Here is a 256,252-nt window from a genome sequence, read left to right on the forward strand (position 1 = left end):
ATTATTGTTATTGATAAAAATACTTTTATTAACATAATAAAAATAATTTAATTAATAAAAGGAATAAGATAAATTAAAAACTAATATCAGTTTAATATTAATATAAAACTATTCATAATTATCAAACCATTATTAGTTTTATAATTAAATTTTATTAATTTAAAACCAACTTAAGTTCTATTGAAAAATAAAAGTTTATATAGTTAATAAGATTTCGCAAGGAATTTAAATTTAATAAAAACTTAATATACTTAAATAAATTCAATTTTTAATAATTTCAAAAATTAATAAAAAATATTAATTTTAAATATATTTTAATTATTTTAAAAACAATTTAAATTCCATTTAAGAATAAGGACAATCATGAAAAACTCCTTGGGTTTTCTAACAATCCTATGAAACTCCGTAATGTTTTGACCTTAACAAAAACCCTCCCCTATTGTTTTGGAAAAAGGTGCAAATACCTTCCTTCCGTCAACATTCCAAATTAAAAATGTTGATGTAATGCATTAATTTTATTTCACTTCAGCCTTTTTACCTTACTTTGTCAAAATAAATTAGTGGAGAGTAAAGTTGAAACATTAAATTATGTATGATAATGCATTAACAATGATAAGGGTGTTTTGGTAACTTTAATGTTTTTCTTACCAAAAAGTCAGGGAAATGAGGTATTTGCACTTTTTTCTCAAAACTATAGGGGAGGTCTTTGTTAGGGTCAAAATGGTATGGTGGTTTATAGAATTGTTATAAGAGGATTTTTTATAATTTTACCTAAAATAATACAAAAACAATAATAATAAACCAATAAAAATAAAGCGCATCTTAAATTGGGGTTGGATAAACTAGACATAACCCCAAAAATAATACTTAATTGAACTTAATTGTGGTAGAGTGTCTTGACTATGGAGGTGAGGGACAGGGAGGAGTGCCCCATCCCGTGAATTGCACGGGCTTTGCCTCGAACCTGCCCCATCACCGGGGACAAGGCGGGGATGTGGTAGAGTGTCTTGACTACGGAGGTGAGGGAAAGGGAGGAGTGCCCCATCCCCGTGAATCGCACGGGGCCTCATTAGTTTATCTCTAAAATTATCTCTAATTATGTAGAAAGTTTATCTCCTAAATTATCTATAATTCCTATTTAACATCTCCCACTATTGATCGATATCTATCTAGAGAAAGTTTGAATTAAAAAATTAAGAATTATTTAAATATTATAATGAAACTATTGTATTCATTGTATACTTATTAGTTATTTGTTGTATTTTCATTCTAAACTTATTTTCAATAATTGTGTATTCTCGCTATAAATTCTCAATAATTGTTGGAGATTAAACTATTACTATTTATTAGAGACTAGATTATTAATTTAGCTAAAATTAGGGGTGTTCATGGGTCATTTCGGTTTGGTTGAAGGCTATTTAGCCAACTAAGCCAACTTGGTTGGGTTGGGGAGTTGGTTACTCAAAACTAGATGTTCATGGTCCGGATAGCCCAATGTGTTGGCCTAGCTTGGCCCATTCTAAATCGGGCTTGGACAAAGTTTTAAGCCTACGGGCTTGGGTTCGGGCTTTAAACATCAGGCCAAACTATTTTTTGGCCTGAGCTCAGGCTTCCCCAAATTAAGCCCATCCCAATCTCGACCCGATAATATTATATATAGTAAAAAAATATAATATATATTAATAATACACACAATATATATCATTAGTAGTGAAAAAGGTATTATATATTATAAAATATATAATATATTATTAATAATGTATAATTAATATAATATAAAATATTTGTCTAGATCGAACTTCAGGCTTGGACTCAAGATCTAGGCCTGATGGTTGGGCTGGGCTTGGGCTTAGGCTTGGTCAATTTTTGTTTATAATGAGGAAAAGCCCGACTCAGCCTACCTGTGTACAGGTCTACTAGAAACCAACTGAGCATTAGTAAAAATCGGTGAACTCAAGTTGTATCAATCTGGTTAATCGATTCAAAAGATTTAAACTTAAAAATTAATTTTAAATTTAAAAAGTTACAGCAATATTATTAAAAAACAAATAACTAATTTAAATTTATAATATAAAATATTTTAGACTGAGAAATATGGGAATTTTCCCACTTCCTATATATATATAGTCAGGACAATTTTCAAATGGCCAAACCAAAAACTAACCCCATCTAGTCGAGTTAGGAAATTGTTGAATTGAAACTGATTGGAAATTACTAGAAAACCGACCAACTCAAGTCAAGTTAGGTCGAGTTGGTCGATTTCATCAGTTTGATGAACCATCAAGCTGAAATTAACTATTATTATTTTTGTATTATAATAAATTATTAATTATTTAAAAAATTAAAATATAAAACAATTATATACTCTTATATATTTGTATTGTTTAGCTTTCACTTAACAAATCTGTGTGATGCACGGTACCTGATAATTACCTAATACGTACATACAAAATTTCTCAGTTACACACACTCATTAAAAAAAGGGAAAATCCCCGATTAATACCCTACACTTTGGGCCTAGTGCCACTTTGGTCCCTGAACTTTTAAAATGCGATAATTCAATATCCGAACTTTCAAAACATGAAAATCTAGTATCTACTGTTAACTAGTTGTTAATCAACCCTTAAGTGGCATTTGAAAAAGACACAAATGCCCTTTGAGTGTCATCTAATTTTCTTTATCAACCATCCAAACATTGACAAAAAATTAACAGTCTTAAATCCTTGCCTCTTCTATTCAAGAAAGTTGGGGTCACCAGAATGCCCACTCAAATGTGACCCAAACTTTCTTGAATGGAAAAGGCAAAGATTTGGGACTGTTAATTTTTTGTAACGCTTAGATGGTTGATAAAGAAAATTAAATAACACTTGAAGGGAATTTGTGTCTTTTTCAAATGCCACTTAACGACTGGTTAACAGCTAGTTAACAACAGGTACTGAATTATCACGTTTTAAAAGTTTGGGTACTGAATTGTCGCATTTTATAGTTCGGGGACCAAAATGGCACTAAGCCCAAAGTACAGGGTACTAATCGGAAATTTTCTCTTAAAAAATATAATAAGGGTCCATTTGGTTCGCAGTCAAAATCGGAATTGGAATGGTCCATTCCCATAGTTTGTTTGGTTCAGACAGGAATGGGAATGAGAATTAAAATCAATAGGAATGAGATTTCATTCCCAAGGGAGGGGTAGGGAATGGGAATGGGATTCCGATTCTACCCAACCAAATAGTTGGAATCAGAATAGCCCATTCTGATTCCGATTCCAAACCCCTATTCCCGCGAACCAAACAAGGCCTAAGTAACATCGATTGGAGTGGACATGACTCTCATTAATAATTGGCTTCCCCAAAATCAGCATTATTTGACTGACCTGGGTCCCGTAGTCCTTAACTCCTTATGGTAAAATTGCTATTGGCCCAAGTCTTTTGCGAAAAGAATAGATGCAACCGTGATTTTAGAGAGCCCGGATCTCTTGCCCACGTTTATCGCAACCACACATGGAGAACATCTCATCCTCTGCATAGTATTATGTAGGGGGAGATGTTCCCAATTCACGGGGGGTGGTGTATTGTGGGTAGGCGTGGGCAGGAGATCTAGAGTCGATTTTAGAAGGTGAAAGGTGTAAATGCATAATTGAGGGATAATAGCTCCAAAATTAGATGAGCGTTTATCAATGTGTAGAGGCCAATCAAGCTGTGGACTGGATGGCAAACCAAGCTTTTTCTTTTCCTCTCAGCACTCTCAATTTTTGCTCTCCCTCTATCCCTAGGGATTTAAGTTCTATTTGTTTTTGTGATACTTGGGGCCGAGCTACCCTTTGTCTTGTGTAGCTCCTCCTATTTCTACCAAAAAAAAGAGGCATAAATTGTGCCCAGTGTCGTGCCACGGCTCGGCATGATAACATGCAGGCTGTGTCAGGTACATCATGATCATGTGGGTTGTACTAGGTTGGGGGTTTTAGGTTTATGGGCCGATAAGGCATAGCACGGCCGTGTTGCTCGCGACTTGTATGCCAGCCCAGCCCAACACATGGCACAACAGAGCCCGTAGGCCCATAATGGGCAAGTGCAACACTTTCGAAAAAACTAGCCATTGGGGACCTTGCCCCCCCTCCCCCCAAATAGCTAGTTTTAGTTTTTTATGGGGTTTTTACATAAATACTCCCTCAATCAACAGCTATAAGCCTATAAATAGCTATATGGGGGGTATTTATGTATTTTGGCTTTAGGGGCAAGAAAAAGACACTAATGCCCCTCCAATAGTTATATACCTATATCCTATATAACAATTAGTTTTTTTGAGACTTTGAGGGCATTTGGGTAAAGTGATAAATGACTTTACAATGACCAAAATACCCCTTCTAACAACTAAAAAATGGTTAGTTTTTAGGGTATTTTGGGTAGCTGAATTTTTTTTTCAATTCCTATAAATAACCCTATCCTCCACACCAGTCCACCATTCTCATCATACCAGTTTAGCAATTCTCATCTCAATTCTTGTACTCTCTTAGTCTATCATCTCAGTTCTCATATAGTTTGTCAGTCTCATACTATCATACTATCATACATTTAGGTAGTTAGGCACTTACCAATTTAGCCATTTACGAGGCTTTGAGAGGTTTCAACCGTTGAAATCAAGTTGAGATTTTGAATCGGTAATCCAACCATTTGGGTAAGTGCAGTTAAATTAATTTTTATTTTTTAGAATTATAAAATGGTTGGCTCCTCCTCCTGAAACCAATTCCCCAACAGTAAGTTCACCAGCCCGATTTGGAAAATATTTAAAATAGAAGAGGTTGAGGGGAAGGGAAAAAGAGCCGTTTGCCAAAAATGTAGGATTGACTTTAGCTTCAGTAGCAAGGGTGGTATTGGCTAGATCTATTCACGAGTTGGGTCGAGCTTTGCCTCTACATTAACAAAATATGCTCAAGCCCTAGCTCGAGCCCAGCCCGACCATCAGGCCTATGTCTTGAGCCCGAGCCCAACCCTCATTAAAGCCCGAAGCCCGGTTAGAAATTTGGAAAAAAAGATTTTTTTTCCTTTTTAATTCAATTAAAAACAATTTAATTTATATTAAAAGACCTCAAAACCAAAAAAAATAATGAAAAATATCATTATTACTTGAAAAAAGAGAAGAAAAATAAAGAAAAATATATTATATAAAATATATTTTTATTATATAATACATTATCAAGTCGAGTTCGAACTCGAGTTGGGCTTTTCTGAGAAGGTCCGAGCCTGACCCGAAAATGGTTGGGCCCAATATTTTAAGTCCGAGCCTGAGTCAACGAACCTGAAATCCTGTACAAGCCTGACTTAGATCGGGCCGGCCCGTCGGGCTACCCTGCCCACGAATAGGTCTAGTATTGGCCACTTGGCTAGACATTTGTTCTTCCATGAGAAACAAGAAAAATACAACTATTTTAAAGATTTGCTAGATGCTGAGGATAAATTACTAGACAAATAAAAGCATGACACTACTACACCTGATGAAGCATATGATTAAAGTCAAGGAGATGGAGTATTTGTTTTCAATTTTATTTAAATTATTTGTTATTTTTCAACAATGTAACATTTTATTATTTTCAATATGTAATTATTTTTGTATTTTAAATGAAATAATTCTTTTATTTTTTCAATTTGTTCCTAGAGGAAAGTTAGCAAAAAAAAACTTTCTGTCCTAGTTTGGCACAGGCCCGGTACGGCATGAGCCTGTACGAGCTTGGGTCGTGGGCCGTACTAGACCGACCTCCAACTTATCCCAAGGGAGAGAAGCACGACCCGCAAGAAGGCTGTGCCGTACCGGCCCAACATGGCTAGATTTACACCTCTATCAATGTGTAACAAGGCAAAAGCCTTCAAAGTTTTGCAAAGATTAATTAATGTTTATAAATAAAAGGCATGTAACAAATTGAGATAGAATATGGAACTTACAAGCATTCATTAAATAGAAGCATATAACTAACGAATCTTAGACTTTTGGCATTCAATATAGTAACTAACCAACTAACAACCATTAATCATTTATATTTCAAGCTTTCAAACTCAAGTTTCTCAAGTTGTTGAAATACATATCTTTTAAGTTCTTAATAAATTCTCATCAAAGTTCTAATCACTAATAAGATCTTTTAATGAATCATCTTTTTAACTAAAAAAAAATACTAGATTTCTAGTTACCTGGCTTCCCTAACCTGACGCGATTGGGGAATTCCCTGCCTTGCTTTAACTTTAATCATATATATATTTAAAATATTTTTTATATTTTAAAAATTCCATTATCTTAAGTAAATCTATTTTTTAATAATTTTAATTTAAAAATTCCGGGGATTTGATTTCTTGATAGTAAACCCGTTTCCATTGGGGATCGGGATTAGAGACTGGGATTTGTTTGAAAATTAGGATTGGAGACGGGGAATATGGTCCCTCCCTCAAACCTGTCCTATTGCCATTCCTAGAAAAAAAGTAAACAATTTAACCCATAATTACCAACAACTAAATAACAACTAGTTTTTTGGGTATTTTGGGCAATTGAATTATGTTCAATTCCTATAAATAACCCTATCGTCCACCATTCTCATACACCAATTCAACAATTCTCTTAATCTCTTCTCTCTCTCTCTCTCTCTCTCTCTCTCTCTCATACTGATGCATTCTCAATTCTCTGCAATCTGAGTAATTTTGATTAACTGATTGTCTGATTCTGCATTCTTCATTTCTTGAGTCTCAACTTTATTGAAATTTCGACTTTCAACAAGAATAAGGCTTGCTCAACTAGCTCAAGTATCTCAATTTGGGAGGCTTGAACGTTGAAAGGCTTCAATCATTAAAATCAAGCTGGGATTTTGAACTGACAATCTGGGTAAATCGAATTAAATTAATTTTTATCTTTTTATAATTAAAAAAATGGTTGATTCTTTTGAAAACTGATTCCCCAACATGTTCACCATGGATGATATTTAATCGCATCATGGTAGTGTTAGCACTGATGCAATTGATGTAGAGGATATTGAGGGGAAGGGAAAAGGGCCATTTGCCAAAAACGTAGGAAAAACTTTAGTTATTGTAGCAAGGGTGGTACTGGTCATTTGAGCAGACATTTGCTCATACATGAGTGAGAGAAAGATGAAGGGAGAGAAACAACCCAAACACAGATTGGGAGGGGGATTAGTTCTGGTACTTTTAAATATTCACAAGAAAAAATGAGAAAAGAACTTGCTAAATATATTGTGCATGCAGAATAACCATTTATATTAGCTGAAGATCCAAAGTTAGAAAAATGGTTGCGTAGTTCTGTAAACCCACAATATAAAAAAGTTTCTAGGAATACTATAAGAACTGATTCTTTAAAAATTTTTTATTCATATAAACAAAATTTAATTTCTTTGTTAGCATATCTTAATTCTAAAGTTGCAATTATTTTGGATGTTTGGACATCCAAATTTAATATTAGTTATATTTGTGTTACCGGTCATTTCATTGATGAAAATTGGCTTTTAAATAAAAGAATTTTAAGTTTTACTAGGCTCGAATGGCCACATAGTGGCCTAGCTATTACTGCAAGTATTTTAAATACTTTGCATGCATATGGAATTGCTAGCAATAATGATTCTGCAATAAATATTTTAAAATCTCAATTAAAATCATACTTAAATGGTAAATTATTTCACATTAAATGTGCATGTCACATCTTAAATTTATGTATTCAAGATGCCTTGAATATTATTTTTACTCATATTTCAAAAATTAAAAATTGTATTATATATATAAAAAGTTTAGGGGCAAGAAAACAAGAATTTAAATATTTATGTCAAAATTATGGTTTAAAATATAAACAGTTTATATTAGATGTAAGCATAGGTGGAATTCTACCTATGTTATGTTAGAAAGTTGTATATCTCATAAACAAATTCTTTCTGATTTTTTAAAACATTTTTATGATGCAACTAATGAATTATCTAGAATTTATTATTCAACTAGCTATAATTTACCTTATCAATTAATGGTAATTAGTGATTGTTTTGCAAAATATAGAAATAATCCACAATTTCAATGTATTATTGAAATTATGGAAAATAAATTTAAAAAATATTGGGAGAAAATTTCTCCCATTTATTGTTTAGCAACAATATTAGACCCTAGGATTAGGAAAGATGGTTTAGATACTTTACTTGAATCATATTGTGAAAATATGAATATTGATATAGGAAATAAAAAAGAAGAAATTAATAATTTATTATTTAAAATGTACAGTTTGTATGAATCTGAAGTTGTAGGAAATATTCCTATAACTTGTTCACCATCTTCTTCTACTTCTGACCTTGAGCCCAGTAGTAGAAGAGAAAAACTTTTTTATTTAATAAGTAAAAGGCAAAAATCTGCTAGTTCTACAACAAGTTCATTTACTGAACTTAATTTTTATTTACAATCAAATTTTTCTAATTTAGGTGAATGATCAAATAATTTTGATATTTTAGCCTGGTGGATTGAACATTCGAAAAATTATCCGATTCTCACCGCCATGGCACGTGATCTACTAACCTCTCTGGTGTCTACAGTTCCATCGGAAACTTGTTTTAGTGCAGGTACCAGGGTGCTAGATGACAAAAGAAGCTGCATGAACGATGAGAGCATAGAGATGTGCATCTGCTTCAAGGATTGGCTAGATGCAAAAGATAGATTACAAGACAAGGGAGGGCATGATACTACACCGGATATTTAACCCAAAGTAGATGATGAAAGTCATGAATGATGATTCGTGAATTGGACTACTTGTATAAAATTTTTTATTTTTTCAAATTATTGTAAATTTTTTTAATTTATTTGGTATTTTTTTTAATTTTTAACAACGTAATTTTGTATCTTCAATTTGTAACCATATTGTATTTTTTATATTTTATTAATTTATTCCATTTTCATATTTCATTCATGATTCATCCAAGTATGCAATGATCCAATCATTGTATTTGTAATTTGTGCCATTCAAATTTAAATGAAATAAAATTCCTATTTTTCTTTCAATTTGTTATTCCATCATTCTTATTTCAATTTGGTTAAGTATTCTTTTTTTCATTTATTTCATTATGTGTTAGATAACTTAAATTTCTCATTTCTTAATTTTTTAAATAGTTCCCAATTCCCAAAGTTCAAAGGAAAGTTAAATATTTTAGTTTTACAATTTTACTTAGAAAAGAAATCAAAATTTTAAAAATAAAAAAAATTAGTGCAACCCGGGGGAGATTTGTTCGTGGTTTGAAGCCTATTAGAAGGAGAGAACGTTATTTGTGTGCAAATAAGTTGCTTGTCCACCTTGCAAATAAGTTATTTGTGTGCAAATCAGTTACTATAGGACCTAATATGGTGGCAAAATGTGGGGTTCATGGTCAATTTTCTAGTAGGCCAATTCACCCAATCACCCCTTACCTAAAAAAACAGTATCTCCTTCCCACCTCTCTCCTTACCTAAATAACTTATATGGCACAAGAATTCTGGAACCTCACTTATATGTAGGGGTAGAGCCAGGGGGGACCCATGGGAGCCATGCCCCCCCCCTATGGCCCAAAAATCCCCACTATTTCATGTAAATTTCCCCCTCCCCCATTCCCCACTATTTCATGTAAATCCCCCCCCCCCGAATCCACCTTAGGCTTTGGTACCCCTCATGAAAATTTCCTAAATCCGCCCCTGCTTATATGGACAAATTTTATAAGAAACATTTGCTTGGATAAACGTATTTAGCCAAGCAAGAAAAATTAAATTGTTATGATGTTTGCTAGAATTCTCATGCCATCCTTGTGGGCAAGAGTAGGAACTAGAAAGGAAAGTTTTCGATAATTTTAGGTCTTGTTCATTTGGGGTTTTAGGATTGTAGCTGATAAGGGCAAATTTTGGGTCCTAATATCAATAAGAATAATCTTTTTAACATAATTATTAAAATAGGTTAACTTTTTTTCTAAAAAATATCAAATAAGGGCGGAAACACTATTCATCTCCTTCCTCCTTCAAACCGCGAACAAATCTCCTCCAATCCCGATTTCTAGGCTTTAATGACACTCGTAATTGCTTCAGATTCCTCTAATAGGCTTATTAGCTGGAATCAAACCGTTGGTTCGTGTACCTGGTACGGTGATTCATGTATTCTTCTAATTGCTCCAAAAGAATAACTCATAGCAATTTTGCTCTAAGTTTAGAACAACTCCGATGTAGAGAAGAAGAAGAAGAAGAAGGGAGAGAGAAAGAGAGGTGGGGAAATTTGTTGTGGTCTGGAGGAAGGAGATGAACAGTGTTTTCTACCCCTATTTGATATTTAGAAAAAACATTAACCTATTCTAAAAGTTATATTAAAAAGATTATTTTTATTGATATTAGGGGATTTGGGGCCCAAAATTTGCCCTTATCAACTAGAATCCCTTAATTTTTTCGCTAACACTAGGTCCCACGCTAGATGGATATCCTCCCTCTCCCTTGGCCTGGGTAAATGACTTACCCATTGGGTAAACCCCCCTCACCCTCATTGAGACTAGATTTAGTCTTTACAAAATCTATCTAGAACATCTCAGTATTTAGGGGGTGCTTTTTTTTTTTTTTTTGGATTTTGAGAGGGGAAATTTGGTAAATGAAATTTTGATTCTATTGACCAAAAAATTCATATTCTTTTTTCAAATTTACATAAAGACCAAGAAAAATTTATTTTCCTAAATATTACGTAAATGCATTTACCCATATAAATAACTTACCAAAAACTTAACCATATAAATAATTTACCCAAACAAATTTTATGTAAGAAATACTTACCCAGTTTTATTTCTTTGGTGGAATCATGAGGTTGCCCCACCTTTTTCCTAAATACTGATCGAAGTGAACGTGCCTTTTTCAATATTTGCTGGGAACATGGAGTGAAGAGCAAGTGACTTCAATAATGGATCCTTGGTTACAGATGACGACTTGACGAGCACTAATAACAACCAGAATTTGGTTCCATCTCCTGTACACTGCCAAAACTTTTCAGAATCATTTCCGTGAGTACACCTGCGCTTGGATCGGCATGATAACAATCGATGGGAACCACGGATGGATGACTCAGGGCCCGTACTGTGTCGCCCACTCGTACGTGCAGTAAAGCTGTCAAGCATCAATTACACCAGAATTTCATGAACCCCAACTATTTGCGTGGAAGTTTCTAGCTGTTGACACCGCGAATGTTAGTTGCTCTACATCGAACCCTTTCGATTTGGATTCCAATCCAAAGGTTTGACAAGTAAAGAGATGCTCTGATTCATTTACGGATGGCAATTGATCTTATTTTTTTTTTTTCTTTTTAGGGAATACGCATATAATGTCTGAGTATTTGGGGAATAAATCAAATTTTCAATCAACGAAAACATCCAGCAGGTTCTAAAATCTTCAGGAATTCCATTACATACATTTAGGCCCCAATACCTAATAACAAAATGGGATTATATCTCTTATTGTATTTCATATATCACAATACAATCAAATTCACTTTCTTGAGGATCTTTGTGCAGGAGGTTAGGGCTTGGCACTGAAAGGGAGGTCTGTCCGTGTAGGACAGATAGACAATATTGGGCTTTGACGACTTGATGTAAGGGAAGACTTTTGGTATGAGGTAGGGCTATAGGAATGGCGTAATGGCAACCGAGTGGATTCGGGGCGGGGAACCCCTCCCCGAACCTCGCTCTATCCCAATTTAAGATCGAAAAAAAAGACCCATTCCATTCAGGGCGAGGGCCCGATTTTACAGGGGAAAATTGTCATTTCAATAAAAGAAATTTCTTTATTTATTTATTTTTAACAGGGTTTCTCTGGTTATAAGCACTTGTTTCATGGGGATTATGAGATCTTCCTGTTCTCCTACGTGTCGTAAGGGACTGATCCCCGAAAGTTTAGGATTATGTTGATCTCTTGGCTTATTGGGTTAGTGAAGGGCTTGCCACGTGTCCCCAAGCAAGTTGTCTACAATACCCTTAATTTTGCTCCTTCTTGATGCTTACATGATGTTTTGGCACCTTGCAATGTAGTTTCTGACCCATCGCAGGCTTTGTGATTTGGGCCTTCTTTGTGATATGGCCCATAGGCTGGGTGGACGCGGTATGGTGCAAATTGCACCATCGCATGCCAGTATCTCTCTTGGTCATTGTTTATAACTGTTGGGATGATCAGATTGGTGCCCCACATGTACATCCCAGCATGCGTTAGAAACATGGGAGAATGATAGTTCAGCCCAAGGTCAGAATCTTTAGGCCCAAAGTACAGTTGGGATGGGTGTCAGTTCGGAATTGATACCAATTCATGGGCGGGTATTGATGTATAGAATGAAGGTTTTTGACCTTTTGAATGTTTATAACTGTGCGGTGGAAATCAGAAATTTACATTGGACCTATCTGTACTTCGAATCTCCGTAGAAACATCTCCCATATTTGTAATAGGGAGATGTTCCTATACACGTCTGAAATGGGCTATGGGGTGCAGCGTGGGGTGTGCTGATGTGAATTCTCATGTTATGTGATGGACGATAAATTCCTTTGAGTTTCATGTTCCTACACTTTGAATCTTCCCTTTTTTCATAAAGTTTTACAAGCATTTAAATGGTCATGCCGAGCAGCCAAGGGTTAATTTTTCAGTGCCAAGGACTTAGAGCTGAATGCTAAGGCTCAGGTTGGAAGGAGTATAAATGCAAATATATATATATATATAGAGAGAGAGAGTACAAAATCATATAATTTGTATTATTTTATATGTATTTATATTATACATATTTTGTATTCTTTCCAAACTTAACCTAAAATTGAAACTCCTATCTCAAAAACGTGTTTTTATTTATTTATTTATTTTTATTTTTTTGCAGTGAACATCGGAACTGGTATTAGTTACATTGGATAAAAGGTCTGAGGGTATTTCTATTCATATGTTTTCATATAAAGTAAAAAGATAAAGGTAATTTTAGATATTTAAATAATTTTAGTATCAAGTTTTATCACATACAAATAAACAATAACTCATGGCAATCAACTACAGATGTGGTTTTCATTTTGCTCCACCATCAGTTTACAAGGGAGGTTAAGGTGATGTCAAAAGGTAATCGGAAAGAAACATTTGGAGGGAAAATCTTATTAGATTTGGTCCCTCTGGATAGTTGGCTTTGAGTTAAGTCTATTTTAATCCCTTCTACCCCAAAAGAGGATTGTGTGGTTTGGAAGTTCAGGTCAGATGGCAAGTTTTCTGTTCGGTCAGCATATAATGGCAATCAACTCAAGTTTTCTCTTCCTTCTCCTTTGGTGGTCAAGGATTTCGAAGAGTGTTAGTGGTATCTCTGATCAGTTTTTTAAGGAAAAGTTAGCGATTTTACTATGGTTTAGTTTGGAAAAATAGAATTAAGAAGTGCTTTAATAACAAATCTTCTTAGCCCCTGATTATTGTGGATAAAGCTTTATCCTTTTGGAAGGAATAAGAGTGAGTTTGGTGAATGAATCAGTGGAGTCATTTAAGGATTGGAAGGCAAATGGGTGGTGTAACCCAAGTCTTGGGACCATCAAGGTTAATTTTGATGCTTCCCGTAGCTCAAATGGTAGGTGTTTAATGGGTGTACTAGCAGGGACCCATGCGTTGCACGTGATTTATTAAGAGAAAGCTAAATAATAGAAATGGTCAAATAATAAAATACCCTTTATAGTTTCATGGATTTACTAAAATCTACCATATATTTAGCATTTTACTAAAACACCACTTATAATTTGCAATGGATTTAATCAATCTTCCATTAGATGGCAGTGGAAAATGATAGTGTTGACCCTAATGTTCATTTAAATAAATTTAATCAAACGAAAATAAAAATAAAAATACCATTTTCCCCCTAATAAGACATGGACAACCACTCTATTGGTTATATTTGGTTAATTTTGCTTTTTATACAAAAAAAGTGTTAAGGTTATTTTTAGAATAAAAAATCACGGGCCTAATGGCAAAACAAACACTCCTTAATGAAAGGTTGATTAAGTAAATAAGTTGTAAAATATATGCGATGTTTTATTAAATGAAAACTATAAGGTAGGTTTAAGTAAATATGTAAAATATAAGGTGTGTAGGAATAGCAACGGGGTGGGAGCCATATTCCCCATCCCCGACCCCGATTCTGAAATTAACCCCACCCCCGATCCTCAACAAGGATGGGTTCCGCATGGGGACCCGAATCCCCAAAATGTTTTAAGATAATAGTATTTTTTTAAATAAATTTATTTAAAATAAATAAATAAAAATTTTAAATTATAAATCCCCGTCGCCACCCCCGCCCCTGCCTCGCCTTGCCAAAACAATCCTCATCCCCAGCCCCATCGGGTTGGGGAAATCGGGTCCCCGTCGAAGATGGGGAAAATTGTCATCCCTAAAGGTGTGTTCTAATAAATGACCCTAATAGAAACACATAGGAGTATACAATTGTTTTATATTTTCAAATTTTTAAATAATTAATAATTATTCATATTTTATATACTACTTTTAATAAATTTTTTATAATACAAAAATAATAATAATTAATTTCATTTAGGTTTATTTATCAAACTGATGAAACCGACCAACCCGATTAACTCGACCCTACTTGGTTGGTTTTCTAGTATTTTAGGTTGGCTTTGGTTAAAAAATTTCCCAATTCGACCAAGTTCGATCAGTTTCACTTTGGCCATTTGTAAACCGACCAAAATCGAATGACCTAACCATGGATATATATTAATATTTTATATTTTAAATATAATTTTTAATATGGAAAAGCGAGAATTTTCCCATATTTCTTAGTTTAAAATGTTTTATATCATAAATCCAATTTTTAATTTCTTTTTTAATAATTACACTGTAATTTTTAAAATTAAATTAAATTTTAAGTTTAAATCTTTTGAACAAACTAACCAAACCAAAAAATCGACCCAAACCGATACAACTTGAGTGGGTCGGTTTTCACAAAAGGTTAGTCGGTTTCAGCTGACTAACTCCCTAACCTTACAAGGTCAATTTGGTTGGCTAAATAGCCTATGACCGAACCGAACCAACTCATGAATATTTATAATTTTAGCTAAATTAATAGTCTTATCTTTGATAAATAACACTAGTTTAATTTCCATTAATTGCTAAAAGTTTATAGCAAAAATACACAATTATTGAAAATATATTGATAATGAAAAGTACAATAAAATAAATTTAAATAGCATAATCTCAAATAATAGTTTAATCTCTAATAAATATTAATCAATAACTTATAACAAAAATACAATAAATACAATAAATTAAATTTAAAATTTTCAATAATAGTAATTTAATCTCCAATAACTATTGAAAGTTTTCTGTTAAATAACAAAACAAAATAAATTTATACATAATCATTGAAAATACATTTACCACAAAAGATAATAAATATTAATTTTAGTATATATAATTATATAATAAAAACAAATTAAGAGCTTAAAATTATTATTAATAAATATTATTTTTTTAAAAGTTATTTTCTTATATTGTTACTTGATATAAGCGAAATTAATTATTTACAATATTATGCCAAAATATTAAATTATTATTAATTTCAATATTATGTTATAATTAATTTTCTACTTTTAGATTTTTTTTAAAGTTATTACATAATCTTTATTTTAACTATTTAAAATATAGTTATGTTAAATATTTTATTATTTCAATATTAGTTATTTAAATACTTAAATAATATGTAAAATATTAATTATTTATTGAATTTAATAATTGTTAAAATCATAATTTATACTATTATTACATAATTTCATTATTAATTTTTTAACATATTAAATTATTATTAATTTCAATATTATTTTATAATTATTTTTCTACTTTAAAGAATTTTTTTTTTAAATTTATTACATAATTTCTTTGTTTTAACTATTTAAAATCTAGTTATGATAAATATTAAGTTATTTAAATTGATAATTCAGAAAAATATAATTTAAATTGTTAGTACACAATTTCGTGATATATTTTGTAAAAATATAAAATTATTTTTTGTGTTTTTAATAAATATTTTAAAGTTATTATATAATTTTGTTAGAATATTTAAATAATTCTTAAATTTTTTAATCCAAACTTTCTTTAGATAGATATAGATAAAAAGTAGGGGAGAAGATAAATAGAAATTAGAGATAATTTAGGAGAAAAACTCTCTACTAAATTAGAGATAATTTTGGAGATAAATATGAATTAGAGATAATTTAGAAGATAAATAGAAATTAGAGATAATTTTGGAGAAAATGGGGGAGGTAGTTTAGGAGTAATTTTAGGAGAAGCGATTATTTAGGTTATTGGGAAAATGCATCTCATTGGTTGTTTCAAAAATGACATGGAATTGAAACTATATATATAAAATTTGAATATTATGTTATAGTTATTTTTATACTTTGAAGAAATTTTTAAAATTTATTACATAATTTCGATATTTTAACTATTTAAAATCTAGTTATGATAAATATTTAGATATTTAAATATTTAAATAATCTATAAAATATTTAATTTTTTTTGTTATTTAAATTTTATTTATTTAAATCTATTACATATTATTAAATATTTGAAAAACATTTAAATTGATAATCCGGAAAAAAACCATAATTTAAATTTTTATTACATAATTTTGGGATATGTTTTGTAAAAATAGAAAATTATTTTTTGTGTTTTTAATAAATATTTTGAAGTTATTATATATTTTTGTTAGAATATGTAAATAATTCTTAAATTTTTTAATCCAAATTTTCTTTAGATAGATGTAGATAAAAAGTAGGGGAGATGATAAATAGGAATTAGAGATAATTTAGTATAGAACTCCTTACTAAATTAGAGATAATTTTGGAGATAAATAGGAATTAGAGATAATTTTGGAGATAAATAGGAATTAGAGATAATTTAGAAGATAAATAGGAATTAGAGATAATTTTGGAGAAAGTGGGGGATACCGTGGGGGGTGTTTTAGGAGAAATTTTAGGAGAAGAGATTATTTAGGTTATTAGGAAAGTGCATCTCATTGGTTCTTTAAAAAATGACATAGAATAAAAAAATAAAAAATTCAAAAAAAGGAGAAAATTTCTTCACAGCCTTATTTTAATAAATATTTTAAAGTTATTATATAATTTTGTTAGAATATTTACATAATTTTGTGATATATTTTGTAGAAATATAAAATTAGTTTTTGTGTTTTTAATAAATATTTTAAAGTTATTATATAATTTTGTTAGAATATTTAAATAATTCTTAAATTTTTTAATCCAAACGTTTTTAGATAGATAAAGATAAAAAGAAGGGGAGAGGAAAAATAGGAATTAGAGATAATTTTGGAGAAAGTGGGGGAGGTAATTTAAGAGAAATTTTAGGAGAAGACATTATTTAGGTTATTGGGAAAGTACATTTCATTGGTTGTTTACAAAATGACCTTAAATAAAAAAATAAAAGATATTCCAAAAAAAAGAGAATCTTATATTATTCATTTTGCCTCTGTAATCTAGCTGAGGTTTGGGAAGCCCTTAACTTGGCCCTAAATTACAAGGACTCCCCAGTCATTCTTGAGGGCGACCCTAAGCTCGTGGTCAATTGTCTCAGAAGAAAAATAAAGGCTCCATGGAATTTGGTCACCATCATCAATGAGTGTCTCAGCGTTTCGTCGTGCTTCAGATCTAAAGTCACCTTCCGGCATGCATTTCAAGAGACTAATCAAGCAATGCATTGGCTTGCTTATAAGGCGCTGTTTGGTAGGATGTTAGTTTAGATTGTTTTCCGTTGGAGTTTAATCAAATTTGCTTCTCGGACACTTTGGAAAGAGTTACCCCAGGCTTGTATACTCACTTTTTCTATCAAAAGAAAAAAAAAAAGTGATCGGAGGTGGGTTGGACTCGAGCTGAGTATAGATCGGGTTTTATCACTTATTAACAGACAATGTCTAGGCCCAAATCCGAGCCTAGCCCTAAAAAGCTCAAGTGTGATTAATTTCAATTAATTTCTGTTATTTTTTATTATATTGTGCTATTTTATGTTAATTGAAATTTTTATATTAATTATTATTATTATTATTATTTTCTACTATTTTAACAGTTAATTAATTATTCACTGACAATAGATACTATTAATATTTAAGGTTCACTCTTTGAATAAACTTAGGGGTCTTACAAAATGTTAAGTTACTTTTGATAATTAAGTTATAATACAATTTCACTGTTAAATAATTAGTATAATTAATGTAACAATTGATTATTTATTAACAAAATTTTGTTAAGCTTTTGAATTATTACGGTTAATTACTGTTTGAAATTGCCCATGTAGTGATTTACACATACCATAGCTCGAACGTATGCACTCTCCTTTTACTAAAAGCTTCAAATTCAATGGAACTTTCTAATACCGTTTTAAAAATTCCATCACGTTTATAAACAACTAGCGGAAGGGCCCTTGCAACATGATGGTAAGTGGTTTGTCAAAGATAAATTATTATATAGGAAAAAATTTGCAAAAGATCAATTTTTAATTAAAAGTTTATTAAAAAAATATATTTAAAATAAATAAAAATTTATGGATAATAATATATTAAATTTAATAAAATAAATAAATAATCATGATCATCGGGAAATAGAGTGAAAGAGGGAGAGATGACTTTTGCCATTGTATTTTTGTTTTATATAGTGGAATAATTGTAAATAGTTAAATAATAATTAATTTAATTTAATAAATAAATAAATTTATAAAATAAATGAGATAATTAGACAATGAGAGAGTAAATATATATATATATATATATATATATATATATATATATATATATATATAAATGAGAGTAAATACATACATGATTGTATGTCTTACTTTGCTAGCAATAATAATTTGTTAGATTATTAAATTATTAATTAATTAAATAATTTAGTAAAACAAGTAAATAAATAAATACAATTTTATGTATTATCAACACAAGATTGGTAAAGGCTATCTCAAATCATTTAATTAATTAATTTAGTGCTATTAATGGGTCGGACTGAACTACTGGGCTATTGAGCCCATGAATAGGCTTAGTTCGGTTTGTGGCCCGGGCTGGCCTAAGACTTGGCCCGCAGACCAGCCTGGTCCATGACACTGCATGGGCCCGTGTGGGCTTGGGCTAAAATAAAAATTTAAGATCTTCTTTAATTTTTGTCTATTTTTTAATTTATGTTACATTTTTCATTATTTTTTATAATTTTTAAAAAACATGGCTTAGCCTGATTCGTGGTTCAGCCTAGCCCAAGACTTGGCCCGTGGACCAGCCCAGACCGTGCGGACTTGGGTTGTATATTATATACAATAATTATATAATATATTAATATATATAATCTTATCTTCAATTTTATTATATTATTTTATTTTATTATGGGATATATAAACAACTGTACACATCAAAATTCATATAAAATAAAATTTTAAGATTTTTTTAAATTTGTTTGTCTATTTATTTTAATTTTTGTTAAAATTTTCATTATTTTTTCAAATTTTTTAAAAACATGGCTTAGCCCGATTCGTGGCTCGGCCTGGCCTAAGACTTGGCCTGTGGCACGGCACAGGCCCGCGCAGGCTCGAGCTGTATATTACATACAATACTTATATAATATATAATTTTATTTTCAATTTTATTATATTATTGCATATATAAACAATTATATACATCAAAATTCATATAAAATAAAATTTTAAGATCTTTTTTAATTTTATCTATTTTTTAACTTATGTTACCTTTTTCATTGTTTTTTTTCAAAATTTTTAAAAAACATGGATTAGCCTGATTCGTGGCTTGGCCTAACCTAAGACTTGGCCCGCGGACCAGCCTACCTCATGGCATGACACAGGCCTACGCAGACTCGGGCCGAGGGTTGTGCCAGGCCAACCCCTTAAAGTATCCCAGAGGTGGGAAGCACGGCCCACACGGCATGTCCCAAAACAGCCCGATTGTAAATAAAATGAGAAAAAGACAATTTTTAACAAATATAAAGCATCATTGTAATTAAGCCAATGCACAACAATCAACCATACGACCTTTTGCTTTTATGTTATATATAGATTAGGTTGTTGGCCCGTTTGACTCATAAAAAGCAGTCATTTAACGAAGACATAACTAGGATGCTAAAAGATTATCTGTTCCAATTTTGAAAGTCTAACCATCCAATTGGATCTAAGTCTTACGACACTTATACATTGATCATGACAAAGTTATCGAATCCACTAATAAAGTGGCCTCCACTAGATAGATTGATAAGAGGAGGAAATGAATCAGTCTAATTTATTTCATAAGTGCTAACAGAAAAAATGAAATGTCAAATTTTACCTCTACTACTCATCAAACTTTCAAAATAAAACCCAATTAATGAAAAATTTTAGGAAGATGATAAGCAAATCACTACTCGGTCTTCGTCTCCATTTCCGTCATGGTCAATGTTTTTCTGTCTCCATTTTCATCTCCATCTCCGCCTTTGTCTCTATTTTTATTTTTCATCTCAAAGCAAAATCCCTTCTTTCCCACACTCCTCAATCATTGTCTCTGTTGTAGTGATCTCAATAGAAATTGATGTAGGCGTAGATGGCCCGAACCAGTAACGGGCATGTGCATGGTAGACGGCAGCGCCTAGGGTGGACCCAATGAGGGTGTGCGTAGAACAGAGGCTGGCACGCAACCCGGAGCCAATGGTGCGGCTGCACGTGGTGGCCTCAGATGACCGCGCTTCTTAGGGTTAGACCGCATCCTGACCGCCCGAGCCCACCTACCTCTAGGTGGCCTCAAGTATAAATAGGGGACAAGCTCCTCAAGGTAAGGATCTGGACTCTGAACTACTAAGAGCTATACAATTACCTATGTGACCTCATCTCAGCACTCCTCACTCAAGCCTCGTCCACCTCCTACTCCCCAGTACTAACTTGACCGTCGGAGCCTCTGCCTCGGGTTAGCACCCAAGGCCTCTGATATTCTCTCCCTCTTCACAGGTCTGACCTACCAGCCCTCAGCCACAGCAGACCTTGGACCCTCAGCCATCCTTCAGCTTAGAAGCGAAATTACCTTGTTGCCCTCGTCCCGTTCCAGGTAACAACAGAAACTATTGTTGCAAATAAGAAAATTTATATGATCTGAAATTGGTTTGAAATGGATTTTACAGCTTTTTGCATGTAGAGGAGAGGCCTTTTGAAACTCCAGCAACTTGAGGATGCAAACTCTAAATTATCTAAAATACCTAAGTTTTGAAGTGTCTACACCCTCTTGTTCACTGACCAAATTCTTTGGGATGCTTGCAGAATCTTATGTCGTTGATATGGCATTGGGAAGGTGATCGAACTCAGATATATAAAGTTCCACGAGAGATATAGCTTAAGGTCTTGAGGTGAGTGAGAATGGATGATCGTTGTCTTGCAGGTTTGAGAATACAGTTGCAAGTGTTGAGAAAGCTGGACAGATTGATCCCCGCAACATTAAAATCACAGCGAGACCGGAATGCTCAAGTCCTTGAGGATGCTGGAATCAAACCCAACAGTGACTTCTACAGCTTGGAATCAAACCCGGAATGCTCAGTTCTAGGTCTGTCATCATCTGCAATGTCAACACATCCGGTTACTATTAGATCTATCAAAATTACATGTGCACAGAGGTTCTCACTTCATCGAGTGCCCAGCTTTACCTACCACCAATTTTCCTTCGATCGTCCTGTTTCCTCTACCTTCGTTGAAAGTGCTAGTGTTGCACGGGTCTATTTTCCTTCCCAGCAATATGTTCGAAATGGAGAGACGAACCCTTAGCGATGGGAGAAGCCGTTTGGAACCAAGTGTTAAAAGGATTTTTGAAAAATATAACAGTCATGTAATGTTACGTGTAAACGGTTTATGACGAAATGTTAATGTTAAAGGAGATTTTAGGCAATTGTCAGAAATAGTAGGGGTGGTGCAAGACAATAGTTAAACAATAAGGATAAAGTTAATCAATTAACTAAACCATAATGATAATTTAAGAAATTTGCCCTTGTTTATATTAGACAAACTAGTGAGTTTTATTTGAGAGTTGAGACACATCCATATCAATGAAATTTAATAACTTTTGTTTTTTTTTTTTAATTTGTCCACAAATCAAAACCCCATTATATAAAACAGTTATTTACCTTGGGTTCCATACAAACTATGAAAGTTAAATCCAAATACAATATAACAAAAAAAAAAAAACAAAAACAAAAAGATAGCTAATGATATGTTTTACTTTGCAACCACTCCATTCTCTTCACCTTAATAAGCAAAATCATATATGAAATCATCGTATAGAGATAGGTCACATGTAGGGGTGGCCACGAGTTGAGCTTTTCACGAGCTATTCAAGCTTGGCTCGACTCTGTTTAAACCGAGCTCGAACTTAGTGAAGATCGACTTGTTAAGCTTGCGAGCCTAATCAAGCCTAGTATAATAAATAAATAATTTTAATTATATATGTATATAATAATATTTTATTTTTTTATATATAATAATAAATAATTTTTTGTATATAAAATAAAATAATACTTTTATATGTATAATTTTTACTTTTTAGAAAAAACTTGACTTGTAATCGAGTTTGAGCCGAACTGAGCTCGAATTTAAGTCTCTAACTCGAAATGAGCTCGAGCGTAACACTATTTCAGCAAGTCAAACTCGATTAACTAAGTATTTAGCTCGAATCCAACCCTAATCACATGATCCAAAATTGAAAAGCATCTCTCTTAATTCAATGAAAAACAGCCAAGGTCGTAGAAGGCCCATTACAGTGCGGGTGGCATAACAAAACCGTGTCAGGCTGGCCTGGCACAGCCTACATGATACCCTATATTTTAGACCGCTACAACATTGATTCATTAGATTTGAAGTGCTATAACTTATAAGAAGAAAACCATAACTGTTTTTCTTCTATTTCTATTCCGTGAGTTTCGGCCGGGTTTTGCTTTAGTTCTCCGAAAGCATTTGATATAGGGCCGGTTGGCGGCGGTTGGCCGGTTGCAGATTCAACCAATCGGTAAAAAACATACATATAAGTAAAACAAAATGATGGAATCAAAAAGGCACCAGTGGTCTAGTGGTAGAATAGTACCCTGCCACGGTGTGCAGACCCGGGTTCGATTCCCGGCTGGTGCAATCGACTTCATAATAATAAGCGGGGATAGCTCAGTTGGGAGAGCGTCAGACTGAAGATCTGAAGGTCGCGTGTTCGATCCACGCTCACCGCATTTCTCTTTTCTTCTTTTTCAATGAGGTTTGTCGTCACGCTATGTCTATAATTGAAATAGATATACATGTATAAGAAGTGATCATTGTATTTATAGTTGAAACTTTAAATAATCGACATTTATTTTTGAAAAGATAAATAATCGACATTTCTTCCTCTGGTTTGAAGTTTAATCATTTTATCTGTAGTGAATCTCATATGTAATGTGACAATAAATATCTTTGACCAGTTTGTATTGATAAGCCTAAAACATTTCAGCCACAAACATCAATTGTATAAAAATTATCTATATATTTGCTTAAATACTAACTACCGGGGACTCGTGCAATGCACGGGAAAATGAAATGCAAGTTTTGACAAATTATTGTAATTTATTTAGGTTCATGTTAATTGATAATTTGAAGTAATTATCATCCTAAGTTTCATTAATTTTTGGAATTTAATGGTTATTTTTACAAAGTTATACTAATTTAATCTATTTTATCATATTTTATGGAAATTAGTGGTTATTTTTCCCTAAGTTCTACTAATTTCTGATAATTTCTATTATATAATAATTTATGATAATTCTTGGTAAATATAATATTTTATGAAATTTAGTGGTTATTTTTGGCTAAGTTCTACTAATTTCTGGTAATTTCTATTATACTAATTTATGAGAACTCTTAGTCAATATATACTTATTTTTTATACTTAGTATATGATAGTTTATTGGTCAATTAGTGGAAATTACTTCTATTATATAATTTCTACTAATTTCTATTATATACTAATTTCTTGGTAAATATATACTAATGTATTATATTTATTATATGATAGTTTATTGGTAAATTATAGTAATTTATCGATTTTATGGAATTTAGTGGCTATTTCTGGACATTTCTACTAATTTATGATAATTTTTGGCTAATTATTTTAATGTATTTAGGATTATATTATTTGATAATTTCAAGTAATTATCATCCTAAAGTCTACTAATTTGTGATGATTTCTTTTGATTTATTTTTAGTAATTTTTTTATAAATATTGGTAATTTATGACTAATAATGGCAAATTCTTTTATTTTATATTTGATAATTTTTATAATTATTTGACAATTGTTATTGTCACATTATTTAACAATTTTAGGTATAAGAGTTATCAAATTTCAAAAAAAAATTCAAATAGCAATATTTTTAACTTACAATATGTAACAATTTTCAAAGCACAAAATCTATAAATGTAAGTCAAAGATATTCAAAGTTCAAAGTATCGATACATATCGGCTCGTATCGGCCAATACGTATTGTGTCAGTGGCTACTTGATATGCCCCTAGGGGTTGTATTAGGTCAGCCACTGGTTCAGAGGGTAGCCAGGCCTTAAACTGGCCCCTCTGAACCGATTTTGAAAAAAATAAGTAAAACATTAAAAAAAAAGCACCGATAGGGCATATCGGCTCATGTCGATATTTAGAACCTTGAAGAAGTTCATTAAGCTAAATGCAAACAGCATTTTTAACTAACATTATGTAACAATCTTCAAAGCACAAAACCCAAAAATTTAAACCAAAGAAATTCAATAAGCAAAAAGACAGACATTATTTTATCTAATTTTTGTTAACATTATTTATTAAATATTTAATTGTTAACAACATTTATCAATAATAGTAAGTAATTATAATATTTTATTAAATAATCAGTAATGATAGTTTTAATAATATTATTTAGTTATTTTTAATATAACAGTAATTATTAAATTTATAAATAGGATTTATTAACAATATTCATTAAATTAATAATTACCAAAATTAAATTAAATTAACAGTATTTATCAGTAATAGTCAGTAAGTATAATATTTTATTAAATAAACAATAATTTCCATAAAATATGATAAAATAGATGAAACGTCATTGGCAAACGGTATGTCAAAATGCCAATTTCCATTAAATTTTTAATTATTTTTAATATAACAATAATTACTAAATTTGTTAACAGTATTTATTTTTAATTTTAAGTAAAATTAAAGTAAATATCTATTTATTTATAATAACAGTAATTATTAATTATAATCACTAATTATATATTTATTAAATTACTCTAATAATCAGTAATTATTAAAACCGGGTTACTAAATTTATTAATATCAGTATTTATAATTTTAACTTAAAGTAAAATTAAAATAAATTTCTATTTATTAACAAAATTTATAATAACCGTAATTATTAATTATAATGAGAATACACAAGAAGACAGATTTATGCAATTAATCTTTTGCAAAAGCCTACAAGAAAAAGAAATATATTTGAGCTTCGTGGGACCAATCATTTTGTTTCACACCAGCCATAGATGCAAGTGAAAGATTGAGTGGTTGTGGGTTACCTGCATATTATGGCTGGTGTGTACCAAAATGGTCGGTCTCACAGCTAGTAAAACAATTATCAAATTTAGCTAATTTGATCTTGATTGTTTGACAGCCCTTATGAGCTAAGGCCATGTTTGGAAGTGCTTAAAAATAAGTGTTTATTCTAAATAACTGCTTATTTAGGCCGGGACCTTACCATTAAACAAGCACTTATTGGTGTTTGAGAAATAAGTCCGAAATAAGTGTTTATTTTAAAAATTAGTCGGGACCTGTGCATCAGTTTTGTTAAAGGAAATTGAAGCATAAGTCTTATCATATTCTCATTTGGGTAGAGTTGGTTCTTATCCCAAATATTATTTTTAAGTGACTTATTTATCTGTGATCAATTTAAAATATTTTTAACTTATAAAATTTAAATTGAATGTAATTATTATAAATGGTATTTAAATAGATTTTAGATCTCAATAGTAATTACTTTTGAACTACTGACATTTTAATATTAACACTTAAAATGTTAACTAACTTATATGTAGATTATTAATATATTTATATTAATTAATTATACTTATAATTTTCCTAAGTTTAAATTAATTAATTAATAACCTATTTTGTTTCTTACATTAATTAAATATTTTTAATTTAATTTTATATCTAATCACATTATTATTATTATTACTATTATTATTATTATTATTGATCAATAACTAATGTTATTTGATTTTAATTCCCAAACATGTTTAAACTAAACTAACCAAACGCCATTGGCAAACTGAACTAAAAAGCACAACACCATCGTTGTTGACTTGGACAGTCGTACTGCTTGGCATAGAGACCACTTAGACTCTTAGAGTACCGGTTTTGCTTCAACTTTCAACCCCAAACTGCTATTTTTCAAAAATAATTAAATTGGTAAGCAACCTGTTGAGAGTGGCCAAAATATTAGCCTATTTGAGGGAGAGAGAATGGTTTCTAGGCCAAATTTTTATTTAATTGTTAGATCTATTTATAACTGATGGTTGAACCAATGACCAAATCGATTCTGGTTATGGGTCAGCTTTTTAAACATTGCAACAGGTACCATAACGCCAAATAGGAAACAACCCAAGAAGACGGAATATAATTTTCATTTTTGTTTGTGCAGACACCCAACAATACATGTAGCCATGTAGGCTCCATCTCCTTTAATGCATCTCAAAAAGGTTTTTTAACTGTTTATACAATAAATATTTATTCAATTTTTTCTTTCAAAATTATTCATAGTTGAATTTTAAATATCACTTATAAAATTATTTCTAGTTAAAGTATTTTCATTAAAGTGTTTTTATAAAAATATTTTTGTAAAAGTGTTTTTAAAAAAGTATTTTTGTAAAAGTACTTTTATTAAAGTGTTTTCATAAAAGTACTTTTATGAAAGTGTTTTTATAAAAGAAATTTCATAAAAGTGCTATTATTAAAGTACTTTCATAAGAGTATTTTTATAAAATGCTTTGATAAAAGTACTTGTGAAAAGTGCTTTTACAAAATGCTTTTGTAAAAGTGCTTTCATAAAAGTGCTTTTATAAACGTGCTTTGATAAAATGCTTTTATAATTTCATAAAGTGCTTTTATAAAAGTACTTTTATCAAATCACTTTTATGAAAAGTACTTTTATAAAAATACTCTTATGAAAGTACTTTAATAAAAGCACTTTTATAAAATTACTTTTATAAAAACACTTCTACAAAAACACTTATAAAAGTACTTTTATGAAAGCACTTTTGTAAAAGCAATTTTACCGAAATATTTTTATAAAAGCACTTTTACTTGCGAAAAGTGCTTTTATAAAATGCTTTTGTAAAAGTGCTTTCATAAAAGTGCTTTCATAAAAGTGCTTTTATAAATGTGCTTTCATAAAAGTACTTTCATAAAAGTGGTTTCGTAAAAGTGTTTATAAAATTGCTTTCATAAAATTAGAAAGAAAATGAATGACAAAATAATCACAAATACTTATTTTAAGTGCTTATCAGAGAAAAAGACTACCAAACACCTGATTTTTTAAAATAAACACTTGAAAAAGCTGGGCGCCAAATGTAATTAAGTGATTATTTGAATAAGCACTTATTTTTAAAATAAGCACTTCCAAACATGTCCTAAATGATCTAATTGGTCGATTAACCCATAAAACCGTGACCCAGTGAGCTTGCTAAACTCACCCTTGATTTTCAATTCAATCCTCACGTAATAAATTTTATTTAAAGACCAAAATGTAATGGTATTTTAGTCCTTTAATGAAAGGCCCCATAGTATATATTTGTCTCAATGGTGAAATTTGAATCCAATCAACAAACTAAAGGCGATATTGGCATGGAGGTTTATAGATACTTGTTTTAGGTATAAGGTGCTTTGTTAGGCCCCTTGTAATGGCCTTCTTAAGGTTGGGGACAAGTAGGGGTGGCAATTTTTCACCCAACCCACCCATTTAAATGGGTTGGGTTGTGGATAACCGTTAGGTTAACCATTACAAACATAAGTATTAATTCCTTAGTCTTTTTTTTTATTTTTTCATTTGAATTAAATAATTTATAATTAATGCATTAATTTTCTATTAATTGTTGACTAAATTTAGTTTTGTTTGAATCAACACACTTCACCCAACATAAACCCAAATCAATTTCACCCATCCGGTTCAGTTCAACACAGTCTGACCCGATCCAACATATACCGATCTGGGTCAACTCGAATTTGAAATAATGCTCAAACAGGATGGCTTGGTATCACTTGCTTTGCCCGGTTTGGGTCATCCGGTCCAAACATTATTCACACAACCCGGTTGCTTTGACGGGTGAAGTCCAGACACTAAACCACCCCACTTGCTTTGACCAGTTCAGATCATCGGTTCGGGCCATATCCATACAACCCGACCCGAATCCGACACGGGTCAACAATGCTAGCTGACCTAGATCCTTTGGAGCCTCTGGCTTGGGACTGATCCGAATCCGGCTCAGTCTATTCATACCAAAGTGAACCGGTCCAACCAAGGTCTGGACCGACCAAGCTAAACCGGCCCGATCGGGTGTGATCCCGACCGGTCCGAACCAATTCAATCGGGACCTGGTCCGGCCGGACTGGTCCAGATCTAAGCAGTTCAACCACTCTTGATGTGATTAGCTCAAAGACAATCCAATTAGATAGTTCAAGTTGATCGTAAATAACAAGTACTATTACCACTAAGATATAACCAACTTATTTATTAATTTATTAGGATGTAGTTAGTTTTTGGTTTTAAGTACATAAATATAAGATTAATGGGTTTGGGTGGATTGGATTGGGTTAAAGCAGGTTTGGGTTGAACCCAACCCATTTAATTTTATATAATTGGGTCATTAACGGGTTAGCGGGTTAAATGGACCAAACCAAACCCAACCCAACCCGCCCAATTGCCACCACTAAGGACAAGCTTCAAAATATCACAATGTATCATTGGTACGCAAAATAAAAGGATTTAGAACATTTGACCACCTTTGAATGATAATACCTTTCCTAGATATATGAGATATCCTGATTTAATTCTTGAAGGTTGTCTTTTATTATTATTATTTTTTTTTTGCTTAAAAAAAAAAGGATTGATGTTTTTTAAGCTTAATGCATCGGCCATTTTAATCACGAGTATTGTGCATATCAATACTTTGAACTTTGGTTGGTTTTAGAGCTTACTAACATGTTTAAACTCTTCTGCCTCATATGTAATTTGTTTTATTGCAAAAGATTTTTTTTTGGGAGAATGACGATTCAGCCCAGGGTCAGATATCGTAGGCTCAAAGCACATTTGGGGTAGGCGCCAGCTTGGAATTGATGTCAATTCATGGACGAATATGGGTGCATAGAGTATAAATTTTTGACATTTTGAATGTTTGTAGCTCTACATTGGAAATCAGAAATCTACATTAAGCCTGTCCGTACTTCTCCTTTTTTTTTCCCTTTCATTAAGAATAATTAAGCGGTTTTAATTTTTGAAAACAAAAGCAACTGCTACATCAGCAAAGTTATGTTAATTTTGCTTACATGACAATTGCCTTGTTTTCAAAACCAAACTAATCCAACCATGTTGTTGAAAACCCACCAAATAGTCTCAAATTGGATCATAAAGTGTCTGCCACAGTGCAGCTCTATTCCTCAGCCAGCAAACATTAATTTTTTACAACATCTCTCCTCAAACAGCAGAGGTGGCAAGAAAAGCAGCTGATTACATGACCGAAATACACAATGCTTATTCACCTACAACACATAATATATCTAATGTTAACACCAATGTTTTAAAAACTGGAATCAGAACCGTTTTAGCCATCAGTTCTGAGTTGACGGTTCAAAAGGATGGCCCATTCAAAAGAAAAATTAAAAAATAAAAAAAATAATTTAAATAAAAAAGGCCAAAAACCATTGAATGGGTCGATGGTTTAAATGTCTGAGTCAACGAGTCATTGACCAATTCAAATTTTTTTGGCCAAGGACCAGGTTTGGGGTAAAACAGAACCAATTACCTAGACGGTTCCTAGTAGGGCTGAACAAAAAAAACCGAAAAATTGAACCGACCGAAAAAATCAACCAAAACCAAACCGAAAAATTGGTTAATTGAACCGGTTGGTAAGATTTCAGTTCAGTGTTTTTAAAAAACCGAAGATACCGGTTCGGTTTTGGTTAACTAATATAAAAAACCAGCGGTTAGAACCAACCGGTATACATATATTTCTATCTATTTTATATATTTATGTATATTATATATATTATATATATTATATACTATAAATTAATAAATATACATTATATATAAATTCATATATTTATAATATATTGTATATTATTTATTATTTAAAATATAATATTTTATATATATTTATAATTTTTATTATATTTTTATAATATATATTGTAAAAACCGAAAAATCAACAAACCAAACCGACGGTTAACCGAACCGGCCAACCAATTAACCAACTAACTTCAGTTCGATTACAATTACCAGTTTTCCAAAAACCGGTACTACCGGTTCGATTCCAAAAAGTGTCCACGATTCGGTTAACCAAACCGTGAGCACCCCTAGTTCCTGGGCCAAACGGTCTGACCGTCTAGGTCAACGGTGGTCCGAAAACATTGGTTAACACCTTTCTTGTCACCTCAGCAACATTGCAAATTGGTGGCCCTATGATCCTATATTAGGTAGTGCGGGACAATATGGTTGATTTTGTTTTTGAAAACAAAAAAAACTGCCATGTCAGCAAATCAATTAGACTATTATGTTTGAGTCATTTTTTTGTTCTGTTCTTCCTTCGCGAAAAAAAAAAAAAAACATTCATACTCATAACTCAAGTTGGATAATTCTCAAAAAGCTCAAAGGAAAATCCTTAGGCACTTCATTTTTTGAGCGGTCTCTAAGCCCTTTTTTTTGTCTCGTTTAGAATCCATTTTTTAAAATTTTTAATTATAAAATAAATTATTAAATTTTATAAAAATGAATTATTAAATTATATATAGGATACTGTACTAGTTTAGTATACATAGAAATTAGGAAATTCATAGAAATATTTTATTGACCTTTTCTCAATATCACTAACAAGATGAGCGGGTAGATCTAGAGAGTAACTGGTGCCGAGAGAAGGAATCACTTGTTCCTTGAACCGTTATTTCAAAAAATCCATCTGATTAATGAGTCATGGAGTTGGCCAAGGTACTGCTGTGGGCCAGGCCGTAGAAGGGATCGCGAGACAACCAGAGGCAGAGGGTAAAATACGAGGTACTTTATTGCTTAGTCTGGCTTTTATGGAAGCTTTAACAATTTATGGACTGGTTGTGGCATTAGCACTTTTATTTGCGAATCCTACATTAAAAACGTATTTTTTATTTTGCTTGGACTTGCCTCTTGCTTTTTCGAATTATATCAAGATTTAACTCCTACAATCACTTATTCGTTGAGATAATATCCCGTGGGAAGGTCTGATTTGAGGATGAAGAATTAGCAGATCCACTTGCTTTCTTCCTTCCCGCCCTTAGTCCAATGAAACCCCTTTTTTTAGGAAGCATTGCAACAAACAATCCAACACTTAGATCCGACTCTACCCAAACTTTTCTGGTTCATCCCAACATTACCCACTTGTCCGGCTGTTGTTAAGCAGTTTTTGGAGATCAAACGGACCTCCCCAAAAGGTAATTTTAATGTGGCCGATTTACCCTCTTTTGCAATCAGTTTCACTAGAGCACCTGCAGCTCTAGCTAATTGTCCACCCTTTCCAAGTGTGATTTCTATGTTATGCATGGCCGTGCCTAAGGCCATCTCGATTGAATAAATTTTTCATTTTAATCAATCAAAACGCCTTCCCAAACTGTACAAGCTTCTTCCAAGGCATACTACTTTCTGGATATATATGATGAGATCTAGACAGATGGATCTTATATGAATCGTATGATGAAATACCACATGAGTGGATATATAGGAATCCAAATCTGCCAAATCACTCATGTTATGATCTTCTACATCCTAGGTCTCCCCATTCCGTCATCTACCTTATGTTCTTCATGTAGCATTCAAACTGAATGACTCTATGAAATTACATCGATACTTCCACATATTACAGGGAACGTAGGAGACATCTCCTTTTTTCCCCCGGGAGATCTTTAGAATTACCACTGCTTAGCTTTCAATTCGCCTCCGACCATCAAATGAAATGTGAATAACCCATCATCCTCTCGTTAAAACAAGGGGCACTTCCGATTCTGTCAGTGCTTCAAACAATTTTGTCTTCTCCATATTACCATATCTCTATAGTCAATAATTTGATATGAGGAACTACTGAACTCAATCACTTGCTGCTGTTACTCTTCAGTTTTCTATTGAGGTCTATCTCGTAGAGGTAATCAAATTGGATCAGTGATCGATTTATAGGTTTCGTCGTAAACCTAATTGGTTACTTCCAATTACGTAAATCAATGGTTCAAATCACACTCAAAAGTAAGGCATTTCCCATTTTTATAGGAACTTCTGGACCAGGACTAGAAACAGTGGTATCTCTAATTATAGCCCCTTTGGGATGTAAAATATATATCTTCTCACTATCCCCATAGTGTATGAGACAAATGTATGCATTTCGATTAGGGTCGTATTCTATGGTTACGATTCTACTAGATATGTCTTTTTTTTTCATTCCGTCAAAAATCTATTTTACGGTATAGATGCTTATGACCTCCCCCTCTATGCCCTACAGTAATGTTTCCTTTGGCATTAGAACCTTTACCACAATGATGCTATCCATAGATCAAATTATTTTGTGGATTGGATTTCACTTGACTGTCTATGGCTCCATTGCGTGTGCTCAGGGTAGAAGTTTTGTATAAATGTATTGTTGTGTTATTAAGTATTTTGATTTAAGTTCTTTTCTTTCTAAGAGGTGGAATAGAATAACCCGGTTGAAGCGCAATGATCATATGTCTGTGATGCATTGTATGTCCCATAATAGGTCCCATAGACATGTCATAACAATCATATAAATCCAATACATCCTAAACATTTGGTCTCAGGCCACCGATGTACCATGCCACTAATTGGTCACCAATTTCAATTAACCAGTTTCGGACCACTAACAAGTGAAACTTTCTTGTATACTCATCTACTGTATCAGTCCCTTGCTTTAGGTTTTGCAATTCTTAGTAGAGTAAACGAGTATAGTTGTGGGGTAGAAATTCTAACATCATCTTTGTCTTGAGTTTCTCTCATGTTCTAATCTTTTCCTTGCCTCTTTTGTGTCACATAACCTTCAATTGAGGGTACAATCTTGCTTTTTGGAACTTTCTTGAATTCAATGATTTCTTCTACTACGAAGAATATTCAGTCTATAAATTCTTATAGATTCATATCTCCATGGAACTCTGGGATCTCAATCTCAATTAAGACCCATTTCCCATTGTATTTAATCACCACCCACAATTACAACCTATTTGGTTGCTTGCCTTGATGATAAAAAGGAACGAGTGGAGGCACTACCATCAGAGTCACTGTCCCCTGTTTTAGAACGAGAAATAGCGATTTCAACTCTTAAGAAAGTGCATCTACTTATTTTCTCAACTTTTCCATCTCTTATTGTGTTTTGTTGTTGAGTTCCTACTCCAGGATGCGAGCCACTTGTTTATTCTTAAGAGTAATAATGCAAAGAATGATCAAACTTGTGCTCTAATACCAAATAATGTATTTCAGAAAACAAATCACATTCAAAGAAGATTCAAAGAAAAGAACTAAATCCATAATAAACATGAAGAATAACTCTTCACTGAATACTTAAGAGAAAATCAACAAAAAAACTCCCCTAGCTTTGCCCTAACTACTACTTTATATAGAATTCCTTACACCTTAATGCCTCTTATATGGAAGTTTCCTAATCTAATAAAACACTCATTATAATCCTACTACATCTCTTCAAAAAAGAAAGTCGTAATTGAATACAAATTCAGAAATCCTGCTATAGCACTAACTTGGTAAATACAAACTAAGATAGAAATTCCACAATGATGCTATCTTGGTAAATATTTACTAAGTTGGGTCGATGGCATCATCTCCACTTCTCATGTCTTGTAGTGGTCCCAACTTGCATGGAAGTTGTTAGCCTCATTCTGTACTTTATCAAAAATACTAAGGGTTTATGGGTGTGTAAGTCTATTGACTATGCACGTATGTTTGTGAACCAAATGTATAAGATATGTAATGTATATTGTGCTGAGTGTATAACCGTATTGAGTGTGATCAGGAATGTAAGTCCGTATAGGAGTATATTACTATAGGTGATAGAAAAATTATATAAATGAGTTATCCATTGACATGTAAGTTAACGATGTCTAAGTGTCTTGGTATGTGATTCTTATTGTGGCCAATCATGTGTGTGTGTATGCATACAATATCATAATTATGAGCCCAAGTAACGATATAGGTCATGACCATAGGTGTTTGTAAATTTCCGTGTCTAAACATATAGTTGTTAGTCATTTGTAACAAATTATAACCATTAGTTTTGAGTACATGTGTATATGTGTACATAGTCATTAGTATGCACTTATAATTGTATATAAGGATATAGATTACTGGCATAATGAGTATTAGTTATTAGAATAAAATCATCAGTCATGAGCACATCAAATCATGAGATATATACTTATGAATATGAATTATGTAAGCATGAGTCAAACTTTTGAGCATTTCATGGACACAATCACATAAAACCATAAAGGTATGAGCATAGGATTATAAATAGATGTATCATATAAGCATGTGCATACTAAATAGGCATATCATAAGCATACCATGTATGAGTATGAATGCATGAAACTAAGCACTTTTTGGGGTCTGGATGAGCTGAAGGCAAGAATTTACAACGTGGGATGGGCACCCAACCCCATTGTAACACGTATTAGTTTTTGAAAAGTAATTGGAGAAAGGTTAAACTCTCCCCCCCCACTAAGAAAGAAGCAGAGCGAATCAAATTGGAGATAGAAGTAAAGACCCGCAACAAGTCCTATTCTAATTTTCGAGCAATCTTTTTCCGTCCTATATTATAGTATTTAATAGGAAAAAATGGAAAATAGTTAATGAGGCTTTAATAGAAAGGGTCTTGATCTCAAATTGATATTCATCCAAATTCCCAAGATATATGTTTTATTGGCAACAAAACTAAACTTGTTTTCAAAGTTTTGCTTTTTTTCCCTTTGTTGTAGAAACAGAAATAAATGGAGGAATGACAAAATAATCTTGGCATTGCTCACTTAGCTATATCGATAAATACATCTTCCTGACTCCAAAGGAATCGCCTTTTTCAGGGTGCTAATTTCCACAACTAAGAATTTGGAGGGAACTTGGGCGTAGAAGAAGCATTGGTTGTTGATGAGGAACGAATCAAAGAAATTTGAGTTTCAAAGTAACACCATGGAGATTGGGAAGTCTGAAATTGGTGAAAGTGGAGAATTTGTTGAATAGAATAAGGATATATCTCTAATCTTGCTGTAGTTGCTGGTGTTAAGCCTTAGGGAAGAGGAGTTCTTCGAATGTCTACCTCCAAAGACAAAAAACAAAACACAACCCTTTTAACCTGCTAGGTCCATTTGCTTTCTCTCGCTACAATCTCCCTTACATCTTTGCAATCCAATCAATAATTTCTTTGATTTTTTACAATTATGTCATCTTATCATCTTGAAGTAAACCCGATTGTTCAAAATGTAACAATGATCTTTCCCATTTTTTATTAAAATTATCAGATGAATCAAATAAAAAAATAGAACAAAAAAAAAACAAATGAAATGGGCTCCCTTTTTCTCTCTCCTCTTTTGTTGTTTAAAAAACTAAAAAGGTAACAGAGAGTTATGTACTCTCCCATTACTTTTATATGCTAATAAATAAAGGGGAGAAATATGAGGCATGTTACAACATGATTGGGTGCCTAACCCACATTGTAAATTCTTGTTTTCAGCTCATCCAGACCCCACATGGGTCTAAGATTACCATTTAAGTTAGAGGCCCTCCCCCTGAAGTTACCAATTTACAAGGATTAGTATCGATCTGAAAGCACCTAAGAGTTATTTGTTATCTAGAATTGTTGTTGTGCCCCCCTCCTACCTGGAATTACTTTCTTGAGCATTTAACTCATGTAGTTTCCTTTATGTATATGATTAATCGATTAACCATCTGAACAAAGTTTATGATAATTTACTAGATTTACTTTTGAGCTAAAACCACCGGGAGTATGTTGTGTTGAAGGGATATGTATATGATCCAATCAATTGTGTAAGGCCCGTGGTAGCAATGGAATCGGGGAAAGTATACAGAAAAGACAATTCTTTTCTATTATATTAGTATTAGTTAGTGATTCCGGCTCGATGAGTCATTTTCCGTGATGAACTGTTGGCACCAGTCTTACATTTTGTCTCTGTGGACCGAAGAGAAAGGGGGGCTCAGTGGGAAGAGGATTGTACCATGAGAGAAGCAAGGAGGTCAACCTGTTTCAAATATACAATATGGATTATAGCAATGCAATGTAGTTGGACCCTCATGTCGATTTGAAGGAATCAGCCTTTCCACGGAAGTAAATCTTTGCCTAGCACCATGAAATTCTGTCTCAATAGGACATGTGTTTCTATCACCATGAAATTCATAAATGAAGTAGTTAATGGTGGGGTTACCATTATCTTATCCTTCCTCTGTGTAGTGACGAATCTTGTATGTGTTCCTAAGAAAAGGAATTTGTCCATTTTTTGAAGTCTCAATGGGGGCGTGGAAACACATAAGAACTCTTGAATGGAAATGGAAAAGAGATGTAACTCTAGTTCCTTCAGAAATGATAAGATCTTTGATGCAAGAAGAAGGGGTTGATCCGTATCATATTGACTTGGTTCTGCTTCCTCTCTTTTTTTAACAATACCAAGTCGGGTTCTTCTCCTACCCGTATTGAATAGAACATGCTGAGCAAAATCTTCTTCATTTAAAACCTGCTCAATTTAGATCGGGAAAATCATACGGATTTTATGAAACCATGTGCTATGGCTCAAATCCGTAGTCAATCCTAATTTCAATAGGAGCAGTTGGCAATTGAATCCAATTTTTCCCATTATTTTCGTATCCGTAATGGTGCGAAAAAAAGGCCCGACTCCAAGTTGTTCAGGAATAGTGGTGTTGAGTTTCTTGACCCTTTGCCTATAATTAGTCAATTCTATTTCTTGATGGGGGCAGGGAAGGGATATAACTCAGCGGTAGTGTGTCACCTTGATGTGGTGGAAGTCATCAGTTCGAGCCTGATTATCTCTAAACCCAATGTGAGTTTTTCTATTTTAACTTGCTCCCTTGCCGTGATTGAATGAGAATGGATAAGAGGCTCGTGGAATTGACGTGAGGGGGTAGGGATGGCTATATTTCTGGGAGCGAACTCTAGGCGAAAATGAAGCGCATGGATACAAGTTATGCCTTAGAATGAAAGGCAATTCTGAATTTGCTTTGTCTACGAACAAGGAAGCTATGAGTAATGCAACTATGAATCTCATGGAGAGTTCGATCCTGGTCCATTTATAATGAACTCACATTGGACCAAATCCAGTCGAATTGACACCCCTAGTCGCAACCATATGGGGTGGCTACAATTACATGAATCTTGTTCCACCATTCCGTCATGTTCACTACCAATCTATTGTTAAATTGTGAGATCCACATGATGGGAATAACATTAAAAAATATAGAACTAACAAGCCATTCATTTACTGGCTATTAATGGTAAAATAGGGTCAAGGACCACAAAACTACTAATCCTTGTTATTTTTGTTATTCTAAGCCATCTAAGATCAGTTTATTCAAACCACCTGATTCTTACAAATAAGAGAAAACAATATTGCTCATTTATGAGGTCTCATACTCTCATCTATTTGTAATCAATCTGTCTTTTTGACCTGCAGAGATCTATAGATACTCCCTGAAAGCAACTATGCATTTCTCTGATGGTAACATACACAAGCACAGTATCAGATTTGATGGTGCTCCTAAGTCCTAAACTTCAGAAATTGCTTTATTAGTTGATACAAGAGGAATATTCAACTTAGGTTGTGTTTAGGAGTGCTTCTGTAATAGGCTTTTTGTGCTTTCCATGTTGGAGAAGCCAAAAGCCAATTGAGGGTCCATTTGGTTTGTGATTGGAATTGGAATGAGAATTCCTTGGAATCAGAATTGGAATGGTCTATTCCCCCTACCTGTTTGGTTCAAACAGGAAATAGAATCGAATTCCGATTGGTGTTGTTTGGTTCATCAAGAGGCTGGAACCAAAATCAGGTTCCGATTGATAAGCCATGTCACATTAGTTAAATGGACCAGGTAGGACTATACAAACCTGACTCGTACTTGATTCATCTCATCTTCTTAACCCGCGTATATGAATAGTGTTGATGAAAACCGATACTGAGGTCCCTTCTCTGACAACTATTTCTTTCCCGTTCACCCTAGAAATGTGTTGGAAAATCCGTCGAAGTCTAAGAATGAAAAATGGTCATCTTCTTAACCCGCATATATGAATAGTGTTGCTCAATAATGTGGATGAAAACCAATGCTGGGGTCCCTTCTCCGATGACTATTTCTATCTCATTCGCCCCAGAAACACATCGAAAAATTCATCGGAGAAGCCCGAGAATGAAAAATGGTCATCTTCTTAACCTGCGTATATGAATAGTGTCACTTGACACTGTGGATGAAAACCGCTATTGAGTCCCTTCTCGGATGACTATTTATATCCCGCTCACCCTAGAAACATGTCAAAAAAAGTTGCTGGAGAATTCTGAGAATAGAAAAACGGTGCATGAATTTTTAAAATAGTGAGAATTGAAAAAAATATATTGAAATTATTAAAAAACCAACGCCTAAATAAAAGAACCGGTGAGTGAGAATTTGATGATCAGAATATTGTTAGTGATGAGGGGTGATTTAGCCCGACTTGGTAAGCAGGGGACACGTGGACGCGACCTGCTAACTAGATGATGATTCGGCACCTCCCACGACCTTGGCGAATCAAGTCACCTTGGGTGCCCCGGTCACCTCGGATAAGCACTGAGGTCTGGGTACCTCAGATGACCAAATCTACTAAAGATGACACGTAACAAACTCTATTTGAAGATCTTGGAGAGGTTCCTTGAGGCTCACGGCAGATAAGCTGTATAAAGGCACCAGCCCTTAGTACCCAGGTAGACGTAACTAAGTGCATTATAGCTCTCTAGATTATTTGATGATCTTGTAGTTCGACCGGCCATTAGCGCACCGACGGCCGAGCAGCCCTCCAGCTAGGAGCACCCAGATCATGCACGATCAATTGGCACCGTCTGTGGGAACACGATAAAAAAGGTAACTTTCCTATCTCACTATTTCATTCACTCAATGGCTTCTACAAGCAACACCGGGAAGAGCATCAAGATGACTGTCTCTGTGGGACAGGAATAGACCGCAACCATCCAAGAGTTCCCCATGGTCTACATCGGTCAGTTCACCATCCCCTTACTGTCTCGGGGATTCCTACCATACCGACATAACAACCTCAATACCGTACACAACCATTGAATGCCCCATTGCCATAGGTAAGCACCACCTTCTCCGTGCTGGAGCCTTCAGTGGTCCCTCCTGGGGTCGGGTAGTAGCTGTTTGATGAGCTAGTCCAAAGTGTCCACACAATGCAGTTACAGATGCAACAAATGCACCAACTCCAACAATTTCAACAATACTATTTTTATATATAGTACCAGTAGCAGTTTCCACTGCTGTAGCCAAACCAGCATCATCTACACCAGAATCAGTACCAAAACTAGAACCAGCATCAAGCCCACAATCAGCAGCAACAACAAGGTGTGCGTCGATCTCCTCCTCGTTGTATGGAAAACCCACAGGTCCCAGTCCCTCCTCAGGACTGGATCCCACCTAGAGGTAGTGTTGATGGTCAGCGTACACCCCCACCTTCTCAGAGAGGAAACCCAAAAGATATGCCAAAGTTAGTCATCACACGAGAACCGATTAGCAACAACACTCGTGGCCTAAGAATCGCAAGCTACAAGTTAGTGACCACCATCTCGGGGCAAGAGGCGCGAGCTCGCGACGAGACCCCTTTGCCCCTCACAATAGTCATCGCACGAGAACCAAAAGATATGCCAAAGTTAGTCATCACACGAGAACCGACTAGCAACAACACTCATGGCCTATGAATCGCAAGCTACAAGTTAGTGACCGCCATCTCGGGGCAAGAGGCGCGAGATCGTGACGAGACCCCTCTACCCCCCGCAATAGTCAACATCAAGTTCACGACTGAGAAGTTGTTGGAGGTAGGAACCCACCCCCACCTTCTCAGAGAGGAAACCCAAAAGATATGCCAAAGTTATTCATCGCACGAGAACCGATTAGCAACAACACTTGTGGCCTAAGAATCGCAAGCTACAAGTTAGTGACCGCCATCTCGGGGCAAGAGGCGCGAGTCCGCGATGAGACCCCTTTGCCCCCCGCAATAGTCAACATCAAGTTTGCGACTGAGAAGTCGCCGGAGGTAGGAACCCACTCCCATATCGTGATAGTGTCTGGGAGCGAGAACAAACTAGAGTTGAAGTATCGGATAACACTGAGGTCAATAGTACCAATGTGGAAGCGGCAAAGAAGCGACAATGTCGCAAAATGCGCCAATCATTGGCCAGGAACAGCCCGCCGCCAAGAAGCAGTCAGCCATTGGAACCGAGTAGGGTGAGGGAGGAAGTGAGCGCGGTAGCTGCACAACTGGCTCCTATATCATTGAGCCGACCCTCCCCCCTATCACCTGAGATCCTTGCGGCCCCGAGGCCAAAAGATTTCAGGATGCCTACACTAGAGACTTATGATGGAAAGTTCGATCCTAATGTCCTTTTCCACCACCTTCAGAGGATTAGCCAGGCAGTGGTAAAGGAACATCACACTGGGCTCAATTCGTCAACATGTTTACTGCCCACTTCGTCACTAGTAAAAAGTGCCTGAAATCACAAGAGAGCCTTCTGAACGTGGTCTAGAGGGAGAATGAGTCAATTCGAAGCTACATCAAGCACTTCAATGAGGAGTGTTTGCAAATACCTGATCTTGATCTGGCCATGCGCCTCACTACGGCGCAAAAAGGAGTTAAGCACACTGAGTTCACATGGTACCTTTGTGTACACCGTCCGAAGATGATTGAGAAGTTCCTTGACTATGCCGAGAGGTTCATGAGCACAGAAGAAGCTCTCGTCTCAAAGACAGAGATCCAACAGGGCGAGAAGAGGAAGAAAGAAGACAAAGGAACCAGTAGCAGCAAGTACCGGCAGAAGAAAAGCAAGTCACTGAGGAGAAGCAAATCTCCTTGTAAGAGAAGTAAGTCACCACCTTGGGGTTCTAGGTCAAGTCAGTGATCTAGGACCCCTCCTGTTGAAAGGACATCCTATACCCCCCTCAATGCAAAGCGAGGTTAGAATCTGATGGTGATAAAGGATTCTCCCTATGTCAAGTGGCCACCCAAGCTGCGGGGAGATCCAACAACCAGAAACCCGAATGTCTATGGCCACTTCCATCGTGACATTGGGCACAACACTGAGACTGCCGGAACCTCCGCGACGAGATTAAAGAGCTGGTCCATCGTGGATATTTGAAGAAGTACATCCAGCATGAGAGCAGGGAGTCATCGGACCGACAAGCCGATCAAAGAAGGGAAGCTCCGAAGTCGAGCAGAAGGAATGACCAACCAACTCGGCAACATCAACTATGTGAAGACAGGCCGATCCACAGGGTGATCAATATGATCACTGGCGGGTCCATCATTGTGGGGTGCACCACAGCAATAGGGGAGACTTCAGTTCGGGAATTAGAGCATGAAACAGAGAACCCACCGAAATGACCTCGGGTAGAAGAGGCCATTTACTTCACCGAGGACAATGCACGTGGGACATAGTACCCGCATGATGATGCCCTCATCGTCAAGCTTATGATCAACGACTTCAAGATAAAGCTGGTCCTAGTGGATTCAGGAAGTGTAGCCGAGACTCTATTCCTGGAAGCTTTTGACAAGTTGTAGCTAGAGCGGAGCAACATGAAGCCGGTAGATTCATCCCTGGTGGGGTTCAGCGGCGAAATGGCCAGGCCCCTCGGCAGAGTTACAGTACCAGTTGCAGTGGGGACATGGCCCACCTTAGTGTGCGTTGAGCACACATTCCTAGTGGTCATGACTTTATCCCCCTACAACGCTATTCTAGGTCGACCCATTTTGCATGCTCTTCGTACAGTGGTATCCACCTATTTCTTGTCGATGAAGGGAATGACGAAGTTAATGGAAGACGTCGAACTCGAACCACCACTCGAGCACACAGAGGAGCGAACTGCCCCAATGGAGGAAATAGTCCATGTACCAGTGTCTGAAGCCAAGCCGACGAAAACCCTCCAGATCAGCGCTCTACTAAGCGAACCTCTTTAGTCGCTGCTAGTAAGTTTTCTACTTGGTAATTTAGATGTTTATGCTTGGTCTACGGTAGAAATGCCCAGTCTTGACCCTAGTGTAATTACTCTTAAACTTAATGTGGACCCCTCAGTCAGGCCAGTTAGACAAAGGAAACAAAACCTCATCCTAGAGCGGTGGAAGGTAGTTGGCGAGGAGGTCGGGAAGCTCCTTGCAGCAGACTTCGTTAAGGAGGTCCAATACCCAAGCTAGGTGGCCAACCCCGTGCTGGTGAAGAAGGCTAGCAGAAAGTGGCGCATGTACGTCGACTATACCAACCTCAATAGAACCTACCCGAAGGACTGCTTCCCACTCCCTATAATAGACCGCCTGGTAGACGCAACCTTGGGGCACAAGTTGTTGAGCTTCATGGATGCCTATTCTGGCTACAACCAAATTATGATGGACGTAGCTTATTAGGATAAGACTGCTTTTGTAACTAAATTGGGGCTATACTACTATAAAGTGATGCCCTTCGGACTGAAAAACGCTGGAGCAACTTTCCAACGACTTGTAAACAAAGTTTTTGATCCCTTGATTGGAAATAAGTAGAGTGTTATGTTGGTGACATGGTCATGAAGACCCAATTTTCAAGTTCTTTGATCGATGATTTAAGTTGTGTTTTTCAAATTTTAAGAAAATTTAACATGAAGCTCAACCCAAACAAATGTGTCTTCAGGGTCACATCGGGCAAGTTCCTCGGCTACATAGTGAACCAACGTGGCATCGAGGCCAACATGGATAAAATAAAGGCCATAGTGGATATGAGACCGCCCTAGAAGATAAAGGAAGTCCAAAGGCTAACTGGCCGAGTAGCAGCCCTAAACTGATTTATGTCTAAATTGACAAGTTAGTGCCTCCCCTTTTTTAAAGCAATTAAAAAGAATAAAGACTTTGTGGGGACCGAAGAATGCCAGCTCGCATTTGACGAGCTAAAGAAATACTCAAGTACCGCACTGGTTCTAACCCGACCTAAGGAAGGAGACGAGATGAAGTTATATCTCTCCGAGAGGGACGAGGTGGTCATCTTGATACTAATTAGAGAAGTAGACCAGGTTTAGCAACCCGTCTAGTATGTAAGTATAGTTTTGCAGGACGCAAAAACTAGGTATCTAGACATTGAAAATCTAGCGTACGCGTTAGTAACGACAACTAGAAAATTGCACCCATACTTCCAAGCCCGCACGATCGCCGTCCTCACCAACATCTAGTTTGAGCCACACCCAGCGATTAAAGCCCAAGGCTTGGCGGATTTTGTAGGAGAATGCACGTTCAGCTTGCTGACCCCTGAGGTGGTTGAGCAGATTATCACGTCAAAGGCATTAACTAGCACGGCACTGGACCCCAGTCGGGGAAGTGCCGACCTAGGACTAGGAGCCCAGGATCCTCCACATCAACGACTCATGAAATTAGCGAGGAAGCAGTGCCGGACTTATACTATATGGGCCAAGAGCGGTGAAGCTCGAATACGCTCTCCGGTTCGGATTTGAAGCATCGAATAACGAGGCAGAGTATAAGGCACTGATAGCCGGGCTGAACTTGGCAAAGGAAAGTGGCATGAAACACCTTGTTGTATGCAGTGACTCCCAATTGGTGGTGAACCAGGTCAATGGTGACTACGAGGCCCAAGACCCAACCATGGCAGCTTACTTAGCTAAAGTAAGAGAACACTGAGGCCGATGCCCTACCACGGTTGGTGAGCACCAGTGACAACACGATGAGAACAATTTACATAGAAGACCTGCCTCGACCCAACATTCTCGGGGGGGGGGGGGGGGGGGCAGGACAGAAGAGGTTGCTCCTGTGTTGCAAGAAGAACCGAGCAGGATTGATCTACTCGTCAATTATCTGCTCCACATGACCCTACCAATGGATCGAAATGCAGCTTGGAGGGTAGAGCGTCAATCAACTCGGTACATTATTATTGACGGGCGACTGTATAGGAGGTTCTTCACGCTCCCTTACCTATGTTGATTGCGACCTTCAAAAGTAGATCGAGTACTTTGCGACATTCATGGTAGACTTTATAGAGGACACTTGGGGGTAGGGCGCTCGCCCAAAAGGCCTTGAGGCAAGGGTACTATTGGCCCACTATGAAAGCAAATGCACTTGAGCTCGTAAAAAAATGTGACAAATGCTAGAGGCATGCCAACATCCTCCATCAACCTACTGCCGATTTGAAGTAGCTGACTAGCCCGTGGCCCTTTGCGTAGTGGGGGATAGACATCCTTGGACTATTCCCGCCAGTAACCAGGCAGAAAAGATTCTTGGTAGTGGTAGTTGATTACTTTACGAAGTGGGTGGTGGCTGAGCTATTGGTAACGATTACAACCCAGAATGTGCAGAACTTCTTTTGGAAGAACATAGTATGTCGCTTCAAACTACTAAAGGTATTGATATAGGATAACAGAAACCAGTTTGAAGATATTAAGTTCCAGAACTAGTATGCCAAGATGGGGATCCAGCAAAACTTTACCTCGGTGGCACATCCGTAGACTTACGGACAGGAAAAAGTGACAAACAAAGCCATTCTCTACGGACTAAAAGCTCGCTAGGCGCGAGCTAAGGGTTTGTGGGTCGACGAGCTACCTAGTGTCCTTTGGGCCTACAGGACGACTATCAAGACCACGATGGGAGAAACGCCTTTCAACCTGACGTATGGAACGGAGGCAATAATCCTAGCCAAGATCGAAGTACCAACCTTGTGACTCGAATCATACGACGAAGAGGCTAATGACGACGAGTTTTGAACTAACCTGGACCTGATCAAGGAGGTACGTGACCTAGCCTACATCCGGACTACGACCTGCCAACAGCGTGTAGCTTAGTACTATAATGCCTAGGTCAAGAAACGCCAGTTTTGTGTTGGTGACTTGGTACTCTGGAAGGTGACAGTACCTGAGCCCGGTGTAGGGAGCTCGGACCAAATTGGGAGGGTTCGTACAGAGTGAGACGGGTGTTCAGAGAAGGAATGTAGGATCTCGAGATGATGGAAGGGAAGCTGGTACCCCGGGCTTGGAACATCGACAACCTGAAGAGATACGACGTGTGAGCTCGCGAGTTAGACACATTTCAAAAAATTTTCTAAGTCTAGAAGATCACTGAGTTGGTCGAAACACGAATTGGAGAGTGGACTATGCGTCACTCCTGTAGCCTAAGGGCTATGGAGCCGAGTTGACAAAAGACTTCGGCACCAATTAAGATCTAGTTGCCTCATCGGCATGGGCAGCATAAGACCCAATTGCCTCCTCGGCATGGGCAACATAAGACCCGATCGCCTCCTCGGCATGGGCAACATAAGACCTAGTTGCCTCTCCGGCATGGGCAAAATAAAGTAGTTTGCGCTCAGCCTCATCGGCATGCAGACAAGTCGGTTACATACCCTATAGTGTCAGCTCACTTTGGCTTACATTGACTTCGGATTATTCCTACCTATGTCTAGCTCACCGGCTCGACACCTCGGGGTAATCTATACTTAGAAAAATTTTGCACGATTGGACACAAGACGGAAAGCAAAAGATGTTTTCATTGATTCATTACAAAAGAGGGCTCAATACATTTAAAAAAAAAAGAGAGGAAAAAGAAAAAGAAGCAACTACTTATCCGAGCTCGGAGGCTCGGGGCATTACATATGTACAAGAGGTCCAAGAAAAGAGGAAAATGTCAATCCTGATGGGGCTCTTTGCGCCCTCCTTCAACAAGTTCGGTATCTTTTGTCAGGTCCACCTCCATGGATGTGCTCATAGCAGCAACCTCATCGGTCTCCATGACCACCATGGTACCTGTAACACAGACATCGACATAGCAGAGAATCTAGTGGGAAAAATCTAAGTGTGTAAACCAAAGTGGAGACCTACTCGGACTCAGCCCCGTGTTAACTAACTTCTCCTCAACCAGGAAAATGTCCAACTCCAACTTGAGCTTCGCCCAAGCGCGGATCTGTTTCTTCATGTCCTTATCTAGCTTAATGTCGGGGTCACTGATGGCCGCTCTCCAATGCATCAGAAACGGCCACCCCCCAGCCACAGTAACATGGAAATAGCGCCTCTTCCGAGCTTGGACTTTGTTGGGAAAACTGTACAAGATCTTATATCCAGGGCAGGGGGTCAGGTTGTAACTACGGTATTCAGAAGAAGAGAGACTAGCAAAGTTTTTCTTGATGGAACAGATCGAGCTAAAAGTATCCATGGTCAATGGTTAGTCGAAGTGAGGAAACAGGGAAATGGTACCTACTATGGAGTGAATTGAGTTCGGGTGGAGTTGGCCTATGATGATGTTAAAAAACTTGAGGATCTCTACAATGAACGGGTGGAGCTAGTAGCGCAGCCCGACTGTCAGCTTCTCTTCGAACACTACGACCTCGTCGGGATCATGATCCTAGGCTAGTGTTTGGAGTCTCTCCGTAGTCATCACGGAAGGACCGAAGCAATCTGGCCCCGGCCTCCAAGAACTACGGGAGGTCGAGGCTTCCTTTCTGGAGTCCTCCCGCTCCTTTGATTGGGAGTCCACCTCGGATGGACTAGGTTCGGAGCCATGTGCCGAGGTGCCCACCTCAGCAGGACTAAATTCTACCTTTTGGCCCGAGGAGTCCACATCAGTTCCAGTTAACTCGCTACTAGCATCTAGTAAGCTATCAGTGCTAATACTTGACATCGTAATTGAAGGAAAACAAGCTAGAAACGAAGGAGACTTACCTAGACTGGAGAGAGGAGGAGACGATTCCGAAGACAAGGATAGATGACACCGACTTGGAAGCAGATGCGTGAGCTCAGACCACGAACATACAAATCACAATGAAGAAAATGGGGACCCTAGAGCCCCTATTTGTAGCCACTGTAGTCGATTTTGGATAGGCAATATCAATGTGATCCGATGGCTCCTAGGAAAACTAGTTGCACGCTTCTCGAGGCTGAAATCAATTGAGCGCGCATTTTGACATCTGCAAGGTTAAATAATTCACGTGACGTCTGTGCGTTCCTGATACGCAATCTGGATTCCTGGTCAAGCCGGGCGGGTCATTGAGGTCAAACCGCCATATCGGCTATTGGCCCTGAAGGTAACCAAGGCCAAGTCCACCTCAGCTTGTCATGAACTCCTTGCACCGGATCGGGACCCCTACACAAGGAGTGGGGGGCAATTGATGATGGGGGATTTGGCCCGACCTGATAAGCAGGGGACACATAGACGCTACCTGCCAACTAGATGATGATTCGGCACCACCCGCCACCTCGGCAAATCAAGTCACCTTGGGTGCCCCTGTCACCTCGAATAAGCACTGAGGTCTGGGTACCTCGGATGACCAAATCTGCTGAAGATGACACGTAGCAGATTCTAGAAGCCTGCTAGCTTCCTTCGAACCGTCTGAGATCATGCCACGCAACCGTAAGCCTTATCCTCGTCCCGCCTAAATCGGGTGGACACGATAAGCCTTATCAACTAGCATGATGGTCACCTTTTGAAGCGGAATGGACTCTTCCTTCTCAGTTCAAAGATCTCAGAGAGGTTCCTTGAGGCTCACAACAGCTAAGCTATATAAAGGCACCAGCCCTCAGTACCTAGGTACGCATGATTTAGTGCATTCTAGCTCTCTAGATTACTGATTTGCAGTTCACAATCTACTAAGCAAGTACTAACTTAAGCATCGGGTTATCCACCCTAGGTTCTCTAATCCATTCTCTTGCAGTTCGATCGGCCAGCAGAGCACTGACGTCCGAGTAGCCCTCCAGCTAGGAGCACCCAGATCACGCACGATTAGTTACTGTTACTAATAGCAGAATGGGAATCACATTCCGGGGGAGGGGGTCAGGAATGGCCATTCCCCCATCATTCCGCCTACTCATTCCCATTCTAGATTCTAGGGTCCTATTCCCTCGAACAAAACATCTGGACCCCTTCCAATTCCGATTCATGGGTCTTATTCCCTCAAACCAAACAGACCCTAAAAAATTAAAATTTTATTTGGTGAAAAAGCTGAAGACAGTTTTTTGGCATTAAAAAAGCTTGTTTGAAAAAACAAAAAAAAAATCATTTAGTTTTTTACATTTGCAAGAAGCCATTTTAAACAAAAAATTCTAGAATCGATCAAACGTTAAAAGTTACGGTCACATGATGACTGAGAGGAAAAATAGGAAAAAAAAATCTCCTGACTGTGTTCGGTTTGACAGGAAACAGAAAGTTGAGTAAAAGTTCTTTTAAGGAACTTTCACAAAATTTCTTATAAGAAATTTTTAATCTTTTGACTTTCTCTTATTTTCTATCAAACCAAACCTAACTGTATCCCATTAATAACAAAAGTAGGAAAAGGGGAAAACATGTAGAAATCAAATAACACGTAATTGCTACAAGAACAATGCAAACCAAGCCATGAGAACTTACATCACCGTCAATTGAGAGTGATCAGGCCACTAGGTCGGTAGGTCCTAAACATTGCTCCTCGTGAGATGTAGTGGCGACAAAATATATGACTGAGATATAAAGAAACGAGTCAACTACTTTTCTATCTGACTCTCAGCCAAGTCAACGGCGGAGTTAAGTGAACATTTCTAGTGGCATTAGGAACTCCACTTTAATTGCAAGGAAAGTGGCAATAATGTTGATTTTTTCTACAACACCTTAATCCTGTTTGATAGAAAAAATAAGAGATAAAAAGTTGAAGGAAAGTTTAAGAAGGAATTTCACAATTTTGTTTAGGCTGAGTATGGAAGGAGTACAAATGCAAATATGTAGAGTGTAAAACCTTATATTTTGTATTATTTTGTATGTATTTATGCTGTACATATTTGCATTTATACTGCTTCCAAACTGAGTCTAAAGAACTTTCCCTCACAATCATGTTGATTTCTTCCACAAGACCTTAATCCTGTATTTGATTTGATGGAAAAATGCGAGACAAAAAGTTGAGGGAAAGTTAGAAAGGAATTTCACAAATTTGTTAAAGAACTTTCCCTCATGAAAGTGGCAAGCATGCTGATTTCTTTTACAAGACCTCAATCCTGTATTTGGTTTGAAAAGAAAAATAAGAGACAAAAAGTTGAGGGAAAGTTAAGAAGGAATTTCACAAATTTGATAAAAAACTTACCCACAATCCCTCATGAAGGTGGCAAGCATGTTGATTTCTTTTACAAGACCTTAATTTATTTGATAGGAAAATAAGAGATAGGAAGTTAAGGGAAACTTAAGAAGGAATTCACAAAATTTATTAAAGAACTTTTCCTCATGAAAGTGGCAAGCATGTTGATTGCTTTCACAAGACCATAATCCTGTGTTTGGTTTGATAGAAAAATAAGAGGCAGAAAGTTGAGGGAAAGTTAAAAATGAATTTCACAAAAACTTGTTAAAAGAACTTTCCCTCATCTTGGGTTGCGTTGGACAGTTGGACTGTTCTTAGTTCTAAGAGTTAGCTCAGTGACCTCAGCCTGGTCCCATTCCAATCTATACAAAAACCTTATCGTTTACAGAGCTTTTTTCTTGATGCCTAACAGTGGAATTGTGGAAGTCTGACCATGCGACAGACATTACCAAAAAAAACATGCGACAGATGTAAGCCTTTTCCTAACATTCATTTCAGTCACCGAAGAAACCGGGTCGCAAAGAGGCCAGAGACCAATTCCATTGGTGATACGTATACGTTGTTGTTGAGACTTGAAAGGTGCTTCCATTGTTTTGGCTATATCGCTGAACCGACTGGTTAACTGTTCAAATGGTTTTGATCGTTTTTCAATTTTTTTAAATTTTTTTAAATTTTTTATTTTTTGTCAGAACAGGCCGATCATTCGGGTCAAATGATCGGACCATTTGAACCAGTAACCGATAACCGGACCCCTGACCGATTCGGTTTTAAAAACCATGGACATATGTAATAAACAAGGCACTTTAGTCTCAAGTGATTAACAAAACTCATAAGTCAGAACAGGGGCGCCCCGTTTTTTCCTGCTTGCATCACCCCTTCTTAAATTCTTCAATGAAAAATACAAATTTGACTTAACTAATCAACACGAAATTGGAACGAAAAGAAGAAGATAACCAATAATATTACAATCAAGCATCCGGTTCTTTATTGTGTACAGGGAGAAAAAAGAGGCAAACCGGGCATCCACCCAACTACCAAACAAGGCCAAAACAGAGCAAGCTCATGTGAAGAGAGATGAAAATAAGCCTCCAAGTCGACCCTTCCGAACTGATCTTTGAAGCAAAATTACCAGACGGCGATGAGGCTGTTTATCAACAACACAATTACACAAACCAAACCGTAGGTTCAATCACATTCTTCGTTTCTATACATCTGCACAAATGTATACAACATAAAAAGGAAACTAAAAGAGGATACTTACATGAACAGGTGTTTTCCAAGTCGAGGACTGTGAAAATGGTGGCGTTGGTGTATCCAGCGTAAGCGCAGACGGTACGTCCACAACTGGAATTAACTGTGGGGTTTCCGAGAGTTAAATTGTTTAGACCTGAACATTGCATAGCAGGGCACTGAGACCAGCCATAGACTTTAATTTCTTTGGATGAGGATGGCTCACATTGTAATCTGATGCCATCACATTCACACCATCAGCCTTAATATGTCATATTAGAGATTTTACAAGTGATATATTATTTTCTCAATGAAATCCTCCCGAATTGAAATCAGAATGATCCATTCCTATAATCTGTTTGGTTCAGATAGGAATGGGAATGAGAATTGGATGAGGGAATGGCCATTCTAACAGGAATGGAAATGGGATTTTAATTCAGTCCGACCAAACAGTTGGAATCGAAATAGTCTATTATGATTCCAATTCCAGACCCCTATTCCCATGAATCAAACGGGGCCTTAACTGGATTTAATCTCCTAAATTAAACAACAAATGTATTTATCAAATAAAATAATAACCTAAATGATTATTAACAAAATTTATCAGAATATTTGAATAAAAATATCAAAATACTAACTCCGAATTTGGTAATGTATCATTCTCTCTGGTTATATATAATAAACAATCAATCAATCACAAGTCCAGAGTCTCGACTAAAAGCTTGTCCATTTGGCTTTTAAGGGTAAGGAGGCTCTAATAAGGTGATTGATTACTTACGTAAAATTGTTGGAAGAATCACACTTGCATTGGACGCAATTGTTGGCCGTCAAGGTGTAAGTGCCGTTGGCCACCGATAAAGGGTAGTCCAAGGAATCATTTCTTACCTTGGATGCGCAAGCTGAAAAAAACAAGAAAAAAATATCAATTATTTATACAGATTAAAGCGATGCGCGAGGGAATTTGCTAATCGTGCAGACCAGACGTGTTTGCATATTTGTTTATATAGTAAGTTAATAACCTTAACCTATAACCTAAAATTGGGGCTGAGCTCTGAGCTCTGAACTCTGAACTCTGAGCGAGGAGGATGAGGATTAAAGATTAAGAGGGTGAAAACTTAAAACGATCAAACCTCTGAGAGGAACGTCGAGAACTTGGCCGGCTTTGAGATCTTTGGGATTGGTGATTCCGTTGAGACTCAGCAACGTGGTATTGCTGGTCCCAAACTTCTGGGCGATCTGCTCCACCGAACTCCCGTTGGCGACGACGTGTGCATAATGGACGACTTGCAGCCCGTCCACGTTATCGCAGCTGCAGGGAAGCGGAATCCGCAGCTCATCCCCTTCTTTGATTAAGTCCACATTGGAGATATTATTGACGGCCGCAATCTGTGGGTACTGCACTAATCCCGAAAAGACCTCCGCAGCGATGTGATATAGGCCGTCGTTTTTTTTTATCTTGTAGACAGGGACCCTGTCTGAGACTCCGGTACCATTGTCGCAGGTACAAGGGAAGGGAATTTTGATCGTCTCACCTGCAGCAACAGAATATTCCGATGTGGTGTTGAGTGGGAGCGAGTTTGCTCCCAGCAGAGGCTGTAATCTCACAACTCCGAACATGGTTTGGATGTCGGCAAGGGTTGTCTTGTTTGGCGAAATGTAGCCAGCCAGAGCTTGGCACTTTGTAGTAGAGCCGCTGCACTTGAAGCTCTGAGCCCTCGCTGTAATGGCGAATACGGAGAGGTAGGCGATGAGCAAAGGCAGCTTGTCGGATTTCCTCATCTTCATCTTGTTAATTAGACGGATGCAGACCTAATTGTCTCTGTCTGGCTCTCTGCCTCTGCTGCAAACGTAGGTGTTGAGCCTTGGTCTCAACTCTCAAGATGCGGGGGCATTGGGTGAAATATGTAAAGGGGGAAGAGAGGTAGGTTAGGCAAGGATGCATTAGCGGCGCATTTTAGAAGACGTTAGAGGTGTGGACCGTAGAAACCAAACTTGAAGAACGGGGGGATTTTCCTACTGAGTATTGCCCGTATGAACGATATGTTGACTCTGACGACTTGGGGACTGGAAGGCCAAGGTCTAGCCGCGTGGGCCCCATACAACTAGTTTGTTAATTATTTATGTCTACCGAGACGTGCGTGATTCTTACTTCTTAAAAAATTAGGATCCGTTTGGTTCACACTCAGATTCAGAATCTATCCTCTATTGTTCACACTTCACGGAACCAAAATTGAAATCGGAATAGGAATGTCTATTTTCATAGTTCTATTTGGTTCGGATTTTCCGAAGGGAGGGCGAGGGAATGGTCATTCCCTTAAATAAGAGAATGAGATTCTAATTCCTTTTAACTAAGCAGTTGGAATTGAAATAATATTCTATTCCAATTTTAAACCCTATTTCTGTAAACCATTCAGGGGTCTGATTCCCAGGTTGAATGGTCTGATTATTCAAATCGAATAGATGGCTCATTTTAATGAAAATAAAAATAATAAAAATAATAAAAAATGACAAAAAAAATCATTGAATGATTCGATTGGTTTAAACACCCGAATCAGCAATTTGTTAACTAAATCAACGGTTTTTAGTCAAAATGATGTTTCTAAGGTAAAACAGAACCGATCAAGTGATTCCTTCCCAATTTTTCCAATTCGGTTTTAAAATCATTGCCTAAAAGTGCTTGACAAATTTTATTTTTCAGAACTTAAATGATTGATACATCATTTGAAATTATTTTACTTTTCCTTTGCACAAAACAATATCATAAACCCAAAGAAAAACGGAGAAATACAGATACATCCGATGTAGAATTATGAATTCCAGCTCTCCTATTTTTAGCCCTTTCTCCCTTATAAACCACCCATAAATTTGGTATCAATTTACGGTCAGATGCATTCCTCCTGTATTATCAAACTATAAAATTCTGATATGGGCTGATTGGTCATTCTTCCCAAAAAATCATAAACCCACCCAGCCTAGAATTTAAGATGTGGCCATGTGGGTACTTTGTTATTAAACTCATGGCATGATTATGAACAAACTATTTTTTAGATAACAAACTATGTTATCTAAAAAGATTATGAATAAACTAAACACACGGAATGAACGATGAGGTATTATTAAAATGTTGTGTTGTGTGATTGTCAGCAAGCATTAATTATCCCACGGCACTGCAACCTGTAAGGTAAGCACGTGTTGTGGGCCAGTAGGCAATTTGTAAGGTATGATACCTCACAAACTTTAATGCATCAGAAACCACGTGAGTTTGAATCAATAAGATGATCAATGGAATGATGCCGGTCGATTGGTTATCAGTTTCTCAATACTAAAAGTTGAGTGGTACGTTCGTTTGCACCAAGGAAAAGAAGAAAACAGATGGGGGTGAGAAAAATAAAATATGACCCAAATAATGGTGAGTATTTGACCATCTAAGCTGACTGACCATGACCATGAGATGCCAAGTCAAGTCAAGTATCGGCATTATATCGTAGATATCGTAGAGACGAGAGATGACAACCTTTTTGGTTCCATAATGGCCACGTTCCACAGCACATCCCGTCGTGTAGTGGGAACATATCCATTTCTGATACATCGTCGGGATATGTTTCTGATACACGGCGGAGATATACTATGAGACGTGGGGGGCAATATTGTTGGGGTTGATTAAAGTAAAAAATAATAGGAAAAAATGATAAAGCCAATATTTTTGTATATTCATATTTTTTCAAATTCGTCGTGTAGTGGGAATATATATATTTCTGATATATCAAACATCGGGATATGTCCCTGATACACGGCAGAGATATACTATGAGACGTGGGGGGCAATATTGTCGAGGCTTAAAGTCAAGAATAATAGGAGAGAAATGATAAAGCCAATATTTTTGTATATTCAATAGTTGTATAGTATTTTCATAAATTATTGTAAATTTTGTTTTAATTTTATTTAATTTATTTGATTTTTTTAATAACATAATTTTTTATTTTTAAGTTGTAACTTTATTATATTTTATTAATTTATTCCATTTTCCAATTTTCATATTTCATTCTTCCAACTATTGTATGTTTTGTGATGAGGGTGGATTTGGCCCTCCAGTGAAATTGTGACACCTGACACCTCATGCAAACCAAGTGTAGCCTCTTGACGACTGGGCAGCTCGGGCAGCTCGGCATAGGCAGCTCGACACCTTATAGGTAGCTCGGCATAGGCAGCTCGCCACAGGCAGCTGGCCACTCCGCAGGCAGTCTGGCGTCTTACGAAGAGCTCACCACTTAGGGGCAGCTCGGCACTTAGGGGCAGCTCGGCGTATCGCAGGAAGATCTCATACCTGACAACTGTACCTGACAGATCCGGAGACCTGCGCCCACGTCTCTCGCTAGGCGACGTCGTGCCTGCCGATCCTGAGAGCTGTCCCTTGACTGGCAGAGCCGTACTCCTTAGCAGCCGCCTGCACCCGCCACTTCAGCTCTGAGAGTAACGGTTGCGGCAGAGAGACAGAGGCGGTTATGCCTGATTTTACAGGACACCACTATATAAGGACTCTGACCCCCAAAGACAAGGGAGAGAGGATGAAAAAATGGAGGTAATCCTTGCTCTCTAGCTCTCTCATTTCTCTCCAAGCTCCCTACAATCATAATGCTAACTTAGGCATCGGAGAGTCCCCACCGGGAAAATACCCCCGGGTCCTCTGATTCAGTTCTCGCAGATTCCTCAGCTCCCGCCACCTACAAAGGAGAGGAGATCACCTCATGCAGAGGGCAGCCGGGTTGCACTACACCAGGGAGCTCCACCATCCCCTGAGTTACAAGCCGCCTAGGAGCAGGTCAAATGACGAGTCCACCAAGTAGCTCTCCACCAGGGAGCTCGTCACCAGGTAGCTCTCCACCAAGGGAGCTCGTCACTAGGTAGCTCACCACAAGGGAGTTCGCCACCAAGTAGCTCATCACTAGGCAGTTTGCCACTAGGGAGCTCCACCATCCTCTGAGTCACAGGCCACCTAGGAGCAGGTCAAGTGACGAGGTACTTAGCCAAAAAATTGGTACATCTGAAAAAATTGGTAGGTGACCAGAAACGGTTACATCACTTTGTATCATTTAAATTTAAATGAAATAAAATTCCTATTTTTCTTCCAATTTGTTATTCATTTTGAGTATTTGTCTCTTTGACTTCTTATTTGGTTAAGTATTTTTTTATTTCTTTGTTAGATTTCTTATTTTTCAAATAGTTCCCAAAGGAAGGTTAAATATTTTAGTTTTACTCAGCAAAGAAATAAAAAAATGTCAAAAAAAAAACAAAAAACAAAAAAAAACAATCTGGCCCGGTTTGGCCCACGGCCCACGCCTAAGGCCCGACATGTGGCCCAACCTAGCATGGCCTGAAACCCACCTGGCCCAGGCCCATGGCAAGACACGGGCCTGCACAGGCTTGGGCCGTGGGCCATGTCGGGCTGACCCCCCAAATTATCCCTAGGGAGGGCAACACAACCCACACTTTGCGTAGGCCGCAAGCGGGTGGTGTCATGCCGACCTGGCACGACCCGTTTTACACCTCTAGAACTGATTCCTTCACCATGTCATTAAGCACCTCCATTGTGCCCTTAGTATGCCTCCAGAGTGTCATCATGTGTATCATGGGTGAGCTATGTATATATTTTGTATGGGGATTTCCAATGGCATTATTATAATTATTTAGTATGAATTTTCATCATTTTGATGTTTCTTCCTGTCACTCCCGCAAAAGTTTAATTTACTTTTTGATAAGAGGTAGGTAGTTGATCGGTGCCAAGACCGTATAAAGGTTAAGTACGAGGTCCCTCGACACAAACTTGTATGCTTGTGCTTACCATTTTAATGCAATATAGAGTGCTCTTTTGACTAATTTGTGTGCCTTTTTATTGCTTGCATTCATAGGTTTATTCGACCCAATTGAATGCCACACGGAGCCTCGTCGATTAGCCCTTTATCTATTTTCTCTATTTTTTGTATTTTTTTATTTTCTTTTGTTTTAAAAAATATAAAAAAGTAATCATTGTCTATTTTGATTGGATCAATAAAGCTGTACATTATGAGAGAGAGAGAGAGAGATTTGGGTTTTCCAAGGCCTCTTATTTTAAGGCATATTATTATAATATTTTATTAACAGTATTTTATTACAAAAAGTTACTGAATAATAATGAAAAAATACCAATAATTAATTAAAAATAAGAAATTTAAATATAAAAATATCAATTAATAGCTTTAGTAATATTCTTAAATAACAATTATTAAAATTTTAGATATTAACAATAACTTTGAATACTTTTAGTTGATTAACAATAAAATTTGATTATTAATTAATAGTAAATAAAATTATTAAATCTTTCAGATTTTGTTGTGCATCGCACGGGTTCCCGCTAGTTGAAAAATAAAAACATATAATAATTTGTTGAACGTATAATAATAAAACCATATAACAAAAACATATAATGTATCGCACGGGTCCCCACTAGTTGAAAAATAAAAACATATAATAATTTGTCGAACCTATAATAATAAAACCATAAACAAAAACATATAACATTTTGGCAAAACAAAGAAAAACAACCAACATTTTAGCCGAAGAACTTTATGGTCTTCTTTATTTTGTTTTTTTAATAGCAACTTGATTTTAATTTTTATCCGAGACTCTTTGCTCAATAGGCTTAAAAAAAGAACCGGCAAAAGACCTAAGCACACCACTGGGTTTTGATTAATCGACTAAAACATACCCTGAATTTTGCAAAAAGAATTATACATGCTTACGGATTAAACAAAAGAACAAATTTACGCTTTTCTAAAAGTCAAAGGAAGTCTTCTATTCTTACTCCACTATCTTGTGTTGTCCCTGGTAACTAACTCGTAAGAGCCGCCGGAGCAGAGAAGTGGACTGCTGCTTTCTGGCATGCATACCAATCCCGAGACACTGTTTGGAGCTTGGGTCCTTGTGGGGATAACCCAGCACCACACTATCTCTTTTGTCCATAGACTCTATACCCGTTTGACGTTACAAGAACAGCCTAGCTAGCAAGTTAAAAAGCTTGCGTCTCCATGCTTGACGACTTTGCCGATGACAGACCTGATTATCTCTTTAATTTTCTTGAGTTGATTCAGTAATATCCACAACCACAAGTTGTAGGCTTGTAATCAATCAAATAATTGTCAGACTTAGGGCTGCAAGTTGGGTCAGGTTAAGTCGAGTTGAGGCCAATCCTAGTTCAACCCTAATTTTTAAATCTTCAAACCTAATTCTAAACTAATCCAATTTTCAATCCGACCAATCCAACCCTAACTAAATACCTCCAACCCTAATCCAATTCAACCAAATCTGAAGTCAACTTCGAGTTGGGCCTAATCCAACCTTTTTCCCATCCCTAAAATCTTATATAACTTCTTAATCTAAGATCTTAACCCAACTTTCACTACATATATTAATCCTATTTTTATTAGTATTTGTTTATTAATATTTTTATTGGTTCTTTAAATACAAAATTCAGAAAATAAAAGCATTTGAAATGACAATAATTTATTATGAGTTATGACTTATAATAGATCTTTTATAGGCAACAAGTTATGGGTGGCAAGCAAAAGAGAGGAAATAAAGAATAAAATATTCAAAAAACATAAAATGTGTTATTAAGGTTTTAGTATTTTCAATTAGAATTAAGTAAAGTGATTATCTTAAAAGAAATAAATGATAGTATGTGGTGAGGGCTATACAACTATCATGCATCTAAATAAATCAATGTATGATATATATATATCGAGGGATCAATCATAACCCATCCTTAAGTAAAGTCAAATTCATAAATTTCAACCCTAACCAAACCCGAGAATCAAGGTTAAGGTTGGGTTCGGGCAACCCAGCCCAAATTGCAGCCTTAATCAGACTGATAAGTAGACTTGCAAGTTGATCAATTACCCAACTAAATCTCTACTAAATAAAGTGTTTACACGTTTATATATATACACTCAATAAACAAATAAACTCCAGGAAGCAAGCAAACGAATAAGGATGATGGGTGTCTTCGACCAATGGTAGTCGGTAGTAGAAATGAGGGGCTTGGGGCTTGGGCCAATACAAGTTGGGTTTGATCTCAAGGCCATGTTTGGCGTGAGAATTAATTCTGATGAATTTTGCAATTCTAAAAATCAATTTTTAATTGTGAATGTTCCTTTCAAGTTTCAATAGGGGGAGTGTTCTTGGCTTTGATTGCTGGCTTCATTGAAGCATTTTTTTCAAACAGTGAGATGGGTTGGCGGGTAAGCACTAGTGCTGGAGGTGGCCTAGCATGGTGGCATCATTTCGTTGCAACCCATTCAAAACATATACAGAGATAATCAGCTTTTCTGGCTTTGGTTGCTGGCCTCATTGGGGCATTTTTTTCGAACAGAGGGGGTGGACTGGTGGGTAAGCAGGGCAAGGGGTGGGCTAGCATGTGGGTTGGGTGTGCCCAAGGGGAGGGGGTGTTTTGTTTATGCCGCACTTGGAGAAGGGGATGTTGGGCTAAGCTATGCAACCTAGCATACGGAGGAGTTGGTGTGTTGGTGTGTTGGTTGGAGAGGATTTTTATGGACTTGATCCATTGATACAATTCGTTAAATAGGTGGCGACTCTTTGTTTTCTAACTAGAACAATTTGTAGAAATTGATGGTTATTAACAAGGTATAGAAGGGTAAAATGGGGTTTTAAATAAATAAATAGGCCACATAACCTCATATTTAACCGTTATTAACGATTTTTAAATAGAGGGTATATTCAAGTCTAGTGGGGTTAACCCACAAGGTATGTATAAGTCCATTTGATCAAAACCGAGGGTAAGTTTAAGTCAATTAACCAAAACCGAGGGTATGTTTTAAGTCTTTTACCCAAAAAAAAAGTAAAAATGGATTCGATCAAAACTGTACATTTATCAAAATCGGACATGGTGAAATTATATAAAGCAAATTTGATAATAAGTAGGTGAAAATTTATCAGTAACAACTGAGTCATAACAAGTGTTCACTCTCCTTGCTTAGTTCATAAGGTTTTTGACCGTTGGCCTCTAATATACAACTTTTAGCTTTGACATTGTATGCACTCATAGCTCAAAGCAGCAAACTAGTATGTACATATGCCCAACATGATTCTACAATGTAGGAAAATAACAAAACTTAAAGAACAATAAGAGCAAGAGCAAGACTAACTATTCCAAGTTTTAGTTACCTTGCCTATTAAGAGAGCTTCTTATTGCCAAAACAAAAAATATCTCCCACCAATGTTAGGAGTTCTTCTATAATTAAGAGAGTGTAAACTGTAGCGGTTATAAAAGAGAACATTAGAAAGTGGACATTTAATTAAAATCTTAAAATGCCTTAAAAAATAGAAAAAAATAAACAAATAAAAATAAAAACAAAGAGTCTTAGACCACGTGTGTGGCACAACATGACACAATACGACGTGTGGGCACACGTGTGTTAGCCTGACCCGACGTGCATGAGCACGTGTGGTGGCCTAAGTCTACTCTATCCAGTTCCTACAAAATAATAAATAAATCCTAATGTATAAAGTAATAAATAAACCCAAGAGGAGCTCTCTGCTGGGTCCATGTGAATCGGACTAAAACGCTCCACTAATTAACAAGCAAAACAAAATAAAGCAAAAATCAAAGAGAATTTAATTTAAATCACACAAAACCCAATAAAAATACCAACATAATACACTTGCGTCCAATTTGCGACAGGTATCCCATTCCAAGGTGATTACCTAGAGACTAAAGCCAATTTATTCTCGACTTCTCACTCTCATGCAAAATGCTTTCACTTCGGGAAGACACTTCACTGACAGTAAAATTGTGACAAAGGAGGTATTGAATTCCATAAAAAAAAAAAGAGATTTCTCCAAGGCCTATGATGGTATATGGAGTGGAACTTAGTTATCAAATGTTTGAAACTTGGAGGTTTCTCTCCATATTTTTGCGATCTAATTCACAGGTGCATAGCACGTTCCTCTATGAGGATGTTACTGAATTGAATCTCGTGTTCCCCTATATACCCACAAAGGGAGAGTGAGACAAGGTTGTCCCCTCTCCCCCTACCCTTTTTAATCTTAGCCTAAATGTTCTTTCTCACTTCTTACTTAAGAAAATGCCAGTTGACTCTCTCAAAGGCATAAGGTTTGTTAGGGGAACATGTGCTCTCAATCATTTTTTATTTTTTTTGCAGTTATATCTTGATTTTTGGATAGGCTTCTACCAATGAAAATGAGATTAAGGACCCCATTAAGGAGTGCCTCACAATGTCTCACAGCACATCCCGCTTGTAATGAGAACATCTTCCGATGATGATAGCATCATTTTTAATATTATCATCAGGAGATATTTCTAATACACGGCTGGGATGTGTACCCCTTTGTGGAGTGCAGATGTGAACTCCACTTAGACTTGTTCAGCAACTGGTCAGGCCAACTTGTAAACATAAAAAAAATCTTCATTTCTCTTTAATCACAATGTTAGCAGGAAAAATAGGACTATTACTTCTATCATGGGAGTTCTATCTTGTTCACAACCTCGACAAATACTTGGATGTGTTTCCTGATGGCAAATGTTATTTCAATCTGAATTAGACACTCATCGTGGAAAAAAAATTCGAATAAATTGCAGAATTGGAAGGTGAAATTATTGTCACAAGCAGGTAAGAGTACTTTTTCAAAATTAACTCTCTTTGCCATGACTTTTGGTGGGGCTCATTAGAAAAAGACAAATATTTATACTTGAAGAGTTGGGATTCTATCATGTGACATAAGGATATTGGCGACCTGGGTTTTCATTATGTTTATGACATTAGTAGAGCTTTGATCATGAAACTCATTTGGAGGCTTCTAAATGGAGAAAGATAGCTTTTGGGTGCAAGTCTTATCAGCAAAATATCTTAAACATGATATCTCATTTTGGTCATTTAAGTAGATGAATAGATCTGTCAATTTTTTTTGGGGTTTGGACATCTATTTTACATGGAAAATCTCTTATTAAGCCCCAATTTTAATGAATCATTGGTAATGGCTGACAGGTTAAAACTCTATGTGATTCATGGATTGATGGGTGGGCTCCAAATAATGTCAGAGATTTGGGAGTTCCATACAATGGTAAGGTTGCCAATGGTATTGATGCAAATATTGGGAAAGGGAATAGTTCTTTGATTACATCACCATGGAAGATATTTTGATTTGGATGTCTTTCTCTAATGGGTTTTTTATAGCATCTTTATCTCTATAGATTCTTCATTAGCATTCTCCTAGCTCATCTTAAGCTAATATTGCTTTTGGTAACTATAGGGGTGTTCACGATTCAGTTAATCGAATTGTGGGGCATTTTTTGGAATCAAATCCGTACTATTAATTTTTGGAAAACTGATAATTAGAACCAAACCGAAGCCAATCAGTTAATTGTTGGTTCGATTCGTCGGTTTTTTAGTTTTTACAATATATATTATAAAAATATATAATAAAAAATTATAAATATATATACAATATTATATTCTAAATAATAAATAATAAATAATATATTATAAGTATATATTTATATATAATGCATGTTTATTAATTTATAATATATAAAAAAATATATAAAATATATAGAAATATATATACCGGTTGGTTCGGTTAACCGCCGGTTTTTTTATATTGATTAACTAAAACTAAATTGGTGAAAAAATGGTAGGATCCATCCAATGGACGCCATGAAGGTTGCGGAATGGGTGGGCGAATTTCAAAAATTTTCCTACCTTCTCCCAACTGGGAATCATATTCCCTAAATTTAGAATATAATATTCAAGGATCCTACTTGAACCATAATCAAACCAGATCTGTACCAAAAGACAAATGGGAGGAATATACCTGATCCGGAGAAGCATTATCTCCCAAAGTTGGTGTTCACGCCCAAAGAATGCTCCAAGATCCGTTCCTGCTGAAGATGACACAGCAGTCGATGGAACAGAACCAGCAGGGTGCGTCCTACACACTGGATCCTTCACAAGAATCCTCTGGAAGTACTAAACACTGAATCTTTTTCAGTCTTTCTTGCAAGACTGATGTCAAGAACAGATATCTTGACTTTATTTTTTGCAATGATCTAATCTTGCAATGGCTGATGGCGGCAGCAGGAGGAGATCTCCAAAACGAAAAGGGCTAAACTGCTTTTCTCTTTTTCTGGAGAGTATGAGATCTGATCTCAATTCGCAGGAACCTTTCTTGCGATTTTCTTGGTTCGAAATCTGTTGTATTTCTCTCTCAATTGGTTAGGTTTTCTCCTCCTTTCTTCTTGATTAAGAAACCTTCTAAATCAGGAGTCATCCCAATCCAAATCAGTATTTGGATAGGGGATTATCTTAATCCTATCTGCAGATAGAGTTAGGTTACTCCTGATCTTATCAGGAGGTTACCAGATTCAAATCTAATTTGAATTTGGTCTCTAAGAGTGGATAAGGCTAAAGGCCCAATCCTTTTGCTAACTTCAATCTCAAATTCGCCCCATGGATGGGTGATCATATCAGCCCACCTCGAAAATGGGCTTTTGGCCCATTAAGTGTTCAGTGTCTAATTACTTTCCAATCTGCTGCCCAGTTGGGTATCTTTGTATGGCGTGGGACCCAAGCATTGATCTACACACAAGCCACATGGGTTCGGCCCAGCCTTTAATACAAGGCCCAGCCGAATTCACTGAAAAACTCAACGAACCCCTTGAGTCCATCATATGGACCCTATGGGCCCAACACTTACATTAAGTGGTCCCTGGGCCAAGCCATCTTATAAAAACCCAGGGACTGTGGGCAAGTGCAAGATTAGCCCATCAGGTATTATCCTAAATGGTCTTACACTTAACCTCTCAGCCCTTAATGATCAAGCACTGCCCGACAAGAGATGACCTCTCCCTCGGCTGCAAGGAACAGTGCCGCACTTCCCTCTCACATGGATCCCGGGAATTAAAACCATTTGCAAACAATTTGAAATCGTACATATAAATATAAGTATGTTAATTTTGCAAAACAAAATTCCAACGATTGAAATCAACTGCCGGCAGTTTGGTTTCCATCAGAGAGAGTGCATTCCCGATCATTACCCTTTGTCCGACAAAGTGGCTGATTCTGTCACTATGATCACCCACTCAGATGAATTCTCAAACTGCCCCAACATACCCAGGTTTTGATCCCCGTTAAGGATCTCACTGATTGACATATCAAAGGCAGCCTGATCCAGCACCTAGTGAAGTGTCATAATCGAGTCTAGGGGTCAGGTGTAACTTTCCAGTTTTGCCCATCTATCTCCAAGGTCCAGGGCAAGACTGGAAATCTGGTCCGGTTCAAGGATTCAAGTAATCCCATACTGCATGTGCCTCGGGTCTTACCCTGGTGGCTAAGACAGGCCATCCCAACACTTGGTGGCACACCAGCATCAGCCTTGGCAGGATAAATCTCCCCAAACTTATCCAACGGCTGTGAACATTTAAAACTAACATGAATCTCTATAAATGTCAAGTTTTAGGATTTTACACAGAATTAAACCAAACAATATGAATCAAACATGCACTTTATTTATTTCCACTAAATAACAAAAGTACATCAAATCAGATTGAAGCTAAGGGCATACATAAACTGTCTAACAATTGGTAACTTCGATTTTTTAAAAATACCAAACCAAAACCGAAACGACCGGTTCGATTAACCGGTTTTTTCGATATGGTTTTTCGATTTTTTTGCTCACCCCTATATAAATGGACTTGGAATTAGTTTTGGAAAGTCAAACATCTTCAACCTTGAGTGCACTTGTTCATCTGGGAATGCATTGATCTCTTTATCCCTGTGAAAACTAAAATTGCTGAGAGAGGAGTTAATTATGATTCGCAAGTTGAGTCCATAAATCATTTGTTTTTCCAATGTCCAGCGATGCAAAGAATTTGGTTCCTTTCTCCATTAAATCTGAAAGCCGACTACCATTCAAATTGGTTAATGCTAGATGGGCTAACTTATTGCCAAATGCTCACTAATCCTTTGGAAAATTTGGAAAGCTTGGGGTAATTTGATCTTCACCAATAAACGCTTTGATTTTTTAGCCATAGCAAACAATCTACATTCATTATTTATAGATCTTGATAGCAGCTTTTTGCTTTGAAAATGAAGATCAAAATCATATGTCAGTTGGTGGAATGTCCTCTTCTCTTCAGCATTGGCTACGCCCACCCTCTCTACATATTGAGATTAATTTTGATGGTGCCACATCTACTACCAAAGTGGGGGTTGGTCTAAGAGCCAGAGATGATTGTGGTTCTCTCATTGTGGCCCGTTTCATCGCCTTTCCTCTCTGTTCACCAGTGGAGATTGAAGCTTTGGCTTTAAAGGAAGGTATCAAATTAGCACTAACTCTCTACTTACATCATGTTATTTTCGAAGGGGATGCTCTATTGGTGATAAACTCCATGTATTTGTTTTGAATAGCCTGTAGGCTGAATCATCTCATTGCATCTTTCAATGGTACAGGTAGTAGAAAATCAGGTGGGGTAGACCAAGTCTTTGGCCTAGACAAAGAATAAGCCATTTTCGCAATTGAATGAATCACACAATTACACGTACAATAAACAAATGAAATAGAAAAAAGAGAAAACATTCACAAAAGACTTCTGCACTCGACTATCAAGTGGTGAATGCACCAGGGAACCACTAACACTATGGCACATCAAACAGCACATTGCTGATTGCAAGGCTAGAAAAGCCCATGATAACATCCCCCATAGTTCAATGTGGTTTACCAAATGTTAGGGAAACCAAATGGCGCATATGTTGCCTAGACAAGCCCTTAATATCTCGTCTTTCTGTACCTGGTCTATAGCTGTTGATTTTTTGTGGTATTCGGTTTTCCATGATTGTTCATTGAACATTATAAATGACTGAATAGCCTCTTTTTGGAGTAAAAAACGACAAACATGGGTATTTATAAGCCTATAATATAGTATATCGACAAAACAAGATTCATGTAACCGATATAGTTGGGATAAGGCATAGACAATTGCATATGGGCAGAATATCCCTCACTCATCCAAACCACAATTGCATATGGGCAGACTCATTCAAATCTTTTTGGAACATAAGATTTGGAGTTCAAATAAGCCACTACAAAATTGCCCCTCCACAACGTCCCACAGCACATTTCCGTCGTGGGACGTTGTGACGCGCAAATCTGAACTGTTGTTATACTTTGCGTTAACTCGAGTTGACAAACACGATGGCTGGAAGGCAACATGTGTAACCAATGATAGCGTCCCACGTGGTCATGAATTACAAAGGCACGTAACCGTTCAATCTCTAACGGTGGGGCTCGTGTATTGTTTATGAATTATGAGTTTTATGACTGGCATGGGTTCTGCGAGTTAGGATTTCCTGCACTCGGTTTCCTTTGTGCAGGGGTGCACTCCCAATCAAATTGGGACACGTCAGAATTTGTATAGAACTCTAACTCAGATATGTGAGCTATTTAAACGGTCCTTTAACTCTGTTAGTTTAGCTATTTAATACTTAAAAAATAAAAAATAAAAGGAAAAGTGAAAACTTTAACGGTAAGACTATATTCCATCGCAAATTTTAACCGTAACAAACGATTTCAGACCAAATAAGGGTGGAAGTCATTTGCAAGTAATTGTTTCAGGTGCTCATCATTTCTTCTTGACTTGATTACTCTGCTTTTTTTAAAACACCTGCAACTCATTTTGAATTGGATTCCATAATGGCTTCCTTTTTATAGAGTAATTAACGTTTATTAATTCTGCTCTTAAACTTATCCCAACTTCAAGACTTCCGAATCTTTACCTCAATGAATTAGATATAATATACACTAAAGTCATCGAAACAACAAGATTTTCCAATTTGTTGCTTATGTTCTCGTTTGCAGAATAAAAGACAGTGAACCTTGACTTAGAGAAAGCAAGTTTAATATAGAGGAGCTATGCTAGCAGTTTAATATAAACATTTCAACACTAAAGTTTTTTCCCTGCAATCGTTGTTAATGGCATCCACCCTACGGAAGGGTTTGGTCTGTAACAGTGTTCTGTATCTTTAATCTTTACCGTCTCTCAAGCTTAGCGGCGGTCAAAGTATTTATTTTACTCTTTTTTTATTTTTTACTTTTTAATTTGAAAAAAAAAAGATGGAAACGGTCCGTCTAAATGAGTTACACATATGATCTAAGGACTTGTCCCAATTTGATTGCACCCCACTACACATGTAACCAAATGCAGGAAATCCGAACTCGGCTTCCGCACCCGTTTTCAACGGCCAATAAGTCCCCAGCTAATCCCATCTCGTCTGTCACGGTGTCACGTTGATGTTGTCAATTGCCGCCTGTTTTATAGCGTTGATAGGCGTTAGTTAGCATCAGAATTCTGAGATCACATTGGCGCCACACAGCACATCTAAACCGTGCATTGGGATCATCTCCCGTGATAGGTACGAAGGTATTTCAAATGCACGCTCAGATGTATATGTGGGGCGCAGATGTGACTTCAATTCAGAGGACCAACCGGCCTTCCCGGTTCAACAAATTACCCGAGGAATGTAGAAGCTTTCACTGTATCAGAATGTTCGGAATCTCATGTTTCTATCTGACAGGAGCAGATGCCATTTGTCTTTTTTTTTTTTTTGATTTGATAGGAAATGCTTTCTAAGAGTAATAGAGCCCTAACTTCGTTTTCTTCCTGGTTCGTTCTCATGTTTAGATTTTTCATGGAGCTTGTGAGGGTTTTCTCCGAAGTTCGTTTTTGAAACAATTAAACCCCAGGTAAAAGGTATTTAATTCTTCTTCCATTCTTTCCTCTATAGAGCTGAAAGTGTATCCAATTTCTTCCAAGTTTTCATCTCGAAATCTCTCGATTTTAACTCTCTAAACTTTTGTAATGTCGTCTTCCACCTTTTTCTTTCGAACAGTCTTTTGTCGGGGCTTTTGTATGCAAGTTCTATGCTAATTTGCATTCTGGGTTCTGTCTCTCTTTCTGTATCACTGCGAATTGCAGAATTTGGAGGGGGGGGGGGCTTCTGGTTTTCGTTTTATTGAAGGACTTTAGACTATATTAACAGATATCAGATTTTACATGTTCTTTTAATGTTGGCAGTGTTTGCCCTGAAAACGACTCCTGGACTTGAAGCAATAAATAGCATCTTCTTATAATGACGGTTACCCATCTGGTCGGTGCGTACTCTAATGGATTGGCAACTACAAGATATGGAAGGAGATCAGTAAAGAATACAAGGATACTTGTTCCTGAAAGCTCAAATGAAATTAATAATTGCCTCACGAAGATTGATAAGAGGGAAATAAGCTCTTCCGATGTCCTCAAGCATTTACGACTTTCCTCGGACCATGGCGTCTTGTTCTCTTCGGTCGTTAGCTCTTGCAGGAAGCGCATTTTTCCTGTGGTCAGAAATCAGTATAGTCCAGATTGTGGTGCGGATGATTACAATGTGGAGGAGAGATTCAATACAAAGAAAGGGCGTACTGTGAGCAATTTGAGGTAAGGGAATTGCGCCAGACCAAACCGGTTAATCTTCACATTACATTGTTTTAACATGTTAATTAGCATTGTTACTTTCTTTCTAACCTTCTTCCTTTATTTTCTGTCTCTCATATCATTGTGGAAGAGGCTATATTATTATCAACATGACCCAGCATGCTATTTTGGAGCCATGGCGCCACTTGCAATTTCTCAGGGGCCACGTCTTAAAAAGTTGCATTACACAATTTGCTGCACCTTAAAAAGTAATTTTCAATATATAAATACTCCACTCAACTATAGCCCCAACTATTTGGGGTCATCTACATGAATCTTGTTGACTTATCTTGATATTGTGCTCTATTAAGATCCATGTTTTCTGTCAAATTATAAGTCCTTAAATCATTTTTTACCACCTCAGACCATATTTTCTTTGGTCTGGTTCTTTTACGCTGTCTTTGGTTTGAAGGAAAAGGTAGAGAAAGGTATGGAAACCCATACAAGGCTTGTGCAGGTTTTCCTATCTTTCCCTTTCTTTTCCTACCTTTTCCTTCAAACCAAACATAGCCTTAGAACCTTCTATTTGCATCAAGTTGCTCCTCACTGGTGCAGTCCCCCATCTTGTCACTAATTGGAGCTACTCCTAAGTCATCTCAACTATTCTTGTGACCCATCCATTTTCCATCCCGCCACCTCATCTCAGCTATGCTCATTTTTTGAATATGTTTTTCTTTTTCTTTTTCTTTTGTTTTTTTTATTGCCCAACACTCTGTAGTCTGTTTCATATAGCAATGTTGGTCTTATAACTGTCTTATAGAATTTTCCTTTTAGGCTCATTGGTATATTGCCAGTGACACAGCACAGAGGATGCACTTCCTAACTTCAACAACCCTGTTCTAATTCTATTGGGCAACATTCTTTATATTCTCTTTCATTATGGATGATCGAAGGTACTGAAAGTGGTTAGTTTCATTTACTAAGTCTTGAAACTTTTTGATTCTAAAGCATTTCTCCATTATTCTACCTTTGCATTCAGCCCATCCTTGGTTTTATCAATTGACACTATGTTATCAACAAACTACATAAACCATAGGAACTCCTCTTGTAAATGATTGGTTTTCTATCATCTTCAGAAAATGTCTGAACAGTTCAATCCACCAGTAATTCCTTTCCATTTAATTTACATAAAATAATCTTCAAGTTTGGGTGATCATCTTGAGTTTTAGGTATCAAAACTTGGTTTTGGAATAATTTATTTTCTTCTCCTAAAATAACTACAGTAATTCCTTTCCATTCAATTTACATAAAATAATCTTCAAGTTTGGGTGATCATCTTGAGTTTTAGGTATCAAAACTTGGTTTTGGAATAATTTATTTTCTTCTCCTAAAAGAACTACAGGTAGCCTGCCTAAAAGAATATTTAAGCCCTTGTCTTTAATATTCCACTAGCTTAACAAACAAAGAATGATAGTGCAATAATTTGTTCACTGGGAGGAAAAGGCTATCTCCCATAAATTTCCAACCAGCTTCACAATTGAAGAACAATAGTGCAATAAATCGTTCACTTGGAGAAAAAGGTTATCTTCCATAAATTCCCAAGTATTTTAGAGGAAGCACCAGTGGCCAGTTGGAGAATCAGCACATGGAGAAACTTCAAAATGTAAATCCTAAATCTGTCAGGCCTCTCCCTCCTATTTTATATACTAAACCAAACCTGGATCCCATCATTCATGTTTGATCAGGTCCTATGAGATCACTTTAAGATACCGAATTTATTTCAACTTCCATTGCCAGCCCTAATTGGTATTAATTGAAAAAGGTATAGAGAAATAATGGGTTTGCAATATGGACAAACTCTTTGGCTTATCTTTGTTCTTCACGCTGACTGCTAACATGCTAACCTGATAGCTCTTCTTTCTATTGTCCAATGCTTTCTATGTTCTCTGTGAAGTTTTGATGCCATTAAGAAATAGTTTTCCCTGTGACTTAGATTATAATTCTTACATATTAGTTGCAAATTCCTTTTATTTGGTTGTCAGTGAGTTGTCGGGGGCAGCTAGCAGGCAATCACATTCTCAAAATGTCAAAAGTGAGCTCATTTTTCTTACTTTACCAGCACTAGCTGGACAAGCAATTGATCCTTTGGCACAACTGATGGAGACAGCTTATATTGGTAGATTAGGTAACTGTTCAAAACTCTCTACTTTTATCATATGAATCAGATGTTTAAAAGGGGTTAACCACTATGAAACCTGAACTAAGTGTCTAGGCCTCAATCTTAATTCAAAATATCTACTCATATGGGCTCTATTATGTATTTGTTGGTTTCGCTGTTGGTCTGTTGCAGAACTTCTTTGCTTTCAATATTTGGTGTATGTATTGTTTCATATGTTTGGACATTAAGTCCTTATCATTAGATTTTTTTTAATGTTCTTTGGATGTCATGCCTGATCAAATCTCTGAAAAATCAGATCTGTTTTGTATATTCATATGATTTTTCTAATTTTTGTTTTCTTTGTATTTAAAATTCAGTCACCAGTCTAAAAAATGTCATTGGCACCATTACTTGGAAAAGTCTCATTTTTATTTGACTGTGTAGGTTCTGTGGAGTTAGCTTCTGCTGGTGTTTCCATATCAATCTTTAACATTATATCGAAGTTATTCAATATTCCCCTCCTTAGTGTTGCAACTTCATTTGTGGCTGAAGATATCTCAAAAAGTACAAACAAGAGATCTCCCACAGGTAGTTTGTTAGATGGTTTGAGGACTTGGAAGTTAATTTTTGAACATGCATTTATCATTGATTTCATTGCATATATAGCAAAATTATTTCCTTTCAGCAGTTTCACTTTATATCTGTAATTAGGTTGATTGGTCCACAGATGGGGATTGTGAGGAAGAAAATCATAACAATAAGCAACACAATGAAAAGGATGAAAGAAAGCAACTTCAATCTGTCTCTACTGCCTTACTTTTGGCATTTGGAATTGGTGTCATTGAGGCTATAGCCTTGTCTTTGGGATCTGGAGCGCTCCTCAACATTATGGGTATATCAACTGTAAGTTAAAACATATTTTAAGTTAAATAATATTTAACATATTCCATCATTTATAAAAAAATTGACATATTCCATCATCTATCTGAGCATGTTTGTACTGCGATTACAATGGCATCTAGTGTTCTCTGATACAAAGTTATTTTCCAATATGTTCTTTTCACAAATCTCAGTTTTCTGTGTCATGTCATTTCATTTTTCATGTACATCATTTTCTATTTACAGGGGAGGACTGTTTCCTAAAATTCTTTTTTTTTGAACAGGCTTCACCCATGCGTGTTTCAGCACAGAAATTTCTCTCACTGAGAGCCTTTGGTGCTCCTGCAGTTGTGATTTCTCTGGCTCTTCAAGGCATCTTCCGTGGATTTAAAGATACCAAGACCCCTGTTCTGTGTTTAGGTAAGTTTTTTGATTGCCTTTAGAAAATTATTAACAGAACAAGGACTTGAGGAGATTTTCTGAGTTCTGATTATCTTCTCACGGTATTAGCATATTGCTCATACTATTTTGTATCAGGCAAATCTTTACACCTGAATATGCATAACCTTTGGCTGAAGTTTATGTTTGATTACTATTGATATTCGTTCCAGTAGGTCCTTCTTGTTGTTTGCAATGAATACTAATTCGGTATACACTATGCAATTAATAACATATTACATATTTTTTATAAGTAAAAGTTACATATTTATGCATAACTTTCTGGAAGTACTGTCTACAGCTAAAAGAAGGTACATGTTGATGGTCATTTACACTTCTAAGGGATGGTGAATGCTCTATACTTAAGGTTAGGGGTTCTACCTTCTATCTCTCAAAACTAAGGAATGTTCCTAGCCAGGAGGCAAATGATTGGCCTCATTTTGATAGTCAATGAATGTGTTGAGAAGAACAAGAAGAAAGTTTTGGGTTTGTAAGATTGATCTGGAGAAAGCTTATGACTTCGGAGACTGTTTCTTTCTAGACTTGGCCCTACCCAAGTGTGGGTTTAGTAGTAGGCGGGGGAGATGGATTTATAGTTGCACCCAAGGATTAAAGTATTGGTATCGGGCATCAAATCAGACAATTTGGATATGGATATGCTTTGAAAACATGTACAAATTCCATAACTACATTAGTAATACTAAATTTAAAGTCAAATAGTCACAGATAATGTATAAATACATAGAAATGTATATTTTAATGGTATAAATGAAAAAAATATATTACAATTAATATAACAGGATGCATGGATATCACTCAATTTATTGATAATATATCAATCAAGAGTCCAAAATGCAAAACATATGCACCTATTATATTTTAGGGCAAATTTCTTAAACAACCCGTAAGGTTTAGGAAATTGACTAACTATACCCCTACTGTTTCAGTACTGTCTTAAAGTACCCCTACTGTTTTTGACAATTGTCGTACATCTCCCTTCTTGATAAGTCTCCGCCACAGACCGTTTACACGTGACTTCAGGTGCGTAGTTGCCAAGGCGACGCCTAGGTGACTAGGCGATTTTTAGAAGTCGCCTCGCCCAACGCCAAGTGTTTTTTGTATTAGATGCTCACACATATACACAATATCATTTTTTGAATGCCTTTATATATTGTATCATTTTATTGGTTGGTTTTATTTTATTAGTATACATCCTGCTGTATGTTACAACTATTTTTATAAAGATAAATCATTTTTTACTAAAGCTACAAAAGTTATTTGGGTTTGCATTCTGAACTGAGACTGAGAAGAGAAACCAAAGACTTAGTCCAAGTCATCCAAGACCTCCCGGTAAGTTTCTTCTTCTCCTTCTTCTTAAACAGTCCAATTGTTCTGTGGCCCTTTTTTTTCTTACTTTTTTGGGATGAAATAGAGGCTCTGCCTCTTCAACCTCCTCCTCCCTCCTCCTTCCTCAAATCAACTTGGTACTCCAGTATTTTATTTTCTATTTTTTTTTAAAAGAATTTTTGGAAACGAAACAGGGGTTCTTCTTCTGCGCCCCAACTTTCTAAACCTTTCCTGTATTGTTTTGCACTATTTTTTAATAATGCTTTTTTTTGGACGAAACAGGGGTCTGTCCCTTTATTTTTCTCTCTTTTTATTGCAGCATTCTCCCTTTTTGTTAGCCTGAAACAGGGCCTTTGCCACCTTAAAGACAGTTCAACTCTCTTACTCCTATTTTTCTTTTTTGCTCCATGTCCTCTAACTACTATGTTTTTTTTTTCTTTTTTAAGAAATATTTTTTGGGAACAAAACAGGGGCTCTGCCCCCTTATTTTTCTCTCTTTTTTTTTTTGCTACATTCCTCCTTTTTTCTTGGCCTGAAACAGGTATGATGTATATGATGGAATTTTATGTTTTATTTGAATGAATTTATTGCTAATAACCAGTATATGGTATGTTGGTCAGTACAAAAAACTAAAATAGTAGCTTAAGAAGGGTTATGGATCTTTATTTTATACTTTCAAATTCCATCACCTAGGTGCCCGTCTAGGCGCCTTGACAACTACGTTCAGGTGTTTGATTTAATATTAAATTATACCCAAAATACCCTTTTTGGCGAAGATCACCGTCTTCTCTACTCAAAGCAACGATGACGGCTAACCTTCCATCCTCCTCTCTGACTTCTCTCTTTCTCTCTCTCTCTAGTTTTCTAAGTTTCTGATGCGCCATGGCCCACTTCCTATTCTCTCCTCTTCTCATATAGCCCTTTATCTTTTTGATTGATTTCATGGGCCGAAGTCAAGTGGCACCACCTTATTGCCACTAGTGCCACGTTGGTATTGTTTCCTTACCTCCAGGCTCCATCTCTACCATGAAATAAGCATCTCTCGCTTGCTCCGCTTGTCCTCTTCTCTCTCTCCCATTTCCACCCACACGTTTGGGATGAATGTGGGGAGCAGGAGGAGGACCCTCTTCATCTCCGACATTACCAACCACCGCCGGAGGCACAAAGGAACGAGGCCATTATTGGTTATGGCGGTGGTGGTGGCTGAGGATAAATTTGGGAGGATTCTGTTGTCGGATGTGGTTGTGAAGCAAGAGGAGGGTCTACTTTGGAAGGAAGTGGCATTCCCATGGCCACAATAGGGGTAGTGTTGGCAATGCATGTTCTGTGCTTATTTATGTCTTTTACTTTCAATTGGGGAGAAGAATACACTGTTCATCAAAGACAAATATAATTGGACTTACCTGAGGATATATCGGCCTGAGATTGGATGCTGCAACAAGAGTGTGTTTCTGGGTTAGATCACCTTTCTAGAACATCGAAGACGAGACTAGCTTGTGATGAAGATACCAGTGAGATAACAACTTTCGATCGTAGATTCTGAGTTCGAATGGTGGAACTGGGTGCGTTTTGACTTGGAAAGACGAAGAAGAGAGATGGGAAATCTTAGACAAACTTCGATCTCGGTTTATTCTTCCTCGGATAACAACCGCTTTGGAATAATTCCACCAGGAGGTTGACGAAGGTAAGACAAGCTTCTTATTGCAAGGATAACCACTCAGGTGATGACTACGATGACTCTACCCTGTCTGATCGGTGGAAATGACGACGAGTAGGATTGATGAATGACTGAAGGGAAGTTTAAACGATGAAAGAGTGCAAGAGGGCAGAGAATGACAAAAATAATAGGCAAGAGGGAGAATGAAAGAGAGGATAGAGAAAAAGGAGAGAGAAGGAGAGGAAGAACGACATTACTGCCACTAGTTCGGCGGTGATAGAGGGGGCAACAACTGTGGGAAGGAGTAGAAAATGAAAAAAAAATGAATAATAAAAGAAAGAGGGGAGAGAGAGAGAGGAAGGCAGAGAAAAGAGAAAATGAGAGAGAGGAGAGATTGGGGAGGAAGGAGCTGCGACCCAAGCTGGTGCTGCAACGAGTTGTAGCGGAAAATGACGGAATAGAGGAGGGGAGACGGGAAGAAGGATGAGGGGGAGAGAGAGAGATTTTAGCTTCATTAAATCCCTCTTCATATGGAAGATCCACCATATGTTTTTTTTTTTTTTTTCTGTGCCAGAATGCGCTAGGGGTTTCAACGCATATTTCTTTTCCTATTTTTGTCTGGAAATTTTTAATTTCCAACTAGGTTTTTGGGTCATTTAGCACCTTAATTATCTGCTTTTCTTTTATCTCTGTTTGTAGTTTAGAGATAAACTTGACTTTACCCTTCATGCTTTCTTTTAGGGTGTTTATTGTAGTGATTTTTGGTTTTTGACAAAATTTATAGGTGATTGTTTTTTCTCCTATGGTAGTAGTGATCCCTGTAGAATCTATTTGGCAGGGAAGGATTGATAGCAAGAAAGGTGTTCCCAAAATTACTTCTTGATTTTGGTGTTTAATCATAAGGAAGGTAGATTTTAAGCAAGTACCCTGATTACAAATATTAGCTGTAGGGATTTTATATTTTATTCCTAATTTTCTTCCATCAGCGGCATTCACCTGCTGAGATGTTTTCTCAAAATATTTGGAAGTGACAATCCCTTCTCTAATGCAATTTATATCTGTGTCCGAATTTATTAATGCGATAACCGAGAAATTAAAATCTTTTATCCTAGTGGTGACTTTTGAATACCAGTTTTGATACTTGACTTATTCAATAGAGTATATGAACTCTTCATCTTCTCCAACAAATTTTGTGGGTTCTATTTCTGAAGATTTTTCAGATTGTTTTGCCCAGGATTTCTCAGATTCTAGTTGATCAACCCTGTCTTTTAGGGTTCTAATTTCCCTTTTGAGCTCATTGACCTCGTGCTTGAGATCATGCAAGGTAGGAGGTCGAGAAGTTCCTGCTTGAGCTTTTTTCATAATCTCACTATATGAAATTATATTCTTGGCTTCAAATGGCTTTTTAGCCTTTTCCTTATTTTCCTTTTCTTTTTTTTGGAGGGCCAACAATAGATGCTTTTTTCTTAATTCCTCATCAGGAATTTCCTCCAGAATTTCTAAGAGGTGTTCTTCATCTAGGGTCAATACATTAATTTCGCCTGAATCTTCTTCTTCTATACTTGTCTCATTTTTGCAAGTACATACTCCTTTCGCGCAACACTCTTCTGAAGAGGTTGAGGACTCTCTCTCCGATTGTCCTTCCTCTTCCGATTCTCCTAATCCATTCACCTTTTTTGTATTTTTGAAACACTTTTAGCGTAATTTCCCTTTTTTCCACACTTAAAACAAGTTGGGCTTTTGTTTTCTTTTCTTTTAGAAAAGTTTGGTTTCCTATTTCTTTTTTCTTCTTTCTTTTTGTAAAATTTTGATTTCTTTTTTCTGTGAACTGGTTTGGAATGAGACAGCTTAGGAGCTATTCCAAACTGGTAACAGAAATCTCCTCTCTTTTAGAGTCAGCCTTTTCTTTCTTAATTTACTTCTTTAGATGTAGATCGTTACACAGTTCTAATCCAACTTGTTTAATTATTTGGACTAAGTACCCATATGTATAATGCGGGTATAGCATTCTACCACCTCCTATATTTCTGAGGTGAGTTCTTACCTTTTTCGCAAATACTGGAGGAAGACCAGAGATAAACTGTTCTTTCCAATAATTCTGCCTGGAGTCGGGGAGTCTGTGTACTTTAGACAGAAAGACGTCTTTATACCATCTAAAATCAGATAGTGTTTTACATCTTAGATTTATTAATTGTTCACTTAACCTTTCATTCATATTTTTTGATTCGCCTATAAAATGACTAAGAATGTTGAGAATCAGTGTTGTGACGACATCCTGAATTGGCCATCAGCGTCTCTTTTGACAGAATTTAGGATGAATTCTTTTTCTATTTCGGTCAAGTAGTTATGCCACCAGCCCTTTAATTGTCCTATAAAGGACTCAGTGATTATTGTGGCGATAACCTTTTCATCATTCCCAGCTAATTTACTAGCACTGGCATACATCGTCATGTGATGTATCATCTCATGAATCTGATATTCAGATTTTCCATCTAAATTCCATTCATAAAAGGTATTCCAATTATAGCCAACTTGGGGCTTAACTGGTTCTTCAAATAATAAATCAATTGGTGTATACCTAGGGTAATAAGGCTTCTTGCTTTGATAAGAGATCTTATTTATCTCTGCTAAAGATTCTTCTAAATCTTTAATCGATTCTGCATTTTCTTCTTCACAGCCCTCTTCCTCACTTAGTAAATTTACTGAGTGAGAGTCTGAGGCCTTTTCTACCTTCTCTATTTTGAGAAAGTTGTCCTTTTCTCCCTTTTCCCATTTTAAGAGAGAAGTTAATCTGGTTGTTAACCAAGAGTCTGTGCCCTTGTCAGCTTTAAAGGTCTAGATGTCTCTCCTTTTTCCCATTTTGAAGAGGAGATTAACTTTGTAGATATCTCCTTGTAGCTTACCTTTGATTAATCAAAAGGAGTTTTTTGTATCTTCATATTAGTTGGGAAACTTGACATTACTGCCATAGGTTTTTCCCTTTTGCTCTTGGTTCTAGAAACCTCTAAAGAACTTAATAGGTTTTCTATTCTATTAGTTTGTTTGCCTAGAACATTAAGGCATATATATATATATTTTGATCAATAACACATTCATTAGCAACTTCATTAAATCAGGAAAAAGATGATTACAAAGAAGAAGACAAGCACTCTTGTCTTCCATATACAGCTTGAGCACTTAAGAAAAGAAAAGGAAATGGAAATAGTAGTTTACAAATTGGCCCAAAACATTGAGTCCCTTTCTACCCCTTGTTTGGCTAGACCATCAGCCGATCTTTGAACCCACCTCATCTTCACTTCTATCTCCCTCACCAGCCACTTAAACTTTTTCCTCTCATTACTGTAATTCCATAGGCTACTGTTATCTTTATTCAGCCACCCTATTACCACCTCTGAGTCCCCTTCAATTATGATTTTTCTGATATTCATCTCCTTGGCTTTCTGGATCCCTTCCATAACTGCATAAATCTCAGCTCTAAGGGAGTCCCCCACTCCAATTGGGCCTGAGTATAATGCAGAAATGACCCCATTCTCATCCCTGAAAACACCTCCAATCCCTGGCTGTCCAGGGTTCCCTCTACTACTGCCATCAAAATTCAGTTTTAAGAATCCAGCAGGTGGGGGGTCCAAGGCACACTCATTGCTGATTTGCTCTGTGAACAGTTAGCAATTTCTCCCCACTTCCTCAGCATGTCATCCACAGTGTAATATGTAAATAGCACTAAGGATTTCAGCCATTGTACAACCCTGATATGAATTGTGGTCCTCAGTTCATCAGCCCCCCTCTTGACTTCTGAGAAGATCCTGGAGTTTCTTTCTTCCCAATGTGACCAACATACTGCAGCCCTCAGTCCCCTGCATGTTTGATGGGGGATTCCAGCAACTCCCAAAGAGAGAAAAGGCCCACTCCCAAACAGACTTTGCATATTGGCAAGATACCAGTAAGTGGAAACCAGTTTCCCCCTCCGCTTTGTAGAGAACACACCAATGAGGAGACAAGCAAGTATTGGGTCTCTTTTTTGGGAGCAAATCATCAGTGTTAATAGGTTTCCCAACAAAAACTACCAACCCTAGGAGGAACTGGTCTACAGCAAACCTCCTTAACCGGGAAAGGGAGGGTAACAGGATCAGTGGACTGGCTTAAAACTTTAAAGAAGGAGGCACAAGAAAAAGAGCCAGTTGGGGTAGGGGTCCAAATTCTAGAGTCCATGTTTGAGGGGCCTAAGAAGACATTATCAAGGAGATCAAGGAGGCTCGAGATACTGTCGAGGTCTGAGTCCCTCAGCCCTTCTCAGACCCAAGTTCCACCTAGGCCCAGAACTGGAAGAGGAAGGGGTGATGAAAGAAGAAACTGGCTCATTCTTAAGGTCCGAAAGAGCATACAAAGAAGGAAACTGATCTTTTAAAGGTACAGTCCCCACCCAAATATGTTCCCAAACTTTTATGGAATTACCTGAATTCAAGTCATACCTGATATAAGGGGAGAAAACTGGTAGCAGATCATGAATTGCTTTCCAAGGAAAGGTACTTGTGGTCCTAGCTCTGATTCCAGCATCCCATCCATTTTGCTCCAGCCCATGTATGCTTGCCACTATCCTAACCCACAGCTTCTCCTCCAAAGGAAATCTCCACAACCACTTCCCCATAAGAGCCATATTTCTTTTTCTAATGTTCCCGAGTCCCAAACCACCACAGTTTTTACTCCTGGTCACCACCTCTCATCTAACTCTATGATCCCTCTTCTCCTCTCTCGGCTCCCAAAGGAAGTCTCTCATCATCCTCTCTAACGTGCTAGCCACCTTCAATAGGACATTAAATACTGACATGAAGTAGATGGGTAAGTTTGCTAGTGTGGCCTTAATCAGTGTAATCCTTCCACCAAGAGAGAGATAATTCTTTTTCCAGGATGCAAGTCTCTTTTCAAATCTTTCCACCACCGGGTTCCAAAAGCTCTCTCTCTTAGGGTTGTCACCTAGAGGCAACCCAAGATAATTTAAAGGCCATTCCGAAACTTCACACCCAAGCACTTCTGCACTCTCCCTGATCTCTCCCTCTTCCAAGTTTACACTCACTACACAGCTTTTCCCAAAGTTCACCTTCAAATTTGACATTTGCTCAAAAAGTTGTATCACCAACTTCATGTTCCTATTAAAACCCACATTACCTCTTTCACATAATAGAATTGTGTCATCAGCAAACTGTAAATGGGTGAGGGGTGTTTCCTCCCTTCCAACCCTCCATCCTTTGATAAGACCCCTAGAATCTGTCCTGTGTATCAACTTCCCCAAAACATCAACAATCAGAATGAACAGACTACAGAGTGATCACGTTGAGTCTGGCGAGGTACCCACCGTGAATCTGAAAAATCAGATTCGATGACATCAGAATCTTTTGTTTTGGCGGAATCAGAGAGGTTGAAAAAGGGGAGGTGACAGTTCAGAAAAGAAGTGTTAGTGCTGATGCTGAGTTGAAAAATGAAGGTGAGGTTACAGGAAAGGAAGTGTCAACTGGTGAAGAACCCCCTGAAGGACAAGGTGAAAACATTGTAGACGATAGTTGGCTTTACGAGGAGGTAAAGGTTGGAAGGGTGGGAGCCGACTTGGGTATAGGGAGCAATCTTGAGGAGGAGGAGGAACAGACTAATGAGACAACTAATAAGAAGCTTTGTAATTTGAGAAGCCATAACATCGTTCATGTAACAAAGATTTTTTCAAGGCTAAAACTCGGCTTGATGGGGGCAGGACCTACAAAAAAATACAAATGGGTGTACAAGAGGAGAAGAGTGAGAAACAATGGGGCATCTGATACAGTTCATAGGGAGGCAACACAGCAAACTCAAGTCTTTGGTCCCACTTCAGATGGAGGAACATCAGGAAAGCGAGCTGAATGGGGTTGAGCATAACTCTGGTGCAAACAGGCTGCCAAGTAGTGATATTATAGACAGAAATTCAGGTGGCGTAGCCCACTAGAAATTAGTGGAGAGAGGTTACGATTGGGAAAAGTCTGGGTCTGTGTTTCTTGGGGGGAGGGGGGTGAGGGGTTTGCTAGGAGGGCCTTTGAGGAATTCGAAAAAAGAAAAAAAGGAGGAATTGAAGAAAAAAATTATCCCGGCAGGAAGGAGGATGTCTCAGATCAAGAAGATATTCTCACGGATGAAGATTGAAGGGGGACGATTCAGGGAGGCATTTTTGAGGTGGATCAGTTGTTGGTCGGTGATTGTTGTATTTTTGAGTATCTGTTTTGGGTATGTTAAGGGTATTTGCTTGGCTTATTCTGGGTATATGGGGGTGCTGTTGCTCTTTGGTGATATCTTATCACCTCTGTTGTATTTCATTCCTTTTTATTTTAATAATTTTTTTTGATCAGTGAAAGTAATTTTATTAATGAAAAGATATGAAAATTAGTGCAAAGATTGGGTAGCCTCGGCTACCCGCTACCCCACTGTCCAAAAAACATTCTACCCAAATTTGCCTTACAATCTTACAATAGAGCCCAGAAACATTGTTCCCTATTAGCCCCTTGCTTTGCTAGCTGATCCACGAACCCATTTGCCACTCTTGGAGTCCACTGAACTAATAATCGAATGTCCTTTGTGATGTGCTTAATTTTCTTGATCTCATTTCCGAATATCCATGGAGTCTTTTGATCCTGTTTTAGGCAGCTTATAATCACTTTGGAGTCGCCTTCAACAACCAACTTTCGCACGCCTATTTCCATGGCTTTTTGTATTCCGAAAACCATTGCTTTTAGTTCAGCTATAATGGAGTCCCCCACCCAATAGGGCCGGAAAAGAGCCCCACTACACTCCGTGTCATCTCTTATAACCCCACCAATTCCAGCCATGCCCGGATTGCCAAAACTGCTCCCATCAAAGTTTAATTTGAGGAAACCAGATTCAGGAGGATCCCAACTCCTTACTGCCTTCTTTTTTGCAGATGATGAGAATGCAACAGTCCAATTCTTGAAAATATCATCCACAGTAAAATCTGAGAATAAATCCATCGATTTTATCCATGAGATCACTTTTAACATTGTCCCTTCTATCAGTATTTCCTTGAACCTTTTCTGTCCTTCAAAATTCTCTGATTTCTTTCCTCCCATAACATCCAGAGTACTGCTGCCTGTGTGCATCTCCATAGAGTTTTTCCTCTTCATTTTGGCCACCTGAAAGTGGAGGCTTCAAACAGTCTTGCCAAGCTCACTGGGGTGTCCCACCTTCATCCAAAGAGAGAAAAAAACCAATCCCAGATGCTGCTAGCTACAGGACAGGAAACACAAATATGAAGAGCAGTTTCGCTATTTGATTCACACAAACAACACCAATTTGGTGAGAGGCACCAGCCAGGCCTCTTCCTCTGCATCAGATCACAGGTGTTAATTGCACCATGGTAAACCTCCCAACAAAAAGTACCCACTTTAGGGGGAATAGGGCGACACCAGACTTCTTGGACTGGAAATTGGACCCCAGGTTGGAAAGAAGTCAGGGTCTTGAAGAAAGATGCACAACTGAAAGCTCCAAGAGGGTTAGGAATCCAGATTCTAGTGTCTTGTTTAGCAAGATCAATAAAAACCCCGTCAAGCAGCTGAATGATAGAAGGCACCAAATCCAACTCCGAGTCTCGCACATTTCTGTGGAGACCCAGATTCCAAGAAAAACCAGATTGTGATGGAGAAGTGGATAGGAAATCAGCAACCGGTTTGCCCTTAAGGCAGGACAAAGCATAAATTGAAGGGAATAAGGTCTTTAGAGAAGAATCACTCATCCATACATCTTCCCAAAATCTAGATTTATTACCTGAGTTGAGATCAAACCTGACATGATTGAGGAACAATGGAAGTAGTTTGTGAATCGCTTTCCACGGTGAAGCACTAGAAACCCTGTAAGACACTTTAGCATCCTAACCATTTTCAGAGAGCCCATGAATACTAGTCACAATCTTGTGCCACGGCCTGTCAGTTTCTTGTGGGAACCTCCATGACCACTTTTCTAGTAGAGCCTCGTTCTTCTCCTTCAACCTTCCTAAACCCAATCCTCCACATTCTTTCCTCCTGGATACTAGCTCCCATCTTACTAAATGATCTTTCTTCTTCTCGCCCAGTTCCCACAAAAGGTTCCTCATTATTCTCTCTAGTTTCTTTCCCACAGCTTGAGGCATGCTAAACATCAAGAGGTTGTAAACTGGCATGTTTGCTAGGGTAGATTTAATAAGAGTAATCCTTCCCCTCCAAAGAAATATAGTTCCTCTTCCACGTAGTGAGTTTCTTTTCAAACCTTTCCATGATTGAATTCCAAAATCCTACACTTCTGGGATTAGCACCAAGGGGAAGGCTTAAATACTCTAGTGGCCAATCACTTCTTAAGCAACCTAGCTCCTCAGCCCACACATTAACATCTTCTTGTGTTAAATTGATCCTGCCACCTGACACTTATTAAGGTTCACTCTCAGATTTGTTACTTTTTCAAAGAGTTTTACCAGCAATTGTAGGTTTCTTGCTCCTAACTCATCACCATCCTCACAAAAAATAATGATATCATCTGCAAATTGTAGATGAGTTATCACCACCTTCTCCCTTCCTACTTTCCAACCCTTTACAGACCAGTCTTCTCTGCCTTTGAGATCAATCTGCCAAAGATCTCGGCTAAAATGGTGAAGAGGAAAGGGGATAAAGGGTCCCCTTGTCTCACTCCTCTTAGGGCACCAAAGAAATCCTTGACTGCACCATTTTACCAACACAGAGAAATGAGAAGATTGTAGGCATCCTTTAATCCATTTACACCATCTTGCACCAAAACCACACTTCCTTAATGCTTCAATTTTTTTTTCAATAATAGGGAAAGGAAGGGTGAAGAAACCATTGAAAATGTTTCTATTAAAGTGGCACATTGGGTGAAAACTACGGAGGTTTTTTCATGTTTCACAGTGGATGATATTATTAGAAATTGGAGATAGGTGAAAAATCCATCCTCAAGCACCTCTAAACCAATAGTTTATTGGTACCCCCACCATCAGGTACAATAAAGCTAAATTTTGATGGATGCAGCTTGGGTAATATGGGACAATTGGAAGTGGGTGGAGCATTCAGAAATGAGTATTGACACATCTTAGATGTCTTTTCCAGACCTTTAGGGGTTAGAGATTCAACTAAGCAGAAGGGTGGTCAGTTCTTATGCTTAAGAAGGGCAAAAGTACTCAACTTGAGAAACTTGGAAGTTGAAGGTGATTCCAAGTTGTAATGGACTGGCTGAATGGTAATAAGGAGAATCCTTGGAAATATAGATTTGTTTTAAGAGATCTACAAAGATTAATGGGAGAGATAAGGGTGCAGGTGAGATGGATATCAAGAGCAATTAATGATGGGTTGGCAAAGTAAGGGGGGCATCAAAGGAACAAATGTATTGGGGACAGTTTGCTTAAGAGGGGGGAAGTTGTATTCTCTGAGGTGGTTGGTTGAGGCTAACTATCCTTAATGGGGTCTTTGATCATATTGTAATAAAAGCTTATTCATTATTCATAAAAAAATAAATAAAATATTGTTTTCACTGGCAATATCTTATCATTTGGTCATCTACGAAAAATATCATATCCTTATGTTTGCTGCCATCATTTGTGTGCTCTATTTGCCTATCCATGAAATAGTTCTTGGATTCAATTTTCATGGCCATGCACTGCCTTTCCTTCCTAGTAGCTGATATAATTGAGCAATGTGCAGGAGCTGGAAATTTATTAGCTGTATTTTTGTTTCCCATTCTTATTTATTACTGCCGCCTCGGTGTTACTGGTGCTGCCATTTCGACTGTTTCATCTCAGTATGTTCTTTCACATTTCATTATCTTTATCACACTTAAGTCAACCATGACCTTCTATGTCTTGTCTTGAACTTTCAGGTATGTTGTCAGCTTTTTTATGCTATGGTTTCTTAACAAGAGGGCTGTGTTGTTACCTCCCAAGCTGGAAAATTTGCATTTCGGTGGCTATTTGAAATCTGGTGTGTATCTTATAGTTGCAAATAACCACTTTGGGCTTCTTTCCTATTTTACCAAAAAAAAAATTAAGCAATTCTTTGGCTTGATCAGTCTATGCTTTAACTGTATGACAGAAATTTAATGTCTTTAAATTTGAATATTATTCTGCATCCTAGAATTAGAATTGAGCACAAAGTTCTAGCATATACAATTTCTATATTTTTGATACCTCTTTGGATTTCTCATGTATATCAGCTCTACATGAAATGGGCTTTGTCCATGGCTTTGTACATGAACAGATATGCCAATTAGTCAATCCCTTGAACTAAATTAGGAGCAACTTCCTTTCCCAGTTTTCCTTCACCTAGAAAGCTGATATAATTCTATCAATTATACATCGGCACATCTATCAATCCTTTGTTTACTTAAATTGAGCTCAATTTTGTTTTCCTTTTTTTATCAGCAACTATTATTAACTTTGTTTTTTTGATCAGTGAAAGATAATTTTATTAATTTTTAAACAGATTACAAGTATTTTACAGAGTAATAAAATAAAGAAAGGTTCAAGAATACAAGGATCATGAACCCTCTATTTTTTAACACATTCAAAACTACAGTTTTGCCCAAAATAGTGAAGGCCTATCAATTCCCTGTTTTGCTAGGGTATCTGCCAGTCTATTTGCTGTCCTTTTGGTCCACCCAAATGTAGAGCTAAATTTCTTAGCCAGTAGCTCAATCTCCTGGATTGCAAATCTGTACTTCCATGGTGCTGAGCTCACTTGCTTAACCCAAGAGATGACTAACAGTGAGTCCCCTTCCGCTTCCAATTCTCTAGCTTCTAAATGCACTGCTAATTTCAAACCTTGCAAGAGTGCCATTGTCTCTGTCTGAACCGAGTCTCCATGCCCAATTGGTCCTAACAATAACGCCACAATCTCTCCAAGATGATTTCTGAAAACTCCCCCTATTCCAGCCCTCCCCGGGTTCCTAAAGGAGCTACCATCAAAGTTCATCTTCAATTTATTTGGCCCTGGTGGTTTCCAATCCACCTTGGTCCGTTCTTTTTGCAATTCCATTTGTGCCACCTCCTTCCATTTTCTTATTATGTTATTTGTTGAAAAATTTTTGAAGATATCTAATGTTTTTACCCAGTGTGCAGATCTGATTTTTATAGTTTCAATTACTTCCTCCTTAGATCTGCTCTTCTCAGAGAAAATCCTTCGGTTTCTTTCTTCCCAGATGGTCCAAACTATAGCTGCTCTTTTTACCCTCCATAAGCATTTTGCCCTTTTTTTCTGTTGCCGCAGGACATTGGATCTAAAAAGGCTGACCACATCTTGTGGAGGAGTCCATCTGCATCCAAAGAGTGAGGAAAAGTAATCCCAAATACAAGACACAAAAGAGCAGGGAATTAGTAAATGAGGAAGGGTCTCACCACTAGCCAAACAGAGGATACAAACATGAGGAGAAAGGCACTTTGCTGGCCTTATTTTCATTGGCAGGAAATTAACTTTATTTATATGCTAAAAATAATGGTATATGCACGGTAATGTTACAAACAACCCTTTGTTGGTCTAATCCCACCAGCCACACATGATTTCCTTGCAAATTGCCCCAAATTGTTTTTTTAATATTTTAATTTTTTGGCTTCCAAGCTGTAGCAGACTTTGTAATTGACATTCACTTGTATTTCTCAGCTCTTCTGCCAGTTGTCTTATCTCCTCCATAATGCTTCTATATACCCATGGATTTGTATTAGGAGAATTGTAAAAATTAAACTAAGTTTAACCCATACCTTCAAGTAAGGAGTATAATTTAGAATTCCTACCTTTCATGATGAGGAAATAACTTATTTTACAGGTTGGTGATGTGGTTTCATTAAAAAACTCTAGTTTTTTGGGTTCTATCTGTAGGACTTATTTCAATTTGTAATGTCTTTGCCAAAGTCTCAAGCACACAAAAGAATAACTGTAAAAACTGCATTATTCTTTGTTAGGTGGTTTCCTTCTTGCAAGAACTCTGGCTGTTCTTATTACACTGACTCTTGGGACATCAATGGCTGCTCGTCAAGGACCATTAGCTATGGCTGCTCACCAGATATGTTTGCAAGTGTGGTTGGCCGTGTCTCTCCTTACAGATGCGCTTGCTGCATCTGGTCAGGTATAGGACCTGATAGTAGTTACTGATTACCACCTTCTAATGATGGCAACCATCAACTAACCTTTGAATTTCTCTTTAATAAGCATTAAATAAGCTAGTCTCCAACTTTTCTTAGAATAAAATGGATTTCATAAAATAAAAACAAAGAATTGGTTGGTTTATTCCCACAAGAGATGTTGCAGGTCTCTTCCCCTTCTCTTATCACTCCTGGTTTTCTTTATTCTTTTTTTTTTTCCTGGAAAGTATTGTGATCAATGCCAGAAGACATGAACATGCAAAACATGTTAAAACAGCCGCATGTTTCTTTATTATTTTTGGGTCCTTTACTAAAACACCCCCTATAGTTTCACATAATTATTAAGATCTATCCTACAGTTCGCATATTACTAAGACACCCCCTTTACTTTGCAATCGCTTTACTTATTGCTGGTTCTCTTAGACACAAGTATAAAATGACATTTTTGACCTTAATGTCTATTTGAACAAAATAATTAAAAGAAAAGAAATAACTGAAATCTGTACAAGCATGGCCTGAAAAAGAAGTGGTTGGTTTCTATAAAAACCTATACAAGGAGGGGATGCAGGTGAGTTTGGGGGTGGAGGATATTCAGTTTAACAGTTTATCAGAGTCACAGAAACTGGATATTGAGAAGCCTTTCTCGGAAGATGAGGTCTGGAAGGTAATAGTTGGGTTGGAAGGAAAGAAAACACCAGGGCATGATGGTTTCACCATTTTATTTTTTAAGAAGTGCTGGGAATTCTTGAAGTTAGATGTCATGAGGGTGTTGAATGAGTTTCACGAGAAAGGAGCCTTGGAATGCAGCCTAAATGCCATGTTTATATCCTTAATTCCTAAAGACAGTGGGTTCACCTGTATCTTGGACTACAGACCAATAAGCTTACTGGGCAGTTTTTATAAAATCCTAGCTAAGACACATGCAAACAGAATGTATGTATATCTTAAGGAGCTTATTTCAGAGTCCTGGGGATATTTCATTCCCGACAGGCTGATGCAGGAAGGGTTTTGGTAACTAACGAGTTAATTGACTCAAGGATCAGGAATGGGAGGGTGGGGTGATTTGCAAGATTGATCTAGAGAAGGTTTACAACCATGTTAACTAGAGATTCCTGGAGAAGTTGAACTTTGGTATCAAGTAGAGGAATTGGGTTAAGGTCTGCATTTCAATGGCCAAGTTCTCCATACTCTTAAATGGGTCCTCCTCAGGTTTCTTTGAAAGTTCCAGGGGCCTTTGGCAATGGATCCTTTCCCTGCTGTTATTTATGTGTGGTGGGGGCACTTGTGAGAATGACAAAAAGAGCTACAGAGGGGGGTTGTTGAAAGGTTTCAAGGTCGTTGGATGATACCTTGTTCTTCTTAGAGGCAGACAATAACCAGCTTTTCCACCTTAGGATGCTACTTGCTTGGTTTGAAGTGGTGTCTGGACTGCAGGTGAACTTCCAAAAGAGTGAAATATTTTTGGTGGGTGAGGCCGTAGAGGGTCAAAACTTAGCAGCTGAACTGGGTCGTAAGATAGGGTAGTCTACCTGCAAAATGTTTGGGCCTTCCAATTGGTGCAAAATGCACATCCAGAGCATTTGGGAACTGGTGATTGAAAAGATGGAGATTTAGGTACCTATTCAAGGGTGCTAAGATGACTACTAAATAGTTAACTAGTAAAATTTCCTACTTATTTCCCGACTTTGTTTCCAATCCCTGCTACAGTGGCATGCAGGTTGGAAAAAGTTAGGGATTTTCTCTGGAGTGGCAAAGATTGGGCACACAAAATCCACCAAGTTCAGTGGGAAAAGGTGTGTAGTACTGTAAGTACATGTAGTTTACCATCGCACTGATTACAATGAGGATCTTGATGGCACAAAGGTAATCATGATACGAGCCACGACGAACATTACATTTTCCATTAAAATCACCGTAGGTGTGATCGCAGGGCTTTGCGATCATTCCCGATACAGGATCTTGGGCAAGCATAAAAGGGGCTGAAGTTAGAAATGCACCCATGTGAGAATCTTAGAGGATATGGAAACCCCAATCCCAAAAGATCCTCATTGGATACATGGCAAAACCCCAATAGACGCTTCAGCGAATCATGGACACTTTCCTGAAAAAGGAAGAGCACTTCCTTTTAACCCTAGCCATGCAACTATAAAAGGGAGACAACTCTCCTTCCACGGGAGACACTACCAATAGCCCTAACCCTAGGGTTTCTTAGGGGACCTCTCTACCTCTTCTCCTCTCTTCCCCATCGTTCTCTCCAGACCTTTGGAGGCTTGACCGACCACTTATCGAAGTTCATGGCTATTACAAGTTCAGTGGGAAAAGGTGTGTAGTCCTTTGTCTGCGGGAGGCCTCGAGGTGTAGATTGTGAGTTAGTTTCTTAGTGTGGTCCTTGGAAGTAGGGGTGGCCATGAGCCGAGCTCTTCACGAGCTACTCGAGCTCGGGTCGTGAAAAGCTCTATTCGGTTTTAACTGAGCTTTGAGAGCTCAAGCCCAATTTATAGGCTCGATTAATAGACGAGCCAAGGTTGAATATATATAATAAAATTATAGAAAATGGTATATATAATAAAAATATTATAATTCTTAATTTTTTAAATATCAAAAAAAATATTTTTCATATATAATATTTTATTTTTATAAAACCTTTTTTCTCAAATCGAGCTCGAGACGAGCCGAGCTCGAGCTTATGAGTTTTTGACTCGAGCCGAGCTCGAGCTCAATGTTCTAGCTCGAATCGAGCTCGAGCTCGAATCCACCCCTACTTGGAAGGAGATTTAGCTGTCTTTTGCACCCACTAAAGCAACTTCTTGGTATGGTCTGTTGTGAATGGGAAATGCCTCACTAAAGTCTAGCTAGCTAGAATTTTTTTTGATGAATGTCTAGCTAGCTAGAATTGGAGAAGGGGACTCTCTCAGGGCCGAGATCTTTGTGGTTTTGGGAGGAATCCAAAGAGCAAGACAATTGAACATTATAAGATTGGTCCTTGAAAGTGGTTTGGTGGTGGTTTGATGGCTAAAGGTAGACAACAATACCATGTGGAGCTATAGCAATGAAAGGAAAAAGTTCAAATTGTTTGCTAGGGACATTGAGGTGAAGTACAATTGGGTGAAAAGAAATGCCAACTCATTTGCCGATGGGTTAGCTAAGCAAGGGGTGAATAGGGTGTCTTTGTTTTGTGCTAATTTCTAATTTATCTCTTTTTGTAATTTGTTGATGGGGAGTTAAGTCATTTTGTATCCCCTATATCTTGTAATTGCTTCCTTCTATTTTAATAAAGCTAATTGTTATTGATAAAAAAAAGTATGGCTAGCTAGAAGGGGTTTGGGGTTTTTGATTCTTTGGAGTGCTTGATGTCTGGTCAAGCAAGAGAGTTAGTGGATCAGTTGTTCCTGCATTGCAGGGTTGCTGGTCTGCTAGACAACCACTTCTGTAAGCTTCTAAATGTTAGCTGGTGTCTTCCAAAGAGTTTCTTTAACCTGTTTAAGGATTGGAAGCTATGGGTGTTGATTCCCCTAGTGGTCAATTGGATTGTTTGGAAAGAGAGAAACCGAAGGGTGTTTTGAGTCCAACAAGTTCTGAAGATGATGTGTTGCATGGGGCTCTAGCAACTTTACTTTTTTTTTTTTTTTTGATAGAAACCAAGAGGGGCTACACAAGACAGGGGGTAGTATGTCCCCATAAATCAGACTTAGAAATACAAGCTAGATTCCATGGAAGATCACTAAGATTGAGACTTACTATACCCTGTAGGGAAGAAAAAGCTTGATTGGCGAGTCAGTCTGCTGCTTGATTAGCTTCCCGATACACATGATTGTAGACCAAGTCTTCGTTTGCTCGATTCTTCAAATCCAAACACTCTTCGATGATGTTCCGTAGATTCCATGGGGGTTGATGAGCCATTTCAGACAAGAAATCATGATCAAGGAGTCGCCTTCAATGATGATGGAATGGTTTGGGAAATTCACTGCCAAGTTGTGGGCCTCCCACGCAGCCCAAGCTTCCGCCAAGTTGATTGTCGTAGAACCTAAGTGGTAAGCCTTGTAATCTACCACCTCACCCATGAAGTTCCTAGCTATGGCTACGACTGAGTACAACCCATTGTTTAGTTAGGACGCATCGAAGTTAATTTTGATAGTACCGGTATTTGGAATTTTCCACACAACATACTTGCACGACTAATGGGAATCAACTCCATTAGGCTTCAAATTGGTTTCATAATATTCCGAAATGGACGATAGAGCTCTTTCAATCACCACTTGAATAGGGGTTGACACATTATTAAAGGATTTTTGGTTTCTATTTTTCTAGATATACCATAATAAGAATGCACACTTTTCTCTTTCATTGCTTCCTCCATCTGAATTTTGCTTACCAATTTTAAGCCACCAATCTTCCAATGAAAGATTAAATCCTGAAGGACCCTCCAAAATGGGATTATTGGCATCTCAAATTTGTTTAACAAGTGTACAATTCTTAAAAATATGATCTGCATCCTCATTATCTCCACAAAGCTACATTTTCCATCCATACTTAAACCTCTATTTTGCAGAAGCAATTTTGTTGGGAGTATTTTATTCAGAAGGAGATAGAGAAAAGTTTTCAATTTAGGTGGACAATTTATCTTCCAAATAGTCGAATTCCACTTTGGGTTCAACTCTTCATGAATAGACAAGTTACATTTTAATTTATAAGCAGACTTAATTGAGAAATTTCCATCACAGCCAAGTCTCCACACTAATTTATCTTCTTTTTGATTTGAGGGGATAAAGATTGATTTTATTTTCCCCCAAATATTCAAAGGAACTAAGCCACAAATTCTATTTTAAATCCATACACTCCTATTCTGATCAATAACCTCACTAAGAAGGAGATTATCATTTTCAATCCTATTAGGAGGAATAATTTGGTCCAAGGAGGTATTGCCAATCCATGTATCTTTCCAAAACTTGATAGATTTTCCATTGTTTATTTCCCAACCTAACCCTTTTTTAAGGAGATCTCTCCCCTTAAGGATACCTCTCCAAGCCCATGATATACCTTTCTTTTCCTTCACATTCCAAAAGTCTTCCTTTTGAAGATACTTTGTTTTAATAATTTTAACCTAAAGGTTATCACTGTTAACTAATATTTTCCAACCCAACTTTGCTAAATTGGCTTCATTAACCCAATGGAGGTTTTTTAGCCCCAAACCACCCCAACATTTTGGGGTACACACCTTGTTCCAACCAATCAAATGAACCGTTTTTTTTTTTCACTAGAATTTGTCCATAAGAAGTTCCTTTGGCTTTTATCAATTTCATCAATGATATTTTGGGGAAGCTCGAAAGAACTTATGAGGAATTGCGGCATTGTATTCGTTGTAGCATTCAGAAAGGTCATTCTACGTACCAAGGATAGTGTTTTTTTTTTCCACCTTGCCAGTTTGCTATTAACCCTTTCCTTAAGATTCAAGAATGTGCTCTTTGAAACTCTACCATTTATTATGGGGGCTCCCAAATAAATATCAGACTTTGCTTGGATTGGGATCTTCAGAATTTTTGCTATGATTTTTTGGAATCTCATTGGCTTTTTTTTTGAGAATTGGAGTGTAGATTTTGAAAATTTTGGGCACTGGCTAGACGTCGCAATAAAATTAGTGAGAATGTCTTTTATTTTCAAACATCCTGTAATCGAGGTCTTAGTGAAAATCAATCAGTCATCTTTAAACTGTAAAATTGGAATTTTTGGACTTCCTTTGGCAACCTTACAACCAATTTGGTTTTTCTTACCTAGAGATTCTTTTTCAAGTTTCTTTGCTAATGCTTCTGCACAAAGAACAAAAATATAGGGAGAAAGAGGATCTCCCTGTCTGATCCCTCTAGAAGGGGTAAATTCCATAGAGGGGCTACCATTTATTAAAATTTGATAAGATACCTTCTTTATACATTCCATAGCCCAATTAATCCATTTCTCATGAAATCCAAATTTCCTCAAGACTTTCTCAATGAAATCCCATTCTAATCTATCATAAGCTTTTTCCATGTCAATTTTGCAGGCAAGCATACCGGTTTTTCCTTTCTTCTTTCTCATTGTATGTAACATTTCACGAGCAATAAAAAAGTTGTCATTAATCTGCATGTTATGCACAAAGGTACTTTGTTAAGGAGATATAATATTATCCAAAAAAGGCTTAATTCCGTTAACAAGGATTTTTGAAATGATTTTGTAGATGACATTGCATAAACTTATGGGCCTATAGTTGTTAACATTTTTAGGGTTCCCATTTTTTGGGATGAGTGTGATAAAAGTTTTGTTCAGAATTCGATACAATTTCCCAGAATGGAAGAAAGCCTTAACAGCTTTATAAACGGAATCTTTTGTGATGTCCTAGAAGTTTTTGAAAAATAGGGCATTAAGACCATCCAGATTAGGAGCTTTGAGTTCTTTGATTGATTTAAGAGCTTCAACAATTTCCTCATCAGTGACCTCCCTAATAATTGATCTATTTTGATCCTCATTTATACAGTTATTGATCTCTTTAATAAAATCGTCTATTCCTCTTGCCCCTTTTGTTAGAAATCTTTGCTTGAATTTCTCATGAAAGACACATAATATTCCCTCTTGATCTTCAATTCTTTCACCCTTGTAATTTTTAATAGCAGTAATTCTGTTTCTAGATTTTCTTATAGTCATTGAAGTATGGAAAAACTTATTGTTTTTATCCCCAAGTTTAACCCACTCGATTATTGATTTTTGTGCCCAATACGCTTCCTCTTTAGTAAGAATATTATTTAGTTGGATATCCTCAAGAGAATTTAAAATGTTTTGTTTTTTCTTAAAAATATTTCCAAATTGTTTTTCATTCCAAATTTTCAGCATTGTCACCACTTCATTTCTTCTCTTTATGAATTGGATTGCTTTAGAACTAGAGCATTCAACATTCCAAGCTTTAGATATGACCTCTTGCACACTAGGATCTGAGCACCACATCTGTTCGAATCTATAGGGCCTCAGACCTTTAGATCCGTTTGAAGGATGAGGGGGGTGTGGTTCGAGGAAAGGAATGGTAAATTTTGCAGAGTGCTATTGGGGAATAGTCTCCTCCAATCATTGTTAACAAGAGTCCAGTCCAAACGCTCCCAAGTGACTTTATTTTTCCATGTGAATTGGAGACCCTTAATTTCCAACTCCATAAGGTTACAATCATTAAGGAGCTGGTTGAAATCCCTTGTTTGTCTCGCCATGACCTCTCTCCCTCCTTTCTTGTTATCACTTGTCTTGAAAGAATTGAAATCACCAACAAGGCACCAAGGCTCAGTTATTGTTTCTAAAATGTCTTTAATCTATTCCCAGACTACTCTTTGTTCAGTTTTATTAGGGGGCGCATAAGCAAAAATACACATTCAAGATTTGTTTGAAGATAAATCAGTTATGCTAACATGAATAAGCCTGTCATTAGAAAATATTATATGGAGATTACATAATTTTTTTTTCCCATAAAATCCAAAGACCCCCAACAGAACCAACAGAATCAACTAGAAAATAGTTTTCAAACTTCAAAGATTTCACTATCTTTCTTGCATGAAGTGGGTTGACTAGTTTCCATAAAAAAAAATAACACTAAACTTATGAATGTGGTTCATATCAAAAACTTGTCTTTGGAGTTGCGGTCTGCCCGCACCCCTGATGTTCCAGATAAGTAGTTTCATTATTCACCTCGGTTCTGTTTGGACCCATATTGTCCCATCCAAGAAGATCATGATCATTCTCATAGTCTTCCCCATGCTGGTTTTTCTTAATTGTCATTTCTTCAGTTGGTTCTGCAGTCTCATTTTGGAGTTGCTCCGTCCAGTCTTCCTCCATATCGTCCTCCCCTTCATCATCTCCTTCCCCAATTGCTTCATTCCTACGTCTTCCTCCTTGTCATCAAGCCCATTTTCATTCTGGTCATCTTTTATTTCTTGCAAATCAACCTCATAAACATTAACATTTGCTTTGTCCTTAATTAAAACTTTCCTTTTGGAATGAAAATTATTTGTCTCAACAAAGTTTCTCTTTGAAATATTTTTGTACCTTTTCTCAACCCATCGTTTTTGTTGGACATTTGTGGTAGGTTTAATGATGGGATGACCAGGGTTTATGAATTTGGTCTTAGCAACTCCATTAGTATAGTCCAAACACAATTCCGACCAGGGGATTTTCAAGTGAGTACGAAAATTGCGCTTGTTGATCCAAGGCTTTTCCCTGTTGCGTTCATAACCCCTTGTGCCGACCACCCTCATATTACTTGGAGTTTTTTTATGAAAACTAATCTTTTTCCTGCGGTTGACAGTAATCCACCCTCTTGATTATTGTCGTTTTGCTTAGCTTTTGGACATTCATAGGCTTTCGGACCTCACCAACCACAATTGATGCAAAGGTCATAAAAATTTTCATAGAAAACTTTAGTACTATTCTGTTCTTCCTCAGAAGTGGGGGATTTCAAGGATGAAAGGTTTGGTGAGGTTCACTCTCACACAAACCCTTGGATACAATGTACGTGACATTTTGATGGTATCATCATCAAGTTTTAACACTTCTCGTACTTCCTGAAGGACAAGTTGTCTTTTGACCAACACTCTATAGGTAATCTAGGCAATTTTATCCAGATATCTGCTGACTCAAGTTTAGCTTTTAACGGATTGAAACCAGGTTTCCAAGGAATTAAAACTAAGTACTTACCATTCACCATCCAGGGTCCAATCTTTAGGACTTTGTCATAGTCACCCTGCGAAGAAAAAGTTATGAGAAAGAAGTCATTACTGATCGTTTGAATGTCAGTTTTGGGGAGATACAAAGGTTGGGTCTTTTCTTTTGTAGGTTATTCAAGGTGTTTAATTTCCAACGTAGACTTTCCAACAAAGGGCTCTAACCTTAGGGGAATGGGTTTAGACCAGATTTCCTTACAAAAGAAAGGCTGAAGGTTAGGGACAGAACACAAAATAAGAGAAAAAAGAGGCACAAGAAAACCACCCTTGAGAATTGGGAGTCCAAATTCTAGCATCAGGTTTAAAGAAGTCCAAACAAACATTGTCAAGGGTTTTGACTCAATAAAGCGGCTTTATCAAGCTCAAAGTCTCTCAGGTCTCTTCTGAGGTTGGGTCTTTTCTTTTGTAGGTTATTCAAGGTGTTTAATTTCCAACGTAGACTTTCCAACAAAGGGCTCTAACCTTAGGGGAATGGGTTTAGACCAGATTTCCTTACAAAAGAAAGGCTGAAGGTTAGGGACAGAACACAAACTAAGAGAAAAAAGAGGCACAAGAAAACCACCCCTGAGAATTGGGAGTCCAAATTCTAGCATCAGGTTTAAAGAAGTCCAAACAAACATTGTCAAGGGTTTTGACTCAATAAAGCGGCTTTATCAAGCTCAAAGTCTCTCAGGTCTCTTCTGAACCCCAAATTCCAACTAAAACCCAAGGATTGGGAGAAAGAAACAAACTGTTGAATGGGTTTATTTTTAAAGAGGGATAGGGAGTACAAAGCTGGAAAAAGGTCCTTAAGGATGGAGTTAGCGACCCAGGTGTCTTCCTAGAGTAGAACCCGATCTCTAGTACACACATCATACTTGATTAGGCTGAGGAATTGGGGAAGGATATTGTGAATAGCCTTCCACGGAGAGTTAAAAGTAGCCCACCGAGACACTCCAGCATTCCAACCTCTATGTGCACATCCATGAATACTTCCTACAACCTTATGCCAAAGCCTCTCTCTCTAAAGGCCATCTCCAAAGCCATTTACTCAACAGAGCCGTGTTCTTCTCTATATTACCAGTTCCCAAACCTCCTTGTTCTTTACTTTTGCATACTATGTCCCACCTAGTTCCCATAGGAACTCCCTCATGATCTTCTCTACTTTCAGCACCTCCCTATGTGGCATCTTAAAGACCGAAAGGAAGAAAACTAGGAGGTTCACTAAGGTCGACTTAATTAGGGTAATGCGACCCCCTAGAGGCACAATTCCTCTTCCAAGCTGATTCTTGGCACATCTTCCAATGATTGGACTCCAAAGCTTCCTTCCCAAGGATTGGCTTCTAAAGGCATACCTTTTTGATGACCAGCTAGTACTAGGACAGCCTAGGGCCTCTGCTACCCCAATCATCTCCTCCTCCCCCAAGTTATAACCTTACTACACAGCCCTTTTCAAAATTGATCTTCAATTTAGAGACAAATTCCTACAACTTTTTCACCTGCTTCAGATTGTTTGCCTTTTGAGGATCATCACTTTCACAAAAGATAATTGTATCATCGACAACCCTAGCCTTTAAAGAGTCCCAAACTATCAGCTCTAGAGATAAGACAACTAAACACCTCCGCCACCAAGGTAAATAAGAAGGGAGAGAGGGGGTCCCCTTGCCTCAAACCTCTAGTAGCTTGAGAGAAATCTCTAACCACTCCATTAACTAAGTAATGACATGTTTTCAAACACCCTTCTATCCATCCACACCACCTCTCCCCAAGCCCAAAATTTCTTTTAGTGTCCAAAAGGAAAGACCAATCAACCATGTCATAAGCTTTCTCCAAGTCCAGTTTACACACAAAGCCTTTCTTTTGCCTTTTTCTAAAATCCTCCACACATTTGTTAGCTATAAAGATCTGATTTGTGATTTGCCTACCATGAATGAATGCCCCTTGAGGGTGGCTTATCAAGATGGGAAGGACTAGCTTCAATCTTAGAGTCAACACCTTTGCTAAGATTTTATACATGCTAGTTACCAAGCTAATTGGTCTGAAATCTCTTGGTTGGGTGGCTTCTCCCTTCTTTGGAATCAAGGCTAAGAAGGTGGAATTAATCCCTAGACTAATAAAATGTTCATTAGCAAATTCCTCAAAAACTGCCCAAAGGTCCGATTTAATCATCTCCAGCAATCCTGATAAGATGCCATTAGTAAAACCATTCGGTCTAGGGGCTTCTAATCTATCCATTGAGAACACTGCCCCCCTTCTCTCCTCATCAAAATCCTTTTCCAACATTCTTACTGATGGTGCGCAATCCAGCTGGTCCTAACTGTCAATGACCTTGCCTCTGAACGGAATTGCGGGGAACCTGAAACGGAGAAGATGAGAAAGCTCCGGGGGGAACCCGGTATGGAGGCTCCGAAGCTCAAGTTAGAACTCTTCAAAGGCAAGATAAAACCAGATGGTGCAAAGTTTGCATACCTTGTTCTCGGGGGGGGGGGGTAGGGAGCCCTTTATAGCCACCTCGCTCCTAAGCTTCTGTCAGATCGGGTATGATTATGTCAGCTCCTGCCAGTTCGGATGTGATCCCCTCTGGCTAGGTAGAACCGTCACTGCTCCCTTTGTCGGAGCCGTCTCTGCGGCTGGTGACGACGGTGGCAGGTGGCGGTGGCAGGTGGCCTGTTTGGAGTGCGGCTGTCAAGCGTCAGATCCCGAGTTAGTCAGGTGCGCTGCCTTTGGATACGGACATCCTTGGTGTCAAGTATGGTACGTTTACTCCATCTGGCGTCTTGGAGGCGAAGTGCTGGAGTGGTGAGCGAGATGGAGTCTTGAGTTCGGATAAGGGAGTGTCCCGAACTGCCTTGTGGGGCTCGGGGCCTAAGGGAGAGTTCAGGCTCCTAGTAGGGAGTTCGGGTCCTTAGTAGGGAGCTCGGGCTCCTAGTGGGGAGTTCGGACTACGGGTTCCTTTGATGCTTGTGCTTTGGGCACGCTGTTGTTCCGAGCTGTTTGCCTTTGCCACGTGTCGAGTGATTACGAGGTCGGGCCAAATCTTCCATCATCAATTGTCCCCCACTCCTCGTGCTAGGGGTCCTGCCCTAGCGCGAGGAGTTCGCAAGGCGGCAGGTGGATTTGTCCTGTACTTCGGATCTTGGTTGACTGATAGCGCGAGGTGCGTTGACAGGCTTCCTTAGGTTTCTTCGAGCGCCCAAAAGGCGGAGAACGTGCCGACCTGCCTACAAATGCTGACAGACGTGACAGCGCGCGCTTTATTTCAAAAATTCAAGAAGCGCACTGCTGGGAGATGTGACAGCAGGCGTCTTTTGAAATTTGAAAACGTGCCACTGCTGCCTTTAATGTGAGGAGACGTGCGCTAGCGTTTTGTCAGTTTCGGGAAGACGTGCGCCGGCGCTCTGTCAGTTTCAGAAAGACGTGCGCCAATCACGTCTCGGTCTCAGGGGACGTGCGGTCAGTGCGATTGTGGGCCGTCGGATTGGCTTTGATCTGAGCCGTTGCTTCTTGGTCATTGTGGGTATAAATAGTGGGGGGACCCCAGTCGCTGTCACTTCTGTGCTTCTCTCGAGCTTGTGTTCGCGTTTCAGCTCGCGTCCAGGCTTTTTCAGTTCACGTTCAAGGTTTTTTGCTCGTTCAAGTTCCCGTAGTCTACTCTAGCCTTTTTCCGGGTGAGTACCTTCCTGGAACCCATCTTACTCCTTGATGTCTAGCTCGGATAGCTCAGACAGTCCTTCAAGTGGGTCTGATGCAGGTTCTACGAACCGAGTTGCATCCCCTGATAGGGTTGCTCCCCCTTATAGTTCTAGCGAGCCGGAGGTAGAGCTCGAGGAAGAGTTCGAACTCGTAGGTCGAGGCGCCTTGGGTAGTTTGGCGTTCACCTCTCATCGGGGTCGGACGTTAGACAAGTTTGGCCCTTCGACCACGACAGACCATGACGCTTGGTAGCTCGTCCGCCCACAACCCTTTAGCTCGGTCCAGTCGTGCTTTCAATCCGCGGAGGATGGCTCTGTTCATTACTTCTGTTTGACCGTTTGCTTGCGGGTGTGCGACCGATGTGAAGTTCTGATGAATTCCCATATCTTGGCACCATTCTTGGAACTTGATATCCTCGAACTGCTTGCCGTTGTCGGAGATCAGTACCCGAGGTAGCCCGAAGCGACATACTATGTTCCTCCAAAAGAAGTTCTGTATGTTTCGGGCTGTGACCGTTGCCAGAGGTTCAGCCTCTATCTACTTTGTGAAGTAATCTACTGCCACCACTAGGAGCTTTCTCCCACCTGTTGCTGGTGGGAAAGGCCCCAGGAGGTCGATGCCCCATTGCGCAAAGGGCCATGGGATGGTGAGGTACTTGAGGTCGGCAGCAGGCTGATGGTGGATATTGACGTGTTTCTGACACTTGTCGCATTTCCTGACGAGCTCGACCACCTCTGCCTTCATCGTTGGCCAGTAGTATCCTTGTCGAAGTGCCTTTTGGGCGAGGGCTCTGCCCTCTAGGTGTTCGCCGCACAGACCTTCATGGGTGTCGCGTAGTACGAGTTCGGCTTCGGCAGGTCGCAAGCAACGCAGGTAGGGGAGCGTGTAAGACCGTCGGTACAATCGTTCGTCTTATATGACGTATTTGGCTGCCTGGCACTGCACCCTCTTGGCTGCATTGCGGTCCGCAGGGAGGGATCCATCTAGCAAGAAGCTCGCGAGTGGGTCGATCTAGCTCGGCTCTGCTTCAAGGACGGGAGCGACCTCCTCTGCCCCACCGAGAATGCTAGGCCGAGGTAAGTCCTCTATGTACACGGTTCTCATGGTGTTGTGACTCGTGCTGGCTAACTGGGACAGGGCGTCGGCCTCAGTGTTCTCTGACCTCGGGATTTGTCTGATGAAGTGTGACTGGAAGTTGAGTAGAGCCTTCTTTACATTTGCTAAGTATGCGATCATAGTGAGCTCGCGTGCTTCGTATTCGCCCGTAACCTGGGAATCACTGCAGATAACTATGTGCTTTGCTCTTACCTTTTGCGCTAGGTTCAGCCCGACTATCAGTGCTTTGTACTCCGCCTCGTTGTTGGATGTCACGAACTCAAAGTGTAGTGCGTACTCCAATTTCGTGCCACCTGGGCCGCATAGGACTATTCCAGCCCCGCTGCCCTGTTGGTTCGAGGAGCCATCTACGTGAAGGATCCAGGGCTCCTCATCCCAGTTTGCGTTTGGCCTAACCAAGAGAGATGCCACACTGGCTGTTACTTCACGGGGTTCAGACTCTATTGGCTTGGGAGCTCCGAGCTCAACCGAACTGGGGATATCGGGCTCAACCGGCCCAGGGGCTTCGAGGCTGAACGTGCACTTGGCGATAAAATCTGCTAAGGCTTGGGCCTTAATAGCAGTTTGTGGCTTATACTGGAGGTCGTACTCGCTGAACTCAATGGCCCACTTTGTTAGTCGACCGGAAACCTCGGGTTTAAGTAAGACTTGCCTCAGAGGTTTGTCGGTCAAGACCACGATAGTGTGAGCCTGGAAATACGGGCGGAGTTTTCGAGCTGCAATTACCAGTGCATACGCTAGCTTCTCTATCTGCGGGTATCTCGCCTCTGCTCCCTGCAGAATTTTACTAACATAATAGACGGGCCGTTGGACCCGATCTACTTCTTTTATTAGTACCGAATTGACCACCTCGTCGCCTGCCAAGAGGTACAGTTCTAAGACTTCGCCTTCCTCGGGTCTGGCCAAGGTTGGTACAGTAGCGAGGTAGCTCTTTAGCTCGTCGAACGCGAGCTGACAGTCTCGGGTCCATTCGAACCCTTTGCCTTTGATTGTCTTAAGGAAAGGCAGACAGCGGTCTGCCGATTTGGACATGAAGCGGCTCAGGGCGGCTATGCGGCCGTTTAGCCTCTGAACTTCTTGTACTTTTCGAGGCGATCTCATGCCTAGGATGGCCTTTATCTTGTCCGGGTTGGCCTCAATACCGCGTCGGTTGACAATGTACCCTAGGAACTTGCCCGAGGTGACACCGAAGACACATTTGTTGGGGTTAGTTTCATGCTAAATCGACGCAGAATTTGGAAAACAGAATCTAAGTCTTGTACTAACTCTTGCGAGAACTGCGTCTTGACGACCATGTCGTCTACATAACACTATTTTCGTGCCAATTAAGGGTCGAAATTGTTTATTTACAAGTCTTTGGAAAGTCGCCCCAGCATTCTTCAGTCCGAAGGGCATGACCTTGTAACAGTATAGGCCAAACTCGGTTATGAAGTTGGTTTTTTCTTCATCGGACTGGTCCATCCTGATTTGATTGTAACCTAAGTAGGCGTCCAAGAAGCTTAGCAGCTCATGTCCCGAGGTGGCGTCCACTAGGCGGTCAAATCTGGAGAGGGAGAAGCAGTCTTTTGGGCAGGCTTGGTTCAGATCGGTGTAGTTGATGCACATGCGCCACTTGCCGTTTGCCTTTTTCACCAGCACCGGGTTGGCCACCTAGCTCGGGTAATGAACTTCCCTTATGAAGTCTGCTACAAGGAGCTTTTCGACCTCCTCGTCGACTGCCCTCCAGCGTTCCGGGGCTAAGTTGCGTTTCTTCTGTCTAATGGGTCTGACTACAGGGTTAGTGTTAAGTTTGTGAGTTATAAGGCCAGGGTCAATACCGGGCATGTCGGTCACAAACCATGCAAAAATATCTAAATTTTGACGTAAAAAACTCACCAGTTCGACCCGTAGAGGCTCCTTGACGGAAGCACCGATCTGTATTGTCCGAGCTGGATCTGTAGCCGAAGTCGGAATTGCGACTGTTTCTTCCGTGGGTGAAGCTCGTTCTTCGCTCTGCTCCGTAGGCCGCTTTAGCTCGAGGTCGTCGGTCACCTTGGTTTTTCCCTTCAGGGCGGCAACATAACACTTGCGGGACTCAAGCTGGTCGCCCTGCGCTACCTCCACACCGAAGTCTGTTGGGAACATTGCCAGATAGTAGGTAGAGACCATTGCCCGCAAAATATGCGTAAATGGCCGTCCTATTATGGCATTATATGGGGAGGGGGTCCCGACCACCCGGAAATCGTGGTTGAGTCTGACCGCACAGGGCCATGTGCCGACTTCCACAGGTACTGTTATCTTTCTGAGGGACCTGACTTCCTCTCCGCTGAAGCCCACCAGGGGAGTGTTCGAGGGTTTCAGCTTGCTTCTCTGCAACTGTAGCTAGTCGAATGCCGACTTGAAGAGGATGTTTGTCGAACTACCTGAATCCACAAGCACGCGCCTGACTTCGAAGTTGTTGATCCTAAGTTTTACGACGAGCGCATCATCGTGGGGGTAGTGGACACCTCGCGCATTGTCTTCCGTGAAGAAGATTGGTTCTTCTGTCTTCGGCCTCTTTGGAGGGTTCTGTTCTTCTCGGGCTGCCTCGCGAAATGACGTTCGGGCTGCTGCCGAATTACACCCTGCTACCACTGAACCTCCCACTATCACATGGATGGTTCTCCGAACTGGCCTATCTTCCGGAGGTTGTCGCTGCAATGCTTCGGTTGGTCTGCTGCTGGACTCGGGGGCATCCTTTCCGGGTTTCCCTTGCTGACCTGCCTTATTGTTACTATTATCATTATGCTGTACTAAATTTCTCAAGTATCTGCGACGGATGAGTCCCTCTATCTCATCCCGGAGATTATTACACGGCTTGGTACTATGACCGTGATCTCTATGGAAACTACAGTATAGATTTTTATTTCTCTCGTTTGGATTCCCCTTTAGGCGAGGCGGCCACTTCATGTATGGGGCGTCTTTGATCGTCATCAGGATCTTGGTCCGCCTTGTGTTTAACGGCGTGTAATCCGTCTGAACTGCTAAGGGAGCTCGGGACGGCTGGCTCAGCTTCGCCTCCCAGGCCGGGTTTCTTCTGTCACCTGGGTTGGAGGGCTCACCTTCTCTTTTCCTTTTCTCGACCCCACCTTCAGTCCTTTGGTTGATCTCTTCCTCTGTTCTCATGAATTTGTCCGCGAGTTTGAGGAATTCAGCCACGGTCGCGGGCTGGCCGGCTACCATGTGCCATTTAAACTCCTTGTGCGTTACTCCTCTCTTGGCTGCCGCGAGCTGTACTACGGGGTATAGTCGCGGTATCTATAAGCATGCTTTGTTGAACCGCTTGATGTAGCCCCGGATGGATTCTCCTTGTCTCTGGACTACCCCGTAGATGCTTTCCTCAGTTCTGGGGCACCGCTTGCTGGTAACGAAGGGTGCTGTGAAGACCTGCACGAACTGGTCCAGCTTCTTATTGACCCTGGGGCGAGGTTCCTGTACCAGGTGCGGGCCACCCCCCGGAAGGTGGTGGTGAAGGCCACGCACATGCAGGACTCACTGGCCCTAGCGAGGTGCATTTGGGATTGGAATGCATCGACGTGGTCGTTGGGGTCAAAGGACCCATCATACTTGTCCAAAGGTGGGAGCTTGAAGTCTCTGGGCATGGGGACTGCCAGGAGTTCTGATGCGAGGGGGGAAGGAACTGAGAGAATCGGGGCGGCGATTACCTCATCTGAGCTCGTCTCTTCCTTACCTCTGAGCTCGGGCAGGACACGGGTGGCAGTTCGGCGACTTCGCCGGCGCCTTCGTTGCTGAGTGGGCCTGGTATTGGCGTTGCTGGCCTCTGTGTTGCCGAGCTCGATGGGCCCGGAATGTTGGTAGTCTGCTGCTAGGGCACTGAATCGGTTCTCCGTGAGCAGGAACTCGGGTCTGTAGCGTCGAGGTGCTGACCTCGCGGGTGAGGTTCCTGCCCGCCTGCGAGCTGCGAGGCGGGGGTGATTTTCCTTTCCCTTCGGCCTGGGGATGAGGCCTGGCTGTTAGGGGGGTTTTGGAGCTGGGAGGTTTCTCCCCGGTGAGGGCGTCCACCCTGAGGGGAGGCCTTAACCGGCTTCAGGGCAGGGTGCCGAGGTGGAAGCAGTGACTGGTTCAGGGGTAGTTGGGGGAACTGCTGCTGATAATGATGTTGAGAGAGGTGTAGTACTTGGTGCTGCTGGAGTTGATGTTGCTGGAATTGCTGCATTTGGGCCTGCATCGCCCACATGCATTGCATCAGGTCGTCAAACTGGTTCTGGCGGGTCGCCAGGGGGACAGCAGTTGGTTCAGCAAAAGTTGTTTCGATAGGGAGTGGAAGAGGGACGTTCACGGTAGGAAGGTTTACGGGCGCCACTGTTTGAGGCGCATTCAAGCTGGGGATCCCATCCACAGGAAGGGGGATGGTGAACTGTCCGATGCACACCACGGGGGCTTGGAGTCGTTCCCCGGTGGTGTTTGTCACTGTGCAACGTCCGGCGTTGCTGGAAGAAGCCATGAGTGTTGCAGTTTTTGGAAGAAGAGGAGGTTATGAGAGTTTTAGAGGGAGGCTTTTAGAAGCGTTTCCCACAGACGACGCCACTTGATGGTGCGCAATCCGGCTGGTCCTAGCTGTCAATGACCTTGCCTCTGAACGGAATTGCGGGGAACCTGAAACGGAGAAGATGAGAAAGCTCCGGGGGGAACCCGATATGGAGGCTCCGAAGCTCAAGTTAGAACTCTTCAAAGGCAAGATAAAACCAGAGGGCGCAAAGTTTGCATACCTTGTTCTTGGGGGGGGGGGGGTAGGAAGCCCTTTATAGCCACCTCGCGCACTCACTCCTAAGCTTCTGTCAGATCGGGTATGATTATGTCAGCTCCTGCCAGTTCGGATGTGATCCCCTCTGGCTGGGCAGAACCGTCACTGCTCCCTTTGTCTGAGCCGTCTCTACGGCTAGTGACGACGGTGGCAGGTGGCGGTGGCAGGTGGCCTGTTTGGAGTGTGGCTGTCAAGCGTCAGATCTCGAGTCAGTCAGGTGCGCCGCCCTTGGATACGGACATCCTTGGTGTCAGGTATGGTACGTTTGCTCCGTCTGGTGTCCTGGAGGCGAAGTGTTGGAGTGGTGAGCGAGATGGAGTCTTGAGTTCGGATACGGGAGTGTCCCGAACTGCCTTGTGGGGTTCGGGGCCCAAGGGAGAGTTCGGGCTCCTTGTAGGGAGCTCGGGCTCCTAGTAGGGAGTTCGGGCTCCTAGTAGGGAGTTCGGGTCCTTAGTAGGGAGCTCGGGCTCCTAGTGGGGAGTTCGGACTGCGGGTTCCTTTGATGCTTGTGCTTTGGGCACGCTGTTGTTCTGAGTTGTTTGCCTTTGCCACGTGTCGAGTGATTACGAGGTCGGGCCAAATCTTCCTTCATCACTTACCATCTCTAGGCTCAACATAGGCCAGTCAAAACCTTCCAAAGTAGCCTCCACATTCTCTTGTCTCATATAAATTGATTTAAAGTGAGCCACAAAGTAATTTGCAATCTCTTCTTGATCAACCAGAGTTTCTCCATTCACTTCTAATTTCTCCACAAAATTTTTTCCTCTGCCATTAGCAAGTGCATGGAAAAACTTAGTATTACCATTCCCCTCTTTAATCCATTGGTGCCATGATTTCTATCTCCAACTTGTCTCTTCCCTCAAAAGGATTTCTTCCAGCTCCTTTTTCTAGGGCCATCTCATAATCTTATCTTTCTCACTTACCACACCTTGACTCTCCTTTACATCCAAGAGCTCGATTTGAGAAATTACAATTAGTTTCCTGTCCTCAATTCTTTTGAAATGATCTCTATTCCACTCTTTAATTTCATATTTAAGTCCTTGAAACTTCCTATGAAATCTTATGCCTTTCCACTAGACTCCTTACACCTCTTCTCTGCACCAATCCTTAAACTTCTGGATAAAGCCAGGATGTGTGAGCCATATATTTTTGAACCTAAAGGGTTTGGGGCCACTCAGGGAGTCTTCAATTCCAATACTAATCAGGCAATGGTTAGAAGTAACTCGCGGTAAAGCTCTTTCCACCAACTCAACCCAATGTTCTCCCTATTCAAGATTAAAAATAAATCTGTCCAACTTTGAGCAGGTGGGAGGGATTTATAGATTAGACCAGGTGAACAAATTGAGGTTTTTAAAACTAGATTGGACTGGGTCCAGTTCCCGAGCAGAATGGTCCGACCGTACGGTCCGAGCGAACAGACTGCTCTAGCAAAACAAGGCCAAAAACCGTTGTCTAGGTTAATGGTTTGATTGCTTGGGTCAACGGTTCGTTGACCAAATCAACGATTTTTGGCCAAAAAGCGGTTTTGTGGTGAAATGGAATCGGTCAGGTGACCAATTTGTGGTTTTTCCAATCCGGTTTTGAAAACATTGGATCAAATTCTGTTGGGTGGGAATTAGGGGTGGATTTGAGCCAAGCTGAGCCAAATACTTGACCATTTGAGCTCAACTTGCAAGATTAGTATCGGGCTCGAGCTCGATTCAAGCTAGAGACTTGAGCTCGAGCTCGACTCGGTTCATAGCTCGCAAGTTCGAGCTTGGCTCGGCTCGAGCTCGACTATAAGCCAAGTTTTTTTTTTTGAAAAATAAAAATTATATGTATAAAATTATTATATTTTTTATTTTTTAGACAAAAAATTAAGAATTATAAAAATTATTTACTATTATACATGAAAAATAAAAATATTATTATATATATTTATATGTATGTATGCATGTATATAATAAAAATTATTTATTTAATACTAGGCTCGCAAACCTCACGAGCCGAGCTTCATTGAGCTTGAGCTCGGCTTGATTAGCAAACAAGCCTATATCTTGGGCTCGAATTCGGCTCAAAGCTCGGTTTTAACTGAGCCAAGCCGAGCTCGAATAGCTCATGACGGCTCATGGCCACCCCTAGTGGGAACCTCATTCACCTTACACTCTATGAATTCATTGAATTTCCTCATGCTAGTGGATATTGCCTGATTGGTATTATTCGTCTCATTAGTGAACCTGACCACGTTAAAATCTCCACCTAAGCACCAAGGCCAGTCCACAAATCCCTGACATCATAGAGCTCCTCCCACATTTCACCTCTCTCTCTATAACTCTTAGGTCCATAGATGTTCGTCATCACCCAAGTGAAGCCGTCACCCACATTCTTGAACTTTAGAGAGAGTGAGAATCAACCTCTCTATTCTTCCGATGGCTCCACCGTTTCGTTCTTCCACAATGTTACTAAGCCCCCCAAAGCACCCCATGATGGTATAAAGTACCATCCTATGCCTCTAGAACCCCACACGCTCCTCACCCATCTTCTATCCATTTCTGCAACTATCGTTTCCTGCAACATCACTATATCTAGATTGTCCTTCCTAAGTAGATCCTTACTCGCCTTTTCCTAGCACCACTCAACCCTCGAACATTCCAGCTGATTATCTTCATATCAACTTTCAATCTTTCCACCTCAGGCAGCTTTTTCTTCCTTTGAACTTCCTTCTCCCCCTTCTTTTTGGAATAAAATTTAACGTCCTTCAACTCTTTCACCTTCAGCCCCAACTCCCCTACTAACTCGATCAAGGGTTCCCTCGATCCCTAAGTTCCTCAGTTAAGTCCCTTTCCACCTAAACACTTTATCTTTTATTTTATATCTCTACTGCTGATTCTTTTGTTTCTTCCTTCTTTAATAGATCCTCGAAGGATTCGCAAACCAATTCCCAAATTCTCTCTCCCATGTTCCCACAAACTTCCTCCTCGTCCCCTACTTTGGTTTTGACTACCCATTCCTTAAATTCTCCTCTTGTACACCTGCTGCTAAAGATTGGGGCTGGAGTGTATCTGTTACAAGCACAAAAAATACATCAGTAGCCTTAAAACTATGGATGCGCGTACTTGGAGAGAAGGTTTCAACAGGGCCGCTAGGCTTTAGAGCACCCAGCTTGGGAGCTGACCCAATCAGACTACTTTCCACCAACTTGGGAGTTGTAGGAGAGGTTCGGGTTACGGAAAGTGTTTCTCTGCGTTTTCTTTGCTTTGTGCAAGGGGAGAGATAGAGAACATCGATGCAAATCCTTGCCCTTGTTGCTCAATCTGTTTAGATTTTGATCCCAAGGGAGAGAGCGTGTAGTCATTACCAACCAGGTGATCATCTTCCTTATCAACTTCCAAAGAGGCTTCAGAAATCACTGGGGCAGTTTCTTTTGGGTTCGCTTCCTCCTCATCCTCGAGAAACAAGTTTTCTGTGTCAAAGCTCTCACTGTCTTGAAAGTATACTGGCCTTCCCAAGCAAACACTGCCTAAACTTGACGTTTCAGTATTGTCCGAGTCCGATTCCTCTTCAGTGGCGAGAAATCTTCTTCCCCTTCTTCTTTCAGACTTGTGGAATAGCTTTTCTTGCTTCTTGGGTTGCGGTGATCTGGGGAGAGCCCCCTGTTTGCTAACTTTGGCACCCAGCGAAGGGAGCTTTCTCTCCCTTGGTTCCTGGACATGGGTGATCTTCGACTTGGGGACGATGATAGACACAACTGATGGTCTATCGATGACCTTTTGAAGCCTAGCACGTGACGACTTAAATTGTCCCCCATGCTTTCTCCCTTAATTTAGTAACTAGAGAATGACACCGTACTAAGTACCGGGCTAGTATTTTTTGATAATTTTTATTTTGTTTAAGTAAAAGATGTCTAATTTTTTATTATTATTTATTTTTTTTAAGATTATTTGTATTGTAATATTTAATTAATTATATGTTGTTGTTATTATTAAGTATTTAATTAATGATTTTTATCCTAATAATTATTATAATTAAAATTTGTACTGTAAAAATTTAAAGATTAACCAAAATGTAATATTTACTTAATTATTTAATTAAAGATTAATATTATTTTTAATTAGTAATGGTGATGATTATTTTATTATATTCTTATTAATAATCAGTATTTAATTAATGAGTACTGTTGTTATAATAGATTTTTTTAATTACACTAAAGTCTGGTAATTTATATAACTTGCACAATCAGTTTTTAAACCATAGGACTCTTAATTAAGCTTAAAATTCAAATTTGTTTGTGACTGAAAGTAACCACTTTAGACAGTTTCTTAGGAGTGGATGAGCCCACTTCTGGGATGTTGTTTAATGAAATTTTAGGATGCCACGTATTTAAAGGGAGGGGACTGTTGCCTGACGATCTTCCTTTAATATATAGACAATAGATGGGCCCGGTCCAGTTAAGAAACTTTTACGAGGCTCAGCCTGGTTCAATTTGTCAATTAACCCTGCCGAGTCCAACTTTTTTGCCCCCTGGCTTGGCCCAGCTCAGACATTTGGGCTTCCTGCTCACCCCCACTTGTCCTACCACAAATAGATCGCAAGTTTCTGAGGGCACTTTCTTTGCTGGTGCCTACATGGTCTGTAACCTGATTTAAATCAATCGTTACCTTTTCCTTCTGACCAGATGAGTCTAAGGAGCTTGGGTTCAGTCCACAGCCTCCCACAGTATTATTAGCTTGCCTTACTAGTCAAACCTGTCTACCGTTTGTCTGCCCAAGGCTGCCCCCTGTCAGCACCTGTACATAGGACCTGCCACACGCCTTTCCTTCCTCTGAATCCTTTCCCATTTCAGCTTCAATTTCCTTCCCTTTTAAAGGTTCACATAAACTCCAGAATTGTGAAATTTTCAAACCAATTTGAATTACCCACTCCCTTACATCCATGTAGCCCAGCTTCTTCTACCCTCTCATCTTCAACCTTCTTTCCTTCACGCACACAGAGGCTTCAATGGCGGTTATCAATCAGACAGAGTAGAAGACTCCGTGTGACCGACCACCTTCACCATTCTAGGGATGTCTTCAGGAAGAACATTGCTCAACCATACTACTTCTGAATGCAGATCTCTCACAAAAACACCATCTAACCAAGCCTTACAGAGAGAGGCAATGGAGCAAAACATTTCTGTTATTCCATAAATGAAAGGGTAATCCTATAATCCAAACCATAACTTTTTCTTTCACACCGAAGCTCTTGGAATTAGACTCAGGTGACCATCTGGACAGTCACTGTGCCTGAATCCGACTTCAAGCAAACAGCATCAATTCCAACCTCCTTCCCACTTAATTCCAAAAGGACTTTACAGTCCTCAAAGGGTGTTATAATGATGGTACAGTTTAGTTTCAGCTCCTTCAGTACCTCCTCGGCTATTAACCTCAAATCATTAGATGGTACATTAGCTGTTACTATTAGTTTCTTTTCCCACTCTTCCTTTGAAGCACAAGTGATTATTTTACCAGCACTTGCAGGATGACCAACTGTCACCAAAGTTTCTGCCTCCTCGCACTGTCTCTGCGCCATCTCAACTTGACCTCTATTTTCCTCCTGAGATATCTCTGTATCTCTCTATGTCTCCTGCAATCCTTTCAGCCAGCCAGTGAAATCATTCAGCATGCCTAAAACTTCTTTCCACCCGGCACCCATCTTTCCTTCTAGGAAGCATGCCAATTGTTTTTTTCCATTTCTAAAATACCCCACGAGCACTACAAGTCTGCCCTTTTCATTTTTCCTGGTTTCTGCCATGTACTTTCTATCACCTTCTTCTTTTACCTCCTTGAAATCCTTCTTCCTACCCACCTGAGATGATTCCTCTACGAATGCTTGAACCATCCAATAACCTCTTCGCCAACCAAAATCACCATCGCCCTTTTCATCTCCCTGATCTTCAAAGCTGATTTCATTTTCATCCTGAAGCTTTCATAAAGGAGCTATTTGGCTTCAATCTTTATGAATCTTTTCCAAGTGACAGACTGCATCAACTTACCTTCCTCCATTTTCTGGCAGTTCATATAATACTGCAAGAGGTTCAAGAACCAAAGTTCCTTTATCTACTTCAAAACTCTTTGGGGCCTTGGGGGAGGCTTCTGTTTCTAAAAGGATGATATAATACTTTTTACAGGTATTTTTAGAATAGAAAACCATTCCAAATGGGTATACAAATGGTTCCTAATGGAAGGTGCATTAGCATTTGCAAAGTAGAGGTGTCTCAAATTCTTGTAATTAGCAAACTATAGGGCATGCCTTAGCATTTGCATGAAACTGTAGGGGGTCTTAATAAATGGCTTATTGTTTTTCTTTTATTATTAGTGGGATGTGAGGAAGGCAGTGTGTGTGTAATTTGGGGGGGGTGGGGAGCATGATAGGAGAATAGATAACTTGGAAATGGGAAAGTGGCATCGACCAAAAAACATTTCTCCTTTATCAGAGATTAGAAAGTGGATGTCCCACTGGAGGGTGCAAACTGAACTCTGCTCTGTGTAATTTTTTGTCCTCTTAGAAGTGTCCTTAGAACACATTAATGTGGCTTATATTGTCCTCTTGCTGCAACACTTGGAAGAAGACACATGGCATGACACTTCCTGTAACATGTTGATTATTTTCCAAATTGAAGTTACCCAAGAACTTTTATAGATAGCACTTTTAAATAATGTGTCACAAGAAAAGGACATGTCCAATATGATTCCAACAGTCATATTTTTAAATTTTTTCATTGAATTTCTTATATATTATATACATAAAATTTTTGTGTAATTTAGAGAGTGTTCTACAGTGTAAATATTTTTGTTTTCACTTGTTTTTGGAATTTCCACATCAGCAAATAAACAAAACATGTTCTTGAATTCTGTTTCCATTTTCAAAGGGAAAAACAAGTTGGTTTTGTTTCAAAAAACAATTCATGTTTTTGGAACCAATAAAATATTGGTTTTTAAAACAAAAACAAATTTTCTAGTAAAGAAATCATATGATTTATGGAATAAGATGTTAAATAATCAAATGAAAACATGTTTTTAAAACCAGATTTAAGAACATATTTTTGGTTCCAGTTTTGCGAGCAAAAAGCACACTGACAATCAAGAACATGTTTTTTGTGTTTTTGTTTTGAGAAACAATTTGTTTCAAACCCGATGCTGGGAACAAGAAAAGCAATTCACATATTTGATGGCATGTTCCCTGTGCATGATTTATGAGGGTCAATGTGGTAGAAATCTTTGGACACATGAGTTCTTGGCACCTGTGTCATGTACCAAGCTAACACTTTGAGAAAGTTGCCTAGTAGTTTTTTTTTTTTTGTACATTGTACCATGTTCACTAGCCTTAGCAACTCGATGTCTAATCCAAGACTCGAAGTTCAAAAGCATTCTTCACATTGAGCTAGAAATTGTAGCTTTTACTGTGAAAACATGTCATATGTTTTTTCAAGTTGGCATTGCTCTTAAACTTTTATGCTAGCATACAGCACAGAATTTGAGATTGGTACAATATAACATATAAGATAATCTTACACAAAGCTGTAATGGAGACAATGATAATGGAAAACAAAGAACAAAGAACTTGGAAGTACAGTATTCTAGGAAGTTTTCTTTAAGGTATTGGCTGGACCAAGCCTGACAGTAATTTAATAAAAGCATACCTTAATTAGCCTTCTTTAAAGTTAAATAATAAGGGCAGTGTTTTCTGCTATTAAGGTTAGTTTTGGATTTGTATAATATATATTTTCTTTGGTGGGGATGGTGGGGGGTCGTTACAGTATTAAGAAATTTGAAAATCTCTAATGAGGGCTGTTTGGTATGATAATAACTATGGACATTCCAAATTGTCAGAGGGTGGGGCATGGCAGTAGGGCCAAAAGGTGTGGAGTGTTGTGTGAGATTGGTATGATACGCTGCTTCATAGCATTCTAAAATTTTATAGTTCTGAAAGAGGATTGCTTTTGGATTCCTCATTTTAGAGGTGTTGGTGCTGTTGCTATTTCAAAGTTTGGAAATGGCTTCAAGTCACAACTGCTTTATTTTATATTCAGATAGAAAGAGCGACAACTCTTGTTTGTTAACTTATTTCGAGTTCAGATTGGCTCCCCACAGCTCTCCCCACACGTGCCCAACATGCACATCTCAGCGTCTATTGTGAACATCTCCTGCACTTGTCATGGGGAGATGTTCCCAATACATGGTTGGGATGTGCTGTGGGGCGGCACATGTGGGGCGTGCTCTGTATGGAGTCCATCTGAATTCGGTTATTTCACTGTTAAAAAATTCACGACTTTGCAGTTGGGTTTGATACCTTGGAACCATGCAACTATAGGGGATTTTCCTTTCCTGAGAAGGGTGCATGTGCTTTCTGTCTTACATATTTCTTTTGTCCATATACCTTCAGAGTGTAAGTATGTCCAAGTGTCGTCTAATTTAGATTTTGTGCATTATCACAAAATGCAAGTTCCATTTTCAAGTTATTACATGACAATTTGCTAAAATTTGTGGATGTGCATATTGCTTGCAATGCATCTTTATTTACTTCTCAGGTGTTTAATTTTCTTTTAATCTTCTTAATCCTTAGGCTCTGATTGCAAGTTATTTTACAAAGGGTGACTACAACACAGTTAAAGAAATTACCTATTTTGTGTTGAAGGTGAGTTTTCTTGTATGCCTCCCCGTTGTACATTTACCCCATGCCTCAGTCATTAAGGACATTTGAGCTTTTGGGTACCTAACCTATAAAAAATATTTGACTTTTTGCTTATATTTTATTTCTAGATTCTCTTTGTTTGGTATATGCTCTTTTCAGTTTGTTTAATTGATTGGAGCACATTTCTCCAGGCAGGGATTCTTACAGGTGTTACCTTAGCTGCAATACTGGGTACAACATTTGGTTTTTTGGCTACATTATTCACCAAAGACATGGATGTACTAGTTATTGTTAGATCTGGGGTTTTGGTATGTGTTCACACTTGTTTTGAACTTTTTTTTTCGTGTATGATCAAATATGTTTTTTATCTGATGGGCTCCCATCTAAATTTGGTTACAGTTTGTCAGTGCCAGTCAACCCATTAATGCCCTAGCTTTTATTTTTGATGGTCTCCATTATGGTGTTTCTGATTTTGCATATGCAGCTCAGTCAATGGTAAACTCTGAGAATTATTTAATTCAGTTATCTTTAAGACATCAAGTCATGATTTGACTTCTCCAGGTCCTAATATAAAGTTTTTGATACATAGATGGTAGTGGGAGCAATATCTTCTGCAGTTTTGCTGTATGCGCCTTCCATTTTTGGTCTTCCAGGAGTGTGGTCAGGTTTAGCTCTATTCATGGGCTTGCGTATGGTGGCAGGATATATAAGGTATGACATGTTAGTTCATTTTGTGTTCTCTTGTCATTCACTGCTGGTCAGGTTCACAAGTACCCAATATTTTTTTTTCTCTCCTCACATGTGTTGGAGATAAAGTAGACTAAGATGGTTTAGCTGCATGCATAGAAGACCTTTGACATCACCCATAAGAAGAAGTGATCTGCAAGTTAGAGCTAGAAGGGGTAGGGGTAGACCAAAAAGGACATGGGTCGAAGTACTAAGAAATGATTTAAGTGCTACTAATTAACAATGGATATGGCATTAAACTGGATTAATAGTTGGGATAAGGCTTGGATGATATTATGATAATGATGATTATATATTCTAAGTTGCTTATTCATTTTCAATTAAATTTTCTGCCTCTGTTGATGACTTTCCAGTAAGTAATTGCTAAAAGACAATAACAGAATGGATTCTATTTTGCAAGTTAAGTGGTATTTGAGAAAATATTCACTTAGGTTTAGAGTTTAGACCAGTGTGGTTAAAGCATTGCCTAGGTATCTAGTAGGTGTCCAGTCATCTGTTTTGTTTTTTGGGGAACTAAAAAATGCATACATTTTATTGGCGTTAAAGCATTGCCTAGGTATCATTTGAATTCTGAGGAAGTCTTAGTGGCAGTGGAGTTCAATTCCAAATCCACTTTCCTGAGCCAAAATTTTCTAAGATTCAAAGGAAAAACTTATTAGACCAAAAATATTAACAATAAAGAGAATTATAAAACTGCCCTCCATCATGTCAAATCAGAACTGCTGGATTTGTTTTGAGTTAATACTTGGCCCTAGGAGACGTTCCTTTCAGGATCTCGTGGACGTCTTAAAAGAACCCACATTTTATTGTATTTTTGGTTTTCATGGTCTTCCCAGTGTCAGAAACTGTCTGGCAAATACTTCCAATAAACCTGAAGACAGTCATATTTAACTGATAGGTTCTGATACATGTTATTTATTTCTTAGAGCACACAAATTTGGAGGATAGTTCATAAAAGTTGAAAGATTAAAATGAGGAATTTTTCAATTGTAGTTTTTTGATCCATTTTGGTCATGGTTAATTGCCAATTTAGTGTGTTCCTGTCTTCTAAATTCTCATATTCAATTTTTTGTTTTCTCCAGATTAACATCAAAAACTGGCCCATGGTGGTTCTTGCATAGTAACTTGCAAGAAATTTAGGTTTGTGAATTAATCTGAATATTAAATTGCTAATTTGTTAGTATTCTTCGACATAATATGTTATGATCCATTTGTCCCATGTTGGTAGTATGGGATGCTAATGTGAGGTATCCCACATTGGTAGATTGGGATGCTATTGTGGGGTATATATATGCTTGGGTTCCCTCCCTCTAACAGCTAGTTTTTAGGGGTGAGTTCTCCTAAGGTACAACAGATGGTATCAGAGCCTACACTATGCCTCCTAGTTGCAATCGTACAGCGCAGGTGGTGACGTCGGTATTGCAGTGTTTGGCTGGGACTAGGTGGATTAGTACAAAGCCAGCCTGCGTGGGTGCCAGGACTGCAGAAGCATGGTGGGATGTTATGATCCATTTGTCCCATGGTGGTAGTATGGGATGCTAATGCGAGGTATCCCACATCGGTAGAATAGGATGCTGTTGTGGGGTATATATGTGCTTGGGTTCCCTCCCTCTAACAGCTAGCTTTTAGGAGTTCTCCTAAGGCACATAACAAAATACTACCTAATTTTACAGGTACGTTTAATATGATGTATTCGTTTATTCAATTTTTTTTGTTCTCCAGATTAACATCAAAAACTGGCCCATGGTGGTTCTTGCAGAGGAACTTGCGAAAAATTTTGGTTTGTGAATTAATCTGAATATTAAATTGCTAATTTATTGGTATTCTTCGACATAATACTACCTAATTTTACAGGTACGTTAACATGATGTATTCGTTATGTGCCATTGCTTGTGCTTGTGAAATCAATGCGGTGAAGCAATTACATAATGTCCCCACCTGTTTCTCAGTCGTGACCGAGTAGGGTTGTATGGCTGTAATAAGTCTCTTGTACTAATTATATAAGAGGAAAAGTTGGCTAGTTTCTAAGAATAGATGGTAGGGGCTTCACCCAATTGCTGAATGTAGTGATGGATTTTAAATGGAAATCGGCTCTAAAGACAATGTTAAACGGATATATATTCAAACATATCAAAATAAAATCGTACATTTCATTCTCTCCTGTTCAAAATTTGCAAGCCCTACCTCAGCCGGTGCTGGTTTCTCAAACTAGTCTCCACTTGACTCCAAGCCTCCAAGGAGATGGGAAATTGATTGAGATGGACGCTTGGCCGAGCTGTGATCTGTGACCTCTCTATTTATAGGTCCACCCATCAAGGACCTTGATGCCTCTAAACGTTTTAAAATGCTTCGGTTTTCTAATAGCCCAATAAGTGTATTTAATCAACAATGTGATTATGTGGTTAGTCTAATAATCCCCCACTTAGTCTGTTGTTATTCTATGGATTCAAAATTTCCATAGGGCCAAAGCAAGAAAGTCAACCATCTTGGTTTTAATGACCAATAAATACTTGATGAAGGAATCCTTGCTAATTTAATGCAAGCAAACCCATTTTCATGTCAAAATATTTACAAAGTTACTATCCCTAAGTCACTAAGTACAGTATAATAGAATGAGTTCACAAACCCAGTAACGGTTAACAAACCATAATGGTGTATGCCATCTAGATATCATGACGAAGGACAATTAATAATGAGTAGTTACCTTAATCAAATGTGCACATAGTAACAAGATTTGAATCAATAGAATGAAATTACAAATTGGCAAAATAAGCTCCCACTAATCAAATAGAGTCAATGACGAGTAACTTTCTTAGAAAGAGTTTTGACCATAAGGCATGCCTTATCCTCACAATAAGATATATGTTTTGTCTCCATGGTAGATAGGGTCACGCATGCCTATTTCTTATTCTTGCAAGAAATAGATCCTCCAGTCATTATAAAATCATATCTAGAAGTAGATTTTCAAGAGTTTGCACATCCTTTGTAATCAAAATCAATGTATCCAACAACAACTAGATTTATACAAGCATATAGTGCTTTGTATGCTAAAGGTACCTCATTACCTTTTTAGTCATTTACTAGAATTGTTTTGGTATCTCCCTAGCATTCCCACTACAAAACTTAAGTCTGGTCAAGTGCAAATCAATGCATACATTTAGACTCCCAATTATAGATGCATAAGCGATATTATTCATCTTGTCCCATTCTAGATCATTCTTAGGGCATTGATGAAGACTTAAAAGTGTCCCTTTTAACAAATGGAGATTCTCCAAGAGAACAAGAAGCCATACCAAACTTCTTCGGCATCTTCTTTATGTAAGTTTCTTATGAAAGGCCTAGAACTCTCAACTTTCTATTTCGGCATATTCTAATTCACCAAGATCTTTCATATCAAATGAGGTAGACAAAAAATACTTAGTTTCTATCAACATAGTTTGATCATTTCGTTCTTGCTATGAGAATGCCATCAACATATAATATTAAGAATGCGACTTTGCTCCCACTGACCATCACATAAATGTAGTTATATGAGGTATGCTGTGATAATAGTATTAAATTTGATGTACTATTGCCTCGAAACTTGTTTGAGCCCATAAATAAACTTTTTAAATTTATAGACATTTTGTTCTTTTCTTTCTATAACAAAACCTTCAGGTTGTAGCATGTAAATAACTTCTTTCAAGTCGCCATTAAGAAAAGTAGTTTTTACGCCCATTTGAAAAAGTCTCATCATAATCTATTCCTTCTCTTTAAGTGAATCCCTTAGCAACTAATCATGCTTTAAATTTTTCAATAGTTGCATCAGAAACTCTTTTGGTCTTAAGGACCCATTTACAAGCAATAGGTTTACTCCCCTTCGGTAAATCAAGCAACTCCTACACTAAGTTGCTCTCCATAGATTCATCTTTCATGGCTTCCAACCATTGCTCATAATTTTGATGTCTTAATGCTTTTAAGTAATTTCCAGGATCATTATTTACATAATTAGGTTAAGGAAGATATATAATGTAATCATCTAGAATTGCATATATTCTGACTCCCTGAGGCCTTTTGTGAGGTGCTGACATCAACATTATTTGGAATAACATTTGGAGTGAGATTCGGTAACACTTCATCAATCAAATCTTCTATTTGAATTTTACTCCTTTTAAGACCATCATCATTAGTCTCAAGAAACATTACATCATTGGATTTGATAATGATAGAGTTAGGGTTTAACGGATCAAAAAAACTTTATCCCTTTGATCTTTCTAGGTACCCCAAAAAGTAACAACTAATGGATTTGGATGAGGTTTTATGTAACCCTGGCATTAATATTTTAGCTTCAGTAGCACAACTCCACACATCTAGGTGATTTAGACTTGGCTTCTTTTTAGTCTATATTTCATATGGAACTTTTGGTACTGATTTAGAGGGTGCTCTGTTCAAAATGTAAATTGCCATCTTAATGGATTCTCCCCAAAATGATGTGGGTAAAGTGGCATTGCTCATCATACTATGCACCATATTCATTAACGTTTAATTTCTTCTTTCAGCAGCACCATTTTGTTGAGGTGTATAGGCTATGGAGATTTGATGAATAATCCCATGCTCTTGGAGAAAAGCATAAAAAACCTCAAATCCATCATCTCTATCAAACCTCACATTGGTGACCACAACTCCTCCATGAGGGCTTCCAACTTCTTAGTAGTCTTCAAGAGACTGGCCTTGATCACTTTAAGACGAATGTCACAAACCTAGCAAACCTCAATCAAGTGTTTCTCGATAGAAGACATTCTATCAAGAAACAGGGGGGGCTAAAGCACAAAAGGTATTGAGCTATACCTTACAAAAGGCTCCTATGATGTTTCCGTCACTTACACCTTAAAAAAAAACTCCGATGACCCAGAAAGCAAATATGAGTGAACACGATATTGGTTGTTGCCCCCTTATATATATCTTTAAAGATCCATCATAACTTTGAAATCTAATGTTTCACCAACTGTGTTCTAACATTGGTTGTTGCCCCCTTTATATATCTTTAATTAGGTTTATATACATATTTTGAACCCCTTTCTTTTTCAAGATCCACCATATTATTTCTTTAAGAACTCTATCATAAGTTTTTTCTAAATCTCTTTGAACTTCTCTATTAATCCTTTTTAAAAAGAAAAATATAGCTTCCATGGTTGACCTCCTTGGTATGAAGCCAAATTAGTTTTTTAATACACTTGTTTTATGTTGTAATATTTGTTTAATTATTCTCTCCTAAAATTTCATAGAATGGCTCATGAGTGTAAATTCTCCATAATTATTACAAGTTGTATATTACCTTTATTTTTAAACAAAGACCCCTATACTTTAAGTTGCAATAAAGGCAAATACCCCCTTTTATGATCGCTAGTGGGGTGAACCAGGTTTTCATTTCTATGGATTCGTTATGAGCATAAGTGCAATTGCTGCAATGGCCTTTAAGTCTTCTTCAAGGTGTCCTCTGAAGGGGAAAAATTGAATTCTGTGAACTTGCTTCTATATGTGTCTCCAATTTCTGTTATAGTTTTGTTGACTGCAACAATAGCAATGGAGCCAAATGTGTTAGAGGTCACTATTTCACTTGGAACTGAACACAAATTCATGTGGCTACTTCTTTTGGTGAATTCGGTGATGGCCTATTCAGCAAACTTCTTAGTGATGACTAAACAACGAGTTCATTGCTGGGAAATGAAAAATGTATAAAATATTATATAATATATAATATATTAATAATATATAATTAATATGTTATAAAATATCTATCAAAGTCGGGCTTTGGGCTTTATATAAGGCTGGGCTCGAGCTCAAGATCGAGATCCGATGGTCGGGCTAGGCTCGATCTTGGGCCTAGTATTTTTTTGTTTATAAAGAAGTAAAGTCCGGCCCGACTTGACCCATGAGCAGATCTACTAGGTGGATAAATAACTTTCCTATTTAGGGGAAAGTTGCCAACACTTGAATGAGACAATAATGTCCCTTTTAATAATAGAATTTTATGAATAAAATGGTCATTTCCTTATTTACATGAAAAATAAAAGACTATCGATAAATGTACTTACTCGGATAAATCTTTCTTGAGAACGAGGCCTTCATAATTAACTTTCTTAGTCCATCCAAGGGATTCTCCACACCGGGTAGTTTGACTCATGGAACGTTGAGAAAATAATGTGATGTCAATTTGGTAATCGGAGAAGTGGAGGTCCAGTAATTTTCTATCCTTTTTTAACTAAGGCCGTGTTCTCTTACCTTTTTCTTCATTTCCACACCTTTTCCTTCAAACCAAACACAGCCTCTCTTTGAATTTAATGGGATGACCAGCTGTCCAATTTTTTGTAATGCAGTATTCTGATTGATGATGTTGCTGTCACCTGGCAGCACAAACAGTGGGGCAGCATTCTGTGTGTTGGTGTAGATCCCCAAATAATTTGTTTGGATCAGGGCTTTTTTTTTCTTTTTTGGTAATAGGCAATATGGTTTATGTTTTGAAATGGAAAAGGGTATGAAACTTGCCACGCATGCAATGGTATGATTATGATCACATAAAATTACTCGAGGGTAATTCCACGAATGATAGGAAAATCATGATTTTATGAGGATATTTTTGTAAAAGCACAAGATCGATCATATAAAATAGCCAAATAGGGAGTATTGGTGGGGGAGGGAGGGAAGAAGGTGATTTGAATTCCAAATAACGCACGCATGCTGACAGTGTCTTTAGTAGAGAGAAGACAAGAGGCGAGTCTAGGGTTTCGTATTCTAACCACGATTGGACACCTCACCCACTTTTTGAACCGAAGGGTATTATCCACCTTGGGATTAGAATATGACCGTTGGAGGCGCTCCACTCCCCACTTAAATAGACGCCCCCCTGTTCATCACCCCTTGCACACAGATCAACCCAAACCAGAAAGCAGACTAGAAGAAAGACAAGTTTTAACTCGGTTGAGACACCAAAAGAGGAGACAAAACAACCGTAAGTGCTCATCTTTCCTCTTCCTTGAATGATCCTCTAACTAATGCATAATCATCAAAATATCCATTTCTTCAAGAAATTGCTCCTTGTTCATATCGTCATACTCTTTCTTTCTGCAGCAATTCTTCTTCCGGCTTCAATGTTTAAGACGAAGTCGCCTTCAGATTGCAAGCCTCCGCTTGCCGAACCATCTCGTCCTCGCAGGATCCTACGCTCTACCGCCTGCTCCGTCCAAACTCCTTTAGGTGATTAAAACATACAACTATATTCCCCCCTTTTTCTAATCTCGATATATTTTTCTCTGCAACTCAGTGAAAAGTATAGATGTTTATACAAATTAGTTGAATTTTTCTGTTGGCAACAGCTTCTTTGACGAGAACCCAAGACTCGAACCGCTTGTGGGGTGTGGAGGATTCGCAGATCCGACCAGAATACCAATCGATGTCATGCGAGTTCCGGGCTCTGGCTAAGATGGTCGAGCAGGAATTCGGAAATCGCAATCTGTACAGTCCTGCTTTTGCTGGTACTGTCGGTGGTTCTCTGTTTGAAAGAGGAAGGTTCTATGACGAGTACTCCGCCAGAAGGAATGAGAGGTTGAAGAGGAAGAAAGGTGGTGAGACAGGAGAGGAGAGGGGAACTGTGTGTAATCTCGGCGTTAATGTTGAGTCTGGTAAAAGGCGGGACTCGAAGAAACTGGGAAGCCTGAGAAAATCGGTCCCTGCGAATTTCTCAACTGGTCAAACAGAAAGCTCGAGATATTCTCTGCGCAGTAAGGAGAACAGGAGACCCACTTCCTCAAAAAACTCTGAGATGTCTGTGGTTGATGGGGATAGGAAAGTAGGAGGTCGAAGGGTTCGAAAACTCTGAACTTTTTAAAGAAAAGTTTCCATCCATTTTTTTTCATGTACTGGGGTATGGTCCTGTATTTTGTTCAAGGAAACTTGGTTATGTTAATCTTACTGGGTGCCAAAATTGTTTTAGCATCAGATGTTTCTTAATTCTTATCTCTCTTTTTTTTTTTCTTATTATTTTGGTGTTCGGGGGGAGTGTATGGATTTCAGAGTGGATGTCACTTCTCCATTTTCAGAAGAATGCAATTACATCTTTAGAGAAGACAACTTCTGCTGCTATCAAATGGCTATAAGTCAAAAATTATCTTCTGCTGCTATCAGAATGATCCAACCGTTTGTTTTAATAGGATTTGAATTCCCACTTTTTGTAGAAGTTCATATGGGGGAATGGCCATTCCCACGCTCCCCCTTGGGAATGGGACTACAATTTCAAAGTTCATAAAAAGAACTCTCAAGAAAAAAAACTCCAAACCCTAATATTTATAAAATAACAAAATATTATTAAAGTAATAAGATGATAATAATAATAATTATTATAATTAAATAAGCTATTAATAAATTAATAATAATATTAAAATATTAATAAAACAATTTCAAAGTTCATAAAAAGAACTCTCAAGAAAAAAAACTCCAAACCCTAATATTTATAAAATAACAAAATATTATTAAAGTAATAAGATGATAATAATAATAATAATTATAATTAAATAAGCTATTAATAAATTAATAATAATATTAAAATATTAATAAAATACAAAATTGAAAAGTTTTGGTTGACTCTCATTCTGATTTCAAATGAACCAAACAACAATGATTGGAATCCTTGATTCTTTTTTAAACCAAACGAGCATTGGAAATAGGTGATTCAGATTTTGATTCCAATTCTAATCCTAATCACGAATCAAATAGACCCCTTAGTTTCCATATTTGTTGAACATGGAAGTCCAAGCTAACTAATACCCAATGTTGAGAGAAACGGATTGAGCATCGATCTGGAAAAGAAGAGGTTCACAAAGGTTCAATCGGGGTCTAACTAGAGGTCGAACTGTGATGATGTAAGATATATATATATATATATATTATTTTAGTTTCAATTTTTATATTAAAAATTAATACTTGAAGAAAAAAATGTGTTTTTTAGCAAAATAGTGTGGCAAAGTGCCTTTTGCACACCTTGGAAACATATAGATCTCAAAAAGCTACCAAAAAAAAAAAAAAAATCACCCCAACCGAACATCCGAGTGCAAAGTTATGGCTTTTAGATGTTTACATTTATGTAAAATATTGTCAAAAAAAATTGACCGGTTTTCTAAAACTAGGATTGGATCATTGGTTTTTCGGTTTGATTGTTTGAGTCACCAATTTTGATCGATTTTTTGCCCACTACAGTTTTGGGGGAATGACTAAATCAGCTAGAGGTCTCTGGGTCACAATTCAACTGGTCCAATCAGCTGGTTTGGTCTATTTTTCTATTTAGTATCGATTACATATAGGGTAAATTACAATGACCCCCCTGTACTATGGGGTCTGTGACAAAGAATCCCCTTGATGTTAAATTACTAAAATACCTTACTAAATATTTTCTATTTTCTTTTTTTGTCCTTCTTTCTCTTAAAACCTATTTAACCTATTGTCTTGCCTTTCTTCTCTTCTTTTTCTCTCCTTCACCCATCCTCTCTTTGGCCACGTGGAGAATTAAAGGATGGATACAACCCTTCAGTTCAACACCTCGTAACTCAGAAAACTGTGCTTCCTTTATCTCTTATTCTCTTTCCTTAGAAAAACAGAGGAAGACACAGAAAGTGAATGACTACGCCTCCTCTATGAGGTTGGTGTTGGTCTGTAAGGGTAACTAATGTTTTGTCAATTTTGCATTCGTGAGTTGTGATTTTAGTATGCAAATAGCTAAACATAAATAAAAAAAACCATTAATTCTATAAGCATTTAGAAGTGAAACAGATGTAAACATGGTTTTAAGTACATCTGATTCGTTTTCTAGTTTTAGCTTGTTAACCAACAATCGAACTGTCATTAGACGAGGATTTAATAATTTACGGGGGAGGGATAAATGCTGTTGTTTAGACGAGGATTTAATAATGGTTTAACTTGTGTGCTGCTGCTGATACTACTGCCGCCGCCGCTGCGGCTGGGTGGTAATAGATCGAGCTCCATCAATCTGACTGTTGGAGTGGATGGTTCCATCTGATTATGCTTAAATTCGGTTCTTTCCGTCACGTAATCATCGATTCCCAGCTGAAGTCAACTTTCGTCTTTTTGATCTTGTTGGAAATCCTTGGAGCTGGAGCTGGCTTCGTTGAGGCGAGTCGTCTTCGGCCATTTGACCGACCACCAGATCGGATTCGAGGGAGAGAGAGGAGAGTGAGGGAGAGAGAAATGTGAAGGAACAGACGGATAGTATCGGAAGGTCGGGGAAGATGAACAGTATTTTTCTATCTAATTATTTTAAGGATAATATGGGATTATAACAGCTTTTTGGATAGAAGGCTAATGGAAAGGAGTTTTTGTTCCAGGGTCATAATATAGGGGGTCTTTTTCACAAAACAAAGTATAGGGGCACATACTTGGACATGACCTAGCATAAGTGATAACTCAACATAACAGCTTGGCCATAACTCGGCATAACGAACTCGTCGGAGCCTGGCGGACAACTCGGTGGATGTGGCAACTCGCTGGAAAGCAACATCTAGCTTACCCTGAACTCTCTCTAACGGAGGAACGCCCCGAGCTCCCTCCAAGCGAGGAGTCCCGAGCTCCTCCCAATGAGCCCCAAACTCTTCCTTCCTGAGAAGGGAACACCCCGATCTGCGGCTAAGTATCCCAAAGTGGAAACACTTCGGGCCAGCACCATTAACACTCCTGTCTATACTTGCCTAAGGCTTGCCTCAAGCATAAGCACCTCGACGCACCCCCAGCACTTTGGTGTAAGGTAGCTCGGTGCAAAGTAGCTCGACAACCTGCAGGAAAGATCTGTCTAACAACAGTACCTACTGAATCTGGAGGCTGCGCCCACATCCCTCATCAGGCGGCGTCGTGCCTGGCATTTCTGAAAGATATGGCACGCCTGATAGGTCCGTACCCTGCAACGGCTGCCTGCAACCTGCCACCTCAGCTCTAGCAGTAACGGCTGCAGTAGAGGCGGTTACGCCTGACTTGACAGAGGCGGTTGCGCCTGATTTGACAGAACTCCAATATAAAAGGACCCCGATCCCCAAGGAGCAAAGGTACTGAACTTGTGCCATCTGCACTCTTAGCTCTCTCTTTGCATTCTTTACAATTCTCCCAGAGTTCTAACTTAAGCATTGGAGTGTTCCCGCCTGGCGAGCTCCCCGGGAATTCTTCACCTCCCTCTTCTTCTCAGGTACCGTCCGTCGCCAGTTAGGAGCCAGGTTTCCACCAACTAGGAGTGTCCAGATCGCGCTACATCATACCTTGTTAACCAACAATCGAACTGTCATTAGACGAGGATTTAATAATTTACGGGGGAGGGATAAATGTTGTTGATTAGACGAGGATTTAATAATGGTTTAACTTGTGTGCTGTTGCTAATAATAGATCGAGCTCCACCAATCTGACTGTTGGAGTGGTTGGTTCCATCTGATTATGCTTAAATTCGGTTCTTTCCGTCACGTAATCATCGATTCCCAGCTGAAGTCAACTTTCGTCTTTTTGATCTCGATGAAAGTCCTTGGAGCTGGAGTTGGCTTCGTTGAGGCTACTGGTTTTGGAGTCGTTTTCGACCATTTGATCGACCACCAGATCGGATTCAAGGAAGAGAGAGGAGAGTGAGGGAGAGAGAAATGTGAAGGAACGGATGCATAGTATCGAAAGGTCGGGAAAGATGAACAATGTTTTTCTATCTAATTATTTTAAGGATAATATGGGATTATAACAGCCTTTTTGGACAGAAGGCTAATAGGAAGGAGTTTTTGTCTCACAGTCATAATACAAGGAGGTTTTTATCACAAAACAAAGTATAGGGGGGTCTTTGTCACAAACCCTAGAATATGGGGGGGTCTTTATAATTTACCCTTACATTTATTATATAAACGTTTTGTACCATATGACAAAATATATTTTAAATGTTTTTTGAGACGTTAGAGTCATTATGCGCCACTAGATGCCATTAAGTGTCAGATAAATCAAACAATAAAAAAGCAGCCTTGAAAAAGACAAGTGTTAAATTTGGCGTTTTTTGATAAATGGCTCTCACAATAGAGACACGTTTAAACGTTCTTTTTTTTTTAAAAAAAAACCCATTCAATCAACTACAACAACAAAACAAACAAAACTATTTCCAACTGGATCATTTGATTTCTCATATTTTTGAAACAAAATCGGACAGTTTCAATGTCTCCTCTGGTTTCCTCACAAGTTACCTATGCATCTTTGGGCATAACTACAACTCTCTTGTGCTTGGCGTATATATTTGTATCTTCAAACAATCCCACCTTATATGCCTCAATGGCTGAATTTTTAATGCCTGTATTGTTGAATAATAAGTGACTGCCTAGTGAACTTTCTTAAAAAAAAAACAAGACAAAAACGACAAGAGTCTCAATGGCATTTTTCACATCCCACCCTGTATTGAAAACATCTTTATAAATAATAAATACAAATATAAGAGATATTCTCAAATATGGGAGCAGATCGGGATTCATATTGCAGCAATGAAAAGGCACTAATCCAAAACCTCAAATTTGTCTTCAAGTCTTCAGAGACATAGTTATAGGCCTTCTTCATTCTTCGGCTGTTGGAGCGAATTTCCAAAAAAATATCTTTGAGGCGAGTTTAGATTACGAGTTGGAATCATCTATCCTCTCACTCTGCCCATCTCAGTGTCCTCGCATTTAGTTAATGACACAAAATCTCTCAACGTATGAAGGTATAGACGGAAAATAAAGATCTCTATATTTATTTTTCATATTTGAAAAAAAAAAAATAAGAATCAAAGTTGTGTCACTCCTTTATCCATCTCTCTATTGAGGAGGAAGGGAGTTCAAGAGCCGAAGAGATGTAGGTAGATGAGTACGAAATGGGGATCGAGATGGATGAAAAAACTATAAATGGATTAATTTATCTTTTAATAAAAAATAAAACAACACAGAAGTGACTAGTTTTTCGTCTCATGTTTACATGTTAAGATCTGTCAAATAACAATTGTCGCCCCCTGAATTGAGATGGGCAAGACGCAAGAGGGAAGGGTAGACCAGACCATCCCAACCCAGAGATTATTTGATTCGCTGTTATGGTAGAGATAAGAGATTAGAAAATAGAGTGTATTTCAAATGGTTAGTAATTTATTAGTAAATGATGAATGGATCGCCCATAAAAGGTGCTTTTACTTTTTTGGACTTAAATAACTATTTACGATTTATTTCTTTGCTATAAGTCTAATATATAAATGCATGATTTTTTTTTTGGGTTTTGATATATGAATATAAAGAATATTGTTCTGAAATTTGAATTAGAATTACTAAAAATGACAATTGACCATTTTAATCTATGAGAAAATTTGTTGAATTATTTAATAAATTAATCTCTCGGTGTGATTAATCAGAATTTTCCATTCGATTACAGGCGGTTTTTCAGTTTTTAATACCAGGTAGCCCAACGGCCTGGCCCGGTCTATACCCCGGTCAGATTTGGACATGTAATTAGACCTCGGGCCCAAAACAGTAACTCCAATTGCGACTGTGTTTTGGGCCGGGTTCGGGATTTGTCAAAAAAGTCCGATCCAATTTAGCATTATATATTTTATAAAATATATAATATGTATTTTATATAATATAAAATATATAATATTTATTAGTAATTTAATATATATATTTTTATTTTTTTTATAATTTCTCTTTCTCTTTTTCTGTCTCTCTATTTAACCACTTCAGCAATAACAATAGCATAAGTTAGACTTCGGGCTCAGGCCCAAGCCCAGACAGTGGGCTTTTTATAAGGACTGGACTTGAGCCCAAATTGTAACCCCGATGGTCGGATCGGATTCAGACTCAGGCCGTAAAAAAATCTGTTAATATAGAGTGAAAGCCCGGCCCGATTCATGAAAAAATCTACCGACAAATCGACAAACGAAGGACAATACATAATCTCTTTGTCCACGTGGAGCATGCCTATTTGTATTTGAGTTGAAGAACAAGAACTTTCCCCAGATGCTGCCTAACAAAAGTACAAAATTACAAATAAATATTAGGGAGAGGTACAAATCAGCCCAGCTCAGAATTGATGCCAAATTTCACGGGCAGCATGTGGTTTATAAGGGACAGGGAGGGCTACTTGTAAGGGGGCTGGAATTCAGAATTCTGCATCGTGTGTCTGCGTATTTTTCCCTAAATATTATTAATATATTAATAAAGGCCATTTGCGCCATCTCTCATCAAGCCGACTACTGGACCAATGGCGAAGAGAGTGGCGATCATCGGTGCCGGAATCAGTGGCCTCCTTGCCTGTAAATATACTTTGGAGAAGGGTTTCCGTCCGGTCGTCCTCGAATCCAAGGGAGGAATTGGTGGAGTTTGGGCACAAACTTTGGAGACTACCAAGCTCCAGACACCGAAGCTTGTCTATGAATTCTCAGATTTTCCATGGCCATCTACCGTAAAAGAAGAGTTTCCCAACAGCAACCAGATCATGGAGTATCTTGAATTGTATGCTCGGAAGTTCGACCTTCTTCGCCATATCAAATTTAATTCTAAAGTGATCGGCATCGACTACGAGGGAACTTCTAACGATGAGATTCTCTCATGGAGTCTTTGGGGTGGCACTGGTGAGGCCTTCGGTCCTAGAGGCAAGTGGAACATCACCGTTCAAGAGGCCAACACTGAATCAACTCAGGTAACGGAATACTGTAATCTCTCTATCGATCTTCCACAGACACACACACACGCAACTGATGACTGATGAGAAAGGGTTAAACAAAAACAGGTTTACGAAGCGGAATTTGTGATCCTTTGCATCGGACGTTACAGCGACCTTCCAAATATTCCAGTATTCCCAGAAAACAGGGGACCAGAGGTGTTCGATGGCAATGTGATACATGCAATGGACTACTCAGCCATGGATAACGCAACTGCAGCTGAGTTTATTAAAGGAAAGCGTGTTACGGTGGTGGGGTTCCAGAAATCAGCGTTGGACATTGCATCAGAATGTGCCAAAGCAAATGGTAAGTCTCAAACTTTTGATCAAACTATTTTTATGTTTTTCTGTCGACTGCAACACACGTTCTCTGCCGAGCCCTTCAAACGATTCTTCTCCGAATTGCGTTACCGGAGCCGAGCGTGAATATTAGTGGAAACCCAACACTTCTAAGTTCTAACCGGTCGAAGAGAAGTTAAAGCCGGCATCACCGAGAACTCTATCCAATCCAACCCAGAAGAGAATTGGATCTGCTCCTCGTAAAACTCAAGGCAGGCTTAAATAAAGCGCGTGTACAATCGGACAGTGACGGCCCATACGTTTAATTTTTGGGAGAATGACCAATCAGAATTTTATAGTGACGATCCGTACTTTTCCTTTAATTTTTTTGGATCAATTCACCCTAAGGCTCGTTTGGTTGGTGGGATGGAGACGAGAAAAAGGGAAAGAGAGGGATGGGATGAAAAATATGTGGGAGGTTAAATTCCAAAATCATGGATTTAGGGTCGTACCAAAACCGTGTGATCCTTCTGGAAAATTTTGAAAAAAAGGAAGGAGAAACGGATTGTGTGGAAAATACAAAAGAAGAGCTGGTTCGGTGGCAATGGCGTTCGAACCCAGAAGTAGGAACTGGAGGGGTCGCACCAAAACCATCGGCGATCTGCTACCTCCCCTTCCTTGAGGATGGTCGCCGGGTGAAAATAGTAATATGATTCGTAAACTGTATGGAAAATGTTAAAGGGCATGGGCTAATCGTTGTTTATTCGAAAAGTATATTTACCAACTCTTTGTGAAAAAAAAAAAAATTGATCAAATAGAACTAAATAGAATAATTTTTTGTGTCTTAGTCTTACTAGAGGCAAAATTGATATTTTTAATTTAATTTTCTTTTGATTAAATATATTTAAAAGGATAATAAGGTCAAAACTGTCATTTACTCGAAGAAGCCCAATGCGAGCCCAACATGCAGTTCAATTTACCCAATGTATTAGTTGTAATAATACTTAAAACTAAAGGAGAAAGGAAATAGGTATAGGGCTGTCAATGGGTCGGGTTTGGTTTGAGTGGAAACCGACCCGACAAGAAAGTTAAGAAATTGGAACTGAACCAGATCCTTGGATCTGTAAACTCAGAACAAAACCAATTGATTCTGATGACAATTGGGTTTGATCCGTTGGACCTGATAATATATTAGGAACTGGAACAACCCATCGTTACCAGATCCTTTAATCAAAACCGGCCCAATCGGTTTGGGTCCATTGGGCTGGACCGAAACCACAGTGACAGGACTATGCTCCATTCTAGATCCACCCACTTGGGGGAATTGTCGAGTTCAACTGAATAATTGAGGAAAAAAACTGGATCACTTGAAGTATTTTGGTAGATAAAAGAATCATATTTGAAGCAAAGAGTTGCTGATGTGCAACTTGAGAGAGCTAGGAAGGGTGTAAGGAAGAGGGGCCGGGTAGGAACCCTCCGTTGGGGTAAGAAACCAAGGAGAGACATGATGATGTGGCATGTTTTGTTCTAATGTAGGTGAGAGGATGGGGAATGGGGGAGTCCATGCAAGCATAGATGTAAGAGGACTACTAGCCTCACAACTCCCGCCATTTCTTCTTTCCTTCATAACTAATATGGGAATAATGCAATTCATGGGGTTTTATAGAATTTTGTAAGAGTATATAGAAAAATAAATAAAATATATATAGAAACATAAATAAAATATCCAACTAGAGATGTCAAAGGGTTACATACAGGTTTACCTCAAACCAAACCTAATCCCAATACGCCTTCTAATAACCTCAACACAACTCAATGAAATAGAATTGTTGAACTTGACCCAACCTTATAAGGTATGGGACCTATATTCTAAGTGCAGACCATATTTATGAACTCATCAATGTCACTGCTCATAAACATTTCATTGTATATATTTTCTTAGATAAAGTAATTTCAAAGACATCACTCTCAAAGTTGATGCAGGTTAACCTCACTTAACACAATCCTACACTGAACCCAACTAACGCTGCCTCAAACCCAATATGACAGGGTTGCATGTTGGATCAATGCAGCTTTACTATTTGACCCATTGAAATCCCATTGAAAACACCATTTATATGATTCCTCTTTTAGACAGGGCATTTTCATTTCGGATATCCTATATGGCACCTATGTGCCAATTACACATTGTAAATTGTGCAAAACACTCTATTCTCCCAACTTCTGATGCTTAAATCAAGTACAAACCAAGGTGCAAATGAGTCCCGATACAGAGGTTTTGGGATCCCACTATTTTCTAATGAAAAATATGGGTATTAAACTATCCAAAAATCAAGTTTTGAAAAAAATAAAAAAATATATTTCCACGTGGTTTAAAGTATGGATACGCCTCTACCGATAGGCGTATCAATACTTTGAACCATGGTACAAACACAGCACTTGTACAACACCACATACCAAAACACCCTCTATAATATTAGTGTAATTGCAATGTACTTTCAAGGCATGTATTATTAACCCTTTTATTTATTTGTAGGAGTCAAGCATCCTTGTACAGTGCTATACAGGACTGAACACTGGAGTATGCCTAATTACCTGCCATGGGGGGTGCCCCTTGCTCTTTTGTACCTCAACCGCTTCTCAGAGTTCATGATCCATAAGCCTGGTGAAGGATTCCTACTATTTCTCTTGGCTACCCTACTTTCACCTTTGGTATCTCCTATTTATCCTTTACCATACTCATATAGTTAAACTTCCATTATCATATCTATTACATTATCCTTAGAGGCATCGAAGAGTCGCCTATATGATTCTTCTCTCTTTCAACTACCTAAATAAATTTTACCCAACTTGTGGAAAAGTTTTTTTTTTCTCTCTTATTTTCTATCAAATCAAACTAAACATAGCTTTAATGAGTTGAACTAAATAAGGTAATGTAATTTGCAGAGGTGGGCATTCTCAAAATTTGTAGAGAGCTACCTAAGATGGAAGCTTCCTCTGAAGAAGTATGGAATGATACCTAAACACAGCTTCTTTCAACAAATTTCCATGTGCTCAATCACAATCTTGCCAGATAAATTTTATGACAGAGTGGCAGAGGGAAGCATTGTTTTGAAGAAATCAAAGAGCTTTAGCTTTTGCAAAGATGGATTGATGATTGAGGATGAGATTGCACCTCTACAAACAGATATTGTTATATTTGCCACAGGATACAAGGGAGATCAAAAGCTAAAAGACATTTTTACTTCACCCACTTTTCAAGAACAAGTGATAGGTTTACCCACCACAACAGTTCCACTCTATAGGTTGCTATATGTTAAAACTTTATTTATTGCCATCTATATTGAGAAAATTGTCTATGCTTGGTTGCAGTGCAATTTTATTTGCATTAGTAGTAGAAATGCATGGGAGTGCAAATGAAAAGAAAATGAAAATTCTGACTTACTTTTGTTTTGGATTTTACTTTATTCTGCTTTAGGTCATATTTTACTTCATCTATACTGCAATGAAAAAAGAAAACATGCACCCAAATCATTTGCACTGCCATAGTTTTGCATCAATGCAAATAAATTTCCATTGCAATCAAACGCAGGTATTTGGCATCAGCTCTCTCTATAACTCAATTGTGTGCTACTGCAGAGAGTGCATCCATCCTCGAATTCCACAACTGGCGATAATTGGATACTCAGAGAGTCTTGCAAACTTGTATACTTCAGAAATGAGATGTCGATGGCTGGCGCATCTCCTTGATGGTAGTTTCAAGTTACCTTGCATATCAGATATGGAGAAAGATATAGCAAGATGGGAAAATTTCATGAAGAGGTATAGTGGTCGGTACTTTCGGGGATCATGTCTTGGTGTGGTACACATTTGGTACAATGATCAGTTATGCAAGGATATGGGATGCAACCCCAAGAGAAAGAATGGGCTTCTTGGAGAATTGTTTGAACCTTATGGTCCTGCAGATTATAGAGATCTATCCCCTATTGAAAGCTCAAAATAGTCTGCAACTCTCTCACACAGAGTTTTTGGGTTACTAAGCAATGGTTTAACAATCTATTATATCGTTTCTCTCAATCAGACAATGTAAGATATTTATGCAATCTAATAAGCATTGATTTATATAGCTCCGATATAGATGTTATGGATGCTCTCTTTCATCTCTTTTTTCTTCCTCTCTATTTGTTTCTGGTGCACATTTATTTGTTTCTAGTACAGTCATGAGAGAGTAGATAGACACCCCCTAAATTAGGGATCAACCATCCATGTGGTAAGTCATAAACTGAGATTGGGTGTCTTTTAGTTGACTTGTGAATATACCAATATATCCACATGTTTTTTTTTTGGGTGGGGGGGACTTGCCATTTGCAAATTAATTTTGGGGGTAGAGAGGAATAGAAAAAAATTTCCATTAGGAAGCTCAAGAAACTACAACAATAACAAGGATAAAACACAAAAACAAAGCAACACAAATTACGAAGTACAAACTAAAAGAACACCTAAGAACAGAAAAGAAAATACAACACCACAACGAGCTACCAAACAAGTACAATACGGCAGATGCAAATGCCCATTAACTAGAGCAATATGCTGATATGAAACAAAGGGATACTACAAGGAAGATGGAACTAAGGCGCTGTTCGTTTTTTGGTAAGTTACTTATTACCTAGGTAAATGCATTTACCTTTGGGAAAGATTTACCGGGATAAGTGCATTTACCCATGTTCTTTTATTTCCCATGTAAATAAGGCAATGACCATTTTAGCCACAAAAATCCATTATTAATAAGGGTATTTTTGTTCCATTCATGTGTTGGCAACTTTCTCCCCAGGTGGGAAAGTTATTTACCCACCTAGAAGACCTAAGAAAATAAACTTTCCTTGGTCCCACATAAATCTGAAAAAAGACATGGATTTTTTGGTCAATGAGAATCAAAATTCCATTGACCAACTTTCCCCCTCTCAAAATCCAAAACAAGAACGCCCCCAAGTGTTAACAGGGTTATAGATGCCCCATCCTCCATCCACATGTTTGAGAACAAGAATGAAATTTATTTTATAAACAGTCGTCAACAATTTTTTTTTTGGGTAAAAAGTCAACAATTCTGGATATATGATAAATAATTATTGCCTCGCGGAATTTTTTGTATAAATGGAAAAAATCAAAAGGAAATGATTGAAAAAAACTGTTGATAGATGAGATGGTTCATTATGTTTTGATTCCCATCCCATTGGCAATAGCTATCTCTGTTCTCATAATATCATCTCTCAAGTCATTGGAGGGTTTGAATATCTACATCTGATTCTTTTATGTGTAGAATCTGTTAGACTAACCACGCTTAGGTTGGTCACGTTGTTGCATTCATTGGGCTATTAGAAAATCGAAACATTTAGAGGCACCAAGGTCATTGATGGGTAGACCTTTTGATTACCTCAAGAACATGTATAAATAGAGATAGTCACCACTCGGCCAAGTGCTAATTTTCAATCTGTTTCCCATCTTATTGGAGGCTTGGAGTCGAGTGGAGACTTGTCTATCAAATCGATTTCCAGTGGGATCAAGTTTGCTACTTGGAGAGATGGAAGGTATCCTTTTATTTGATATTTGAATGTATATTTGTTAAGAATCGTGTTTAGATCTAATTTCTATTTTTATCTTAAAAACATCATCAAAATTGGTATTAGAGCCTGTTTGAAATGCTTAAAAACGAAAATTGTGTTTTTCAGCGATTTGGCCGAATTCCGACGAAATATATGCCAGAAATAGATCCCCAGTTGACCTCTGTCCATCTATGATCTATTGGAGGCTGACCAGTCGCTGGAAATGACCAAAAATAGACAGTTTGAAATCAGCGTTTTAGCTCAGATTGCACAAAACCCGATTGAGAAAGTTGGGCAAAGAAGATGATGTTTTCGGGTCAACTATGACCCGTTTTTGACAAGACCCATACCGTATACGGTGGGTCGTGGTGGCCACAACATCGTGTCTAGCATGGAATGGCCTGTGCGATGCATAGGGTTTTTGATATTGATGGTGATGTTTGACTATGTTAATACCCAAAACACCATATGAAATATTGACTGGAAAGAAGTCAAGTTTGAATCACCTACACGTGTGGGGTTGTGCTGCTGAAGCTAAGATTCTATCCCCAGGATTACTTAAAGCCTCATCCAGATCCATTAGTTGTTACTTTGTAGGGTATACAGAAAGATCAAATGGATATAGGTTGTATGATCCATCAAATCCTAACTTTACCATCGTCGAATCCAAGGATGTGAAGTTTCTTGAAACTGACAATAATAGTTTTCAACGGAGTAAAATTCAAATAAAAGACTTAATAGATGAAGTTTTACTAAGTCTCACTCTAAATGTTATTCTAAATAATGTTGATGTTGGACCCTCACAGATGATTATATTGTATATCTTGTTGAACTTGATCATGTGGACAATGATCCTAGAAATTATTTAGAAGCCTTAAAACATTACAATTCTAAGCAATGGTTGGAAGCCATGAAAGAGGAAATTAAATCTATAGAACATAACTCAATAAGGGAGTTGGTTGACTTACCGAAGGGGAAAACCCATTGGCTGTAAATGGGTCTTCAAAACCAAAAGAAGTTCTGATGGAATTATTAAGAAATTTAAGGCATGATTAGTTGCTAAGGGATTCACTCAAAGAAGAGTAAATTACAATGTGACTTTTTTGCCAGTATCCAAGAAGGATTCATTCCGTGCATTAATAACATTGGTTGCTCACTATGATTATGATTTATTTCAGATGGATGTTAAAACTACTTTTCTCAATGGAGAATTGCAAGAAGTTATTTATATGCTTCAACTTGAAGGTTTTGTCATAAAAGGAAAAGAACAAAAGATCTGCAGATTAAACAAGTCTATTTATGGACTTAAACAAGCTTTGAGGCAATGATACATCAAATTCCATACTCTCATAACAACATTTGGATTCAAAGAAAACATCTCAAATAATTGTATCTATGTGAAGGTTAGTGGGAGCAAAATTGTTTTTTTGATATTATATGTTGATAACATTCTCTTAGTAGGAAATGATTGGATAATGCTGCTAGAAACTAAGTAATTCTTATTTACCTCATTTGACATGAAAGATCTTAGTGAGGCATCCTATGTTTTGGGAATCAAAATATGCTGAAATAAAAAGTTGAGACTTCTAGGTCTTTCACAAGAAGCTTACATAAAGAAAATGCTAAAGAAATTCGGCATGGACTCTTCTTCTTCTAAAGAGTCTCCATTTGGGAATCAATGTCTTAAGAATGATTTGGAGCGGCAAAAGATTAAAAATGCTGGGGAAACATTAGACTTAAACATGTTCACCAGGCCTGACTTAAGTTTTGCAATAGGAATATTGGGGAGATATCAAAGCAATCCAAGATAGAAACATTGGAAAATAGCTAAAAAGTTAATAAGATACCTTCAACGAACAAAACACTACATGCTTGTATATGGCCAAGTTGAAAATCTGGAGGTGACTGGATAATGCCGACTCTGATTACAAGGGATGTCTAGACTCCAAAAAATCTACTTCTCGGTATGTTTTTATGATGGCTGGAGGAGCCAAAAGCAAACATGCATGGCTTTATCTACCATGGAGGCAGAATACATCTCTTGTTATGAGGCTACAAGGCATGCCATATGGTTGAAAAACCTTTTGAGAGAATTGCTCGTCATTAACTTTGTATCCAAACCTTTACAACTTTATGGTGATAATTCCCTTGCAATTGCACTTTCAAAGGATGCAGGACATCACTCAAGAGCTAAACATATCAGTGTCTAGTATCATTTTGTTCGTGACAAGGTTCATGATGGGTCAATAACTATTTCTTATAGCCTTAGAAAGCAATTTAGCAGATCCTATGACTAAAGAACTTCATACTAGCATATTCAAACATGTTTATGATATGGGAGTCTGTGATGTAAATGAATTTATTTAATTAGTGGGTGTTTGTTTTGTCAAATTGTAATTTAATTTTTTTTTTGTTATTATGTGCATATTTGATTTGGGTAGCTGATCACTACCATTTGTCCTTCATCATCTTGATATGTAGATGACATATACCATTATGGTTTGTTAACCGTTTTTGGGGTTGTGAGCTGATTATATTATACCCAGTTTGTACTTGTAACTTGGGGATAGTGATTTTGTAAATATTTAACATGAAAATAGGTTTGTTTGCATTAAATTAGAAAGGAACCTTTATGCTCAAGTATTTATTGAAGTCATTAAAACCAAGATTGTTGACTTCCTTGCTTTGTCCCTATAAAATTTTTTCATAAAATAGCAACTGACCAAGTGGGAGATGGTTAGACTAACCACATTCTCATGTAGGTTGGTTACATTGTTGCATTCATTGGGATGTTAGAAAATTGAAATGTTTAGAGGCATCAAGGTCATTGATTGGTAGACCTTTTGATTACTTTAAGAACATGTATAAATAGAGACGGTCACCACTCGTCCATGTTCTCATTTTCAATCTGTATTCCATCTTATATATATATATATATATATATATATATATATATATATATATATATATATATATATATATATATATATAATTTAGTCTCTATTTAATTGTAAGGTTTAAATTGTAATTTGAATTACTACTTTTCACCTCAATCAGTTCCCTCTATTTAAATCTTACATTTTTGATAAAAGATAAAACATTATAAAAAAAGAGTCTACCCAAGCAAGTAGGCTTGTCAATGATACTTGAAACTTCACAACTTGATCCAATTAATAATTAAAAACAAAAAATAAAAAATGCATAAAATTTTATAAAAAATTTTGGATATGCTATTACTATCATTATCATCATCTAGAATTGCCCACGTACAAAGCATGTGCATACTTACTAGTATATATATATATATATATAGCAAGATGGTCCATGTCATGGTCTATGTCACTTTGTTTCTCCTTGCTCCATGATGGAGGTAGATTTGACCCGACCCCTTGGCTGTGCGACACGTGGAAGAAGGCAAGATGACCTGGCAGGAACGCCAGGTCGGCACGATGACTTAGCACGGCCATACCTTGAAGAGAGGCCCGAACTCCCGAGCTCCTCGAAGAGAGGCCCGAACTCCCGGGCTCCTCAAAGAGAGGCCCGAGCTCCTGAGCTCTCCAGAAGGAAACCCAAGCTCTCCCTAAAGGATCCCGAGGCTAACAGCGAAGCCCGCGAGGGGCAAGGCCAGGGCCAGCCCACCTTGAGCCAGTTCGGATCATGTGCTAGCATTTCGGGACAGTAGGATTCGCTCATCTAATCTCAAGACTTCACCTCGCGCACCATTTCGGCACCTCGACTCCAGGTCGCGCGACTTTGAAACCATATATGACATCCGTACTCTAAGGCAGCACGCTTGACTGATCTGGGTCTGACAGACGGCAATCACGCCGTAACGGCCACCTGCCACCGCCATCTCAGTCGTGGCAGGGACGACCCTAATAGAGAGGACAATGGCGGTTATGCCTGCCCCCCACAGAGGCGGTTATGACTGACTTAGCAGAAATTTGGGAGTAAATGCACCAGGTGGCATTAAGAGGCCTTCCTCCCCCAAGAGAAAGAGGTATGTGATATTTTGTGCTTTCTGATCTCGAAATCCATTATTTCCCTTGCCTTCTCTAGAGCACTAACTTGAGCTTCGGAGTGTTCCAACCGGGTTCCTCCCCGGAAATCCCCAGCTTCTTCCTTGTTTCAGGCACCTTCAGCTCCGTCAGAGGCGAGGTAACCGGCAGCTAGGACCGACCGGATTGTGCATCATCACTCCATTACCCCAACCCTCCATTCTCCTTAACTCTCTCTCTTTTCCCCTTCCCACCACTCCAATTTGCCATCTTAGCACCTCTCTCTTCATTCATCTCCCTTCCCATTGGGTTCTCTCTTTTCCCCCACAACTCACATCTATTCTTTCCACTTTCCCATAAAAATAGGGTTATAAGATTTGGTTTTCCAAATCAAACAATATTTATATCTATAGAAATGATTTCAAGCAAATTAACAATATAAGGGGAATTCAGTGTTTCCTATATATTCATGGCATCTTCCATTATTGTTAAATAGTCCATTAGTTATGAAAGTTATTAAAAATTTCTGGAAAATATTCTACCAAACACTATGAAATAATTATTTCAGAAATAATCCATTATTTAAAAAATATTAAATAATTTAATAATTTACCAAAAATTAATAAAAAATCCATTATTTAATAATTTTTTGGTTATTAATAAATGTTCAAAATTTCAATTTTAGTGCAATATACATTAATTATTGTAATTTAATAAAATTTTGTTAAAATTTTACTATAATAGTTTATTGACAAAAGATATTACTTTTTGTTGATAAAAGACATTACTAATTAGCGCAATTTACTAACTTCTATAAAATAAAAAAATTATAGTTAAAAATTATCAAATAATTTGGGTAAAATCTTTAACTAATAATCCATAATTATTTTTTAATAAGTAATTAAAAATTTAAGAAATCAATCAATGAAAAAAATATTCTCCTAAACTATTTAGATAGTAATCCATTATTATTATTCAACTAATTAATTATTAAAAAATTTAGGAAAATTAAATTAGGAACTTAATCTATCAAAAGTTATTTCATAATTATTTAAATAACAATACATCATTATTATTTTAATAAAAAATTATTAAATAATTTATGAAATTTATTAAGTCTATCCACACCTATCTAGACCACCTGGTTGACTTCAATCATACCTAGTTTTACATTAATTAATAACAAATGGTGTACTTTTAATTAAAAATAATGTAATTTACAATAATTATATTTACTTTGATTAATAATAAATAATTTAGGCTTAAAAAATAAATACTTTAGATTAATTTATTGTTATTGTAAATAATTAATTTATTATACATTACTACTAATTAATAGCAATTTTTATAATTTTTTTGGACATTATCATAAAATATTATAATATATTTTTATTTAATTTACTATTAGTTATTTAGTTATAGAAAATTATTAGGATTGTAGGGATGGCAATTTTCCATATAAAACTAGGACGTTACCTTGCCCTACCTCTAACAGGGAAGTTTTCTCAAATCTTAAATGGGGACGGGGCATAGATAGATGGGAACATGGTGGGGTTTGCATATAATTCCCCGAACCCCAAACCCTTCCCACCGTTGGGGTCAAGGTGGGGATGGAGTAGAGTGTCTTGACTTGTGGGGATGAAGGACAAGGAGGGGTACCCCACCCGTGCATCGTAAGGGCCCGCTAGTGTATATATATACTCCTCCTTCTCCTTCGCTCCCATAAGTTATGGGTTCGGTTAGTTATGGGTTTTTTAAGTTAATTATTAAAATGGGACCCAAAACTGATTTTTTTATAAAAAAATTTGAAACCAAACTGTTCAATTGGGTTAAGAAGATACTTTCTAATTTTTTAATTTTTTTTGATAACTAAAAGGTAGCATTTATAACGGCTGTAAATTAATAAAGTTTTTTACATCAGGTATCCAGAGTCTTGATTGAAAGTCTTTGTGCCCATGAAACTTTGTATAACAAACTTGAAGGAGACTGAACAAAAAAGAATTAAACACAAGTTTGGCCTTCCGCAAAAGTTAATGGCAAGACCAGTGGTTTGAAATCTCCTCTGTGAAGATCCCTGCGCAAATCAAAATGTGATCAGGTGAGAATTGCTTGGCAAAAAGAGCAATTCTCACTAGGGAACGTCTCCCCTTATTATATTAAGTATGAGAGATATTCTCAATGTATGCTGGCTCTTTCTTGGAGCAGATCCCGCCTCCATAAATTGTCCAATATTCAGTTTCATCATTCGATACATGGCTCTTTCTTGGGAGAATGATTGATCAGTTCAAGTCAGAATCTTTTAGCTCCACGCTACAGGGGATGAACCCTGACTATATGGGGAAGATGCAATTTATAGGAGGGCTACTAATCGACTATAGGGATTGTAATTCTGCATTGAACCTCAGTGTACTTTAAGCCAAGATTTTTTTTAGTTCGAACGGCCTTTACAGTGCATTAGAATTTGGAAAGATCTCAATACTTGTGTGCTTTATTTCGATTCCCAATGCAAGATTTCAGGAAGCTGTTTGAATGGGATTGCACTAATCAAAGGATTTCGGCTTCAGTACAGGCACCCTTAGTTAGGGCACCATTCGCGCATTCGGAGGACGCGCCACGCGTCTCCGAATCGTGTGATCGGCTGAAGCATGCGAGCGTTTATACATCTCTCCTCCCTCCCTCGGATATTATTTTCTTTGCATCTCTTCTTCTTTTGTTGCATTTTTTTCTTCCATGAAAATTAACCCTAATCGTTTTTTGGGCTGGAGTGTTTGTCCGTCAAGAACACCGGCGATCTCACCGACTCTGGTTTGCTGGCCATCTCCCGTGGCTGCCCAAAACTGGCCAAATTCGAGGTTCAAGACTGTAATAACATCACAGAGACGGGAATGAGGAACTTGGCTGGCATGCTCCAGAAAACGCTGGTTGATGTGAACATCTCCTGATGCAAAAACCTCGATGCTGCATCCTCACTGCGAGCTCTGGTGCCAATCCGGGAGAGGATCTAGCGGTTGCACAGAGATTGTATATGGGACAACCTACAGCAGTTACTTACAATGGGGTGATCTTCGATGTTTCCATTGATGGACTGATCGCTACGGACAGGAAGAGGGATTGAAGGGGCACCAACAATTCCCAACAAGAGCTGTAGCTCAGTGCTTCGAACTCCAACGAGAGCCGCCGTCGATGGTGCTGATCTTTGAGAATGTGATCTCATCCATGACTTCATGTTGTGCCATGATCTGCCGATGTTTTTAGTATTGGATACGAACATCTCTTCTGGGATTGGAACTTCAAGAACGGTGTCAAGTCCATCTTCACGATCGAAGTTGGGGCAAAGCCTCCTTATGAGAAAGATAGAGATACACGACTAGCAGCTAGCTATGTTCAAAAACCCAGAAGGCAATCCCTTCTCCTTCTGAATTTCTACTTTAAAGTGTCTTAGAAAAAGGGGAGACTTAGACTCTAAGGGACGGTCACAGCTGGTGGCTGGTGGAGGAATTTACCAACCAACCGTGGCCCATGCTAACGTGCTCTTCTTTGTCGCCGTCGTGCTCTCTCTCTCTCTCTTCCTTCAAACTTGAAAAGAGCTTTAATCTTCAAAGCAGGCAGCAGTCCGAGATTCCTAGCGATAAGTCGGCCCCTCGACATGCTTTCGACCTCAATGAATCTGCAGAGGCAGCCAACACATCCAATTGCTCTGCTGCTGGGTTCATGAATGATAGTCCCAAGAAGAAGAAATGCAGGTACGCCGGTGATGGGTTCATGAATGGTAGTCGCAAGAAGAAAGAAATGTTGGTCTCGGCTGCAATACCTCTCCCTTTGGATCCCCGTTGGCGAGCTGCTGACTCCTCTAACTTTAGTTGGATTAGACAGTTGCCCTGCTCTAGAGGAAATCAGAATTAAGGTTAGTTTTCATAGAAGAAGAGATGCAACAAAGAAGAAGAAGAGATGCAAAGAAAATAATATATACCTGATATTGATCCTGCCGCCGATGATGATTGTTTGTCGCCGACGATAATAATTATGAAATCGTCGCCGGGCGAATGGGGACAGAGAGAGGGAGGAGAGATGTCTCGTGTGGGAGAGGAGAGGAGGGCGGATGGTTGTGAATGCTCGCATGCTTCAGCCGTTCACGCGATTCGGAGATGCATGGCGCATCCTCCGAATGCGCACTCTCCGAATGCATGCACAAACGGTGCCCTGATTAAGGGTGCCTGGACTGAAGCCGAACTCTAATCGAAGCCCAACTCTTTTTGAATTTAGCATGAACACCCTTAGGCAAGGGAGCCTAGGACAACGAAAAGACAACTAAAACTGAATTAGGCAGGATTTTCTACTCACTTTTGCTATTTCTTCCCTACCTACCTTGAATTGGAGCCACACATCTCTATCATAAATTGAGAGATGTATGGCTGCAATTCACGTGGATAGGAAAAGTGGAGGCAACACTACAAGATTTCCACGTGGGACCAGTTGCATATTTGTATTTGCACCGTAGCACTGATAAAATCATCCCCCCTCTCTCTCTCACAACCAAACTGACAGGACCAATGGCGAAGAGAGGGGCGATCATCGGTGCCGGAATTAGTGGCCTCCTTGCCTGTAAGTATACTTTGGAGAAGGGTTTCCGTCCAATCGTCTTCGAATCCAGGGGCAGAATTGGTAGAGTTTGGACACAAACTTTAGAGACTACCAAGCTCCAGACACCGAAGCTTGCCTATGAATTCTCAGATTTTCCATGGCCATCTACGGTAAAAGAAGAGTTTCCCAACAGCAACTAGATCATGGAGTATCTTGAATTGTATGCTCCGGAGTCCAACCTTCTTCGCCATATCAAATTCAATTCCAAAGCGATCGGCATCGACTACGAGGGAGCTTCTAACGATGACATTCTCTCATAGAGTCTCTGGGGTGGCGCCGGAGAGGCCTTCGGTCCTAGAGGCAAGTGGAACATCACCGTTCAAGAGACCAATACAGAATCAACTCAGGTAATGATAAAAAAACGGTAGTCTCTCTATCGATCTCCCACAGATACACACAATTAGTTGATGGCTGATGAGAGGGGTTAAACAAAAACAGGTTTACAAAGCGGAATTTGTGATCATTTGCATCGGACGCTACAGCAGCCTTCCAAATATTCCAGTATTTCCAGAAAACTGGGGACCGGAGGTGTTCGATGCAATGGACTACTCAGCCATGGATAATGCTACTGCAACTGAGTTTATCAAAGGAAAGGGTGTTACAGTGGTGGGATTCCGGAAATCAACTTTGGATATTGCAGCAGAATGTGCCAAAGCAAATGATAAGTTTCAAACTTGTGATCAATCTTATTTTTTTCCTGTCCATTGACAGCCCAACTTCTCTAAATTGCTTACCGGAGCCGAGGGTAAACATTAAAGGAACCTGAAAACCACCTTTTTAACCGATCGGAGAAGGATTAAATAATAAAGCCAGCGTTACAGAACTCGAATTTGGTCCTTGTACAACATTTTCAGCCGTGCATGGCATCGCATCTTCTCATGAATGAAACATATAATTTGGAAAGATGTCTTCCATGCACGACTACAAGTCTACAAGTGTAGACTGTGTAGTGACTAAGGACGAAATCCTTTTCCCGAGAATCCATACCAATCCTTTTCCCGATGTATTGATATGAATCAATTTAAGACAGTCATAACTAATTTGTTAAAGCGTTGTTAAGTCTTCGATCCAATGCACCGAAATTGGACTATTTTCGATCCTCCATTTATTACTTGCCATCTGTCCTCAACATGTTATTGGCATTGCATATGTAACAAGTCGCACAACTCCACCCGTCCAATCTTCTTCCTCCCTCCAAGCGGCTGCCTTCTCTTTGATTTATCACCAGTGAAAGTAGGGAGAATCCATAAAAATATTTATTTTAAAAAATAGTTTTTCAATAATTATTAAAATATAAATATTTTTCTTTTGTTACGGTAAGTAGAAGGTTAATAGTTAATTGAGATTGATAGAATGTTGGTAGAAGTGTTCGTGGATAACCAATTTTGTATTTTCTTCTCAGAAAATGTTATGTGTTTAACTTTCTTGTGGGTTTTAACAACAACTTCTAAAAAAGATGTCATATGTTTAAATTTGAAAAAGCCATGTGTCTGAATGATGGGGCTGTAGCCTGAAAGTCTTCTTTTAATATATATACTAGTGAATGACCCCGTACTAAGTACAGGGAAGTTAATTATATATATATATATATTTGAATAAACATTAATGATTTTTATTACCATTTTTTATTACTATTTATAAACTGTCATTTTTTAAGACACTCATACAGTCTATGGGTCCACATAAATTGACCCTTATATGTCAAACCCGTAAAATTATATGGGTCATTAAATTCAACTTGAACCGTTTATTACTTTAATTTAACCATTATTATTATTATTATTATTATTATTATTTTATTTTAGTATTTAATTTAATTTTTTTGTTATATAGTAATAATATTAACTAAATTTGCAATTATTTAAATATTTACTTAAAATATTTTTTTCCAACCGAGTATAATTATTATATAATAGATATGTTAATTCATAATTTGCATTTAAGAATAAACATTAATGATTTTGATTAACAATTTTAATGACTATTAATAAATATTGATTCTTATTTAAGGTTTAATTAATGTATTCAGTAATTATTATGGGGCACGCTTTGAATAAACATTAATGATAAATAATGATTATTATTTCCTTTTTTATTATTTACCTAATTAATTACTTGATGATTGTTATTATTATTAATTATTTCTATAAATAATTGGTTGTTATTATTATTTACTTAATTCAGTAATTTTCAGCAATTAATTATTTGATTTAATTTGAATTTTTTTTTCATTTTGTTAATTATTTATAATAGACATTTAGGGTAGGCTCTTTATTTGATTTAAGATAACCATGTTTTATCTAGACAATGACCCCAAACTAAGTAAGGGGCAACTACAATATCATTTAATTTGAAATTTACAATTTAACAATAAAAAATCAATGTCCTGTTGAGAAACCCACCTCTAAAAATGTATCAATAACTTTGAAATCATTAATCTATTTATAAAATAGTAAAATTAGATTGATGTTTACAACAATATCTCCAATACTGCTTAATATTAAGGGACATATGAATGGATAAAATGCGTTTAAATGATATCCATTCAAAGAGGCAAAGAAGCAAGAAAATCATTCAAAGAGCTGCTAAGAAAAACAATCTATGCCAAACAACATTTGTAGATGCATCCATCCTCTGAAGTAAGAGATGAAAAATATATGACTATAATCAAATCATCATCATGTATCGCTACAATCAACTGATAATATAATCAGGACTCCAAAGCCCATCCAACAGAGGAAACATGAAAGAAAGGAGAATAATGGGACCATCCTGAGTATGGAAGTCGCCTCCAAGTTAGGTGGCAATGCTTCTTTTGGTCGATCATGGTTATGGATTTTAAGTCTAATATCCCCACATAAATAGAATTTATCTTTAGGAAAAAGGTAGGGAAACCTGTACATAACCTAATGGTATGTTTGAATTATAGGAATTGGGAGATAGAAATAGGAAATGTAGGTTGAAATTGTAATTTTGGCCATGTTGATGTGTCAAATTCAAGTCAATTAGAATATTCATAGATTTTTAATTCATTCATTTAGTGGTAGTTTGATTTTTTTATTCCATGTCTTTATTGAGTAATATAGATTAATAATATATTAATAATTATGAAATTAGTAATAATAATAAGTATATTAATATTACTATTATTTACTAATAATATATTCTTATTTTGTGTGTATTGATTTTGAAATCAGTAATATTAAATTATTATTATTATTATTATTTTATTATGATGTAATTAATTTGTTATAACTACGATTTTTAGTTAATTCCTGAAATAATAATTGTTTTTATTATTCTTTTAGTTTAACAATAATGAATAATTGAAAGTTTATAATTTAACTATCACTAAATGAAATATTTATTGGAGAATAATAATAGTATTAATTATAAGTACTTATAATAATAATAATGTAAATAATTAACATTAATTATATATTTATAAAATAAATAATATGAATTAATATAAATATAAAATGATTATATCCAAATCAATAATAAACATTGTTATAATTAAGGAATTAATTATCAGTAAGTAATTATAATCAAAAATTAATTTTTATCAAAAATCAATATTATTAGTAGTAATTAATTATAATTATTGATAATAATAATAATAATTTAATTATATTAATTAATATAAGTATTAATTATAGTTTTTGATAATAATAATATAATTAATTATTTATTATAAATGTATGAATTATAATTTTTGATAATAATTCTAATATAAATAATTAACAGTAAATATTTATTTTCAAAATAATTAATATGAGTTAATGTAAATATAAAATAATTTTTTTTATGAATTATTAATTACCATTATGAAAATCGTTATTAATTATCTTTAAATAATTATCATTCTGAATTAATAATGATAAATATTATCATTAATTAGTTAATATCAGTAATTAAGTAGTAGCAGTAATTATTATAATAAATTATTATCACTAATTAACTATTATTAGTGAGTTATTATTATTAGTAATTAATAGCTGAAATTAATTAATTAGAAGTCATTAATTATTGTTAGTACCCCCTCTCTTTCAAAAATGGACTCATCATCTTCGTCATCATCAATGACAACAACTTGATAAATACGCAATTTGATAAAAATAGGTGAGTATCATTAGTTTATTTATTTTTTATCTTTTGGAAAACTGAATAAGAGAAAAATAAAATGGTTAGGATTGCAAAAGAAAAATTATTTGGATTTTTGCAAATAAATTATTGAACATAAAAAACCAATTATTCAAAAATAAGGTCATTAATCAAAGAGTAATTAAATTTATTTAGTAAATAATAATTTTAAGAAATTAAAATTAATAATTAATTATCTGCAAAATTAAAACGGGGAATTTCAGAAAATAATTTTAAATAAGTAAATTTTGCTATTAATATTTATTTAATAATAGTCAGTATTATTAATAGATTAATAATATATTAATAATTTTGAAATCAGTAATAATAATAAATATATTATTATTATTATTATTAACTAATAATATATTCTTATTATGTGTGTATTGATTTTGAAATCAGTAATATTAAAGTATTATTATTATTACTACTATTATTATTTTATTTTTATTAAATAATTAATTTGTTATAATTACAATTTTTAGTTAATTCATAATATAATATTTGCTTTTGTAATTCTTTAAGTTTAACAATATTGAATAATAGAAATTTTTATAATTTAACTTTTACTAAATGAAGTATTTATTGGAGAATAATAATAGTATGAATTATAGATAAGTAACACTAATTATGTATTTATAAAATAATTAATATGAATTTAATATTTATATAAAATGATCATATCCCAATTAATAATTAACATTATCAAAATGCTTATTAATTATCATTAATTAATTAACATTCTGAAGTAATAATTATCATCATTAGTGTTAGTAATAATTAATTATAATTATTGATAAAAATAATATAATTATATTAATTAATATAATATTATTAATTATTATTACTTATAATAATAATATAATTAATTATTTCATATAAATGTATGAATTATAATTTCTGATAACAATTATAATATAAATAATTAACTTTAAATATTTATTTTCAAAATAATTAATATTAGTTAAAATAAATATAAAATGATTATTTCTGAATTATTAATTACCATTATGAAAATATTTATTAATTATCATTTTGAATTAATAATGAGCAATATTGTCAGTAATAAATTATCAGTAATTAAGTATTAGCAGTGATTATTATAAGAAATTATTTTTTTGAATTAATAATGAGCAATATTATCACTAATTAATTATTATTAGTAATTAAGTAATAGCTGTAATTATTAAAAGAAATTATTTTCAATAATTAACTATTATCAGTGAGTAATTATTAGTAGTAATTAATAGTTAGAATTAATTAATTAGAAGTAGTTAACAGTAATTAATTAGTAATTAACAATAATTATTATTAGTAATTAATAGCTGTACTTAATAATTAGAATTAGCTTATTATTAATAATCAATAGCTGGAATTAATTAATTAGTTTCGTAGTTAACAGTAACTAATAGCAATGTTTCCTTTTTTTTTAGGAAATGTTTGGAAGTGGGAGCTTCCCACTTCTCACAATTCTACATGGTGGTGGACTCCATTCTGCATGTTAGTGAGCTCTTTTCTTGAATTACCACTAATCAGAATTTGACACATGTCTAATGGTCTTTATTCTTGAACTATCAGTAATCAGAATTTGACACGTGTCCATTTTGTTTATATTTTTAGAATGACAGGTATTTAAATAGAGGAAAATCACATGTCTCCTCTCCCACTGTAATGAAACCCAGAGCCCTTCAATCCATGCAATGGTTTGTCTAGGCAGTTTGTAAATCAAGTTTTACAGAAAAAAATTAAGATTGTCACAAAATTTCCTCCTTCAACCTGAAATTTTTTCTAGTGCTAACAATCATGATAAAATAAAATATCTGTCCTTAAGTTGAAGTGTAGAAATTGCTCAGTTGCAATATAAATCGGGTTTTGTCAGGTTCTTCTGAGAACTTCTCCAAAAGTTTAAATCCACCGACAATAAAGATTTGTAACCCACGAAAGCAGTTGAGAATTTTCTCCACACTGTGATGTAACTGCTGATATTAATTTTTGAAAGCATCTATTAGTTAAATATCACAGTAGATTTTTGTCAATTTATGTGAGAAGAGAAAGCCAAGAATTTGGAGAAGGAGAAAAAGGGCTTACGGCGAGAAAACAAAAGAAGAAAAATTTAAAATTAAAAGAAACATATAATAACAAAATAAAGTATCTATTCGGTACACAAGTTTTACATAAATGATGCGGTGCGTTCTGAATGGACGATCGAAAATGGGTCTTTTTTGGCGTCTCACCGTCAAATTTTTACCCTTATTAAAAAAGGAGACGTTTTTTTTTTTTTTATATTTAACACAACATATTTTAATTTTTAACCACAAACAGAAGTAAAAGTAAGTGGTAATAGCAGGATTCAAATCCGTATATCCGGCAGGAACTATCCAACCAACGTTTCAACTGGCCACCACTCGGTAAATAGGAAACATGGTTTGATTGGATAAAAAATTTAAAACAACAAAATTAATTAATAATTGCCATGATATTGTTAAAATATAAAGGGAGAATGACGGTTCAGCCCAGGGTTAGAAATTTTGGGCCCAAAGTACAGTTGGGGTGGGTGTCAGCTTGGAATTGATGTCAATCACGGACAGAGTGGGGTTTTTTGACATTTTGAATGTTTATACCTCTGTAGTGGAATTCAGAAATCTGCATTGGACATGTCCGTACTTTTCCGAAAAATAAATTCAAAATATAAAATAAGTTGATTATACATGGCGAAACTGAGACCGACCTATCCAATTGGATTGATATTGTTCATGAACCAAAGCTGACTAAAAGGAGCCCAGATTTTCCTATCCACTCTAACTTTTCATACATCTCTCAATTCATAATAGAGATGTGTGGCTCCAATTTCACGGCGGGTAGAGAGTGGGTAGGAAAAGTGAGCAAGAAATCCCAAGTAGACTAAAAGTAGTTAAAAACTGACCAATTCAGGTCAAGTTGGGTAGATTTGATCGATCTTATGAACAGCCCTAGGTAGGAGATTCAAGTGGGAACATTGGTGTTAACCCACCACATTTAACCGCCTAACCAGTCAGAGTTAGAGAGGGTAAGCCGGGTACTATTCCTAATTAACACTTCAAAAGAGGGTAAAACTTCGTAGCTCAATAAAAATAAAGTTATAAAAAAATTAGGGAAAACTAAAAAAGGAACAAAGGTACAAATAGCTACAATATAAACAAAAGAACATAGTCACAACATTATGCTCCATTCTAGATCCACCCACTTAGGAGAATTGTTGGTTCAATTGCATAATGAAGGGAAAGCAAATTGGAATTATTTGATGTATTTTGATAGACTAGAAAGTGTACATGTGCTTTGTACGTGGCAATTCTAAATGATTATAATGAATGATAGTAATAATGCATCTAAAATTTTCTATAAACTTTATATATATATTTTTTTGGTTTTTATTATTAATCAGATGCATATTGCAAATCAAATCCAAATCTGATTACATAAACACCCCATCAAAATATTTGATAATCAGATTGAGTTGTGAAGTTTCAAATATCATTGACAAGCCCAAGGTTCAAAGTTTCTTGGGGGCTTCTCGATATGCCCCTATAGGGGGTGTTTTGGGACAGACCATGGTTCAGAGTGTAGACGGGCCTTAAACCGACCCTCTGAACCAGATTGAGAATAAAACTAAAAAAATGGACAAATGAGTCTTGATATTGGCCTATATTGATATTTTGAACCTTGGACAGAACTACCTGTTTGGCTACTCTTCTTTTTATAGTGTTTTATCTTTTTGTTGTATTTTTCTTTTTTCGTTCATTTATTAAAAAAATGTAAGATTTAAATAAAGGAAATTGAATGAAGTGAAAAGTAGTAGTTAAATTTACAATTTAAACCCTACAATTAAATATGACTAAATTCAAAAATGAGTATTTTAGTTAAAAGAAAGTTCTACAATCTTATTCATATTTTTAATAATAGTGTAAATATAGAATTACAAATGTGTTTAATTTCTTCTATATTTTTTTTTTGTATTTTTGTGTAAAAATAGTTCTCATATGTCACACTTACTTTTGTCTAATATTATAAATATATGATACTATACATGTGCATGAGTTTTTTTTTTTGCAAAATTTATGTTTTTTTTTGTATTTTTATATTTTATTAAATTTTATTATTTATTTATGACATTAAAGGTTAACACATTTAACCGAAAAGTTGAACTATTTATTATTAATTTTACATTTCATTTTTTGTTAGTTCTAAATTATGTATCTCATTTTCATTATCAATAAAAATAATTCTTGTTTATTACATTTATTTTTTAATTTGATTAATAAAAATATCATAATTGTGTCTAATTTTTTCTACTTTTTTTTTGTAAATTTCTATATTTATTTCTAACTATGATTTCATAGGTTGATCAATATGATTTGGATGGTTGAATTGCTTAACCACCACTTGGATAAATAATGGTTTTATTTTTGAGTTAGTTTTAAAATATATGGGTTTATATTGCTAAAAATCTTGACATAGATCTAATTAGTATCATTTATTAGTGAAAAATAACTTAACAATATTTGATTTAATAAGAGAAAATGAGATTTAGTACTTTAAGTGTAAGACTTAATGAGAGGGGATTAAATGAGGTAGAAAGTAATCATTGAAGTTATATTTTCAACCCTTACAATTAGAGATGGACTAACTACACAAAATGGGCATTTTAGTAGCCATTAATGATGACATTAAAGCTATAATAAAATGACTTTTATACTATTTCTCAAACAAAGAAAAAGAGGGTAATTTTATTCAAAAAATGTTTCACACTACATCTACACTTATATATATATATAATATAGATAAAACAATGCATACATGAAGAAAATGTTCTAAGAAATATGAAATCAATAGCATTTCCTAAATTGTACAAAACTAATATAATAGTTAGATATCATTTTTCATTAAAAATTTGTATAAAAATTATAAGCAAACCAATGAAAGAACCAACATGGTAGTAAAGAAATTAAATAGTGACAATCAAGGATCAAGAACTGATTTTTAATTTCATGAAATTTATACATAAAAATAAAAATAATGAAATAATCAGATTATATGAGCATATATATATATATATATATATTTAAATCAAACTAAATCAGATTATATCAGATCGGATATGGGTGGTATGATATTTGATCCAATTATAATCAGATCAAATTCAAATCATCCTTAATAGGATCGAATTTAAATTCAGATAATTGGATACGATTTAAAAGGGATAACTTTGTCCCATTCAAGTGTTGGCAACTATCCCCCAGGTAAGTGATACCTAGGAAAATAAATTTTCCATGGTCCCCACATAAATATTGAAAAAAGAACATGGGTTTCTTGGTCAATGGCAACCAAAATCCCATTAATTAACTTTCTCCCCTCTCAAAATCCAAAAAACAATCACCCCCTGACGCAGTATGGAAACGAAACACATTAAGAAAAGCTTCAAAGAAAAGAGTAGAAGTCAAACTACCAGGAAGAAGAATTCTTCACTAAATAATTAAGAGAAAATTCAATATCAAAAACTGTCTTAGCCTTCCCCTACCTACTCTTTATATATGCATACACCCTTATGGCTCCTATTCCTAATCTAAAAATACTCCATAATAGAATCCTATTAAAACTCTTTAAAAAAGAAAATCCTAATCTAAGAAAACACTCCATAATAGAATCTTACTAAAACTCTTTAAAAAAGAAAATTCTAATCTAAGAAAACACTTCAAAATAGAATCCTACTAAAATCTTTCAAAAGGAAATTCTTAATTGAATATAAATTCAAAATAATGTTAACTTGATAAAACGAACTAAGATAGAAACTCTATGATAGCGCCAATTTGGTAAAAATGAACTAAGATAGAAATCCTGTGACGATGCTATCTTGGTAAATATTTACTAAGTTGAGTAGGTGGTGTCATCTCTGCTTCTTATATGTTTTGGAATGGTCCCAACTTGCATAGAACTTATCGGCCTTCTCCTGTACTGTATCATCCTCCCTGGGCTGGGGAGAATCCATCATCGTATTCAAATCATCATCTGACTGATCGCCAACATAAGGTACCGAGTGTTTGACATTGAAAACATCATGGGTACGTATATGGCTGGGTAGCTTTTGTCTATAAGCATTCTCATTGATGACTTCGACTATCTCACATAGTCCAACCTTCCTTGGTGTCAGCTTTCCACATTGCCAAACCGGTAGGTGTTGCTTTATTAAAATGGCCCAAACATAGTCTCCACATCAAATACTACTTTCCTCCTATATGGACTAAGATGGGTCTTCAAAAACCAACTTTGTAAATGTTTACTCTGTTGGTCCAAATCCCGTACTACATCATTCTCCCTGGGTTGGAGAGAATCCGACATCGGATTCATATTACTATTTAAGAGGCTACCAATACATGTTGTTGCACTTCCACCGTGCTTCTTCGTTTCTAACCTTTTGATAGATAATTGGTGATGTAAGCCTTCAATACGAATTGAGATTTCTGCATTGTATGAAGTATATTTTTTGCACTTAACAGAATCTAAATCTTCTTTTATTGACCCTTTTGAACATTGCAAGAATGCTTGCCAATAAGGATTTTCGTAGACATGCATGTAGATAATGTGATCATAATCCCCAAGATGATAAGTATTATCTTCATCATATTGAAATTCATAATGAATAATGACATATTTCTCATTAGTAATTTGGTTCTTCATCATAGATCGGAGGTTTGTTTGAATCAACAAGTTTCTCTTCAAGAGATATTGTTGAGGAGAATGGCCACACAAGATTTTTGTTACAACCCTCAACAAAATTAAAACAATCAACAAAGTCATAAGATTTGATTTTACCTTTAGACTCTGAAATTGCTAACTTTTCCATGGAACTCCAGTCCAAGAATTTATTGGAGGCTATACCTCCATTAAACTCCGAGAACTCAACCTTGATATCTGTTTCCCGTCGCTTTTGTTCACCACTTGCAACTATAACTGATTTGGTTGCTTGCTAAGTAGAGAAACATGCATGAAATGTTGGGATCTCAATATTGAAACCAGTTTCCCACTGTTTTTGGTCACCACCCGCAACTACAGCCAACTTGGATGCTTGCTTTGGTGATGAAAAGGAACGAGCGGAAACACTTGCATTGGAGTCGCTGTCCCCTCGCAATGATTTCAACTCCTGAGCAAGTGCCTCAACTTCTCTTTTTAGCTCCGCTATCTCTCCTTGCGTTTTGTTGTTGAGTTCCTGCTCCATGATGTGAGCTACTTGTTTCTTCTTAGGAGCCATAATCCGAAGAATGATCAAACATGAGCTCTTATATCAACTGGCGTAGTACGAAAACGAAACACGTTGAGAAAAGCTTCAAAGAAAAGAGCAAAAGTCGAACTACTAGGAAGAAGAATTCTTCACTGAATAATTAAGAGAAAATTCAATATTAAATACTGTCTTAGCCTTCCCCTAGCTACTCTTTATATAGGCATACACCCTTATGGCTCCTATTCCTAATTTAAAAACACTCCATAATAGAATCCTATTAAAATCCATCAAAAGGAAAGTCCTAATTGAATATAAATTCGAAATAATGCTAACTTGATAAAAACGAACTAAGATAGAAACTCTGTGATGGCACCAACTTGGTAAAAAGGAACTAAGATAAAAATCCTGTGACGATGCTATCTAAGTAAATAATTACTAAGCTGGGTCGGTGGCGTCACCTCTGCTCCTTATGTGTCTTGGAATGGTCCCAACTTGCATAAAACTTATCGGCCTTCTCCTGTACTACATCATCCTCCCTGGGTTGAGGAGAATCCATCTTCTGATTCAAATCATCATCTGATTGATCACCAACATAAGGTACCGAGTGTTTGACATTGAAAACATCATGGGTACGTATATGGCTGGGTAGCTTTTGTCTATAAGCATTCTCATTGATGATTTCGACAATCTCGCATGATCCAACCTTCCTTGGTGTCAACTTTCCACATTGCCCAACCGGTAGGTGTTGCTCTGTTAAAATGGCCCAAACGTAGTCTTCCACATCAAATACTACTTTCCTCCTATATGTACTAAGATGGGTCTTCGGAAACCAACTTTATAAATGTTTACTCAATTAGTCTGAATCCCATACTGCATCACCCCCTTAGTATTTATAATATGCAAGTGAGAGGATGGGGGAATGGAAGAGTCCATGCAAGCATAGATGTGAGAGGACTACTACCTTCCCAGGTCCCACCATTTCCTCTTTCCACCATAATTAACATGGGAATCCATGCAATTCATATTCATGGGCTTTTATAGAATTTGGTAAGAGCATATAAAAAATAAATAAAATATCTAAGTAAACCCAATACACCTTCTATTGACCTCAACCAAACTCATTGTAATAGAATTATTAAATTTGACCCAATCTTATAAAGTATAGGAGCTTTATGAATACCATGTTCATGGATTCTTCAATGTCACTATGTCACTTGTTCATGAATATTTCATTATATATATTTTCACACATTGTGTAGGTTAACCTGACTTAACCCGAATCCTGGCACTACACTCAACTAAGGCTTCCCAAAACCTGATATGAAAGGGTTGGATATTGAATAAATGTAGCTTTACCCTTTACCTTGACCATTGAAATCTCATTAGCTAAGAACAAGAGGTTTTAACCACATAGTATGGAGGAGGGCCAAGAGGGATATCATCATCATATTTTACATCTATTGACAATTAATAAAATGGGAATGTGTAATTGTTTCATTCGTCAAAACACATTGATTTTAGTTTCCAAAATTACCCCTCGATATTCTTTTTATTTGTTTTATCATTTCTCCCATCGGTCAAAACACCCTGATTTTAATTTTCAAAATTATCCCTCACTTTTTTCTATTTAATTGCTTTACCATTACTTAAAATCTATTAGTTTTTGTCTTGAAAGCCCTGATTTTTGTTCCAAAATTACCTTCACTATTTTATTATCATATATATGCTTTACCCTGTAGTTGTGTTTATTAATTTATTTTTATTGGAAACCAACAAAATAAGGGGTGATCAATTAGAAAAGTCGGTGAATAGAAATAATGCAGCTTTTTAGATGCTTGGCATTAATGGAGTTCTAAGTGTTTTTGTGCTTCATTTTCAATCATATTCATTCTTTTTCCGTTCACTCCAAGAAGTTTCAACAGCAATATTTGTGGAAATCATACTTAATATCGTCTTTATCACAATTGCAAAGTCCTCTTATTTCTTTCACTCTTTTAAGTTGTCAAAATGCAAGAAGAGTTTTGGTTTAATTTCACATCATGTTTTAGTTTAGAATCTTGTATTCCTTTGATATTCCTTCCTATTTAATTAATTTTAAGTAGTTAGGCTTTTATTTTAACAGGTTTAGATTTATAAGTTTTAAACTTTTTTTTTTTTTGTCTTTTGGTTTAGTTCAGTATTTAATTCTGTGTCTTTAATAAATTTACATTTACCCAGATCAGGTTTGTATTATAAGTTTTAAGCATTTTTCTTATGTTTTGTAATTTGTAAGTTCTCACACACCTGAGTCTCTTAACCATCAATGAAAGACCCCCTAAAAAAATTACCAAAACTTAGTGCTTGTTCAACATGAAGATCTAAGCTGTTTGTTTTCAACATCATGCATTTGCAACTTGCAAGCTAAGAGCATGTTCACATGGTTCATACAAGTTCTTATGGAGGGATTGCTCTTATTGAATTACTTACAAATATAGCAGGCATGATCCGTTTATGAACATGGTAGTTTATTGAGATTTTCTTAATTTATTTGTTTCCTTATACACATACACAAGGTATATACACAAATTAAATACAGATACATCAACCACAAGCAGTTGTTTACACTTTTTGCATACTTACACACACACATACATACTTTATATTATATATCAAATGAAATTCTTGATCATGTTTTAAGTCACTTTTGTTTTCTTAACCTTACCAATCCTACTTAAATAGGATTAGAGAAATTGAAGTATGATTTCATTTTGGAACAAAGCTTCAATAATTGAACAGATTGGTACTAACACAGGCACATGCAGTCAAGAATCAATCAAGTGATTACACCCAATTTGGTTAAGATCTATACTTGATTGTGGTTGATCATCCATTGGTTCAAATATCTCGTGCATTGCACAACCCATTCTACTAGTTTTTATTCAAAAAATATATAAATCACAAGTGTGAAGATGGGAGTAGAGAGATGAGTTTACACGAGAAAGGAGGTGAGAAAACCTCCCACTCTTCCTCTTTCTATGATATAGATAATGGCGATGTTTTGTATCATGGTGTTGTGGAGCTATTTCACTACCATGTAATTAAGCATCATAGGTGTTTTACTTCACCAACCCAAAATTATGTTGGTTGAATTGGTGGAGTACCACTATTTTCTAGTATTCTCTTTCTTGACTTGTGTGAGTGACCATTTACATATTTCCTCTTCTAGAGGGACATTTTTCATTTCAGGTATTCTATATGGCACCTAAGCGTGGTACTTAGGTGTTATAAACAAGGGAAAATTCCCGATTAGTATCTTGTACTTTGGGCTTAGTGCCACTTTGGTCCCTGAACTTTAAAATGCGACAATTCAATACCTAAACTTTAAAAATGTGACAATCTAGTACTTGCTGTTAACTAACTGTTAACCAGCCGTTAAATGGCACTTGAAAAAGACACAAATGCCCTTCAAGTGTTATTTAATTTTCTTTATCAACCATCTAAACGTTGAGAAAAAATTAATAGTCCCAAATCTTTGCCTTTTCCATTCAAGAAAGTTGGGGTCAGGTTTAAGTGGGCATTCTGGTGATCCCAACTTTCTTGAATAGAAACGACAAGGTTTTGAGATTGTTAAATTTTTATCAATGTTTGGATGATTGACAAAGAAAATTATATGACACTCGAAGGGCATTTGTGTCATTTTCAAATGCCACTTAACGACTGGTTAACAACTACTTAACAGCAGGTACTGGACAGTCATGTTTTGAAAGTTCGAATACTGAATTGTCACATTTTAAAGTTCGGGGACCAAAGTGACACTAGGTCCAAAATATAAGGTATTAATCGAGAATTTTCTCAATAAACAATTACACACTGTAAATTGTGCAAAGCACCCTACTCTGCTAATTTACAATGCTTAAATCAATTACAAACACAACACTTATGCAACATCACAATTCCAAAACACCCTCAATAATATTGATGTAGTGGCATGTATATACCATTGACCTCTTTATTTATTTGCAGGTGTCGAACATCCCAGTACAGTGCCATGTAGGACTGAACATTGGAATCTGCCTATTTACTTGGTGCTCTTGGTTTTTTAGTTTCTCAATCGCTTCTTAGAGTTCATGATACATAAGCTTGGTGAAGGATTCCTACTATTTCTCTTGGCTACCTTGCTTTCACCTTTGGTATCTCCTATTTATCCTTTACTATACTCATATAATTGAACTTCCATTATCATATTCGTTACATTAATTATCCTCATCCCCGGGATATATGATTTAAGAGGCATGGAAGAGTCGCCTATATGATTCTCTTCTCTTCCGACTTATGTGGTAAACAAAGAGAAGAAATTTAGACTGTGTTTGGTTTGCATGTGGGAAAGTATTTTCTCTATTATTTTCTATCAAATCAAATGAAACATAATTTTAATAATTTCTAACTAAAGAAGGTAATATAATTTGCAGAGATGGGCATTCTCAAAATCAGGGGCGGAGCCAGGGGGTGACAGACCTATGCCTTGAAAATCCCTACAATATCCATTTTAACTTTACCTATGTTTTAGTCTCTTTACCTATATTTACTAACTTTTGCCCCATCCATGTATATTACTTTTTGGCCCCCCTCAAAAGAAAATCTTAGTTCTGCCCCTGCTCAAAATTTATAGAGAGTTACCTGAGATGGAAATTTCCTCTGAAGAAGTATGGAATGATACCTAAACACAACTTTCAAGAAATCTTCGCATGCTCAATAACAACCTTGCCAGATAAATTTTATGACAGAGTCATAGAGGGAAGCTTCATTTTGAAGAAATCAAAGAGCTTTAGCTTCTACACAGATGGATTGATGTTTGAGGATGAGGTTGCACGTCTACAAACAGATATTGTTATATTTGCCACCGGATACAAGGGAGAGACCAAAAGCTAAAAGACATTTTTACTTCGCCCACTTTTCAAGAACAAGTGATAGGTCCACCTACCACAACGGTTCCACTCTACAGGTTGCTATATATGTTGTTAAAACTTTCTTATTGCCATCTATATTGAGAAAATAATCTGCATTTGGTTGGAGTGCAATTTAATTTCGCACTAGGATAAATGCATAAGAGTGCAAATGAAAAGAATGAAATTTCTGGTATAATTTTGTTTTAGAGTTTACTTTATAAGTCTACTGCAATCAAACAAAATAGAGTGATATTTGAAACAAAAACTAAACAAAATTTGCATCCAAATCATTTCCACTACCATAGTTTTGCATCAATGCAAATAAATTTGCACAGCAATTACAAGAAGGTATTTAACATCAGTTCTCTATAACTCAATTTTGTGTCACTACAGAGAGTGCATCCATCCTCGAATTCCACAACTGGCGGTAATTGGATACTCAGAGAGTTTTGCAAACTTGTATACTTCAGAGATGAGGTGTCGATGGCTAGCACATTTCCTTGATGGTAGCTTCAAGTTACCTTGCATATCAGATATGGAGAAAGATATAGCAAGATGGGAAAAATTCATGAAGAGATACAATGGTCAGTACTTTCGGGAATCATGTCTTGGTGTGGTACACATTTGGTACAATGATCAGTTATGTAAGGATATGGGATGCAACCCTAAGAGAAAAAATGGGCCTCTTGCACAACTGTTTGAACCTTATGGTCCTGCAGATTACAAAGATCTATCCCCTATTGAAAGCTCAAAATAATCTAGGAAGATGTTGCAACATCATACATGAGTCTCTCTCTCAATTTTTGGGATACCATCCAAACAATGGTTTAACAGTCTACTAGGCCATTTCTCTTAATCAACAATGTAGGATATTTATGTAATCTAATAAGCATTGGTTTATAGCTTCAATAGATTTTTTCTTGCTCTCTGTTTGCTGTGCACATTTATTTTCTATAGTAGTACGAACTTATGGGAGTGTAGCAGAGTGGTCCTCACAGCAATCTTACAGCATATCCCAACTGCAGATCGGGAATATCTCCCAATACTTGTATGCTATATTATTCATGGGAGATGTTCCCAATATATAAATGGGATGTGGCTATTTAGTCGGTGTGAGGAACAAATCCAAAGACACTGAGGTTGGGTTCTTTTAGTTGACTTATGAATTATATAGACTACTTTTCTAATATTTGAATTAGGAAAAGGCACACCCATACCAACATATATATGCACATGTTTTTTTTTTTTGGGTGGATTTTAATTACCCCTCCACCCCACCCCAAATTTTTATTATGTTTTACAATTGGGAAAGTAACAATGGGAATTGGTGCCAATACAAGGGTGTATTGTGTCATTAAGTAGGGTTTTTAAGTTTCAATTTGTTGTAACTGTATAGGTGAGAAAAAACTTTCCATTAGCAAACTAATTTTGGGGGAGAGGGGAGTAGAAAAAAAAAACTTTCCATTAGCAAATTGAAAACAAGAAATTACAACAAGGACGAGGACAAAACACAAAAATAAAGCAACACAACTACAAAGTACAAACTAAAAAAACACCCAATAACACAAAAACGAATTCAAATCAGCCCGCCACAAAGTCCAACAGCACATCCCCGCTGTGTATTGGGAACATCTCCCGATGATAATATAAAGAATGATAATGTCATCATCGGGAGATGTTCCTAATACACGGTGGGGATGTGTTGTGAGACGTTGTGGGGGGCAGTCTTGGGGGGGTGGGGGGTAGTGTTGATTTGGCCTCCACAAAAACAGTCATCAACATGCAAGTTTTTTAGGTAAAAAGCAAAATAATTCTAGATATATGACAAATAATTACTGTCCCACGAAATTTTTCATATAAATGAGAAAAATCGAAAATAAAATATTGTTAAAAAATAGTTATTGGAGGGAGCTTCAAAATTTCAAGAATCTCTACCTCCTCCCTCTCATGCTTTTGTCTTTTTCTCTTCCCACTCTTTAGTGCATGAGAAGATTTATTGTTCCACATTGCTTAGAAAATGAGTGGACGTAGAGTATATTTGTAGTTTTGCTCTCTCTATAGATAGGGACCCATAGGAGGGGAGCACTATAGATATTCCATGCAGGCGGACCAGGCCGGGCCGCCTGACTGCATTGTAGGGGACAAATGCAGTTTTAAGGAGAGTGACCAAGTGGCACGACTCAGCCCTCCTCTCTGCAATTCCCAGTTTCAACCTATCTCTATTCTCATAATCTCATCTCTCAAGTCGTAGGAGAGTTCGAATGGCTCTATCTGGTTCATTTATATGTAGAGTATAGGCTATGATTCAAGCATGTTTATAGGGAAAATTATACTATATTTCAAGGGTAGTGACACTAAAGAACCTAAACTTTCAAGCGCCACAAGTTTCCTAAACTTTCAAAAATATACATTCAAATCCGACCTTTAGCATTTCCTCAATTATCTTGAACAAATGATGGCATGTGTACTTTGAAAAATTTTAAAATCCCATCATAAGTATCATTCTCTTTAACCTCTTATCAAGCTTCAATTCTCACTCTCTTTCTCCTCCTTTAATTTATGAGTCGAACCTAGGTAAGTTGTACAAATACAATTCTCCATAGTTTAGATATGACACATCCAGGTCATCTATGCACATGTAATGCGGAAAAAACAAAGGTAAATGAATATACCGTTTCAGGAAACCAGAAAAAAAAATAATAGATGCTTTAATAGTTTAGGCTTAGTTTGGGCTAAAGAGTGCAAATACAAATATGTATAGTGCAAAATTAACCTTAGGTTCTATTAGGCAAGAATGCAAGTCCAATGCATATATGCACATCGGATTCAGTTTTCTTGGTATTTGGTAAGAATGCATTTATGTACTGAAATAAGTGACATTTTTCCACAAATTTCAATGTGTATTTACACTCAAAATGATAACAAAGTTTGTACATTAAAAAAAAGATGTGAAGTTTACATTCAAAGTTATATCAATGTTAAAAAAGGTCTATTCTAATTTTGGGATTCATGTTTGCACCTATTACAATTAAAAATAGTAAATTTATTAATGCAAAACTAAACCAATTTTGCACTTACATGGACCAGAATGCACTCCACATATTTGTATTTGCACTCTATTTACATTCTTCCCAAATGGAGATTATATACCATGTATTTTTGCACTCTTCCCAAACTAAAATACTTTGAATTCTTCGTGTGTACAACCGAAGTCCAACAAAAGATAACCAAACATTGTATCCTTTCTCAGTTTCTCCTCATTCTTAAATTATTACTTTTCTTATTATTGAATATTTGACCAAAAGAAGAGATGGACAAAGTGTTGAAGCAAAATACAAATGTAAGAAACCTCTTAAATTTGAATAAAAATGCCAATATGATAAAAGTCAAAAGTCAAAACATTGAAAGGCGGTGAAGGACCAAAACCGAACTGAATCATTTGGTTTTCCATAACCAAAATCGGATTGATTCAATCGATTTGGGTTAATCGGTTTTTAAGAGTAGGGAAATGTCAAGAGAATGAAGATTGAAAAGAGAATAAAAATTTAATAAAATGGACAATAAAAATCCCATTTTTTTCATTTTTCAAACCATCATTGAAAAATAAAAAGCTGAAAATATAATACCAAATGCTAAACATGAATCTAAGAGTCAGCAACCTAACAAAATCAATCACTCTCTCTTTTGATTTTCTGCGTGATCAGGTGGATTTGGCCCTTCAATGATGTTGTGACATGTGACATCTCAGAACAACTGGGTGACACCTGAAACCACTTAGGGAACCACTTAGGCAACAACTTAGTCAAGATGATGGTGTCCCGAACTGGCGACCAGGCACAGGAGCTGACCTGGCGACCTGGCACAGGCGCTGAACTGGCGACCTCAACCACAATTCAGGTCGGCTAGAAGCACCTCGTCCAGAACCGACCTGCAACACCTCATCACTAGCCGAAGCGACATCGACGCAAGGAGTGACCTCCCTCGAGGGCGTGCCGGCCTGATTGAAGTCCAGGTGGCCTCTTGCGAGACGTGCTCACCGACAAATTCAGCATGCATATCCCAACACTCCCACGATCCTTGGAAGTTGGCCCACGTACCGAACATTCCGGAGGGTGGTTAACATGCATGGCGGTTGTCTCCGGAAATCTCGAACCACTTAGATGACATCGCGGAAATCTCGGATGCAGTGTGTGAAGCCCACGCCAAACAATGCCTATATAAATCCACCAATCCCAATGGCATAGGGGGGGGGCAAGTAAGCATATTCTAGCTCTCATACTTCATGATTTTTAGCTTGTAGTCTACTATGAGAATACTGACTTAAGCATTGGAGCGACCTCGCCGGGTTAGCCACCCCGAGTCCTCTGACATTGATTCCTTGCAGGTCTCTAAAGAATTACGAAGCTCAACAATCAATCTAGTTCGCCACCAGTCAGCTCGGCGCCTAATATACAGCTCGACCCTTTGGTCAGCTTGGCGCCTAATATGCAGCTCGGCCCTCTGATCAGCTCAGCACCTAATATGCAGCTCGGCCCTCTAGTCAGCTCGACACCTAACCTGCAGCTCTACGCAGTCAGCTTGGCACCTAGCTTGCCCCCAGCTCGACCTGTTCAGCTCGACACCTAGTACACTCCCAGCTCGGCCTGGTAAGCTCGACATCCAGGTCCTCACCTAACAAAATTCTCCACTTCGGCCTCTGAATCATCGGTCACTTGAAAACAAACCGAATGACAAGATACTTAGCCCAAAAATTGATTCATCACTGCGCAACTTAAATTTGGGCATATCTGTAACTCTCTTGTGAATGGTGTATATATTTGTATCTTCAAACAATCCCACAACGGCTTCTTATAGTTATAGTTATAGTGCTGCAATGGCACTTGTCCAAAACCTCAAATTTGTCTTTGAGAGCCACAGTTCCAAGCCTACCATGTGGGATCTCTTCACTTCTTCGATCTCCAAAGCCGATTTTCATAAGTCTTTGGGACAAGTTTTTGTGGTAGAGACATATTACCAATAGAGACGAGAGATTAGAAAATAGAGTGTGTTTTAGATGGTTAGTAAATGACAAATGGACAACCTATAGGTATTACTGTTTTGAATAAATAGCTATTTAGACTATTTAGGTATGGTAAACAGTCTATGAAGTGTAGACTCCAAGATGACATTGGAGAGACAGGAAATTTAAATGAGATTTTTTGCTCTAACAACTTTTAAACTTGTGAAAAAGCTAATTTTGATCCTAAAGAATAAAAAAAAAGGCTATTTTCAACCCTAAATTTTGGTGAAAAGGTCATTTGTTGGAAAAACAAATCACATCGGAAATAACGTCGATGGATCCGTTAATAATGTTATGTGGCTTTACCATGGTTTTCAAAATTGGACCGGACCGGAAAATCAGGAACCGGTTAGGTGACTGGTTTTGTTTTATCCCAAAACCATTATTTCCCCAGAAACCATTGATTTGGTCACAAACCGTTGACTCGGGCGGTCGAACCGTTCAAACCGTTCAACGGTTTGACTGGTTTTTATTTTTTTGTCAGAACAGGTCGTTTGTTCAATTCAAACGGTTAGACCGTTCGACCCAGGAACCGAACCCTTGACTGGTTCGTTGTCCAGTCCAGTTTTAAAAACCTGGGCTTTACTAAAGTTTGAAAAATGCCACTTTCAACCCTAAAGTTTGAATAGGGGGCACTTTAACAAAGTTAATTAAGTAATTTACTTCAAGGTTTAAGTAAATGACCCTAAAGTATAATTTAGCGTTTAATTAATTAATTAATTATGTTAATTGATTAAATGACCCTTAAGTATTTAACTTACTTGATTAAGTTAATTAAGTAAATTAAATAAATTACTTTAATTAAGATAATTAAGTAAATTAAATTAATTAAGGAAACAAGCTAATTGGTTAAATTAAATACCTACGCAAATAAGTAAATTAAGTCAATTATACAAGTTTTAAAATCCGACCCAAAATTAACTACTTTTTCCATCGGTTTCTGCGTCAACAATTCAATTGTCTTGGTCTAAAAAATGAACCCATGGAATTAAAAAAATAAAAGTATAAAATATAAATAAAATAAAAATGACTTAAAAACCATTTACTGGATCAAACAGTTTAACAGTTCAATTGTCTAGGACAGGGTTTGTTGACCAAATCAATGTTTTTTGAAAAATTTCTAGCTAAGTATAAAATGTAACTGGACAATTGATTGGCTGTAGGTCGAAAAGTTCAATTGCCTATGTATAAAATGGAACTAGACATTTGACCAATTCTTGGGTCAAATGGTTGGACTGCCAAAGTTTTGAACTTGGTCAACAAACTACTAACCCAAATGGCTGAACCGCTGAATTGTTCGATTTAGTAAATGGTGTCATTTTTTATTTTAATTATATTTTACTTTTTATTTCAAAACATCTTGAGTTAATCAGTTCAGACCAAACAATCGAACTATAAACCTAAAAGCCAGTAGCCAAAATGGTTCCGTTTTGGGTTGATTTGAAAATCTTGCATAATTGACTTAATTTACTTATTTGAAATGATTAGCTTTGTTTATTATATGTAATTAATTAAATAAGCAAATTAAATACTTAATTATATATACTTTAGGGTCATTTAATTATACCCTAAAGTAATTTAATTATTTAACTTTATTAAAGTGATCCGTTTTCAAACTTTGTAAAGTGGCTTTTTTCAAACTTTAGCTATGTCATATAGCATTTGTCTAACGTATCTATCAACATTGTTTCAAGCATCTTCCGTATTTGCGTATAAATGACATTTTCATCAAAATTTATGTTTGAAAATGGCCTTTTTATTCTTTAAGGCTGTGTTTGGTTGCAGTGCAAATTTATTTACAGTAGTACAAATGTATAGGAGTGTAAATGTAAAAAATGCAAATTCTTGTTTAATTTTATTTTGGATTTTACTTGATTCTGCTTCATATTTTAATTTTCTTCATTTGCATTGCAATCAAACAAAATAAGTTAAAATTTAAAATAAAAATAGGTCAAAATTTACATTCAAATAATTTGCACTGCCATAATTTTGTATCAGTGCAAATTTATTTGCATTGCAACCAAACACAGCCTTAAGGTCAAAATTGGCCTTTCTACAAAATTTAGGGGTTATCAATAGCCAAAAATCCAATTTAAATGCATATGTCAGACACTGCCTAAAATTGAATAGAGCCAATCAGCCAACAGGGACCATGCCTATTTGTATTTACACCAAACCACTCATAGAATGATCCTCTCTCTCAATCAAACTGACTACAACAATGGCGAAGAGAGTGGCGATTATCGGTGCCGGAATCAGTGGCCTCCTTGCCTGTAAGTATACTTTGGAGAAGGGTTTCCGTCCGATCGTCTTCGAATCCAGGGGAGGAATAGGTGGAGTTTGGACACAAACTTTAGAGACTACCAAGCTCCAGACACCGAAGCTTGCGTATGAATTCTCAGATTTTCCATGGCCATCTACCGTAAAAGAAGAGTTTCCCAACAGCAACCAGATCATGGAGTATCTTGAATTGTATGCTCGGGAGTTCGACCTTCTTCGCCATATCAAATTCAATTCCATAGTCATCGACATCGACTACGAGGGAGAATCTAACGATGAGATTCTCTCATGGAGTCTTTGGGGTGGCACTGGTGAGGCCTTCGGTCCTAGAGGCAAGTGGAACATCACCGTTCAAGAGGCCAACACTGAATCAAATCAGGTAACGGAAAAGTGTAATCTTTCTATCGATCTTCCACAGACACACACACAACTGATGACTGATGAGATTGGTCGGGTTAAAAAAAAAACAGGTTTACGAAGCGGAATTTGTGATCCTTTGCATCGGACGCTACAGCGACCTTCCAAATATTCCAGCATTTCCAAAAAACAGGGGACCGGAGGTGTTCGATGGCAAGGTAATACATGCAATGGACTACTCAGCCATGGATAATGCTACTGCAGCTGAGTTTATCAAAGGAAAGCGTGTTACAGTGGTGGGGTTCCAAAAATCAGCGTTGGACATTGCAGCGGAATGTGCCAAAGCAAATGGTAAGTCTCAAACTTGTGATCAAACCTTTTTTTTCTTTTCTGTAGTCTCGACTGACTGCACGTACAGCTTCTACAAATTGCGTTACCGTAGCCGAGAGTAAACATTAGTGGAACCTGGAAACCACCATTTTTAACCAGTCGCTCGGAGAAGGGTTAAATTATTAAGCCGGCGTTATCGAGATTCCGAGAACTCGAATCCTGATTTCATCGGTTCATCCTCACAAAAGTTGGTCCTCGTACCCTCTGCACAACATTTTCAGTCGTGCATGGTGCATTGGCACCGCATCTTCTCAATTCTCATGAATGAAAAACATATTATTCTGAAGGCTGAAAATAAGGACGAAATCCTATTTCCAATAATCTAACTGTCTACGCATACCATTCCACAAGACATTAATTGCAGCCATACATACGTCCACGTCCCACAGGCCACACGGAACATTTTCTTACAGATAATAACTCTGGATCATGTTCCCAATGCATGCTGAGATGTATACGGGCACCCTCATTCAAGTGCAGATGTGATCCAGAAGCAGGGGGTTCATGCATTAATTGTTTTGATTCGTTTGGTCAATTGAATAGAATTGATTAGGTTGGGAATTGGGGAGCGGATTAGCTGGAGACAAAAATATAGCTGAATTGATGGACCATTATAAAAAGCGGTCAATTGTATTGATTTGAATCAATTTATTAGTTTCGTCAATTAATTCAAAATACTGTTCATGGTCAATCAATTCATTTGTAATGGTATTATTAAAAAATCAATTCTAACCTCTTGGATTAATATTACTCATGAACCGAATCTGACCAAAAATAGTTAAAAGCCGACTAATTCAGGTCAAGTTGGATAGGTTTGATCAATCTTATGAACTGCCTTAAGTAGGAGATCTGAGCGGGAACATTGGTGTAAATCCACCACATTTAACTCCCTAACTAGTTAGAGTCAGAGAGGGTCTTCTTGCATCTATTTGTTTTAATGATTTGAGGGTCTTCTTGCATCTATTTGTTTTAATGATTTGAGGGTCTTCTTGATTTCGTTCATATATAATAAAATTGGACGGTCCATGTCAGCATGTCTCTCCTTTGAGAGAAGTTATTTATCAATTTTTTCCATTTTTTGCTTTTTTTATTATTTTCTTTTGTTTTAAAAATATAAAAAAGTAATCATAGAGAGAGAGAGAGAGGAGGGAGGGAGTAGTAATAATAATTACTGTACTCTAAAATTTATTGTATTAATAATAATTACAAGATTTTTAATAATTAACAACATTTTTATTAATTAATAGTATTAATTGTATTTATTAAAAATAATGTATTTATTAATTAACAGTATTCATTCCAAAACAGTATCAAATAATGTATTTATTAATTAACATAATATAACTTATAATTTATTAGAAAACAGTATTAACAATTACAATATTTATTAACTAGCAATATCTGGATTAGATTAATAAAGATGCACATTATTAGAGAGAGACATTTGTGTTTTCCAAGGCCTCTTATTTTAATGCATGTTATTATTACATTGAAAAAAGACATTTAAGAGATAGAGAGAGAGGGAAGGAGTAGTAATAATAATTACTATATTTTAAAATTTATAGTATTAGTAAGAATTACAAGATTTTTAATAATTAACATCATTTTTATTAATTAATAGTATTAATCATATTTATTAAAAATAATGCATTTATTCATTAACAGTATTTTCAAATAATTATCAGTATTTATTCAAAATCAATATTAAATAATGTATTTATTATTTAATATAATGTATTTATTAATAATTAAAGTATTTTTTAATTAACAGTATTAACTGTAATTTTAATTTATATAGTATTTTTAATAATTATAGTATTATTAATTAATCAAGAGTATTTATGAAAATACTAAATTTATTAATTAACAATATTTTTAATTAATATAGTACTTTTAATAATTACAATATCATTTTTTTAAAAATAATGTATTTTTTATTAACATTATTTTTAATAATTTCAATATTAATAATATAACCATATTTTGCAAATATTTTCAATAATTGCAGTATTATTAATTACATTATTTATTAATTAACAATGTTTATTAAAATACTGTATTTTACAATATTAATATTATTTATTAACCGTATTTTACAGTATTAATATTTTTTATTAATTCATTAATTAACATTTTCTAGAATTGTTAATTATATTTTGAGTTATATGTAATATAATTAAATTTTTAAACAGCAATTGAAAGTAATTATACTTAAATTATTTATTTAAATATAATTTAAGATATAAATAGCAGAAAATTACATTTAATGAACATAAATTATTGAAGAAAATAATCAAAAAAGGATTAGCATGATTTCCAATAAATATGATATATTACCAAAAATTAAAAATATAACCATTAAAATTACTTTTTGAGAGAAGCTATTTATCTATTTTCTCATTTTTTTTGCATTTTTCCTATTTTCTTTTGTTTTCAAAATATAAAAAAGTAATAATTGCTTATCTTGATTAGATTAATAAATCTGCACTCTATTACTGAGAGAGAGAGAGGAGGAGGAGGAAGAGAGTGGGAGTAGTAATAATAATTACTATATTTTAAAATTTATAGTATTACCATATTTATTAACTAACAATATTTTTAATAAGTATCGGTATTTATTCAAAAATAGTATTAAGTAATGTATTAATTACTTAATATAATGTAAACTATAATTTATTAAAAAGCAGTATTAACAATTAAAGTATTTATTAATTAATAGTAAATAAATAGTTGCTATATTTTATTCATTAACAATATTAACTATACTTTTAATTAATACAGTATTTTTAATAATTGCAGTATTATTAATTAATTAAAATTATTTATTGAAATACTGAATTTATTAGTTCACAATATTTTTAATTAATATAGTACTTTTAATAATTATAGTGTTTAAATTAATTTACATTATTTATTAAAAATATTGTATTTTTTATTAGCAATATTTTAATAATTACAGTATTAATAATTAACCATATTTTATAGTATTTTCATTTATTGCAGTATTATTAATTACAATATTTATTAATTAAGAGTGTTTATTAAAATACTGTATTTATTAAAAATATTAATATTTTTTATTAATTCATTAATTAACAGTTTTTTAAATTGTTAATTAATGTAAGTTATAATTTAAATTGTATTTTAAATATTATTTAATTATATTTGAAACTGTATGCAATATAATTAAATTTTAAACTTTAGTTAAAAGTAATTATATTTAAATATAATTTAAGCTATAAATAGCAGAAAATTACATTTAATGAACAGAAATTAGCCAAGAAGATAACCAAAAATAAAGTACCTATAATTTTTTCATAATTACCAAAAATTATCCAAGAAATTATAAAAAATGGATTAACATGATTTCTAATAAATATGATAAATTACCAAAAATTAAAAAAATATAACCATGAAAATTACTTTTTGAAAATATGTACTAATTATCAATAATCTTGAAGAGGTAAATGTAATTAGTTCAAACTATATTTAAAATACATTTGTTTTTTCATATAAATTATGAATTATATAATTTAAACATTGTAATCCTTGCCTGTGATGATATTAAATCATAGTGTTACAATGGAAAATAGAAAAAAATGTCTTTACTATTATGTATTTCTATTATTTCACTTTCACTCAACAAAGCCCGTGCATCGCATAGGTCCCTGCTAGTAAAAGTAAAGGAGAGGGCTTAATAAATAAAGCCGTTTGCAATCAGACAGAGAAGGGAGAGGGCTCATACATTTGTTGGTTTCATAATTAAGGCTTCAAAGGAGGGGGGAGGGGGGACTTCGTAGCTCGATAAAAATAAAAAGTTTGAAAAGAAAAATAAATAGAGTTAAAGAAAGTTATAATTTAAAAGCCCTTCCATACCTAACATAACATGGATTAAGGATACAACTTGGTTCAGGTTACCTTGGAAAGTTCTTAAATATTGAAGAGCCCTAATCCTAATGCAAGTCCAATGTAGCTAAAATTCTTCAAATCAACATAGGTTAGGAATATTTACATTTTTAATGGGCCATGATCCTAATGCAAACCCAAAGCAGTTGAAATCTTCAAACTAGTCAACCCAACTTGCAACCAAATAATAGTGTATTTTGGTATAGAAATATTTACATTTTCAATGAGCATAGTGACAGGACTATGCTCCATTCTAGATCCACCCACTTAGGGGTAATGGAGGGAAAAAACTGGGATCACTTGATGTATTTTGGTAGATAAAACAATGCATACTTGAAGCAAGTGTTCTATATTATCAAACAAAAAAGCAAATGTTCTAGGAAATATGGAATCAACAGCATTTCCTAGATTATACAAAACTAATATAATCAGAGATGGGTGAGCTTTTGTAATGGATCTAGAGATGGGTTATTCTTGAATCATGAGAGAGGGATTGTAATGGTGGTGGTTTTCACATTTGGCAATGAACAAATGACAGAGTAAAAAGAGGGCAGAGAAAGGAGAAACAAGAACAAAGTTGAGGATGAAGAAGCCATAGGTTTTTTTGTAACCTAGAAGAAGAAGAAGAAGAAGTGAGCGTAAGACCATTAGCTTCTCAAGAAGAAGAAGAAGAGAAGTGGTGGTTTTGACATCTGGCTGCATTCGATTGTGCTATGTCCGACATTGTTGATTGATTTTCTTGAAATTTTTTATTGGTTGGGTTTTATTTTGAAAATTTGAGGAATAGTGGAGGGCAAATTTTTCGTTTCACTTTTTCCATTAGTGCTTAACAACAATGTTAATTGTCAGAAAGCTTGGGGGTACTTTAAGAATATACATAACAGTAAGGGTAGATTTAGTCAATTTCCTAAACCATAGGAGTACTTTAAGAAATTTGCCCTTATATTTATGTGGTTTGATCTATCAATGGATCCCACTAATCCTTAACCAATACATTTGGATGCAACAGGCACATTATTCAACAAGAGTAAGGTTTAAGAGAAACATAGGGGGAGAGATGTTTACTTTTAGGCCCCATTCGATTTTTGCCAAGTTACTTACATAGGTAAATGCACTTACCCAGGTAAGTAGTTCCTAGGAAACACTTACCCGAGTAAGTGCATTTACCCATGTTCTTTTATTTTCCAGGTAAATAAGATAACGCCCATTTTAACCATAAAAATCCATTATTAAAAGGGGCAATTTTGTTCCACTCAAGTGTTGGCGGCTTTCCCCCCAAGTGGGAAAGTTACTTACCCACATAGGAGAAGTTTAAGGCTGAAATGCTTGGAGGTTTCTCATGAATGAGGGCTATACAAAAGTTAGGAATGTTTTTTAAGTCTTTTCTCTGCTTCTCTCTTCTCAAAAGTTCGACCTTAGAGTTTGATTTATGTCCTATTTATAGAGACGGAAGGATCAGGAAGATCTAAATCTCATCCTCCATGTGTACAAGGTTCCAAAAAAGCCTTAACATGCAAGGAAGCTTAAGAAATTTGATCTCGATAGGCTTTTCAAAGGGTCTCAATAGTCAATCCGAGATTTCCATGAATTCTTCTTAGGTTTCTTGTGTCTAATGGGGTTATTTTCGTGTTTGTTTATGTCAAGCTTGAGTTTAACATTTCAATGGCAGATACCATAAATTTGAAGTGGCCATAATGGCCTTTATGTCTATTTCAATGTTTAAAAAAAGTTATTTTGGGGTTTTGGGATCTTTTGGGCTATGTGGCCTATCTTAATTGGTCCAATGGACTAGGGGGATTTAAGTGAAGAGTTGACATCAACCTTCACTCTTTTGAAGTCTTAGGTTGGAACACATGAAGTGGTGATTTAGTCCGATGCATCAAAATGAAATCTTTCTAGTTCAATGATCAAATGGGTGAATTAGGTCGTGAAATTTGATGTACATGGGTTTTTTGGGTCTCTGAACAATGTCGCATGGTTTTTCCAATCAAATGAATTTTGGATGAAGGTTGATAAGCTCTAATCAACAAGATTTGTTGAAATAAAATCTTAATATAATTGAGGGTCAAATGAGAGAATTTTAGGATGAATTTGGTGGGAAAGCATTTTTGGATGTCTTGAATTTGATGGTAATTGTTGAACCGTTGATTAAAGGTTTGGATTGAATGATTTGGTTCGGGTAGAGGTTTTTGCTCATGGTTTATCAACCAAATCTGATTAGTAGTTTATTTTGAGGATCTTGGACTTGGGATATGACTTTTTTGTGTGGTTTAATCATAAACGTTGAAATATTTGTTTATCAAGCAATTAAACAAGGGAATTTTGAGTTGAAATTGGGTGTGTAAGCATGGGTTAAGGCAAGGAGTCAGGTGTAAGGTTCAAAGTTGAGAAAGAACTTGATGATCTTGATTCTCTAGCTCTCTATTCATTCATGACCATCGAAATAGAATCTTAGCATTTTAAGAGTTGAACGTTGTAGATTTGTAGTGGGGATTTGAGGGTTGATTGTATCTCAGCATCCTTTAGGCAATGAATTTGTTGGATTTGATTTTGTAGAATTATGGTTTGGATATTGCATAGATCGGGACCGTTAGAAAGGAAGTTAATGTGATAAACGGTGGATCTTCGAGGTTTCGTCACAAAATTGAACATGTAATTGTAGGGTTTCACATAAAAAAATGGGATCTTGATAGGTCTCAGGTTAGTTTGGTTTTGTTTTCATGTTTTGAGTCTAAAAAATGAGGTTTTAAAGAGATAGGGTGAAGGAACCGAGCAAAAATTGGGTACTGACACTTGGTCCCCATGTAAATCTGAAAAAAAAGAAGAAGGGTTTCTTGGTCATTGAGAACCAAAATCCAATTGACCAACTTTCCCACTCTCAAAATCCAAGAAATGATTGCCCATTATTATTTATGATATATAGGCGAGAGGATGAGGGAATGGAGGAGTTCATGCAAACATAGGTGTGAGAGGACTACTACCCTTCCAAGTCCCATCATTTCCTCTTTCCACCATAATTAACATGGGAATCCATGCAATTCATATTCCTGGGCTTTTATTGAATTTGGTAAGAGCTAGCATATAAAAAATAAATAAAATTTCTACGTAGAGATGTCAATAGATCAGGTTGTCTACGGGTTTGCCTCAAACCAAACTCAAACCCAGTACACGTTCTATTGACCTCAACCAAACTCAATGTAATAGAATTATTAAATCCATGAAAATCATATTCATGGATTCTTCAATGCCACTATGTCACTTGTTCATGAATATATCATTGTATATATTTTCACACATTGTGTAGGTTAACCTGACTTAACCCGAATCCTAGCACTACACCCAATTAAGGCTGCCCCAAACCCGATATGATAGGGTTAGATGTTGGATCAATGAAGCTTTACCATTTTCCTTGACCATTGAAATCTCAGTAGATAAGAACAAGATGTTTTTAACCACATAGTATGGAATAGGGTTAAGAGGTACATTATCATTATTATACATTTTTTATTTAAAAACTAAATAAATCACAAGTAGTGCGGAGATGGGAGAGGAGAGATGAGTCTACATGATCAGCATTAATTTGAGAAGATATGCAACACCCTTGCACAACACAAACACAAACACAACACATATGCAACACCACAATACCAAAAACACCCTCAATAATATTGATGTAGTGGAATTAATGTATATACCATTAACCTTTTTATTTATTTGCAGGTGTTAAACATCCTTGCACAGTGCTATATAGGACTGAACATTGGTTTATGCCTACTTACTTGGTGCCTCTTATTTTCTTGTTGCTCAATCGCTTCTTAGAGCTCATGATCCATAAGCCTGGTGAAGGACTCCTACTATTTATATTGGCTACCATGCTTTCACCTTTGGTATCTCCTATTTATCCTTTACTATACTCATATAATTAAACTTCCATTATCATACCATTTCGTTATCCCTATCCCCGGGATATATGATTTAAGAGGCATGGAAGAGTCGCTTAAATGATTCTCTTCTCTTCCAGCTGCCTAAATAAAATTTACCCAACTTAGTGGTAATCAAAAAGAGATTACATCTCCGCCCCACAACGCCAAACAGCACATTCCTGCCATGCATTGGGAATATCTCTCAAGATGATGACATTATCAGGTCTGATGTTATTATTGGAAGATATTCTCACTACACGTCGGAGATGTACTGTGTGGCGTTGTGGGGAGGTTCCTTGTGGGGAGGAAATGTGAACTCTTTTGAGAGAAGGAATTTAGACTGTGTTTGGTTTAATTTCAATGTGAAAAAGTTTTTTAATTTCTCTGGTATTTTCTATCAAATCAAATGAAACATAACTTTAATAATTTCTATCTAAACAAAGTAACATAATTTGCAGAGATGGGCATTGTCAAAATTTATAGAGACCTACCTGAGATGGAAGTTTCCTCTAAAGAAATATGGAATGATACCTAAACACAGCTTCTTTCAACAAATTTCCATGTGCGCAGTCGCAACCTTGCCAGATGGGTTTTATGACAGAGTGGTAGAGGGAAGCATCGTTTTGAAGAAATCAAAGTGCTTTAGCTTCTACAAAGATGGAGTGATGATTGAGGATGAGGTTGGACCTCTACAAACAGATATTGTTATATTAGCCACCGGATACAAGGGAGATGAAAAGCTAAAACACATTTTTACTTCACCCGCTTTTCAAGAACAAGTGATAGGTCAACCTACCACAACGGTTCCACTCTACAGGTCGGTATATGTTAAAACTTTCTTTATTGTCATCTATATTGAGAAAATAATTTGCATTTGATTTGAGTGCAATTTAATTTTGCACTAGGACAAATGCATAGGAGGGCAAATGAAAAGAATGAAAATTCTGGTATAGTATTGTTTAAGAGTTTACTTTGCTTCAGGTCTACTTCAATCAAACAAAATAGAGTAATCTTTGAAATAAAAATAAAACAAAATTTTTACCCAAAAATCATTTCCACTACTATAATTTTGCATCAATGCAAATAAATTTGTACTGCAATCAAAAGCAGGTTTTTAATATCAGTTCTCTACAACTCAATTTTGTGCCATTGCAGAGAGTGCATTCATCCTCGAATTCCACAGCTGGCGATAATCGGATACTCAGAGGGTTTTTCAAACTTGTATACATCAGAGATGAGGTGTCGATGGCTAGCACATCTCCTGGAAGGTAGCTTCAAGTTACCCGGCATATCAGATATGGAGAAAGATATTGCAAGATGGGAAAAATACAGGAAGAGATACAGTGGTCGGTACTTTCGGGGAACATGTCTTAGTGTGGTACACATTTGGTACAATGATCAGCTATGCAAGGATATGGGGTGCAACCCTAAGAGAAAGAATGGGTTTCTTGCAGAACTATTTGAACCTTATGGTCCTGCAGATTACAGAGATCAATCCCCGATTGAAAGCTCAAAGTAGTCATCTGAGAAGTTATTACAACATCATGCAGGGCTCTCTCTCTCTCTCAATTTCAGTTTGTGGGTCAATAAACAATGGCTGAACAATCTATTAGACTGTTTCCCTTAATAAGAGAGTAAGATATTTATGTTATCTAATAAACGTTGATTTAAAACTTGAATAGATGTTGCAGATGCTCTCTTTTTATCTTTTTTTCTTGCTCTTTATTTGTTTGCAGTGCACATTTATTTGTTCTAGTACAAACGCATGAGAGTGTAGATAAGCACCCCTGAAATTAGGGATCAACCATCCATGCGGTTTGTCATAAAAAACACTAGCGTTAGGTTATTTTAGTTGACTTGTGAAACTAAATTTGATTATAAATAAAAGGATGCATGTAGACTATTTTTCTAATAATTGAATTAGGAAAAGGCACATTCTTAGATCTATAAGGGATAAGAAGGGACCCATACCAAATTACCAACATGGTGTTCGGAAGTGTGGGCGCTTTTTAGAACCCATTTTTAAGAAAAAAGCCTAAGCTTCCAAGACCCGTTTTGACAAAAAAAGCGCTTCTGCCATGTAGGCAGTGAGCAACACTATGCTGTTTGGTCAGGTGATTTTCATCACCATTTTTCATGTATGTGCTGATAGATAAGCACCACATAGGATACACATCAGTCAACTGTTGAGAGAAACAATGCATGAAACATCAAATCGGTGGGTCCCGATCTTCGAGGCATGCCCAATTTTTTAATAATCGACTACCAAACAATAAAATACATGGGCATTTGTTGAAACGCCTATATGAATCCAATGTGGCATCGTTTTTTTTGAAAAACGGCCACGGTTCCAAACATCCCCCAACATATCCACATGCTTTTTTGGGGGCGGGTAAAAAACTTTCCATTAGCAAACTAATTTTGGGGGGAGGGGGAAGTAGAAAAAACTTTCCATTAGAAGACTAAAAACAAGAAACTGCAACGCAAAAGCATAGCAACACAATGACGAAGTACAAAGTTAAAGACACCTAATTAACTAACAATTAGGTGGGTAGCTCTTTTTCCTTGTTTTCCTACTTCAAAATCAAGTAATTAACTAAGAAACACTACTACAACACTAACTAGGTGTGGCATAGTCACTTTCAGTGGTTAATGTCTAAACTCATATCTGCAATCGTACTCGAGTGGAACATTTTCCATGTTTTACTCGATGCACTGTACTACGGTGGTATATTGTATTTTATGTAATCTTATATTGAATCAATGTTTTAAAAAATGATCTGAAACTGGAACTATTCTAACTATCGGTTTTTAGGGTGATGGTTTGATCGTCCAGTTCAAACAGACGGTCCGTTCTAATAAAACAATTAAAAAATAATTAAAATAAAAATCGGCTAAAAACCACTGAACAGATCGACGAATCAGCCACCTGAATCAAGGAGTCATTGATCAATTCAATAGTTTTTGGCCAGAGGCTGAGTTTGGAGTAGACTGGAACCGATTTTCTGAACAATTCTTGGGTCAAACGGTCCAACCATCCACATCAACGATGGTTCAAAAACATTGTCTTGAATAGTTATGTGACCAAATCTTTTTTCTCTTCTAAAAGCTTGAAGATGCTCCCGTATTGTCAGAAACTGAAGGATTGAGGAAGTTCATAGGAGTCAAATGGAAAACTCATTGTGACATCTTTACATGTGGAGCTTGTTCGTGTCACTTGGAGCAGGTGGACCCCTTATAAGATGGACTGATGGAGGCCTTTATATGATTAGTCTTGATTGATAAAGTCATGATTAGTCTTTTGATTTTGTAGTCGAGCTCTCTTCTGATTTGTCATAGTCATGGAGTTTGGATGTGGAGGATCAATGGGCTGTTTGTTCAGAAGGTCAGAAGGAGGGAAGGGAGGTGGGATCTAGGGAAGCAGTGAAGGAATTAGTAAGGTGGGGAAGGAAGGAAAGGAAAGGATTGTTAGGTAGGGCTGGCCGTGAAGGGGGCAATGACAAGAGACCGAATGTTTTTTTGCTGTGTTAGGGGCACTGAAGAGGTTTTGGACTAGAATGACAAAACTGACTCGTCAGTAGTGTGCTGATCTCCAAAAGTTTGAAGCCTCAGTTGGTAGGATTGGAGTCCACCTTGGTTGGAGAAGAAGTGTGATCGAACAAGGAAGGAATTGTGGAACCACTAGAAGGGGTGAAAAAAGCTAGAGAGACAAGTTAAGTTTCATTTTGTCCACGTGTCAAAGGTTTTTCAAGGCCAGAGTCAGGGGATAAGGAGGAGAAGGGAGGTCAAAGCTGGTGAGAGCTGTTTCGCTTTGTCTCAACAAGCTGGAAAAAAAGAAAGAAGGGGATAAAGTTGAAGGAAGGTTAGAATTGGCAAGAGTTATATTTAGGCCTCGTAGTAAGTTACTTAATCAGGTAAATGCAATTATTTGGGTAAGTTTTTCCTGGAAAACACTTACCGGGTAAGTGCATTTATGCATGTTTTTTTATTTCTCAGGTAAATAAGGTAATGACTATTTTAGTCATAAAAATCCATTATTAAAAGGGGCATTTTTATCCCATTCAAGTGTTAGGAATTTTCTTACTAGGTGGGAAAGTTATTTACCCACCTAGGAGATGGGTATTATGAAAAATAAACATGGGGTTCTTGGTCAATGGAAACCAAAATCCCATTGACCAACTTTCCCCCTCTCAAAATCCAAAAAAATAACACCCCCCTTAGGACTATTTTTTGGGATGCAAGGAGTCTGCTCGAAGAGCTTTCAAAGTTTTTGAATAGTGTACATAGAGATTGGAAAGACTTTTTTTTTTATATTCGGTGCTATTCACCATTAATAACTTCCGCCTCACCCTTTTTTTCCCAAAGTACTGGTTACAAAATTTGATTTCGCATCAACACTAGAACAAACCAGATAGAATGGATAAAAACTTGTTATGGAAAGAAAGAAAAGGTTGAGACGACACGAGGAATGGAGAAAGACTTGTTTTTTGTAGTGGGTGGTTCTCTGATTTCTTTTTGTTTGTTGTGTCTTTGTAGTCCTGTTATTGTAGTTGGTTTGGGCGTTATATATCTTAGCACCCTCTGCTGAGTTGTAATCAGTTTTTTAATTTTCTTTTTTGGGAAAAGTATGGACCGGTTCAATGCATATTCTGAATTCCACTACAGAACTATAAACATTCAAAAGGTCACAACCCCCCATTCTATACACCAATGCCCACCCGTAAATTGCTGGCACCCACCCCAACTGTACTTTGGGCCTAAAAATTCTGACTCTAGGCTGAACCGTCATTCTCCCTTTTCTTTATCAATAAAGGTTTATTTTTACTTTTCAAAAAAAAAAATAAAGTCATGATGGTTGGTCATTTAATGCTTTAATATCACAAAGGAATATTGGACATTATTGCAACTTGTATTAGCTAATCAAAAAGATTTTTGCGTGATGTATGAATCACGTACATGAAGGTGCTATTTATATTTGGGTCTATGCAATCATTTTGTATTGGCATTTGTGCTAACAAATCTATGCATATTGAATTATCTGACCATCATTAGCTTATGACTTAGTTTGATGGTTTAATTTGCTTTCTCGCATAATGCAATTGGTTTATTTCAATTCTTATGTTACAGTGCAAATTTATTTGTATTGATACAAATTATGGTAGTGCAAATGATTTATGTGTAAATTTTGATTTATTTTTGTTTTAAATTTGGTCTTATTTTTGTTTTACATTTTCTTCATTTGCACTTCCATACATTTATACTAGAGCAAATAAATAAAATTGCATTGCAACCAAACACAACAGTAATGTCTTTCAATTACCTAAACTTCTTTTGCACGTGTTCTTGGAACTAAGTTGTCCCTATAACATTGAAACTATGTATTTTGTATTATTTTGTATATATTGGTATTTGTATTCCTTCCAAACTGAGCCTAAACAACAAGTGCCTGCATTTAAATGTTTTTATCTTTTATATGCTTCTATATATTACTTCTAATTTTTTTTATTAGTTTTCTTAGTGTTTCTAGTTCATAGAAGCTCAAAAGAACTTATAACTATTGCACATATCCAGGGGATAGGGAAGTTATTAGTCCATGTAATGGAACAATTTTATTAGTCCCGGATGAAGTTAACACTCCATTTGATGTTTCTGCACGAAGACATTTTGCCAAGTATAGAGGTTTGAAGTCTTTCAGGACCTCTTCATGGGATTCCAAAGTAGGAAACATTCATTTATCATTAATAGTCAGTTTTTTTTATCAGTAATAGAATTTCATTAAAATTATAAAAAGATAATACATGAAATGAGGTATGATGCCACTCCTATTGACCATGGCAACTCTACAAGGGCAGATCTAACTGCGTAATCAAAGTGTTGACTAATCAATTGACTAGTCAACCAACTAAATAGTTGAGGGCCAGAAGAGGTCTTAGTGACATTTGGAGGCTTAAAACCTACCTTCTTGTTAGAGTTAAGCATAGCTTGTACACATACGTTCTTCTCACAAAAGCGGTCTTAATGACCTTTCTCTTTTATTCCTTTTTAATCTTCTTCTTGGTCTTAGGAATTGGGGACATGATGGCTGGCAACTGCAAGGGGATTCACATCTACAATGAATGTTGCTTTGTAGGAAGGTTCTTTTAAGCCCCCATTTTCTCCTTTTTTACAGCTGTAAGTTCAAGGTAGTGAACAATTGCTTTTGGTGCCATGATTTTTTCCTATATAGGCACAACACAAATATAAGGATATTGCATGAATCATTAACATTTTTTTAGTTTTAACGTATTTTTTCATTTCAACTTCTTTCACTAAAGATGAAAAGGAGAATGGGTCTCATCGGGCATGCCAAAATTATGTTAGTGGAAAAAATTTTTTAGTATAATTTCTTACATTGCATAATCCACCTAATTAGACTAATAACTGGTTTTTTTTTTGTTATTTAGGTAAGCCCCATTTAGGATAACTGAGTTTTTTTTTCTTTTCTCTCTGATAAGGGCAAAGAAAACCTTTTGATTCTAATTTAGAAATACAAATGAATAGACTAAACTAAGTATCATTTTTCTATAAAATTTTCAAAGGAAAATTTTAGTATATATTTTCTCTTTGTTTGAGAGAAAATCAACAAATAAATAAACAAACTTTTTTATGAATAACAAATAAATAAGTATCATAAATAGTCATATTTCATCAATAAAGCTACAAATAGTATTTAAATTGTGATTATGTGCATTATCATGGTGTGGGGAACCATATTCAACCAAGTTTCATAAACAAGGTCGTAGATGATTGTCTCCCTCACATATGATTAAAAATGAGACAAGAAAAAGAAAAAAAATATAGCAATAAGGAAAGGAAGTATGAAAGGAGTATAGAGAAAGACATAAACCTAATAAAGGAAGTTGTAGGAGTATCATAATGAAGAGGTGGAGGAGGAATACTGCAATACCTACCTTCTTCTTTCTCCTCGTCTTCCTTCTCTTCACACCACAATCTTCTTTTCTTTCTCTTTTTTATTTATCTCTTGTTGATGTAAATTCTATCAACTAAATAGCATTAGTGAATAAAATAGCACTAGCCCCTTCTCCTTGCAGGAGAGGGGTTTATATAAAGGATGGAGGTGGTTAAGTAACAACACCCCTCTTCTTAGGATGCCAAGTGTCACCCACTTAAAATGAGTTAAAGAGGGAAAAGAAAACTCTTCCTTCTTAAGGTGACAAATGTCCCTTCACTTAAATGGTTATAGGAGGGAAAATAACTCATTTCCTCCTATAAATGGCATCCCCTTATAAATAAATGGAACATCTCACAAGAAAATTAATTAATATAAATTTAAATCTTTTAGGGCCTATTGTCCCATTAAATGGGCTCTACTGTAGGCCCATTAAATGCTTATTGCATTACAAACATAGCATAATTAACTTAGGGCCTGTTGTTCACTAAACTAGACTGTAGGTCCCTTTATTTATTAAAATGCTCTAGCCCACCCATAGGACTGACTTTTAAGCATGTTTTCTTCTTTATTATTAATTTTTAATTTGTGTAGGAGTATCTTAATAACATGCTCCTAGACCAACAAACTTAAGGACTTAATAGTTTGTATATCTAATTATTTTGAATAATATAAACTACTTTTGTAATTTTTTTTTTGTTCATACTGTTGCTTTGAGTATATGTGATGGAACATGATTGGCTAATAATATATAGAAAAGAGAAAAGGGCATAAAATAAAAAAGCTAATGGGTGAATTCTTTTAAGTTTTTATCCTCTCAGTGGTAAGCTAGTATGGAGATGCCACAAGAAAAGAGCAAATTGTTTGGTCAAGGGGCTTTTAATTTAGACATTAATTGTTTGATAATGGGATGGCAGATACCCTAGCTAAACAAGGGGCTTTTAGACATGTCAATTGTTTTGCGAAAAATTGTAATCTTTTGTTTGCTTAGGGTGGAGTTTTTTCCACCTTGGTGCATCCTTAAAATTTTCCCTATCTACAAAGCAAAGACCATAAACTAGATGTTCAATATCATTCTTTCATTGCATAATTCTGTCTAAATTAGGCTTATCTATGAGATTGCATCAATATCTTAAATTAAGAATATATCTTTTTTCATTCCCTTGTCAGCACCAAGGGAGTGAAGATGAGTGTATATCAGCTGGCTATCATGTGAGGGTTCATGTCAGGGAAGATCCAGTTGATGTTGCGTCCAAATTCTGCATGTTGGCAAGAAATTGCCTATCATAGCTAGGGGTGTCAATTGGACTACATTTGGTCCAATCCGATCCATTCCAATGCAAGTTCATTATGAATTGACAGGTCCAATTGAATCCAATAAATATTTTAGACTATTTTGGACCAGTCTAAATCAATATTTGGATTGTCCAATCTAATCAAATTCGTTTTGATTTAGATTGGTTTCAGCCTAAACCCAGTCCATTGACACCTACATTCTTGTCTTATATCAATGGATCAAATATTGCTTAATCCTACCCAATCTAATAAATATTTTGGACTAAATTGGTCCAATCCAATATGTCTTGTTGGTTTGTCCAATCTGTCCAAACTAATTTTAGACTGGGCAGGGTCCAATCCAGAACTAGTCCATTGATACCCTTAGTCATAACATGTGAGGTTCTGCAGCATGAATCCAAGATGTTTGTCCTTCACTTCAGGCATTTCTTCCTTTGTCCTTCCTACATTTGTTGCTAAATTGTTGGTTATTTTTATTTTTTAACAAACTTCTTTTTTATAAGATTTACTTTAAGAATTTTTGTTAATGCATGCACTATACTTGGTTCAAATCCAATAGAACAGGAGTCCACTTTCATTCATTGGCTCCTTAATCATGTAACCCTGAATCAGAAGCCTTTTAGATATATTAATGTTATCAATTTCCTTCTGAAGAGTTACTTTCAAAATTTGTTGTCTCCATACCAATAATTTGAGAGGGTTGGGTTTGCCTTCCCATTTAATGCACAGAATGGAGCTTTTTCTACTATTAAACTGACTAATTTTCTTGCAATGTTATGTAATTTGTATGTGGTTTGTTTCAATATGAACTTTGTTACTATTGAGGTAATTGTTTTGCAGGTTAATCTTTTTTTTCTAATAATATAAAGTATGTGTTTGGTAGAGTTTCCATTTATTAATTAAACATGTGTACTTGATTTGTCTTCAAAATTGAGAAAAGTAATAATGTGAATCGTTTATGACAAGTAGGCACCACTAGGTGCCACATCACTAGAACAGTGAATAAACATGTCTAACCATTGGGGGGAAGCATTAAAATGAAACTTCCCCCAACAATAGACGTGCACATAAATCAAGGCCAATTTTTATAAGTATCTATATGTACAGATCATCATGATGGGCTAAATGCTGATATAATGATAACATAACGGTGTTTTGATAAATGCCTATCACGAAATGCCCACTAAACAAAATACATGCCAGATAAGCACAGGGCCAGAAATAGCTTTTCTTAGTACACACATTTTGGTTTCATACAGATTTTGGGTCCTGCCTTTTAAATGGTCTCTTTAGGTTATGTTTGGTTTGAAGCAAAAATCAAGAAAAGAAAGGAAAAGGTAGGAAAACTCATACAAGGTTTATAAAGGTTTCCCCACCTTTTCCTTCCTTTCCCTACTTTTTGCTTCAAAGCAAACACAGCCTTAAGGAAAAATAGATGATATCAAATGTGGACAGAATCATTTGAATTTATGGCCATGGAATCATCCTAGGTTGGGCTGTTGGATGGTGGATCTTAAACTTGTATGTCACTGGCATGTAGGAGGAGAATTTTATCTTTTTTGGATGAATAATTACATGAATAACCAACTTATCTTCTGTTAACTAAGACACTTGTCAATTAGATTTGAATTTCAATGGTTTTAATTCCTGTTTACATTTAATTGTTTACATTTAATGAAGATTTTATATAACTCATTTGTCCAGAAAAAAGTCATGGTTGATATGTATTCTAAGGCATTTTGTTAATTAGTTTCCTTTTTCAGTGATTAGTGACCCATGTCCTAATGAATGACCCATTTACCCGGTAGCAGGAGTCATAATGATCTATTCAAGTGCTTTTGTATATCATAGACCTTATTAGCAAGAAGCCTACATGAAGGCTTGATTGAAATCCTTCTGGATCCAAATTAATGAGATGTCTACAAATAAAATGTGATGCGGCATGGCAACTCCAGGTGAAGATTTCTCTTTTCTTCTATAATGCTTCCTTGGATTGCTGACAGAGAGTACTATGTGTTTGATCTCTTAGTAGAGACTCCAAAGTGAGCTAGATTTATAAATTTCCTTGTTTCAAAGATTTTGTTAAAGTTATTCTCTTGTTTAGGAAGTTCGGTGAAGTGTTTGGATCTATCTTATGATCACCTTTATTTCTTTTTTTACAGGGCTGTAAATTTTAATGCTCTATTATGTGCTAATTCTATGCCTACTTGAGTTCAGCATTGACGGTAGCTAGGAGTGCAACTTGGGCGAGGCCAACCTGAACCTGAACCGGTCCAATACGGAATTTTACACAGGTTGGGCTTGGATTTTTGGTCTTCGGGCTGGGCTCGGATCTAAAAAGTCGGGTTTTTTATTTTTCGGGATGGGTTCGGGCCTACCTCTTAGGTAGCCCGAACCCAGCCCAAGTCCGCTCCAATTATATACATTTATACATATGTGTATATATGTAAATGTTGCATCCCTATTTACATATATATACATACATATTTGTATATATAACATTTGTATAGATATTTTGCATACATATTTACATACATACATAAATATATGTATATATATTTGCATAAATATATTTATATATGTATAATTGTAGAGTGAGTTGATTGACCAACCTGAGCCCGGCCCAGGCCCAAGTGCATCAAATTATAGGGCTAGCTGGGCTCGAGTTGAAAAATCGGGCTTGACCTTGGGCTCAGGCCGAGCTCGGTCCTTAAACCCAAATTTTAGGGCCAAGCCTGGGTTAGCCATAAACCCGGCCCAATCTGCCCGACTTGCACCCCTAACGGTGACAATTCTGCCAACTTAATTGTCGTTGATTAGTTTCTATACCAGGATTCTAGATCAGATGAGAGAGAGTTACTACTTATTCATCAAAAAAAGTTCCTACTTTCCCAATTTCTTGATTAGATTATTTTTTTATTTTATTCTTGATCTTCAATCTTGAATATTAGGATATAGGTAATTAACTGTTAAGGTTTGATTGATTGATTCCTGAACTGTAGAAAATTGAGTCTTAGCCCCGTTTGGTTCATGGGAATAGGGGTCTGAAATTGGAATCAGAATGGGTTATTCCGATTCCAATTGTTTGGTTGGGTGGAATTGAAATCTCATTCCCATTCTTGCTTGAATGACATTCCCTGTTTGAGGGAATAGTTATTTCCTGCCCCTCCCTTGGGAATGAAATACCACTCCTACCGATTCCAATTTTCATTCCCATTCTGATTCCGATTTCAAAGGATTTTGGTTCCAATACCTATTCCGATTCTAACTGTGAACCAAATAGGCCCTTAAATTTTCGTTAGATTTGATTTACTTGCCTAGGTTTGTGACTAAGTGACATTTGCGAATCCCTTGACAAAAGTGATCACATATCCAAGTCATAGTTGCCATTCTTGCTGGACACGAGATAGTAAATCATAAGATTTCATGATCAAATAGAAAATTTGTTGGTTCCTCATGACAAATATATGGTTCTTATTCTCTCTTGTGTGGTCTCAGGAAATAATTAGAGATGATTCACACAATGCAATGACTCTTTTATATTTAGTTACGCTTTTATTCACCAAGCTTTGTCCATTTGCTGATGCGGTTATCCTCAACGGGTGTCATTTTAAATTTCTTGGTTCCTCATGACAAATATGGTTCTTATTCTCTCTTGTGTGGTCTCAGGAAATAATTAGAGATGATTCACACAATGCAATAACTCTTTTATATTTAGTTACGCTTTTATTCATCAAGCTTTGTCCATTTGCTGATGCGGTTATCCTCAACGGGTGTCATTTTTTTTTTTTTTTAAACAGCCCTAGGCTAAATTCATTGCACAAAATCTTCTTACAATACAGGAATAAGAAAGTCAGTAGGTAAGGACCAAGTAGTGATCTTATACATATGACAAGTAAATTTTTCAATTACATGGGCAGCCCTATTACCTGTATGAGGGATAAAGGAGATTAAAACATAATGAAATTCTTGCAAAAGATTCCTACAATCAACAATAACTATGTGAAGTTGCCAAGGGACGTCTAGAGAGGCATCCAACAAGATATCTATTATCTTTAGTGCATCTCCTTCAATGTGAATATGAGAGCGGTGGAGTCCCTTCACCATTTGGAGTCCAGCTCTGAAAGCCCATGCCTCAGTAATGTCAAAATCTGTCATTTCCATGCAAATGGTTCTACTAAACACAAAACTTCCAGTGTGGTCTCTCAAGATAATGCCAAGCTCAAAAAAAGAATTTGTATTTGCACCATCGACATTAATCTTTAAGAATGGGTGAGAGGGAGGAGACCATCTACAATGGTTGTTGATCATTTGGTTGCTTTGAGAGACCATCTACAAGAATTTGTATTTGCATCACCAACATTAATCTTTTTAGTGAAGCCAGCTCCTCAATCTGTGCATGGGCCAATAAAATAGTTTCAACTGGGTTGAAAGCTTTATTCTCTATTGCCTTCTTGCATCTACTCTTCCAATAATGCCAGAGGATTATAGCAAATTAACTGAAAAGACCAAGATCATCTGTTGGATTATCTCTACTCTGTTCCCACCAAAAGGACATCCAATCAAGAAGAGACCAGTCTGGTTTTTTCTCCGTGTGCATGGCTAAACAAGATCCAAACCAAACTGGTCTTACAGCTTGGGAATGGATGAATACATGACCTGCATCCTCTCCCATAGAAAGACACAAAAGACAAGATCTATCAATTTTCTTAGAGATTTTGGCTAATGACGCTTTTAAAGGTAAAATGCCTTTTAAGACAACGCCATATGAAAACTTGGATTTGAGGAGTAGTGATTTTTCTAAGGTTTCAAAAGTCTTTCCAAGAGATGCCACTGCAAGCTATATGACTTGAGGAAGTTTCAGCTACTTCATCGTAAGAAGCTTATAAGCAAATGCAGTAGTGAAATGGCCATGTGGCATAGATTTCCATATGATCACTCGATCTTGTAGAAATTACGCATTAGAAGGAAGCTCAATACTAAGAACCTGAGAAGCGATAGTGGGCTCAAAATTTGAGTAGATGAACTGAAAATTCCAGGTACCATTGACAGAGTTAAAGTAAGGTGCCACCTTATCTGTAAAGCCAGTATCTTGGGTTTGGTAAAAGAGCATTTGAAATCCAAGGATCTCCATAAACGCTTGTATTCCACTCATTAAAGATAATGTGGCGGGTGCCTCTTAATAAGACCTCCCTTGGATCTAGCATACATACTCCTCCAAATTGTAGAATCAGAACTCCGTGTTTTCACAGTCCAAAAGGTTTCATCATTACTGAGATACTTCAATCTTAATATATCAGTCCAAAGACGTCATTGTTTAGTTAAGAATCTCCATGAGAGTTTCATAATGGGTATTCTATTTTTAATCAGTAAATCATGGAAACCCAATCCTCCTTGTTTCTTTGCTCTCAAGAATTTACTGCAGGTTTGATGGAGGCCCATCACAAGAAAGCCCATCTCACCCCTAGGGGCGGCAGCTCTAGGATAAGGATAAGGCAAGAAGTCAAGATATAGAAGGAATCTAAGAACCTAAGATTATCAAGATTAGTCCAAGAAAAATAAGCAAGAACAACTCAAGACTCCCAAGACTATCAAGATTAGCCAGACTCCAAGCATCATCAAGATTTCCAAAGACTTCCTAGATTTAAGCATAGAGGACTACCAAGGAGATCCGACGGTGGAAGATCAAGCCCAAGAATTCCAAGAGGGTTCGACCTTATCAAGACAGCTCAAGAGGATCAAGATCAAGATCAAGATTCATGTTCTTTTCCTAGTTCTTTTACAATTTCTCAATGTATTATAAATACTGCTATTTTCCAAATTTATTAATCAATTCATACTTCAGAATTTCTTTAGATTTCCTCTTCAATTTTCGCCACCTTTTCTCTCTCCTAGAGAAATCGTGTAGTTTCGCTAGAAACTAGGTTCGCCCGGTGCTTGCATAGCCAACTCTGGTTTTCCATTGCTTCCACGCTGCGACAGGTGGCATCAGAGTAGGGAATTCGCCCAGTCATGTCCAACCCAGATGGTAGCAGTCGCAACCCACCCCGTGACGGAGTTCAGGGGTTTCCAACTGTTTGGAAAGCAATCGAAGAACAGCGTACAGCCACACGTAACATCGAACGGCAATTGGCAGAGGTGACTGAGCAACTGCAAACCTTGTTACAGGAGGTTGTCCCACGAAACTGGGAAAATCCACAGCAGATCGAAGGAGACAACCACGACAGACCACCCGTCGCTACTGCGTTCCGACGTCCAATTCTTGACGATGACAGTGACGATGATTTCCAATTTGGTGGTGCTCCAGTTCTTCCCAGCAACGACAAAAATGGTAGAAATTGGCACAATCAAGGTAATTTCAATCCCCGTAGGAATAATGATGAATTTAAACTCAATGTAGATATTCCTACTTTTAGTGGAGATCTTGGTATAGAGGGACTTCTGGATTGGATCACAGAAGTCGATAGGTTCTTTGATTATATGGAGATACCAGAGGAACGAAGGGTAAAACTGGTAGCTTTCCGATTAAAGGGAGGCGCATCTGTTTGGTGGGAACGGATGAGAGAGACCCAGATGAGAGAAGGAAGAGGTCTTGTTCGAACCTGGAGGCGCATGAAACAATTAATCAGAGGTAGATTTTTACCTCCTGATTATGAACAATATATGTTTGAATCTTATCAGAGGTGTGCGTAGGGTTCACGTAGTGTTAATGAGTACACCTCAGAATTTTTAAGATTAGCAGAAAGAAACCAGTTGTCTGAAAGTGATAACCAGCAGGCAGCCCATTATCTGAACGGGTTAAGACCATCCATCAAGGACAAAATTGGTGTGCAAATGGTTCTCAGTGTGCAGGAAGCAAGGAACCTAGCCTTGAAAGCAGAATTAATGTTCCAAGACAAGGCACGCAGTGATAATTACCGCCGGTACAGTGGGAGCAACAACAGACCGACAACTGTCGACAAGAACAAATCAATCCCGGCAGTACAACCTTCTCACCCGGCAAGCACAAGTAACGCCGGTAAGACTACTACAGGAGGACATACTCGAGGTAATCCTTCCAACCCTCCTAAACCCAGCAACCCTTATGCAATGCCTGCTCCTATTAAATATTTTAAATGTAATGAGGTGGGACATAGATCCAGTGACTGTCCCAGGAAGAAGGCAGTTAATATGGTAGAAAGGGAGGAGGAAGAAGATGTGGAGGAGGAAGTATACTGTGGACCTGATGGGGAGGATGAAAAAGGTCCATATGAACATGAGGAGTATACTTGTGTGGTAAGAAAAATAATGTTGTCCCGGAAAAATAAGGATACTTCTCAAAGGCACAGATTATTTCGTACCAGATGTACTATCAAGGGAAAATTATTTAATTTAATTATTGATAGTGGCAGTCAAGAAAATATTATTTGCAGAGATGTCATCCAACAATTACAGCTGATTCTTGAAAAACATCCCAACCCATACACAATTGGGTGGATCAAGGAAGGAGGCGGCATACGAGTGGAAAAACGCTGCAAGGTACCTTTTTCTATTAGTAAGTACCATACGAGTGAAGTATATTGTGATATTGTAGATATGGATGCTTGCCATATTTTGTTAGGGAGGCCTTGGAAATTTGATACAAATGCAAGGCACATGGGTAGGAAAAATACCTACCAACTTGAAAAAGATGGTACACATTATACTTTGTTACCTATAGCTGAAAAAAATATTACAAATGCTCCAAAGGCACATGAGAAGAATTTCCTTACCATCACCCATCACCATGCTGAATTTATTAAAGAATGTAAGGATACTCATGAGGTACATTTATTAGTAGTAAAAGGAGAAGGTGTTAATGATGAAAATAAAATTCCAACAGAAGTATAGGACTATTGGATGAATTCAATGATGTAGTTCTAAAGGAATTACCAAATGAACTTCCCCCTATGAGAGATATACAACACCATATTGATTTTGTTCCAGGTGCCAACCTACCTAACCTCCCACATTATAGGATGAGTCCTAAGGAGAATGAAATCTTACGGGAAAAGGTAGAAGAATTATTGAAAAGGGGGCACATTCAAATCAGCATGAGTCCTTGTGTAGTACCTGCCTTATTAACACCTAAAAAGGATGGCAGTTGGAGAATATGTGTCGACAGCAGGGTCATTAACAAAATTACTATTGGGTACAAATTCCCCATTCCTAGGCTGGACGACATGCTGGATCAACTCAGTGGAGCTGTAGTTTCTCAAAAATAGATCTCAGGAGTGGATATCATCAGATCAGGATCCGTCCCGGAGATGAATGGAAGACAGCCTTCAAGACTAGAGATGGCTTGTTCGAATGGTTAGTCATGCCCTTTGGACTAACCAACGCACCCAGCACATTCATGAGGCTGATGAACCAGGTATTGCGTCTTTTCATTGGTAAATTTGTGGTAGTCTATTTTGATGATATTTTGATATACAACAAATCTATCACTGAGCATGTGGGACATATTAGGGAGGTCCTGAAAACATTGAGGGAAAATAAATTATATGCTAATTTGAATAAATGCATCTTTATGAATGATAATTTATTATTCCTGGGATTTATTATAAGCAAGGATGGTGTGAAAGTAGATGAGGAAAAAGTGAAAGCCATTAGGGAGTGGCCGACCCCATCCACTGTCACAGATGTCAGGCGATTTCATGGGTTGGCAACCTTCTATAGGTGCTTTATTAAAAATTTTAGTAGTATCATGGCTCCCATTACTGAGTATTTGAAAAAGGGTAAATTTCAATGGGGAGAAGAACAAGAGCAAAGTTTTGCTCTCATAAAGGAAAAATTATGTACTGCTCATGTTCTTGCCTTGCCAGATTTTGATAAATTATTTGAAGTAGAATGTGATGCCAGTGGAGTTGGCATAGGGGCGGTATTGTCCCAAGAGAAAAGACCCATTGCTTTCTTCAGTGAAAAATTATGTGAATCTAGGAAAAAGTGGTCCACTTATGACAATGAGTTCTATGCTGTAGTTAGAGCCTTGAAGACATGGGAACACTATTTAATTGCAAAAGAATTTGTTCTCTACACTGACCACCAGGCCCTAAAATATCTTAGTGGGCAGAGACAACTAAGTGATTTGCATGCTGGACGGTCTGCATTCCTAGATAAGTTCCCATATAAAATTGTGTATAAAACAGGACAACAAAATAAAGTGGTTGATGCACTTAGCAGGCATGTAGCCCTCATCAAGACCCTCAGTGTTGAGATTGTGGGTTTTGAGTGCCTAAAAGACTTATACGCCCAGGATGAAGACTTCCAACAGGTGTGGGAGAAATGTGTAAATAAGCAGTCAGCAGAGGACTTCTTTATTTATGATGGGTTCCTTATGAAAGAGGAACAATTGTGTATCCCTTGCACCTCCCTCCGTGAAAAGATCATCAGGGATTTGCATAGGAGTGGATTGGCAGGACACTTGGGAAGGGATAAAATAGTAGAAGCAGTTAAGGGGCACTATTACTGGCCAAAATTAAGAAGGGGCGTGTCTACCATTGTAAGCAGGTGCTATGTTTGTCAAACAGCTAAGGGACAAACCTAGAACACAGGTCTCTACATGCCCCTACCCGTTCCTACTACTATATGGGAGGACCTGTCCATGGATTTTGTGCTAGGCTTGCCAAAGACCTAGAGGAACATGGACTCCGTCTTCGTGGTGGTTGATAGATTCTCAAAAATGGCTCACTTCCTCCCATGCAAGAAAACAGCAGATGCATCCGCAACAGCCAAATTGTTTTTTAGGGAGATTGTCCGCCTGCATGGGGTACCCAAGACCATCACATCAGATCGTGACACACGATTCCTCAGTCACTTTTGGATGACCCTGTGGAGGTTGTTTGATTCATCGCTTAATTTCAATAATACAGCCCATCCGCAGACAGATGGACAGATAGAAGTGGTAAACCAGACCTTAGGGAACTTAATCCACAGCATATGCCGAGAGAGGCCAAAACAGTGGGACTTCGCCATTGCCCAGGCTGAGTTTGCCTATAACAATGCAGTGCACAGTTCTACAGGCAGATCCCCATTCTTCATCGTATACATGAAGGTTCCTAACCATGCACTGGATTTAGTAAATCTTCCCAAAGTACCCAACGCCAGTATCTCAACAGAACAGATGGCAGAACAGATCCAGTCCGTCCAAGAGGCCGTGAAGCAGAAGCTAGAGCAATCCAATGCCAAATACAAGATGGCCACAGACAAGCACCGCCGGTCTCAAGTGTTTGATGTAGGTGATGAGGTTATGGTCTTCTTAAGGAAGGAAAGAACTCCCGTGGGTACTTACAACAAGTTGAAGCCCCGGAAGTATGGTCCATACAAGATCGTGAAGAAGATTAATGATAATGCCTATGTAGTGGACCTACCAGATCAGATGGGTATATCCAAGACCTTCAACGTTGCTGACCTTCACCGATATTTGCCAGAGATCACACTTGCCTATCCTAATCACGACTCAAGGTCGAGTTCTCTCCACGTGGGGGAGAATGATGGAGGCCCATCACAGGAAAGCCCATCTCACCCCTAGGAGCGACAACTCTAGGATAAGGATAAGGCAAGAAATCAAGATAGAGAAGGAAGCCAAGAACCCAAGATTATCAAGATTAGTCCAAGAAAGATAAGCAAGAACAACTCAAGACTCCCAAGACTATCAAGATTAGCAAGACTCCAAGCATCATCAAGATTTTCAAAGACTTCCTAGATTTAAGCATAGAGGATTACCAAGGAGATCGGACGGTGGAAGATCAAGCCCAAGAATTCCAAGAGGGTTCGACCTTATCAAGACAACTCAAGAGGATCAAGATTCATGTTCTTTTCCTAGTTCTTTTACAATTTCTCAATGTATTATAAATACTGCTATTTCCCAGATTTATTAATCAATTCATACTTCAAAATTTCTTCAGATTTCCTCTTCAATTTTCGCCACCTTTTCTCTCTCCTAGAGAAATCGTGTAGTTTCGCTAGAAACTAGGTTCACCCGGTGCTTGCATAGCCAGCTCCGGTTTTCCATTGCTTCCACGCTATGTCAAGGTTTGTAAATAAATATGAGACCCATTTGAATTAAACCCCCACCAAAAATCACGTGCCATAGCATTTAATTGGGTGCAGATTCCTTGGGGGAGGGGGTTAGTCGCCATGAAATAAGTGAGGATAGAATTAAAAGTAAATTTCATCAAAATTAAAAGCTACAGTGCGGTATATGTTTCATAGTCCTAAAGATGTGAGATGATTTAAGGTAATGTACATAAAGTTCTAGCTTAGTTGTTAGCTGTTTGTTGTTTTTCTAAATCTACTCCTATGATGGTTAAAGTTTGTGTTATAAATGATTGCAGCCTGTGAAAATTTGGACAAAATGTGGTCATTGTGGTTGGATAAAGGAGCCTATTGGCATCAAGGTTCAAAATTTCATCACATATCAGGGCATATCAGTGGATACATATTGTATCAAGGCCCTTTTAATACGCCCCTACACAAGGTGTTTTGGGGTCCCACCTATTTCAAGGGGCAGATGGGCCTTAAATTGACCCCTCTGAATATGTTTCGAAGAAAAAAAACTAAAAAAAAAAAAGAATAACAAGCCAAGATATGACTCGATATGCTCCTACCAACATATTGGGCTGTTTCGATATTTTGAACCTTGGTTGGTGCACGTGGTATGGTGTTCATCATCTCATTCTGAAAGCTCCATTTATGTGGTGATATAGTAAACCTCCATGGATTTTTTTTTTCTGCCAAAATGCAAAAACAATCACTCTATGTGATAATCTGTCTAGATTGCTTGAGAATTCTACTGACCGAGTGATACTTGACAATCATCATCATCATCTAAGCCTTGTCCCAACTATATGGGGTTGGCTACACGAATCATGTTTCACCTTTTCATTTTGTTCAATGCCATATCCCTTGTTAAATTATGAGTACTTAAGGCCCCCATTTGGTTCATGGGAAAAGGGGTCTGGAATCGGAATAGGAATGGGCTATTCCGATTCCGACTATTTGATTGAGTGGAATCGGAATCCCATTCCCATTCCTGCTGGAATGGCATTCCCCCATTTGAGGTAACAGCCATTCCTTGCCCCCCTTGGGAACGAAATTTCATTCCTGCTGATTTCAATTCCTATTTACATTCCTGTCTGAACCAAATAGACTATGGGAATAGACCATTCTGATTCCGATTCTGACTGTGAATCAAACGGACCCTAAATAATTTCTTGTTACTTCTACCCTAGTCCTTTTCAGACTGTTCCTAGCTCTTCTGTTCCCTTCAATTTGGAACAGATCACTTTTCCTAACATGTTCTATAGATGGCTTTCTATGCATAAGACCAAACCACCTCAATCTACTTTGTCTCATTTTATCACCTGTTGGAGCTACTCCTAGCATAGGTTCCTTTGTATGACTTCATTTCTAACTCTATCCTTTCAACCTTTGCCACAATTCAACTCATCCAAGCATTCACATTTTTGTCGCACTCTGCTCCACACAACATAGCTGTCTTCACAATTATTTTATAAAATTTTCCTTTCGGCCAAAGTGCATTCCTCTCTCACAGAAGACTAGATCTGCATGGGAGACACTCTCAATCTATCCTTATGAATTATTGAACCAAGGTTATGGAAGAGGTCACATTGAGTTATCTCTTGGTCTCCGGTATTAAATATAACCCTGATTTGCATTACTATCATATTATAAAAATTCTAGTCCTTATTTTGAAACTTATTGTTTCTAATGCAGTTGTCCATAAAACTAATTAATTTTAAATTTAATCTCACTAGTTTCATCAATTAATAATATATCATCAGAAAATATCAGACACAATGGGGCCTTTTGAATATATTTAGTGAATTCATGTATGACTAGTGCAAATAAACAAGGACTAATGTTGTTCTCATATTTAATTCCACTAATTATTACAATTTTATACATTGCCGTAATTGTTTTTAAATATAGGCACTCTAGAACCCCTTCTCCGTTAGCTTGGCATTTTCTTGGCTCATGACGACAATCTGGTTGATTATCTTTTTTGTGGGGTGTATAGTTTCTTATTAATAGAAAATGAAAGCCATCAACATGAGTATGCGCATCATGTCAATGATGTGTAAGCTGGTCCATCGAGGAGATGAATGGGTGATTTGTGCCCCTATATGCGTTTGGGAGCTAGTTGTGCAATGAAAGATCACTTCCTCACTGATTTTGTGCCATGGTTTTCAAAATCGGATCGAATCAGATGGTCGGACTGGAAAAATCAAAAATCGATCACCCGTTTTACCCTATTGGCCAAAAACCATTGATTTGATCAATAAACGACTGACCCATTTTACCCTATATGAATGCTTCTCCAATCAATACTAGAATGGTCTAGTGTGGAGACATCTCAATCTCCATGATGTCAGCTTTGTAATTCCATTTCTTAATAAAATTATTGTTATTCATCAGTGAAGATTTTTTTATTTATGAGAGGACAGAAAATCTACCTTAACTATTTTTTGCGAACTTTTTTTTTTTTCCTTTGGTTCCCTGATCAGCCAAATGAAGGGCGTCACTCTTTGGATTTTCTTTTTCTTCTGTTTTCACAACCAGTATTAAAATAGTACGTTCCAGCACATAAGAAATTAAGAGTGAAATAATTTTTATGTTTTCATATTTTTTCAGGCGCAATGAAGTGTGTCTTCAATGGTATGTTGTTCAACAGCACGATACTGTTTGTATGAGCTTATATGTATAAGCGTGCATATCCCAAATGGCCAGAACAGGTTTACAATTCTTGATGCTTGACCTTCAAAACTGCAATAGAAGAAAAGAGATGTGAGGATGTTGATGGGGATGAAGCTGCGGTTCAAATTAATTAGCTGTAAATTTCATTAAGTTAGAAACATGGGTTGAATATGTTGTGAAATCTGTCAAATGATTGAGAGGGAAATTCTCTTCATTTATTAAATGTCTTATTTGCTCTCAACATTGTATTTGCATCTGCTCTTTAAAAATTTATACTCCAGTCATAATAGGGGAGTCTTATTATTATCAGATATTATGGTTAACTGATTAATTAACTCTTCTCTTACTATTTATATTTATATATTGTCTTATTTTAAAATATCTCTAATTTTTTTTTACAATTGTCCAAAACCTCTGATTCCTCTCTCTCTCTCTCCTCATCTTCACACACAATGGATTGTCAATGAAGCCATTGACGCCACTGCAATCTTTGGAAGCGGTGGTTCTTCTCCGTTCTCTCTCTTTCACTCTCTCTCCTCACCTTTATGACCCTTTCTCCACCGCTCACGGATTCCCTTGTTTCCTCCACTTCCAACAAAAGAGAGGCATTTGAACAAAGGTTTATGATCTACAAAGTTTGATGAGTTGTTAGACGAGAACTTATTCCAAAAGATGGCTTGGCAACGTGGAAGTGAACAAGGGCGAGAGAGCGAAACAGAGGGAGGATTTAAGGAGGGAATAGATATGCCTTGATTCAGCGTATGGAATAGGAAAACACCGCGGTTCGGTGCCTCAGTTGTTGACTTTGAGGAGCTGTCTAGAGGTTGCCGACTACTATCTTCAATTCTGGTAACTTCTATCTCTGATGTAGTGGGGATCTTTGTCGACTTCTCCATCGACGGGGTAATGGAACAAGAGGCGAACGAGAAACAATTCTTAACACTTCGAGATCTGATTGGTAACTTCTGAGCCTCAAAGTCACAATCATTCTTGTAGAGGGAGGGACCATCAGGTTCAGACTCGAAAGTCGAGGAACGGTGGTCATACGGTGGGGATTCTTGAGTGGTATCGATGGTTTCCCACAGCGGTGGTTCTTCCCCCACTTCAAGAACTAAAGGGAGAAATTGTGAAGAGGTTGTGATTTGACGGGCATAGTGGCCATGGATTTTCTCTGCGATGTTTCGGCTTCTTACCATGCTTGAAACACCATGGATTGCTAGTAGTAAGAGATTCGCTTTCTGCATTCACCCCATCCTCTGTTATCAACGACAACAGTAAGAGATTTGCTCTCTGCGATGTTTCAGCCTACATTGATTTTCAACAGTAAGAGATTCGTTGTTTGCATTCACCCCTTCCTCTGTAGTCGTGACAACAGTAAGAGATTCGCTCTCTACATTCTCCCCTTCCTGTCATCGGCGATAGTAGTAAAAGATTCGCTTTCTACATTCACCCCTTCCTCTGTAATGCATTTTATTTTGATTTTTTTTGCTGTCCTAGTACACAGCTCCAATCATAATACTAAAGACCCTGCAGATGGGATGGCATACGCTCATGGTGCAACTACGACTACTTCAATGGGACCCACACTTGAACCTGCAACTAATGAGGGTGAAGCTTACTGGTCATCGGCATCTCATTCACTGTTATTGGGGTTGCTACTCTTGCTGGTTTCTTCTAAATCTTAAGAGAGTTGGGCATGTGGTTGAAGGTCCGTCAATCCATTCAGACTCAGGGACGCAATTCCATTCTTTGCTCTATGAACGTAGCCAACGGCAGCTACAGTAACGATTCCCTCAGTTGATGTTATTGAATCACAGAGGTTTGAATCGACTAACTTTAATCTTTCATTTTGAAAAACTGAAAGAGAATAATGGGTAAGATAGTATTTTTATCTTTTCATTAATGAACGTTAATGGTAAGGAGGATTCCGTCGATTGTTAAAAAACTTATAAGTTAGAGTAAGTCAATTAGCTAAAGCATAAGGATAGTTTATAAGAAATTTTCCCTATCAAATATATCCTCTAACGTAGCCCTAAGGGTGTACAATCGGTTGATTCGGTACAATTCGGTTTGACCATTTTCTCCAACCGAACTGACCTTAATTGAATTTGATTCGGTTTGGTTTGGTTAAGCCCTAATTCCACAATAATGATAAACAATGATTTTAATTAATAACTATTATTAATTAAAAGTTAAAATGGCCTCAAAAGCCAATGGTTTTAATTGACTCTTATTAATTAAAAGTTAGAATGGCCCCAAAGCCTAATGATTTTAATTAATTAACTATTATTAATTAATATCTAGAATAGGCCCAAAGCCCTATGCCAATGGAGAATTGGCAAAGTGACCATTATTCATAAGCAATTAATAATTAGTCTAGGTTTTAATTAACTATTATTAATGAACAAACAAGTATTTTTTTCTAATTTGGGCAACGACCATGTTGGAACGGGTGGCCATAGGCCCTCGATTTGGAATCCTCGATGTGTAGGAGAATCCACTGGCCATGTGAAAAGCCACACGTTGATGGAGTAGATTAATAATATCATCCCTGTGAACACACTACAACACACACCAATTACAATTTTTGTTATATGTTATTATTTATTTTCTAGTAAAAATAAATTTGTTTTCTATAAACTGTTTTTGACTTGTTCACAGGGTGGTTATTGGGTCTAAGTTGGGTTCATTTCAGCCTTTGACTAAGTCAGCAAGATGATGTTTGGCTTAGAATGGGTTGAGTGATCTTGTGGTCTAAAACCATGATTATTGAGACACTTGTCTCAATCCGAAGGGGTAGAACAAGATTAATATTGGTGAGTTTATCCTTAGTAACGGCTCTTATTTCCTCTTTCATAGGAGAGACGTTGTGGCAATTACCTATAAAAGGGAATGTGTAGAAGTCACAAACACACCGACTGAATATCCTCTTTATTGGAAGGCTATCAAAACCTCCAAGAAGTTCTGCCCAATTCGGATTGTATTATCACCTTTGTGAAGTCCAAGGTTGTGTTCAAGTGTTGCTGGGTCCATCAAGAAAAATGGAGTTACTCTTGGTTTGCAGAATCTTATTTGCATTTTGTTTTGTCACTATTCTGTTATTGTTTTTCATTGGTATCAGAGCATTATTATTTATGGTGTGCATGTGCATGTGCATGTGCATGTGCTACACCATATCAATCCTTTAAAGTAAAAGGGACTGTGGGCAAGTAAAAAGAAAGAGCAAAAGTCAGGTTCGACAGTTTTCTTTTTCAGACCCCAAAAAGGAGTCTCCTCTTCTTCATTGATTATACACAGTTGTCTTCCCAAAAAGAAAATAGTTGTTATCAAAAAGAAGGACAAGGATACCCCATTTGATTTACGACTCCAACATCTGATCTACTGAAACGGCATCATGAATCGGTAAAACCATAAAAGGTTTGAGATCTCTATTACAGAGATCTATCCGGGTATTTTCTAAACTTTTTTACATTTAGGGTTTCAACCCTTTTGAGAAAACATTCAGGTAATATTTAATAATTTTTTTTTATCCTGAATGCTTGTTGCTTGGTATGATTGATATCTTTACCAAAGCCTATTTTGTGCTATTGTGTGCTAAGCATTTATTTTGTGCTTCTACAAATTTTCTTTGCTTTATCTTAGGTAAAATATTAATTTCGTTCTTACGGAGCAAAATTTAAGAAAGCTGATTTTTTTTTATGATTTTCAGTTAACTGTTAATCATAGTTAATAATAGTTACATCTCACCAATTTTTTTGACTGAAAATAGCTTCTTGCTCATATTAGCTTACCATTACACTATAAATTTCATTTTATTTTTGCTTGAAGTTTCCTTGTTTATTCATAGACATAATGGTTGGATCTGCAATAGCAAATGAATTAAGCAAAACTGAAAAACTATAATGGCAGTAATTTTCCTCTTTGGAAACGTAGGATCAGACTTATATTAGATCAAGAAGATGTTGAATACATGTTAGAACAAGATGTTCCCTCTGTTCCTGATGATGATGCATCATTGGATGTTAGAAAAGCTTATCAAAAATACCTAAAAGATAATAAAACAGCCAATTCTTGTTTGTTAACTTTTATGGAATCAGACATTGAAGTCTTGTTTGAAGAATATGGGAATGCTAAACAATTATTTGATGCAATTAAGGAAGCTTATGGAAAGGTAACTGAATCCTATGTTCAAATGTTAATAGAAAAATATTATGCTTGTAAGATAAAAGATGGAGATTCAGTGATAGATCATATTAATAAGATGAATGTTATTGCAAAAGAATTAGCAACAACTATGAATCCCATCACTGAAAAGATTCAGGTGTCTACTATATTGCATAGTCTTCCAGACTCTTGGGAAAATGTGGTTGTTGCCTTAATTCTTTCTGCAAGAGACATTAATATGAAAAACATACCAACCTTGTTAGGCCTGGAAGCTAAACGAAAGAGCAAAAAGGCTCAATCATCATCATTGATAGTTGCCACTATAGTCCAATTGAAACTAATAAAACTACTGAAAAAACTGAGAACTATGAAGGTAAAGGAAAGAAGTATCATAATAAACATATTTTTTCAAAGAAGTTCAAGAAAACTAAAGGCAAATGTTTTATTTGTGGGAAACCAGGCCATACCAAATATAATTGTTATCAAAACAAGAAGAATAAAGATAACAATCATAATAAATCAGCAAAGAAAGATATCATCTATGTGGTTTCTGAATCATTACTTACTGATATTGATTATGTTGATTGGTGCATTGATTCGGGTTCTTCTTGCCATGTATGCAAACCCAAGGAACTATTTATGAAGATGAAGGAAATGAAGCCTGGCAAACATAGAATCTTCATGGGAAACAATACCTATTGTGATGTACTAGGTGTTGCAAAAGTGAAAATAGTCATCAATGAAAATACAAATCTGATCTTAAATGATGTAATGTATGCGCCTAGTGTTAGGCAAAATCTTTTGTCCGTACCCCTCTTGGATGAAAAGGGTTTTGAGGTTCGTTTTAGAGGAGGAAAAGTGTCAATTGGAAAACATGAGAGAGTCTTATTGTTTGGAACTAAGTCTGATGGTTTGTATCATTTATCTATTAATAAAGTGAATGCCTCTTCTGCTTATTTTGATTGTGTGTATAATGTGGATGAAAATGCCTATATATGGCACATGAGACTTTACCATATTAATAAAGACAAAATGGTGAGGATGTCTTCAAGTGGCTTAATACCTAAGATGAAAATTAACTTTAAATACTGTGAACCATGTCTTAGTGGAAAATTATCTAGATTATCATTTAATAAAGGAAAAAAATCAGAAGAATTGTTAGATATTGTGCACTCAGATGTTTGTGGTCCACTAAATGTCAAGACACACAAGGGAATGGAATACTTTGTGACCTTTATTGATGATAGCTCTAGATTTGGATATGTTTATTTGATTAAAAGAAAATATGAGGTATTAGAAAAATTTAAAATAAGCAGAAAACCAATTAGGAAGAAAAATAAAGATATTAAGAAGTGATAGAGGTGGTGAGTATATATCTAATCTATTTAATGATTTTTGTATACAAAATGGGATAAAACATCAATTAACTGTGAGTGATACTCCACAATAGAATAGAGTTGTTGAACGTAGGAATAGAACTCTACTTGACATGGTAAGGTCAATGTTATCACACTCCAATCTAGGAACACATTTCTAGGGTGAAGCATTAACTACACCAATTTATATTTTAAACAAAATACCAACTAAAGTGAATAAATTGACACCTCATGAAATCTGGACTGGTAGAAAATCCCTTTATAGGATATTCAGAATACCAACAATTTATATTTTAAAATTTGGGGTTCTAGTGCCTATGTTAGAGTTCCTAGTCAACTAAGAAACAAACTAGATAACAAAAGCATAAGATGCACTTTTATAGGATATTCAGAAAACAACAAAGGTTACAAATTCATAAATCATAAATCTGATGGATTTATTGAATTCATAGAAAGTCGGGATGTTGTGTTCTTAGAGGACCAAATAAAATATGAAAATGATAGTGTCTTGACTCAATTATTTGAAATAGAAAAGGAAGATATACAAAAAGAAACATATACAACAAATAATGATACATTAGGAAAAATTCAAAGAGAAAGATTTCCCTCTTCCAAATTGAAAGATTATTATACCTTCTTAAATGAAGAATCAATAGGTAATCCAATAAGCTATTCGGAGGCTATGGTAGCACCCAATAAAGAAAAATGGAAAGAAGCCATAAATGAAGAACTAAATGCAATAAATAAAAATCAAGTGTGGGAATTGGTAGATTTGCCTAATAATAGAAGACCAATTGGAAGCAAATGGATCTTCAAAAAGAAATTAAAAGTAGATGGTTCTATAGAAAAATACAAGGTTAGGCTCGTAACAAAGGGATATACACAAGTTGAAGGTATAGATTATGATGAAACTTACTCACCGGTAACAAGATTTACTTCCATTAGAATTTTAATGCCCTTAATTGCACATTTTGATTTAGAGTTATGTCAGATGGATGTAAAAACCACTTTCTTAAATGGAAAGCTAAATGAAGAAATTTATATGACACAACCAGAATGATACATAAGAGAATGACAAGAAAATAAAGTATATAAATTGAACAAGTCTCTATATGGACTAAAGTAATCCTCTAGGATGTGATATTACACATTTCATAATTCCCTCAAAAAACTTGGGTTTATCCCAAATCCATTTGGTCACTGTGTTTACTCAATGAATAGTGGGAGTTCATTTATTATACTCGCCTTATATGTTGATGATATTCTAATAGCTAGTAATAATATATCTATGATAAATGAAACAAAACATTGATTGAGTATTAATTTTGAAATGAAAGACATGGGAGATGCTAGCTATGTACTTGGAATAAAAATAGAAAGAGATAGAAAATATAAAACATTATCTCTTTCACAAAAAATTATTTACAAACGATACTTAAAAGGTTTAACATGACAAATTGTAATGGAGTCGATACTCCCATTTGCAAAAGAACTAAAATGTCTAAGGACATGTAACTTAGAAATGAAAGAGAAGTAAGTTATATGAAGAATGTTCCTTATGCACAAGCAGTTGGTAGTTTAATGTATGCAATGTTATGTACAAGACCTGATTTGTCTTATGTTGTTAGTCTTGTTAGTAGATACCAAAGTAATCCAAGAACTGCACATTAGTCATTCATTAAAAGAATTCTAAGATATTTACAACAAACTAAGGATTATAGACTAACATATTCTTGTGATCAATTAAAATTGATGGGTTACTGTGATGCTGATTTTGTAGGAGACCCAAATGACAGAAAATCTACTACCGGGTTCATCTTCCTTTTAGGAGGAGGAGCCATTTCTTCGGCAAGCAAAAAGCAAGGTTTTGTAGCCAAATATACTATGGAAGTTGAGTTCATAACTTGCAGCACAGCAACATCAAAAGGAATTTGGATAAAAAGGTTCTTTGAAGAATTAAAAATACCAGGTGCACCTGAAGGAGCTATCAGAATGCTCAATGATAATGAAGCGGCCATCAAGATGATAAAGAATGGAGAAATTGGTCCAAAAGGAAAGTACATTGACTTGCAATACCGGTATCTTCATGATATCTACCAACGGAATGAGATCCTGGTAGAGCATGTGCCGACAAATGAGATGGTTGTTGATCCATTGACAAAGCCCATTGGGGTTAGTGATTTTAAAAGGCACATGGTGTCAATGGGATTGAGAAGCAACCAAACATCTCGGGCCTAATTGGCCAAGTGGGAGATGTTGGAACAGGTGGCCATAGGTCCTCGATTTGGAATCCTCAATGTGTAGGAGAATCCATTGTCCATGTGAAAAGCCACACGTTGATGGAGTAGCTTAATAATATCATCCCTGTGAACACACTACAACACACACCAATTATAGTTTTTGTTATATGTTATTATTTATTTTCTAGTAAAAATAAATTTGTTTTCTAGAAACTGTTTTTGACTTGTTCATAGGGTGGTTATTGGGTCTAAGTTGGATCCATTTCAGCCTTTGACTAAGTTAGCAAGAGGATGTTTGGCTTAGAATGGGCTGAGTGATCATGTGGTTTAAAACCATGATCATTGAGACACTTATCTCAATCCGAAGGGGTAGAACAAGATTAATGTTGGTGAGTTTATCCTTGGTAACGACTCTTATTTCCTCTTTCATAGGAGAGACGTAGTAGCAATTACCTATAAAAGGGAATGTGTAGAAGTCACAAGCACACCGACTGAATATCCTCTTTATTAGAAGGCTATCAAAACCTCCAAGAAGTTCTGCCCAATTCGGATTGTATTATCAGCTTTGTGAAGTCCAAGGTTGTGTTCAAGTGTTGCTGGATCCATCAAGAAAAATGGAGTTACTCTTGGTTTGTAGAATCTTATTTGCATTTTGTTTTGTCACTATTATGTTATTGTTTTTCAGACCATACCTAATGAAAATAAAGAATAAAGAGTTTCACAAAATCTAATAGAGGATAAACATTTCAAATATGTGGAACATTCTACATGTTAGATTAACCAATAGTCACATAGTTTGGTCAAGTTGTTGTAATTGATTAAATACATTTATTGGGTTGTTAGAAAACCAAAGAACTTTGAAACGTTTAGAGGCATCAAGGTACTTGATGGGTGGAGCTTTTGATTGCCTTAAGAACACTTATAAATAGAGACGGTCACCACTCAAACAAGCATCCATATCAATATGTTTCTCATCTCCTTGGAGGCTTGGAGTCGAGTGAAGATTTATCTGAAAAACCAGCATCATCAGTTGAGGCTGAGATTGCAAAGTCTGAAAAGGAGAGATGGAAGGCATGATTTTATTTTGTTATATTTGTTTAACATTGTCTTTAGAGTCGATTTTCATTTAAAAACCATCACTACATTTATCAATTGGGTGAAGCCCCTACCATTGATTCGTAGTAACTAGCTAGTTTTTCCTCAATACAAGAGATTTCTTACAGCCATACAACCCTATTCGATCACGACTCAGAAACAAATTTCTTACTGTCATCCATTTCTAATCTATTGGAGGCCAACCAATTGTTGGAAATGACTGAAAATGGGCAGTTTGAAATCAACTATTGATTCAGGTTGCACAAACCCGATTATGAACTTCAAGCGAAGAAGATGACTCATTCATGTCCATTTAGACCCATTTTCGACAAATCATGTCCAACATGGTACCATACCATATACTGTGTCATGTTCGGCATAGTACTGTGTCGGACATAGTGCCGTGATAGATCAATTTCGTACAAACTAAGTGGTTCAAACTTCGAACATTGTCCAAATAGGTTGAACCGAACCAAACCGGTCCAAAACGTGTCAAGACAATTTTAGAACCGGTTTGACATTATTTAGACCGGTTTTGACCGGTTCAAACCATATTTAGGTCATTAATGACCACTTAAATTCAATTTTGATTAGTTTTATTCAAACTAAATCAAATTTTGGCCATTTTATTGTAATAAAATGCCTGGTTCAACCTAATATAAGCTCTTTTGGAGTCTATTTGATAATTAGGGGCATTTTATTCCAATTTAAGTGCATAAAGAAACTATTTTAGGGCTGAATATCTCTTTTTTTGTTTTGCTTTTATTTTTTTCCATTAAAATTAGATTGATCATGCCTTAGCATTACTACCATTAATTATCAATCATGTCTTTTTTTGTTCCATGTTTATATGAAAAACTAAGGAATGTGCAATATAACATTTACTTAATTTTGTTCTTGGTTGCATTTGAGGTCAATTTGAGGACCAAAAGCCAAAGCAATTGGGACTCAAATTGGCATTAGATGCTTCTTGATCCCAACTATTGGTTGTCCATTCCATTGAATCCATAAATGACTAACCCAAAGGTAACATCATTTGTCGTGATTTAATTGGAGTGATCAAAGGGAATTGCATGTGTATATATATTTATTATTTGTTTCAACCCAAAGGTTTAAGTGATTAATAGTTAAGTATGTGCATGTGCAATTTACCTTGTTGTGTAATTAAATTCATTTGGTTATTATTATGAAATCATTCTTCAACCCAAAGGAGAGAGGATGAGACCATATATAACTTTGTTTTTTGATAATCATGCTTGATTATTTGGATGCATTATTAGTAGTTTATCATTTAGCTCCCAATGTGTAAATTAAATTTTGTACTTTTGCATGGCAACCTTGAACACTCAAAACCTTTTTGCTTAATTTCAAACATTTTCCATTGAACTTTTAAGTGGAACAAATTTCAAAAGATGAAGTTAGATTGACACCGTATTAAAGGTGTGGATATGACATCTACTTCACACAACCCAAACCTTTATAACCTCCGGCAAATGCGAGTAGCCGAGTTCACACTAGATATAGCAATTCGTAGTAGGCCAATAAAATGGCTATCCCTATCATTCAAAGTTAGATTTTTGAGCCATTGAAGCCTAGTATTCCCATATCTGATACTACTAGGGAAACTCTTGACACCATCAAAAGTCAGTTTGTAGGCTTCACAAAGGCCATGTTTTCTTTCCCAACTTTTTTCTGCAAAGTTTGAGCAACCTGGAAGTATTAGAAAGTTTTATCAGTAAGGTGTCAAGGATTGTTACTAGCTCAGAGATTTGAAGAAGAACCTAGATAATGATTTTCTTGTTTATGTTGTGTTATCTTCTTTGCCCAAGTCTTTTGAAACATTTATGGTAAATTATAACACTAGTCTTCACAAATGGAGTATGAATGAACTGATAAACCAATGTATCCTGGAGGAGGAGAGACAGAAGAAATGTAGAATTGAATTTGCACATATTACTACTATGGAGCCAAAGAAGAAACATTTTAAGAAGAGTGGAAAAAGTAAAAAAAACTATAAGTATAAACCCAATGAGAAAATTCTACTAAGGTTGAGTAAAAGAAGGCAGAAGGAATTATCGACAACTATTGCATGAAATCCAGGCACTATAAGTCTGATTGTTGGAAGTTGAAGAAAAATAAAAACTGGCAAGGTAACCCTTTAGCCTTAGTGTGCTCAGAAGTAAATATTATGGATATACCCTTAAATACATGGTCGATTGATTCTAGATGCACTATTTACATTTCAAATACCTTATAGGGGTTCCTAAATGTAAGGAAAGTTAATTTGGAGAGCGTCTACATCTACATGGGGAATATAGAACGCGTAAGAGTTTTAGTAGTTGGTAGTTATAGACTTAGATCCTCTTGACACTTATTATGTGTCTTCCATTGGAAGAAACTTGAATTCAGTTTCAAAGTTGCATGCTTGTGGATACTCTTTTTACTTTTCTGGTGGAACTCTTACAATTAGTTATAGTTTGAATAATATTGGCTTTGCAACTTGTTTAGATGGCTTTATAAGTTGAGTCTTTATCAACCATAATGTGTGGGCTTTGCACGACAAATTTGAATTTCAAATAGGGCATACAAAATTTAAATTCAAATCGTTCTTGAAACTTGAAGCAGCGCACTCCTATAAACTGTTGGATCAAACGCATCAAAGTCACTAGTTGTTGAAGTCTTTTGTCTATATATAGGGGGCTTTAGGGGGTCTCATTTTCATAGATTCCTAGAGTTTCTTGGAACAACAGAGTGAAAGGTCGGAGAGATCAACGAGTATAGGAAAGGTCGGTCTAGTTTTCTCTCAATCCCATAGGTGAGTCCTTTTTCTCTTTTCTTTCTAGTAACTATGTCTTCAATGAGTCAGAGGGAGAGTACTACTAGGCCGCTTGAGCCAAGGAGGGACCTCGGCTCAAGAGCGGCGAGGGTCCCAAAAAGGGGCCTCGACCTCTCATTGTTAGCCAAGGACTAGGTCAGAATTTGACCCCACCGAGCTGAGTGGTGAGGAGATAGTAGACTTAGTCACTACCTACCACACACCAAACACTTAGAACTGCATCCAACCTAGCAAGGACTAGTTCCCTTGGAATCACAAATGAACTGAGGTATGTGTCTTCGAAGAGGCCTTGGTGGTCGGACTCTGCTTTCCTCTCCATACTTTTATCTACGAGGTGCTTAGATTTTATGGCATCACCTTAGGTCATCTCCATCCCAATTCCATTAGGACTATCGTTAGGACCATCTCCTTTTGCCATCACATTGACTTTCCTTTGGACATCGATATCTTCTCAGGGCTTTACCAAGTAAAAAGGATGCCTAGCGACCCTATTGCTTTTACTTGAGTTACTGAGCAGGCTTAAAACTCCTGGGCAGCTTCCCTGTTAAGGTGGCACACTAGAAGAGGAGATTCTTCTTCTTGTCCTAGGAGAATGGCTGGCTTGTGGGCACAACCTAGAGGGCCAACCTGAGAAAGGTCCCGGAAGTTGAATTCGACAAGGCACTACTGAACAAGGTACAATTCCTCATTGGACAAAAATCATTGGTCGACGAGTTCTTAGCCGAACTGATGCTTATTCGAGCTGGTTTGAGCCCTCTGGGTAGGTCGCCCTTGTTATACTAGCCTTTTCCTAGTTTCTCATGCTTTAATGCTTTCACTGACTTTTCCTTGTTCCTGTGGTAAACATGTCTAGCACCTCGTTTATCCTGAAAGCTGCTAAGAGGCCCTCCAATAAGAAGAGAAGAGCTGATGATCCTTCTCGTCCATCAACAATTAAGCAGGGGTTGGCTGAAAGGAGGTTGGTTGAGAGGAGGTTGGTCGAGCGCGATGTAGTAAACCTTGAATTGGAGGGCGAAGACCCGATGTACGTTGACTCATCCTCCTATGGAATACCAGATCCAGTAGCCCAAACAGTAATGCCTCATGTGCCTATGCCCAACCCCGCAATCGAAGCCTCTAGCTTGCATGGTTCTCCTTTGATTCCTCAATGGCATGTTTCAACAATAGACTGGATATGGGATCCCCACATCGCCCTTGTACTGGGGGAGGGGAATCCTCCTTCCCAAGGATGTTCAGGTCTATGGAGACTAGGACTTTGTTGAAGCTAGTACGAGAATGATTCGACATATCCTCTCAGTAAGCATCCCCACCTTAGATACTTATACATGTCTTCTATCACTATTAACTACTTTTCTTCCAATGTTTACAGGCTAACACCATGGGTCAAATATTGTTGGATCGAGTTGCTACTTTGGAGTGTGGTGCTAACAAGTTGAAAGCCGATGTGGAGTTCCTTCAGTCTCAACTGGAGGGTGCTAGGCTCAGGACTGAGGACGATCGTCGATGGTTCAACAACGCCAATGCCGACTTGACCTGGGAGTTAGAGGAGGCTAAGGGCAAGATGCGGCACTACGAGGAGGACATCGCTAACTTGACCAACGAGGTGCAAAAACGAACTCATCAACTCGAGGAAGGGCAGAGCAAGTACTCTGAGGACATTTGTTGAGCTAAGGATTTAGCCGTCAAGGAGTTTTGTCGCTCGCCCAAGTATCTCTGGGAGAAAGCGGAGTTCACCACGCCTTAAGAAGGGCTTCAACTTCAACACAATAACCATCAGGTCGATTCCCAATGAAATGGTTGATGAGATCAATACGGAGCTCAAGACCGAGGTGGAGGACAATGAGGAAGGTGATGGGAATGATGTCGATGAGGGTGTCAATGGCAACGACAACGAGGATGAGTAGTTGTCTTGGCTAACTGATGATTAAGTTTTATCTTCTGCTTGGATGTATCCCGGGCCTAGATGCAGTAGATTTTTTTTGAAGCATCAATGTACTTGATCCCTTTTCCTCTCTTTGCTAAGTAATGAAAATTTGCTTTTGCCGTGTTATGTCTCCTTGCGCCCTTTTACTTTCTAAGTTGTTGGACTTCTTGGAAAATTGGCTAAGTTAAAATACGTATGCCAAGGTGCATAGAGTAGGTCTACTTTTGTGGATTCGGCTAAGTCAAAACATTGATGGGGTCATCAGGTGGGAGCTTGTTTGGCCGAGCTCCTATCCTCACATTTTGATTTTCCTAGACTTAGGGTGTACCTAGGTTGAAACTGCAATCAAAACCTTAGATGTAGTATCTCTACAAGTTGTTGGTGTTCCATGTATGGGGGCCTGCCTCCCCTTGAAAGTTTCAAGCTTGTATGTCCTGGGTCCAATCACTTTAGTTACCTTATAGGGGTCTTCCCAGTTAGGACCTAGTTTTCCTGATCTCAGCTCGAGTACCATAACCTTCCTGAGCACTAGGTCGGTAGCTTAGAATTAACGTCTCTTAACTCAGGCGTTATAGTACCAAGCTACCCTCTGTTGGTATGTGGCTATTTGGATATACACCAAGCCTCAAATCTCCTCTACCAAGTCTAGATTTGTGCGTAACTCATCGTTGTTAGTTTCTCTTCGTACGATTCATATCACAAGGTGGGCACCTCAATCTTGGTAGGAGACGGCCTCAATACCATACGTCAAGTTGAACGGTGTTTCACCAGTTGCCATCCTAATTGTCGTGCGGTATGCCCATAAGACGCTAGGCAGCTAGTCCACCCACAAACCCTTATCTCAGGAAAACTGAGTTTTAAGACCTCACAAAATGGCTTGCTTGGTCACCTCGGCTTGCCCATTTTCTTGAGGATGAACCACCACACTGAAGTTCTACTAGATACTCATCTCAGTGCACCAGTTCTAGAACTTGATGTCTTCGAACTACTTCCCGTTGTCTAAGATCAGTACACGAGGAAGGTCGAAGCAACAAACGATGTTCCTCTAGAAGAAGCCTTATACATTTTGAACTGTGATGGACACCAACGGCTTGGCCTCTACCCACTTAGTGTAATAATCCACCGCCACGAATAGAAACCTTCTCTGCCTGATTGCTGACAAGAAGGGACCAAGTATATCAATCCCCTACTATGCAAATGGCCACGGGCTAGTCAAGTAGCGCAAGTCGGTGGCAGGCTGCTAGTGTATTGTTAGAATATTAGTTTTATTTCTTATGTTTGTATTCTGTTGAGTTAGGGTCCGTTTGGACTAGTTAAAGCAGTCTTTTCTTTTGTTTTTTATGTTGAAACTTAAGTAGGGGCATAAGGGTCTTTTCCCTTCTAATTATGGTTGCCCTATTTATATTAATATAAACTGGCGTCGCTAGAAATGGTTGTTGACTCCAAATCTCTCTCTTCTCTTCTTTCTTCTCTCCTCTCTTCCTCTTCTCTTTTCCTTCCTCTTCTCCTCTGTTCAGCTGTTAATATGGTATCAGAGTGGTTCTACTAGACCTTTGAGCAGATCGAATAAGTTTCAACCTGCTGTCTTCTTCAACTAAGATCAAAAGTACAGACCTACGACTGGTATAGATTTTTTTCTTAGTATTTTTTTTTTATCTTGGTCACGTACCAAGAAGAAACCATATATGAGAATGCATTCTGATAAGCTATGAGGTTCAAACCTTTATGGATCGTGTGATCCCATATCTGAGAATTCAGATCTGTAGGTTGTGGATGACCTGATTCTTTTACCCCCTTATGGTGTAACCGTACTGGTTTATGATCTCTCCTAGCAGTCAATGTGTTTGGGTGGTCTGGAAGTTGGTGGAGTGTGACTGGTAGGTCAGTTCAGCTCTAAGATCACCCTAAAATCTTGCCTTTTCTGGACAATCTAAGCTACTTTGTGGTCAGATTGTGTCCAGATTGTAATGTGTGCATGTGGGCTTTATCCTTGGTGTGTTTCTAGGATTATTTTTTTGTGATAAGAGGGATCATAAGGTGTGTGTAAGATCTGAAAGGTGTTTGAATCAAGTCCTCTGAGAATTTTGCAACTTCAGGAATTTCAGGAGGTCAAAATGGAATGAGTGGGGATGGATATGAGTTTCCCCATGGCTGTAATCCCCTTTGATGGACTGAACTATCTTGAATAGTCTAGGGGAATTAAACTTTATCTTACTGATAGAGGAAAAATTGGGTATATTAATGGTAAACTCAAGGAACCAAAGACTGGTAATTTTGAACATGACAGATGAGACCAAGAAAATAGTATAGTGATGTCACAGCTCTTGGTTTCCATGCTACCACAAGCAAGGAAGACTTATGTGGGCTAAAACAGCTTGTGAAATATGGAAACAAGCAAAATCTACCTATTTGGAACAGTTTAAGATATATAAATTGCAAGCTGAACCCTCCACTTGCAAGCAGGGGGAAAGGAATCTCTCGGTATACTATTCAGATCTGACAGCAATTTGGAAGGAATTGAATCATTATCAAAATGTGAATTGGAAGTGTGATGAGGATGCAAAGGCCTACAAATCACTTGTTTCCTAGCAACGCATGGTTGCTTTTCATTTAGGGTTGAATCCTACATATGAATACATGAGGGTACAAATCTTAGGAAGTAAGAACCTACCTTCAATTCAAGAAGTTTATGTCCTAATTCAGTCTGAATAGAGCAGAAGAAGTGTGATGAATTGTACAGAAGGGGAACCAATTGCACTAGATGTCCGAGGGGGTACAAGTTCAAATGTTAGAGGTTCTTTTAAAAAGGATGATTTACAGAAGAGAGTGGGTGACAAAGATAAACTTTGGTGCACTCACTGTCAAAAGTCCAAGCACACTAGAAACACATGTTGGGATCTTCATCACAAACATAAATGGGCTTAGGAATCGAGTAAGAAGTCTGATCTGAGTAAGAAGCCAACCCAAAAGAGTCAGAAGAAATATAACTCAGTAAATATGGCATCTCAAGAGACTAGTCCCATGGTACCCCAGGAGCGACACTCTGGTTCTGACCCCAAGGAATATATCATCAACTCCTTTCGTGACCACTTGGAATTGTATGGTAGGACACTTCGCTAGATGGATTCTGGCCCTACTCCTTCTACCTCCTTTGCGTCTACATTAGGTAACACTGCCACTGTTTTCCATGTATCATCTCATACATCTAATTTCTCTTGGATAATTGACTCTAGACCCTCAAACCACATGACTGTTAATTTAAATTTATTTCAGGCATATAACCTCCTCTCTGGGAGAGATGAGGTGAGACCGGCTAATGGGTCTTTTTCCACCATAGCCGGTCAAAAAACCATATCCCTTCCTCTTGGTCATAGTCTCTCTAATGTGTTGCATGTTCCTTAATTACCTATCAATTTAGTTTCCATTAGCAGTATTACTCATTCCTTGAATTGTTCAGTGACCTTCTTTCCTTCTTCATGTGTGTTTCAGGATAATGGCCTCTATGTGTTGGAGAATAAAGTCGGTCTTGTGGCTATAGAGTCCTTAAGTTCTTCTAGTGAGAATCATGCCTACTTGTGGCATATCGTCTTTGTCACCCTTCATTTGAGTCTTTAAAACTTATGTTTCTTGAGTTGTTTAAGTCTTTATCAGTTAGTAAACTATAGTGTCAAACATGTCAAATGAACAAACATTGTAGAAATTCCTTTCTTTTAAGAAATAAAAGATCTAAACTTCCTTTTCATATTGTCTATTCTGTTGTTTGGGGCCCTATTTCTCTACCTACTGAGACTGGATATAAATATTTCATTTCTTTGATCGATGACTACTTTAGATATACTTGGGTTTATCCTATGTGATCTAGAGATAAAGTGCCAAAGATTATGAAAGACTTTTAACGAATGGTTTTCACTTAACTTTAAACTAAAATTCACATTTTCTAGTTGAACAATGCAAAAAAGTACTTTCATAGTGATCTCACAGAGTTCTTTGCTTCGTATGGATCCTTTCATCGAACCTCTTATGACAGGACACCTCAACAAAATGGTGTTGCTGAAAGGAAAAATTGTCATCTACTTGAAGTAGCTTGTGATTTATTACTTCATATGAATGATTCAAAATGTTTTTGGATGGACGTTGTTATGTATGTTGCATATATCATCAATCGTATGCCATCTCAGTTACTAAAGTATAAGGCCCCACATCAACTTTTGTTTCCTACAGCTCCGTTGTCCCTTATTCCAATGTTTTTCTTGGTTATCCGTTATCTCAAAAGGGTTACCGTTGCTATGATCTTACTTCACGCAAGTACTATGTCTCTATGGATGTATCATTCTTTGAGAGTCAACATTTCTTTTAGATTTCTCCTTAGGGGAGAGTAGAGTTGAGGAGAAACACACTCAGGTTCAACTACCTCCCCTTCCTAACCCTTTTCCATTTTGTGTCTTTCTTCACCACCATAAGAACCAATAGAGTTCAAGAGCCGTGGAACCTAAAACTATGCAACCAATATCATCGGACTATCTAGAGGTAGATCCTCCTCATCAACCAGGTACACTTGTTCCAATTGATATGCCTGAACCTCTTAACATTGATCCTCCTGTTGTTAATGATCTTGATGTTCTTATTGCTAAGAGAAAGGGTGTTAGATCTTGTACTACTAATCATTCTATGTCTCACTTTGTCTTAAGATCATATTTCACCTTTATACCGTGCATTCCTTTCCTCTATTGATAGTGTCTCTATTCCTAAGAGTGTGGTAGAAGCTTTATCCAAACTTGAATGGACAGATGCAATGAAGGAAGAAATTAATGCCTTACACAAAAATGACACCTGGGAGTTAGTAGATCTTCTTAAAGGGAAGGAACCAGTGAGTTGCAAGTAGGTATTCACAATAAAGCATAGAACTGATGGTTCAATGGAAAGGTACAAAGCTAGATTGGTGGCCAAAGGATTTACACAAGTGTATGGAGTAGACTATGCAGAGACCTTTATTCCAGTAGCCAAGATGAATTCGATCAAAATCCTTCTCTCACTGGCAGCTAACCTTGACTGGGAACTTCATCAGTTGGATATCAAGAATGCATTCTTAAATGGTGACCTAGAGGAGGAGGTTTACATGACTCAACCTCTAGCTTTCTATGCCAAAAGTAATGAATAAAAGGTGTGCAAGTTAAAAAAAGCATTAGATGGGTTGAAGTAATCACCTCAGGCCTGGTTTAGTAGGTTTCATTTAGCAGTACAACAGATGGGATTCAAACAATGCCAGTCAAATCATACTTTGTTTGTGAAGAAGAAGGGTGAAGGAAAATTGCAACTTTAATTATGTATGTTAATGACATAGCAATCATCGAAGACTAGAAAACTGAAATATAGAAGCTGAAGAAATTCCTAACCACTCAATTTGAGGTGAAAGATCTAGGCCCCTTACGTTATTTCCTTAGAATTGAAGTTGCCTGTTCAAAAAAGGGCATCTTTATTTCCCAAAGGAAATATGTACTAGATCTATTAGAGAATACAAGCAAGTTGGGAGTGAAACCAATTGATTCACCCATTGAACCCAACCATCATCTAGGAGACAGTCAGGGGGAGTATTTGAAAGATGTGAAGAAGTTTCAAAAACTTGTAGGGAGACTCTTATATTTGTCTATGACCAGACCTGATATTACCTATGCAGTGGGTGTCCTTAGTCAGTTCATGCATAACCCTAAGATAATTCACTTTGAAGTTGTAGAAAGAATCCTTAAATACCTCAAGAAGTTCCCAAGAGCTGGTTTGCTTTTCCAGAAACGTGGGCATTTGAAAGTGGAGGTGTATACAGATGTTGATTGGGCAAGGGCAATCGATGATAGAAAATCTTCCAATGGGCATTGTACCTTTGTGGGAGGAAACCTAGTCACCTGGAGAAGTAAGAATCAATGTGTGGTGGCTAGATCCAATGCTAAGGTAGAATACAGAGCCATGTCTCATGGAGTTGTTGAAATGATGTGGATAAAAAACTTGTTAGGAGAGTTAGGTTTTGCAGTTAATTAACCAATGTCACTCTACTATGACAACAAAGCTACTATCAATATTGCTGCTAACCCAGTCCTCCATGATAGAACAAAACATATTGAAGTGGACAAGCATTTCATTAGAGAAAAACTTGTGAGCAGAGAAGTGTGCACTCTTTATGTTAGTTCAAAGGAACAACTTGCAGACATCTTCACTAAGGGCCTTCATCATGTGCGGCAGAATAATTTGTGTGACAAGTTGGGCATGATTGGCATCCATGTCCCAACTTGAGGGGGAGTGTTGGAATGCTAGTTTTATTTCTTATGTTTGTATTCTATTGAGTTAGGGTTCGTTTGGACTAGTTAAAGCGATTTTTTTTTTGTTTTTTATGTTGTAACTTAAGTAGGGGCATAAGGGTCCTTTCTCTTCTAATTATGGTCGCCCTATATATATTAATATAAATTGGCGCCGCCATAAATGGTTGTTGACTCCAAATATCTCTTCTCTCTTCTCTCCTCCCTTCCTCTTCTCTTCTCCTTCCTCTCTTCTCCTTTGTTCGGTTGTTATAGGTATATTGGTGTATCGCTAACACCTATCACATTTTTGCACAAGTTGTATGGCGTCCACCTTGTCGACTAGTAATAGCCTTGTTGTAGGGATTTCTGGGCTAGAGCCCTACCCCTAATGTCTATCGCAAAGACCTTCATGGATCTCTCGTAGCACTTAGTTTGCCTCGGTAGGCCGCAAATAGAACAGGTAGGGGAGTTTAAACGATCTCCTAGATAGTTGCTCGCCTATGAGTGAGTACATAGCGAGCTGGCTATCGCTCAATCCTCTATGATGCATTGTGATCTACTAGTAGAGTTCCATGATGCAAGTAATTGATGAGTGGATCTATCCAGCTCGGCTCTGCTACCAAGATGGGAGCGACCTCTACCGCTTTTTCAATGCTTGGACGCAGTAAATCTTCAACTTATACAGTCCTCCAAGTGTTATCTATCATGCCATCTAGCTTAGAAAGCACATTGGTTTCAACATTCTCGAACCTTTGGATCTACTGGACATGCCATAAATGAAAGTTTGGGATAAACTCCCTCACCTTGGCTAAGTAGGCCAACATGGTGGGCTCTCGGGCTTTGTACTGCCTATTCACTTGTTTTACATCCAACTAGGAATTGCTGCAAATGAAAAAATGGTTTGCACCAACCTCTTTAGCCAGGGATAGGCCAGCGATGAGTGCCTCGTACTCCGCCTCATAGTTCGATGCTCAGAACCCAAACTAGAGAGCATACTTTAGCTTGACCTCGCTAGGCCGAAGGAGGATTAGTCCAGCCCCGCTTCCTCTTTGATTGGATGAATCATTCACATGGAGGATCCAGGGTTCTTCATCCCAAGTTGAGATAGGTGTCGCATTGGTTGAAACCTCCGAGGTGGTCATAGGTCTCCCATTTTCAAGGGTCGGCATGTTGAACGTACACTCGGCAACGAAGTCAACTAGGACCTGTGCCTTGACCACTGGATGGGGCTCAAACTGAATATCGTATTTGTTGAGTTCAATTTCTCACTCCGTCAATCTTCTCGAGACCTCAAGCTTTTGTAGGACCTATTGTAGAGGCCTATCGGCAAGTAGACCTATTCATGGGCTAGGCTTTGGGCACGACTTACTCTATGTCGAGATCAGGTTTCGAGTCAGGCCCAATTCAAATTTTGGCAAACACCAAGCCCAAGCCCAGTCCATGAACATGTCTATCAGTGAGGACGATAATGGAATGGGCTTGGAAGTATAGGCATAACCTACGAGCTGCTATGATTAATGGGAATGCTAACTTCTCTATATTGGGGTACCTAGTTTCAATGACATCCAACACTTGTCTTGCATAATAGACAAGTTATTGCACCTTATCCTTTTCTCAAACTAGGACCAAGCTAACCATCTCATCACTCATGGAGGGGTAGAGTTTTAGCCCATCCCCAGGTTCCGATCTAGTTAGAAAGGGTGGGGAACTAAGGGCATTTTTTAGCTCGTCAAAGGCGAGAAGACATTCATCGATCCAATCAAAGTCTTAGGCTTCTTAATGGCCTTAAAGAAAGGAAGGCATCGCTTAGCTGACATGGACATAAATCGGTTCAGGACAGCTATCCGACCTGTTAGTCTCTAGACTTCTTTAATGAACCTAGGGGGTTGCATATCTAAGATGACTTGGATTTTCTTAGAGTTGGCTTTGATGCCATGTCGATTCACTATATAACTGAGGAATTTTCCTATTGTGACATTGAAGACACTCATTCAGGTTGAACTTTAAGTTAAATTTCCTTAATACAACAAACACGTTGGTTAAATCAGGGATTAAAGATTTTGAAGACTTGCTTTTTGCTACCATATCATTTACATAAACTTTAATTTTATTTCCAATTAAATCAGAAAAAAAATTCTATTTACAAGACGTAGAAGGTTGCCCCGACATTCTTTAGACCAAAGGGCATGACTTTATAACAATATAAATTTTTTTGGTTACAAAAGCAGTCTTCTTTGGGTTGACAGGATCCATCTATATCTGGTTATAACCAGAATAGGCATCCATGAAGCTTAGTAACTCGAACCCTGAGGTCGCATCTACTAGTCGATCTATCCTGGGGAATGGGAAGTTGTCCTTTGAACAAACTCTATTCAGGTTGGTGTAGTCGATACACATGCACCATTTCCCATTAGCCTTCTTCACGAGAACCAAGTTCGCGATCTAGTTTGAGTATTCAACCTCCCTAATGAAGTCTGTTACGAGGAGCTACCCGACCTCCTCGTCAATTGCCCTCCACCTCTCCTAGGTGAAGTTCATTTTCCTCTATCTAATTAGTCTAACCATAGTGTCAACATTTAGTTTATGAGTAATAGCAAAAGGGCCTATGTCATGCATATCAGCAGCCGACCAAGCAAAAATATCAAAATTAGAACTTAAGAAACTTACTAGTTCAATGCATAGAGGTTCCTTTGAGAGTGAGCCAATCTACACTGTCTTCTCGGGGTTGGTATTAGAAACCAACACCTAGATGGCGTCCTCGAATGGGCAAGCTCGATCCTCACCGAGCTCCAAGAGTGGTTCCAAATCCACTACTAGAGGTTGCTTTCCTTTGCCCTTCAAGGCTGCCACGTAATACTTGCGACATTCCAAATGGCCTATGTGGACTATTCCTCCGTAATCAGTGGAAAACTTCATCGGGATGTGGTATGTGGATACCACCACTCTAAGGGCATGTAGAACTGGGCAGCCCAGGATTACATTGTACAACGACATTGTTTCTACTACCAAAAAAAATCATGACTAAAACTCACCCTGTTCAGCGTGAACCCCACTATTATCGACAGGTTTACTCTTCCAATAGATCGGACCACTTCTCCGCTGAAGCCGACCAAAGGTACTTCGGCCAGGATGATGTCCTTCCTCTGTAGTTCCATCTGCTAGAATGCTACTAGAAATAATATGTCCACCAATCTACCAAAATCAACCAGAATACGCTTCACCTCATAGTCATGGATGATGAGCTTTACTACAAGGGTGTGTCTTCATGGGGGTAATGGACTTCTCATGTGTCATCTTTAGTGAAATAGATCACTTCTTCCACTTGTGGCCACTTTGACAGGTTTTCCTCCTGATAGGTCAGCTCATGAACAAAGGTTCGACCAGCCGAGGTGGTATAAGCTTGCTACTAGGGACCCACCCGTGATCATGTAGATCACTCCACGGATTGGTGGATCATTCTACTACCACTGCAGGGGCTGCACTCTCCTTAACAGAGCCTCTTCCCTCCTTCATTGATCAACTTGATGATCATCCCTCTCGATGATCTTCTTCAGATATTCCCTCCTGATCATCTCATCGATCTCATTCTTTAGACAATTCTCTATGCCGTACCCCCTCTCTCTATGGAAGTGGCGGTACTTATCCTGGTTTCGGTTCACTAGATTTCCCTTCAAAGGAGCAGGCCACTTTACATACTCTATCGACTTAATGTCCATCAAGATCTCCCCCCTTCTAGCATTTAGTGGTGTATAGTTCTTGGTCTTGATAGGGGGAGTCTAAGAGCGTCGAGTGGATGACCTGTTTCTTCTTCTAAGGAAGGACCTCGTTCAGTAGTGGGGAGACCTGTTGTGCCTGGGCAACTTACTTCTCTTCATGTGCTTGCTACTTCCTCCTTGATCATCTTCTGACCTTCTTCTTTTTCAGCCCAACTCACTCTAGGAACCGAGCACCTCTTCTGCCTTGATGTACTTGCTAGCTTGATCGAGGAATTCCTCCATGGTTGTAGACTTGGAGCAGTGCCTACTAGTGGCGAAGTGAGTAGTAAACAGGTCCATGAACTACCTCCAGGTCTTAATGGAGCTCGCAACTAGCTTGGAATACCACATTCGAGTTGTGACTCAGAAGGTGGTCAAGAAGGCCATGTACAAGTTCGCCTCGGTAGCTCCATGTAACTACATGAAATCCTAGAAGCTCTCCACACGATCGACCAGGTCACTGGTGTCATACGATTAGGCTTGGGGCCTTGAAGTCCTTGGGCCAAGGGGCCGTAAGGATTTCAACCTATAGCGGAGAAGTGTGGGAGATATGCAATGCAGGTGACGTCCCAGCTCGGCTTGCTTTTGAATCCTTCATGGTTTCCTCATCCTTATGGGAAAAATGACTATTGGCAGGCTCACGTCGGGCACATCTTCGGCGTCTTCTTCAAGACCCTTCGATGGAGGCTATATTCATGGGCCTGACAGAAGAAGTGGCCCGACTAGTTTCTTTACTTGGGACATATGTTGAGTCCCGGTCTTTTGATGTGCGGGTTCTTGCCAGGTCAATGGTCCCAAGTGCTTGCGTGTTGTTCATCGGGGGGACGTTCTACTGATGGAGTGGCTCTTGGGTCTGGTTCTGGTCATTGGGCTGCTAGTTCAGCACCACCATTTGAGCAAGATTCTGGTCGGGGACGTACTACTAAGGCACCTGCGACATCTATAGGCCAAACATGAACTGGGGCTGCATCCAAGCCATTGCAGCGAGGTGACCTTCCTAGCTCTGAATCCACAAGTTGGTGCCGTGGATGTACTACACTAGCTCCTAGAACTATTGGTTGTTGACCCTGGTAGGAACCACTAAGGGCTCAACCTGCGGGGGAGGCATAGTCAAAGCAGGCAGTGCTGGGATGCTCTATGCCGGCAACATTGGGATTCTTGGTATCGTTAAGGGAACCAAGATCTGCCCGATCTGTACGTTCTAATTTAGTGCATTCTAGGCAAGCAAATTCTACCCCCAACTGAAGTGTCATTGGTCTAGACGTTATCGGCGTTGTTGTTGTTGCTGCTGCTATTGCTTATCGAATTCACTGGATATGATTGAGTAGAAAGATGGTGAGAACATGGCTTTTCATAGCAATTCCCACAGACGATGCCAATTGATAGTGCACGATCTGGTAGCTCCCTACTAGAGGACAGCTCGGACGCCAGGCTAGTGAGGTCAGCAGACCAAGCTATAAGAAAGTGTTAGGAGTACCTGAGGTGCTTTTTTTGGGGTGGACACTCTGATGCTTAAGTCAGCTATGAGAGTAGAATGAGAGTAAGAGAGCTTAGAATGCAAGAGCAAATTGAATGCACAATCGCACGTACCTTCTGTGGTTGAAGGAGGTGTCTTTATATAGGCATAGGTCTTACATAGCGTGTTTGAGATCTTTGGGGGAATGTGGCTTATTGGCCCACCACGAAAGTGGTTTTAGTGGATAGCAATAATGCTTAACCGATTATCTCCGAAGCGGGTGACATGAAAGTTCGTTCTATCGATCAAGCGACGTGATCCTAGAAGAATTGGAGACGATAAGTCGCACATAGCAGAAGTCGGTCACCATGTCACGTAGGTTGCCACCTCAGGCCATGGTCAGGTCAGTAAGTGCTCAACAGGAGTTCAGCCCTCCTGCCGAGGTGCATACGCCGCATAAGGCTATGCCCTCCTCAGTCCTAGTCGAGGTGATGCTAGGCGCTCACTCTCTCAAAGCATCCAAGGTGCATCCGAGGTGGTTCCAACTGACTTAGTAAGGACACATCATTGCCTACGTGGCACCGAGGTGTTATGCAACAGTTCGGAAGTGCCACATGGCACGATGTCATTAGAGGGTCAAATTACCCCTAATCAAATTCAAATGGATTGGTTTATATGAAATCTAACCCACATTCAACCCAATTAAATTTATAAGTACTAATTAACATTAAAATTAATAAAACCAATAATTAAAAACAAATGTAAAAATTATTGTAATTTAATTATTGTTAATTAAAGTAATTAACAAAAAGTTAGTTAATTTGCTATAACTTACAATAGTAAAATTAAAACAAATATCAAAAAGGGAATATGAAAAATTACTATTAACGGTAAGTAAAAACAAGAGTCGATATTTGCCTTGCTTTTGGTGATATGCATAGCACGTGCCATGTATTATATATGTGCATGTTCTAGACTGAGCTTTCAAGCCAGACTCAAATGATCACTCCTATCCCCACCCAATCATTGTCAAGCTTTCTACTGTCAAATTGGCTAGTATCATGCTTTCCTATGCTTTGGATAGGCAGGCTTGGACCAATAATAAAATCCTACACCAGTTAATCAGTCATAAAATACATGAGACCCACAATCATTCAACCTCTGACTCTAAGCCAGATTTATTTTTTCGGTAAATTATAAATTGATACCGAGTACTTTGGGGGTAGTGACACTTAAGTGCCACATTTTATACTTTGGACTTTTTAGAAATATATACTTGAGTCCAACTCTTTTAAAACTAAGGTTACAATGTATAAAATTACAAAAATGCCCAAGTTCAGGTTTTCTTTTTTTAACTGTTTTTCTTTGTTAAAAAGAAATGGTTTTATTCTTTGCTAATCAGTCAAATACTTTTATTCTTTGTTAAAAAGAAGTATAGAGATGGTTTCATGTAAAAAAAGAGTAAAATAAACATTTAGTAAGCGAAAGAGAATCTAAACAATTTTTTGTAATTTTATTCTCATCTACATCTGCGCTCACACGGGAGATGTTTCCAATGCACGCCGAGATGTGCATGTGGGGCTCCTATAGGGCACTGATGTGATGTCTATCATTAGTTGCATAGTCCGTTACACAACCATGGTGTTGGCTCGATTAATCTGAATTGAAAGAATACATGCTAGTTTTACACAAGAACAACCATTCCCATGTGTGAGACCCTCTAATAGAAACTAAAGGGAGTGGTTCTTCGCTTTCTCTCTCGCCTCTCTCTCAGCCTTTTTGACATATATTTCCCGGATTTGAATTGGATCTAAATGAAAAATCAGACGTTTAGACCATGTTTGGTTCGTTGCTCAGGATTTCATTTTTTTTAATTCTTGTTTATTTCGGTCTCATTATTTTCAGAATGAAAAATCAGCTCAGCAAAGAAATTGATGTGGCTTGCAACATGAAAAATAATCATGCCCCATCTTGCCCATTTTTGTTCTTTAAAGAAACTCTGCCAACGGTTAGCAACAAAAGACAGTGAAAAACTCCTTATCCATGAATTCTCTCTTGCTTTAACCACACCCATTTCATTTCTCTCTGTATATCTGTCGAAATAATTAGCTCACAGGAACTGGGTAATAAAGAAAGATTTGCCATCATGAATAGTCTTGCTTGCATGCCACCACTCTTCTATTGTTTTATTCACCCTCTCCTGCTCGGTTTCATACAATAACCTGAATTATAAAAAAAAATAACACAAAGAAAACACTCCTCCCATCCAAAACCCATCTCGAGTTGCTTTAAGAATAACCCCATTAATCCATCATTCTCCAAATGATTAAGAACCCACTTGCTCAAGATCCAGAAATCATGCCTTTCTGCTTCTGGAATTTCTGAAGAAGCTCAATGATGTAGGATGGGGTAGGATCCTACTAATTTAGGATATGGTGGCGTGCTTTGTGGGGTGAATGAGCTGTGAGGGTGATTAGAGATGAAGAATATAGAAGGAAAAACAAGTAGGATTCTTGTTGTGCACTAAAGAATGAGTAAGAAGTTAGAAGAGGTGAACTCTTGCTGTTAGGGAGAACAGCAAAGAGATAGATCACTTAGAGAGAGAGAGAGAGAGAGAGAGAGAGAGGGACAGAGAACCTCTGGCAACAACCAGAATTCACTAAACCAGTCTTTATTTCATCAAATCACTCTTTTTTAATTCCAATTACAATGACTCTTTATAGACTCAATATTTTTAATTCGGATGTCCCCTTTCAGACTCTTAATTTGGACTAGAAAACTGACTAAACACAACTCCTACTTACTTAAGAACTAAGATAAATCCAATAACAAACCCATTAGGACAATAAATAAGGAATCCAACTCCTAAACAACTCCAATAACACTTTCCTAATCCAACTAAAGCTACTTTAATTTAAAGACATCAAAATAACTAAAAATAGCAAACTACGAGTTTACTAAAAATAGTAATTACGAGAATTATTATGAATAGCAAGTCTGAGAGTTACTAGAACTAGTACTTTCAAAATAACAAGAACTAAGTACACCCACTTTTAGTTTTCAGCAATAAGATGAGAATGAGGCCAAAGGCCTTTTTCAGACCATTTCTTCCTTCAAATCTGTTAACTTCTTTTTGGGTTTCCAAAGAGGCTCAAACTGATCTAACCAAGTGTTTGCTGCTGCATTGCTCAAGCATCTGAAACTACATGAACCATCCTTGGAGACTCTTGGGTTTTTTCTTTGTTACAGTGGTGTGTTTTCTTTACTGTTTCTTTTACTTGGACTATAAGGTTGTCAATAGAGGATTCCTGTTCACAGGCAGTCAGAGAGATTTTATGTGGTTGGGTTTCAATGTGACTGGTCAAGATAAACGAGTAAGGTTTCTTGCAGAGGGTGGTGAAGACTATGATTTGTTTAAAGGAGACTGGTTCTAGGATGAACAGTACCCACTATACCAGTCTAAATATTGCAGATTTTTAGATGAAGGGTTCTGGTGTACTGAGAACGGAAGGCATGATGATTTCTATACTAGGTGGCCATGGCAACTCAAAGATTTCAACTTGCCCAAGTTTTACTGACAGTGACCTGCATGGGGTGGAGGGGGTAGAGGCTGGAGGCTGGAGAGAAAGGAGGGTTAGGGCACAGAGAGAAAATTAAAATAAAACAAATCAAATATAAAAATTCAAACCACTCCCGTGAGTCTCTATTGGAGGGATTCACACACAGGAATGGCCCTTCTTGTGTCAAATTAATGTATACTTTTTTAATTGGCTCCACAGCCTGCTTAACAGTGTGAGAACTTCAGCTAATCTGAACTCGTATCATACGCAATAGTCACCCCCATTAGAGAGGCATATTCTACTAAGGTATTGAGTCTTGGAGGTGCTATAAAATTGAAATTGGCATGTCTCTAGAAAGATTAAAAATAAGGTATTAAGTGAGGCACTAGGACCTTTAGATGCATGAGGCATAAGCTTCAAGCATATAAATGAGTTCATTTTTTTAAGAAACCAAGAAACTAAAATAAAAATGTAGAAATAGACTCAAAAGGAGCATATTTTTTATGGGAAAAGCATACAAAAGAATATATAATCATATAACAAAAACTGTAAGAATATCAAGAGCTTACAAACCATTTAATAACTACTAAACACTTTAAATGAAATAGAGTACATTTGTAAATATGTAAAAGCATAAATGTAATCACAAGTACATACATATACATGTGTATACATAGCTATAATTACAAGAATCTATTTGCTGCCCGTGTATATACACATGTAAGACAACACAATATGTGAGAATGTGCTTTATACTTTCTGGCATGAGCTTCGAGGCATTTTCCTTGAGGTTTGTATCAAGGTGAGTCTCAAGGACTAAGATCCATAGTTTTTTTAAAACACTGACTCTATATATCAAGCACAATTTTAACTGGTATCTTCTGAAAATACAAAAAACAACTTGCTAGTCAATTGAAAAGTGAATCATACCAACAGAAAATGAAAGTCAAGCTTGGCCATAACCTTGAAGTTTTAGAACTCCTTAACTATTATTGCCTAACAATTTCCAAGCAATATATCAAGCGGGAATACATAAGCTCATTGTGATCACCAAGACAGACTTTATACCTCAATTTGTGGATGATAATCAGCAATTCCCCCTGGAGGTCAACTTTTAATATTTAATTGGTGGAAGCACACTCACATCAACAAACATCATGCTGATCTCAGATGCATAAAAGGCAATGCATAGCCAAATTCACTTTTAGAACACTAAGAAGTTGTCCCTCTATGCTAGCTTCAAGTAAATAACTTGTCCCTCTACACCAGTGGCTTTCACTAATTTGAATTGCCTAAAGGCAAGTTGCTTCCACAAATGCCCCATCAAAAGCTAAGGCTTAATCATAACATCCGTATCAATGGGATGAAGGAACACCACTATTTCCTAGTCCCATCTTTTGTCCCAAAACTGTAAGCTGCTCAACAAATTCAGCACCTGTAAGAACCTCTGTCGTTCCATATATAACATGCTTGGCTGGCTGCTGACGGTGTGCAAACTCTTGCAAGCTCCCATATTCCATGTAATTACCACCACCCATCATGAACACAATTGCTTCCTTAAATGGTCCTTTAGTACCCACACCAGAGCTTGATTTTGGGGCTCGAGGATCGAAGATGAGGTAGGATTCAATTTCAGGATTGGGTTTTCCGTCCATAAGTGCATCCACTGTTCTTGTCAATGCAAGCTGTCGATCACTTGACAAAAGATTCTTCACACCCGCTGTAACAGCACCTATTGACTGCCCATAGAGCTTCTCAGCCCAGTCAACAATGTTACTCCTGCTAGCAGAGTTAGCAGAAGCCAATGACACATTTAGTGATTTTATCTTCTTTACATATTGAAAAGCACAAGTATCCACCTCAGACTCTCTTAGTGCTGCTTCCACTGCTTCCAAGTCTGAATGAGGTGTGGTTTCTGCAGAAAGAAGATAAATGATTGCAAACCGTAGCTTATCAACCTTTGAGCCTTTCCCTTTTAGAACAATAAGAAGTTCATTTCGATCAATGCTTCCTTTTGTCAGCATATCATTCTCCTTCTTTGCATAAGAATCCAAGGATCTCTCCTTGATCTCACCTAACAGCACAGTAGCAATATTGGTGTGCTTATCAATGACCTGCTTTCTCTCTGTCAGCTCAGGTAATGAGTTCACTGCATTCATCAAATGCTTTGTGTTACCAATCAAATCCTGCCCATCAAAATCTGCCTCATCTTTTCCACCTGTGCGCTTGTTCACCTCGTCCACATCCTTCTTGTATTTGTTCAATTGGTTTTCAATCTCCACTGCAACTTCCGGGAATTCTAATGACCCATTTCCCATCCAGAAGGGATCCGAGTTGTCCAATTCATATGATTTTGGGCCCCCCTTCTCCCCTTGAACAGTCAGCCTATTGAGCTTCAACCCAAGAACATCATGAACGAGTGGACGATACCTAAAATCATGCTGAATTCCTACCGAAAGCTCAAAATTTCGGTCAAAAATACACAGGATTGGCCGCTGGAAGGAGCTCCCCAAGTTGCCCCCTTCAGTAAACAAATTATTCTTTGACAGCAAATGATCACGCAGTCGTAAATCCAGTGCAGAAGCAACCATTTCCGCAGGCCCACCTCGTGGGCACCTTATGATGGGAACTACCGCAAGTGTTGCCAGAACACAGAATAGTCCACTTACAATCTTCTCCACGATCTCTTCGATCTCGCGATCTCCAGCCGAGGGATCGTTCAATTGGACATAACAAAACTTTTGCGCAAGAGAAAACATGTTATCCTCCAGGGTTATAAATTCCAAGTACTGATCGTGCACCTTCGAGATCCGATGAATTGAGTCAGTTTTTAGAGTTCCAGAAGCGAGATCTTCGAGCAGCGGCCGGGGGATGGACGATGAAAAATTGAGGTGGAAGCTCTCGTAGAGAGAAGCAGAGGCATCGGCGGCGATGCGTTGAATGTTATATGGAGTCGACTGCACGAAATAGACAGCCGGGACGTCAGGAACTGGCTTCCTCTCCTTGTCGATGAGGAAGTACAACGTAACTCCATATTTGCGGAGCTCTTTGACATGGATCAGTGGCGAGAGAATGTTCTGGCAGAACTTATCATACACCAGGATCTTGTAAACCTCTTCGTCAGAATTCCCGCTCGAGTTCAAGGGTTGATTCAGATTCAACATCCGAATGATACAACCTACTCGTTAAATATGGGTTGAAAATTCACCAATTTAAAATGGGATGAGAATATAAGCAGCATGTTAATAAAATGAAAAATTAGGGATTCGACTTGTGTATTTATTTTAAGCTTTCTTGTTCCTAAATGAATGTAAAATGAAAGGAGGATGAGATGAAGAAAGTCTTAGTATCTTACTAGTTTGCTTCTGTCGAAGATTGAGAGCCATTGCCGTCTGTCAACCTCCAGCGCTCAGAGTCCTTTCTACTTCTCTACAAGCAGAGATTTGTAGAGTTTACTCTGCTAGTCGGTTTCAGATCTGAATTTCTGTTATTTTGCTTCTGCTTCGCTTCTCCTTCTCCTTCAGAGAGAGAGAGATTGGGGAAGTGAGAAATGGGAATGAGAAGGGAAGGAAAGTGACCTGTCTGTCTCTGAGAAGGCTAAAAAGGATACAATAGTCTCGGTAATAATGTAATAATGTAAAACGACTTCTTGTTTGCCACTGAATATGACAGTCAAAACGACGCTAATATCAGACCGAGTTCGGCTTCGGTCAGGGCAAAGCCCGTTCGACCAATCTTTACCGCCTTGCATTGAAAATAGGGTAAATTATGATCGTGAAAAGATCCTCTTCCGTTAACCTTTCGTTTAAAATCCGCCGTTATAATATTTTTTAATCTCCTTATTATCGTTACAATAACTATTTAGACAATTTTAACCCTTTGAATTAAATAAGAACACCCCAAAAATAGCCAGAAAAAAAACTCCTGTTGTTACAACCCGCCACCACGACGGGTCTTTGCTTACGGAACTGGTTATGGCAGGATGATTTGTTGGAGTCGGAAGCAAAGATGGTAGGAGCTGAGGAAGGAGTTGCTGAATTTGATGCGTTAGCCGTTGATGGTGCGCAATCCGGTGATTCCTATATGGCACTCGCGTGGCTCTTGAAAGGTACTTGAGATGAAGAAGATGAAGAAATCCTCGGGGGTTTGCCCGACGGGAATACTCCAACGTTAAGTTAGAATTCTGTGAAATATGCAAAGAGAGGATGAAGGCTAAGAGTGCAGATAGCGCGAGTATGTGGAAGTTACCTCCGTTCATTGAGATTGGGCTTCTTATAACAGAATTCGGTTGCATCAGGCCCACTAGCCTCTGACAGGGCAGGTATAACTGTCACTGTCATCCTGTCGTAGCCGTTACAGGCAGGGCTGAGGTGGCACGCGCGGGGCCGTCATTGCAGGGTACGTGTCTGTCAGGTGTAAGGCACCCTCTAAAGGTGGCAGGCATGACACTGTCTGATGAGGGACATGGTTGCTGTCCCCAGATTTGTTGGGTACGATGGCCGGGCAGGAGATCTTCCTGCAATATGCCGAACTGCTCTTTCGTGAGTTACCCTATCCCGCAAGTGGCGAGCTGCCAGTGGCAAGCTACACCGAGCTGCCCGACCCGAGGTGTCTTTACCTCGGGGTATCTAGAGGCTGATCGGGTGTTCCTGTTTGGAAGTGGCCCAAAATCCACTGGGAGGAGCTCGGGCATTAGGAAAGGTCAGGGAGTCCCGACCCGAGGTGTCTTCCCTCCGAGTTGCAGTTGCGCTTGTTGTGCTGTCATGCTGAGTCATTGCTTGAGCAAGGTCACGCCCACGTGTACCCATGCTAAGAGGTTGGGCCAAATCACCCTCCATCAATTGCCCCCCACTCCCTGTGGCGGTGTTGACCTAGCACAAAGAGTTCATGTCGCGCCGGGTGGATTTGGCTTCGGTACTCATGCTACTTCGTCACATGACTCGCCTAACTGGACCGGTCTAGTTCCCAGCTCAGTCAAAGGGAACCCAGGTCGCGTTCGGTTTACGCGCGGACGCCAAAAAACGCGCTAAACTAATTTCACCTCGAGGAACTCGTAGCCGGTTTTTTTGAGAGTCGTTGGATCATCTCCATCTTGACCGTTAATGCCCGGATGCAACGGCTATAAATAGTGGCGGACCCTTGGTCATTTCTTCGCCACAAAGTCTTCAGCGTCAGTGTTGAGCTCACATTTGAGGTTCCCAGCTCGGTTATTCCCCTTAGTTCAGTTCGTGTTTCTTGCAGTGAGTCCCCGAGCTTCCTTTCCTTTTCCGAATATTCTTTCCTTTCCGCATTGTGATGTCGTCTAGTGTAGATAGCCTCATCGACGAGCCCAAGGTGGGTACCTTGGCTCAGGGTGGCTCTTCTGCTGCCCAGCCGTCCGATGTACGGGTGGCTTCGGGTCATTTGGCATCCACCTCCCACAGAGATCGGGTGCCAGATCAGTTCGGCCCTTCCACCATGACTCCGGAGAGACTCCAGGACCTCATATAGAGGTTCAACCTTCCTAGGGAGTACTCTTACAGTCTCCCCTCCGGCAGCTTTCCATGGGGGCACGGTCCCGATGAGATCGTGGTCTTCAGGGAGCAACTGGTCGCCAGACTCCGACTTCCTCTTCATCCCCTGATTGTTGAGGTGTTGGTGCACTTTAACATTACCTTGGACCAACTTCACCCGAATTTCATACGGAATGTGGTTGGGACCAGTTCCCTTTGCTTCGACCGCTCCCTCCCCATTGACCTTGATATCCTTAGTACTATCTTGTCAATAAAGAAGAGCGATTCGGGCACTCTCCCCGGGCACAAGCGAGCTTATTATCTGTCTCCCCGCCCGGGTTTTAAATTAATGCACAAGCTCCCGAGTAAAGTCACAGCCTGGAAGCGGGACTACTTCGTAGTTCGGAGCAGCATGGGGTGGCCCTTCCCAACTGACTGGTGGATGGCCGTTCAAGACCCCGGTGTTATCCTCGATGGGAAGACCAAGAAGTCACTTCAATCGTGGGCTCAGCTCGGGTTGAATTACAAGGACTTCACAGCCGAGGAGAAGCTCATCCAGGCCAGCTTGAGCCCGGGTAGGTTTTTCTTTACTCCAGCTTTTTTGTCTGCGTGCTTACTTCGGGGTTACTAACGCCGAGCTTCACTGTAGGTCCTATGGAGACGGACAAGATAGACGGTCAGAGGCTCTTCCGCCAGATGAAGAGAAAGAAGCGCGTAGCCAAGAAGGCATGCATTGAGTCTCCGCAGGCCTCTGTCGAGGCTCAGCCTTCATAGGTCCCGGTTCCGGAGCCCGATCTCCCTAGCGTTCAACCCGTCATCGATCTGGAGAAGGACATGGCGCCTCAAGGTCCCAAGACAGCAGCAGAGCCCACCACTGAGCCTGCCGAGACTACTGCCAGAGGTGCTACAGAAGCCGCCCCTGAGGCACGCCCTACAGAGGCTACAGCCGGGGCCTGCCCTGGTCGTGCGCAGGCCGCGCCAGGTCATGTGCAGGCCACACCAGGTCGTGCGCAGGCCGCCCGTAGGCCGCGTGCAGGTCACGCCAGGCCAGCCGGACCGGTGCCCGGGGGGGACACCAACTTGATAAGTTGTTTGCCTAGGTGTTTGTCTAGTTGTCACGAGGTGCCACGTGTCGCAATTTCATTGGAGGGCCAAATCTGCCCTCATCAATTGCCCCCCACTCCCGAGCTGAGAGTAACTCAGCGAAGGGAGTAGATTTCTTTTGGCCCGTAATTCGACGAGCTAGTAAGTGCTGATCCAATTCCTTAGGTCTCGGGAGCTGCTTGTATGTGGTGAGCTGCCACTAAGGTGAGGGGGTCTCTGCTAGTTCAGTAGTGTAGCCCTTAGGCTCTAGGGCAACTTATAGTTCACTTTTGCTAATTTTGCTCCTGCTGAGGAAGCGACTGGATATTTAGTAATAGTGTGGCCCATAGGCTTTGGCAGTGACTCATAGTCTACTCTTTTTTGACTTTTGCCCGTGCCGGAGAAGCGACCGGGCCTTAAGCAGTAATGTGGCCCGTAGGCTTTGGGAGTGACTCGTAGTCTACTCTTTTTTGACTTTCCCGTGCCGGAGAGGCGACCGGGTCTTTAAGCAGTAATGTGGCCCGTAGGCTTTGGGAGTGACTCGTAGTCTACTCTTTTTTTGACTTTGCCCGTGCCGGAGAGGCGATCAGGTCTTAAGCAGTAATGTGGCCCGTAGGCTTTGCCTGTGAGGTGTCGAGCTATGATTGTGCTACATCAGCTTCGTAATGCCGGTCACCCACTCCCACAAGAAGCTACTAGGAGCTCGACCTTCGGGGGCAGCACTACTAACTTTAGGTCGCCAGCTCACACGGGAGCCTTGGAAGGCTCGACCGGTAAGGGCGCCTATGTAGTCTGTTGGCCGTCAACTCCCGCGGAAGCCACGAAGAGCTCATCTTTGTAGGGGGGACCTTGCGGAGAGGACTGATGAGGCATTATCTGAATTGGGAGTAAGGTTGGTAGAGATACTTAGTTTGTTAGCTCCCTGCATAGTCTTTGAGTTCATAAAAAAATGTAAACTATAAAGCGATAGCTTCAATTTCTAAAAAGTGAGGACTTAGCTTTGGTAAGATGAGAGCTTAGCTTTTGTAGGATGAGAACTTAGCTTTTGTAGCGTGTTCCCACAGACGGCGCCAATTGATGTAACCGTTTCTGGTCACGTACCATTTTTTTGTGATGTATAAATTTTTTGGTTAAGTACCTCGTTATTTGACATGGTGGTGATGTGCCTTGGTGATGAGCTACTTGGTGGCGAACTGCCCGGTGGCGAGCTCCCTGGTGGAGAGCTACTTGGTGGCGAACTGCCTGGTGGCGAACTGCCTAATGGCGAACTCCCTGGTGGCGAACTGCCTAGTGGCGAACTGCCTGGTGGCGAGCTGCCTGGTGGAGAACTGCCTGGTGGCGAACTGCCTAGTGGCGAACTGCCTGGTGGTGAACTACCTGATGGCGAAATGCCTGGTGACGAGCTGCCTGGTGGCGAACTGCCTGGTGGACTCGTCACTTGACTTGCTCCTAGGCGACTTGCAACTCAGAGGATGGTGGAGCTCCCTAGTGCAGCGCAACCCGACTATCCTCCGCGTGAGGTGATTTCCTCTCCTTTGTAGGCGGCGGGAGCTGAGGGACCTGCGAGAACTGAATCAGAGGACCCGGGGGTATTTTCCCGGTGGGAACTCTCTGATGCCTAAGTTAGTATTGTGATTACAGAGGGCTTGGAGAGAAATGAGAGAGCTAGAGAGCGGGGGTTACAATCCTTTCTCCTCCCCCTTGGCTTTGGGGGTCGGAGTCCTTATATAGTGGTGTCCTCGCGGGCTAGGTGGGTGAAAAGCCTTCAAACAGTAAGACGTCATATCCCGTCAGAACCGGGGTACGGTGATGAACTCCTCGAGGTTGTCAGGCTGGCGCTTGTGTCAGGCGGCCAGGTCGGCGCCTGTGTCAGTCGACGGATCGGTGTCTGGGCCAGGTTGTCAGGTCGGCACCTGTGTTAGTCGACGGGTCGGTGTCCGGGCCAGGTTGCCAGGTCGGCGCCTGTGTTAGTCGGTGGGTCGGTGTCTAGGCCAGGTTGTCAGGCAGGAGATCTTCCTGCGATACGCCAAACTATTCTTCTGTACTGAGCTACCCTACAAGTGGCGAGAAGCCCGGGGGAGCTATACCGAGCTGCCTAGCTCCTTGGTGGCGAGCTCCTTGGAGAGCTGCCTAGCTCCTTGGCGAGCTCTTTGGTGAGCTACCGAGCTCCTTGGCGAGCTACCGAGCTCACGGGGTATGCCGTTAATGGTTCTCGGTGGGCGTCTTATAGGTTGCCAGGTCGGCCAGGTCAGATCATGTGCCAAGCTGATCCGGCCAGGTCGCGCAGGCCGCGCCAGGTCGCGCGCAGCCACGCCAGGTCGCGTGCAGGCCGCCCGTAGGCCGCGTGCAGGTCGCACCAGGCCAGCCAGACCGGTGCCCGGGGGGACACCAACTTGATAAGTTGTTTGCCTGGGTGTTTGCCTAGTTGTCACGAGATGCCACGTGTCGCAATTTCACTGGAGGGCCAAATCTGCCCTCATCAGTTCCAATTGTAGAATTTATATTGCCAGATGTTTCCTTCAAATCCAGCACCCAAAACGACGACGGAGAAGAATTTTGCTTTAGGGAGTAAGTGAAGTATCTCTCGTCCTCACTCTGGACGTAGCTGAAATTGTATTTGACATTGTCGGATGTCAACTCAGGGACGCTCTTGAAGCTTCGGCCATCCCACACTCCGCTTTTCCAGTAAACATCCCGTCGACGCCAGGCCAACAACTTGTTAGTACCCATTGGGTTCCCGCCCACAGTGAAATCCCCCGATGAGAGGTCTTCATTGGTCAGCCAAGAAGTTAGAGTCTAGTTATGTCCAGTCTTCGAGTTGAGGCCCAGTTTCATCCCGGGCAGAAGCGTGTTCGTGGGATAATCGAAGCTCTGCCACAATACCCGTGTTGCAGTTCCATTAGAATCGACCTCCCTCAGAACAAAATTTCCCGAGTCCAATAGAGTAGTTGTCACGTTACCGGCGGTCTGTTTGGAATATAACATAATAGCACTGCCTCCACTGTGTGTGATTTTCAATTTTCCGTCGCCGTCCATCGTAAGAAGACCGGAGGAATCGGCAATTGGGTTATTTCGATTGGCAACCCAGACAACGGTCGCATCTCGAGCTTTGTTGTAGGAAATACCCAGGTAGCGGTTCCTTGAAGCACTCGGACCGGAAAATCCCAGTCTGAAAATTCCACTTGCAGACTTCAAGTGATCCCAATCCTGAACCCCTTCACCCTCTTTTATTATTGTGTCCCTTGTTGCTGCAGCTGCGTCATGTGATGTTCTTAGAGCAAAAAAGAGTGAAAAGGCGAGAAGGGAAAATTTGAATTTCTCATAGGTGTTGCTGCTTCTTTTGGTGAGGAGAGACATCGATAATCTATCAATCAACACACAGCAGCGACCAGCAGAGGAAGTTGTAAATTAACGAGGGGAGTTACCACCGTTACCAAAATCTGAGGTAGAAGTGATTACCGTGTCGCTGCTGTTCTATCGTAAGCCGGGGAAGATGAACAGCATTTTTTTTTAAATAATTATTACAAGAGTTGTATTTATTACAGGAATAGTATGAGGATTAAAAAATATTGCAACGATTGTAACGGCTGATTTTAACAGAAAATTAACGGAAGAGGGTCTTTGTTTCACGATCAATAATACAAGGGATCTTTGTCACAGACCCCATAGTACAAAAGGGTATCTTGTAATTTACCCTTTTTTGGTGAAAATATAACAGTAATAAACTAACAGAGCGAGAGAGCGAGAGCGAGCGAGAAGCCCGATCGTAACGAAAAATTATAAAACCCCCAAGTCTCCAACATTTTGGGCAGTGAGAAATGGAGAACTTCTCTTTCCTCCGAAATAGATACTGGGTTCTGAGACATGGTAAAAGTATTCCCAACGAAAGAGGCCTTATCGTTTGTTCCATGGTTGGTATTTCATTCTTGCCTGTTGTTTTCTTTTGTTTTGGAAGGATTTTATCCTTTGAAATTTAGAACATCGATTATCGACTAGAAATGGATACATTAGACTACATATTTCCACGTTAAGAACAATAGACATTTGGGTTTTTGAAATCTTCTGTTTTGTTTAGATGTAGACATCTCATAAGGAGGTTAGATGACCTTGCAGTATGTAAGCAACATAGAGGGGAGGAGGGGAAGTTAAGTGTTGGTTGTCGCATAGATCGAAATGTCTATGCAGGTATCTTAAATCCATGGTTATTGGTCGTTTTGGTGTTTGGACGTCAATTCGAGTGTTGTATTTGGTTGAATGTATAAGTAACTGAGAAGGGGATAAGTTTTTTCAACTTGCAGGGGAGGCAGAAACCTGCAGTTTTTCGTCAGGGTTGGCAATGTTCATTTAGGCTATATTTATCTCTTCTTGTGATTGTATTTCTTGTAAATCTAACCATGCATTTGTAATCTTTGAGGAGTTTACTTGCTTTTCCTTTTGCCTTTCGTACATCATCTCATATACTGCTCTTTCTTTTTCTAATAGAAGTTATCATTTCTCGAAAAAAAAGTCTCACCAAAAGAAAAAATAAAATAAAATTTTCACTTTTAGGCTCCTTTTGTTTCCTTGTAGAACTAGTCCGAGGGATAGAGGGAATAGATAAGAAACTCCAAAATGTTAAACAAAAAATTCCAGCCCAAGTTCTTCTGTTTTTTTATCAGAGTGAAATGAACAGTGAAATGGTAGGAATAGTTTAGAAGAAACTCGATCCTTATAAGAAACTGTACTACATCAATCTTGAAGATGCAACATTGCAATCAAAGGCACTTATACTACCATTTGCACAGACCGGGTTCTATATCTATGTCTGTAAGCGTTCCCAATTATAATTACCATAAACACCTGTGAATCGAGATCCACCATTGAAAGATTTGGTTCCCAGTTTATGGAGTTTGGGCATAAAATAACGGTACCCACTGAAACCTTTTACATTTTTTCCTTTGGGTTTTGTCTTAACTCTAACCAAATACCAGAAAGAATTTATACAGAATAAACTTTCTTTCTTCCATCCCACTTTACATCAAAATAAGTGGAGCCTTACTATTATGTTCCATTGGAGAGTCAATACCATTTGCAAAGTTATAAAAGAAATGAAGATAACACCTCAACAAGAAATAGAAGAAATTCAATGGATTACTTGTTTCATTATTTTAATTTATTGTTCAACTCCACTAGCAGGCAGTGTGCTCTTGGTACTTATTAGGCCTTTTCCATCCTTTTATTTTTTTTTATTTTTTCTTTTTGGTCAGTGATAATTGTTTGTTGGTATCCATAATTTGTGTAAAGAGTAATAGAGTGGTTGTATGCTGGTTTCGTCATATTTTTTTTTTCAGAGATAGGGCAGTCCATTACAATGTTGATATGAACTTCAGTGTTTGCCTGCTTAGACCTAGGGGATAGCTGAAAAATATCTTATAGATTAATCATCACACTTGAAATTCAAACCTGTTGGACAGTGATCACTTTTCTTTTTTACTTTTCTCGAAGTACTGGTTTTAAGGGCAATTCAAGTCTAAATATCAGTGAGCACTTGTATTTCTTCGCTGAAAGATAATTATATGAATTTAACTTTTCTACTTTGTTTAAATAAATGTCCATCTGGATGGTTTCTAATGTCATTGTTTAATTTTTTTATTAATTTTCTTCAGAATCTCTTCAAAATTTCATCTAGATCCATGTCTTAAGAATTTTCTTCTAGTTATTTTATTAACAAGTTACCAATATCTTAAACAGGAAAATGGCATGCTTAATGAATATCAATTGGCTTCAGAAGGTGTTAATCAAGCACAAATAGCAGGAGAAGCATTTAAAAAGGTAATTGCTTTTGTTTGGAGAATGCCTGGTCTAAGATGTCTTTTTGAACAGATGTCAAAGTGCAGTGTCCAAACATAATTTAGATTTTTTTTTCAATTTTCATATGTTTCTTCAATGTAACGCATGCTCCATTTTTTTCTAGTTTGGCAAACCTACTTTTATCATCTAACCATTGTTTTCAGCTGCTTCTCATGGACCTTTGTTGTAGTTTTTCATATATATATATATATATATATATAGATATCAGCTTGTTCTGGGTGCATTCCTTTTGCACTGCCTCTTTACATGAGACCGAACTTGTTATTTGATACATGTTTCTTAACATAAAATAAAATACAAGCATGTCTTCACTTTGGGCTTTCCCGTATGCAAATCAGTGTACAGAAGGATTTGAATGTAGAATTTCTGCTTAGGATGCTTAGGATTATTAAAGATTTCTGCTTGGGAGATATCTTAGGTGCTCCTCTGCCTTATTGCTTGGAACAACTAGCAGAACACCACATACACATAACAAAGATAGGCAAGACTGATGAGTTGCTGCTCACCTTAGGAGTCTCTTCGAGGGAGACCCTTCCTCCAAAGAGAAAAAGAGAGAAAGAGAGAAAGAGAGAGAGAGGATTCAATTTTTGCATACTTCATTCATTCGGCCAACCCATACTTATAATGGTTTCAGTTACAAAATATCTCAACAAACTCTGAGCTCTAACAAATTCATGCAGAGGGACCCAGCTGACGTGTTGCTTGCTGCAGTTGGGTGCTGAAACTGCTTGCGCGCCTTCTTCCTCGGGTAGGTGCAAGTAAGTGGAGGCCTGGGCCTCGGGTTTGGGTCTGGGCCTTGGTTCCCAACAGTTCCCCCTCCCTCAAGATGGGCCTTGTCCTCAAGGTGCAAATCTGTGAATTGATTTTTTAGCTGCCAATACTGTTCCCACATGGAGTCATGAAGGGGAAGCCCAGTCCAAGTTACTAAGGCTTCTTGCACTATGTTCTTTCCACGATGGACCCAACGGTAATCCAATATCTTGGCGGGTGTGAGGGTAATGTCTCCTTCCTCTGTAAATGTTGGGAGGCTGCTGCTAACTTTGGTTGTATCTCCCACCGATTTCTTAAGCAAGGAGATGTGAAAAACTGGGTGGAGACGAGCTGTTTTGGGAAGGTCCAGTCGGTAGGCAACATTGCCTATCTTCTCAATTATCTTGAACTGCCCAAAGTAGCGAGGAGAGAGCTTATGCTAGGCCCTTTTTTCTACTGAGGACTATCGATAGGACTGTAGCTTGAGGTAGACGTAGTCCCCCACCTGAAAGTCAATGACCCGATGTTTTTTGTCATACTGTTTCTTCATGAGTTGTTGGGCCTTGTGCAAATTCTCCTTCAGGAAGCTGAGTACCTCATCTCGTGCCAGTAACTGGGCTTCAACTTCTGCTACTGCGGTTGAACCCATTTCATATGGAAGGATGTGGGGTGGTTCCCTTCCATACACGGCTTTGAATGGTGTCATGCCTGCTGCCGCCTGGAATGTAGTGTTGTACCAGTATTCGGCCCATGGAAGCCACTTTGTCCAATGTTTGGGCTTGGAACCCACAAAACAATGTAGATAAGTTTCCAAGCATCTATTCAGCACTTCAGTCTGTCTGTCGGATTGGGGTTGATAGCTAGTAGATCGATGAAGCATTGCCCCCTGTAAACAGAAATACTCCTTCCAGAACTAACTGAGGAAGGCCGGATCCCAACCTGAGACGATCGATTTGGGGATACCATGGAGTCTTGTCCCCTCTTTGATGAAGGTTTCAGCTACTGAAGTTGTGGTGTATGGATGGGATAGGGCAATGAAGTGCCCATACTTAGAGAGCCTGTTGACCACCATCAAAATCACCGTCTTGCCCCCAAAAGATGGAAGACCAGTGATGAAGTCCAGGGGTATATCTTCCCAAATCTGAGATGGAATTGGGAGGGGTTGCAGGTGCCCAGGAGGGGATTGGGCTGAGTACTTTTGCTGCTGGCATACTGTACATTGTGCTACGTGTTGCTCGACTGCCTTCCTCATGTTGGGCCAATAAAAATGTGAAGATAACCTCTAATAGGTCCGAAAAACACCTGAATGTCCACCGAATCATGATAGAACTCTAGCAAGGTCTTCTGATGCGTTGAAGTAGGAGTGAGGACAAATCTTCCTTTAAAAAACAAGTCTGATCCCTTCATGGTGTACCCCGGTGTAGAGGTGGGGTCTTGCAAATAGCTTTGCCGCACCTTTTCAAGGCTAGGGTCATTTCAGACCTCCTCTCGTAGAGCTTCATATAGAGTGTAATGGGGCTGAGAGTGTACTAACAGTGACAAATCAACCTTCCGAGACAATGCATCCGCAGCTCTGTTGGTGACTCCAGGCTTGTATTCGATTAAGAAATCAAGCCCATTAATTTCATTATCCATTTTTGCTGATCTGGGGTGAGAGCTTTTTGGTCCAATATATACTTCAATCTTCTCTGATCCGTCCGGATTATGAACCTTCGACCCAACAAGTATGGTCGCCATTTATGGACTGCCAGTACTATTTCCATAAGCTCCTTTGTATATGTTGACTGATTCTGGGCTCTAGTGGAGAGGGCCTTGCTGAAATAAGATATGGGCCTTCCATTTTGCATGAGCACCACTCCAACTCCCACACCTGATGCATCACATTCAACCACGAAGGTCTCTTCAAAATTTGGTAAGGTTAGGACTGGTGGGCTGATCATGGCCTGCTTGAGAGAATCAAAAGCCTTCTGGGCCTGCTCCGTCCAAACAAATCAGTCTTTTTTGAGAAGCCCAGTTAATGGGGCTGCTAGTGACCCATAGTTGCATATGAACCTCCGGTAGTAGCCGGTAAGGCCCAAAAACCTGCGTAGGGCTTTGACTGTTTTGGGCGTGGGCCAGTCTTGTATACAATTTATTTTTTCTGGGTCAGCCATGACCCGTCCAGCTGCAATCACATGGCCCAAATAATGGACTTCAATCTGCCCAAAAACACACTTTGAAAGCTTGGCAAACAGTTGATGCTGTTTCAGCAAGCTCAATGTTTGTTCCAAGTGTTGGAGGTGTGAATTCCAATCCTTGCTGTATACCAGAATGTCATCAAAGAAGACCAAAATAAAACGCCGGAGGTAAGGCCTGAAGACATCATTCATGATGGCCTAAAAGGTAGAAGGTGCGTTGGACAGCCCAAACGGCATAACTAGGAACTCATAGTGTCCATCATGGGTTCTGAAGGCTGTCTTGTATACATCTTCAGAGTGGACCTGAACTTGGTGATAGCTGGACTGGAGGTCCATTTTGGAAAAATACTTGGCTTGCCCCAGCTCATCTAATAGCTCATCCACAACCGGGATCGGGAGCTTATCCTTGACTGTGATATGGTTCAAGGCCCGGTAATCTACACAAAAATGCCAGGACCCATCTTTCTTCTTTACAAGGAGCACTGGGGACGAAAATGGGCTTGTACTAGGCTGTATCCATCCCTTGTGCAGGAGCTCCTTCACGAGCCTCTCAATCTCAGTCTTTTGGAAATGCAGGTATCTGTAGGGCCGCACGTTAGTAGGGGCTGCCCCTGGAATTAGAGGCATGCAGTGGTCTTGGAACCGGTTTGGAGGAAGCTGGTCTGGGTTTCTAAAGACTTCTGGAAATTGGCCTATCACCTTTTATATGTCATCTTGGTCCTTCTTAGATGATCAGACCTCATTTTCTAGCCTTAGTAAAGGCCCAATAGGCACTGGGCCCATCTGCATCAGCAGTAGGTGTTCTTTTCCAAACCCCCCTTTTAGCATGGAGTGTAGACCTTCCACTAGTGGGCTGGGTACCTCTTGACCTTGCAGATGGCAGCGGAGCCCATCGCAATAGAAGTCCATGGTCATATGTCCCCAATCACAAAGGATCGGGCCCAGTTGGCTTAGCCATTGTACACCCAACACTACATCGGCCTCGCTGAAATCCAATGGATGCAAGTCCACGGTGAAAGTGTGGTCTTGGATTACCAGCTTTTCATGTTTGCAAATACTTTCACATTCAATGTGGTTACCATCCGCCACTCTAATAGCAAATGGAGAGGTGTAGAGAACTATCATACCTAGTTGGCGAGCCAATACTTGTGTGATAAAATTCAGTGTGCTTCCACTATCTATGAGTACGGATACCCGATGGCCTCTGAGCTTCCCTTCAACCCTCATAGATTTGGGGGATGTCAGCCCTGTCAAAGTTTGCAGAGAGATCTCGGGGTTGTCGTATTGAGTACTGTTTGGTTCCCTTTCCTCCTCAGCTAGTTCCTCCTCACCTTCCTCTCCAGTCTCCTCCCATTGTAGCAAGAAGGTTTTGCATCGGTGGCCAGGCCCAAATTTCTCATCACAATTGTAGCACAGGCCCTTCTCACGCTGGGCCTGCATTTCAGCCTAGGAGAGGGTTTGAAGGGGATAGGGCTCTTAGTTGGTGGTGCGGGTCCTTGGGTGGGCCAAGTGGGTTCCCCAACAGTTCGGCTGGGTTCTGTCATGGGGCGAGGGAGAAGCCCATCTTGGCGGGATGGGGTTTTTAACAGGGGCCCGAATGGTCGAGTCATCACCTTCCTTAGTCGGTCGAGTCGCTCCTCTTGCAACCTTGCCAGTCCTGCCGCTGCAGATAGAGAAGTGGGCTGAAGGGCCTTCACCTCTACTTTGATGTCATCTCTCAATCCTTCGACAAAGAAACCGACCAACGTCTTCTCCGGCCACCCATATACTTTGGTGGCTAGTCGTTCAAACTCAATTTGGTAGTCTCGTACCGTTCCTGTCTGTTTTACCCAGGATAGCATCTCATCATAGTCGTTGTACCCAGTAGGATCAAATCGTATGCACAACGCCTCCGTGAATTATTGCCATGAGATTTGGGGATGGGAGCACCGGAACCACTAAAACCACAAAATCACCTCCCCTTCCAGATGAAAAGAGGCGATGGTCACACGCTGGAGTCCCTGTACATCATGATACTCAAAATACTTCTCGGCCTTGAAGATCCAAGGAATCGGATCTCCCCCGTAGAACGTTGGGAAATCCAGTTTGGTGATTCTTTGTGGAACGTAATTTCCCCTTCTGCTGCTGCCCCAGTTGGATTCTTCATAGTCACTTTCTCGGCCGGCAGCGGGAGAAGCTTTCTCCTTCTGAGGTGCAATTACTGGCATGGCTTCCTTGATCTCCTTAAGCCCCGTGACCACTTGGTGGAGATCGACTTCGATCTTGTCCACGCTCTCATCCAGCATCACCGATTGGGTGTTGGTCATCTTCGATCGTTCAAGTTAGCCGACCTGGCTCTGATACCAATTGATGAGTTGCTGCTCACCTTAGGAGTCTCTTCGAGGGAGACCCTTTCTCCTAAGCAGAAATGAAGAGATAGAGATAGAGATAGAGATAGATAGAGAGAGAGAGAGAGAGAGAGAGAGGATTCAATTTTTGCATACTTAATTCATTCCGCCAACCCATACTTATAATGGTTTCAGTTACAAAATATCTCGACAAACTCCGAGCTCTAACAAATTCATGCAGAGGGACCAGCTGATGTGTTGCTTGCTGCAGGTGGGTGCTGAAACTGCTTGCGTACCTTCTTCCTCAGGTAGGTGCGAGTAAGTGGAGGCCTGGGCCTTGGGTTTGGGTCTGGGCCTTGGTTCCCAACAAAGACACATAGTAGTTGTTAAAGATGGTCATTTTAGAGTTAAATGGGACCTCAGATATGACCAAGATGGTTAAGATGATATGAAATTATAAGTCTGGTATTAAACAGGAGGGAGTCATTGCTTGGTGCAATGTGAATGTAAAAAGTGCCAGAGGTTAGGTCCCTATCTAGTCCATTCCTCCCAAGGCCCTGGATAACTAGGACTTATATTGGGTAATATGGTTGCATGCAAGCCGGCTAGTTGATACCATTGTATCAGATGCTTCACTTCGCACAGATTGTTTTACACATTGAAACTGTAATAATTCCTTGACCATAATTGGAGTACCACAATACTTGCATAAGTCCACTTTCCAAATGCATGGCATGCAATTGGTTTTCTATAGACTTTCATAACAGTTGGTTTGGCCTTGTACAAGTTTATACTAAGTGAGAGATGGTAGGATTAAATTATATCCAATCGTTAGCCATGTATTAAGAGGCACACAGAAATTGCAGCAGATATTCATAATTAGAGGTCAGCATTGCTACTTGTCCATCTCCAAGTGTTTTTCTATCAGAGAAGTTGATAACCATTTTGTTATTAACATTTAAGCTGTATCACATCTGCAGGAACTTAAAGAAAACAACATACCGCTTGAAAATGTCCGGATTTGCTATTCTCCATTTTCAAGAACAACTCATACTGCTAAGGTTGTTGCTTCTATTTTGAATCTTCCATTTGAAGGTCCTCGATGTAAGGTTAGCTATTCTTGCTTTTTGCTGCAAAAAATAAGAATTTTCTCAATGGTAGTTTTTATTGCAAGGAAACATGATAGGAAGAAATCTAACGATGCCTATTTGATGACTATCAAGAATGTGGTGTATATCCAATGGATCCATATGTATATCTCTTCTCCAAGGCCAAAATCTGACATCATTGAATAATCTAAAAATATGATCTAAAATTATCTAAAAGATTCCATTAGACAGATTATACTATGAAAAATGTACCGCTCCCCCCAAAAAACAAAAATGGACATCAGTTAGATGGTTAAAGAAGAACCTTATTGTATCAATGCTTGCCTTAGGTGATCAGTAGGCTGTTAGGTATTCTGGTTCCATTCTTTTGCATATGAATACTTAATGGATATCTTATCTTCTCAAACCTGGGAAGATATAAAAGGAAGAATATGATCTCAAGGCCAACAATTTCCTAAATGTAAATATGAGTAGTTCGCCATAGAGCCAACTTAGTGAACATCTAAGATCATTATTCCCATTTAAGCATTCATTAATCTTTTGGTGGAAATTTGATTCTTCTCAACAAAGTTGCTCAGCTTTTTTTTCCCTTCTCCCTCTGATGTTGGTAATCTGCTTGGGTAGATTGTGGAAGAACTCAGAGAACGTTACTTTGGTCCTTCCTTTGAACTTAACTCACATGATAAAGTAAGTATTCTTTTTGGTTTACTTCCTCCTAGTTTATAGAGAAAGTAAAGGAACACCAAACGAAGGGTTTCATATGTACTTTATGTCCTTAGGGCTCAGTTTGGGAAGAGTGCAAATACAAATAGGTTCAGAGCAAAACCTTGTATATGGTATTTCTAAACCTTGTATTTGCACTCTTCCCAAACTTATCCTAGAATACATATGATGGCACATCTTTCGGGCATTGGGCCATTGGCTACCAATTTCGTATGGCCCATTGTGTGATGAGCCATAACTATAATGTTAGGGCAGTTTGCCCATAGTCTTTTGTGCCCTTTGGAGTTCAAATCCACTTCGCTTCATGGTTTTTTTCTTCCTTTTTTTTTTCTTTTCTGTGTGTCAACAGTATGCAGAAATATGGGCTCTGGATGAAAAAGATCCATTCATGCGGCCAGATTGTGGAGAAAGTGTTGCAGATGTTGTTTATCGACTTACAACTGCTATAATAACCATGGAGGCAGAGTTTGAAGGGTAATTGTTCTTGTTTCCTTACAAAAAAAATCTTGTTTGAAGAGGGTAATTGTTCTTGTTTCCTTACAACTGCTATGGTTTAACCTATTTCACTTTCACCCTTTATTTAACCTATATGTAGTATTGTAGTTATGGTAAGTTGGTAATAATGATTAAAAAAAGGAATGGAACTGATCTAGAAGCTAATACATTTTCCTCAAAGACTTAAACAGAGGTAATATGTTCAATTTTAAGATGTCCCCTTCTTTTGTACTATTAAAAAATGTATTTACTATTGATCCATTGATGAACCAGTTGAACGATATCATAAAAGTTGTCAGGTTAGGAGGGGAAGGAAATGCAAACCTAATGAAGCTCTTGTTAATTTCATTTTATTTTTCATTATCTTAATGAAGCTCTTGTTGAGGGGGGCCATCACTTGATGGAATGGTAAAACCTCAAGCTGACAAGCATGAGAATGCAGGTTTGAATCTGAGAATGACCACTTTGTGCATAATAAAATGCCATAGATCAGGTCTTTATCCAATCCACCCCTTCCAAGTCCCAAGACCCTAGATTGCTGGGAGCAGCATTGGGTGAATCCTACTTAACACCTCTATATTTCATGTTTTAACACAACTGCATTCATCCTACTTAATTTAAAATCATCTTCTTTTTTCCCTATAAAGAGGGTGAATCCAAGATAATGCAAGCACACACCTGACAGTGTTATACTGTTATATAAGCTGATACTTTTATTAGTGACCCGATGCCCTGGTTGTCCATCTTCTTCATCCACTTTGTATGTCTTGTTTCTTGATACATATTAACTTTTAATTATTTTGGCATGTGCAGATGTGCCATCTTGGTTGTCAGCCATGGTGATCCTCTTCAAATCTTGCAAACAGTTCTCCATGCAACTAATAAGAATGCAGGTTCTACTGGTACAGATTTATTATCAAGGATAGAAGCAATTAAAGTACCTTCCATCTTATCACAGCACAGAAAGTATGCATTACTTACTGGTGAACTCCGACAAATCATATAATGACAGTCTGTGGAGAAGAGTGGTGAAGAAAAAAGAAGGGGGGGGGGGACTGAAAAGTGAAAAACAGGCTTGTTTCTAACTTTCTTTTACTAATAATTGAATTGAGAATGATTACTTCACTCGAATGATTTGATGACCATGTCATTACCATTATATTAAGAATTATTTGTTCTTATTTCATTACATGCTAAAGTTTGTGTTTTCCCTAAAAAGCGGGTTCTATCTTCCTTTGCATTGTGTTTGGTTTGAAGGAAAAGGTAGGGAAACCTTTACAAACCTTGTATGGGTTTCCCTACCTTTCCCTTCCTTTCCCTACCTTTTCCTTCAAACCAAACATAACCTTCAGAAATCTAGTTATAGACCTCATTGATGGTGAATAGATATTGGAATCAACATCAATTCACATCATTTTTACAAAGTATACGCCAAGAAAGTTTTATCAATGATGAACTCATTTGGACTGTTGACTGAAAGGACAAGTTTTCCATGTTCTCGGCCTACTTTGGCTCAGTTTGAAAAGAGTATGAATGCAAATATGTACAGTACAAATACATACAAGATGATACAAAATTCAAGACTTTGCACTCTACATATTTGTATTTGTATTCCTTCAAAACTGGCAACAAATATTTCAAAAGGATATAGCATCTTCAAGCTCATGTTTGCAGTGTGGAGATGCAAGAGTTGGTACCACAGCAGCTTGGTGTGGTAGCTTTTTTAACGAAAGATCCAATCAATTAAATAGTGACCAAAAAGTTAATGATTGGTTTAAAGCATGTAAGGGTGTCAATTGGACTGGATTTGGTCCAATCCAATCCAGTCCAATGTGAGTCCATTATAAATGGACCAGGTCCAATCCAATCTAATGAATGTTTTGGATCAATTTGGACCAATTCAATTTAATATCTGGACCGTTCATCTGTTCAAATTCATTTTTATTTAGATTGGTTTCAACCCAAACCCAGTCTATTGACACATATATTCTTATCTTATATCAATGGACCAGATAGTTTTTGATAGATATCAATGGATAGAGATGTAAAATTGGACCGGCCCAGCCCGGTCTAGCACGAAGGCTAATGGGTCGTGCTAGGCCCGGCACGGAGGTCCGTGTTGTGTTGGGCTGGGGGTTTGAGGCCCTTGGGCCGGTATAGCACGGCCACGTGCCAGCATGGCCCAGCCCGCGGCATGGCACGAAGCATGGCCTACCATGGGCCGACATGGCATGATCTGCCAGGCCCATAATGGGCCGCGCTCGGCCCGCCTGAGAAAATAGTCGTTGGGAGTCTTGCTTATAGGGGTTGAAAAAATGACATAAATGCCCCCTACTACAGTACTACATACACTGAATATTTGGTTTTTCACCTGAAGGAGATTATGAAAATGCGTGTGAATAAAAAGTCTGCAACTCGGTCAGAGGTAGCAGTCTTCAGATCTATCCTTTGACCCTCGAACTTTTTGAGCTAAGCCTTCCGTCTTACCTAGTCGAATTTCAGATCTACAGAAAGGAAGACAAAAATTAAACTAGATAAAAGTAAATTGCAAGAATGAAAATAAGGATTGTAAATTAAAGAACAGAAAGTAAATCCGAAACTAATGGAAAATTGGTTGGGATTCGAATTCAGAAGTGGCAGTAGTGGCTAGGCGAACTACAAACAGGAACCCTTCCTCTTGCCTGGGCGTTCTCCTCTTCCTCTACCTTTGAACTTCTCAAGAACAACCTTTCGTCTTACTTGGGGGCAGAATCCAACCCCTTCTTAGGACCCCTTGGGTCCTTTTTAGAGAAGAGTGGATAAAACTGGGATTAGAGAGAAAGATGGGGGTGGCAGTTGGATTTTAGCAGAAATATGGGCGCCCTAAGGTTTAGAATGGAGGGTTAGGATTATTCAAAGGTGATCCTAAGGGTGAGAAGAGAATGAGAGGGCACCCAATATTATGTAGGGTTGAGATTTGGGCACCCAGAATTAGATGGTGGAGATTTAGGCGCCTAGGACTAAAAGGTGGAGATTAAAAGGAGTGAGTGGTGCCTTAGGGTGAATGGCCGAGATAGAGAGTGAAATAGAGGGTTGAGATCTAGTGGCTAAAGGCTGAATGGTGAGGATTAGAAGTTAGGTGGCGCCCTAGGGTTAAAATGCACTCAAAAGAGGGTGCCCTAGAATGGAGGGTGGAGATTAGATGTTAGGAAGGGATGGAAGGTGAGGATTTAGCAATTAGGGCGGCTAGGGTTTGTTAGAGATGAAAAGAATGAGTGGAGAGGCGCCCTAGGGTTTGCTAGGGAGAGGGGAGTATACTAATACAGTAGGAGGGACGTCATTCTGGGTTTAGCATATAGGAGGCGCCCTCCTGTGCTTAGTTTTTCATAAAAACACCCCCTCTCTTAGCTGGAATTCACACCAGCTTCCCAAAAACTGCATCTCAGCCTTAAAACTTCCCTAATTTTCCCAAGATTTGTACAGATACCCTTAGAGGTCACAATCTTGAATTTAACTGGGAAAATGAGACATTTTGACTATTCTAAGGCCTAAAATACTCCTGAAATGATGCCCTTTAGGCATCAAACTACAGAGTTATCATAGCCCCCAACTTAACCATTGTTAGTTCATTAGCAATGCAGCCTTAAAATTACACTAAGTAAAGAAATCATTCTCATTGCAAGATCATCCTTGACAAAATTAGCCAAATATCCTGATTTCAGAATTCTCAAACTTTGTATAGATCTGTATTAGGCTTAAGGGGTAAAACTGTCTTGCTTTGAATACTACAGAAACTTGGCTTCAAAATCTTATATACCCTTCCATTTGCAAACTGTTTCGATAAGTTGAGATTGATTTTTAAAATCAGGTGGGTATTCTTCTTATCATTTCTAACAGTGGATTTCTACCCCTGAACTTGATATGCACACTTATTTTTATTTCTACCTTCCACCGTTTGACACGAATCTCGACACTTGCCTTAGGTGAAGAGAGCTGGTTACTAAGTGTTAGGTGATTGTCTTTGACATTCTCTTTCCTGATTGACGCGAATCTCGACACTTAGGTGAAGAAACCCAGTTACCAAGTCTAGGGTTTCCATTGACCTTTTATTCTCTCTCTCTCTTTTTTTTTAAACACTGTTTAGGGTAGTCCACTGTCTCTCACAATTTGAAGATTTTTTTTTGTCTAATTTTTCAATCTTTCGCTTATTATCTTTACAGGGGCAAACTTTGGAGTATTTTCCAATTTCTAAATGGTTTCGACAATGTTCAAATAAGACCAATTTTGACTCCTATAAATTTTCTCAACTTTTTTTTTGTTTAGGAATCTCTTTTAATGTTCAAATATTTTCAATTTTGACTCCTATCAATTTTCTCAACTTTTTTTTTTGTTTAGGAATCTCTTTTAATGGAAAGAATTTTGAAAATTTTCAATGAAATTTTTAGTTCTGCATTTCTAAAGGCTTAGCTTCAATTTTTTTTTTCTCTCTCTTTCCTCACCCCCAACTTAAGTGCCATTGTCCCCAATGGCATGACTAGATTGATGCAAAGGAACTTGGGCCAAAGAGAACAATCAAGAGGGTTTTCCCAAGGGATTCAAGGTCTGCCAATTGGTCTCGAATCAAGAAACAAAAACTCTAATCCTACAAACAACTGGAAACTACGTTGGGTTGCCTCCCAACCAGCGCTAAGTTTAATGTCTTCAGCCATACACATTCACACACTTCTCTCATCTATACTCTCAAACTCACTTTCTTCTTCCCATAGATAGGGTTCAGATTGGGCTAAGCAAGGGGTAGATAGGGCATCTAAAAGATCGTCCACTACATCTACCTTGAATTCATCTTCCCCTAGGTTTGGATAATTAGTGGCACTAAATACATTTAATTGAACTTTCTACTTCCCAAATGAAATGTTCATTTCTCCCAATTTACAGTTAATGTTGCATTGGTCATTGCTAGAAACGAACGTCCTAAGATTATCGGGTTATGGTTCAGTTCCTCGGTTGGGGTCATGTCTAGGACGAAAAAATCTACTAGGAAGTAATAATTCTCTATCTTGAAAATGACGTCCTCAATAACACCTCAAAGAGTCTTGACTGACCGATCAACGAGTTGCAGAATTAACGGGGTAGGTTTTAACTCATCGATCCTAAACCTTTCATAAATAATTGAGGGAAGTAGATTTACACTGGCCCCAAGATCAAATAGGGCCCGATCGAAAGTGATTCCAGATATGACACAGCTTATGAGAGGAGCACCAGGGTCTTTCATTTTCTGAGGAAGTTGGTTTAAGAGAACCACACTAACATCTGCCAAGAGCATAACTTTTTGTAGGGCCGATCGTGGCTCCCTCTTTTGAGAGCATAGCTCTTTCAAGAACTTGGCGTAGGCTGGGACATATTGAATTGCGTCGAGGAGAGGGATGTTAATATGGACTTGCTTGAATAACTCCCTAATCTCCTCATTGCGAGTCTCTTTCTTCTTTCACAATGGCCTGGCTGTGAGTGTGGTTGGAAAGGGAACTATAGGCCGGTTTACTATAGGCTCTTCTTCTAAATTTTCCTTTCCTTTTTCTTCCCCCCCCCCTAACTTAGGGTCTTCTTACTCTTTTTCTTCTTCGCTAACTCTTTTTTTCTCATACAGGTCTTCTAAAATCCTCCCACTCCTTAAGGTTATAACAACTTTGGCATTTTCAAATTGAGGGTTCTTAGGAGGTGGTTGAATTTGTGGAGGAAAACCCAGTGGCTGATTTCTAAGATTTGCAACTGGTTGACTCGGTAGTTTCCCTACTTCTCTCCTTGCATTGCCTTCGGCTAGCTGTCCTATTTGGCTCTCTAATCTGGCGATGGACTACTGCTGAGTTAGGATCAGCTGCTGAAGCTACATGAATTGGTCATCAACTATACGGGTCTAAAGAGGTTGTGGGTAAACGTAATAAGGTTGGGTCGGTTGGTTCCTAAGGTAGATCTGCTGGAATTGACTCTGCACTTGTGGCCTTTGAAATTGCTGGGCCATGGAGTTAGATGGGTGGTAATGATGGGACTGTGTGTTAGGTTGATATGTCCTCCAAGAAAAGTTAGGGTGATTTCTCCACTTAGGGTTGTAAGTATTTGAGAATTAGTCATTATTAGGTCTCGAGAAACTCTGGGCTGCCTGAACCTGTTCTTGGATAAACGGCGGAAACTGAGCCGCCGTGGGACAATCATCAACCTGGTGGGTCGGGCTGGCACAAATAGAACAAACTTCAGGATAGGGTGTAGATGGGCCTAGTTGCTGGTTATAGGTGAAGAATTGATCAAGCTTTTGGGATGAAGATCTACCCTACCCAATTTTCTAGAGATTGCATTCAGGTCCATTCTTGCCTTGGCTCTATACTATTCCTGACTTCGAAGAGCCTTACCCTCTTTGAGGGTCCCACCGACCTTTCATAGGAATACAAGGATGCATTGTTGATGGAGTTTTCACTCAAGGTCTCAAAAAAAGCATACGCTTCATCCTCACTTTTGCTCATAATATATATATATATATATATACACACACATGTTTTATAGGCCTTTTTAGAGTTCATTTCCCCTCATATTTGTTTTATTGGTTTCCCAAATGTATTTACGCATCCCCCCTCCCAAAACACTGACCCCAACTATACAAATGCATTAGGAATTCTGAGGGCAATTTCCCTTACTGTTTTTCATGCGCAAGTTGGGCGATACAATGTTGGGTGTGCTACTCTTTTAATCCGGTACCCTCATGTGCTTGATGCTGATCTAACAGGCCATATGTCTCATATCATTTATTTATATAATAATTACCCAAAAAATGTAGATCCAACAGTTAAATCTCATTTTATATTAGATCCGACAGCTCAAAAGAGGTGGTACAGCCTCCTTGGTCTTACCCAAATGTCCAAATGTTTGTGGAGGTTTTGGAAGAGCCCTATCAACTGGGTGCATCGTTAGCTACATAGCGGTTTTGGAAGACCTATGAATTCCTGTAATTGATCTTTTCTTTTCAATTGCAATCAAATCGAATTCTAATCAAGTAGTTCAGATTCAAATTTGATTAGGCTTGATTCGAGTTCAAGTTGAGTTTGAACTTGGGGTAAGCTCGATTAATTGTTCGAGCTCGAGCTTGACCAATAAAAAGTTTGGCTCAAAAGCGCATGAGCTTAGCTCAACATACGCACATACATAAATACATACATATATATTATAAAATATATTTTTATATTTTATATAATATAATAATATACTATATATTAAAAAACATATATATAAAATATAAAAATATATTTATTTTCAAGCTTTCGAGCCAAATTTAAACTCATTGAATATTTAATCGAATTGAGTTCGAGCCAAAAAATATAGTTTGAGTGAAACTCGAGTTTGAAATCGAACTTAGTAGTATTCTAGTTGAGCCGAGCCAAGACATGTCAAACTTTGGCTCGGCTTGGCTTGATTGCACCCCTACCTGAGGGTTAGTAAAGAGAATGTTGTTGGCACTTGCTAAAGACGGTGGCATTAATGGTAGGGCTCAGATGTGAGTTTGAATAGAACAAACTAGTGAATACCTTACAGATTTAAAGACACATAGGCACCATTAGACACCACATCAGCAAAGGTGCCAATAAATGCCTACCCATTGGGGGAAGCTCCGAAATGAAGCTTCCTGAAACGAGAGAGGCACACAGAAATCGATGTTTTGCAAAAATCGATACGTACGAATGCAATTAATGAGGCCTTTGCTGATGGGGCGCCTATGTGGCAGCGTTTACTCAATAAACGTAAATGGAACCAAACACATACAAAATGTTAAACTCGTTCATAACAAAAGAGAAGAAAATAAACCTAAGAAAACAACACTTAAACTATTCCGATTGTCTATAAGTAGCAGTGGTGAGATAGCGGCAAAGAAGAACAAAAACCATAGAGAAACCCTTGATGTTGTTTAGTTTATTCAACTCTTCTTTTACATGAATGTTCGGTGCAATGCGATGCATATTATCATTTTAAGTTTACGCCAATCAGACACCATGTTGGATCCATGTAGGCACCATGCCATAGAGCCAACCATTGGGGCAACGATGGCTCATGGGGGGAAATGACAATTTCAACGTTTTCTCACATCGTCAATCTCAATATATGAGGCATTGTCGTTTTTTGGCATTTATTTTATGAAAAAAAAAACTAAAAGAGCACTACACACAACAGGGTAGTGTGACCCCAGAAGTTAGCAAAACAAATAAGGAGAAGAGAAGGGGAGAGGGAAGAAAAACTAAACGTTAAGAGTTCCATAGGAAAAATTTGAGCTTTGCAAGCCAACCAATCTGCAGCCTGATTTGCCTCTCCATAAACATGGTGAAAGGCAAGCCTTCTAGTAAAGGAGTTCTTCATCCTAATGCAACTCTCAATTGCTTCTAAGCTTCCATGGGGGCTTCACCTTGTGGTTGAGACACGATATCACTGTCTGGGTTATGGTTGAGCTGGCCCCAAGTGTCACGTGCTAGCCTCTGTGATCGTCTTATCTCCCCAACCATGTCGGCACCACGCAGGACAAATAAGCACGGCCAAGAAGAGGAGCCCCATAAGGATAAGGAAGACAACTCTATCGGGGAAGAGGACTTATCTTGAAGACCTCGGCGAGTAACCTCATCCCGACAACCCCAAAAGCCTCATCCAAATTGGACACGGATCATTGGCTATAAATAGGTAGCCTTCGCTCAAGGTAAGGGACTTTTGACTCCTCATACTATTACTTTGCCTCCTTTGCTCGGACCAGCAGTATTCCCATATGCTCGGCCCGACCACCTACCTTCCACCTCAGCTTCACTAGTTGATAGGACTATCTGACTGTGATCTTGGTTCGAGACACCTCGGATCAGACAATATTAGATTGGCATCGTCTATGGGTAATGCATGAAAATCCATTCCCAAATCTCTTTCTGTGCAATCAAGAACCATGCCAAGAAACACACACAACCACTCTGGAGCCCAATCCCCATCCCAACAGCAAGCCATGGTTGACACCGCACAATTCTAGGCGATGCAGCAGAAGGTTGACCAGATTCTTGCAATGATGGAGACACTAGGACAGCCAGCACAAGCCCCCAGACTGTTCCCCTTGTCGCACAAGCGCTTACTACAACTGATCCTCACACTGAGGACCCCAAAAAGCATCACCCAAACAGGCACAGGGTTCAGTCTGATCAAGAAAGACAACAGTCGACAAGAGGACAAACTGTCCAGCCTGGTCCCGTTCACGTGATGATCATAGCAAGATACATCGCTCCACCCAGGCTCCAGTGAAAGATGGTCTCGGTCACTGTCTGCCACAACTGCCAATCTTGATTGCCAAATCCTACTCAGTTCAAGACCAGCCTGTAATACCAAAGGGAGAGAAACCCGTAGGCGCG

General features: G+C 38.0%; 7 protein-coding genes, 1 long non-coding RNA gene, 2 other non-coding genes and 2 pseudogenes across 15 annotated transcripts; 9 read left to right on the forward strand and 3 right to left on the reverse strand.

Annotated features, from left to right (window-relative positions):
• Nucleotides 1–23,083: 23,083 nt before the first annotated feature.
• Nucleotides 23,084–23,156, forward strand: TRNAG-GCC (transfer RNA glycine (anticodon GCC)). Its single transcript has one exon. It is a non-coding gene; the product is annotated as a tRNA-Gly (tRNA).
• Nucleotides 23,157–23,175: 19 nt separating this feature from the next.
• TRNAF-GAA (transfer RNA phenylalanine (anticodon GAA)) lies at nt 23,176–23,248 on the forward strand. The gene has a single exon. It is a non-coding gene; the product is annotated as a tRNA-Phe (tRNA).
• Nucleotides 23,249–50,435: 27,187 nt separating this feature from the next.
• Nucleotides 50,436–52,773, reverse strand: LOC104587107 (lysM domain-containing GPI-anchored protein 2-like). Its single transcript, XM_010244565.3, has 4 exons — nt 52,010–52,773; nt 51,658–51,778; nt 50,911–51,113; nt 50,436–50,793 (listed from the first exon to the last, which is right to left on the reverse strand). The coding sequence occupies exons 1-4, from the start codon at nt 52,662–52,664 to the stop codon at nt 50,681–50,683; spliced, it is 1,092 nt and encodes a 363-aa protein (XP_010242867.1). The 5' UTR covers nt 52,665–52,773; the 3' UTR covers nt 50,436–50,680.
• A 14,703-nt stretch (nt 52,774–67,476) lies between these two features.
• Nucleotides 67,477–116,866, forward strand: LOC104587108 (MATE efflux family protein). 4 transcript variants are annotated; one of them, XR_733548.3, is made up of 16 exons: nt 67,477–67,695; nt 68,020–68,418; nt 70,437–70,579; nt 70,997–71,140; nt 71,280–71,455; nt 71,716–71,851; nt 84,584–84,680; nt 84,759–84,859; nt 86,833–86,996; nt 113,890–113,961; nt 114,150–114,266; nt 114,358–114,453; nt 114,548–114,669; nt 115,788–115,845; nt 116,428–116,485; nt 116,560–116,866. XR_733548.3 is itself a non-coding variant. In XM_010244567.3 (15 exons), the coding sequence occupies exons 2-14, from the start codon at nt 68,075–68,077 to the stop codon at nt 115,843–115,845; spliced, it is 1,770 nt and encodes a 589-aa protein (XP_010242869.1). In that variant the 5' UTR covers nt 67,477–67,695; nt 68,020–68,074; the 3' UTR covers nt 116,034–116,866. The 4 variants fall into 4 exon arrangements, 3 of the variants coding, with proteins under 3 accessions (XP_010242869.1, XP_010242868.1, XP_088745871.1); XM_010244567.3 differs by having other exon boundaries at nt 116,034–116,866; XM_010244566.3 differs by having other exon boundaries at nt 116,428–116,866.
• Nucleotides 116,867–121,397: 4,531 nt separating this feature from the next.
• On the forward strand, nt 121,398–122,811 carry LOC104587109 (uncharacterized). The gene is made up of 3 exons (XM_010244568.3): nt 121,398–121,693; nt 121,813–121,938; nt 122,058–122,811. The coding sequence occupies exons 1-3, from the start codon at nt 121,420–121,422 to the stop codon at nt 122,558–122,560; spliced, it is 903 nt and encodes a 300-aa protein (XP_010242870.2). The 5' UTR covers nt 121,398–121,419; the 3' UTR covers nt 122,561–122,811.
• A 6,000-nt stretch (nt 122,812–128,811) lies between these two features.
• LOC104587110 (putative flavin-containing monooxygenase 1) lies at nt 128,812–133,839 on the forward strand. Of its 2 annotated transcripts, none has more exons than XM_010244570.3 (5): nt 128,812–129,408; nt 129,499–129,736; nt 132,245–132,420; nt 132,655–133,013; nt 133,301–133,839. In XM_010244570.3, the coding sequence occupies exons 1-5, from the start codon at nt 128,971–128,973 to the stop codon at nt 133,383–133,385; spliced, it is 1,296 nt and encodes a 431-aa protein (XP_010242872.1). In that variant the 5' UTR covers nt 128,812–128,970; the 3' UTR covers nt 133,386–133,839. The 2 variants fall into 2 exon arrangements, with proteins under 2 accessions (XP_010242872.1, XP_010242871.1); XM_010244569.3 differs by having other exon boundaries at nt 133,348–133,839.
• A 9,437-nt stretch (nt 133,840–143,276) lies between these two features.
• LOC104587130 (putative flavin-containing monooxygenase 1) lies at nt 143,277–161,024 on the forward strand (annotated as a pseudogene).
• Nucleotides 161,025–167,476: 6,452 nt separating this feature from the next.
• LOC104587111 (putative flavin-containing monooxygenase 1) lies at nt 167,477–177,891 on the forward strand. Its single transcript, XM_010244572.3, has 5 exons — nt 167,477–167,985; nt 168,077–168,314; nt 175,980–176,146; nt 176,641–176,999; nt 177,338–177,891. Exons 1-5 carry the CDS (start codon nt 167,548–167,550, stop codon nt 177,699–177,701), a joined length of 1,566 nt encoding a protein of 521 aa, XP_010242874.1. The 5' UTR covers nt 167,477–167,547; the 3' UTR covers nt 177,702–177,891.
• Nucleotides 177,892–197,992: 20,101 nt separating this feature from the next.
• On the forward strand, nt 197,993–203,284 carry LOC148791143 (uncharacterized). The gene is made up of 2 exons (XR_016077196.1): nt 197,993–199,983; nt 201,024–203,284. It is a non-coding gene; the product is annotated as an uncharacterized LOC148791143 (long non-coding RNA).
• A 24,138-nt stretch (nt 203,285–227,422) lies between these two features.
• On the reverse strand, nt 227,423–230,515 carry LOC104587112 (SEC1 family transport protein SLY1-like). The gene is made up of 2 exons (XM_010244573.3): nt 230,213–230,515; nt 227,423–230,035 (listed from the first exon to the last, which is right to left on the reverse strand). Exons 1-2 carry the CDS (start codon nt 230,241–230,243, stop codon nt 228,213–228,215), a joined length of 1,854 nt encoding a protein of 617 aa, XP_010242875.1. The 5' UTR covers nt 230,244–230,515; the 3' UTR covers nt 227,423–228,212.
• Nucleotides 230,516–236,228: 5,713 nt separating this feature from the next.
• On the reverse strand, nt 236,229–236,789 carry LOC148791144 (G-type lectin S-receptor-like serine/threonine-protein kinase CES101 pseudogene; annotated as a pseudogene).
• A 366-nt stretch (nt 236,790–237,155) lies between these two features.
• LOC104587113 (Phosphoglycerate mutase family protein) lies at nt 237,156–248,061 on the forward strand. Of its 2 annotated transcripts, XM_010244574.3 has the most exons (6): nt 237,158–237,343; nt 239,163–239,243; nt 245,517–245,645; nt 246,270–246,332; nt 246,718–246,842; nt 247,677–248,061. In XM_010244574.3, exons 1-6 carry the CDS (start codon nt 237,251–237,253, stop codon nt 247,867–247,869), a joined length of 684 nt encoding a protein of 227 aa, XP_010242876.1. In that variant the 5' UTR covers nt 237,158–237,250; the 3' UTR covers nt 247,870–248,061. The 2 variants fall into 2 exon arrangements, with proteins under 2 accessions (XP_010242878.1, XP_010242876.1); XM_010244576.3 differs by lacking the exon at nt 246,270–246,332 and having other exon boundaries at nt 237,156–237,343.
• Nucleotides 248,062–256,252: the final 8,191 nt, after the last annotated feature.

The sequence above is a fragment of the Nelumbo nucifera genome, chromosome 6 (assembly GCF_055504915.1).
Source record: "Nelumbo nucifera cultivar China Antique chromosome 6, China Antique-T2T, whole genome shotgun sequence".
Classification (NCBI taxonomy): domain Eukaryota; kingdom Viridiplantae; phylum Streptophyta; class Magnoliopsida; order Proteales; family Nelumbonaceae; genus Nelumbo; species Nelumbo nucifera.

Coding starts and splice junctions, on each gene's coding strand:
- LOC104587108 (XM_010244567.3), top strand. CDS start 68,075: ATGACGGTTACCCATCTGGTCGGTGCGTACTCTAATGGATTGGCAACT. Junction 71,456..71,715: donor ACATTATGGGTATATCAACT/GTAAGTTAAAAC, acceptor TTTTTTGAACAG/GCTTCACCCATGCGTGTTTC. Junction 114,267..114,357: donor TTGTTAGATCTGGGGTTTTG/GTATGTGTTCAC, acceptor ATTTGGTTACAG/TTTGTCAGTGCCAGTCAACC.
- LOC104587112 (XM_010244573.3), bottom strand. CDS start 230,243: ATGGCTCTCAATCTTCGACAGAAGCAAACTA. Junction 230,036..230,212: donor TCTTCGACAGAAGCAAACTA/GTAAGATACTAA, acceptor TTTAACGAGTAG/GTTGTATCATTCGGATGTTG.
- LOC104587109 (XM_010244568.3), top strand. CDS start 121,420: ATGCTGACAGTGTCTTTAGTAGAGAGAAGACAAGAGGCGAGTCTAGGG. Junction 121,694..121,812: donor AAAGAGGAGACAAAACAACC/GTAAGTGCTCAT, acceptor TTCTTTCTGCAG/CAATTCTTCTTCCGGCTTCA. Junction 121,939..122,057: donor CTCCGTCCAAACTCCTTTAG/GTGATTAAAACA, acceptor TGTTGGCAACAG/CTTCTTTGACGAGAACCCAA.
- LOC104587107 (XM_010244565.3), bottom strand. CDS start 52,664: ATGAAGATGAGGAAATCCGACAAGCTGCCTTTGCTCATCGCCTACCTC. Junction 51,779..52,009: donor TCTCGACGTTCCTCTCAGAG/GTTTGATCGTTT, acceptor TGTTTTTTTCAG/CTTGCGCATCCAAGGTAAGA. Junction 51,114..51,657: donor GATTCTTCCAACAATTTTAC/GTAAGTAATCAA, acceptor TGATGGCATCAG/ATTACAATGTGAGCCATCCT.
- LOC104587110 (XM_010244569.3), top strand. CDS start 128,971: ATGGCGAAGAGAGTGGCGATCATCGGTGCCGGAATCAGTGGCCTCCTT. Junction 132,421..132,654: donor CTACCCTACTTTCACCTTTG/GTATCTCCTATT, acceptor TGTAATTTGCAG/AGGTGGGCATTCTCAAAATT. Junction 133,014..133,347: donor ACAACAGTTCCACTCTATAG/GTTGCTATATGT, acceptor GTGCTACTGCAG/AGAGTGCATCCATCCTCGAA.
- LOC104587113 (XM_010244574.3), top strand. CDS start 237,251: ATGGAGAACTTCTCTTTCCTCCGAAATAGATACTGGGTTCTGAGACAT. Junction 245,646..246,269: donor TTGAAGGTCCTCGATGTAAG/GTTAGCTATTCT, acceptor CTGCTTGGGTAG/ATTGTGGAAGAACTCAGAGA. Junction 246,333..246,717: donor AACTTAACTCACATGATAAA/GTAAGTATTCTT, acceptor GTGTGTCAACAG/TATGCAGAAATATGGGCTCT.
- LOC104587111 (XM_010244572.3), top strand. CDS start 167,548: ATGGCGAAGAGAGTGGCGATTATCGGTGCCGGAATCAGTGGCCTCCTT. Junction 168,315..175,979: donor GGAATGTGCCAAAGCAAATG/GTAAGTCTCAAA, acceptor ATTTATTTGCAG/GTGTTAAACATCCTTGCACA. Junction 176,147..176,640: donor CTACCATGCTTTCACCTTTG/GTATCTCCTATT, acceptor CATAATTTGCAG/AGATGGGCATTGTCAAAATT.